Source organism: Pangasianodon hypophthalmus, chromosome 18 (genome assembly GCF_027358585.1).
Source record: "Pangasianodon hypophthalmus isolate fPanHyp1 chromosome 18, fPanHyp1.pri, whole genome shotgun sequence".
Lineage (NCBI taxonomy): Eukaryota > Metazoa > Chordata > Actinopteri > Siluriformes > Pangasiidae > Pangasianodon > Pangasianodon hypophthalmus.
The window spans coordinates 10,885,360-11,173,717 of NC_069727.1; the positions used below are offsets into that span (position 1 = coordinate 10,885,360).

At 38.2% G+C, this 288,358-nt stretch overlaps 3 protein-coding genes across 4 annotated transcripts; 2 read left to right on the top strand and 1 right to left on the bottom strand.

Annotated features, from left to right (window-relative positions):
• The first annotated feature begins 23,680 nt into the window (after positions 1-23,680).
• Positions 23,681-34,392, top strand: LOC113532371 (twinfilin-1). 2 transcript variants are annotated; one of them, XM_026923744.3, is made up of 9 exons: positions 23,681-23,822; positions 24,493-24,570; positions 24,676-24,854; positions 26,717-26,812; positions 28,291-28,395; positions 30,279-30,404; positions 30,721-30,871; positions 31,996-32,117; positions 32,209-34,392. In XM_026923744.3, the coding sequence occupies exons 1-9, from the start codon at positions 23,798-23,800 to the stop codon at positions 32,374-32,376; spliced, it is 1,050 nt and encodes a 349-aa protein (XP_026779545.1). In that variant the 5' UTR covers positions 23,681-23,797; the 3' UTR covers positions 32,377-34,392. The 2 variants fall into 2 exon arrangements, with proteins under 2 accessions (XP_026779545.1, XP_026779546.2); XM_026923745.3 differs by having other exon boundaries at positions 24,681-24,854.
• A 35,002-nt stretch (positions 34,393-69,394) lies between these two features.
• LOC113531778 (thyrotropin-releasing hormone-degrading ectoenzyme) lies at positions 69,395-216,631 on the bottom strand. The gene is made up of 20 exons (XM_026922677.3): positions 216,188-216,631; positions 211,107-211,792; positions 204,970-205,243; positions 189,075-189,201; positions 148,273-148,427; positions 134,893-135,006; positions 125,614-125,751; positions 122,093-122,158; positions 112,214-112,279; positions 107,789-107,976; positions 101,847-101,935; positions 96,862-96,995; positions 96,551-96,606; positions 86,848-86,995; positions 86,275-86,372; positions 84,527-84,634; positions 81,321-81,488; positions 72,509-72,649; positions 72,218-72,299; positions 69,395-70,456 (listed from the first exon to the last, which is right to left on the bottom strand). The coding sequence occupies exons 2-20, from the start codon at positions 211,775-211,777 to the stop codon at positions 70,313-70,315; spliced, it is 2,967 nt and encodes a 988-aa protein (XP_026778478.1). The 5' UTR covers positions 211,778-211,792; positions 216,188-216,631; the 3' UTR covers positions 69,395-70,312.
• A 52,227-nt stretch (positions 216,632-268,858) lies between these two features.
• Positions 268,859-282,928, top strand: b4galnt3a (beta-1,4-N-acetyl-galactosaminyl transferase 3a). The gene is made up of 20 exons (XM_034313275.2): positions 268,859-269,115; positions 271,674-271,717; positions 271,832-271,873; positions 271,958-272,053; positions 272,913-273,003; positions 273,297-273,397; positions 273,572-273,639; positions 273,836-273,911; positions 274,161-274,227; positions 274,509-274,652; positions 274,965-275,074; positions 275,903-276,006; positions 276,176-276,231; positions 276,382-276,571; positions 276,679-276,914; positions 278,908-279,061; positions 279,184-279,256; positions 279,424-279,577; positions 279,739-279,865; positions 281,908-282,928. Exons 1-20 carry the CDS (start codon positions 268,968-268,970, stop codon positions 281,999-282,001), a joined length of 2,175 nt encoding a protein of 724 aa, XP_034169166.2. The 5' UTR covers positions 268,859-268,967; the 3' UTR covers positions 282,002-282,928.
• Positions 282,929-288,358: the final 5,430 nt, after the last annotated feature.

Here is a 288,358-nt window from a genome sequence, read left to right on the forward strand (position 1 = left end):
CACTACAGTATATAAATGATTCATTAGATTCTGTCTCTCACACATTTACCATTCATTTATTTTTATTAGAGCATACTACAGGAAAACTAAACCAGCCCTAGAAAATTCACTGAACACACACACCTCACTTTACACAACCAAGCTGATAAATGTGTGTATATGTGAGTGTGTACATGTCTATGTGTGTACTCTGAAATCTGGTTTCTTGTTTATTTCCTAAAAGGTTTTTAACATCGATTGCATTGAATTCCAAATCAGGTTTAAGGCTATAGTGAACAGAAATCTAAGCAGTTTTTATCTGGGAACTTGTCTGATGTGACATTTTTCACTGGGTGTCAGTGTTCGCTGTAGCTGCCTGCTCATGATTTCTCCTCTTTTTTCTGGCTAAGTAAACATCCTTTAATCATTTTGCCATTTTCAGCACAGTATGGAGTCCTGCTAAAGTAGTGAGTCAGGTTCCTGCCAAAAACACATCACTTACACTATCCCTTAATGACACCAGAGCTTCTAGGCATAATATCTGTCTGCTTGTCTAGTCTGAGAACAGGAAATGGACACGGTTTTACTGAAAAAGTATCCCTGGGTGAAAGTGAGGGAGAAGGAAAGAAGAAGGTGGAGTGTAGAGTTCAGGAGGGGAGAGGAGATGAAAGAGGTGTATATGAAATGGTGAAGGGATGGAGGACCTTGTGCAGTGAGAGTGTCACTAAAAAAAAACTGCTCCAGATACAGGTTTGGATGCAAATACAGATCAGAGTTTATTGATGAATCCAGAGTGGACATAATCAGGAATGAGATTCAGACAAAAAGCAAATGGGCAAAACTAGGCACAGGCTAAGAACAATGAAAAAAAAAAAACATAGTTTGTTAATAAAAAAAAAGTTTAATAATAAAAAATTCAAACATAGTTAAAAACCAGGAACTCTAGGAACACAAGAGAAAATGCTTAGTAACACTACTGACAAAAGCAAGAGCGAGATTTCACAATGATTGTGTGAAAGCCTGGGCTATTTATGGGAATGATCAGAAGTCCACTGAAAAGGGATAGGGATCATGTGACAGGCCATGTGATGTGGTTTGGCATGTGTTGACATGCAGGGGACTGTGGGAATTGTGGTTTGGGAGGCTGGTATTGACAGAGACATGAATATTCTTTATGCAGTAATGAGCTTCTTTTACTTCAGATGACAAACTGAAAATATTCTTTCATGTTAATACATTTGATATATAGTAGAAAATTGTTTTTGTGAGTATTTTGGGGGTGGAGTGGTTCACAACTTACTGTTTTTCAATCAGTAAATAATATAAAATAATAGTCAATGTCTAATAATCCAGTGTAACACATTTGATGAGGTTGGGAAAAGTAAGGACTCAGGAGGTAGGCATGAGAGCGTAGTGTGCTCTGCAACTATTTCTCAGATAAAACTTCCCAGATAAAAAGACAGTAACAGAAATAAAGATAATTAAATGTAAAAATCAGTTACAAAATATGTCTAACATATGGATTTAAGTGCCAGTATAATGTGTTCCCTTATCCTGATGCATGTGATGACTCTTCAACATGTTCAGTATGCTGCTGCCAGTTTCACACTCATCCAGACACAAACTAATATATTTAACTAAGACATACCTAATATATTTTAAAACCTGGGCCTGAAAAAGTATCTTAGTCTATTGATCTGATTTCTAGCCTGCACTCCTGGCAGTCAGATTAGGAGTGAATATGAGTGAGGTGAAGCAGTAGCCTAACTCAGTTCAATAAGTGATAACATGAAAATCAGAAGTTTTGTATTCACTGACATGGTGCACATTAAGAATTATTTCTGTCCACTGCAAACCTTGTGCAAACCTCCTTAAACAACACACAAATGGGTCCTGTCTTACAGTTGGTTATATTTGGGTTGGGACCAATTTTGTTAAGATAAGTTTGGGTTTGGATGGAAGGCTTGGTGCTGTCAGCTGTGTCATGCTCATTCGGGTTGTATTCAAAATTTCAAGAATAATTAAGCCAAGCCAGTTCTACCACCAGTCAAATAGAATCACGTTGTATGAAATAAAGCATTAAAGAAGAAACCAGATGAAAAGTTCTCCATAGTCCTTAGAAACTTCAAAATCTTTATTTGATTTAAAAACAGGAGATCTGACAACTGGATAATATTTATTATTATTATTATTATTATTATTATTATTATTATTGTTGTTGTTGTTGGGAAATCATAGACAAAGGACTTATTTTCATCATATTTATAACAGAACATGCTGAACAGCCTCCCTGTGCATCAGATACTCTCACGTCCCTGTCACAACAATTGGTCAATAATGTGCAGGTGGAAAGTTCATGGAAACAACATTAATCATCCCTGGACAGGTGCACCATGCAGGATTAATAATAAGGAAGGTAAAAGAGAACCTAGCAGTCATGCAAAAGGAGTTGCAGGACGACCTGAAAGCAGCAGGAAGAACAATTACACAAAGAACAATAAGCAATGAACTGCACTGCAACAATCTCTATTCCTATACCCTCCTCTAAAACAGCCATTAGCTCAGCTACTGTTTGCCGATACTGTTCAAACTTATATATTTCCAAAGTTCATGGGGAGTAAAGTATAAACTTAAAAGAGTTTTTTGTGTGCACATAAAAGTGGTGAATTTGCATTTGGTAGTTGTTCATGGGAACTCTCACTATGTGGTCCAAAGAGGTGTTGATGCAAGTGAAGGAGGCCAACATTAGGCTGAAAACAGACCATGGAAGACAACTAAAATGGATGATTGCAGAATTCTTTCCTTGGTGAAGAAAAACCCTTTCACAATATCTAACCAAGTCAGGAACACTCTGGAGGAGGTAGGTGTATCAATGTCACAGTCTATAATCAAGAGACGCCTTCATGAATGTAAATACAGACAGTTTACCTCAAGATGCAAACCACTGGCAACACTCAAGAACAGAAAGTCCAGATTAGACTAGAAGAGTATGGAGAAGGAAAGGAAGAGCTCATGATCCAAAGCATACCACATCATCTGTCAAACACGTGGAGGCAGTGTTATGGCACGGGCATGTATAGCTGCCAATGGAACTGGGTCACTGGTGTTTATTGATGATGTGACTGCTGATAGAAGTAGCAGGATGAATTCTGAAGTTTATAGTGCTATACTTTTTGCTCAGATTCAGTCAAATGCAGCAAAACTGATAGGACAGCAGTACACAGGGATAATCACCCAAAATATACCATGAAAGCAACCCAAGAGCTTGGAAATGGAATGTTCTGAAATGGCAGAGTCAGTCACCTGACCTCAACCCAACTGAGCATGCTTTTCACTTACTGAAAACAAAAGATCCACAAGAAAGCAGCAACTGAAGATGGCAGTAAAGGCCTGGCAAAGCATCTTAAGGGAGGAAACTCAGCATTTGGTGATGTCTATGGGTTCCAGACTTCAGGCAGTCATTGACTACAAAGGATTTGCATCCAAGTATTAAAAATAATCCTAATATTTATGATTGTTAGTGTGTCCAATTACTTTTGAGCCTGTGAAAATGGAGGGACTATGTAAAAAAATGGCTGTAACTCCTAAACAATTAATGCAATAATTTTGTTAAACCCCTTGAATTAAAGCTGAAAGTCTATGCTTCAATCACTTGAACACTTGAACAAAGCTTGATTGCTTTGTTTCAGGTCCATTGTGGTGGTGTACAGAGGCAAAATTACAAAAATTGTGTTCTACAAAAACTGTCCAAATACTTATGGACCTGACTGTACGTTGAACTCAATAATAATTTGTTCTAGAGAGTCTTTCATGGAGGCTGTCAGCATCTGTCTCACTGCATGTTTTTAACCTTCACCATAATGTGAATTGCAGATTTTCAGACATGTGATTTAGTTTTCAGAGACGCCCATTATGCGTTGACACTTTAGTTCAAATTAAAGTGTCATTTTTTTGAAAAGATGTCTTCACTGGACATTAACAGTTATGCACAGATGAACTAGAGCATAAGAAAAGACATTTCAGCTTTGAAGAAATTCACCAAGCATGATAATTGAGGCTGACAGCAACAATGAACGTAGTGGCCACTGATTAGCATAATGCAATTTGCATAATGTAATGTTCTTAATTTTTTAAGCTTCGATCTGGCATCTGAACTATGGGTTTCTATCCTACATGTCATGTTTGTAGGATACTTACTTTTTTATTAATTCGTAAATGCATACCTTATGTCACCAGTGACGCATAACTCCATTTCTTCCCCAGTATTATAATGCATTATAATTATTATAATAAGAGGGTCCCATTTTTTTGTTAGCTAAGTGATTGACAAAAGTACGAGGAACAATTTTATGTAATATGTAACTCAATATGCGTTTGATAAGGTATCATGCTTGACGAAATATGTTTCTATAGGTAGTTATGAACCATATTCTGTAATTTATATCACAAGCTGCATTATATAAGTAACAAACAATATATCATATATAAGAAATACATGTTTTATGATGCTCGTAGATAACGTAATGTAAGACACAAATGCTGGTTCTCTAACAACTCTATAATATTTTGGAGCTGAAATATGGAAACCTTACAACTGACTAACACTGTTGGAAACATTAGCATATTTGATTGAACCATTCCTAAATTCTTATAAAAATAGACTTTTTGAAGTTGAAGGTTGATAGTACCTAACTGATATTAGATAGCAAAGTTAAAGTTCTGCTTAATGCTGTTAGACTTCTAAATCAGACTTTAGTTGGAACAGAAATAAATGTGATTATGGGTGAGAGCACAGGCATAAATGTTGAATGTACAGTATGTCCTATGTACAGTATGTGCTTTACGTTATGTATCTTTTGCTTAACCGACAATCATTTGTCACAAATTTCCCCTCTCAGCACATGGCACGTTCCCCAGCTTTTGTTTCGAGTGATGTCATGTGCTTGTGTCTGGCCATGTGCATTTGTTTTGATCCTAGTTTTCTCTCCAGCCCTCTGCAGTCATTGGTTTGTTTCCTGATTGTGTCCAGATGTTCTGGGTTAAGATCTTGAGTAGTTTGTCTTTATATTCCTCTTTGTGTTTTTGTGTTGTTGCAAAGTCTTGTCAATTGTTGTGTGTTTCTGAGCATTGTTTCTTCTTTCTCAAAGGTTCCTGGCATTTGTTTCTTGTGTGACTTTCTGGTTCGGACCCTCACCCATGTTATTGTTGTTGATTGTGGATTATCCTAGTTTAATGTTGTTGACCCCTGACTTGCATTATGACTATGATTGTTAAATTTTCCCAAATTAACACCATGCCTTAAAGCACTTGCATCAAGCCTCCTCTCACCACACATGTTACACATGCACACTTGTTTTTGAAACACACTCATTCTAGACTGGACCACATACAATAAGGCTACCAGTCAATACCTTTTGACACAAATGTTCTGTGCAGGCAGGAATCAATGACAAGGCCATTTGAGACAGACGTGATGAAACAAATTTTGCTAATTAAGATTTTTATGTCCAGAAAAAAATATTGCTTTTGTATGATGTCAGAAACTGGTGTTACATTACTGATATAACTAAGCTGCCTTTTTTTTTATTAATTATATGCCAATTAATTCTGTCTTTCAGCTGCAAGGTGGTGCATTTTAATAAGCACAGACAGCACAACATCACACATTTGTCTAATGGAAAAGGAAAAATGTCGCCATGTCTTGTCAACAGGATTCAACACTATGACTTGCCCTAACATACAAACTGCACACTTCTCTCCCTGTCTGTGCACTCTGAATGCTAATGCAGGTTTAACACTGAGCTGTCAGGCCTTTCTTTCTGCTGGAAGATTGCAGCAGAAGGCATATTGACAGATGACTCCACTCTCTGCTGCTGGAGGAGGAAAGGGTGGTTTTAAATGGAAGTTTAAAACTGTCAGAGTGCTTTCAGTTCTAACAGAACCCAAACCCGTCATTATCTCCAACCCTCCTACAACCAGCCTCACTCTCCATTTCTTTATCTCCACTTTTTCTCTCTTCCTATCTTCTCTGTGACCCTAAAGACCTCTCATCGTTGAGCTGCACTATGGAGCTGAAAAGCGTCACTCTGAGATCAGAGATCATGCTTTATTTACAGCACTGCCTCTCTAGGTTGTCTTCTATTATATCTGTGGAGAAAGATAATGTTGAACACTGGACTCTTCCTCAGAAAAAAGCTGTTAAGTCATGTCTTTACTACACGTATGCTTATTGGTTTATATAGCCTTTATGTGCATGCAAAGATAAAACAGCATTTTTTTTTTTTTTGTAAATGATAAGGATCAAACATTAACATGCTTCAAGCATTTTAGTTTCTTGTGCAGCCTAGAATCAGTAACTTGGACAGTCAGAAAAATAGTCAAGTATAAATACTTAAAAAATGTTTCAAATTTATATTTCTATTGTATACTGTATATATGTATAAAGAGAGGAGCACATGCTAGATTATGCTAATACTCAGAAGAGCTACAGAACGAATCACTATGCAGTCAATAACACTATGAATAATACAATCTATGATCAAGCAAGATAGGCCATCAATCACCTCAAATGGTAACATTAAAGAAAAAGAGGCCACACCTAGATAGACACATACATGCACACATACACTGCACTGAGGCAGTTAAGGAATTGTCACTGGGCTCGAAAGGTGTAAAGGGTTCTTAGAAGTATTCTTATGTTTCGGATTCTCCAGTGTAATAATATACACTATGTATAATAGCTAATGTTCAAGATTGGAAATGATTTCTAGATTAATTCACTTATATGCCCATATAAGATTAGATTATTAGATTAGATTATTAGATTAGATTAGATTTTGCTTTACCTGATCATTGGTGTTTTGAGTGTTGGTGAAGGTGTGCTGTTTCTTATAGCTAGAATTGAGAATAGTTCAAAATAAAAGCTTGAATTGAGTGGGAGGACTCAGATATATTACAAGAGGTAGAAACAGTTGTAAATTTGTATTCAATAGGCATCTGAGTGGATGTCTCAGTCTTGGATAAAATCACAGTATAGTGACACAGTAATTGGTGACTCATCAGTGTCAGACTGCTAAAGTAGCTCTTGAAAGGGAGAGCATTGATGTCATTGTGTTTTTTATCATAAGAGTTAGAAACATGGTGGAAGTAAGGGATAATAAATAGTTACAAAAGTAGTGAGAAGGGGAGGAAAAAAAGGCAGGCATCTGAACACCACACAGTGATCTGTCAAGAGAGTGGGACAGCCAAGCTATGAAAGTAAAAAGGATGGAGTATAATCAGCCTACGTTTGGGGCACTGTGGGTGGGGGTGTAGTTTGATGTTAGTGGGCAAGCATGTGTGTGGGACTCTAGAAATAGCATGTGTTGCTTCACTGTAGGCAGTTTAACTGGGGGAGGATGCAGCAATATACATCGTTATAAGAACTGTGAGTCTACATTCAGAAACAGTTGTCACAGCTCCTCCAGGCCACAGGCATGTAGTCAAGTAACAAACAAACAAACAAACAAACAAACAAAAGACGTGCAGTGAATATAAAAAGTCTACACACCCCTATTAAATTGCAGGGATTTTTTTTTGTGATTAAACCAAGATAAATCATGTCAGAACTTTTTCCACTTTTAAAGTGATATAGCAACAAACAAAATTCAAGTGAAAAACAAGTAGAAATGTTTTAGGAAAAAAAGAAAAAACTTAAAAACCTGGTTAATAATACTTTGTTAAAGCACATTTGCTTGTAATACAGCATTCAGTCTTTTTGGGTAAGAGTCTACCAATTTAGCACTTGATTCTGCAGTTTTATTCCGTTCTTCCTTCTGAAAATGCTCCACATCTATGAAATTATGAGGGGTTCGCCTCTGCACAACGTTCTTCAGGTCATTCCACAGGTTTTCAGGATTTAGGGCTCTGACTGGGCCGTTCCAAAATTTGCTCTTTTTTTTCTGAAGTCATTCCTTTGTTGACTTGGATTTGGATTGTTATCATGCTGGAAGGTGAAATTTTCAGCTGTCTAACTGACGCCTGCAGGTTTTGTATCAAAAAAGATTGGTATTTATTTCCAAAGAGGGCTGCCATCTAGCCACCCTACCCAGTAGCCCAGACGTGAAGAATATGAGAGAATGTTGCCCTGCATGACCAGTACTTGGCATATTGTTGCAGCTCCTTTAATGTTGCCATTAGTCTCTTGGCAGCCTCCCTGGTAAGTTTTTGTCTTGTCATTTTGTACATTTTGGAGGGACGTCCTGTTCTTGGTAATGTAACTTTTGTGCTCCATTTTCTCCACATCTTGATGACGGCCTTCACGGTACAGTTAATGTTTTGGAAATTCTTTTCTACCCAACCTACTGAACTAATGTGGATGAATTCCGTTCTGTATTTTGTGCAGGCTGAGTGCAGAGTTTGTGCATGTATTAATGTAAATGCATGGCTGCTGTTGACATGGTACAAATACCAAATTATGACAACAAGTTGCATCACCATGCATCAGATATTTATCTGATTTAAAACTCCATATGAAAGTAGCTCAAATCTCATTTGAAAAGATTAAAGCCATTGTTTAGCAATGTAGGAATTCACATGCTTTACAAACGAGCTTGTTTATTCATGGGTCTTGACAACTATTCATTTGAATTATCAGTGAAAATGAATTACTGCTTTTTCTTTAGATGTAATTATTGTTAAATACAAATATGTTTCTAGTTACAATTTAATCCTATTTAAAAAAGATTAACAGAGTCAGCATGATAATGAATGCAGTCTGGCTTACCCTGCTCAGCTGTGTGACGTGCCATTCTGAGAGAGTACATTTTCAGGGACCAGACCAATTTGTAGCTGACAGCTCCAAGTGCTTTATCAGCAGTTCTTCCTACCATCTCCTGAAACCACTACTGATTTGGAGCCTACTTTGGTGAGGGAAACAGGGTGCACAATTGCAATAGCTGTGTATGTACAAGTCTACAGTCACATTTTAGAGCGGAACTAGGGGTATAATGAGGGTTTATCAACCATCACTGAAGAGTATTGCCCACAGTGTTCCCTTTGCTTCTCTTTGTTTCTCCAACCTATAAGCAGTTTCTCTATACTGATACACAACAGGAACTTGTGAAACAAGATTTCTACACAATTCCTGGTTTTACCAATGTCACTTGGGCTATGAAATTACAATCATGTCACAAATTATCATTTAAATTGTGTTAAATATACAGGGTTCCATTACGTGACGATGCAGCTAATTTACAGCCTTTATTTGAAAAATTGAACATTAAACTTTAAAACTTTTTACTTAAAAATGATATAAACATGCAAAAATTACGCCCTGCATGGAATGCCAGTCCATTGCAGAGCACCATGTACACACACGATCACACACACATTCACATCTAGGTGCAATTTAGCGTAGCCAGTCCACCTACTGCCCTGTTTTTGGGCAGTGGCAGGAAACCGGAGAATCTGGAGGAAATCCATGTGAGAACACCCAAAAGTCCTCAGACAGTTACCCAATATCATCAGCGCTACACTGTACACCTCTGTGCCACCCGTTGTTCATACAACAATTAACAATTTTATGCATAAGAACAAATTTCAACATTTTTTTCCCATTCAGTGTTACTAAATGAGACCTCAGGCTGTATTCGAGTACTCTAAAACAAAACGTTTGTGTCCATTTTAGGCAACATTTGTAAAAATTCAAACTTGTAATGTAAATATAGCCAAAGAAAGGGGAGAAACATGAGTCTCTGTAGGAATCTTTCCATCCATGAGCTGAGTTTGACCCTCCTGAGCTATCACTAGAAGTCACACTAGAAAATCAGGGAACTAGGAGCACAGCTTAGAACTGAAAATCACAAGCAAGACTTTTTCGAACACAAGAGGCGTATAAGTGAAACAAACCAAACAGTGGTGATACTAAAGATCAGCAAAGGGAGGGTGGTGCATACTGGAGAAAAAAAAAAGACAATGGAACCACTCAGTGTTTGGAATAAGACTGTTAGCAGCTCAGATGTATCTTTGGATTGTGTCCTATCCGTAAGGAAAAAAAGATCTTCTTTGAGCTTGGTGAAATTTTTTATTTCAGTAACAGCAGGAATGAAGCACATGTGAAAAGCAACCAAGATTCAGCTGCATCAGACTGAGCCCTGACCATCAAAAACTTTTACCATACCTTACATACATCTTAAGCAGGAATTATCACCCATATGTAAAACATTTGGCCTCCTTTTTATCCTGCTTCTATTCCCATATTATGATTTGCATACCTTATTGATATAAGTGTGAACATAAGGCTGGATGTGAGGAATTTGTCTTTATGACTGTGATGATTGGGACATTTGCTGTAATGATATATCAGATGTATCATGTGGGAGAGAGGAACTCAGATTCCGACCACAGCAGATCGAAACCCACCTTTCTGGCAGACACTAAAATTCCTTACGTGTGTCTCTTGGATAAATGGTTTGCCAAATGACGCATAAGCTAACCTTTATTTTTAGAGGCCCTTAGGCGTAAACTAGCGTATGAAGGAATGGGATTCCTTCTTGTTCTAGGTGAAATTTTGTTATTATTATAATGTTATGATTGACAATGGAGCCTCTGACATATAGATGCAGATGCGGTCGTTGATATTAGTCATCAATAAGGAACAAACAGGAGAAGAAGTTAGTGGAAAATGCTCAAGACAGCTTGATTAGAAAGGCATTTATCAGTGAGAGTTTCTCATAGCTGAGTGTGACAGTGAATGTGATAGTGTGGTGTTTGTTCATGTGTGTGTGTGTGTGTGTGTGTGTGTGTGTGTGTGTGTGTAGGACTGAGAAGAATCACCGGCACACACTTCCATCCCACTACCAGGGACAGCAGACTGCATTAACCCAAGCCAGAACTGTTACATAACGAATGTGCCTATCAAGATGCACCAGGTTCTCTCCCAAGCTCAAATACTCAACCAGTCAAAAGCAATTCCATTATCTTCCATACCATTAAAATGCAAGCTAAATCACTTTATGACATGGGTATAAATACAGAAAAGGTAGGTAGGACTTGGAGGCAGGGATAGAGAAGAGGAGGATAACAGTTTTAGAGAACATTCTGAACATTTCTGCCTATCCCCTCAATGGCATGGTCTCTTGGAGCAAGGTTAACTGACTCATTCCTTCATTGCCTCATTCCAAGGTATTTGAGGAGGTGCTATTGGGGATATTTTCTGATCACTGCTATCAAGTTCCACAATGCTTCCATGTGCCATCCTTCTCTGCTTCTCAGAGTAAACAACAGAATCCAGTATATACTCCTAGAGCACTTTATTAGGAACACTATACTAATACTGGATATGGCCTCCCTTTGTTCTCAAAACAGCCTCAGTTCTTTGTGACATGGATTCCATAAGATGTTGGAAACATTCCTTTGAGATTCTGGTCCATGTTGGCATGAATGCATCATGCAATTTCTGCAGATTTTTTAGGTGCACGTTCATGCCGTGAATCTCCCGTTCTACCACATCCTAAAGGTGTTCTGTTGGATTCAGATCCGGTGACTGGGAAGGCCACTGAAGAACATTGAACTCAGTGTCATGTTCATGAAACCAGTTTGAGACGACTTTGGCTTTGTGACATGGTGCATTATCATGCTGGAAGTAGCCATTAGGAGATGGGTAAATTGTGTCCATGAAGAACATGGTCAGCAACAATACTAAAATAGGCTGTGGCATTCAAGTGATGATTGATTAGTATTAATGGGCAAAAAGTGTGCCAAGAAAACATTCCCCACACCATTACACCACCTCCACCAGCCTGGACTGTTGACACAAGCCAGATTGGGTCCATGGATTCATGCTGTTGGCACCAAATTCTGACCTTACTATCTGTGTGCCTCAGCAGATTCATCAGACCAGGCTTTGTTTTTTCTTCAGCTGTCCAGTTTTTGTGAGCCTCTGCCCACTGTGGCCTCAGCGTTCTGTTCTTCGCTGACAGATGTGGAACCCATGTCTGCTGTTGTAGCCCATCTGCCTCAAGGTTTGACGTGTTGTGCATTCTGAGATGCAACTAACTATATTACTGTGTTACTGAGTTAATGTAGCCTTTCTGTCAGCTCGAACCAGTCTGTCCATTCTCCGTTGACCTCTCTCATCAACAAGGCATTTCCGTCTGCAGAACTGCTGCTCACTGGATGTTTTTTCTTTATTGCACCATTCTGTGTAAATTCTAGAGACTGTTGTGCTTGAAAATCTCAGGAGCTCAGCAGTTATAGAAATACTCAAACCAGCCCGTCTGGCACCAAAATTTATGCCACGGTGAAAATCACTGAGATCACATTTTCCCCCATTTGGATAGTTGATGTGAACATTACCTGAAGCCACTGGCCTGTATCTGCATGATTTTATGCATTGCACTGCTGCTACATGATTGGCTGATTAGATAATTGCATGAATGAGTAGGATGGTGAAGGAGTTTTTGAATTCCCAGGTTAATTGATTCTTGTTGTTATCAAATTTCAAAATCATGACTGTTAAACTCTGTTTTTTTTTTAACAACAAGTTGTTTGGAAGCGTTGCGGGAAAGAAGTCCATCCTAAACTTCACCATTTTACAACCGTCTTCTCAGTCTCTGGATTTGAGCCCTAATGAAAATCTGTGGTCTGAATAGAAGCAAGAAGCCTAGCTGCAACCTACAAGAACATTACTGAGTCATGCAACATCTAGCACTGTAATGTGTGTAGCTCTAGCTGGCCATGAAGAAAGAAAGAAAGAACGAAAGAAAGAAAGAAAGAAAGAAGGAAAGAGAGAAAGAAAGAAAGAAAGAAAGAAAGAAAGAAAGAAAGAAAGACTCCAGAGAATGGCAAACTATACACTATATGGGCAAAATTATGTGGACACTTGAACATCACACCCATATGTGTTCCTTCCCCAAAATGTTGCCACAAAGTTGGAAGCACACAATAGAATAGAATGTTTTTGTATTCTGTAGCATTACAATTTCCCTTCACTGGAACTAAGAGCGCCAAACCTGTTCCAGCATGACAGTGCCCCTGTGCACAAAGCGAACTCCATGAAGACATGGTTTGCCAAGGTTGGTGTAGAAGAACTTGAGTGTTCTGCACAGAACCCTGACCTCAACCCCACTGAACACCTTTGGATTAAACAGGAAGACCAACTTCAGGCCTTCTCGCTTGACATCAGTAGCTGACCTCACTAATGCTCTTGCGGATGAATGATCACAAATCCCAACAACCACGCTCCAAAATCTCGTGGAAAGCCTTCCCTTTGTGGAGAGTGGAGGTAATTACAACAGCAAAGGGGGACTAAATCTTGAATGGGATGTTCAACAAGCACATATGAGTGATATAGCGAAAACCTTGATATTGGGTTATACAGTTACCATAGCATAAAATTTTCACACTGTTACGCTTTTAATCAGGGTGCATTTAAATATTGAGCACATTTAGGCTAGTGGTACTAGGCATTGTCTGCCATAGTGTGCCAAAAATGTAACAATATGAGAGTTCCCTCCACTGCTTCTCCTGCTAAGAAGGAGACAGACAACGTCTCACAATGCTGAGCAGGGGATGTGTGTGTGTGTGTGTGTGTGTGTGTAATGGACCAGACATTTATGCTTGCGTAGCAGTTTCATGCAAATATACCAAAGTTGGCAAGCCTGGACCTGCCCTGCTGCTCTACGACAAGAGGAACAGGTTTCAAAGCATGAACTTCTATCATGGAACACAAAATAAATGCAATTGTATCATTCCACGTCCTCAGACAGCACACTATTTCAGCTTTGATTTGAAAGTGTGAAAAATGGACAAGTTATCGAATCAAAATTCTGTCAGATTTACCTTGTGCCGTTTTTCCCCCAGGGAGCAGCAGCTGACTATAGCCCACACATGTGTTGCATCTTCCTCTGTGCCAGTGCAGTGCATTTTTTCATTGACCAAAAACTTTATCCTGGAATTCTCTGCCATTTTTCCTATTACATCTTTCAGTTTTTTTCTCTCACCTGCTGTCATTCTTGTTGCTTGTCTCCCTTATGCACAGAAATTAAATAAAAATAAGAAGAAATGGAGGCAGAGATTGAGAAAAGCAGACATAATATATTAAATCTATCAAACTCTAAATGGATGATAAATGGGTGTCATTTATATGCCAGTGAGATTACAATTACAAAAAAACTGGATATGTAAGGTAAAGATAAAAGACATCTTACACATAGGTAAAATGTCCTTCATGACATCCTATGTGCATATTTCAGATGAATAACAAAACAATAAAGAAACAGCATTTAGAGCATTTAGAGAACATCATTTATTGTCTGTCTTTGTCCACTGTAATGTTAGGTTATGCAAGTAACCATTTTCTGTGAATTCCAGAAACCTGCATAACCTTTCATGCTATTTCACCCCACCTGCTCTGAGCTATCTTTTCTATCTTTTGGGTTTGTACTCTGGCCTCGTTCTGTTGTCATTCCTGCCTGTTTGTGCCTAGCAGCCTCCCAGGGCTGTGGTCTTCAGGTCTTTTCTGACTGTTCTAGATCCACCAGGCGACTGCACTGTGTCGGCATTTGCATCACTGAGCATTCTGCGAATGAAACGTCTGTTCCATCCACTGCCTCTCTGAGAAGATAAACACAGAGGCATCTAATACTGTACCGGTGTCTGTCTTGGGCCTCTAGAAAGCCCAGACATTGACCACATTAGTGTCTGCCCCTGATTTCTTTCTTGATACTTCCCTTTGTGATCCTGCATGAAATTTTTTTTAATTATTAATTATTCAATAATTTAATTATTTAATTATTACAAAAAAGTGTGAAAATTTCATTAGCCTAGTGTGAAGCACGTGGGAATCAAAGTGTAAAACATGTCAGTTGTAACCTGTTCCTCCAGGCTGGCCTAATTATGAATGCTTCTTCTTTTATTCATGCTGCTGAAACATTAATGAGCCTACACTGGCTGAAGGGAGACTTTCTCGCAGGTGTCTTTCTTTCATGTAGTTGCCCCGGTTAAGCAGATCTCCATGTTTAGTCAAAATCACGACAAATCTCATACCTCCTCAAACACTCTGCACATCAGCATCGAGCTCCCCAGCATATACAGTACATAGAGATGGCACTGCTTCTCTTGGAGAACTGTGTCTCGTGGAACTCAGATGTGTAATAAAGAGACATTTAAATTGTCTATACAATAATATAATTGAATTTACATTTATACATAGCAGCCTTTTCAAATTTGCTTTTTAATAACTATCCAAGCAGATATATTTCACTCTGGCAATTCAATAATGATCTGAGGTCCATATTATTCACTTAAACTCACACGGGCTGTTCCAAAGAGCTCCTGCAGGGTTGAATGAACATGGTAATTCAATAAGAGCAACAGGGGGCATTCTGCAATTCATGCAGACCATTCACTGATGTACAGCAAAATCAGTTTGTGATTAAATCTGTTTTTATTCTGTGGCAGTTCATTCATCAAGTCCAGGCTGAGAAATGACCACTTGTCTGTTGGACAAATCATACACCCTGGAGTAATGTGATGTGCTCATGAAAAGGGAACAGCATTCAGAGAGCAGGACTGATTTAATGATGGAAATTATGTTCATTCATTTTAAAATTTACAGGTATTCCAAACCATAGGTCAGAGATAAAACCCAGTGGACTGCACCAGGTCTGAAATGGCAGTTTACCAGCACTCACTATTCCAGATGTTTGAAGAGTAGATTATAGATAGGCTGTTACTAAACCACCCTGCTTAGTATGTATGGCCTACTCTCTCCACAGAGAGAATATAAAGCTGTCACAGGCAGCAATCACTCTCATTTATTAAGCATCCTCTACTCCCCTTAATCTTGCATGGAGGACAAGCTCAATATCTGCATCAGGAAAGATCCCCGTTTGTCTGCAGGCCAGCTTGTAAAATCTCCATTAACTTGGTGTAGTATTATGTTTCCAAGCCTCTAATTGTTTCCCAGCAGTTTCTCCAGCCTCCCCTCGTGAAATGGAACGGGCCCGTTCATATGATGTCATGCATCACTCAGTAGGCAGACCCCCTGGGGTCTTCATTAGGGCCACATTTCCTGACTCTGTGTAAGTCTGGGCCAGAATGCACAATATATCCCATAATCATGGCAAAAATAAATTGGCCTGATTGTAAGTGCAGAGTCTGAGAAATTGTAGAGGAGAGTCCTAGTTAGAGGTGGAATTGCATAGACACTCTATATGGAAACAAATGTGGAAATCTATTAAGTGAATGTCAGTTGCCCTTCAAACAGATTGCATGAATCATGTAATATAATTTCACTGTACTGTAATTTTACAAATGATACGGCTAAATTACTAAATTACACCCCCACATTACTCTGAGATTTGCAATTAAAATGGCTTGTTAAGTTAAAAAAAAAAGGCAGTTTTAATATGGGCGTCTAAAAACAAGTTGAGGATTGGGAATAAAAGAAGCGATCAGGACCAGATTGATGAGTATGAGAGATTATCATCAGGGACAATTTCGAAAATAAATGTGTCAAAATTGCTCTTACCGCTCTCTCTCATGATTATGCATACATCATCCCCCAAAGATCTCTGATCATACATCATACACATACTGAAATATATCCTCACACCGTGTTCTCTTGCTTGAACATGCAGAGTTTAGAAACAGTGAGTGATGAATGGGCTGTGTGCAAATGGGCTGATGTTAATTAAACGTATGTGGGGGATTAAAGCATGATTTATGCTGAAAGCAGCACTTTGAGGACTGAATGGGACTTCTATTGTGCAGCATAATTTACTCTGTAAGTATGCACTATAATATCAAGGGCTCTGCTGCGGGGAGCCAGTTAAGCGGTGGGGCAGCAGACAGAGAGTACAAACTCAAGAAGAAAACGTGGTGATTGATGACACTGAGATCTTTTATTGAGCACCACAAAGCCAAGTTGTGACTCTGCTCTAAATTTTAAGGATGTTATACCATTTTAATTTTTCATCGTTTCATGGTAAATTGTCTTACAAAAACAGTCCACTATTAAATAATAGGAACATTTCTATTTGGGGTATTGTTTGCACACTTGATTTCAGGTAATTCCCCAATATGTTGTTTTTGATTCTAGTCCTGTCTCCGCCCCTGTCCTGTCTTTGGTTTATTGCCCTATTGTGTGTTGATTGTTCTCTCCTTCTTTGTATTAGTTTCTGATCAGTTTGTCTATTTAAGAGTGTGTACACTCTTATAATGGGGCATGTGACTGTGCTCAGAATTAACTCGCATTCAAAAGTAATTATCTGACACCTGTCATCAGTGAAGTGATATTGATATGTGAAATTTATAATTGAAATATAAGCATGTATCAGTAGAAAATAACTCCATAACATAATAGAATTTTTTCTACTGTATTCTGTGTATCTGAATTGAATTGTGTTATACTGGAATATTAACACTTGGGAACATACTAACAATGGCCGCCATAAGTTAGCACACAAGTATGCACTGAATAGCAGTTTATCACTTTAGGTCCCGTAGGACAGCCCGACTATTTCTTGTGACAAATGAATCTGACTCCATGGTGACCAGCATGACAGATGAGGTGATTACGCATCCACATACCCTCCCCTCCCCCTCCCCAGAAAAAGAAAAATGAAAAGAAAGAGACAAGAAAAATCACCTCTTCCTCCATGAGCGGAACTAAACGTGTGCACTACCATCCACTGCTGGCATGGACGCCGCTGAAATATATGAGTATAATAACACAGGCTGTGGTGCATTGTGCCAGCATTCCGGCATCACTCATACAGGGATAACTCAAATTCTGTAGGGAGTTCAGCCATGCTGGTGTACTCCACAAGAGCACACTGACAGTGAGGGGTTGTAAATTTTAAAGCGCAGTGAGAATAGAGACAGAAGACAGAGGAGACAGAGAACACTTCTGAAGATAGTAGATTAGCTATTGTTTTGTTTGAAGCTAAAAACTGCAACTCTACAGTAATCCTTTCAATCTTGGTACGCTTCATCTACAGGGTTGAGCGGAAATATGAAAATTCACAGTATGATACCTGCATAACTCAATTTAAATGCTTTCGGTATAGTTTGGTGTCTGCTTACAACTTGGCTTGCTGCAGGAAATGTCTGTGCCTCATAGCTCCAGGGTTCCATCGAGAGTTTTGTGTGTTTTTCCCATCTCTGCATGAGTTTCCTTCAGGCACTCTGGTTTCCTGTCACCTCCCAAAAACATGTAGGTAGGTGAACTGGCTATTCTAAATTGCCTAAATTGTGTGTGAATTTGTGTATGGTGCTCTGCAGTGACTGGCATCATATATGTCCTGGGTATATTTCCCAGTGGTTCCAGGATAAACTCAGGATACAGGATAAAATGAAGCTAGATACTGTATATATATGACTGAATTTTTACAGTTTCACTTCAAAGATGATAACTTATGGAATGAGAAATGTGCCACTACAATGTGAATTTAATTCAATCATAACCGTAGCAAGAGTGGCCAAGCAGAGAAGCCTGAGGGGAGAGAATTGGAAAATTGGGGAGGAGTCGGAATCTTTTATGTAAAGGAAGGAAACACTTAATACACTCTAAAGCATATTACATAACTGTTACATACAGTGGATAATTACTCTAAGAGTATTAGAGTGTAAATTGACATATAGTAATATTATCTTACAATGCCGGTTGCTTAGGCTAAAGTACTGTTTATGATAACGTTAGCTAACAGCTATTGGCTGCTATATACTACAAACCGTCAATTTACATGCTAATACTCTTAGAGCTGCTTGGCTATCCTTGCCATGAATCTTCTTGCAATGAGGCTGAAATGGTGGCAATCAAAACTATGCTCCTGTCCTTTTCTGCATCTGATTATTTATAAAATTGGATCTGAAACCTTCCACACAAATTCAAGCCGTGGAATACAATTTCAATTTGATGTAATTCAATTTGATGTAAAAATGTCTCTTACAAATATAAATGGAGCCATAAAAATTCAGGTTTGTACATTTTAAAGTTGCACATTTCTCATTTCTCATTAAAGGGACTAGAAGGCTAAGCCCTCTGTTGCTTTCAAGGAGAAAATACATAAATATAAAGCTCAATGTTTTCCATCCACTTTGACTTATTTGCTCTTAACACATGGCTTAAAGTAGAATATTTTTACTTTTGAAGAACCAAGCACAACAGCTCCACCAATGGTTGTAAGTAAAAGTACACAGAATTGTATGAAGTAGATGCTGGGGCTGATTTCCTACTATTTCAAATGTACTACAGTTGACCTTGAAATTGATAGAAAATAGTCTGGAGTAATAGTCTGTTCTTATTGCCAATACATGGATACTGGCTCCCTGTTATTATAACAGTTCACAGACTGACACCTAATGCTGCAGGTAAATCCCTTGTGACTTAATATACATCATGTCACACACATATAGCTTATGACCATATCACAGTGAAATCTACCAAGTACAAAAAATGAAAATTGTGAGCTTATTTTTATGATATGACTCATGCTGTGTTGTGTTCTTTGAGTCTCATCTGAGGCTGATTCCATACTCCTGCAACACAATTGAGCAATGTTTAGTTTGCTCTAATAGAGGAACAGACTGATTCACGTATTAGCTCTTATTATAATGAATACATGAACACATACACACACTTCAACACGCAAAAATGGCCTTGGGTTTGTGGATTATTTTTATTATTTTTATGGTTTTTGCTTACCTGGTGTGTGTGTTTGTGTGTGTGTGTGTGTGTGTGTGTTGTAAATCATCAATGGCCTGAAAACACTTAATCCAATCTGGCAACCCTGCAGCTTATTCTAAAAGCAGGGCCAATGTAAAAGTGGTGACAGATGGACACAAGCACGCGCACAGCTTATCCAAAGACATAATACCAAGCCAACCATTTTATGCATCAATGATTTTGCCTTTTTAGGTGCTTTATATAAACATGATGTCTCTTTGGGATAGCTTGAACATCTTGAATCCTGCGTTAATCCAATGAAATTTATATAACTTTCTGTGCAATATATGTTTACCGTATATACAGCCTTTAAAACGTGTCTTGTTTCATGATCTGTTGTAGTGCATGTTACACTTACACACACACACACACACACACACACACACACACACACAGTATCACTTCAGTACTTGATAAATAATTGATGGTGTGTTTTTATCAGTCAATTTGTTGTGTGTTTGTGTGTGTTTGTGTGTGTGTGTGTGTGTTTTGTTTAAGTGCCCTGTTCAGTGATTGAGTGTTATTTTACAGGAACATAGTCATGAACAGGGTAACAGTCAAGGCTATAAGTTCTATCCATATTAAAAGGAAGATTCTTTATTATTTCACTTTTGTTTTTGTTTTTTTTGTTTTTTAACAGAAGCTATTCTTCCATGGGCTGATAGCAATTTAATTGAAGTGCTCAATACATTCTTTGGAAAATGTCGACATCTAGTGGTTATCTCCTGTAAACCTGTAAATGCAGTGTAAACTTTGTTGAGGATCCATAAATAGGCAGAGATGATTTGCCTAAATTTTCTCATGAGTGTCTAGGAGAGATAAATTATTAATTTGAGTGACTCACTGGCTTTCCTACTGTATGTGTGCCTGTGTGTGTGTGTGTGTGTGTGTGTAAGTCAAACAAATAAATACATTCTTTGCAGTGTAAATAGTGGTGTAATTGCTTTACTACAAAATATTAGAACACATATTCAGAAGACATTTCTGTCATTTTCTGACATATCTAAGTGCAAACCTACAGCAGTCCTAAACTGTGCAGTTTTTGTGAGCCTGTGCCCACTGTAGCCTCAGATTCCTCTTCTTAGCTGACGGGAGTGGAACCTGATGTGGCCTTCTGCTGTTGTCGCACATCCGCCTCAAGGTTCAGTGTACTGTACATTCTGAGATGCTCTTCTATTCACCACAGTTGTAAAGAGTGGTTGTTTGTGTTACCGTATCCTTCCTGACAGCTCAATCCTGTCTGGCAATTCTCCTCTGACCGTTCTCAGCACCAAGGCATTTACACCCACAGAACTGCCACTCCCTGGATGTGTTTTGTTTTCTACACCATTCTGTGTAAACTTTACAGTCTGTTGTGTGTGAAAGGAGATCAGCAGTTTCTGAAATACTCACACTAGCTAATCTGGCACCAGTAACCACTGATCTCACAATTTGTCCCTATTCTGATATCTAATGTGAATTCTATCTGAAGCTCTTGACCTGTATCTGCAAGACTTTATGTAGTGCACTGCTGTCACATGACTGTCTGATTGGATATTTCTATGAATGAGCAGGTGTATAAGTGTTCCTAATAAAGTGGTTGGTGGGTGTATATGCAGCACTGCACAAGTACACAGCCATGTTGAGCTGTTCTGAGTCATGTTTTAAAAGTTTGAAAAAGTTTTGACTTCAATGTCTATTACATGAGTAGCCCATAGGCTTGTGCATAAAATTCAATTTGAATAAAATACAAAAGTTGTTAAATCTGTACTGTAGTAGTTATGGCATTATGTTCACTGGGACACTCACAGGATATCAGGTCTGTTCTGCCTCTGTTCTACAGACTGGTTGTGTCTATAGAAACCTCTAATCCACAACATTCATTGCTCTCCTACCACCCCTTCCTCCTCTACATAGTATACACACACACAGACACAAACAGAGAGAGAGAGAGAGAGAGAGAGAGAGAGAGAGAGAGAGATGGGCGAGGCAGATGAAAACCAACACTAAAGTGTAACATAGTATTTATATAACCAGCTGTAGGGTGGAGTGCACAGTCCCACACCCTGCACTTCATGGGCTGAGTAGACTACAATATACATGGGCCACTTTGCTGAACATGCTGAACACCTTGTTCTGGGAATAACTCAATAGTTCTTTCTCTCATTATGAGTAAAAACTTAAATCTTTCATTAGAGGAACTCTTTTGCTTTACACAGCTCATCTAATATATGGAGCCATTTTAGAACATTTAAATCAACTCAGGTACAAGTTTGAAAATAATACATAATTTATCGATGAATTTAATCAAAGTTTATTAAAAACTACAATCAAGCTTATCATTTAGTTATGAAACTTATAGACATTCTTTGTTTGTGTCTTTTATTCTTGTGGCTGAAGTTTTCCCAAAGACACTCCACCTACTTTGTCAAAACTAATGATCTGACTGTGGAGGAATCTTCTTAAAAAGACAAATAATCCATAAACTGATTTAACCATTTTCAGTGATTCAGTAAAACATAGATATCTAACTCACACTACAATGTTCCTTTTACTATGAATGAATTAATATAATCTTTTTAGGAAACATAGCCAAATTAAACTATTAAAATATTGAATATTAAAATATTACTACTAAACTATTATAAAAATATTACTACCAAACTTCTGACCTTTTGTATATTAGAATATTGTTGCTTATAGTTACACCATTATCTTAACTGGAGCCTGATGTCAGGCCAGTGTTCATTTTAGTTTCACTTTATAGCTAACCACAAGATAAACAAGATAAAAATGAAGGGTCTTTAGTCTTAATTTAAACCATTTAATTTGAATTTACTTAATTTGAGAAATATGCACCTACGATAATATCTCTGTGGTCAGGAAGTTGGGAATATTCTCCGTCTGGCTCAAGGAATGATATGGAAGCGTATCTCTCTTGTTGTGTTAACGTTGTGTAGGACTACAAATGCCACAGAAATATCACATGCTTTCTTTAGTGTGACACTGTGCCCACACAGACACTGGACCTGGCTTTGAAGATGTCTATAAAAATCTCACCCCTGACTCTAGTCCTGCAGTGGGGCAGATTCAGGCTCAAGCATGGGGTCATCACAGAAGGAAGAAAGAGCACACTCTGTCTCCATGAAAGAGGCCTTTAAATTGTAGTATACTGTACAAACATGGGAGGAAACAATTTTACATTAAATAGGTTAAACTACATTTTGCACAATGAGGACTCGATATAAGTCCTTCAGTCAAATCCATGATCATGGATTGAGCTCAGCCATTTGCTTTTAACATTAATAATGACTTAATAATAATTAATAATAATAATGGGTGAGCACACATATTACTGTAAGTGTGCCCCAGCAATATTAATTAAGTGGAGAAGAGTAGACTTGCATTATATTGTACAATGAGAATTTTATATTATTACTTATAGTGTCTTGCATAAGTACTCATCCCACTTGAACATTTCTACCTTTCGTAGTGTTACAAGTTGGACTTAGCCTAACTGGGGGTGAATCTACACAATAGACCAAAACGTTGAAGGGGTGGGGGTGATCAATGTAGTTCTTTAACACTGCATAAGTAATCGCCCCCATTGCTGTTCTACCAACTACTGACCCAGGGGTCTTTTTATTTAACTTTTGTGCAACAATTATATATATATATATATATATATATATATATATATATATATATATATATATAGTTTTAAAACTACAAAATGTGAGAAAGTTCTAGAGGTGGATATTTATGAAAGGCATTGTACACATTAATGCTGTGGAAGTTTTTTTTTTTTTTTTTTTTTAATTCTTTACTTTATTAATGCCTTTCCTTTACACTTGAAAATCTTAATATACGACACTATTCTAAGCACTATTAAATTATTCACTTTTTTGAACATCGTGTTTGGGATGTAGCCTCTTTTGCATAGTTAGCTTATCTGGGGGGGAGAAAAAAAAAACTTCTTTCAACGACGTTCTGCCACGTCACGTGACTGAGGGACGTCCTACGCAGTGACGTCACGACAGAGGCCGGTTCTCTTGGGCCAAGTCGCTGTAGTTTCTCACTTCCGCATTTATTCTGCTTTTAATTGCGAAAGGCTGAAGAAGTGGCACAATGTCTCATCAGACCGGCATCCAAGGTAAACTCTTTCATCACCTCTTATGAGAAAGGTTTCTGTTAGGAGCCACTTCAAGCGACTTTATTCACTGTAGTTTGGGTTGTGGACTGTGTGTTGCTGCGCTCGAGCGTCTCAGTTAACGTTTCATTGGGAGAGCATGTTAAACACTAACCAGGACCAGATCCGTGAAGAGAGCAATCTCTGCCAAGTGTGATCTAAGCTTTATTGGTCAAATATAGCCATGCAAATGAAAGGTTGTTAGGACATCAGTGCTGATGCATCAGCAGCTCGTTTCTCCGGCCGGTCAAAGGTCTTTTTTTTTTTTCCCCCTCCCTGGACTCCTTCAGCTGTCTGGCATCCTTTTAGGCTTTTAGGGAATTCACATACCTAGCATTGTTTATTTCGAGAATGGAGAGCTGTGTTTCAGCTAATGGGACCTTACATTTTAACTTTTTAGTCTTTATTTCATGAGGCACATTGACTGCAACTTCTAAAAGCTTGTGTTTTTGAATGGCATGAAACACTAGAATGCAAAATCTGGGGTACAAATTAAAAAATACTGGACCTTCAGAGGTTTCTACTGTACTTCTTCCCTCTGTTACGTGTGTGACACAATTATCTGATTATTACTTTCTTATCTACATGTGGTCAGACTGGGTTTGTTGATTGTGTTTTTGCTCTGTATCAACAGCCACGGCAGAGGTGAAAGAGGTTTTCACCAAGGCACGGAATGGAGCGTACCGACTTATTAAGGTGGTCATTGAAAACGGTAGGTCTGAGGCTGAGCTTTGTGGATTTGTTTGTGACAATTAGAATCCATATAAGGTGAGGAAAGATCTCCGTGCTGAGCCTACAGTTCTGCTGTGTGCTTCAGAGCAGCTTGTGTTGGGAGGAACCAGATCTGCGGTCCAAAAATGGGAGGTGGAATGGGACAGTTACATCCTGCCTCTGTTGGAGGATGCCATGCCTTCGTACGTCCTCTACAGGCTGGACAGCACCAATAATCAGGGATACGAATGGGTCTTCATAGCATGGTCCCCGGATCATTCTGCCGTGAGTAACCTTTATTGGCATGACGTAGTGCAAATGTCGTGTCCCCAGAAAGATGGAAGTGCAAAATAGAAGCCAAGATTTGAAATGTTTAGTTAAACCTAGCAAGCTGAAACACACTGGGAATGGAGTTCTCTCAGAGAAAAAAAAACTGTTAGGGTAACACTTAGCAGTACAATAAGACTCTGTTTTTGCTCTCTATGGTACAGATTAAAATTTCATTTTAGAAATATATATTATTACTCTTGTGAACCAGGGTAATAATATATATTTCTAAGCTGAAAAGATTCCAGTTCTCAATCCTTAGGTAAAATAGCTGCCTTTAAATTCTGTTTTTTTTTCTGTACATCCAAAACCTGTACCATAAAAGAATTGTAGGTTGGCTAAAAGCCTAGACTTTGAAAGGCCCATTTTGAACGTGAAAATATACAGACGGAAAAACCAGTATAAACTGTGTAAGTGAGGTGTTGGGCTGCCACGGGTTCACCAGTACAGGTTCAATACGCATTGGCATCAGTTCTACAAGTCTCTCTAACTGTACTGAAGAGATAAACACCATTCTTCCAAAAGCTATTCCCTCAAATGGTGTTTTGATGATGGTGGTGCTGGAGAGCATTGTATGGCACATTGGTCCAACATCCCCCTCAGGGGTGTTCAGTTGGGTTGAGATCTCATGATTGCAATAGCATATTATTATTTTTATTATTAAGCCTTCGGCAGTAGGTGGTAGAGGCATTTTTATTTTCAGGTCGTCCATCTGTTCATCCATTCATGAGTTTCCATCTGAGTTTCTCGTTAGTATAATATCTCAGGAACAAGGTTGAATGTTTGTAGGACTCATCTGTATTTATCACTGTAACCAGCAGACGAGCTGATTAGATTTTGGAATTAATCCAATCAGGGTCAAGGTCACAGCAAGGTCAAATGATTCAGTGATGTCTGTGGATGGGGACATTGTGATCCTGGAAAGAACACTCCCATCAGGATAAAAACCTTTCATCATTTCAAGATAATAAGGTGATCAGTCAGAATAACTTTGTATTGATTTACACTGACATTTCCCCTTGAGTTGACTCAAACCATTTAAGCCTAAAAAAAAAAAAAAACACAACATAACAGGGTCATTTTTTTCTTTTTGTTTGTCACCCGTCTGTAGTAACAGGCTTTCCAAATATTCATTCAGTTTATCATGCTAACATTATTAAAAACAAGCTAAACATTTCACACATTTTTAACATTAAAATAGTAAATGGTATATATAAGACCATAAAACCTATGTAATCACTGGTTACATTAAAAAGAAGTATAACCTCCTTGTGGATGTGGATAATTAGACATGTAATTACAAGTGCATACTTATACAGATGCAGCAGGCTCCATGGTTTTTGTTGTAGGTTGTGTTTAGGGCTGGAAAAGGTTTCTCCTAAGAATAGCCATTATAGACCACACATAGTGCTTTGGCACTGCAGTAATAAAAACTGAACTCAACAGGTCTGAGTCCTGTTTGAGAACTGCTTCAGTCAAAACTCTTTGGCATGCCATATTATATATTTTTAACCAACATTACATTGCTCTAAAACATTATGATGTAGTTGATAATGTTGAAGTATTAGACAGAAAATAGATTGTTGTGATTTCATCCTGCTTTGCATGGAAAATTTGCAATTCTAATTTTCTCTCTCGGGTTTCAATAACCCAGTTGTATTTCACAGCCAGCAGGAAGATAGCAAGATCCAAAACCAAAATACTACGCTGTGAAGCCAAAAACATTCCCTGCTCATGTTTCATTTAGTATATTTAGTATATTTGTACTTATTATTGAAATCATTATTGATTTATTTTGCTCATTGTAATGGTGTTGTCAGGTTCGGCAGAAGATGCTGTATGCTGCTACTAGAGCCACATTGAAAAAGGAATTTGGTGGCAGTCACATAAAAGAGGAACTCTTCGGCACAGTAAAGGTATGGTAGAGAGCGCTCAGAGAGTACTCCTATTCTTCCTTGTGATTCATTACTGTCTAAGGGACGTAGCTGTGTAGCCATTCTAAAACCTCAGGATGCACATGCATAAGGACATTTTACAACTTGAAACATATTACACAATATCCCTGCTTTATTGTGGATAGGATTGGGGACAGAGTAATACCACAGATTTAAGTGGGCATGCAGACAAAATGTAGAATATTCCCACTTCGGGCTGCGTGACTCATGATGAAATAAGGACCACGATTTTTTTGGTTTAGAATTGATATTTATTAAATGCTTACCGCAGCAGAGCGTGGTGGCTACATTCTCCTAGCAGATGTTTGTGAATACAACTTGTTTACACTTTGAATTATTGATTTACTGCACATTTGTACTGGAGTAGCCTAAAGCGCAAACAGGCAACAGTAACTGCTATTGAGAATGAAACTTTAATTAGGGCGCCAAGAATTAAAAATTCATAATTGTTTCTATTCTACTGCTGATAGCAACTCATAAGCCACTCGTGGGTGATGCGTAATGCGTTACATGCCCCATTCATTCTTTTCATACGTTTATTTGTTGTTTGCTTATTAATTGGGAATTTAATCATTAGTACATAATAGTCAATTTCTGTTTAGGGCGAATGAGTTCACGCTGACTACACAACACTGAATTCAGTCACAGTTTAGCTTTCCAGCAGTGTTTGTCTACTTTTTTCTTCCATATCCTCACTGAGTCACTATACTTTAGGTGAGGTCACATGGTAGAATGTTAGTGATCACTGAGGGGAGAATGAGGAAGCTCTTGAATCTAATTGCAGTGAGAAATGAATCAAGATTGTGATTTTAATTTGATTTGTGACAACAGTGTATTAACATTGTAATAACAGTAATGAAATATCAACAAATGCAAAGTGTGAGTGTGAGCTCCATGTACTGATGTCATATTTCACTATGGAAGAGCAGTGGAGCAGAATTAAGGCTAAAATTAAATTAAGCCTACCTATGTGACTGACTTCCCCATAAAAGTGACCAAAGTTTGAGTAGAACAAAGTGCAATAATAAATTTCAATCTTGACAGTCAGGTTAGTGCCCTGTTATGTGTCTTTTCCCATGTAAAGCTCCTTCTGTTTTGTACATTTTAATGATGAGGACAAAGAGGAGTTTTTAACCTATTTAACTTTGGTTGTCTTTAAATTAGTATGCAATTCCTTATCCTTATATTATTAGTAATACATTATTCCATTATTCCTTAATCATATATATATAATCTTATGTAATGTGAGAATTTTGTGTGTGACTTTTATTTTATTGGAGGTTTTGTATTTTGTCTGTTATTTTTCTCTTCTAATACTCGCTGGGATAAAAGCGTAATAAATAAGTTGTTATTGGTTGCTTTTGTAGTTTGTTGTTGTTGATGATGATGATAAAAAGAGGAAGAGGAAAAAGAAGACTAATAGACCTTTCTCTGTGCAGGATGATGTATCACTAAACGGCTATAAAAGGTACTTGGCGTCGCAGTCTGCTCCTCTCCCACTGACTGCTGCTGAGGAGGAACTGAGGCAAATCAAACTCAACGAGGTACCACTGCATGACATGTAGTAAGACCTAGATGCACATGACTGCAGGTTTTGTTGGCCTAAAATAAATAAGGCCGTCACTAACACTGGACTAACAGGTTTGATTAAAATCAGAACACCAGCTTTATTGGTACAACGTTATGATGTCTTTAAGTTACAGACACACACAGGCTTTAGCAAGTAAACATTGTCCTTGGTTGTCAGTGATCATGTGACCATTGATATTGCACTGCGTGTTGAACAAATTGCTCACTGGCCTAGATTACTGTTTTATTCTCTCAGCTGTGGATGGTCCCATCTGTCTCTATATCTCCAGTGCCTGCGTATTATACCCATGGCAACCAGCAGCGATGCTCATACGCATAGCACACTTCAGGATTGTGTTTTTAATGCCTGTAAATACATATAGGCTGCGGAATTATTGGCACCCCTGGTAAAGATGTGTGACAAGGATTATGGGGGAAAGGGGGGGGTTATGAAAACCACATGTCACAATTATTGGCACCACTACAAATATTATGAAGAAAAAAGTCATCTATGACTTCTGGTTTCAGAAGGTTTGACTTCTGGTTTACAGTGGGGTGTAAATCTATGGTAGCAAAGGCCAAATGTTCTTAGTCATTCATTAACGTGGGGATGATTATAGAATACACATATGAAATGTGATAAAAGTGTGTTGGCCTTCATAGATTAGGCAATGACTATATACAGTCCCTCCAAAAAAATTAGAACAGCAAGGCCAATTCTTTTGTTTTTGCTTTACATTGGAGACATTTGTGTTTAAGATAAAAAGATGAATATGACACAATAGATCAGAATTTCAGCTTTTATTTCTTGATATTTTCATCTAGATACATTTACTACTTAGAACATGGCACTTTTTGTCAGAACTCACCCATTCTTCAAGTCAACAAAAATATTGGAACATGTGACTGACAGGCGTTTCTTGTTGCCCAGATGTGCCCTGTTAGAGTGATTGATTAAACAATTAATAGCTTTGAATGTCTACTCTTGGTTTGAGCCCTGGGTTTCACCTGTGAAGACTGTATTTGTTGTTAAAAAAGGATAAACCAACATGAAGACCAGAGAGCTGTCTTCGGGAGAAAAGCAGGCCATTTTGAAACTGAGAAAAGAGAGAAAATTGATCAGAACCATTGCACAAGCATTGGGCACAGCCAACACAACAATTTGGAATGTCCTGAAAAAGAAAGAAACCACTGGTGTACTAACAGCCAGACATCAAACAGGTCGAACAAGGAAAACAACAGCAGGTGACGATAGAAACACCGTTTACCATAGATGCCAATAATTCTGGATCTGACTGTAGATGCTCTCTTATTTGAACCAGCTCCTGGATCCAAATTCAGAGCATGCAGCATATAATGTACATGCTGAAAAATACAAATGTAGCTTGTCTTCCTTAAGTGACCATTTTACAAGGACAACCTTAACAGGCAGCCATTTTCAAAACATCTCATTGAGATCAGAAGGGCAGATTATAGTGCAGTAAGCTGTATTTGGCTATATTTGGGGGCCGAGAGAGGCCACTGTTGTTAAGTAGATGGACATAAAAGCAGTTCCATCTCCTGTAATTTCTGTATGATTTAGGCTGTGTGTATGGTCGTACATTATTCAGAATGAATAGATAATATTTCTAAACAGATACAGATGGAGGCATTGCGTTGCATCGCTAGTGTATGGAGGAATAAGTGGAAGCACTTCCTACTGTCATTATGTAAACTGTTCCCTACATATGTGATTGGAATAGGATCAGATTTTGATGTTGAAATTGTATTCAAAATTCTTACCAGCATAACTGTAGTCAGTATGATCTCTAATTGTGTGTGTGTGTGTGTGTGTGTGTGTGTGTGTGTGTGCTTACAGGTGCAGACAGATATCCACTTGGACACAAAGCAGCAGACTTTGCAGGGCGTAGCTTTCCCCATGCAAAGAGATGCTATTGAGGCCTTGGAGCAATTCAGAAACAAAAGGCTTAACTATGTTCAGCTAGTAAGCAACACCTACTTATTAAGCAAATGCACCACTGTCATATATCTACCTTTATATTGACTTTCACCTTAAATAAGCATGTAGTAATAAGTTTGACCATGTAATTTGATCATTTGCTTTGAGTTGTTGATCAAAAGACTAGATGAACGTATCAATGTTAGTCATGAGTCAGATGTGTTTTCCTGTTGCATACTAATGTTTCCAGGTGTCATCTATGCCAGACAGTGACCTCTAGTGGATTCTGAGAGTAATTTCTTGTGAGTGTTATTAAGCATGACTTCACACTATATTGCCAAATGTGCTTGTGTTTGTACAGGAAATTGATTTTCCAAAAGAGTGCATCAAGTTATCCAGCACAGCTCCGACAGAGTTACGTGACCTGCCCAAACGAATCCCTAAAGATGCTGCACGGTACCACTTCTTCCTCTACAAACACACACATGAAGGAGACTACCTCGAGTCCACGGGTAAGACATCGGCTGTTCATTTAGTTGAGGGCAAAAATTTGCATATCCCTTCTGGTTTCTTCTTTCTTCTAAGCATTTAAAGTGAATTTTATTCTTTCATCATTACAAGAAAAAATCTCATTCAGAAAAAATGTTTTATTTTAATTTTGTTAATGTGAACTTGTCTTCCACCTTTCTAAAAGGACTTTTTCAAGTGCTGGTTATAGATTTTTGCATATCTCTATTTTTCCCCCACTCTTTGGTCATGTCTTCTTGTCCATGTTCGAACTATAGTGCTCACTTTTAGTAATGGACTCCCTAAACACTTTGGTGTTTTTCTATTCCCATATCATGCTCTGTTAAACAGTGAATATTGTTGTAATACGTGCTATTATTTTGATGTTTCTCAAGGGTTCTTTTCATGGTTAAGCTTTCTAAGAGGCTCTGGAAAGGAAACCATCTGTTGTGGTGGTTCTACCTATATATACCCCTGAGGGAAAACCGAACATTATTTAGCATTATGATACACATTACAGCTGACTTGCACTCAGTTTCTGTAATATTTAGGTGGTGTTCTAATAACACCACCTAAAAATAACAATGATTGAACTTGAAAAAAGTTTAACTGGAAAATACCATTAAGTTAATGTAGACTTTTATAGTTTTATATATTAATTTTTAATGTAGCGGTCAATCCCCTCCCAGAAGAAGCCTTTATTTGTCATATATATGTTACAGTACTGTGAAGTTCTTGTTAGGAAGCTGTCGTTAACTAATGACAATATTTTCTAACGTCATATGGCCAACGTGTGACTCTAGGTTAAGGTGTGACTCTAGGTTAAGATGTTTGTATGAGCACAAGAAGGTATCCAGAAGTTGAAACAGTGTCCCTGTTGGTTTTCCGGTATTCATAAAACTATGGTTACTTACGTAACATAACGTTCCCAGGAAATTCTACTAAAATTCTATTGGTGTCAAAAAGTTTCACTCCTGTGAACGGGGGTAAAATTAGGACCTTGTGATTATCAGGTAGAACAGGATAGTTTTCTCTTTTATGCATAGTGTTATTGTATGTTTTTCTTCTCTTTTCCCTTTGTATTTAATGCCATTGTTTAATGCCAGTCATGCATTGTGTGCCTTTGCAGTGTTTATATACTCGATGCCTGGTTACAAATGCAGCGTTCGGGAGAGAATGTTGTACTCCAGCTGCAAAAACCCCCTCATAGACACGGTGGAAAAAAAACTGCAGATTGACATTGCCAGAAAGGTAAAGACATGGCACACACAAGCAATTTTAAAAATACACCTCGGTTATTGTCTATTTCAGAAACAATGTCTGACACGTTACATTTCTACAGTTGGAGATTGATAATGGTGATGAACTCACCAGTGACTACATGTATGAAGAGGTTCACCCAAAGCAGCATGCGCACAAACAAGCCTTCGCCAAACCCAAGGGTCCCACTGGGAAGAGGGGGGGCCGCAGAATCACACGTGCTCCGGGGGATGCAGGGGATGATGATTAACTCTGCTTAACAATGGTCCACTTTGTGTGATGAACCTTTTTTTTTTTTTTTTTTTTTTTTAGAACTCCTGCTCTACCTTAAAGCCGTTAACTTGTGTCTCCATAGACTTGCATATCTATGCACAAAGGAAAACACTAAAACACTACACCACTACACTAGGATACAGCCTGAATGAGCATCTTAGAAATTAATGATGACACACTAAATGTATTTACACTGCTTACTTTGGAAATTGATTCGCATCTCAAATGCATACTAAACCCACCTTTAGCATGAAGGATGTTTAAATGCAGGTGCTCAGTTCAGAGTTGGGATGGTATTTACAAAGCATTTAGTAGAAAGGTGCAGAAATGCTTTGTGAATATGAGTCTCTGGTCTTATGTCTGTTTTCCGCCTAATAACAAATTTTAACTGAGAGTGATAACAAACTCTGTTTAACTATTTAGTATAATTTGTGTCTGAGAAACTTTTCATTCCAGTCCATGACTGCATTAGAACTCTGTTCAATAATTTAAAGAAGGCTGAACAATTAGATCCGTTTTCTTTTTTCTTCAGATCAGTGTGTTTGCTCCCAAGTAACCAAAATAATGTCCTGAAGCATTTAATCAAGCTAATCAATAATGTCGTGACATCTGAGCTGAGCAGCCCTCTTCCATTGAAGTCAGGTTATTTTAAAGAAGGAGTTTAATGAAGTGCCACAAATGATGAAGAAATAATTTTATAAGTGTAGCTATAAATAACAAATTCTGTTTTATAATGTAAAGTGCTTTGATAACACAAAGGGAAATTTTCTAAATAACCAGTCATTGGTGGTCTTTTTCAATTGTTCAAGTGATAAAGGAATCTTGTTGAAATTCTATTTTTCTAATCCTGAACATTTGGTATGTCCAGATCATGTCCAGTTGTTTAACCTCTTCAGTCGGGTGTCATCTGTCTTAGCGGCCATCCTGTTTTTCTAATATAATCTTTCAAATACACTCCAAGACATTTATGTCCATATAATATTCATACAATGTTCTTTATACATTGACTTGAGCATTTCTGTGAAGATCTATGACCGTTAAAACCTCTTCTGAATGAAGGGACTACGAATCCAGAATACAGAACGGAGCTCCATCTACTGAACAGACAAACCACTGTTATTCTTGTACTAGTGTGTTATGAAGCTTCATTTAAATACAGTGTGGTACATTATGTCACATTTCAAAAGTCTGTGTTTTTTAACAAATGAAATTAATGACATAGGAAGATTAAAATATTTATATCATATTCCTCTATCTTGTTTTGTGTCAGTTGCACAAATTGTGTGAATGGAGGTTAGACTGGCAAATGTGGAGAATAATAGGTATATTTTTGTCTTTATCATTACAAGCTTGGTATGCTTTGACCAGTTTGAGTAGGAGTGTTAAACTCTGTGTGTGATATTAATGTAATGAGGCACAAAAGAACATGGAAATGTGTCAACATCTTCCCTAATGAATACCAGTGAAACACAACTACCACGTTCGTAAGAGCATCACCAAGCAGTCAGACTGGAGAGCATTTTTCCAAGTCGGTATATGCTCTTGCCTCATTGTTACATGCGCTTGCTACAAGTTCTTGCCTCACTGTGTGCACATTGGCAAAAAAATCAGTGCATTTCAGTTATTAGATGTCAATTAGATGCCAGTGTAGCCAGTCTACCTACTAGAATATGCTTGGGAGCTGGTAGGACACCCACACATACATGGGATGAACATGAGAAACTCCGAATATACAGTAACCCAAGTGCAGAGTCGAACCGGGGACACTGTAGCTGTGAGGAAGCAATGCTACCTGCTGAGCCAAAGTGCTGCTTGGTTTGTATACATATACATTTTTAAGTTGAATGACATATAAATTAATAATGGATTGAAAATGTAACATTCCATAATTTTCTTTTCAATATTTCAGAGCACATGCAGTTTGCATGTTACTTGTTGGTTATATGTGTTTATGGTGCATAATCATGCAATAAAGTATAGTGTGGTGTAGTAATGACTATAGTATTCATTTCATTGATTTATTGTTGACATCTAAAGAGAATTTTTTATGCTGTTGTACCACTGAAATTTAAATAAAGGTCAGGCTGGAAAAGCTTACAGCACCGTGTATACTGAGGTGGTCTCCCATCCAAGTAATAACCAGGTCCAACTGCACTTAGCTTCCAAGGTTGGGCGTTCTCGGCGTGGGATAGTTATAAGTGAGATGCTAACGGTAAAGTGCATGCTCGACTAAAAGCCTTCAAATGGAGCCATGCAGTCAGTCTCTGCTTCACAGCCATATAGGAAGAGTAAACAGTTTGTCCTTCAAAAGTACATTTCAAGCCATCTACACACATTCAGCTACAACATTTATGTATTTATTTTCGTGGCATATATTTACATACATGCTTGTTATTCATATTGGTGACAAGTAAAAATTCCAATACAGCTTTAAATATCAGATTTTATATTCATAAAGCAAGATCACTTTTTACTTAAATCATTTCCTACCTACAAATGCTTTACTTCAGCCTCCACGAAATCTTTTCAGAGAAAAACCTGCAAGGATATCCCAAATCATTTAGTTATTATAGACAAGTTGTTTTTTTTCTTGTTTTTTTTTTATCTCTATATTATCCATTGGGATCATTCATTAATAAAATGGCTAGATCATGAAACTCTAGTGCTGTGCATTCATGGGACTTACCTCAAAGTTCTAAGCATGATTTCTCAATGCATTTGACGCCAAAGATGACCTAGTTGTTGAATTCCCTTTGCCATTGAGAAAAAACTGAGGGATTACACTTTCATAGAGCATGCAGTTATCACACAAACTATGCAGTACATTTCATGTCTTTGAAAGGAAAGTGTGTTTTTTTGGTGATATGATACCTGCCTAGAGAGATAGTCTTATCTTTCCTATCTTTGCCAATATTTATGTTTTGCTATAGTCTTCATTATTATGCTGTTAATATTGAAAGAAATTCAAATAACATGGATTTTAATGTAATGTTTACAGTAATTCTCTCATTATTGTCATTTTCAAAATAAGAGAAAATGTAGCTGTTCAAAAATGTTGCCTACCTAGCCAGCCTCCTCTCCTAGTGATAGCATAAGTGTCTGTGATAACAATATTCTCTTGATATATCATGCATATATCATGCATAAAGCATGCATAGGTGCTGTGATATACCAGAAACTGATATTAAGTTGTGCAATTATCACTGTCATTCTTTAAGCATGTTGAGTAGATGTAAAGCGATAGTAATATATTGTGTAAGAGTGTCATTAACATTTTCTACATTTACTTTTACATTTATTTCTTCATTAGGAAGTCCCTGCCTACTGGTTGTATGGGGTAGAATGTCCTAAAGATAGCCCTGGAAGCACAGAGCTTTTTTAGTTTCTTTGTTGACTGAACACTTTGCAAGCAATTGCTTTTGTCATCTCCTTCCACACCACCTTTAGTTGGATAGAGTCTAAACCTCACCCCTGTTACACGATTGGGAGGTTGGGATGATTAGCTCCACCTTCAACCATTGTTACAATAAAAGAGATAATGTTGTAGTGAACAAGACTAAAGACCGGGGTCATTGTACAGAGACAGCTGGCTTGGCCTTGTACAATCACTAGAGGGAGGTAGAGAGCTGCCAGTAACATTGCTAGCCCGGCTTCTGCCACCAGAGGGAGGCAGAGAGAACCATCTTTATTATAATCAGTTCCACCTGTGCCTGAATGTGTTTAAGGAGAGCTCTCCACTCCATTAGCGCTCTGTCTTGAGTTGATCTTGCTGCATCCTGGTGGTGCAAGTCTCAGCTGGTAATGCAGGCAAGCTTTTCCTGGGTACATATTGGTAATATGTATGTTTTTAATGAAAAAAAAAGAGAGAGCACACAATATTTCATTTTCTAGTCTCAGACCAGGTTTTAATGGGCCTGAGCTTTTAGTTAATCCTCGGGCATTTGGCATGCTCCGCACTTGGGGCCTGGATCTGTATCTGTAATCTGGGGGTTTTGGATTGAGTTCTCACCTCTGAACCCTGGAGACCAAGGGTCAAACTCTGCACAAGATGGTCCCACCATTACAAGCCATTTAAACAAAGAATCTTGAGTCTAAATGTAGCTCAATGAGCTGATTCTCTCAGTTTGTTAGTTATTTCATTTCCTCTCTGTTCCACTTCTTTCCTCCCACTCTCTGTCTGCCTCTCTTTAATTCTCACAGTCTCTAGATACATCATTAACTCTCATATCATTCTCTCTTATATGCCCCCTCTCAGTTTTTGGGTTATTAGAAAATGCCCTTTCCCAAGAGCACTAAAAAAATAAAAAGCCTTACACACGTTAATCAGCAATTTTGAAGTGTTTAGATAGTTCTAGATTTGCATTTTATGGCCAGAAGTTGAGTCTCTGTTCACGCTTGATCGGACTCCTTTAACTAAAACCCTTTTTCTTCTTGGGTGGGCTGGTCTAGGTTTTTCAAGCTATGAATTTAAATTCTTCCCTGTTCCGTTTTCATGTATAACATAGTCCCGTAATGATACATGAAAAAAGCAGCCAAGCAGCTAATTGAGAGCAGCACTGAAGGGACCTGGCAATGCAAAGGGAGCCATCTGCCAAATGTTCAACATGTCGTAGCTCATTTTACTCTGACATCCTGAAAAATCCCCTTTAGACAGGACCTTCTGTACAGCAATAACCTCACAGAAGGTTAGTGTGTGTGGCAGTACTCCCCTTTTTGGCATGTTGGTGTAGGTGTTAATAACCTTCTTTAATATGAATTCTCAAAGTGCTTTACATACTAAATATTACAATGTCAAAACAAGGTATGCATGATAAAGCAGGTTTAAAGAATGAATGTAAATCACAAATGAATTAACACAATCTATGGGAATTACAATGCACCATGAGAATTTGAACAAAGTAAGTCCCAAGCCTAAGAATGAGGTGATGTTAAAGAAGTATGCTTTTAATTAGATTTAAAAGCGGTTATACCAGAACTGTGTTGAATTCTTGAATCTGATTCAGAACGGCTCTTGTAGTAGTACTGGCTGTAATTCAGATCATAGGTTCATAATAGTCATTCTAGTACATTATTGTTTCTATAGTAACAATTCATTCACTTGTATTTCTTGCAATGGAATTTAGCAGGTATGTAATCATTGATATGGCACAGCTTGCTGTAAGATGAAGTCTGTTTAACATTTGTAGGAGTCTTGGGTGTCAGCGCTTTGTAACAGACTTCAGGAGAGTCTTCAGGAAAGAGGATTTTGATCTTTCCAGCACCACTCGGGCATTGATTATTTTCCTATAACACCACACCCCAACATATTTTATTCATTACTTATTGAACAAGCATTACAAAAGTTTTCTTGAACACTTTTCCAGAGGTTAGGTGTGATGTAAGAACTTGTCTGTCTAACCCAACTGTGTCTTCAAGCCTGTCATGGTCAATAGTGTCAAATGCTGCACTGAAGTCCAACAGTATCAAGACAAAAGCTTATCCACAATCTGAGGCAAGCAATAGGTTATTGACCACTTTAGACAGCGCTGAGTCTGTTATGATGTTTCCAAAATCCAGATGAAATAAGTCATGCTTGTTATTACTACTTAGAAAATAACATAACTGTTGAGTGAGAACTTTCTCCAAGATCTTAAAGGTAGCTGGACAGATCAGAGCGGTCAAGATATAGGTCTTTAAGGAGTGGCTACACAACAGTTTCTTAAAAAACTTGAACACTGGCCAAGCTGAGTGACAAAATAATTATATTTAGTGAGGACTCCCCAGTCACTGCTAATAATTCCAAAAATAACTTGGTTGGTACTCAGTCAAGGACACATGTGGTTGGTCTAGAGGATAGCATGAAAGTATAGAGCTCATTATATCCAATAGGACTAAAATCATCTAGACATTCTTGGAACATGGTGCATCCTGGGTCATCCTATTTAGAGGATGAAGTAGTGTATAATGGATTTCTGGCAGTCTGCTGCTGAATTTTAGCCATTTCTTACTGAAATGAAAAGTCGGACAAATCATTCCTGCCAAGGTCTGGAGGAATTTGAGAATCATAATCATTTAAATGCTGTGTTAATTAAGAAGATAATGGTGTCCTAGGGTTGATACAAGGGCATGATACAAGGGTAGTTACTGAAAGCTTTTCTCCATGCTATTTAAACCTCCAGCTTATTTTTGCCCCACCTTCACTCACACTGTGGAAAGATTTGTTTGAGGACAGATCTTATGCTTCTTGCTTTTCTCACATAAGCTGGTGCTACACTATCCAGTGTAGATTGTAGTATGTATTTATCCCTTTTGATCATTTGGTTTGAATATCACCATGTACACTGCAAAGTTTGCAAGGTCTGGTAGATTATCTATGACTGCTGCAGCTATGAGTGGTATATGTGCACATTTCTTACTTAGGAAGGATCAGATAAGACCATAATCAGATAAAGCTTTGTTCAGGGGAACTGTAACTACCTTGCTAATGTTAATGCCAAAAATCTGAATTAAATCAAGGGTGTGATTAAACATGTGAGTAATACCAATTTAATCCAGAATGGACACAAATGCTAATCTTAGAGTATTTGTCATTCTCCATAGGAATATTGAAATGCCCAACAATTACATCTTTGTTAGTAGACAAAAAAAATTGATTCTTCTATAAAGTCTGTGTCTGGCCCAGTAGGCCTCTTAATAGTAGCAAGTGTGATTAAATTTTATTTTCTGGAAGTAGAAAAACCTGTAAGCTTCAGAACCAAGATTTTAAAAAGCTTAAACAGTTATGGTTTAAGTAGTAGCAACACCTCCACCTTGTTCATAAACAGATGGGATGTCAGTAGAACTATATACAGATTTGGTGCCCTCATTTAAAGCACTATAATCATAATATTGCTATATTCGTAAAATTAAGGTTCTTATCCTTGTACAATTCATAGACATCAACATCAACTTAAAACCTCTACCCAGAAGCGTCTTTGCTAATGTTCTAAAATGTTCCTTTAAATCTTAAGACTCTCTGAGTCCAGTGTCATTTTTGGCTGTGTGAACAATAGAATGAACCACTTCATCCGCAGATCGCAAGTTCAAATCTTGATGATGCCACAGCCATCTGTGGCAAGTGAGCAAAATTGGCCGTGCTCTCTGGGAGGAAGGGTTAGCATACTCTCTCCCCTGTCAATCATAGCGACGCTAGCCAATCATGGGCATCTGTGAGCTCATGCATGTGGAAACAGGTGGATATCGATTTCCTCCGAGTGTGTTACGCCGCCCCCTGATGTTGCATGAGCAGTAGTTCAAAAAGATACGGTCGGCTGGCTTCACATGCCAGTAACAGTGAACACAACTGTATATTTATATCCAGCACACATGCACCAAGACATACCACTTCCATACCACTAACCCTTAACATTCCTCATAATAGAATCACAACTGAACCTCTGTTTGTGTCACAGTAGTAAGTAACCTCCTCCTGTAGCTCCTGGCACTCAGCCTCACTGGTAATCATGGTACAGATTGAGGGGGAAGCCTCTGAAGGCACACCTAGCCTTTCTATCATTAATCCAACCACTGTTATCTTCACCTGGAGGATACCTCCCAGCTCCTACAGCTGGCACTGGAGCAGGGGTTACGTTAATGCATCTACAGTACGTGTCTGTTTGTGTGGGGTTACATCGTCAATAATCCCTGCAGTGAGACCACAGCTTTAAAACAGATCTACAAAGAGAATCATTCTCACTGAATTTCCTCAGCTCTTAACACCTGTGCGTGCTTTTATCACACTCAAAATGATACAAGATAACACCTTCATTCAGGGAACTGCTGGGGTTTTAAAACTAACATACTCAATGTAATGTACTCTTTCCTCACCACTGGACAACCAGAAGTCCACTAATAGCTGCAGCAGACTGCCCTTAGCTTCCAAAATTAACAGAATTTAATCATTATGGCTCTAGAAATAACGCACAGCTAAAAAAAACAAATAAGTACAGCATATAAAGCGCACAATGTTTGTACTGAGTAAAGAATACTTCCAGTCAATTTAAAACCATCAAAAACTTCTATTTGCTGCTGGGCCCATTATGTACCCAAACTGCCTCAGTTTGCTAAACTCAAGATATTAAGATAATAAGAGAACACGTACACAACATACGTACAACATAACCTAAGCAATCAGATAGTTCCACATGAGATGAGCAATTATTAGAGCAATTTAACCTAGGTAATGTAAGAGAAAGGTATTCTGTAAAGTATTTTTGCATGGTAAACCCCACTTAAAACAGTTCAGGTTAACTAATGCTAAACTAGTTCAAATACTATCAGACCTAATAAATACAGAGAGATAATGCACTGTAAATTTAAGATGTAACAGTCAGATAACTGCATATAATGTACAAGAAAAAAAAGAAAAGAAAAGTGCAATAAGCTGGAGGAATAGCCTGTGTCCCTAAGCTCAATAATGTGCTATAATTAGCTCATCATTTTAGAGAATTTCATCAGAGTGGCAAAAAATTGTGCTTAAAGGCATTCACTGGTGTTCTCAAAGCAGTTTTAATGAATTTTGCAGCATTTTTATGTTGATGTCAAATACTACAGTTTACATTATGATGTGAAAAATGATTAACTTTGTTTTTATGCCTTCACCAAAGTAAAACATGCTTGTTTTGTGGCAAAATATTCCATAAGAAAATGTGCAAGTGGACTTCAGACACAAGGCTGCTTAAACCTCAGAGAAGGACATGTCAGGCACTCTGAAGCTGAAGACCTGAGTTGGCATGCAGGTGTGTAGTTTTGAACCAGGGTGCATAGATAAGGTGGCCTGGAATGCAAAGTTGAGTTCTGAATGTATTCTTGCTGCTATAAGTAGACAGTCGATTGACCTCAACAGTGAGTGTCAGATGAAAGAATTTCAAGAGGTTATGAACCAGTCAGGCAGCAGCATTCTGAATGCTCTATAGAGGAAGTATTGCGTATGAGACCAGCAAGTAGAGAGTTGCATTAGTTAAGTCTAGAAATTACTAGAGCTTTCACACTTGGCCTGAATACTCAAGTCTGCACCCAGAACTGATTCTGTGCTTGTTTGGGGGGTGGGGCTAATAATTGCAGGTTTGCACGCACATCCAACCCATGGATCACACACACTCAAGCAATGAAGAACAGTGCTTTCTGGATGCATGGTATGTTATTGTGCAGGAATACTTGCAAATGAGGAAGCCAAGCAAGCACTCGCACCATGAAGTTGAGATAATTACAGTGCTCCAGTCCTATGAAAGGCTATTTTATATATCAGTAAGGCATCTGTCCCCTCTGCTGACTATAATAATACTTTTCCCACCATCATTGAAACAGTACGTAATGTGATGAATTGAACCAAACATGTTGCTTGGTATGCAGTGCCATCTGATGCTGACCACACCATGGTTCAGTGGGGGTGAACCCCGGACCATCGTCTTCAAAGGGACGAGAGATTGAACATCTGGACTAATCCCAGGCCTTCACACTTCAAGAAATGTACCCAACTCGCCTAAGAATAACTTGCAGGTTAGCATTAGTAGCTAGCAAGGTAGAGACTAACAAGTTAGCTACAGTAAGATGAGAGGTTGCTCTGAGTTGGCTAGATAACTATTTTTTACAATAACAAATTTCAACACAAATATTTATTTGTAAAATATATTTCTGTTATTTGTGAAACAAACAGACAAGCCATTTATGTACATCTGTAAATATACTCCTCAGTCTGAGCAAATGTTTTGTCTGCCATACTTGTGAAAATATTTCATGGAACTTTGTGCTGGAGAACAAAATTATGGGATTGCATGCTCCTGTCCTCAAATGTGGCCAAAATAGGTACCTGAGACAGAATCTGTTTTACGAATAGGGAATCTTTTATCTTGGGAGTGTGCAAAATCTGCTCAAAATTTCATCAGACCACAATGTGAGAAGCTGGCAATTTCATTCTAGTTCCCTTAGTTCTCTTTGTCCACACTCTCACATGCACAAAAAAAGAAACAATGTCCTCTTATTGTGCCCCCATGCTCCCTGGTGGGGATTTGACCTTGAGCCTGTGTGTAATATGAAAGCTTTCTCTCACTCATGTGGAGAAAATAATTTTCAATAGATACACGAATAGTCTCTCCTCTGGGATTCATACCTACTGCTGCAGATATTTTATACCTACAAAAAGTTTTCTTTCTTCACTGACAGTATTGAGAAGCTAATACATGGTTCTCTGTCAACTAGTTTTGATTGGTTTGCTTGTATTCTGACTCATTACTTGCAATTTCTTTCTAGTATAAATGCTTGGAGTTTCTGGGAGGTACGTACTGTGTATACAGTATGTCAGGCCAGTGCAGGCTAGGCCACCACTTAGCACCATTTAGCAACTGACAGGATGCCAAGCCATAAGGATCTTACACATTTGGAATGTGTCAGCTGTGACGAATAGCACTCCTTGTCACTTAGTGCTAATCCATAATTAGCAATGTAAATCTGATTCCTAAATAAAATTCTTGATGGATTCCTCAGTCAGATGGAAACAGCATCAGGTTGCCAGGCTATCTGGGTCTTTTTGCAACCAAGTTACATGCATCTCTTTTTTTCACCAAAGGGGTCTATAACACCTAAAATAGCCTCAACAAAAAAAAAAAATTAGGAAAATTTGCTTAAATATACAGTGCAATGCATTCTGGGACATAAACCTAAACGGAAGTGAGCAAAAAACAGGGTGAACAAAAAAAAAGGCTAATCATTATTATTTAGTGATGCCATATCTGATTTAGTAGGAAGGACATGATTTTACAGCATGTATGACATTTATTCTTACCAGGAGTTAAATTAATAAGGGTTTAGGAGGTGTGGAAGCACTACTTCTTCTTCTCTTTTTTTTTTTTTTTTTTTTTTTTTTTTATAAATAATGTGAGCAGAATACCATTCATGTTATGTCTTATTATATGGAGTTCTTAACATTATGGAAATGTGAATAAAACACTTTGATCTAGATAAATAATGTTAACCAAGAAATATAGCACTATTTCATGCTGGCTTTTAAACCACAATTTGCACAATTCACACAGAACACATTTTTTTAGGTGCAGTCTGTGTGATGAGATCCAGCCTTAGTAAATGAACATGCATTGCAAAATGCATTACAAGTGCATTCTGTGATTACATTAATTGCACCTTCTTGCATACTCACATGTGGCCCTGTGTGTCAAAGGCTCTGAATGACCCAAATAGACCTGGATAGATTAGATTAATTAGCTACTGTAGCAGTTTGATTTTATTTCTGATTAATCTGTCTTGGAGACATAAAGTGTTAGTCAGATTATAGTGCCAGTTTCACCTGCTAGAACCCTCAACTAAATCTGATCAGTCACTACAGCGTAGCCTCTGGGCTGATGTTAGTCAGAGCTGGCACATTTTAATAAGCCATGTGTTATAAATAACACAGATTTTAATGAGGGAGTTGTTATCAGTCTGATTCTTGTTGCCTGCAGCTCCTTTCATTCAAACCTCAAATGTCACTTCTCAACTCTCATCTCGCCTTAGGGTGAATACTAAATGTTCTCTTTATATAATTCTAAGAAGAAAGGATTTCTAGTATCTGGAGCCTGTAAACCTTCTGTAATGGTGAACATTTGAAAAGAGTCATTATGATTCCAACCGAGCTCAAAAATTGAATCTGATTTGTGAAAGTCAATGTATGACTTGCATAGCAATTGGATTTGCTAGTATGCAATGACTGACCCATATGAAAATGCTTCTTATTCTCCAGGAAGGAAAGACTTTAATGATCAGTGTATAAAGGTGAGTGATTTACTTGTGTGGTTCTGTTCTACGAAATAGTCTACTGAATATACTGATTGCTAATGTGTTAACATGAATTAGGCTGATGAATAGGACTGATTTGGGACTATCAACAGTATATTCACTGATTTGATCTTGAACTGCACTTTAATTATAATTTCCACTTTAACTGCATAGTTAGAATAACGTGCATCTTGATATGTCCATGAATCCTAAAGACACAGCCACAACATTGCTGTATACTGTATCTCCCTGTTAATGCAGATATAAAGAAATGGCTGGAGAACAGGACATGACCACATGTTGCTTAGCTGAAAGCCAGTCTGATGAATTTACCTTTGGATTTTGATGATTCAGGATGAAACTATGGAGAACTACTGTGCACAGTATATCATCATATTATAGAAAACAGACTAATTACACTGGTTTCTGAGTTTTATAGTATTATCTGTCAGTGGACGTTGTCAGTGGAATTAATTGAAGCATTTCCTATATCTTGTAGAAATTTAGCTATGTCCTAATGCCCATATGATTACCAGGTATTTTTTCCATGCTAATCTATTCATGTAACACCTGGTGTCTCTAACCTGGCAATTCCTTCTGAAGAAAGAAAACTTTCAAATTTGGTACTTTCAAGTCACTAAGGACCTAACAGGTGTTAATCTATGTTCCTTCAATGGGCTATGATAGATTAGCTGATAACACCACGAACCAGCGATGTTATGCTGGGTGCTGGAGCTTCAATGTGTCGTGTGTGTCGAGAAGGAAGGGCAATTTCAGATGAATCTTTGTATTGTTGCTTGTGGTGTTTTCCTGTAATGAAGTTATGGATGATGACTTGAAGCCTTTTTTGGGGGGCTGGCTGTTTCAGGTAATCTATACTCTGACCATGTACAAGCATATTCAATATTAAAGCCTGATTCACTGCCCATTTCAAGAAACATTGTAACTGTCCAGTTGACACACACAATTCATTTGTAGATTTTGCAGACATAATTACTTATAAAAGTAACCCAACTTGGGTGCACATAATAGCATTGTTACCTCTGTCAACATTTAGAAAGATATCTTCACATACGTATGTCCACATACAGTATATTATTTAAACTTTGTGTCTAGGCAATAATAAAAATGTAATACACTTAAAAAATTATTTGACATCACTTACAATCACCATTTATTAGTATTTTTGGCCTTTACTGAAATAGACTGCATGCACACACACACACACACACACACACACACACAGTGCTGTCAAAGAAAAAAGTTTCGTAAGGTACACAGGCTTATGTTTCACCTCTAGTAGACACTTGAAGCAACGAGAAATGAACCATTTTTCAACACAGTTGGCTGGAAAGCTTCAGTGATTGATGGAGTTACATCTCGTCATCACTAACACAAACCTTCAAACTCAAAGACAAATTGGTTTGCAGGCTGTTAGTGTAACTGACGGAAGTGAAGATACAGTATACATAGCCTCCAAACCTAAGCATAAATCTCAAATTTAAACCGACTCTATTTGTATTCTGCTAGCAAGTTTTCCTGAGGGTTAATTTATCAGCTAAAATTATGAGTGCTAAATGTCTGTCCTGTTTACCCTTGACAAGCTGTAAATTGTAGTATTGCATATAGGTTTCTAAAACCCTCCAGATCCTAGCAGGTCTTATTATTCAGAGGACCACCATAAGCTTTTTCTAAGAATTTTCTAAAAGCTGCTATAAGAGCATGAAGCTTCCTCTTAGAGAAGTGTTAGATTGTTCATCTTAATTCACACTGGCTACAGACATCCAAGTCCTGCTCTGATCAAAGGAGCACTTGGACTGTTGGAGACAATGGAAAAGAATTTTTTTTTTTTTAACCAGCCCTATTTGTCAAAATGTGTAGCAACAACCAGCTAGTGTAGGTCTTTCTTCACACTGGGAAATGTTCTCATGCTCTTAGAAATCCAGAGTCCTTTTTTTTTTTCTTTTGAAGATCATCTAAGCTTCAGAGCACAGCTGGGGCTATGCTCGCAAAGACAGCACACATCCAGGGCCACATATGAACAAAAGTCAAGTAATGGTTTTTATACTTGCAAAAAGAGCTTCTGGGAGGGAGGGCTGTATTCATAGAAACCACTTTCATTTAAAAGTGTGTGAAATGCATGCAAGATAGCCTGGCTGCTCCTCCAATATGGATTTCATCAGAGTTGTTCTTGAGAGAGAATGCCATGGGTATTATGGATAAAACAATGGAACCAAGCACTCCACCTTCAAGGTGTATGACATTACATGTACAGAGTGTTTCATTATGTCTAACTCCAGGGTGTTTTGTTTTTGATAACATACCTGGCTGTGATTTGACAACCGTTGATTTTTTGCGCATTTGTGTCCCTCATGTTAAACGGGGGTGTACATCATCTAATTAGAAGATGAAAGATGGAGAAAAGGAATAAGCACCATATAATCATGTATAAAGATCTGCTGAAGATGACTTATGGCAATGATTCTGTGATTGATTCATCAGCAGTATTAACATCATTTGTTGCAAAGCTTGACTGTATAGCAAATGTTGAGCTGATCATGAAACACTGTACATTTTCATTCTGATAATTATTCTGATTAATACCTGTTTCTGAATAGTCCCATTGTTTGTGCTCACTTGCTTATTTAAAAATCTATAGACACACACTGACACATGTAAAGTCCAAGAGGATTTCTCATTTAGCATGGTGTAACACACTTCCCCATGACCACGCTTATTTATACTGTAGAGAGGTTTCCAACCAAGTTTGAGTTTTTTAGTGCTTTAAAATATTTGCTAGTGTTGATAATGGAAATCACATTTATCAGTAAAGTGTTATAAATATTGATAACTATATTATATTTGATCTAGAAGATAGAAGATACATTGTGCAATATTAAAACTGTAGTGAAAACATCTTTCAAGGGGTTAAAAAAACAATCTAGTGTCATGTGACATTTTGTTCATGAGCCTACTACAACAAACTAACAAAAGAAAGGAGGAAGGCTGGACTGAGGACCTTAACTGGTGAAATGGCCTGCATGTGTCAGTACATGGTTCACTGTAACATAACTTTTTTTGAGGATAACGGAGTTGGTGAAATGAACAGCTTAGATAATCAGTGGGAGGTGTATTAGTAGAGCCTTCTGCATCACTAGGGATCCCATTCACCCCAGCCACCACCTCTTTGCTCTTTACCCTCAGGAAGGAGTTAGTGGTCCACTTAGTCATGCACTAACAGGCTTTCTGTCTGTCCCAATTTCTATCCCCGAGCTACCCATTTTTACCCTCAGACCTTGCAGGGTTTACATTTCTAGCTATCACTCTTTTACATAGGATTTGGAGGAAATGAGAGTTAGTACAGCTACGAAAACAAGTGCAGTCATCATTTGAAGACTGCCAGTGACTGAGTTGTTCAGACAGCCAGGGGACATTTGTTTAACCACCTGATGCCAGTACAGAGAAGAGACCTGACGCATGTCTTCCTTGTGTCTTGGTGGTTCAAGTTGAGCCGCATTTGTGACTCAAAGGGAATGTGGCACAAAGCAGGGTGTCTTCAGGTAAGTGCCTTCAGGTATGTGGGGCTGGTACATTTTTAGCTTTTTTTTCTTTCTTTATTTTTTTTTTTAGGTAGCATTAATGTTTTAAATATGCCAGTGGAGGGATTGCAGAAATGGGTAATGTGGGAGAACTTGAAAACAAGGTGTGCAACAGCATTTTGGATCAGTTGCAGGGGTTTGATGGCACACAGGGGAAGACCTGCCAGGAATGAGTTGCAGTAATCCTATCTCAGGATGTTAAGAGACTGAACAAGCACCTGAGTGGCCTGTATGGAGAGAAATGGTCAGATCATGTTGATGTCGTAAAGGAAAAACCTGCATTTGTCAGGTTTCCAAAGAATGACTAAAGAGTGATAGCTGATTTCCCTGAACAGCACCAAGGTTTTGTGTGTGTCAGATAGTGTGATCAGAGAGTTTTCTAGGAAGATGTGTGGCTGTATCTCCACATATACACGTAGCAGCTCACAATATAGTCTGTGTAATGTCTTTAATAAACAGGCACTGTTCAGTACAGGCTCTTTTATCTGTTTTACCACAAAGAATGTGCAAAGTTTGTCTCACTTAAAACAACTGAGCTGGCATGCATAATACAGCATCTGTTTAATGATGTGTTTCTTCCTATAATCAAGTGCACTTCCATTATAAGACGTTTAAAATATGAACGAATAGTTCTATTTTGCTTGAACACATGCTTTGATTGTCTAGCCAACATGAAATCAATATCTAATTTACTCTGAATATAGCAAATGTTTTCAAGCAAAATGGCTTTCAGTTACAAAATTATATGTCAGACAGTAACAACAACTCTGAATGCTCAAGACAAATCTTCTCTTTCTTTCTTTTTGTTTTGAGGTTTGCCACAGTTCACAAGCCTGGCATGTGTCTCTGCCCTTTAATTTGTGACAGCACAGTGTTGATGAAAACAGCTTTGGCTGAAGCCAGGAAATTGACTGTCATTTTATTTGCTGAGAATGCAAATTGAAGTGAAATATGTGTAAACAATTTAGATGATTCCCCTCCATCTGAAACCAAGAGTGGCTGTCAACACATGAAAAGAAACATATTGAAAGTTTTGTAGAGTGTGCGTGATGACACTACCTTAATAACAGGCTCCTGTTCTCTCCTTTATCCAGAACTGGGAGTGTAGCTATTTTATGACAAGTCCAAATACCTATTATTAGGTGGTTGAAATAACACAGAAACAGCACCGCTGATTATATACATGTCAAATGTCAAACATGTTTTGTGCAGTAATTGCATTGTAATGTTCATTAATGATGACTTTGTTGACTTTTAATCACGTTTTATTATTATGGCTACTATGGTGAGAAACAGAATTAACCAGTCAAAATCATGCACTTTTCCCGTTTCTCTACTAGCCAGCCAGCAACACTCACTGAGATCAATCTGGCAGCCAATGATGTACTGGAGGTTTACTGCAGGAGGAGAAAAAGAAATGTTCATCCGGTCTTATAAGATAAAATGTCATTTTCTCCTATTACTAATATCCTGTTTTAATCTTTTATAGTCAAACTGCCATAATGGCATTTTTTTTGTAGGGCAATGTCATCAATATGGTGAGATTTTTGAATTCTTTTCACATGAAATTGTGCAATAATTCGAATGTGTTAGCTGAGCAGTTTTCAGGTTGCTATGACATCATATTGGTGGGATTTTAGACAGATGGCTGGCTGCCTCAATACATTTTGTCTTACCAAAATATGGATCTATGGTTCCTGTACAAGCAAATCTATCTATATGCTGGCATATGTAACTGAATGAGAGGAATTTCCTTGCCTATCAGTTTGCATACACAGTATGACTAATTAACATGTTTAAACATTTAAAGATTAAGGTTAATCTCAACCTTACTCCACTTCTAGATTATTTTTACTTTCCCAAGCATTTTTTTAAAATACAACATATCTTCTTTTGCTTCCTTCATTCGATTGCTCAAAATCAGAAAACGCTACATGAATGAAATTGCAATGGTCAACTATTGCTGTATAACATTACTTTTGTCCTTTGTCTGTTTCGCTGAGAGGGACTAAAGTGGGAGGAGGGATGGATACTCATCTATTGTGTACTTTACAAAAACAGGATCATTTACTGGCCAATTTGGAAACTAGACCTGATTTTATAGAAGGTCACACTGTCTGGGTGGCTGCTGAAAAGTTCAATGCACACCCAGTTCATTTGTGATAAATAGTGATGTGTTTTATGAGCCAGAGTCAAGGATTTTGGCTGACATTAAATTTCTAGCACATTCTTGCTAATGCACAAATACTCCAGATATTTCCAACAACCTACAACTTTTCTTCTCATGGTTTCCTCTGTATTCAGCCATTGAATATGAACAGTAATTCCTTTCTGTTCAGCATTTACACCGGTTGTATGAGTTGAAGTCTTGTGTGAACACAAAAGCAAGGACTAACACAGAATTCATCTAGCAGACCTATCTGAACAAATCACTTTACTTATGAAATTGCTAATTTTTTATTCCTTTTTGAATAAATATTAATTTGCTTTAATACTGATCTATCCAACTTTAATGTAATGCATGTAACAGTAATCAATTTTATAATATACTATGACCTTAGTATTATATGGTTCTATCTGAATAAGAATGAATGCAAGCTTGTGAAACACAGTATAATTCACAAGTGTATTTGTATAGTGTGTCTACACTTCTAGCTTTCCCGTTTAAATATGCTAACCGGCAGCAGAATACACAAACACCGCATTTATGCCAGATGCCTGACAGGTAATTATGTAGATAATAAGACTACTTATGGAACTGAGTTTGGGGGGAAAAGTGTGAAGTAAACAGATCTAAGTACACTTACAAACTTTGAAATAAATAGTTGTTTTGCTGAAAGCGCCAAGCTAATCTCTCCAAGACTGTATAGGGATAAAATTCTGTTGTGGCATTAACAATTAAAAAAAGACTTCTTTTGGTCATGCATTGTATTGGCAATGTTTGTCCTGAACACAAATGTTCCATGTTTGCCACTGCAAATCTATTTTAGTATTCTTCCACCCTCCATTAGTGCCACAATTTGTAAAAGCCCATAAAGTACATCAATTACAGCTCTTTATCTTTCGCAAAATGTTAATGGTTTATTTAAGAAAATACGGAAATGGTGAAGTAACATCACAGGATCTCTGGAATAGCATCAGTTTATGGTCATTCCTTCATTTAGTTATCTAATCAGCCAATCACATGGCAGAAGCACAATGCAAAAAATCATGCAGGTATTTGCAGATCTATATAACTACAGACTACAATAACACTGATGCATATAAAGACAAGGGCTTTTATTTGTCAAAGTCGTTTAGATAATCATGATCATAAAGTAGGCATATACATTCCACCATCAGATTCTTTCTTTGCTGTTTTCCTCTTGGGCATATCATTACTCTCAAACTGGTAGAAATGTATGTAAATTTGAACGTAATAATAAAATAATGATAATAATAACTGATAATTGACAATAACAGAGCTGCACCCACTAGGGGTTCAATATTTGAACTTATATTTATAAATAAAGCTTTCATTTAATTTGAATCCAACTTTAACTTTTTTGCTGTAGTTGATTCATCTGATTTATACTTGAGTGTTGATTCAGCAGTTCTGTGCTCTTCTGGTTCAGATTGGGGTATTAGCATATTAGGGTGAGTTTCGTGTAAATATCATGCATATGAAATGTCTATACAGGAGCTATATGTAGGCTAGCTTGTTTCCACGCAGCTGAGGCTGATTCATCGATTGTACTCAAATCACTGCTCGTTTTGTTGTCAAAGAACAGTTTCATGAATCAGATGCAGTTACTTCCAGCACTGAGAAGAAACAGCATGTTTCCTCAAGCTCTATAACTAACTCTATAACTATAAACAACACATAAGAATGAACTGCTTCAAAAACGCCAATTCAGATATTTAAATTTCATAAAAAAGGCATAGTTTTGTTGTTGTTGTTGTTTTTTAAATCTGCTTTAGCTGTTATACTTCATGTTAATGCCATTTGATAACGCTGTATGCGCAACTGCTATGGTAGTCTCTCTAATTAGCACTTGTAGCTAATAGATTTCTATTTCTATTTTCGGTACAGAGCTGTCTGACACCTTAACTAGGCATTATAACACAGCTGCTTCCACATGTTCTCTCCATCTTTCACTCCATTTATTAGCATGTGGCCTTATGCTAATCATAAACACTGTTTTTTGGGGGGGGGTTTTTTTTGGTCTTTTGTGAAGTACACTTGTTCTGATAACATTTACATAGACAAGAAGACCTTGCTAAATTTGTAGCACAAATACACACTCTACTTAACATCAGAAATACATTCATGATATGGTTATTTTTAGGTAGCTTTGATTTACCTGTATCATTTTATTCTAGTTAGGGTCATGGAAAATCTGGAGCCTATGCCAAGAACACAACCTGGATTGGACACTAGTCCATCACAAGGCACTATACACACACACACACACAAAAATTCACAAAAATTTAGCAAATCCACTTACAGACATGCTTTTGGAAGGTGGGAGGAAACCTGAGGAAACCCATGTAGACATGGGGTGAACATGTACATCTCTGCATAGACATTAACTAGAGCACAGGTTTGAGCCTGTGACCCTGGAGCTGACCTGGTTGAAAATGGTAGCTCAGATTTGTCAAATTTTTTTCCCCAGCTTGCTGCACTGATACAGATTGTGATCATGTAGTGATTTGCAATATGGAAGAAGTGGCCCATTAACAAATACTATGATTTTCACATCACACTGCAATTGTGAAGCACTAGTGAACCCAAATGAAGTCTTTGTGAAGGGGGAAACTTTTAAATCCATTTAAATCAATGTAAATGTCATAGGCAGATCCATAAGCAGCAAGTAGAGAGAGCTCATGCAGCAGAATGTGCCAACCAAGCAATCACCAAACAAAGGAGAGAGAAGAGTCTCCTGACAGTTTCGGCTTGTTTACTGCCACTCCACCACTTTTGTCAGGTTTCAAGCTAATAAAAAGAGATTACAAAAATACAGGGATTTAACTGATTAAGAGAAGAGTGACTATATATATTTAGGGTGACAAAAATGTGACAAAGATTTTATTGAAAAAAAAAGTTTTGAATTTTAAAAGCTATTTGAAAATTTAAAAGCCACACGTGTATTTATTTATTTTCAATTAACCTCCTTGAAGGTCAAATTAATTTTATTTCAGTGTTCAGAGATTTACATTTGTAAATTTAAAAAATCAAGTATCTATAGTCCAATTTTTTTTTCAGTGTTACAAATTCAGATTTAAATCCAATTTTCAGATATTGAGAAAGGGCTACAAAGGGGTACCAAGGGGTAGGCAAAGTCAACAAGCCTGGATTGTGTTGCACCATTTTGCATCCCCTGCTGTCAAATGCCTCCCCCTCTGGGAGCATATATCATGAGATATATACCTATATCACTATATCAACAGAATGCTGCAAAGGCAATCATATAAAAAAATATTAAGAAAAGGATATCTGTCTTTTAGCTACCATGTGTTAATCCTCGAGCGGCCCTCACTTTTTGCTCTCGTTGGGGGTCAAAGTGACCCAGGATATAACTGGGCTTTAAAACACCACAGACATGAAACAATTACATAATTCCATTGTATATATTGTAACTCCCTTACAAGCAATATTGATTATAAATCTGTTTAATATTTGAAATTTACCTCTGCTAGATCACTATTAACAATGAAGGAGTCATCCGTTTTTATGTAATATAAGCAATGAATCAAAATAATGATAAACACATCTGTAGCATTAATCATGTTTTTCTTGTAAAGCTTAAGTGAAACAAGGTTTTCATGACCTCTGAAAACTATTATGTTTTACTGTTTAACTAATTTTTTTTATCTCTATCTTGTTATATTCAGTGTAGTATTGGCTATGACAAAACAAATGCCAGCTCTAAAGAACAAATAGAAAACACACAAAAACAAATTTGCATTTTTTTCCATTTATTCTTACAAAAAATTAATCACATCCTTCTGAAATAACATTGTATAAAACAGAACAGTGTGTGTGTGTGCCTTCATGTCTAAAGTAGATGAACTAGATTCTAGTAACTAGAATAATGAACTTGAGTAGTGGATAAACAAACACCATTTGAATGTGCATGTCTGTCTACACAGCACATGAACAAAATCTTACAGTGTGCACATTACAAATGTACTTGTTGCACTTGGTACATGTAGAAAGTGTTTGTGTCCTTTGGTGGTACGAAATCCTGGCATTGCTTCCTCTTTTCACCACCTGCTGCAACCTACAATGGTGTAAAGTCTTAGACACCTAATACTCCAACACACACACACACACACTGTGTAAGGGTGTGTAGGATATGTGTTAAATTTTTTGTTGTTGTTGTTGTCGTACATGTTCCTCACAGAAAATAAGCCAAGGCCACTGAGGTGGAAAAAATTATTTGTTCTATATTTTTCATTTTATTAAAAATAATAAATGGGTCAATTTGACCCGAGGTCCACACATGGGTTAAAAGAAAGAGGTGTGAGAGTGAGAGAGAAGGGTGAGTTGTTTTAGTAAGTTCACATCTCTACTTGTCTAATAAAACAAGAGCATATACTTAAAATGTGCACATTGTGAAAAGGTGTTACCTCCAGCTATTACAAGTGGATGTTTTAATCTCCTGGTGCATACAGCTCTTCTGTAGCCTCTGTAGCCTCTGTAGCCCCATTTATAAAACAATGAATCACTTATATTTTACACATAATCATTCATCAGAGCCATTTAAAAGGGGAGTCCATAAACATTGCAAAAGGTCAAAAGCATGATACAAAACTAAACTAGGCGACAGAGAAAAAAGGGCAAAGTGAAAGATTTCCCTAAAAGTCTGAGCAGGAAACATGACAAGACTGACTGTGAGGACAACCACATGAATGAGAAGGAGGTTTGTCATGATGGGATTGGTGGTAGTCCATTATGAGTCCCAGGTATAAGATGTTTTTGGCTGACACCTAGCTTCTCTCCTCTGAACGTACACTTCCTGATACACCAGATATCGTAGCTGACTTCCCCTTCACCTTACGTTGACCAGTCTTTGGACTGAATGGGATGGAGTTCCTGCAAATTCCAAAGGAGGTGGAGCTGTGTCCCTGGTAATCGCTTCACAGAATGGAAGAGACCTGATGGGTTTCAAAAAAAAGACATGGAAAAAAGGGTGAAATATGATACTGATGCGAAAGTTGCAATTTGTAGGTAATGTTTGAGATAACACTGTCAACAGAACAATATATGAGGGTTTTCATTTACTGTACCCATCAATAAATCTTAAGTCTTTAATGGATAACCAAGCAGATGATGGGGATGGGGATCTCTCCCCAGTGTTGATGTTTCTAGTCCACCTCTAGCTTTATCCAGTCATCCACTGAAGACATGTCTTTGGGAGAGGAGTCCCACTGGACTATGAGTTGTTGATACCATAACATGCATGGAAATTGAGACAGGCCAGTGGAGGAATGTAATGAGTTCAATTTCAGCCCACAAATAAAAACAGGACCACTCTTCCTGTTGATCCCAAAAGCTGATGTGTAGGAACTTTCCAAGCTCCTGATTGACCCTCTCCCACTGGTTATTTGACTGAGGATGAGATCCCCAGCTTAGACTGATGTTAATTCTGAGCTTCTTCATCAAAGATCATGTGAATGTGGTGAATTGGGGTGAATCAGAAATGATGTACTCTTTACATGAGGGGGTAGGGATATTGACAAATCTCCTTGTGAGGGCTGACAGAGCTTCTTGTAATTTTCCATGAGTAAGGTAGGATAGGTTTTGATGGCAGGGATTGGATAGACTCCTCAGACATGTACCAGTAAAACAGGGCATCGGCCTTAATATTTTTGGTCCAAGGCATATAGGAGGTTATAAAATTAACTTCACTGAAAAATAATGACCAGAGGGCTTGTAGTGGGTTCATATGTTTTGCCTTCTTCAGATATTCAAGATTCTCACAACAAAAGGGTTACTGGCTCACTCCAGCCAGTGGCACTATTCCTCAAGCACCATAATTCTGATTGAATAGCTTTCAAGAAAAATATGCAATTGTGTACGTCTTTAGGGGATTATCCTGGCTTTGTTATAGGACAGCACCTACTTTCATATCAGAAGCTTTAACTTCCACTATAATTCGTATTGAAAAGCCTTGAAAAAAGGAGCCATCAAATGCCTCTACCTCTTGCTTGAAAATGTGGTGAAAGCAGTTGTTTACAAAATTCCTTCTTAGCCTTTTTTGTTTCTTTGAAGGTTATGGGGCATTTCACTGAAGGTTATGGGACAGTTAAGAAAATTGCCAAGCTGGAAAAATTCTTTTATGAAACTTTTGTAAATTTTTGAAAACCCCAGAAAGTTATGTAGATCCTTGACATTACTGGGATAGGCTAGTTTAAGTCTGCCTCCACCTCACCTCCACAAAGGTGACACCATTGGGACTGTATATAACCAAGGAAAGTAATGCTTTGTTGGTGAATCTTACAGTTCTCCACTTTGAGAAAAAGACTGTGGTTTAGGAGTCTCTGGAGAATGGTTTGGATATGTTTCACATAGATCAAAATATCATCAATATAGGTAGTCATTTATCTGAAATGCGTTTGAGCATATCATTACTGAACATTTGAAAGGAAGAGACATTGACCAAACCATACATCATAATCAAGTATTTGTAATGTCTGGTGTTTGTAATGAATGCTCTCTTCCACTCCTCCACCTCCTTAATTCATACCAGACTGTGTGCAATACATAGGGATAGATTGGTGGAATATCAGGCTCCTCAAAGTTGTTTAAGGGCTGGTGGCATAACTGAGAATAGACTGGGATATTTCACAGTGATACAGTCTGTTATGTATCACATAACAGACACACACACACCCAAAACAGTAAAGAATCCTCCAGCTGCTGGGAATTGGAGTTCCCAGAGGACAGAGTGTTCATGGCACAATCTGACATAAATACTTTAAAAAGGTAATAAAACCCATTAAAACAAGGAAAAAAATTAAAAGAATAAAACACAAAATAAAGTGAGATAAATTGAGATGGTGACAACGCATTTTAAGTTAGTGAACTGAAATGCAAGAAATATGTTTGTGGTGGGTTTTTTTTTTTTTTTTTTCTGAATTTAGGACAACTTTTTCAGGACAAAAGTTCCATCTGTATTAATAATAATAATAAAAAAAAAAAGTTTTTGATTAATGGGACTAAAGTGGTACCCAGAATATCCATTATAAACCCAGTTTCTTCTTCAGCATATTTTATGGAGAAACAGGCCAGGCAATGATGTGTATGGCTTTATATACAGGTTTATGCATCAGAGAAAAACCAGGACCTAAGCTTTTATACATTTTCTCATAAATTTCTGTAGATTATTTTATAAACAAAATATTTTAAAAAATATTATAAGTTTTATAACTTTATTATACATTTTTCCACTATTTTTTTCCAGATTATTTCAGAAGGGGTTTGGGAACCCAGTCCAAAAAAAAAAAAACTACAGCTTCACTAAGAGGTCATATGAAATATGTGGAATAAGACTAAATAACAGAAGGTTTATGTAGTTGGCTCAGCAATATGTAACTGCAAAAAATATTCCCACAAAGCATCACACATTTAATTATGATCTTTTTGTGAGTTTATGCAACCCCCTTTTGATGAACAAATATGTCATGGACACTCAAAAATTCTGAGAGTGATAATTTTGCTTCTAATCTTTATAGTATTAGTAGAAAAGGCAATAATCTTTGGAATCTTCAATATTCATCTAGATAATTTACAAGACCCTCTGAGAGCAGCATTTGCATCTATATTAGACTATATTATATATTAGACATTATTGAGACTATTAGACTATTAGTTGGCGTGACTGAGATATGGGGCCCACTCTTTACTACAAGCACAGACCCAGTCTGAAATGATCTCAGATCACTAGTTTTTGAACTGCGTCTCAGCTGCAATATATGCAATTCATTGAAAATCTATCTGATTTATCAACATTTGCCATCTGACCCCACAGAACCCCATCAACTGCCTGATTGCTTAGGGTCAGCATTTTGCAAATTTCATGGAAGGAGAGCATTCTTAACTACAGAAAGGTTCTTACTACCTTCAGATAAGGCTAGTCCTATTTAGTTAGTATGCTAGTACTTTAGGTAGTAGTTTAGTAACAAAGCTAAATAAGAATAAGACAGACACTGATGCACAGATACCAACAATCAAAATGATCCTATCGTTGAGCGCCTGGTGGTCGGGACCTTACCCATGGGGCCCGGCTGGGCACAGCCCAAACAAGCTACATGGGACCATCCTCTTGTTGGCCCACCACCTGCAGGAGGAGTAGTAAGGGTCTGGTGCATCATGGATTGGGTGACAGTTGAAGTCAGAGGCCTTGGCGGACTGATCCCCAGCTACTGAAACTGGCGTTAGGAACATGGAACATGACCCTTCTGGTGGGAAAGGAGCCAGAGCTAGTGCGGGAGGTGGAAACATACTGTCTAGATATAGTTGGGGTCACCTCAATGCACAACATGGTCTCTGGAACCAAACTCCTGGACTGGGGCTGGACTGTATTCTATTCTGGAGTTGTCCTGGGTGAGTATCGCAGAGCAGGAGTGAGCATATTCATAGCAGTTTGGTGCAAGTTTACCCCAGTGAATGAGAGAGCTTCATGCCGGGGGACAGACTCTAACTGTTGTTTGTGCTTATGCACCGAATATCAGTTCAGAGTAATCTTCTTGGAGTCCTGGGGTGGGGTGCTGGAACGTGGCCCCGCAGGAGACTCCATAGTTCTTCTGGGGGACTTTAATGTTTACGTGGGTAATGACAGTGAAATCTGGAGGGGACTGATTGGGAGGAATGGCCTGCCCGATATGAACCAGAGTGGTGTTTTGTTATTGGATTTCTGTGCTAATCATGGTTTGTCCATAACAATTACCATGTTCAAACATAAGGGTGTTCATAAGTATACTTGGTATCAGAGCACCCTAGGCTGTAGCTTGCTTAGAAGCAGCTAACAGATACCAGCGGGCTAAGCGGAGTGCGGCAATGGCAGTTGTGGAAGCAAAAAACCCACGTATGGGAGGAGTTAGGTGAGTCCATGGAAATTGACTTTCATTCAGCCTCGAAGAGATTCTGGCAAACCGTCAAGTGACTCAGGAGGGGGATGCAGGGCCTTGCCCACACTGTTTACAGCTGGGATTTAGAACAGCTGACATGCCTATTCTACATGCATGGATGGTGGTTCCTATCTTCAGGAAGGGGGACTGGAGGGTGTGTTCAAAATTTAGGGGGATCACACTCCTCAGCCTCCCTGGGAAAGTCTATGCCAGGGTACTGGAGAGGAGGGTCCGGACATTAGTGGAACCTTGGATTCAGGAGGATTCTCTCCTGACTGTGGAACAACAGACCAGCTCTTTACCCACAAAAGGATCATGGAGGGCTCAGGGGCATTTGCCCCACCAGTCTACATGTGTTTTGTGGACTTGGAAAAGGCATATGACCATGTCCCTTGTGGGATCCTGTGGAGAGTGCTTTGGGAGTATGGGGTGCTGGACCATTAGGTCCCTGTATACCCAGAGCAAGAGTCTGGTCCATATTAACAACCGCCAGGGCTGCTTTTTGTCACCGATTCTGTTTATAATTTTCATGGACAGAATCTCTCGGCGCAGCCAAGGGGTGGAGGGTGTCTGGTTTGGTGACCTCAGGATCACATCTTTGTTATTTGCTAGTTGGCTTCATCGAACAGTGATCTCTAGCGTGCTCTGGGCAGTTTGTAGCTAAATGTGAATCAGCCAGAATGAGGGTCAGTATGTCCAAATCTGAGGCCATGGTTCTCAGCCAGAAAAAGGTAGGTTGTTCCCTTCAGGTTGGGAATGAGATGCTGCCTCAGGCAGAGGAGTTTAAGTATCTTGGGATCTTGTTCACGAATGAAGGTAGAGCTGAGTAAGAGATTGATAGACGGATCGGTATAGCTTCAGCAGTAATGTGGACTTTGTCCTGGTCTGTCATGGTGAACAGAGAGTTGAGCCAAAAGGTGAAGATATTAATTTACTGGTCAATCCACATCCTAACCGTCACCTATGGTCACGAGTCGTAACCGAAAGAATGAGGTCACGGATACAAGCAGCAGAAATGAGCTTCCATTGCAGGTGGAAGAGATAGGGTGTGGAGCTTGGACAATTGGGGGGATCTCAAAGTAGATGGATTCCTCCCTGGGGAGGTGTTTCAGGCATGTCCAATGGTGAAGACCATGGGGAAAACGAAGGACTAGATGGAGAGATTATATCTCTCGTCTGGCCTGGGAGTGACTGGGTATCCCCGTGGAGGAGCTGGACGAAGTGACAAGAGAGAGGGAGGTCTGGGCATCTCTGCTTAAACTGATGCCCCCACGACCTGGACCTGGATAAGCTTAAGAAAATGGAAGTATGGATAATAAAGCTGGATGCAGTGTCTTCAACTGAGTTATGCTATTCCTGCCATATCATCATCTGCAATTGATGTCATACATAATACATTATGTATCTAACATAAGCACTTCTCAAATTTACGCATCAGTAATTCGGGCTGTTACAATATACACACACACAAACAATCTGTGTTGCTGAAGTAAGATGAAGATGTGTGTGTGAGGTGTCTCACTGAGGCCTGATAATTAGTCAATGATTAACAAATAAGCTGTGTGTGTTAATAATTGTATTATTTACACTCTGTGTTTGGGAACATGTGTATGTGAATATGTGGTTGCGTGTCCACAGCAGGTAATGTTACAGATAGTTTTGAATGACTTGTCTTCTTCATACTCCCTCATTGAGACAAGAGAGTGATGGAAAAATAGATCCTATGCAGCAAGTGATTTGGAATAAACAAGTCCACACACACACACACACACACACACACACACACACACACACACATACACATACACACACACACACACACACACACAGCGGGTAGCTCATCAGAGGGAGGATAAGAACAGCAATCACTGGAAAAGACACTAGAGAAAAAGGTATGAGCAGTACTGCTTAACAGTTGCATCTAACCTCTCCTGTGTTTGCTTCTTCAAGAACAGCTCATTACTGCTGTTATACTTTCTCAGCAGTCGGTGTTACATAACACCATTATGTTAGGATTTAAACTGATCTCAGATCAGTGTAGAGTGTATTATAGAGCTTTATTTACACAAAAAGTCTAGTCCTCAGTGCAGTCCAGCAGCTTGTCCCGTTAGTACAATGCTCAGCTGGCAGCGTTTCAGAGAAAGAGCTCATTCAGAGAAACTGGAGCATTATCTATAGTCCTAAACAGAGAAAATGAATTGTCACCAGATACAGGCTCAATGCTCAGAGAGAAGAGACTATGCATTAAGGTAGAGATGCAATTCATCATCTACTGTGAAAAACTTAAATGTTCACCCCCAATTTCAAACACTAATCCCGACCTTCAGCAACATCCCTGTGGGGAAGGGCCCACAGAATCACTAACTGCAAAATACATGGCACATCACCACCTGAGAGACAGCGGGTCAGACAGGTCCCTACTCTTACCAAAACTTCTAACTCCAACCCCTCACTCCAGTGCCCATTCTGTTATTATTATTGTCTTTGTTAGTATGCTTACAATAATTATTATGGTGACCACTTCTATTTGTATTTCTGCTGTTATTATTATTTATTGTTATTACTTTTTATTGTTAATGTTATATGGTACAGCTAATCACATTAAACAACAGTTTAATAAATGTTTTTTTAGCACTGTATGAGCAAATGATCTAAAATCTGACATCACACATTCTTCACACATTTGTAGGTGATTGTTAAATCATAGTCATTTCTATAAAATGTTAAAATACCTATTCTTTAATAGGTGAATGCTTTATGCTCAGTGCTTTAGCATTCACCTATTAAAGAACAGGTATTGTAACATCGTAACAAACCTTCACAGTCAGGTTTATATTGTAACAAACCTTCACAGTCAAGTTTATATTACAGTCTTAATCATTCATACAACACATACATTATTACAAAACAAACTGAAGGAAGAAAAGTTTGTGTATTTAGTTTGTGAGTAGAAACAGCCCTCACTTAATAACTCAATGACAAATGAAATATTAATGCAGTAGGTAGTGAGACAGGACGACAGTGTAGAGAGCACACTACAAAATGCAAAGCTTCTCAGAGGTCAAATAAATCCTGTTGCCCTTGTGCATTAATTACTCAGACTGCCTCATTATGCCACAGATTTTAAAGGCAGATGATAAAACACAATTTCCTCCGTGCCTTAACCAGTCATGATAAAGCTCATCTACATAATGGCCTAATTGGTCTTTTGCTGCTCCTCAACCCTTATGTTCACTACTTTTATACTGATCTACTGACCCAGGAAATCTCTTTCATAGTGGGGAGGCTACACATTACAGAGCAGCATATCCAGCCATGTGCTTGGTTTCCAGATGCCATGCCAGATATTTAGTTTAAGGACATAAGTGACATTTATGGTGCTTATGAATTCAATTTGGGCTAAAAGTGGTCTGACTGTAAACAGCCCAGTTTAACAAATTTGGTTTTTGGTTTTATAGCATTTGAAATCTGGGTAAAAAGGGTCCACCAACCATACATAATGCTTATGTACTATTTAAACATTGGGCAAAAGTGGCCCAACTGTATGTTCTTTCCATATCATGCCTGAGATAACAACCCATCAATGTTTGTGGCTGTGTTCTGGTAGCCAGATATAGATACAGTTAATGTTGTCATTCCAGGATAATGCGTGGAGCAGCTATAAGTAGTAAGTATGGACTAGCACTAGTTCATCATGTATTTGGCATTGGGGGTGCTACTGTTTGTAGCATTTTCCTGGTTTCTTTTTTTAATTTATCTGGTGAGCAAGAAGGAGTGGAAAGTTCATTAAATATATAAAGAAATGCCCCACAATAATAATAATACCCTGGAGAGGTTTTGTCTGTTCTCAATCCAAAATGCTAAATTATTAATTCAGTTATTTCTGACAAATACACTGCCTGAATAAACATTAACTTCTAAGTTACCCTGTAATTGTTTACACATTTAAGTAAGAACTGCAAAGCATCTCAGGAAAGTCTATTAAATAGTCTCAGCACCATGAGTGTAAATGACAAAAAAGGCTGCACTGTTTGCTTAAGTGAATCTAATGAGTTCTTCTAAAACCTATTTTGCTAACACATAATGCTAAGAAGATAAGCTCATAATGCACAGTAAATTTGAAATATCATACACTACATGTCCAGATTATACTGACCCCAGGGAATTCTCCCTTCAATGAACCATAAAATTAACTGAATGAAATTGTTGGAAACTCACTTTTGGAAATCAGTGAATATTTTCCATGTGCTCTAGAAGCATTCAATTACTTGCCACTACTTAAGGGGCCTTATATATAAAATGCAACAATGTCTATTGTACTTCACTTATGTCCACTTTTTACTATCCCCTTTTATTTCCAGTACACAAAAATACATGTGCATGAATGAGCATGATAATCACAATGCTTCTGTTAATATGAAATAAACACAGCTCAGTCTCTGAACTTTAGTAACACTGACTGGTAATATTCCTTTCAAGCAACAGCAAAGAAATTGTTTTCATCACCTGGTAGTATTAAGGCTATAGGAAAACCCTAGAAAACCCATTCTATATCTATAACATTAAGAATACAGAATTCAAGAGAATTCAACTTTAAACTCTCTGTTTGGAGTTTCAGTGTATGTTCTCTCTGTGTCCATGTGGGCTTCCTGTGGTTTCCTCCCACCTCCCAATTACATCCCACTGTTTACTGTTCCCACAGTAGCATGTAGACGTACACTATGCGCCAGTGTTCTGGCAGCCAGCTATGGATGCAGTCAATGTTGGATGGTAAGTAAGCGAGCTGAAAGTTTTTAATTTGTCTGGTGAGTGAGGACAGTTGGAAAGTTCATTGAGTGAGTGAGTGATACCTTTAATGCCAGTAAAAACAAATGATTGCAAAAGTACAGGTAGGTATATATACAGATATCTATGGAAGTGTGCTTTTATTAAAGGCTGTTTTCCAACCTCATCTGTGGGTAATTATATTAACGCTTTTTATAGGTACAATGGATATAAAAAGTCTACACACCCCCGTTAAAATGTTAGGTTTTTGAGATGTAAAATATGAAACAAAGATAAACCATGTCAGAAATGTTGTGAAATGATCAATGATCATCAATGAAATTATTCTCATTAACCCCAAATATAGGTCAGCTGTTTCTGTAGGATTTTCTTCACATCTTCTTGGCTACATGCTGAAGCCATGGTCTGAAAAGATCTTACAAAGCATGCATGGTATCTCACTTGTTGAAAAATATTGATCAGGAGAGGGGTATAAAAGAATTTCCAAAACATTAGATGTACCATGGAATGCCATAAAAGCCATCAACAACAAATAGAGAAAATGGAGCACCACTGTGACATCAAAAACAACAGGATGTCCAGTCGATTTTAGTGCAAAACCTTCAGGTGTCTGCTAGTAAGCTGAAGATGAAAAGGAATTTCACCTTTTAGCACAACCATGACCCAATGCATACATCCAAATCAACAAAGGAATGGCTTAACCAAAAGAAGATCAATGTTTTTGAATGATCTAGCCAGAGCCCAGACCTCAATCCAACTAAAAATCTGTGGGGTGACCTGAAGCGGCCTGTGCACAGGAGATGCCCTTACAATTTGATGGACCTAGAATGTTTTTGCAAGAAAAAGTGGGAAAATATTGTCAAGATGTGCCATATTGATAGACTCTTACCCAAAAAGACTGAGTGGTATAATAAAATCCAAAGGTGCTTCAACAAAGTATTTGTTTAGGGGTGTGCACACTTATGCAACTAGGTTATTGTTAGGTTAAGTTTTTTTCCCCCTATTCTCTAAAGTGTTTGATTGTTTTTCACTTATTTTTTAAATGTTGTAATTTCACATTGAGGGTGGAAAATGTTCTGACATCATTTATCTTGGTTTCATTTTTTTACATAAAAAAACCTTCCATTTTAACAGGGGTGTGTAGCTTTGTATTGATATGCTCTTCATTTTAGAATAATATCAATATCAAATATATCAAACATATTTCATATAAATAAGATGCTGAAATAAATTAAACACTGAAAAGCAGAGTATGATAATGAATAAAATTATATCCAGGGTATTTTAGTGTTGATAGGATATTATATAAAATTCTCACCAAGTATGCCATGATATCCATATGAATAACTTTTGGTCTCAACTATAATTATTGCAAATTTGGTTTAATTTAACAATGTTAAATTTGCTTGCACCCTCATTACTCAATAGTTTATAAAATAGCACTTGATCCAGCACACTATTATTTTGCTTTTTTTAATATATTTGTTTTTGACAAATTAGTTAATTGTGTGCTTAAGATAAACTTTAGCATGAGGTACAGTGGTTACATCAAACTGTCATACATTGGGGCTGAACTTGATACTGCTCCTCACTTACGCTGATATCATGCAATAAATATTTGAAATATCTGACCTTTTATTTCCTTTTATTTTTTTAATATTTACAAGGATGTGCAAATAGACTTTTGTACAAAGAATTCAGAATATATTTTTCCTTTAATTTTCAACACCATCTTGTGTGTTACTAAAATGGTTGGTTAATATTGTGACACATTGAAACTATGATATTTGTAGACTAGGTTACAGGATGAGCATGAGGTAGCATGAGGTGGGGATTGAGCATCAAAAAAAAATGTTTAAATCGAACATCTGACAGCCTTCATGCTGCTTAACAATTAGCTAAAATGAACATAATTTTTTGCCAAAATATTTTTTTCAAGGACAGAAATAACATGCTATATCTCTAATCAACTCTAATGATAAATAACACAGAAGGACTCACCAGTCACTTGTAAACAGTACCTCACAAAGTCTTTGCCCGCCCACATAGGCCCTTCAAGTTTAGTTAATTTAGTTGTCACTCTGTATTTATGCCAAGTGCAATTTCTACAGGCAGGGAGGGCTCAGAGACTGCAAAAGAGGACATAACAGGCCTTGCAGAATGGAGAGATAGATGAATGGAGCCAAATACGGTCCTTGAAGAAAACTGGCTTGAGTGCACACTATCTCAGACTGGGGTAATTTTTCACCTTTCAGCATAACAATGACCCAAAGCATACAGCCAAGACATACAGCAATACAGCCAAAATCATAATGTGATTATACATTCAGTGGCTTCTTATGATTCTCTAAATTTAAGTAAAGAGCTGCAGGCAGCATCCTACACAACCAATCAAATGTGTAACCCATTTCCATCAAAGTGAGTTACTGAGTTATTCCACAATGCACTGGTTCACGGGTGAAGGGAAGTTGTGACCTTAGAAATGGATATGCATACTGACTGTAGTGGCACAGGTGGAAGAACTAGGGCTGAGATTGATATCTGCAGTGGCTTTACTACACAACAAATCCATGCTTTCTACAGACTGAACATAAGAGACTGACACACTGGTTTGCAATGCATAAGATAGTCTGGCAAATGTGGGTTGCGTCTCTAACTAGTGGTACAGTGGCTCCTGGCCCAATAATACCTACAACTGAAGATGCAAAGAGTGCAGAAAACATACAGACAGCACTCTAAGCAATGCCAGCCAACACAGCAGAGAGTGGTAATCACTGGTTTTGTTATTGCAGTTGAGAAGCCAAGTTTGGCTGGCACAACTGCCTGGTAAAAGCACTCTGTGTAATGTTCTAGTAGTACCCGGACAGGTCATTTTTTGCACAGGACCAGGATGCACTGTTTCATTGCCTCCTTCTATACAACACTCTCCTCAACCATCACAATATTTTAGGTTTTAAAATCCACAAGAGTGGATGAAGTTACGCTGAACACAATGTTAGCCATGTTTGTGCCACCACAGCAGCCCAACACAAATGGCACAAATTTACTTTTGAAAATGTTTTCTATATTCATATTCATTTAGGATGCATTATCTGTTCAATATGAAAAATGCATTCCTATTTGGTTAAAAAAAAAAAAAAAAAAAAAAAAAAGTAATAAAGATAGTACACTGTTTGGTCGTTTTTCTTTCTTTTTTTTTTTTTTTAAGGATATTTTCTGGATAAGGTTTTAGATCTAAGGAACTTAAATGATGATTTATTTGTGCCCACAGAATTGAAAGATGCATAGTTCCACATTCTAATAGCTGTGAAACACAGAAACCAGGAAACCAGTGATATAAGAAAAAAGGCGAAGACTGAAGATGAACATGATGTCGAGGGCAGCTTTTATAAGTTACCCATGTGAGGTAACAGTCACAAGGTGACAACGACAAGAAAACAAGCACTTTGAAAGACTCCTCCAGTTCTAAAATTCTCTACTTAGTCAAAAAGCCATGGTTACATATGTATCCTTCTGTTTTCTCTGAGTGACAGTTCTCAATATTAGATGAGCAAAGTATGCACTTTTACACTCATCCATCTTAGGATATGGGCAGTAAATGCAGTAATTGTGTTAAACAGCAGAGTGGTGCTGTGTTTCCCTGTGTTCTTAATTTCATGTGATAGGTGGCAAGTAAATTTTTGGTGTTGCTTCTGTCTGTGTCTCTAATAAGAAATTGTTAATGAGATGCACATTAAAATGAGTAGTAAAAGCAGAACAGCAGTCTAGGTTAAAACAGGAAGATAATGTCAGGTTGCACTGAACACAGTCAAACACTACTGTTCACAGCACAGTCACTGCCTTTTATACATTTTATACAGTTTAGAGTTTGAATTTAACAAAATATTTATGCAGGAACCTACTTAAAAGCTTGTTTTTTTATAGGCTAATCATGTAGGTTTTCTAGATTACTATGTAGTACAGTTGAGTGAAAAAGCTTAAACGCCTTAAATGAGGCATTTAGCATGTTAGGTTTCACAGATGTTCCATCGCAAGTAACGAAAAATGGTCAAATAAACAAATTATACAAAACAAAATTATATTTGTTCTTTTGTCTTAGTGGATCAAAAACATCTATATAATACAGTTTACCCTGCTTGTGCACTGATGTGCTTTGCTTCCACAAAAAAACTATTCATGCTCTCTTGGTAGGAACCATGCTTACATATTAAACTGCTGTAACTTGGATGTTTTGCGTTTTCCAAACTAAACTTCATAAGAAACTGGCTGGGCACAGTTTTACACAGTTTTAACAATGTAAATGTTGGAAAATTAATTATTTTGTGTTGAATATGTGTTGAGTATCTACCATGTGTTGTATATATGTGTTGATCTATCTATCTATTCTACAGCTACAGCGTTATTCTACTTGCACAACACTTGAAGTTAGAAATGCCCTGTTTATTAAGAAATTTTATGCACTACAATGTTTACAAACTCTACATGTGTTACTGAAGTACACTTCTCAAGGCCACTCCAAGTGAAAGCTGCAGGCTGATCATGCAGAACTCTGAGATATCAGAAAGCTGCAAAGCACCTTATAATCCCGTGTGTGTTTGTTTTTTCCTGGAGAGTTTATAGACAGTTGTTAAAGATTCAAACTCAAACAGGCACTAGGGAATACTGATTGAGACGTGTGCCAGGAGTTTAGCATATTCCTCCTCCTGTTAAAAAAACCTTCACACTGCCTTGAATCTGACATGGATGGCTGGCAATGTCGATCGCAGCACTTAGGCAGAGCTTAACATCAGGTTGAGCAGTCTGGAAAACAACAATGAATCAAAATAAAAATATTTTAATATCGTTCAATATACCTTATTTAAAACTTAATTTTCTTATCATTTTAGGTGTAAAAATGTCTCACTATAATTTTTATTTAAATTTGTACCACAGGTAGGTCCTAACACAAAGTGGTGTTGTCATCTCTTAACAACTAACACCTGATACTGACTCAGTACACTACTCTGTGTATTATCCTCCCTACTCTTTTCAGTAGGGAGGATAATACACAGAAAAAACACCCTGTTTTTATTTGCATCAGTGAAGAATTTAAACTTTTTTCTGAAATGAAGTTTGACGATATTTGTATTCTTTTTTTTCTCCAAAATCAGACAGTACTAGAATACTAGAACTACTTTCTGTTCAGCATGATTCCAGTTGTTTCAGCTTGTGTATATTGCCCTTATGTGAAGCCATACTTCCTGACAAGAAATTCATCAGGCAGATAATTTCCTAAATACTTCCAAGTCTGTAAAATCATAAAGCTCTGAGAAGACATTGCTTGAAAATTAGAATAAATTTTAGTCCTTTATGTGGATGTGGGTTGGATATTTTTGTCTGGCGGACTATTCTCAACCCACCAGTAATATTAATGGTATTTAAATACCGCAGCCAAACCATTGTACACTAGTATCATCACCACACACTACCATGTCAGCGCCACTGCTGTGCTGAGAGTTCACCACCCAAACAATATCTGTTAAAATCTATGGTCCAGTGGTCGTATATCTTTACATTGATGAACAGGGTAGAAGAAGGATGACAAACTGTGTATAGCAACAAATGGCCTACACTCAGTAATTATACACCTTCAATTGTGCACCTATATGGTACATTTAACTGATGAACTGGCAACACATTATATATTCAAATTATGTTTGAGCCACTACCCTCTGCTTATACAACTGATATTTTAATTGTAATTAGCTCACCGTAAACATATGCATCATGTTAGCATGTGATTTTCAAGTGAGCAACAATCAGGGATTTGGGCTGACATCAAATTTACAGCATATTCCAACTAACACTCCAAATCTACAACTTGTAAATGTCTGATTTCTAGATATTTCCAACACCTTACAGCTCTTCTTCTCAGTATTTCCTCTGTAATAAACTATTGTGTATGAACATTTTGACACAGTGATTACTTTCCATTTAGCATTTACACTAGATATACAAGGTGAGGCCTTGTGTGAAGAAAACAAGTACTAACATACAATATATGTGAGACACACACAACCATTCGATACACCAATATGGACTGCTGCCCAGATCTCCTCTGTCCTTCTTTCTATGGCTTGAAGAAAGGGAACAAACACCCACTTTTGTCCTTTCTTTGGACCATTTCAGTTGAAATCACTGATTGTCAGGCTGGCTGATTTTGTGCTTATCTACATTCAGATTAGTATCAATTTGCAGTCCAAAAAAAGTTGAAATTTGTCCTGAGCATCCCAAGACTCAGGTACTAACTCTGAAAATCGATTCATTGGAGGGAGGAAATTGTTTTCATGCATGAAACAAGTATGATTTGAAGATCTGAGGAATATACAGAAAAGAGAAAAAAAAATGGAATGTCACTTGAGATATACACCACCAGGCAATATTTAACAGTGATTCTGTTTGTAGCAACACATATTTGACCCATTCCATGTTCATTTCCACCATTGCCTGGTCTTTTCTTTATCAGGAAAAACAAAGATTATCAGGGTCCAAAAATGATATTTTATTGTTCTTTTATCTTCTCCCATGGCTAATGGTCTATAAATGTTTGATAGAGACTCCATGCTAACAGATAATGAACATGGTGGATTATTAGTCATTGGGTGATTTCTTCAGCCACTGGAAGAACTGCTCCTTGTAAAGATTGTGCCATTTCACATTAGCCTTGACAATCTCCAACGCTCGAGTGAATGCAGATACTGCTCCTCCACTGTTCATCTGGATGAAATCCTTCAGCTGGAGAGGAGAAAACAAAGGAGAAAAAGTAGTTTAAAGATCCTCCAGTGTTTAGTGTCAATGACCTTTCATGATGACCTGAAAGACACTACAAAAAGTATGTTGACACCTGACCAATCACACCCATATGTGCTTTTTGAACATCCCATTATAGTTTTTGTCCCCCCTTCTAGGAAGGCTTTCCACTAGATTTAGGAGTGTGGCTCTGGGGATTTTTGATCATTCAGCCACAAGAGCATTCAGAACACAAGAGTTCTTCCACTCCAACCTTGGAACACCCTGTCTTCATGCACCTCACTTTGTGCACAGGGGCATTGTCTTGCTGGAACAGGTTTGGGCCTCTTAGTTCAAGTGAAGGGAAATTGTAATGCTACAGTATACAAAGACATTCTAAACAATTCTGTGCTTCTGACTTTGTGGCAACAGTTTGGGGAAAAACCTCATATGGGTGTGATGGTCCAGTGTCCGCACATGTTCGGCCATATAGTGTATATTCACTTCATCTTTGAACAACATACTTACAGCATTCCCACTTCAATTTATTTAAAGACATTGAAGTAAGGCATGTGCCAGTAATCAATTACATTATACAGGATTTCTGATAATAACATTGACCATATTATAATTATTGACTTTTTTTTTATAATCATGGCCTTTTTCCTTCTAGGCTTTTCTTTAAAAAAAAAATTCATTCATTCATCTTCTGTAACCACTTTAATCTGGTCAGGGTTGCAGTGGATCTGGAACAACCACCCATAACACTAGGAGCAAGGCGAGAGAATTCACCCTGGAGGAAACAGGAGAACCTGGAAGAGACCCACATGAGCATGTGGAGAACATGCAAAACTCCACACATCATCATATGGGTTGTATATATTTTTTTTATTTGTACACTGGTTTATTGTTGTAGTGGAGCTGCAGAAGCAAGCTTAGGGATACGAATTCTCCAGACTTTATTCTTCCATCGAAGATATCCACTGACCTTGGAAAGTTTGCTTTGTTATCATTTTGAGTGGTCTTGGAGCTATTTGAGCCTCTGTACTATGATGTGTCTGCGCTTGCTTTGGGTGGAGCTTGGGCAAATATGATTTCAGTTTAACATTTCCTTTTTAAAAAGTCCCTGGTCACTTCCCAGTCATATAACCCACACAAACCATGGTCTGTACACAGGGCAGCATATTGTTGCTGGGGTCGCCAAGCTATTTTAATTTATTTACTTAAAAAATTTAAATTATAAAAATGTATAATTTAAGAAAATGAGGGAACCGTGGCTGTTTTGGTGGCAGGTTTTGCTGTTAAAATGAACAATTTGTTGTTGTTTTTTTTATTTTTTTATAATTGATTAGAATTTTAGCAGGCTCCAGGGGAAATGGAAATGGATTAGACTAACAATTAACCAACATTCACACTGAGACATTTCATCATTGTTTCAGTTGACTGGTTCCATAGATGGATGTAAAAGACTTTCAGGTGTGTATTAAAGTTGATAAATCTTGGAAAAAAAAAAAAAAAAATACAATAAATTAAAGGCCAGAACTGCTGACAAAACAGTTGAAACATCAGTTCAAATATGTTCTTTAAGAATGATTTTTTCTCTTCTCACACAAAGAAAATTTGATGACCACAATGTTACATCAACCTTATCCTGAAAAACACTATGTACTTGAGCCCATTAATCTTTATTAGTATAATTGACGAAGGCATGGCCTCTGGGTCTGTCAGTCATAGTGGTGAAAGTGTGATCTTAGCTTCATAACTCACCTCGCTGAGTTCGCTCTCTGTGTTGAGAAACTCTGTCACACCGCTGATTAATTTAGAGTTCATAAATAAAGCCTCACCATACCTGCACAGGAGGAAAGTCACATTCAATGAAGTACTACTTTTTACATGCCTCACAAACAGCACAGACAATAAATATATTTCATTCTGAGTTTCACATCCAATCAGAAATATCAAAATTAACCAATGTACACTTATTCCAATCAGAAACTACATATATTTTTCACAGGACAGACACATAGATGGGAGCTGAATACTACTTGAGAAGCATACCTGGAGTTTAATATGTCCCACTTTTCTCTGAAATACCTCCATGCCAAACGGCGTCCATGTGGGTTGCGGCCAACATGGATGATGATGTCAATCACATCTTGATCTGGCACCAGATCTGAGCTTAGAGACAAGTTGAGCAGTCTGGAAAAGAACAAACAAACAAAAATGAGTATAAAACCATATTTTCTGGAGAGTCCCATATGGACTTCTAGAAAAAATAACAGATTTCATTGGCCTTAAATATGCAATAGCCTATTTACAGGCTGATTTACTAAAAGAGGTCTACAGAGGACTGCATCTTTCACATGAGAAAAATAAAGTGTAGGCCGCATTATATGTTTGTCTTAATGAATATGTAAATTTAGAAGTTTCTGTCTAAAAGTGTAAAAAGCTGGTGTTAATGCAAATAAATTTAGCACCCATAGTGTGATTTACTAAGCTTCGAATTCACATCAGGACCAATTAGTGCACAACATTTTAAGTAAATTTCAAATAAACACTAGTGGTTTTATGAACACCGAATAACTACCAGGGGTGGTATGAATCATCTGAATAGCTTCTTGTGCACTCACACATGTGTATCAAGGAGTATCAAGTGCAAGTCCCAAAGTGACCATATGACATAGTATTTACTATAAATAACTATAAATATGGCTGTCATACAACCATCTTTCCCTGTAAACTTCTCGCCAAGTTCACCCCAAGCTTAATGCAAAAGCATGCAGTTCTCCCACTCATTTAGCAGAGGTGATCACTAACAAGGGTGGGATCCTATACTAGGTTCTTGGGAAACACAATAGATGAAGGTGCCTTGTTCCATCCATAAACAATGTCATGATTTTATAAGCCCCGAGTAAGACACCATCCATGATGCGGTGATGCACTGCAACTGCACACCATATTTACCTTTAGCATAAATGAGAACTTTTCACTGTCCAGTAGTCCCTGCAGGAAGCCTAGTACTTTAGGAACCAGTGCACCAGTTCCAAAGGATGGAGTGCATACCATATATAAAGAAGTTTCCACCTGTAAGCAAGGCCTGTGTACTTGCTCTAGAAGTCAACCTCAACCTGTCCTGAACCTGGACTTCACTCAGAGCTCACAGACTCAGGTGACCTGACACAAGGTGCTAAATGGGTCCATTTGGGACATTGGATCTACTCATGAATGAAGATGCCATTATGTTCAGATCACTAGTAAAAGCTACACATTTTGGAGCCGTGAGCAGGAGTCTCCTGACATAATTGCTGAATTATGTAAAATCTGGGGAGAAATCAGTGGGAGACATGGAAATGCTAGACAGAGGCTGAAGCATGTGACTTTGAATTGGAATGCCTGTTCATGAAAGGCAAACCTTAAAAAAGCATCTGTGCTCTGGGGCAATGGGGCCATGGAATTATACATGACCCAGTCAGATGGTTGCACGGCATAAATATCTGATAGCCAGAACGTGTGAAAGAGGCTTTTAGGAACCAGGTCAGGTCTCTTAAATCTAGAATCAGATGAAAAAAATGGCCAAAGAAATTTGTTGGCCTACCATGTGGTCTACCATTTCAGTCTTGCCACTGTCCAAGGATCAAGGTCCACATGATCCTTTAGTGGTAGTGATGGGGGGTACTGTTTAGAACCTGTCCTATAGGATATTCAGGGGGTGGGTGGTTCCTGAGACTCCGTTTGAAGTCTGTTGAAACTTATGTGGGCACTGAAATATAGAGCTTGGTTGCAGTGATTTGAGGATGCTGTGTGGTCAGTCTATTTGGATGTGCTGGGTTGTAGTTTCCAAAACCTGTACTCTCCTCAGAGGCCCAAAGAGCAACCCTGGCACACACAAGAAAATTTGCAGGGTTGAATTAAATGTGTCTGGCTGTGTGGATTATGCCAACCACACTTGCTACCATAGTTAGTTAGAGGCTGATCCAGATTTGTATCCATTGGTCACTTGGGGCCGAAGCTATATGTATAAAGTAGTAATTAAGTCGGTTCAACAGCACGCAGCTGAAATTTCAGGTTCAGTTAATTCTTCAGATCTCTTTGAGAACTGAACCTGCCACAGCTATTGAGAACAATTAGCATATGCAAAAACATCATTTAAATGTTATTTCCTCCCTCTGTCATTTATGCAATTGTTATTTGTAAATCACCTACAACACAGCCATTTGTCAGACTGCACATGCAAACTGACACTCCTTTTTTGGGATCTTTGCAAATTAGTCAAGTCAAGTGGGTTTTATTGTCATTTATGTAGCTTCTATACACTGGAACGGAGTGTTGTTTCGCCAAGACCATGGTGCAACACAGAATATTATGCAAGACGAGTGCAGGACAATAAATACACAGAACAGAACAATAAATACACAGGACAATAAATATACAGAACATGGGCTGTAAACTGTAAATTATTTTGTAGTAAAGCAGCAATTAAGGTTTGAGAGAGCTCCAAAATTATTTTTTTTTGCATTAATAGCATAATAAATGATCTTTAAAAGAGCATTAATCTGGAAAGACAAGCACCCACACATTCTCTTTGTGCAAAATGTTATGTGTTTAAATAAATGGGAAGTGAGGCACTGCTCAAAGGTCAGGGTCCATTGGAACAGTGGTGGCTTTTACACTACAACAAAGACCATCGTTTACCTGTTTTCCAATTGCAAATACATGCCTTCATTCTTTTTCACAGAGCTCTTGAGAGATTCCTCATCATTGGTCAATGTTCTTCCACTTATTGTTTTCCATTTGATCTCAGGAGCCACTGTTCACATTCAAATTTCAGCCTTTCCCTTTTAGTAAACATACCAGAGTGTACTTGTAGTGTTATTGTCAGGAGAAATTATAATGTGGTTTACAGGATACGGAATCTCTTATTCAGTGCTAACAACAAGCAGGATCGTTGACAATCTTCACTCCTTCTGTTTTCCACATTGGTAGGTTCACTTTATAGTCTAGAATGACACCTGTGAATTAGATTACTGTCTTACAACATTGCCATATGGTTGGCTGAATTTCTCCACCATTACATACTACAACACTTTCTTTCAAACATGTGCCTACTTTCTTTGACAACTAATGAGAGATGCCTTGTTTCTTAGATTCTTTTATACAGTACTTGATGCATTGTATATATGTGAATATGTACTTAAGATGCTGGACTAGTAAATGTTTCCAGGCAAGTGTAGGAAGTGTAAGGCATATAGGGGGGTGAATAATCTGGCGTTTTTGGATGCTGAGTAGCTTTCTCTATTCCTGCCTTTATTAAGCACTCTATATTGTGGGACAGTGAATATACTAAATGCTAGTTTATGCTTTTCAGAAGAACAAGAATTACCAAATAACTTTAATGTAATGTGACATTTTTCTCTTTAATTGTCCTTTTTGGCTTGGCCACAATGAAAAAGATTATGAACAGGTCTGCCCTCATTGTTTAAATTTATTGTTTCTTCAATGGCAAGGTTATTCTCCTAGAACTACACTGCCTTTACTAGATCTATAAATATAGTTAAGCCTGGAAAAAGTACCATGGGGAACAGTTACCTGTAACCAACAATGTAAACAATCCCTATAAAATACTTATATGTTGAGTAGGTCACCAAGTACACTTATTTAAAGTGTTTCAATTAGTGTGTAATTATTCAGAGATCATGATCCCACTGTATCTAATGGTATTTTAAATTGAGCTCCTGGCCAATGCATATATAAAAACTTGCATGAAATACTGCCATGATATTCTTTCTAATTTGCATTTGAATTTAGCTAGTAGACTTCCCCCTTTTTTCCTTCCAATGCTGTCTAATACTTGGCATAATGAAACAGCTGTTTTGTCACCTCCCCACCATCTTTCATTCCATTTATTAACATGCAGCCTTATGTTATGAGATTTTTTTTTACACAGGCATGCAACATATTCTGTTATTTTTAAACAAATTTGGACTGTATTCATTTACAGATGCAGACATTGATCATAAGCAGAAGTCATAAAAAAGTCCAACTGACAAAAATGTGGAGTGTAAACCAACATTTAGGCATCTTCTTAAATTTTTTTGTGTGTGTGAAGTACACTTCTTCTGTGAAGTACATTCATCAGAATACTATTGACAAAGATATATACTAATATTGACAAAGAGCAATACTCTACAATACAAGCCCACCCTCTTTTTACATGACACCAGCAATCATACATTGATGATAATTTCCAATGGTTGGTGATGATTCTATTTTCCAATAGAATAGGTAGGCAATAAAGTGGATTAAACATAGAAATCTAGGAAGGACATATATCAACCAAGTAGCAAAAAACACAGTTTCAGGAAAATATCTTGGAAGTAGGCAAGAATATAAAAATAAGGCAGAGCAAAGGCACATGAAGAAGTGCAGTCTGACTGTGCAATGTGACAACAAACTCAAACTATCTCAATAGAGCTTTTAGACAGATCTCCCTCATGAGCTGGGAATGAGCTGTAGCAAAGGCATGCTGGGAGTTTATTAGAGAAGCCCCCATTGTAAGAGCCACTCCAGAGGCAACAGAACCTTAAATAGAAAGTTGTCCACACCTTCATGGTTCTGGGCCATCAAAGTGGAATGGTTGGAAGCTTTAAGAAGGGTGTCCAGAACATCCTTGACAGGGACTCATGAGTGCTCCTTCTGGCAATAACCCCCCCCTCCCCAGTTCACCAACTATTATAGATATCCCCCTTTCCTGTGGGAGTTCAGGAGGGTTCTCACTGCATAGGTTGGATATCAGTGAGGAAGGAATTGACTATGAGAGCAGGTGGTGGAGTTTCAGAGGGTATGGCATCTTGCAGAGAACTTGTCATCACAGTTTCTTTGATGGAAAATCTAGGTGTAGCTCCTTCCCTAGCCTGTACTCGGGTGCATCCAGGTGGTGGCAATCAATTTTCTTTCCTCTGGGAGCACACTAAAGCTGCACTTGTGTTGAATTCCACACCTCCCAACTCTGTCTGAAACAACTATATACCACTGGGACCTCCTCACAGGCCAAGTTCCATGGGAACGGTGGTGGCTGGTACCACTGGTAACATTGAAACACCCAGATTTCTGTAAAGCTGCTTTTTGACAATGTCTATTGTTAAAAGCACTATATAAATAAATAAATTGAATTGAATTGAATTGAATTGAATTGAGTGAGGCCCGATAAAGCGTGGGTAAAGGGGTTCTGGGTTTTTTTTTTTGGCCCAGGGGAGAACTTACACAAATTCCCTTGATGATCCCCCCCAAAAAACTGTAGAGATACTGTCTTGGTTCAGTTTTTTCACCTGCCTGTAGAATTTTGCATGGTGGCAGATGTGATGTGTTACCTTCTGACTCTGAGAAATGAGTGACAAAATCCCACTGGGGTATTCATAGGGGCTCCAGGGTTACTGCTGGTAGATGGTAGTCTCTGCTAATGTACTACAACTTACAATGATCAGTGCAGGCAATGAAGGGATGAAGGGTCCCTTCCAGCCAATGACACCACTGCTTGAGGGCCAGCTTAATAGTGAGGAGCACTTGGTTGCCTACATTGTCAGTAAGCTGCTGACAGTATCTGGAATGTAGCTTAACTGGAGGCCCTTGCCCCTGTGAGATAATGGCCCTTACTTCTACCTCAGAGCCATTCACCTCCACAATAAAGGTACTGGTTGAAGCTGAATTGGTACCAGAGTGAAGCAGTGCTTGAGGGAGGTGAACAATTTTTCTGCAGCAGTTGACCAGGTGAGTTGACATGGAGCACCCATGAGGATACCAGAACTGCGTGCATCTTCTGTTCCTCCATGGATATGCCCTTAGGTGGCAGTACATACCCATGGAAGGAAAGACTGGAGAAGTGTAACTGACATTAACCTACTTTGATGTAAAGCATGTGTTTAACACAGTACTCACATGCTTTTCCAGGCTGTGAGAATACAGCAAGATGTCATCAGTGAAAACCAGTACGTACCGCTTAAACATGTCACAGGGCAACTTGTTAACAAATGACTGGAACACTTGGGCCAAGCCATATGGCATCAATTCAATTCAAAGCAATTTTATTTGTATGGCACCAACAGCAATCTTTAGGGAATCCATATGGAACCATCCACAGCAGCAGACAATGAGTCACAAGTGAATAATCTCCACAGGAGTAGCGTGTCAGGATCTGGTACAGGCACCATGTCAAGCAGCAAAATGTCAGGCAGCTGCTTATTAGATTATTAGGTTTGTTCTTACTCTACAATAGTTTAAAAGATTGTACATGGTGAGAGAGTGCAACCAGGGAGTCCTGCAGGTCTGGCCAAGTATTCTTAGTGACCCAAGAAGTTGGTCCACTAATAAACCTCCCGGATGCATATGAGATTGTGCGCACTCCTCACATTGAGCTTGGTGAAGAATTGGGCTCCGAATAATTTTTCCTGTATGGTTGGCATGGGGTATTGGACTTTCTTTGTGATCTGATTCAGTCCATGGTAATCACAGTCCTACATTCATTTTCTCCACAAAGAAGAAGCCAGCAGACACAGGTGACATGGAGGGTAAAATCAGGCCCAGGCTCCTGGATATACTGAGAGTGTGAGTTAAGTTTTAATTTGTACAATATAACCATACAATGGAAATTGGCTTGGGTTCATGGAACAAGGATGCCTTTACACTGGTGAGGAGATAAGAGCTGGAAATATATGGACTAATTATAGTCATCAGATGTGGTGTCTCTGCTACTCTGGAGTTCTGATAGGAGATAGGCATTAGGTGGGTTTCCCAGTGGACAAGAAAATTGCCTCTATATCGGTTTGAGTCTCAGGAAGGAAAATGCTGTGCACCAAGTAGCAGTCTGCAGTATTCAGCCTTCTTGGAGAAGGTGGAGCAGGTGCTCATACTGACTCCATAGTGCTCCTTCTGACTACACATTTCTTTGCTTTTGGAGGACTTCAGTAATCATGCTGGGCAAGGGGGTTGACTGGTGTCCTGGATCTGAACCCAAATGGTGAAATGTCGTAAGATTTCTGTGCAAGCCATGACACAAGGTTGCTCATGAATATATTTAGTACCAGAGCACCTAGGGACAAACATCAATGATTGATTTTGTGATTGTATCATCAGACTTTACATGATATATTTTGGACTCTTGGAGCAAACTTCATTGCACAGAGCGCTGGCCATATTTACCTGAAAAAAACTGAAGAGTCTTCTGGGTTGTTTGGAAGCACCTTAAAGAAGCTTCAATAAGAAACAAATTTAACTCTCATCTCTGAGAACACTTCTCCCTTGAATTGAGCAAGGTCAGACATTGAGCCTGAATGGACCAAGTTCAAGTCTTCAATCATAGAAACACCTAAAAGATACTGTGAGCAGAAGGCTGTGGAGGTCTATCATGGAGGTAAACCAAAGACACTAACAGTCCCTCAATCTGTCAAATTGCAGAAAGAGGATTTTCAAATAATGTTCACAGGGGGCACTCCAGATTCAATTACGAGGTATAGGAGAGCCAGAAAGGCTGCAGCAAATTCAGTTGCAAATTATAGGAGAATCACACACTAGTTTGCACATTTTCTGTATTTGGAGAAGGACCAGCCTCATGTGCCTCACTTTTTGTTGTGGAATATACTAGGAGTACAGGGTACTTCATGCTCTGTAAATGTGCATTCTTGGTGTTAAGTGGTAATTTACATGGTTATTGGAATATGAAGATGCAGCCAAGTTTTCAGAGGTGTTTTATGTGGGGGGCTAGAGATAATATCCCTGTTATTTGCATATGATTATGTTCTTTTAACATCATCCAGAGGGGACTTCCAACATGCACTTGAATGTTTTGCTGAATGTTTTGTTTCATGAAGCAGCTGGGATGCCTTGGGATTTTATTCGCAAGTGATAGAAAAAGAGACTCTGAGCTTGACAAGTGGATCTTGTCAGCAGCAGCAATTTTACAGCAATTTTATTTTCTCTGTAACAATCTGTGATTGTGAAGCAGGAACTCATTTTTCACGTGAAACTTGCTGTTTACTGGTTAGTCTAGATCCCTGTACTCAACTATGATAATGATTTGCGGGTGGTGACTAAAAAGTAAAGGTCGTTCTTCAGGGTAGCTTGGCTTACTTTCAGAGACAGGGTGAGGAGATTGGCAATCCAGGAATCTCAGTCTAGAACCTTTGAATCAAGAAGAGACTGTTGAGGTGGTTCAGGCACTTTATAAGGATGCTCCCTGGTAGGCACCTGCTAGAGCTGAATCAGGCACATCCCACTGGAGAGACCCAGGGCAGACCCGGGAATTGCTGTTGAGATTATATCTCACAAATGGCTTAGGAAAGCCTGAAGATCATGCAGACGAAGCTGGAAATCATTTCCCCACCACCAGGAAAAGTGTAAGAAAAATTAATGAATGAGTAAATGAATAATCTCATAATTGTACAAATCATTCAACCATCAAAATACCCAGCAGGGTAATTTCAGCTGATAAGAAAAAAAGAATGAAAAAGATTTTTTTTTGCAAAGGTTTTATGATGTACCGAATATTGGGTATGTATTTGTTCTTTTAAACAAAGTGGTAGCTCAGTGGTTTAAGATTCACTGCTTATAAGGTCAAAGTGTTGGGTCAGCCATTATACAGCAACACTAGTGCAGTTTAGCACTATGGACCTTGCCGTAGGCAGTTTTGTGACTTACAAAACCAAAATCTCTAAGTAGCACTGAGCTAATATCACATGTATTCATATCTATATTATGGCATTATGTTACCTGTAAAATCATCTTATTTCTATTACAGATACCAGTGAGGCATTTAAATGTCTTGTCTGCTGTCCACATAGGTTCTTCATATCTTTGTGAATCTGGTCATATCAGATCTCACCTGTTGAGTAGGTAAGTGTTGTCACTGCAGGTTAGGGCCTCCAGCAGGACTTTCTTCTCTGAGATGGCCATGGAGGAGTGGAACTTCATCCAGATAAACTCCCATACATCTTCATCCATCAGAGAGACACCCGTGCAGTAGACAATGTCCCGTACATTTGGGGGAATCCTGCAGGGTTGAAGTGCTTAAGTTAGCATACACAAACCCATGGGCATAACTAAACTTCATGGATAGCATGTGAGGCATGTGTGTACAATTACCTTGGGCACCAAAAGAACAAGAATTTTGAACAAAAGAACAAGTTATTTTGAAATTTAGTGGAATTATAATGATTGAACTGAACTGATTGCAACTGAACAATGAAGTATACTGATATAGTTACTATAAATATCATTATTACGGTTTTACAATATCACAATATTAAATTCAAAAATAATAACTTGATGCCAGAAGAGGACTCTCAGAAATGTTTAGCAGATGAAAGACAGGTATAAGCTAACCATGGCATAGGGTTACTTTCTCCTAAAATCAATACATATAAAATTGCTTGGTAAATTTAACCATGTCCATTAAAAGACTAAATGTTTGTGCATGAGGGTTTGATATGGATTTGAGGATTGATTTTGCATATAACCTAACACATAGTTGCAGCAGTGCTGGTTAGCATTAGGTTCAGTATTTTTTGCAAATTATTTTTAACTTCAAGGAGGGTTTACTGAAGCATCTTAATCCATTAATGTTCATTAAGTCAGTTTATATTTTGGCATCAACCTCACAGACAATGGCCTACAGTTTTTGGAAATCACATGTTATGCTCCCTCCTCTTGACTCAGCCTAATTTCAGGTGAAGGCTCAAACCGCTCTCATTTTTCATGCCTTCTAAAATCATGAGTCATAATGTAAACTGTGTGGCTGCTGCTTTAGCATTTTTTCTTTATTGGAGAGATGTTTACACAGTATAGGTACAATCTGCAATACATGCATTAAAAATGCACACTGGAAGTGACGTCCAAGATAAAACAATGCTACCTGTACATCGTAATTTGTACATGTACTTAATTTGATATACATTAATAAATAATCTACAAGAAGACCTCCTCTTTACTGTCAGGCCAACAAAAAGAAACTCTGTTTCCCGGAACACACTGAGGCTTACAAATATGGCCGCCATGGACTACACTTCCTAACACTCACAGACTTTGTCACGTTCACATTCACCTGATTTCTAATCACACACACCTGAACACAATCAACTCCACACAGTATTTGAGGGGTCCAGTTCCACATTTGCATTGTGAAGTAACGTGTGGTGTGTATCTACCTAGACTTACAAAGCCTTTATTTGGGCTACATTTTTATGCATCTTGTTCTGTTAATAACTAGAACAAATACTGACAAATTCAGCTATTATTTCTAATGCCAAGGACTAATACTGGGCAGTTGATCTGTAGTTAATTAGGAAAAGTGTTATTGTGGTTTGGTTTCTACAATCGGGGCAAATGTATTAAAGTTAAGGAATACAGAATAGGTCTACTCCAAGAACTGTAATAAATAATTCCTATTAATTTGTTTATTATTTGTTTGATTAAGCTTTAAAAGTCTTTCTAACTTAAGTTAAAAGCATTCTAACTTAATATTTTTTGTGCTTAAAGGCAAGTGTGCAGGTTTTTCAAGAGGGTTGTCTAGATGCGACTGAAATCCCTTGTCTCTGACACTTCTACTCGAAAAATCTGGCAGCTTTGCGGGTGTGAACTATATGGAGGTAATGTGCATCATCTGGAAGGCACATCCATTCTGAGTTCAAAACCCGGCACAGCCAAGCTGTCACTGTTGGGCCTTTGAGCAAGGTCCTTGTCCCTGATCATTTGTATCTTGTCTCAAATGTAAGTTCCTTTGGATAAAAGCATCAGCCAAATGTGGTAAATGAGAATGATGAGTAATGATGTAATGACAACAATTGAATTATGTCATCAGCTGTCAAAGTCTCTAGTTTTCCTCCCAATTTTACATTTTTCTTTTAAAGTAATTTTTAAACAACAGCTTTAAAAACAGCAATTTTCTTGGCTCACTTCAGCTTTATGTAGTGTCAATACACGTTATGTAGTCTCATTCACTCAGATGGCTGTGATCACTCATCATCACCTTCAGTACAAAGCCAAACAACAGAGCTATACCTCTTATTACAGTTTATTTCTCATCCCTTGTAGTACCACTTATTCGCAGCTACAGACGGATGGAGGAGGTCACAGCCATGGTGAAGGAGTACCATATAACAATAAATAATAATAATAATAATAAGGCTGACTGAAAGAATAACTTAAAGGGTCGGGTTAAAAGAAATCTCTTTGGTTTGAATTGTTTTACACACACACAGACACACATGCACAAGCACAGCAGCTGTCACTACATCCCATAAGCTCTATTTTCCCCTTATTAGACGGTACTTATGGCATCTTGTGTTTGGCTGTGGATCACTGCCATGTATACAAGGCTGTTTGGGGACAAAAGCTATTATTACTGCTCCGGGTGTGTGTTCACGGTGTGTGTGTGTGTTCACTACTGTGTGTGTGCACTTGGATGTGTTAAATGCAGAGCACAAATTCCGAGTATGGGTCACCATACTTGGCCACAAGTCACTTCACTTAAACGAACAAATAGGTGTTGCCACGATTCCTTGGCAGACAGTGGGTATACAATGAGGGTTAGCATGATTCCAGAGTGCAATATATTGATCAGATGTCAAACTGTCAACACATAGCAGTCACTAATGCACTCAGTTGCTCACATTAGCCACCTTTACAACCGCTTCTGTCAAAATCACACATAACATTTACTGCAATATTGGCTGCACACACTTTATTTCAGATATTTATTTCATAGAGATTAATTGCATTAATTAAAATGCTAATTAAAATATTAAAACATCTGTATCAGGGTTTAGATGATGATAAAAAGCATGTGCTGCAGTGTGTGTGAGCATGTTTTTTTATATTTTAGTGGGGACTAAATGTCCATTGTAGGAACATTTATTTATTTATTTATTACAAAAACTGTAGTTATTATTAAAAAAAAAACTAAGAGAGACAAAAGGTTATGTTTAGGCTCAGCATTAATTAGCTGCATTAATAATTGCGTGAATGGAAGGTCTTCAGAAGGACAGTAAAACAAGTGTGTTTGTGTGTGTGTGTGTGTTTGTGTCTTTTTACCTGTTCTTGTTGCTCGAGATCCACTCGGACACAAGGGACACAGCCTGCCGATGGCAGTGTTTATTCCCAAAACTGCAGGCCAACATAATCACTGCCCTTTGTAGCTCTCTGGTGGGGAAAGTGAAGGAGCATGGAAGGGGGAACAGACAAGGGGGTAGGGAATAATAAAGGGTGAGAGAGAATAAGGTTCAGAGAATAGGAGACGGAAGAAAAACAGAAGAAAAGTAAGAAGCCACATGAAGAGGGATAGTGATATAGTAAATGAGCAAGAGAATGGGAGAGAATACAGTGGGAATAAGGGAGAGAGGAAGTGAATAAGGGTAGGAATATGGGAGTGTGGACATGAATAGAGAGAGGGGGAATAAGGCAGAGAGCAAATAAGAGAGGGATGGAAAAGAGTTAGAGGAATAAAAGAGTGGGGAAATGGGCAGAGAAGAAGTAAATGTAGGAAGGGATAAGAGAGAAGTAATAAGGGAAGCAGGGAGTTAGCAAGGAAGTGAATATAGGGAAGAGAGAATAACAGAAGAGGGAGTATTGAAGTGTAAAGGAATTTTGGGTTAAAGGTCATGTGGATAGAAAGAAGACAAGAAGTAAAGGAGTAATTATAAATACAATTAATGAATTAAGCATTTCTTTCACCAAAACCTGGAGAATCTCCAGTGACTTTCACTCTCAGTATAGTACAAAATATAAGAGGAGTTTACTGGGTTACAGTTGAGGCGAAATGTTTACATACATCTAGAAATTGAAACTCAGATTTTTTGCAACTCCACACATTTCATGTTACCATACATTTCCTGTGTTAAATCAAATAAGGTTTCTGCATTATTTCCATAAGACTTCATTTCAAAATAATATCTAAGAGTCAGATTTATTTCAGCTTTTATTTGTTATAATTTATTTTCAGTGGGTCAAAAGCTTACATACACTTTGTTAGTATTTGGTGGTATTGCCTTTTAATTGCTTGAACTGCCTGGAGTAGCCTTCCACAAGCTTCTCACAATATTTTGCCAGGATTTTCCTCCTGACATAACTGGTTACTCACTCAGGTTGCTCCATGGTAGATGTACATACTTTGGTACCTGATACCTCCATCTCCTTCACCAGTTCCTTTGTAGTTGTCTTGGGATTTAGTTGAACCTTTCAGACCAAAGTTTGTCCAACCCTGGGAGTTAATTTGTGCCTCTTTCCTGAAGGTTGCAGTGTCTGTGTGGTCCCAAGATTTTTATATTTTCATTCGATTGTATGAACAGATGCTTGTAATACCTTCAGTTGTTTGAAAATTGTTCCTAAGAAGGAACCGGGCTTGTGGAGGTCCACAGTTGCTTTTCTGAGGTCTTGGCTGAGCTGCTTGTATTTTTGCATGGTATCAAGAGCAAAAAGACAGTTTCTCTAAAAGTAAGTCCTTAAATACAGCCACAGGTACACTCCTAATTAACTCCTAATTATGACAATTGGCCAATCAAAAGCTTCTAAAAGTTATTACATCAATTTCTGGAATCTTCAAGACTGTTTAAAGAGACAGTCATCTTGGTGTATGTAAACCTTTGACCCACTAGAGTTGTGATGTAGTGAATTAAAGCTGAAATAATCCTGTCTAACATGAAATGTGTGGAGTTGTTAAAAAAAAGCTGAAATTAAATACCTTTAGCTAGGTGCATGCAAACATTTGGCCCCTTAACTGTAAATCCCAAATGAAGATTGCCTGCACTGTGTGTGTCTCTCATTTGAGCAGTGAAAGCACTTACTCAGTCTGATAGGTGGCCTGCAGGAAGGAGCCATCTGCATTCACACTTGGCCAGCCCAGCTTATGATACTTCAGCTCAACCTGTCTCAATACATAGCTCTGAACATTCAGGACACAAAGAAGGAGAGAGAGAGACGGAGGTAAGCAAGGGAGGAAAGGAGGGAGGGAACGACAGAAATATGCAGTAAGGAATAGAGATAATAAAGTAGATAGTGTACAAGGGAAGATCGAATAAGGGAGAGAGACAGCGTGTCAGTATGGCTGATGTACATATACACAGGCAGATGACTGGTAATGTTAAAGCAGGATGTGTTGACTGTGTTGACATTTTGATGTCAACGTGACAGTCAATGTGTTTGACATCCTACAATTTGCTGTTACTGTTAGGCTCTTAACTGATTCCAGATCACTGTTGAAAGCTCAGAGAGGCTCATGGAGCTTCACTTATGCCACATACTCTAATCTCATTTCAGTCCTGAAAGTTCAGAGGGACCAATAGAGTTTCAACCCCACTAAAGATGTTGATCCCAGGTCAGTTGTGAAGTTTCACAAGGCTTAATGGAGGTTCACTCACGCTAAAGATGCTGTAGTCCTTGGTGCGGTCAAGCAGCTTGTCGAGTTGGTACAGCGCACGACTGGCAGCGTGCCAGGGCAGAAACTCATCCTCCTCAGACAGGTAACAGATGATCTGCAGAGGGATGCTCTGTGGGAGATAGCCAGCCCTGCAGAGGTACAGAGAATGAGAGATTGATGTAGAGAGATAGACATTCCGAGGAAGACAGAAAAGAGAGAGAACAGTAGAGAGACAGTAGCAGAGGTGTAAGACAGAAAGAAGATGGAAGATTAAAAGGAATAGAGTGGTCCAGACATATAGAAAAGTTAAACTTGTGGCTATCTAAAAACCCAACATGACAGCACTGTGCCAAAGTGACACCTCTGTCTGAAAAATGGTTTGCTTAAAGTGAAAGAGCAAAAATACTCAAATTTAATACAGGCAGGCATATATCTGTTTCAATGTTTACAAAAAGAGTTAGTGTTTTGTGAGTATAGATCATAACACTATTTGAGGGAGGCTTACTGCCATGTAGGAAAAGGAACAATACTGCAGGAAAAATACTTCTGAAAGCACATTCTCTTCTAATGATGCAGTCCTGTTCACGTTGCATAAATCCATAAACTATCAGACGCTTGGAGGATAAAAGGTACTGGCACTAGAAGAAAGTTCAAACCCCATCCACTGTCATCAAGAGCAGCATATCAAATACAAGGTAAGATTACAGAGGCTTTCTGAAGCAAATATGACTCAGTATTTTATCACGAAGATTAGTCACTACACCTCTTCCATCCATCTTAGCCCCAGCTCTCCACAGCCTGGGGCTTTTCAGGGGCTCCAAACACCATATGAGAAGGAAGCAGGGATCCATGTACCAAATAACAGAGAGAAATGTTTCAAACAAGCTCAATGGAACAGTCTAAGGACATTTTCTTTTTCAGCTATTTGGCCAACCACAAAGCAACACTGTCCTGACTTACAATCAGGTCTACATATTTGTGTCAATGGTGTTCATGAACTAGTAAAAAAAAAATTTAGATTTCTGGACCTGACTGAAAGACAGCAGCATTCACTGCATATTAACTGAAGGCATTTTTAATAAATTAAAAACCATATACACCATTATAAGCAGTCTAATGCAGGTTTTCAAACTTTTTGGTCAAGCACCCACCTCTATTTGCTTAGTCTGAACTTAATTATTCATTCTTTCTTTGTGTATTTAGTTTCTGTCTGGAAAACACAATCAGTAATGTGTAACTACTGAATTAGAGTAGCTCAATGATAAATGAGCTTCTAATGCTGTAAGCATTTTTGGGGGGATGTGAGACAGGAGGACAGTGTGGACAGAATAGCACAAAATGCTAAACATCCCACAAGGCAAATAAATGCTGCTGCCCTTGTGCATTAATTACCCATACTGTCTAATTATGCAATAGATTTTAAAGACAACTGATAAAAACCAATTACATCAGTGCCTTAATCACTGATGTGTTATTAAAAGGCAAGCAAAAGCTCATCTGTATAATGGGCATAATGCTTGTCCTTTGATGCTCTTTTACCCCTCATGTTCATTTAGAGGCAGCAGTAGAAGAACACATTGCAGAGGCAGCTTCTCCAGCCATGTGCTTGTTTTTTTTTTTTAAATTCCAGATGGCTATGTACCACGTCTGGTTAAGAAAACGGCAGATTATAATTGAGTTTAGGCACAATGAGGCAATGAGTAAGGCAATTACAAATGTACTACGAGCCAAAACTGATCTGACTGTAAACAACCACATTTGACACATTTAATGTTTTCATAGAATTTTGAATCTAGGCAGAATGCTCCAAAAACCAGCCAGCTGTGTATTTTTTTTAAATGCTTTTTTACCATTTAAACATTGTGCTCCAACTGTAGTTTCTGGTTCATTTCATGCATAAGATAAAAGTTTGTGGCTGTGTTCTGGTAGCCAGATTGAGCCTCATTAATCAAGCTGGGTATGAAGGGATTTATTTGAAAATCATTTAAAGGAGCATTTCCACTAGAAATTTGGTATTTATGAAAATCCTGCAAGTTTGGAAAAACAATGTTAATATCCTAGTTGTCCAGAATGTGTGTAAATTTACATATAAACAGACTAACTAATGTAAACCTTGACTGATAGGCTTGAAATAATATAATTTGCAATGAGTTCCATCACTTGTATATACAAGTTAGGCTGTCAAGTTTAATTATCATATTTATTTCAATTACACACAAAAATGTAATGAAACTCTTGTGAAACCCAGTTATTTCATATTAATGATATTTACTAAAGAAATATTAAACATGAAAAAACTAAAGAAAGCAAGCCAATATTAATCTATAATTCAAAACAAATAAGACATTCATTTACTTAAGAAGAAATGCAGCTGTATGTATATGCAGTGGTTCAGATGGGGTATAACTTGGTTCCATTTGCTATGGCATCTTCTTTTAATGCTGTGCATCACTTTATTAGAGCCAGCACTAAGTGATGGATAAGTGAAAGATCAGGTATGTCTCAAGCTGCAGTGAGATAGTTACTCCCTAGTGTGCTTTTCCAACACAGCATCTGGGAGGGGAGCTTTCTGCCTGACAGTTGCTGAGACACTCTGCTCTGAATTAGCAGTTTCTCTGTTGGATGTGCTTGGTATCTGTGATGACGTGGGTAATTTTGTTTCTCAGTTTTCATGTCAAACCATTTTCTCTTCACCTCACCTAATTCACATTTGGATGTAAACTTATTAAATACATCACTGAAAAATGTGACTTTTATTTAATGTAACATGGCTACACTTCAATTATACAACATTCATATTCTAATACTTTTGTCAGCTTCCAAGTTCCATAAGATTTCAACAAGATGACGAGCCAAACATACTAACAATCCAAAATGGAAATAGTTAAATCAATATTTAGCATTGGCCATCTGAGTCTTCAGTTTTGAACCTGACATGGTTGAACTGAAGAGAGAAGACCATATGCACAAACCTAAGAGTATAAATGAGGTTAAAATGCCCTGAATGGAGGAGAGGACCAACGTACCTCTTCAAGTGTACCCAACATTGTTAAACATTACAGAATGAGACACAGGAAGTAGTTATTTTCTACAGGGCAGGTGCCAATCATTTTTAAATTGGCCTAGAAACAAATCCCCTTAAAATTGTGTTAAATAAAAATAAAAAATAAAATAAAATAAAATAAAACTATACAATGTAGCTGTATGCTTGACTTCAAAATATCATAGTAAAATGAGATAAATGTAAGTCACACTGGATAAGGGTATAAATGTCATAAATGTAAATGTAAATAAATACAAATTATGAATAGTTTTCCATTCTTCCAGTACAGCACTAGATGTTCAGATGACTTACTGTAGCCCAACCTATCACAATTCATGTCGGTTTTACCTTTGTCACCTTTCTGCCTGCAGGTAATGAGGGATTGTTCTCATCTGTGTGTTATTACCAGCAGCCTACTTATATGGTTGTTTTTCATTTTAGTAGAGACAGTGAACTAGTGAGAGAAGGACTAAAGCTAAAGCAACACGCACACGCACACACACACACACACACACACACACACACACACACACACACACACTTGAACGTGAGACAACCAATGTTTGGCCTTTTGGCGTTTTTTTTCTGTGGAAAGCTCACTGAAATAAAATAAAATAAACCTGAAGCTCTGTCAAAATTCACCTGCCTTCTCCTCTGTTCTACAAACACACATGCACTGGATTCTACATGATCATTAAACATTTTCCATATTGTTGTGAAGATCAACTAATTATGCACTGTAATTATTATATGCAGTATATAACTGGGCTATAGTGACCTCAGTAAACCATCAAATTAAACTGTGAGAGCCACCTTTTTGAATTGGATGAATATTTCCTATGAGCTCCAGAAGAATTTGGTTACTCAAGACTCCTTGAAAGGCCTCACAAAATATAGTCTCAGCATGACTCGTTGTCCCTAAAGTGCAGTCTTTGGGGAGGTGTGAATTGAAATTCAACCCCAGGACTTCCTTTTGAACAACAAACAATCAGCACCACTGAATGAGGAGAGGCAGGAACACTGACCTGCCTCATCACTCCTCAGTATACACAAACACCTTTGAGTTAGGCTTTAGCTTTCCATCCACCTGGATCTCTACTGATCAACTTCAGCATCATGTTTTTGATGCTAACTCTGATCCTACATCAATCTCAGTCAGTATCTAGTGAGTTATAAGGCCTTGTTCACAATCCTTGGACAAGCTGACTCACCTAAAGCTATGGCTGAACCTTCGCCAGGATTCCCACTGAAATCTGTCCACACTGTCTGGAAAAGCAGACTCTAACAACACTGCTAGATGTTTAGCACAATCTCTGATGAAAGTGTATATACACTAAAATGTATATTTTCCATTGTCGTAAAATGACCATTGTCATTAAAGGCAGAAAAAGATTTGACATGATTTATCTTGGTTTCATTTTTACATCACAAAAACCTGCAATTTTAACCAGGGTGTGTAGACGTTTTATATCCACTGTAGAAGTAGTATTATAGAGCTCATCATGGTTCAGTGCTTGGCTGTCTGATTTCCTCTGCTTCCCTGGTGTACTGTATTTATTAAACTGAATGATTACAACTGGGTATGAGCTGTAAACAGGTCAAAACACATGAGTCTATCCACTTCTGAATGATGAACAGTGGAGCTGGGCTGCAGAGAGGGGAAAAGACACTACATCTTCCAGCTTTCCTGTTTGTTTGACAGGAGGTGGGAAAGTGCTGTTAGAGCAAATGCTTCTCACAATGGCTCTCATTTATCAATCTTCTAGTAAAGTTTTATATAACTGGTTGCATAAGCCAAACCTAAATAAAAATGTCCACCAGATTTACAGACGTATCAGAAACACTGATTTCGTCAGTCTCATGTGCATATGTGAACTCATCTGTATTTAGTCATGCCCAGAAGACACCATAAAAGGTAAAGCCATAGAGGGCTGGAAACATGAAATGATGACTAAACTGGAAAAAGAAAAGATATTTCTCAGCGGTAGAAGCAGAAGAATTAAAATATTAAAAATATTATTTGAATGGTGAATTAAGTGTGAATTAAGTGAGGTGAAAAGTAAATGGTTTGTCATGAAAACAGAGAGGAATATAATCTACATTGTACCCAGGTGATCACGGACAAAAAGTACATCACACAGGGAAACAGCTATTTTAATTTGTTTTTGTGTCTTGGTGACTGTCAGCCAGAAGTCTGCAATTAAGATACCTCTCATGCATCAGTGGAGCACTTATTTCTATTTAAAAGGTGTCAGTAACAAGAAATGTAAGCACTGATAAACTGAACATGCAAAAAGGTTGTTTTGCTAGTTGAATTTTGCTGGCTCTGAAGTGTTACACAGCATTTAAAGAAGATTTAATAAACAAAACTGATTTATAAGCCAGATTTCATGTTCTGAAAAAATCATACATCTCCAAATATCTGTTCCCTCATAAGCATGGTGCTCCCTAAATCTTCTGTTAGCTGAGGTATTTGGTTACCACTTTAGGCTAATCACAGACTGGCCCATCCTCCTTCTGCATTTCTTTTGTCCTAATCGAATGACTGGTCTTATTTGTCTTAATTTTTGGATTTGTGTTGGCTTGCTTCCACCATTTTTCATAGTTAATATTTATTTAATTAATGCCTTTAATATGAAACAACTGGGTTTCACAAAATTTCCTGAGGATCTGTTTTTGATAGAAACTACAAAGCACATCTGTAAGTTGCTCTTGGTAAATGATTTCCGAATAAATCCATTCGTATCCAGCTTTATAAATGAGGCCCAATGTGTTTAAAGAACTTACAATACAAGTAAACCAGCATTAGAATTTGGCTAAGATCTTTATTTATTCACATTAATTCATAAGCAATTATGGACAGTTCCACATGGCCTTAACTCATAAGATGGAAAGGAGACCAACCGGTCATGGGTGGATTAGTGGCAACTGTGGAATTAAGCCTTTAACTAGTGATTTGTAGGTTTGTTGTTTGTTTGTTTTGTCACAGGCTCCAGTTTCTACATTTCTAGGTAGTTTAATGTAATAAACAGATATATGCAGAAAATAGAACAGAAATGTTTGAATCTCCTCTGTTAGTTTTGAAACTCCACTCCCCTCTCCCAAGTGTAAACCAGTACACAGATTTAATGTTTAAATGTCTCAATACAGCTGATTCATGAGATCTAATGCCATGAGATCTAAGAAAAAAAACAAAAACTGTTAACTAATTCCCTTGAAATTCCAGCTAATTATAACTTCTTATAATATAATTAAGAAGTGTAATATATTAATAAAATATCATAGGACAAAAAACATTGTTACCATTATCTAGATTTGCAACTGTTTAGTGCTCAAACTATCCATATCTGTTTTCGTATTCAGATTTAAACTGGAAATGGGCATGGTATATACCAACACTGTTATAAAACTGTTATGAAACTGTTATTTTAACAACAACAGCTATCAAATAATATTTTATATTTATTTCAGTTTTGGGTTTGTTACATTCCAAGAAAGACCAGAAAAGTTTGCTGTACATGCTATCAGAATCTACTATGAAGTTGCAGTGCTGCTGCGAGTAAAACTGGATCCTTTAAAATTGTATGATTTTTCTTTTAATAAAGACGAAAAGTGATAATTTAAACATGACAAAAATATGCACAATGAAAGTACAAGTTCTTCAATATTTTTAAAATTAATTAAATGGATTATTTCTAGAGAGCCCCACAGAGATATGCTGCCATGTGCACAGTGCATGTTCATATAGAGCTAGTTTGTATAGAATGTCTTTGTTTGCTGCAGCATTACAATTTCCCTTCGTTGAAACTGCGGGACCCAAACCTGTTCCAGCATGACAATGCCCCTGTGCACAAAGCAACGTCTGTGAAGACGTGGTTTGCCAATGTGGAGTGGAAGAACTTGAGTGGCCTTCACAGAGCCCTGACCACAACCCCACTGAACACCTTTGGGATGAAATGCAATGCTGACTCCACCCCAGGCCTCCTCATCTAACATCAATAGTTGACCTCACTAATGCTCTTGTGCACAAATCCCCACAGCCATGCTCTGAAATCTAGTAGAAAGCCTTCTGTGTGAGCTATACGGAGTTCTATATATGAAAGCACATTTCTTGTGTTTGTACAGAAATATGGTAGAAACATGGTTTTGTTTAGGTCGGGCTAAGACCGAAAAGTACATCTCTTATTAGTATAACGTTATAATATCGTTATAATATAACGTTATAATATCCGTATATTGCGGATATATACTGCTGTTCAGAAATGCGCACCACCATTAACTTTTTTCCCTCAAAAAGACTGAAAAAGAAGAAAATGTCTACTCCTATGGCTGACTATGGACTAGTTTCAAGTCCTTGGGAGGTTTTTGAGTTGTAGTTAGGGTAAGTATTTTGCTGAAGCCTGGAAACCCTCCCCACCAGCTTCTGCAAGCTGTTCTTTAAAGTTCCATATTAAAGAAAAACCTCATGTTACTTTCTCCATTTAGTTCTACAGGATCCAGATGCATACTCAGTCTGAAGCTTTCTGGCAAAACAACAACAGGAAAAGGCAAATACTCTGCCTGTTGTTCATTCATTTTTTGTTGAGAACGCATTATCTGTTCAATCAGAATAGTGTATTTTTTTTTTTTGGCTACATCCCTAATGCATTTGCATCTTTACATGTATTCATCCCATCCAGACTTTTTACTAAAAAACAAACAAACATATTTCTGTAAAAATTGACCACACACACAAAATTTACACATAACGAGGGCCTAGACCTGGGGGGGGGGATTCCACAAAGTGTGCTAATAAAAGCAGGGCTTATTTGAAATAGCCCTGCTTAGTTTAGCACAAACCTTCAATTCAGGCTCAGTGAGTTCCATCAATGAAATTCAGGTTCAAAATATCCCTGCTAATTCAAGCTGGAATTTGCCAATATACATATATATACATATATATATATATATATATATATATATATATGTACCCAGCCCTAGCAGCTGAGAGATGATATAGCAATATAGCAGTGAATATTCACTCCAGCTGAGCAACGACTTATAATTAAATTATACAATGAGGAGGACATTCATTTAGGATGTGGTGTTAGAGAAACTTGAAGGACATGTTACTTTCTCATTGTACCGACAAACTGTGACGTCAATGAAATCTGTGTCCAACTACGAGTCCCAGAGTACTACACAGCCTACAAACATGCCTGCCAAGGACTACACCACGCAGCCATCACAAACCCTCTTATGTTCACATTTACCATCATTCTGATTGTACACACCTGGGCTCAATTACAATCACAGCCACACTCACAGTACTCTCAGTTCACACACACATTTGCGAAGTATACACTCAGTGTCCTCTACCTGTTGCTGCCAAGCCTTTTTTGTATTTTGCTATCACATTTCCCTGGTACTGATCTTTTTCTGGTTTTCTGTTTTTTGCCCATAGTCATGCCTAGAACATACTGTTTGTTGATTGCCTGACCATTGCCTGCTTGTTGATTACGTAAAATAAAATCTCTGTTACCCGAATAACACTGAATGCAAGCAGTGCCTTGAAAGGTTTGAAAAGAGCTAGTTTGTATAGAATGTCTTGTTTGCTGCAGCATTACAATTTCCCTTCATTGAAACTAAGGGACCCAAACCTGTTCCAGCATGACAGTGCCCCTGTGAAGACGTGGTTTGCCAAGTTTGGAGTGGAAGAACTTGAGTGGCCTTCACAGAGCCCTGACCTCAACCCCACTGAACACCTTTGGGATGAAATGCAATGCTGACTCCATCCCATGCCTCCTCATCCAACATCAGTAGCTGACCTCACTAATGCTCTTGTGGCTGAATGAACACAAATCCCTACAGCCATGCTCTGAAATCTAGTAGAAAGCCTTCCCAGAAGAGTGGAGGTTATTATAACAGTAAAGGGGGAATAAATCTGAAATGGGATGTTCAACAAGCATGTATGGGTGTGATGGTCAGGTGTCTACAAACTTCTGCCCATATAGTGTATATTTAAACCATTTGTGCATTCAAAATGTACCTATCAGCATACATTTATGATAAATGAACACATTTAAGAGGAGTTGATGATGTGTCATTAGTCTTCTAAGCTGAATTTTTTGTCCAGCCCCCTTGACATTAGACTAAGTGTATGTACTGTTGGCCTCTATATGGACTAAATGTGGCCTGTTACCTAAAATGAGTTTGACACTCGTGCTGTGCTGCAGAGGTTGCATCATCTGCACAAGGCACAATTATATGATATCCTTGGAAAGAGATTTGACTCCTCATAGCAAGCTCAGTCCCACAGTGGAGGAAGTGCTCTCTCTATTTCATCACTCATCCCTACCTTCCGACTTGGCAAGGAGCCTTAGGAGAATGGGGCTAGCGACTAAGCTATACTGGATACTTTCACAGAGCTGCTGTTTGTGGAAGGAAAAGAGGAAAAGAGTGAGGGAGAGAAGTGGCATGACCAGAAGAATGCACTCCTCCATTCTTCCCATTATCTTTCAGCACAGCTTCGCTTTGGGCCTTGTTTTGACACAAGTGCCAACATATGCTTTTGTTCAAGCAGATGGGGAATGGGCAAAGAAGCTTCCATTATCCCTGAACTAGCTTTACAATCAATGAGGCTGCTGCTTAAAGTCTGAGAAACTATTCTCCGCAAACCCACCTGGCCAGGTTGAAGACGTCGTCAATCAGGCCAGCACGATTGCCTACAGAGATGATCTACAGTCAGGAAGAAAATAGAGAAAAAAGTTTAATTGTAGTGGAGTACAATAATACAGAAGACAAGAAAGGCAGGGTAGTTGGAACTAATGAACAGACAATGAAACAAAAGGAGAAGCCAAAAAAAGGCACAAGTTTATGAAAAAAAGAAAAATGATTAGTGAGAGGATAAAAAGAATAGGAGTTAAATTGAGAGTAAAAGCAGAAATAGATGAAATAAGGCACAGAATGAGAGAGAAATGAGTCGCTGCATACTGTGGGGTTGATCATCAACTGCTGAATAAGGAGCCTCCAGTTGTGAAGGTCATAGTTCACCCTGAAGTAGCCTGTTTGATTGATGTTTCCCAGCAACCACATCTTCTCGTCTATGTGGCCCACAGAGTGCATCTCTATAAATATACATGGAAAAATAGCAAGGTGATAATGCTTAAAAGCACAACCTGAAATCATTAGAACATCCACGTTTTATTCCCTTTCCAAAAACAGATGCACTTAGAGGTTGGGTGATAAATGGGGGTACTAATGGGAATGTCTATATTCACTCAGGCCTTTTATTGTGGAAATTGTGCTCTGACTGTAGTAGTTTCTAATGAATCTGCTCATCGTTGTTCATTCATTACAGGAAGGTGAACCTCAGGGAAACCTCCAGAAACCTTATGGAAGATGAAATGAAATGTTCCATAGCACAAATGACTTTTTTGCTGAAACAAATGAGACTGTCCAGTGGCAACAATACACTGTATGCTTCAATGGTTCTCATAAACAAATACTTCATAGACTCCTGAGTGTGTCACTCACATTTCTTATGCCAACAAGCATTTAAAGAATTATTTCAACATTCCTCTTCATTTCCTTTAGATTAAAGGAGAAAACGAGCTCTCTTACTCTACAGGACTATGTATCATGTATCCATTTATCCTGTTCTGCAAGGGGACATTCATTTCCTTTCCTTCAAATTCTGTTTATTCAGTTCAATCGATGCTATCATGTGTCATAATATTAATATTAAAGCTTTGGCTAGTCTTAATAGAGATAAAAACACACTGCTTGAGTGCTTCACACCACTTGACAGTTGTTTAAGGTTTCCAGAGAGAAAAACCTTGTGGGCACAACCTTCACGGGCTGCATGCAGTCTAATGCATATAAATCTACAACAAATCCCTTTTGGGTTCTCTGTTGGATTTAAAGGTTCTGGCAACACATGTCTGTATGTGAAAAATTCTTTGTGATACTAAAGATTTCTCACTTAATAACAGTTTACATTAAAATTTTTGTTACTGTGAATAGTTAAGTGAGTAGAAGATATCTTGGAGACTTATCTCCAAAAGGCATAAAGTTAAAGATGAAACATTCTTTTTCAACATTTTTAAGCAAGAATAGTGTATTATTTTTGTTTTATGCAATATTAGCATTAAAAAAAGGAAAGGGGCACTTAAGCTCTCAGATACCTTTTACCAAGGTCTCAGATCTTAATTAGCTTGTTAGAGCTTTAACTTGTTCACAATCATCGTTAAGAAAGGCCAGGTGATGCAAATTTCAAAGCTTTATAAATACTCTGACCATGGACTCCTCTAAGCAGCTGCCTAGCACTCTGAAAATTAAAATAATTGATGCCCACAAAGCACCAGAAGGCTATAAGAAGATAGCAAAGCGTTTCCAGGTAGCTGTTTCCTCGGTTTGTAATGTAATTAAGAAAAGGCAGTTAAGAGGAATGGTGGAGGTCAAGCTGAGGTCTGGAAGACCAAGAAAACTTTCAGAGAGAACTACTCATAGGATTGTTAGAAAGGCAAATCAAAACCCCTGTTTGACTGCAAAAGACTTTCAGGAAGATTTAGCAGACTTTGGAGTGGTGGTGCACTGTTCTACTGTGCAGTGACATCCACACAAATATACAAGCCTGATTTTGGGGTTGTCCTGTGGACTGATGAAGTTAAAATAGAACATTTTGGCCACAATGAGCAAAGGAATGTTTGGAGAAAAAAGGGAGCAAATTTCATGAAAAGTACACCTCTCCAACTGTTAAACACGGGGTAGATCGATCATGCTTTGGCCTTGTGTTGCAGCCAGTGGCATGGGAAATATTTCATTGGTAGAGGGAAGAGTGGATTCAATTAAATACCAGGAAATTCTGGAAGCAAACATCACACCATCTGTAAAAAAGCTGAAGACGAAAAGAGGATGGCTTCTACAACAGGATAATGATCCTAAGAAGTCCTCAGAAGAGCAGTACATGCAAGACAGCCCAAGAATCTCACAGAGCTAGAAGCTTTTTGCAAGAAAAGAAAACAACTGAGAGACTCTTAGCTGGCTACAAAAAAAAGCATGTACAAGCTGTGATACCTGATGTGTTACTAAGTATTGACCATGCAGGGTGCCCAAACTTTTGCTTTGGGCCCTTTTCCTTATTTTGTTATTTTGTAACTGTAAAAGATGGAAATAAATATGTAATTTTGCTTGAAATATTAAAGAAATGTCATCTTTATGCCTTTTGGAAATCAGATAATCTTTTACTCACTTAGCTATCCACACTAACAGAAATTTTGACAAGAGGTGCTCAAACTTTTGCATGCCACTGTATATATCCCTAACTACACTAAAACTTACAAAAAGGCTGTGTGACTGTAGTAGTCCTAGTAAAGTCCGTAAGAATGCCGGTGTTGAACTTCCACAATGCTTTTGTTTGTAGAGTCATTGCCTGGTGTCCACACTACACTGCTACATCCTTGAAGCTAGCTTAAAAAGCTACTCTGATCAGTTTCATTCTGGGTTGCACAGGTACAAAGAGGATGAGTGAGTTCCTTCATTTTTTTTGTAGAGTAATGGGGGAGCAGCTGGCTAATTCTGATTGGTACCCAAGGCCACCTCTACCAAATATAGCACTGACAACTCAAATTGGCCATAAGAACTGTAGAAAAAAGAAATCCAGAAACCTTATAATTTTAAATAAATAAATAAATAAAAAAAACAAACTAATGATCAGTTTAAAAAAAGTCTTTCGCAGTTGTCGATAAATTCACCACAGTATTAAGCTAATTATAAAAATAGGTTGTCTGGGGTTTTAACAGACCTGTTTCACTATTTGGTGGTTAGCTGTGTTGTGTCAGAGATAAGAAACGTGGGCAATGGAAGTTTACTGAAAAATGGAACAAGTTAAATGGTGACACAAGAAGAGTACCTTTTCAATAGGGAACCTCAGCCAGGAAGACCCTGCCTAATTTGAATTCAAAACATTTTAGGGAAAATAGGAGCAATTACACTAACCTTGTTGCATAAGTGTGCACACCCTTTTATAATTGGGGATGTGGCTGTGTTCAGAATGAACCAATCACATTCAATCTCACGTTCAAAAGTAATTTTCATACAGCTGTCATCAATTAAATTATGATTAACCCCAAATAAAGACCACCTGTTTCTGAAGGATTTTTTCATCTGACTGCTGAAGCCATGGTTTGCAAGAGCCAAGAGCTGACAAAGCCTGTACAGGGTTTCACTGTCGAAAGGAATCAATAAGGAGAGGGGTATAAAAATTTTCCAAAATATTAGATGTACCATGGAACACCGTGAAGGCCATCATCAACAAGTGGAAAAAATGGAGCACCACAGTGACATTGCCAAGAACAAAATGTCCCTCAAAATTTATAAAATGACAAGACAAAAGCTTACCAGGGAGGCTGCCAAGAGACCTACAGCAACATTAAAGGAGCTGCAGAAATATCTGACTACTGAATCTAAGTACTGATTACTCTCTGCATGTGACATCAATCTCTTGTATTCTTCACACGTTTGGGCTATGGGGTAGGATGGCTAGACACACTTAGAAGCCCTTTCTCACAAAAAAAAGACATCTAAGCCCAACAAAATCACCCCAAACCATGTAGCAAAATGTGGTATGGTCTGAGGGGACAAATTCTAAAAGGTATAATGATTCCATAATTCTAAAAGGTATGTTTGGCACAAAGAAAAAGAACACCATACCCAAGGTAAAGCATGGTGGTGGCAACATCACGCTTTAGGGCTGCTTTTCTTCAGCCAGAACTGGAGCTTTTTATAAAGGTGGAGGGAATCATGAATAGCTACAAATACGAGCCAATTTTAGTGCAAAACTTTCAGGTGTCTGCTAGTAAGCTGGAGATGAAAAGGAATTTCACCTTTCTGTACAACAGTGACCCAAAGCACACATCCAAATCAACAAAGGAATGGCCAAAGAAGATCAATGCTTTTAAATGGCCTAGCCAGAGCCCAGACCTGCTAAAAATCTGTTGGGTGACCTGAAGCAGGCTGTGCACAGGAGATGCCCTTACAATTTGATGTATTTAGAATGTTTTTGCATGAAAGAGTGGAAAAAAATTGCCAAGTCAGGATGTGCCACGCTGATAGACTCTTACCCAAAAAGACTGAGTGGTATAATAAAATCAACAGTATTAGTTTAGGGGTGTGCACACTTATGTAACTAGGTTACTGTAAGTTTTTTTTTTTACCTATAAAAGTTTCTGATTGTTTTTTTTACTTTATTTGTATACTTTGCAATCGCACATTAAAGCGACATGGGGCAGTCGTGGCCTAATGGATAGAGAGTTGGACTTGCAATCTGAAGCTGAACCTGAAGGTTGTGGGTTTGAGTCTCAGGTCCGGCAGGGATTGTAGGTGGGGGGAGTGAATGACCAGTGCTCTCTTCCACCCTCAATACCGCGAATGAGGTGAGACCCTTGAGCAAGGCACCGAACCCCCAACTGCTCCCCGGGCGCCGCTGCAGCCCTGGGGGCGTGTTCACTACTGTGTGTGCACTTGGATGGGTTAAATGCAGTGCACAAATTCCGAGTATGTGTCACCATTCTTGGCTGCAAGTCACTTCGCTTCACTAAAGGTGAGAAAAAATCTCAGACATGATTTATCTTAGTGTCATTCTTTTATTTCACAAAAACCTGCCATTTTAACAGCAATATTTAGACTTTTTATATCCATTGTACAACACTTAAGAACAACACTTGCTATTTTGACAGTACTTTCAAATGTATCGCTTTGATGCTAGATTGTGAGGGTTCAGCTAAAATAACAGGAACATAATTTTCCATGGGGTTATTTCAAATGGAATCATGATGGAACATTACTGAACCTTAGTCCTGATTTGGGATAAATACCCTTACCTCAGTATATGGCAGTGTCTGTGAAAGCATGGTAGTGTATCAGACAAGTTATTCTTCTGTACAATTCTGTTTGTGCTGTATATGAAGAGAACTTGCCTGTTCTTTTAGAGACCCATATGACAGTCTCAGATGATATGTGACTGGCGTTTCCCACTGCTAGGGTCAATGGGATCTGCCACTGGAAACTAAGAGAGACAGAGAGGTAGAGAAGTGTCAGTGTCATTCCTGATCAGAGATTTATCTCGAAGCAATAACAGAGAAAGAAGTCGAAAAGAAAGAAATTCAGACTGCCCTCAGGTACATCTCTAATCATCATACATTATATAACTTTAGGCTGATAAACATGAAGGTTGTTACAAATGTGAACGTAACAAGATCACATCAACTTAGAGGTTGTAAAACATACACCATGCCTCTATGCACAGACAGTGATCAACATTCATGCTGCATTTACTGTACATGTACTTTATCATTGCCTGGTCATGAAGCACTTGTGCTGTGTCTGTGCATCTCAATCCTATCACAGCCTTTAAAACTCTGCCTGACAGCTATTATGCACATGTATGCTCTGTCAAAATGGCAAGCACTCAGATGGTCATGGTCTGCTGCCTGCCAATGCTAATTACCTCGAACAAAAAGACCCACTACAGAGTAATTAATGCCATTACAGCACAGTAAATGTCATGTAGAGCCAGACAATATGCAGCTTTTTATCCCTGTCTGTATAAAGACCCTTGATTATGTAATAACACCATTCATGTAAGTATTTAAAAACATATTAGCATCAGGTTTAAATCTTAGTTTAAAGGGAGTCATATTGTCCTTGTCTGAAATGTGTATCTGAAAAATAAAATTTTAAAAATAAACATTGAAAATAAACTTCTTTTCTTAGGGAATATCTTACAAAACAATACAACATAATGGAATTCAGAAATATTTCCAAAATGACATTTATGGGGTTATGAGTGTCCCTAACAAGACTTCTGAACACTGATGACTATATTTATCAGTGTTTGAGAAAGTGAAATGGCAAGCAATATATATCTGATTGTAACCTATGCAAACCGTAAATTAAAAGTTTTTCGTGCAGTTTTTGAGTAGTCTGAGTGGTCAGTGGTGTTTTGAGTGGTGGGAGTTTTGCTGAAACCTGGCAACAGTCCCTACAAGTTTCTGCAAGCTGTTCTTTAAATTTCAACATCAAAACATTAAATCATTAAAGACTTTTCTTCCAAAATGATTCAAATAATTGTTTTAACAGTTTTAAATTGTTGTAATCTTTTAAAGACTAAGGTTTGCTATCAACTCTGTAAACTGCTCTGAGTCTTTTGTTCCCAGGCCTGTTATGTTCAGCCAAATGGTACATGCTGTTTTGCCAGACTTGGTTAAGAATGAAAGAATTTTGTTTGAGAAACATAATTTGACAAAAGTTGTAATCATGTTTGAAACAGAAACAGTTATTGGTAGTGGACATTTGGACCCTGCTGAACATCACCAAACAGATGAAAAAGTATAGTAATACATAGGGACAAAGAGCGAATTCATTTTTGGCATGTGGCCAATCAGGCTTTTTTCATTCATTTTCACAAAGTTTATTTCATCTGAATAACAGAAAAGGAGGATATGTGGTAGGTTATTATGACCAATGGCAAGATGTTATGCCAGGCCTGCACGAAAAAAAGAAAGAAAAACTTGCCTGAGAATAATAGATATAGTACATCACTCATCAGCTCTACGCTGAGAGAACAAACAACAATTTTAAAGTCTATAACTCATAGAACAGATATCACACACACAATATATATATCCAAAAGTTTGTAAACATCTGACCATCACACCCATATGAGGTTCTTCCCAAAACTGTTGCCACAAAGTCTGAAGCACACAACTATATAGGTTGTCTTTGTTAATGTAACATTACAATTTCCCTTCACTGGATCTAAGAGGCTCAAACCTGTTCCAGCATGACAATACTCCTGTGCACAAAACAAGGTCCATGAAGACATGGTTTGTCAAGGCTGGAGTGTCCTTCTGACCTCAACCGCACTGAACACTTTTGGGATGAACTGGAATGCCGACTGCACCCCAGGCTTCCTCACTCAACATCAGTGCCTGATCTAACTAATGCTCTTATGGCTGAATGATCCCCATAGCCATGTTCCAAAATCTAGGGGAAAGCCTTCCCAGAAGAGTGGAGGTTATTATAACATCAAGGGGGACTAAATCTCGAATGGGATGTTCAACAAGCACACATCAGTGTTATAATCAGGTGTCCACAAACCTTTGGCCATATAGTGTGTGTGTGACCAGCTGGCATTTAAATCAGCTGATCCTAGAGTACCCCCACCAAAATCAACCTGCATTGAGCTCCAGCAAATCATGGTAAAGTTTAATGCAATTTTGCTTCAATAACAGCACCTGGTGTGGTCTAACAGCTAGCTGAACACAATGAGATATGCTCAGATCTCTGCCTCACTCACCTGGAGCGTGGAGCTAACGTAATTAAGGGGAGTAACTGCATCACCCCCATTACAGTCATGCTGCTCGGCGGGTGACAAGGAAATCAATTTGTGGCTCCAACCTCTAATTCGATTTAGTTATCTATTTTCTCCATGACTGCTGCTGAGGACGTGATCTCCTTTGCAAACACAGGATGGTGACATTATCATATAAACGAGAGATGGTTGTTTTAGAAAGGTACCTTTTAACAACAAGCCAAGTGGTGTAATTCTAATTAATCTCCCGTCCAGAATGATTTGTGTCAGGAACTGCAATGCATGCTACCTGACCATCCTGTGATGAATTATAAATGGATTGTAGAGACAATCTCTTCCTTTTTAATTACTTCCATTTACTCACACAGTGATGCTCTTGAATGAATTAGGCTCTCTAAATCGCTCAGACTTTAAAACATCACATGTGACTACAGAGGATGAGCATCTGCTTAATCTAAGAGACCACATGCTGAATGTTAAATGATCACATGCTGCTGAGGAAATTTGAAACTAGTGTAGACATACTGTTATGCACGGATTATGTGTTAATTTTTCACTGGAAATTTCATAGTGCATGTTTAATGTTAAATGTTTCCTAATCCTGCTCCTTTAGTCTTGATTTAGCATGAAATTTTCTGATTTGGGTTTTGAAAGAATAATGGCCAACTTCAGACGCAGATGAAGGAAAACCCAAAGGTAAAGCCTTTATAATGTCTAGTAAAATGTGGCCTGTGAGTTTAGTTTAATTTTAATAACAATAATGTGCCACATGACACATAATCTGGATATATAACACTGGATCGTATATATAACACTGATCTTTTAGGCATGTTTCCAAAAAAAAACAAATGTACACAAATCATTATATTTTCTTCAGAGATGTCAATAGGAGATTGAAAATCAAACACATACTGTCATAGAGAGACTGGAACACACAGTCACTACATCCTCACTTATGCCAAACTATCTATTCCCACCCGTCGTTATCACATCATTTTATCCATATGCAATACTTGCCTCTGCAAAAACATCTGAGTACAGCTGGAAAATGCAGTGACACATTTAAAGAAGAGAAACTGAAGAACATTTTAAACTAGACTGAAAAGGAATTGCTGTTTATAAAAGAAAATCTCTTTAGTAAAAAAACACTGAAACAATAACCCGTGGTTCCTGCACAATCTGTTGGTATAAATCAGTTTATTTCTGGAGCTTCACTCCACTGTGTTCTTATTGTGCAGCTGATTGTGAAGCCTGTAACTGTACTCTGAAGGGAAAAAAAAGAGTGGGTTTGAATAGCCGTGACAGAATAAGTATAGGCGAAAAATGGTACAGTTAAGCCTCTGTGTCCCTGACTGTCCCAGGCTCTTTGTTACTCCAGAGGTAACAAAGAATAGACGGCTCACTGAGGTGTCTGTGGGGTGCGGAGACAAAACCCAGCATGGTTACAGAAGAGCAGAATCCCTTACTGAGCTGACAGGTCAGAGAAGATTTAACTTACAAACCCTTCTGTGGAGGGAGAGAGAGAGAAAGAGAGGGAGAGCGCTGCTACGAAACATCTCCTCAGAAACACTGAGCAGTTTAAGGGAACTCAAACTCACACTATCTCACAGTACACACAAACACACACAATGACTAATACATGGATGCAGAGCAGAAGCATTTTAGAGTAGAGTTAGTGATTTGGTACTGAATTGGAACCAAGCCATAACCACGCAGCCTTGAGAGTGTTAGGCTTCTAGTAAAAACTGCTATCACACTGTTAGTGGATAATCACACTGTTTCTGGACAAGCAAGCAACACACATATCCACACCAGTGCATCTCAATAATTCCAAATATTTGCTCATACTGTACAGTATGTAGCAGTGAGGGCAAAGAACAACAGCCAGCAAATGCCCTTCAGTTACTCTGACCCTGGCTCTTCTTTCCTCACATCTGTTGCCCAAACACAGTACTATGTCAAAAAAGTTGCAAAACCCTGTTTTAGAACATGGGAAAGACAAGACTTCTGATCATGAGAATCAGACAATGGCTGCTTTCAGTTTTTTTTTAACTTCAGTTTTTAATGCATACATTTCCTCACCATTAGCACACCATCAGACTACCATTAGGACTTGTCAAAACACTCCAGCTCTTGTTACAAACTCACTATGTGACCCTAGGAAGAGGCACCACCTGACCAAAAGGCCATCAGAGCAAGATCAGCAACATGGCCAGCGATCTCAGCCACACCATAGACAGCTACTCCAGTGTGAACAAACACAAGACACAGTTGACCCACACTATATGGGCAAAATATGTGGACCTTCCCCAAAGCACAAAGTTGTCTAGATTGTCTAGATTATGCTGGAGCATTAAGATTTGCCTTCACTGGACCTAAGGGACTTAGCCCAAATCTGTTCCAGCATGACAGTGCCCTTGTGCAAAAAGCAAGCTCCAGAAAGAAAATGGTTTCCCAAGGTGCAGTGTGGAAGAATTTGAGCACATCTTTGGGATTTATTGAAATGCTGACTGTGCACCAGGCCTCCTCGACCAGCATTGGTACCCAACCTCACTAATGCTCTTGTTGTTGAATGAGCAGCAACCAAGTTTGGAATAGGATGTTCAACATGTACATGTACATGTATGTATGATGGTCAAGTGTCCACATGCATTTGGCCATATAGTGCATATGCATGTTAAATTCTGGAGCTGTGAATTGGAACTGTAAACACTTCATTGTAATTGTAAAGTGCTTTCCTTCTCTTTTCACTCTCTTTACATATTGTTAATTCTTGATTCTTCATGGTCCCTGTAAGACCCAGAGGCTTCCAGAGGGCATGATGGATTATTAATGACACCCCTAATGAGAACTGTCTGCTCTTGACAGTCCCATTTCTCCTCTGCAAATGCTGCAGGATTTCAGAAGGCACCTTGAGGTTACCAAAGGGTGTAGAAATAATAAACATTGAGCTGAATCAATTAGCATTTGTGATGGTTACAGAAATAAGGGGAAACAGAAATTATTAAATCTGTGTTCATGTCCTGTGTAGTAAACATTGTGCTCATGGAAAGAGTAGAAAGTCTGAGGTGTTCTCATACTGTGACCTTGGAGAGGGAAGTGCAGTAAGTTAGCTGTTACAGGACAGACCTCCATTATGGCTTCTGATTTCTTCAAGGCTCACAACCAACATTTTTGCATTTCCTGTTTCTTTCATAATAATGAAAAACTTATGCTTTGTATAGTATATACTACACAGAAATTGGTTGTACATATGCTCTGGTTGTACATATGCTCAAGGGCTTTTACAGAGGAGTCCTCAGTGCTCCAAATCATACAGATTACACACTGGATAAAGCTATCACACTGCACAAATGAATGCTTTTCTTGCTCTGGCACACCCGATTCGGTTGGGTAAATATTAAGGGTGATTGAATTGATTTAGATGAGCTGAAGCAGACTAAACAGTCAGGTGCTTCTTCCTGCCAGAACTGGACTTTGAGAGCAATAATCCTGACTACCATGTATATGGCATGAAAAAATGTAATCATATGTTAGACATTGTACCTATTGTTGAAAAAATCAGGGTTGCTGATCTTGGCTTCCATGTCATAGATGAAGTGTTCCTGGTTGATGGTCACCATGTTGTCCAGGCTCTCATTTTTGCTGATGGTGACCACGGGATAGCCCATTTGTAGAGTCCACCCATCCATCACTTCCTTTATGTTGATGTCTTTCCCTTCAGTCTGCATGGCCTGCACACAGAACACCACATCACAGCTCACAGTCATCAGAGATCTCAGAATAAAAAGTTTTACTTGTATCTTGCCGTGTATATATTTGTGCGTGTTGTCTTGTTATTATGTATATAGATTTATCAGTATTGAAAGTGCGCTTACATGCTATTATGATTTCTTTGTGTGTTTAACGCTACAACAAATTGTTCAACAGACTGCATCATGAACACCTTAAGGGTCACAAATTAGAAATGCTACATGTTTTTCTACTCTTTTTTTAAAAAAAATTGAAATCATGTGACTTCGAAGTTAAACATGGATGCTCTGCCCTGGACAATCTTCGATGGAATGGTACATAGTTACATCAAGAGTATATTCCATCAAAATTAAACTCTGCTGACTGTTTTAAGTACTGTTTTGTAATTTTCATGCATCAGTATGCTTAGTTGAATGGCAACAGTTCTCAGAACTCATCATTCAAATCAACTGCAATTTTGCTGGATATCAAAATATCCTCATGACCATTAACCCTAGGTCTACGCCAGGAGGACACTGGACAATGAGCTAATAAGGCTTAATAAGACTGGTGGACATTTTTTTTTCCTTGTATGTCTATCCTATTATATTATTCTATTCTATTTCTATTACAAGGGAGTACTAATTAACTCTTTTTACAAGAGGCCAACACACCCCTCTGGGGGCCAGCTCACACCCCTCCCTATTCCCATCGCTCTGTACACCAGCAGCTAAATGTAGAGTCACGATACTCTACATACAGAAACCCAAGAGTGTCCTGACTAATCTTATTCAAATCTTAACAGACTTGAGGCAATAAAATAATTTATTTGTTTATACTGAGTGAAAATGTTGGATAAGTATATTTCAGTACATAGTGTCCTGTGAGAAAGGGTTAATTTATTAAAGGAACGAATGGAGGTCTCCTGGTTTCCAAATCAATACTACCAAGTATATAACAATTAAATTTATAAACAAGCAAAACACAATTGAGAATCAGAATGCCTTGACCTATGGTTTAAGGAACATATTTCATTTCAATAATTAAATTTTCCACACATCACAACTTCCTACGCTCTAGAGAATTACATATTTTATGTGACAGAAGGTGTGTGGAGGCAACCCGCTGATTTAGTATTTAGTTCAACAGTTTTGAATCAACACATATTTATGGATATCTACAAACTAAGCTGAGAGAAGTAAAAGCTTCTGTTGTCACTGCCTGAGAGAGGTTATGTCTGGAGTTAAACTTAGGAGTGTTGCTGTTTCACTAAATTTCAACTAGAACCTTGGCTTTGGAAACACACTGAGACATTCTGGCTGAGAGAAACAGGTCTCTTCTCACAGTAACACAAATAATAATATATAATTAAAAGAAAAAAGAAAAGAAACGAAGAAATATATAATTATTATTACTATAAATTGCAACAGTGCTTGCCATCGGAGACTGCAATTATAACCAAATGATCACAAATCTCATCTGCACAATTCATTACTTGAAAAGACAAACAGAAATCTAAAATGATATAAGTATTTTATTATGCATTTAATAAGCTCAAACTATTTTAACACAAGGTTGAAAAATTATGATGAACGTAAGTACACCAGCAATGACTTCCTACTGGTCTGCATAGCCACTTTCTGCTAAACATAACCAAGTAGCCCATCCATTCTAATTCCACATTGGTGCCTAATCACCTTGGGTCCCAAGAATGCTTTAGCACTCTATATCACGAAGGAGAGATGGCACATGCTGTTACTGCTCAAACAGCTGCCGCCTCTAAAAGCATGAAATTAGTGAAGATTTAGTGTGGCATCTCCATCATAAAAGCATGGGAATGTTGAAAACAAAGGATTCTTACAAGACAGGTATATTTTATCTGATTTCATAATTTGACTTTAAAGACTACTTTTATCCACCCTCTCAGAGCTGTGACCTAGTCGTCTAGCCATCACAATTTGGCCCTTATGAAAGTTGCGCAGATCCTTACGTTTCCCCATTTTTCTTTCTTCCAACACATCAACTTTGAGAACTGACTGTTCACTCGCTGCCCACCCCTTGACAGGTGCCACTGTAACGACATAATCAATCTTATTCATTTCACCTGTCAGTGATGGTTGTAATGTTATGGCTGATCGGTGTATTTCACTTGTAAATTTAACAAAAAAGATATCTGTTAGCTCTTTTAAACATGTAGTTAGTGTTCCCATTAATGGAAAGTGAGATGCTTTCAAAAGCCCATCAGCAATGTTGATTCTTTTCTGTCCAGCACTTTTCTATGAATTGTGTAATTGGATGTTGGTGGTAGGCAACATTTTATTTATAAAATGGGAAAGAATCATTAGTGGGCCATTTGTCTGAATGAAAACAGCGATGCTGGAGTGTTGTGGAGCCCATTGTGATTGTTCTGGTAAAGTGAGGGCAGGAAAAAGATGTTTTTCACTGAAACAGGAAAAGAAAGTATGGTAGAACTGATACTGGACATTGAGAGTGTGGTGTGCATGGTTGAGAAGATACTTTGGAGATTAATGTGGATCATCCGTAATTCAGTCTTAGGGTTTTATTACATAAACTATGTGGGGAAGGCTCTCAAGGCAGGCTTTCACGTCTTTCAATGAGTCATGGTTTGTTTAACGTGGCACATGGAAGCTATGGAGTCTCTCAGGCAGACAGATGGTGAATAAAGCAAGACTATCTTAAGATTAATTTTCAAAGTGCTGTTTCAGTGCCTCGATGTCAAGCAGAAATAATTAAAGGAAGTGTAGTCACAGTTCTTAGGCTTGAAAAAGGCTTTGTGGCACTTAACACTGGCAGATTATTGTAGCAAATTGGATTCTGTGTATAGAAAAAACATGCAGCTTATATCAGCATTTAAGTGATGGTCTGCATTTTTAGATGATGTTCTGAAAAAAAAGATGAAGATGATATTACTTGGATCAGGGGTAGCATAAATGTGTAGAATTGAACTAAATATGTGTGAAAAGAAAACATTACTGTGGATAAATATATAAAAAAATTATTATCAGTGAAAAAGTGCCAATGAAAACAACATTGTTTTAGGGCTTTTGTATAAGGCTTTTGTTATTGTGTACACAGATACTGCAGTATATATATTTTAAAAAATGACAAACAAAATGTTTTATAGATATTCAAAATTTAATTGTAGATTTTTATAATTTCTGGGAAAACAATGAAAATAAATTGATTCCTCATACAATACTCTTCTAATTTGCATCCAATCAAATACTCTCTAGAATGCGTATGACCTGCCCAGTAGCACCTAGTTACAAACATGAATCATTCATTTAGTTTTGGTTGTGCAGTTTTCTGCATGCTATTTTCCTTTCAAATCAAACAAAAAGCATTTGGAGTTTTCAAAGCATGTCAGTGTGTGTAGCCGGAGAAATAGAGAAAACCTGCTGCAGCTGGTAACAAACGACTCACAGCCCAGTACCAATCCGAAGTGCACCTGAACTGAATCATTAGGAGGGGTGCCCACATACTTTTGGCCACAAAGACATCCTATACAATTGTGTGCTTCCAATTTTGTGGCATAGTTTGGTATGGGTGTGGTCAGGTGTCCATAAACATTTACATGCATGCTACATCAACAATGACAACTACCACACAAAGAAAGTGAAGAATGAGTAGATTACTCATTGATACTTTTATTACAGCTTTTGGACATTGCATATCTATTATTACTGCAAAGATTGTCATCATGAACTTAGTCTAAGTTCTCACAATTCCCATTGCATACTGTATGTTTTAACAGTTATTAAACTAAGAAGATAGGGTGAGATAATACCCATAACTTGCATGATCCTCTTTAAGCCCAATCCTTGATCTTTCCTTAGACAAAAACTGTCTGTCTGACTTGATGTAACATTTAATTTTCTGATTTGAAAGGGATTTTCAAAATTACTGTGGTAAATTTTGTTTGTGTGTGTGTGTGTGTGTGTGTGTGTGTGTGTATCTGAAGATAGCACAGACACACACTGGATGCTGACCTCAATGCTGCTTATCTGCAGGAACACTTCATACCTCTGCAGGAGATAGACTGAATAACATCATAAATTCTTTCTCTACCCCTTCTCTCTCTCCCTTTGTCCATATTGTTATTTCCCTCTCTTATCTCTCTCAATTTCAGTCCCATCTTTCCTATTACCCTGTGTCATGGGCTTACAGGTCCTGAGATTATATTAGACAGGTATTGTTACTGTATGACTGGAATCGTACCTCTGAAAACTTGTTCCACAAGTCATCCCTTGCCGCATTTCCATACATGTGCGTCATTAAATAGTCCTGGAAAACAGGAAGAAAGGAAAGCTGGTGAGATTTTTCTATCTGATGATTCGGCAGCATACAGATAAACAAACATGTAACACTGAAATGAAAAATACCAAGTCAATTACATCCAATTTAAATTCAGTGCAATGCTTGTAAATCTAGTCTGTAGCCAGACTAGTCTGAATGTGATTGTGATTGTGTGCTACTACAAGTGCACCTGTGTGTGGTAAAGGATGGGAGATGCTGCAGATGGACAAAATAATTCTAAGTAGAAAACATTTTTCACAATGTTTGAATGAAAATCTACTCCCAGAAAATAAAGCTTAACAAACACTGAAAAGGAAAAAGATAAGGGAAATGAGGAAAAAAACATTTGATCTTAAACTTAAAGCATTCCTTTCTATAAAAATAATGAGCTTTCATTAGCCATCTGTGCAGAGTCCAGATCAGACCAGTCAAACATGATCGACATGAAGTCTCCATTACGGATGCAAGACAGATCTTAACCTTTTTATTTCCTTAATAACTATGTAGCATTAAGACCTCCAGTAGGCCTTTATTTTATAATGATACACATCACCTGTTCAGTGGAGAAAGAGCATTCAGCAAACATACACAGAGAAAAGAAAAATTTGACCCTTTGTTTCCTAATAACAATTCTGAGCCTTCAATTATGATCCTGCAGGCCCAATAAAATAGTCAGCAGGTGTTGTTTTGTTGTCGTTGTTATTTTCTCATGCGGGTGGGAGCAGTTAGTCTGATATGAAACTCAAAGGGCAAGAAAAGGCCATATTGATCAGTAAGGGTTGCTGTAAGTTAATTACTTATTTGTTTATATTTTAATAAAATATAAACAGAGAGGATGGGGTTGGTCAGAATTCATTGGGAGCAGGCAGGAGTGAGAGTTTGTAGCCTATACTAGATTTAACTCTCCATTTTTTTTACCTTGCACTCTCTTTCCAAACACACACAGACATTTCTCATCGGCTCCCTGTTGATATGTTCTGTATCTTAATGTGGCCCGTCAGCGGTGCTCTAAGTCTCTAGTGATCTGGAACTAGCCAGTAAACCCAGGCTGACTGGCATAGACACTACGTCTATCTTGGACTGCTGTATCTTTCCATTTTTTTTTTCCTTCATAACCCTAAGGCTAAATGACCTTAAGGTCCAATGTTTCCTCTGGCAAAGATGCCAAAGCAGCTTTTGACTATCATGATTTCTGCTAACTTTGACAGCATTGCTTTAAAATAAAAACAAAACAAAACAAACAAAAAAAACAATAAATGGAAACATAGTAATAAGATAAAAAGATTATCGTTCTAGAGAAAAATTTTTTTATGGTAAACCACATGTACCAGAACATTTACCAGAATATGTGTGTGTTATCTGGGTCACTGGTTTTTGTTGTATTTGAAACTAAGGTCTTATTGTTAATTGGATTCTGCACCTGACAGAACCTTCTGAGGTTTTCATTCTTGTTTTTCTACATATTTTGATCATTTTGATCAAAAATTAAGGAAAAAATATCTAAAGTGATGAGTTCAGGATGGAGATTAAAAACTGGTAGCTGTTATGCACACTGAGGCTGTACCCTCAGAGCATTTTTTGGGCCATTTATACCTTTCAGTGTCCTGTTAAAGTAAATCTCTCTGTCTCTTTGTGAGCAGCATCTAAACAGTAAAGAGTGAAACACAGGGCAAAGAGATGTAATAGAGGGTGATAGGTCAACTACAGCCTGCCCACCACACACACACACACACACACAGTTTTTGAAAGAGCAAACGCTAAAGAAACAGTGACAGAGAGGGAAAACCACAATTATAACTAAAAATCATTCCATTAAAAAGAGTTCTTCTTCTCGCTGTGAATCACCACAGCACCTAGAACTGGAATGAAGTACATTGTGTAAAAGTATCCTTTACTGTTGCTACACATGCCAGAAAAATTGCCAGGGTTTCAAAAACTTGTGTTCAAAACTACAGACTAAGAATAAGTTCCCTTGTGGCTTTTTGTAGTACCTCCAAAGGCTTTGTGCAGAAACACGCTTTTGCATCATGATATGATCATAAATATTCATGTCAAACTGGTCAGAGACATGTCTTTTGTGTTTATTATCCATGGCCATGTTTTTATTAACATGGCAATATTCTTTTATAGTTTTGCTGGAAGTTCATATGTTAGTCATGGGTAACAAAACAGAAAGAAGGGATTAACACTCACTGTTGCTACTAGCTAATTGCATATAACAGTGTATGTTCCCCGAGGGAATGAGACACTGCGTCGATACGCTATGGGAACGCCCTCAGCGTGACCACGCTCTGAATCTCATTGTCAGCTTCTTCCGCTCCGAGTGCTCCGCTCCGCCTGGCCGTCTTTGATGAAAGCGGCCAGGTTCGCGATCCCGCTGGGTCCGGTCCTGCTGTTGCCGAAGGCACAGCGGAGACTGTTATCCTGGGGATCACAGGTGGATTTTGCGAGGGGATCTGAGACGGGCTTGTCCTTTTCTCGGTCCTCACCCGCTGGATCTGCGGCTCTCTCTCAAAATAAAAAAAAAAAAGGCAGAAGCCCGTCCCGCGGTTTCTTCCCCCCAGAGAGAGAGCCAGGCGTTTCATCTGTCTTCCTCCGAGAAGGCTGACGTGATGAGCGTCGATACTGAGGAGACTGTGAGCTCGCCATGAGGAGCTTGTGGAGGTTGTGACTCATGCCGTAGCCAAGCTCAACATCGATTGGCCACCCGGGAAGCGGGACGCTCGTCCCAGAAACAAGCTGGATGAGCGCTTCCTGGGAGCTACGTCGCAGCCTTCACAACAGGGCCTTCCATTTTTCCCCGATCTCCACGCCGAGGTGTCGAGATCATGGGGGAAACCATATTCTTTCCGACTCTTCAGCCCTACTGTTTCAAATTATTCGAACATCACGGGGCTGAATGAGAGCGGATACAGGGCGATGCCGGCAGTGGAGCAGACGCTCACGAACTATCTCTCCCCTTCTTCAGCATTGTCCCTGAAGGCCCCAAAGCTTCCCACCAGGCCGGTGAGACTGACATCCAGCCTGGTTGGGAAAGCTTATACAGCGGCAGATCAGGCCGGTGCGTGTCTGCACACCATGGCGTTGTTGCAGGTGTACCAGGCCGACCTGCTAAAAGACCTAGGTGAAGCAGCAGGTGGCGGCATTCCAGTGCTTCCTCCCTCGCCACTCCCGGGTCTTTGGGGCTGCTGAGGGGGAGCACCTCATACCAGTAGGCCCAGGACTTCTAAGGGCAGGCCCCTCTGGGGAAGAGCGTTTTTGTCTTCCCACTTTGGTGGGCCCCGAGCAGGCTCTGGTAATGGAACAAGAAGTAAACACTCTCTTGAGGAAGGAGGCCACCGAGGTGGTCCCTCCTCATGACAGAGAGTCCGGGTTCTACAGCCGGTACGTCATCGTTCCAAAGAAGGATGGAGGGTTGCTTCCCATTTTAGATCTGCGTCAATTGAACCGCTCAGTCATGCGACTGAAGTTCACAAGTTGTGTCTCAGATCAGCTCCGAGGACTTGTTTGTCACGATCAATCTAAAAGACGCATACTTCCATATCTCCATCCTTCCCCAATACAGGAAGTTTACCAATATCGGGTTCTTCCATTTGGCCTGGCACTCTCACCCCGCACTTTCACGAAGTGTGTGGATGCTGCTCTGGCTCCTCTGCGACTCCAGGGCATCTACATACTGAATTATATCGATGATTGGTTGATATGAGCTCAATCAGAGCAGGCGGCGGTTCGGCATCAAGATGTCATTCTCGCTCACATGAAAGAGCTGGGGTTAAGACTAAACGCCAAGAAAAGTGTGCTTTCTCCAGTACAGAGAACCACTTATCTGGGCGTGGTGTGGGATTCGACAACGATGCAGGCACGTCTGTCTACTGCTCGGATCAAGTCGATCCTCACAGAAGTCACGAGAGTGAGAGAAGGCCAGTCACTCACTGTAAAGCAGTTCCAGAAACTGCTGGTTCTGATGGCAGCTGCGTCCAACGTGATACCTTTTGGCCTGCTGTAAATGAGACCCCTACAGTGGTGGCTCAAGACCAAGGGGCTCTCCCAGAGGGGAAATCTGCTTCGCATGATCAAGGTCACATGGCAATGCGTACGTGCCTTAGACATGTGGAGGAAACCTTGGTTCTTGTCTCAGGGTCTGGTGCTGGGAGCTACCACGTAATGCTAGCGACGGACGCATCTCTCACCGGTTGGGGAGCGGTCATGAGTGGCCGCTCAGCCCGCGGCCTGTGGAGCGGCTGCCATCTCACGTGGCACATAAACTGCCTGGAGACGATGGCCATGTTTCTAGCATTGAAACACTTTCTCCTGGACCTAGGAGATCGCCATGTGTTGGTACGCCCCGACAACACAGTGGTGGTCTCTTACATCAAGCACCAGGGAGGTCTGCGTTCGCGCCCCCTTTACAGGCTGGTGCACCAGATCCTTGTGTGGTCCCAGGGGAAACTCCTCTCGCTGAGAGCAGTTTACATCCCTGGACATCTCAATATGGGAGCAGACATCCTGTCGAGGCAGGGGCCGAGGCCCGGGGAATGGAGGCTTCACCTTGAAGTGGTGAAGCAGATATGGAGAGTGTTTGACCAGGCTCAGGTGGATCTGTTTGCGATTCAGGAGACATCTCACTGTCCCCTCTGGTTCTCTCTGACTCATCCAGCTCCTCTCGGACCGGATGCCATGGTACAGACGTGGCCGAGGATTCGTCTGTACGCCTTTCCCCCGATTGCTCTGCTCCCGGGAGTTGTGGAGAGAGTGCGCCAGGACGGGGCTAGTATGGGTCTCGGACCTGATTTCCCTTCTCGACGGCTCTCCATGGGAGAGTCCCGTCAGGAGGGATCTCCTCTCACAGGCGGGTCCACCCCCACCCGGAGTGGTGGAAGCTGTGGGTGTGGCCTCTGACGGGGCAAAACTCGTAGCTTCCAGTCTCTCAACCGTGGTTGTTGAGACCATTCTCCAATCCAGAGCTCCCTCAACGAGGAAACTGTACACCTTGAAGTGGAAACTTTTCACTTCTTGGTGCGGAGACCGCCAGCTCGACCCAGTTAACTGCCGAGTTGGTATAGTGCTGGACTTCCTGCAGGCCCGATTCTCTGCAAGGTTGGTCTGTGGGCAGACACCCCCTAGTTACACGTTTCCCCTGCGGTGCGCTGAGGCTGAGGCCTCCGGTACGATCTTGTGTCCCTCCATGGGACCTGGCTGTGGTGCTAGAGGCTCTCTCTAAAGAGAGCTGGGGATCTTCGGGCCCTCTCAGTGGCCCCCTCTTATTTAGACTTTGTGCCTGGTCTGGCCAAAGCGTTTCTCTACCCTCGAGCGGGTTATGTTCCTAAAGTTCCCTCCTCCACACCACGGCCTGTCGTACTCCAGGCTTTCTGTCCTCCTCCCTTTCGGGAGCCCGACCAGCAAAGGCTTAACTGTATGTGCGTCAGGTTCTATGGCCTCAATATGCGAGCCACTCCGGGCTCTTCTGTTCTCTCACCCTAGCTGTGCTCTTCCACACTGGGCAGGGATTTGTAAGTCTTGCGGCGTGGGCATACTCGTTCCCATAGCGTTTCGACACAGCTTGAGTTCCTGAAGGGGAACGTCTCTAGGTTAGGCATGTAACCATGGTTCCCCAAGGGAACGAGACGCTGCGTCTCAGTGCCATACTTCCGGCATCCCTGTGAGTGCTTGCTTCATTTTTCAGAAGCTGCCGCTGTATTCACCACACGTACTTTTAAGCTTCCTGGTCGCTACGTCACCCCGCCCGTGACGTCTCGCCCATCCATTGGACTGATTACACATGAGATTCAGAGCATGGTCACGCTGAGGGCGTCCCCATAGCGTTTTGACGCAGCGTCTCGTTCCCTCGGGGAACCATGGTTACATGCGTAACCTAGAGACGTTAGTTGTCATCTATAGTAACCACACTGGTTTCAGTAACTCACTTTTGCTTTATCCTGGTCAGGGTCATGGTGGATTCCAGGAACAATGGGTGTGAGGCAGGAATACAGCCTGGATGGGATGATAGTCCATCACAGAGCACCATGCATACACACATTTACACATTTACACACATTTACAATCATTCACACCTAGAGGCAACTTATCTTACCTAATCAACCTATTGGCACAATATTGGGAGGTGGGAGGAAACCAGAGAACTCTGTGGAAACCCACGCAGGAACACAGGAAGTACATGAGCAGACAGTAACCCATACTCAGGATCAATCCAGGAACCCTGAAGCTGTGAGGCAGCAATGCTTTCCACTGTGCCACCATGCCATCCAGAAGAACATACATGGGAGTGGAAATCAGTGGCTTTGTCTCAAACTGAGATCTCTCCACCTTCCACTATACACTATATAATTGTCATTTAGGGTAGGGGTATTCCAAAAAATTTGTAAAGTTCCAGTTATATAAAAATTCCCTCCTTACAAAGGTCCAGATAAGCAAGTAACACCCCTAAATGTCAATGACAGTTATCTTTTAATACTTAACCATTAATGATTAGTTTATAACTATAAAAACAATTTTAAACAATTACTGTATGATTTGTTACATAATTGTTATTGACCAGTGCCATGGACTCTGACTTTAATCCCACTTAAATTTGACCAATCCCACCCAATCAAGCAACTTTTTTTTTTATTGTACCTGCCTGCGATATAACCTAACAAACGTATTTGGTAGTGTTTCACAAATATCACCCTCTCCTTTTGTGTCCTGATACAAACCTCTACAAACCTGTTTTGAACTTAAAGTGAGGGGAACAACCACATACCTCTCTGTCTATTCATCCTTAAACATCTGTTTTCATTTTTTTGACAAGCCATGTCATCACTTAGCTAATCAGATCAGAAAGGATCTGAAAAAAATGGAAGGGTCAGAAAAAAAATAATTTCTAGCACTCTCTGTCGCTAGTCTGTCTGAAGTGCTTACTTCAGCTAAATAATTTACATACACGCAGGTGATTGGACAAGCCAAAAAAAGAGCATCTGCTACTGGCTGGCTGGGTCATGCTTAGAAAATGCTGCTTAGAGTCGCTGGACTATGACCAGTCACCCCAGCCCCCACCACCCCCACTAATCGACTCCGCTACAGTAGTTTAGACTGACTCCACTACAGTAGTGGGTCTGCACCCATACTGTGTTCTGCCACTTGGCAACCCATGAGCCAGTGCATGGATTTTTAATGGGTCCAATCTAATGTTTTGTACTAAACAGAAATAAGTCACACCAATTTTTACACACACCTCACACCTCCCATTTTTAAACCCCAAAATGGCCACTCTAAGCTTTTTTTTATCCTAATTTACATTGTGCATCAGCCATTCAGAACACAGGCCTGCTGTAAACTGTACTAAGAATGGCTGGTGCACTAAGCAAGCATTTGATTTAGAACATAACCTGGGTTTTAACCTCTTAAACTCCCAGGACATGCAGCAGATCCAGACTTCCATTCATCACTAAATGTATTAATATACTTAAAGATAAATAATGAATAATGTTCTGAGACTTCAAGGGGTTAAAGATTTTAATGTAATTCAAATGGCATATGGCTCCTTCCAAAACAATGCCCCCTCCACAGTCGAAAGCATTGTGTGATTTGGCATCTCTCTCTCTCTCTCTAGCATTGTATAGCTGAATTACCTGTGCTACAAAGCAAACAAAAAAAATACAAACACCAGAACAAAATCTCTCAGTCCTAAGGCCTGCATTCTCCAGTCCATCCTAATCACCCTGGCTGAATCTACATTATATATCTACACACGAATGGCAGACTGTCAGGTCAACGCCAGAATCGACATGAAACTCCATTTCTCAGAACACACTGTGGCCTACAAATATGGCCGCCATAGACTACACTTCCCAACACCCATGGACTTTGTCACGTTCACATTCACCTGATCTCTAATCACACAGCCCTGGACACAATCAACTCCACACAGTATATAAGGACTCTAGCTCCACATTCACATTGCAAACTAACACTGTATATTTACCTGAACTTGCCAAGCCTTGATTTCTGTATATTGCTATTCCGGTTCTTGACTTTGTTCTGCTCATAGATTGTGATTTGGATTTGCTCTAGTTTTAATGTTTGCTCATCGCCTGACCTATTTGCTTGTTTCTTGGATCATGTTTTTGAACACTGTTTTTTGTCAGCCTCTTCAATAAAATTTCAAACTGTATTTATATCTGTCTTTACCTCTATCTCATGACACAGACATAAGCAATTTGAGGCAGCAACCAGGAAATCACATTCTCCTTTACCCAACAATCATACCCAATTTATACTGAAAGGAGAAAAAAATCTAGCAAAGACACCATTCACATTGCGTGTCCACAAGACCAACATTTATCCCTATGTTGAATGCAACCACAAATTAAGGCTCCCTGTGCCTTTAAAAACTCAGCAGTTATATTGAAATCTGCCTATTTGCCAACTATATGATAAAAGTGTCTCTCATAAAATTTGTAGGAAATTAACAAGTGAAAGCAGTCTTGTCAGACACAAACATGTTTATCTGTCAGACACTAGTTAGTGAGAGCACAGCAATTTGAAAGAAATTTGTCAACCAGTACAAATTTTTAAATATTGTTTCCATCATGACAGAGGAAAACATACAAAGGGAAACCTAGTTGTATTGAAAAATAACTTGATGCAAAACTGTTGCACACTTAGCCTTTGAGGTGCAGAGAGTGACCTTTCACAATATTTCATGCCTGTTTTTTATTTATTCTCGTTTTATTTTTGTTTATGGTGTTTTGAAATGCAATGCAAAAGAAATATGGTTGTTAGGTCTGAGTGTCACATAAGTGACCATCTTTAAGCGTAATTTTTTTGGGGGTAATAATTGATCACTTTATTCTAGAATTCAACAACAAACAACAAAATGTAAATCTTTCCTGAAAAGGACCTGTAATTTTTATTTATTGTGCAGTCCAGGCTTTGTAATTCACAATGTGTGCACCTTGCAGGGGTCATGTAGGAGAGTGGGAGGGCTGTGTTTCTGTTCTTTCTTGTGTCATGTGTAAATACATGTAAGTCTATACAGGACTGTCATATTATTATAATCTTGAATAACCACTGTATATAATCAAATACGTTTATTAGTCCAATATTATAAGTGTGTATGAAGCCAGTGACCTCATGTGACGGGTGTTAAATGCTACTTTATTTAAGACAGTAGAGTATGGCAAGTGGTGTCACTATTGCTTCAATGGGCTTTTAACTCTACTACCAGGACAGAGGCAATTACATTGTTGTAATTACTAAACAAATCATAGCGGTTTTTGAAAAATAAGGCCCTAAATGAATAACAGAATAGAGAAGTAAGAGTTTAAGAGGTTTAATAAAGTTCATTAGTGTGTTGTTTTCTTCTTGTGGTGACTGAGGGTTGTGAACCCTATTAGCTGTTGAAAACATTATTAAGTCAGCAATCAAATCAGAATGTCTCATACATAAACAGCTTTCAGCAACAGCAGTAAAACACATGCTAATTTGTTCAAATGAGATGTGTTCATGATAAAAACAACTTTAACAGCCTCTGAAAATTATTCCCAGAAACTGAATAAGAAAACGCAGGTTGATTCATTTTGATTCAATAAATGTTATGTTAAAAATAACATAATTTCTGATACATTAATGAGACTGTTTCATTAAAGTTTTAGAAAATAAAGAACCGTTAATCTCAGCAAGAAGCAGCAGAAATAAAACACCTGGTGCTAATCTGGTCTTGAAGTGTGTTACAAAGACAGAAAAAAGATAGACAATTAGTAAATGCAAGAGATATAAGATGAAAGATGCTTGTTCACTTACATTGATGCCTTTCTGGAATACAGCTTGTCCCATGACATTTGCCAACATGCGGATCAGTGCAGCTCCCTGCATAACAACACACACACACACACACACACACACACACACACCTCAATTTAAACTGATCTACCAGTGATTCATTAATACATATGCTACACTAGCCTCATCTGACATCAGTGCCTGACCTCACTAATGCTCTTGTGGCTGAATGATGACAAATCCCCACAGCAATGCTTCAACATCTACTTTCAGAAGAGTGGAGGTTTTTATAACAGCAAAGCGGGAACTAAATCTGGAATGGGATGTTCCAAAAACACATACAGGAATGATGGGCCATCAACTTTTGGCCATATAGTGTACCCCGAAATAAAGTCACACATTGCTTTCACACTTCTGTTCAAGCCTCTTCACAGATCTTCTGTGTACATTCAGTCTTTCCTAATTATGTCTTCACATACTCAGCCTCCAGAATCATTTCTAACATGTTTGCTTAAAGTGAGAACTCAATTTACAGTAGGTATGAGATTGTAAAGTGTGCACTTCATTTTCTTCAGTCAGCTAGTTGTAAGGCTTTTCATCCTCTCTAGTAGAAACATGCTACTGCAAGCCATTTGCTAAAGGACATTTTGTCCTTCACAGTGAGTTCCATACAGAGAAAATGCCTAAACAGTAATGACACCAATGGTGCGCTGACAAGGTACTGGTTAGCAAAATAAAGGTAGTGGTTGGCAAAATACCTTACTTTTGCTTCTTATCAATCAAACTCTTGGTAAATTACTTCTGCCAATTCCCACCCACCAGCCAGCTTTCCCCTATCGTGTGACAGCTACCAATCATGTGCTTCCTCCAAAGCATGTGGAGCCAGCCAACTTTACCTTTTTAACAGGGCAGCGTAACATAATTGTAGGAAGGTTCTATCTGCCCTCCTCAGCCTACACAAACTGTGTCTAGTAATGCTATGATTGACAGGAGACAGAGTACGCCATCCAATCCACCCACAGACAGTTTCAGTCCCTTGTCTCCTTGCCACAGATGGCTGTGGCATTGCAAAGGAATCAAACTCACGATGAACCTTTTCTGTTGCGCTACTCAGGGGCCAATTAACCTGAATCTTTTTTTTCATAAATGTTTGCTTCAAACAACATAGCTCTTCACAATATAGGCCATAATATGATTTATATAATGACATATAATATGATTATAATTGTTAAAGATGAGGAGAACTTAATCGTGCAGCTAAATTTATTTATGTTATCAAAGCAGCCATCTTGTACAAACAGAATCACTTTTTTTCCTTAGAGCAGTTTCATATCATTCCAGCCCCAGGCTGCACCATTCACTTTGAACATACATTTTTAAATACAGAGTCTACATGCTGGTTTATGATTACAAAATCATTTATTTACAAAATTAGATTATGTTGCTTAACAATGTTGTTTGAGCAAGCAAGTATTTCCGTCTCTTCAGATGTCACTAATTGGCTGGCACTAAATTCTGTTTCTCTGACCCAGCTTTCTTCTTGCAGTTAGTCATGTCACCTATTGCTGAGTTATCACCTGATACAGAACATATATAGTATACTTTATTTTGACGTTTGTATTATTATGTCACAATTTTCAGATTTAATATAAAAACAAGTATATATCATTAAACTAAATGTAAGCAAATTAACAATTTCTTCTTTTTCTAGGCAAGAGGGAATGTGATCTGTTTATTGCACCACCACTCCCCTGAGGCTGGCACCTTAATTCATTATTCAAGCTATTCCTCTTACTCTGACATATTAAAGAATAGATTTAATTGAACTATGTTCTTGTTCACCTGAAGGCAGAAAATTTAAATCGTTTCACTTAGAATGGCACTATGATTAATTCAGAGTGCATTAAAATTTTGAGACAATAAAGAAACCCAGGTGTTCAATCCAGTCACACAAAAATACACTATAATACACAACTTCTGAAATTCTTCAGAAGTCATGAATATAAAGAAACTGACTTCCTAATGAACTTTATCTATTCAGTGACAATAAAGGGAATTTGGTTTTTTGGGTGTGGATTGTCACTTTGTAGTGTGTAATATATACATCCCTAAAATTTGTCTGGTTAGAGAAAAAAAAAAAATACAATGTATTGGAACCGGGAACAATTTGTACAAGCTGCATTATTGTAGAATGCTTTTTTTTCTTTGGATTACTTCTACAACAGTACTTCAACACTAATTATTGGTGTTGAATGTTGGTCCTATTATTGTTGCTGTAGTTCAGCATGTATTGTTTCCTTAGCTTTCCTTAGTCTTTGCTTTCATCCTGATCTCATTTGCTCTATCTGGGTCATATTCACATTTCAGGTAATCTTGTACAGTATAGTGAGGATTTAACACAGTTATTGCACCTCAGACTTACCTATGGACTTAAAAGCTATTCAGAAATTGTGTGAAAGTTGCATGTGTCTTAGTTATGTGCTACTCTAACATTGGATGAAAACCCATTTTTCTTGCACGATATTGGCTCGAGGAGCAGTTTTCAATCCAGGCACCACTGTCGGACAGTTTGATGTAACCACATTGTGTTCTGGATACAACATCGTAAGCATTTGAGCATTACTTTTTTTAATAAAATCATGAATTAAATTAACATGAGCTGTAAATGGAAGCCATATTGTTAAATTAATCCAAATTTGTAGTTATTAACACAGTGACTATTCATACAGCAATATATTCACAATATACTAGACTTCTATTTCAATGGCTGTTTTCTTCTTATTCGTATACGACATCATGGCATTAGTCTTTTCTGTTTTTCATTTTTAAATGGTCTCTTGCTTTTATGCTATGAAAAAAGCCATGTCTTTATTCAGTCTGCATTTTCTATTTTTTTAGGGGGGGATGGGGGCTTTATGACATGTTCTTCTGCTTCAACGCAGTGGTTTATTCGCTATTGATAAACTGAAAATATCAGTTGTGAGTTTTGGATTTCACTGTATTGCTCACTGGTCTAATGTTTGCTCAGGTTGTTCTTGGGTTTCATACTAAAGAGTGTTATTATACTTTGCAAAATTTGTGAATCTGGCTGTGATTTCTACCAGTGACTTTCATGGATTTTTTTTATTGCTGCAAGTATTACAGATGGAATAATTGATACTTGCAAGTGTATCATGTTTACTTAAACTACCTTCTTCAAACCAAACTCTAGAAAGATCTTGCACAAAAAACACCAAAAAAAAACTGTTGCACAGTGTTCAAAAGTTGGAAGGTGGTAAATTAATGTGCATACACACCAAAGTGCAGATAAATCACGGTGCAACCTACAAGATTCTAAAGGCTTGTGGCCAGAAAAAAAAATAGAATTCCATCCCTGGCCCACAGAGCATCTTGGGGCTCAGACTAATGTTAAAATAACAACACAGTTTAAACTGAATAGAGCACTTGACTTTTTTTTAGATCTTTAATTTTTTGGGTCAAACAACCCAAATGCTTCTATCATTGATGAAACCTATTGAGCAAAATGCAGGAGACACATTTACCTTTTTGTAAGCAATCCAGTCAAAAACTCGGTCAATGTCAGCAGCTTCAAAAACCTCCTGAGAGATGGGATGAGAACTTGCCAAACCATCCAGTAGCATCACCTCATGAAGAACATCAGTCAGGAACCTCTGCTTCTCCTGAAGGACACACACAGGAGTTGGAATGATTTCACTTCACTTTATTATTCTGCTTATTGATATTCTGTAATACTGATGTTTTATTTAAGCTTTTATGAATATATTTTGCCCAATAGAGCTTAACTATAACAAATTAATACTTAAACGGGGCAGGAGAAAATTTATATCGAACAAAATATTCACTAAAAGGAATCTGAAAGTAACTGACACCGTCTGGTTTCTGAAGTCAAGAAAAGGTGACAAGTAAGGCAAAATAAATCTTCATTAGACAAGTCAGAACATAAAGGCTCATACACAAATTCTAATGTTTATATCAGCTCAGAGAGCCACTACAACTAGATTAAAAATCTACTGTCTCATAAACATTTATAAATCTGGCTATTCATCATAACACCCTTTTTATTAAGCAGTTTAATAACATTAAAACTCAGCAACTAAGATATATACATATGTATGTTTGTGTGTGTGTGTGTGTGTGTGTGTGTGTGTGTGTGTGTGTGTCTGACAATTTGAGGCACAATAACTGACCACACTTATTAAGGAAATGATTCATTTATTAATTTAAAGTGATTAATTGTCACGTTATAATGACTTATCAGAACACAGGTTGAATTAATATTAATCTACACCTACCTGTACTATAGTGCAGTTCAATCTGGCTTAGTTGTAATTTTTGCAATGTTTAACTATTTTGCAGTTCAGGTAAATATAAAGAGTTCTTAGACAACTCTCGCTCTCTCTCTCTTTCTTAAAACATAGAAAAACATAGAACAACTTAACAATGGAGCAAAAAAAATACAAAAGGGTGAATAAAGCCAGCATAAAAAACAAATCTATATCAATAACACTGACTGAACATGAGCGGTAAGCATCAACAAATTTCTATTACTAAAAGAAACAGATGCTAATGTAGGGTGAAATTACCTATAATAGAATTGAGTACATGGCACAGTTCTCTTTGGATAATGAAACAATGTAATGGGAAATGTGATTCGCTCAATAACTCATATCAAATGGGGAGGTTTCTCTCCCATATTTTACTATAAAAATATTAGAAACTTAGATTAGTGTATTTTAAAAGTTTGGTGTTTATCAAGCAAAGAAAACAATAATCACCCATTCATCTAAAATGCATATTTAAATATTTTTAAATCTATTTAACTGCTCAATCTCATGCAACTCCAAGGTGATGATGGGATGCAAAAATCCACGTATCATTGACAGGTGAGCTAAGGCCTTAAAAACGAAAGATGTTACACACGTAAAAATAATCTATCACCATGGGAAAAACCAAAGAGCATTCAACACAAAAGAGAGAGACTGCTGTTATTGTCATATTGATATTAAACAATACATGAAAGGTTAAAAATACTGTTATGTACAGTCATAGTAAACAAAAAAAACCTGTAACGTCTGGAACAGTGTGTTGTGTTCGATCAGAGTTCCAGCTTTTCAGTCAAAATTGACCAGGCCCCTTAAAACTGTTTATAAAGCATTTTTTATATACTCATCACCTATTGTTGCATTACACATTTACCCAAACCCTTATGTGTGCATTCATGCATGATTATCAGTGTGTCATCACAATGGCATGTGCCTTACAAATGCATTTTCTACATTTTTTGCACACATTGCTGTTTTTTACATCCCTTGGGGTGCAAGTTGAGATCAAAAATATAACCAGAGTTGGTGGGTCTCAGCAAAATCTGCAGCCCACTCAAAACTAGCCCAAAAAATTCTGGTATTGGAAAAGGGAGATGAATTTTCTTCGTCTTCTCCATCACTGCATGGGAAACAAGTTCACCATGGTGTGCACAAATGTTTGATTTGCAATATCTGCAGTATGCCCTTTTTGTCACAGTCTTTGTCACACTCTATAATCCCTTTTCCTGCTTCCAATCTTTACAACAAAAGAACAGGTTCTGTACATCGTAGATACACTGTCTGCACTTATACATCCCCTTTGTTTGCCATAGCCTATGCAGACTGGCAATTCCACCCACAAATTTGGCATAGAAAAAAACCTGACCCTGGCAACTCTGATTATAACACTGTGTATTTGTGTGCAGGTGTTTGTGGGTGTATGTGAGAGACAGGGATAGAACTTTTATCCTGCATCTTCTTATACTCTGCCCCATTCATTTTTATGGCCAGACAGATTTGACCAGAACATCACTGAAAAAATTTGAATCAACTACTGAAAGTCAACAAAACCAGTTATCATTAATGTTATGTATTCTGGAAAAAGTCATTAAACTTTATGCAAGTCAGATAAAAGAAAGCATAGTTATGATAGAGTACAATAACAAATCTGCCACATTTAACCGCAATACAACAGAAAGGTTCAAATATGCCAGGAAGGTTTGATATTTGTAAACCTTCCCCCCCAAAAAAGAAAGAAAAACATGAATGTACTCATAAACTACTTGGCTTTATTAAAAAACTTGTTTTTCTGTTCCTTTTCAAATTATTTAAATGTTATGATTTAGCATAATTTACATCATATTTTGGCATAAACTGAGACACTCCAGTGAGGTCTAAGTCTTGCAATTAGACCATAATAATTTGAGGCTCAGCAGAAGAGAGAGAGAGAGAGAGAGAGAGAGAGAGAGAGAGAGAGAGAGAGAAGAGCTGTATAGGTGCATCTTTTCTCATGTGAGTCACTTAGGTGCACTATAAAAATGAGTGGCATTAAAAGAGTCTCCATCTGGCCCACACATGCTTTCATTAAAGTGATGACGCCCAATGCCATTTCATTTATAGTCTCTCATCGCTCTCTCTTCCATAAAAGAAAAGTGTAAAGTGCTGGCAGCAGAGAGGAGACCTAGACCCATGCATCTGGCAGCATCCAGCCCAAAGGCCTCACAATGAGATCAGAGAACACCAGTGCAGATGTCAGAAATAGGAAAGATTATACAAACATCATTACCTTTGCCTAGCCAGATGTGATACCTCCTGCACTGAAACAGAGTGACGGAAATATGTTTGCGTAGTGCAAACTCACCAGATTAAGTGAAATTTCATCAGCCAATCACAAACATGATCATTTCACTTCATCACAGTGTAATTAGTTAGTCAGTTTGGTGGATGTTGGATTTATGTTCGGGGTAAGCTTGTTACAATTTTTTAATTGTGTAGTAACCAATGTGTCCATCTTGTACTTATGTGAACTTCAGCGTTGTTGCCCTGCAGTGAGGTTTGTAGGAAAAAATTAGTGCGGGTCACTCAAGGTCTTTATAGCACGTGTCTCTTCTTTAACAAAAACATCTTGTTCTTTAAACCCAAACACATAGCCCAGAAATAGAGATAATAACAGCTCTGGAAACAGCTTTGAACAGCTTCATCCTCATCCTCCTTCTTATGTCTGAGCTAATCTCATGAATATTCAATATGGTTTTATAGGCTGTACCAATCATTCAATGATGAATAATATTCAAAATGTATCTTAGCTAATGTTTTTTCTCTGTTTAATCTTATATAACCACATGTAATAAACATGTCTGGAACCTTTCTGTACAACACTTGTGTGATTCACTTCTGTCTTGGAATAAACTCTGACAACTCTGAAAATTGCATAATAGCATAGCTTACCTAGAGTAAGCTAGACACATGTGGCAAATTGGTGGAAAAACTGCTGCTTCTTTTATGCTGTGGAAGGCATTGTGCTGGCACAGTTTGGAGCAACTTGGCTCCTTAGAGGGAAGGGTCACTGCACATCAATACAATGTTATCCTGAATGATCACATATCCTATGATGAAACATTTATATCCCTGTGGTGGAGGACTCTTCCAGGATAACAATGTCTCCATTCACAGGGCAGAAGGGCTCAGTGAAGTGTTTGGTGAGTATGAAAATAATATAAATCACACACTAAGGCCTTTGCAGCCACCAGATCTCTGCCCAACTGAGCATTTATGAAAGATTCTGGGCCACTGTGTTACACAGCGCTTCCCACCAACTGCATCAAAACACCAATTGAGGGAATGTCTTTTGGAAGTATGGTGTTCCTTTCAGTACAGTTTAAGTGACTTGTCGAATTAATTCTAAGGCTGTTCAGGTGGCTCACGGTGTCTCAATGCCTTATTATGGCACTTGCTGCTGTTGTATGTTTATCATTTACTTTGTATCCCATTTGTACATTGCTAATTAACAAAAGGTCAGATAGGTTGCAGGCCACTTTAGCTAATGAAAGTAAGCTTTTATGCTGCACAATTGAAACCAGTATTTTAAGCTCTATGTCAAGCTCAAAAAGGCCAGGGATTAGATATCACACACACAATCAGCAACTGAAATGAGCCAAAAGGTGTCTAACACCCCAGGATTGAGGTGCCCAATGCCTGATACCCCTGAAATATAACAATTGACGAAGTGTATGTGTGTATATATCCTATTTTGCTTCAGTCTCACCAGGAGGTGTGCATCACTAAGGTGTGCAAATAAGATGATCAAGTGCTGATAGATGCAGGGACAATGAGAGGGTCAAAAAATAGCAGTGGACGAAACACAATAAAACAGCATAGCCAGAAGCATGTCTGGTCTGAATATGACTTTTTTAATAACACAGATACAGCCTACAGCATTAGATAACTGTGGCTGACTCTGATTTGTGAAGAGTCAGAATGGCGAACACAATCATCATGATTCAGTCGGTGCTAAAACCCTGCTTTTTAGTATGCTGATGATGGGTCTCCTTCCATTTTTTTCATGCGCTGTGCCTCAAGTGATTTTTGTCCTCCTCCACATGACTGCATTAAGAGCCTCTTCAACATAAGCATGTTTTCTCGTGCCCATGTTATGCTAATTGCTAGAACTGTTGAATTTTGTTTCAATGAAGCAGATTCTGGAGGAGACTGTGTTTGTCATTTCCAAATTGTATTTCATGTTGCTTGGTGCAGGTTGTGTAACATTTTAATAATGTCAGTAATTAGATATATGTGGTGTAAGCTGTATTGAAATTACAGTGCTGGGTTCTGCCTGAGACAATGTAAAAACATTCATTTTTGTTACTGCAGTCATACATGCAGCGAAACAGCTGCAATATTAAGTCAATATTAAGTAAAGTATTATCAGTTCTTTCAGTGCTATACTTGACATGCTAACAGGCTTAAGGAGTAAAAACACTTTAAATGGCATTTATTAAATTACAACACAACACGCCAGACATGATGGTTGCCGTGCTTGCATAAGTATTCAACTCCTTCAGAATTGTACATGGTAGAACCACTTTTTGCTGCAACAACAGCTTCTACCAGTTTTGCACACTGATTTTCACCCATTCGTCCTAGCAGATTTGCTCCAGGTTGTTCAGGTTGGTTGAAAGACACATGTAGACCGCAATTTTCAAACAGTGCCACAGATTCTTGATGGGATTGAGATCTGGACTTTGACTAAGCCATTGCAGAACATTCATCTTTTTGTTCTTCAGCCACTCCTCTGTTGCTTTGGACTTGTACCTGAGATCATCGTCCTGATAAAAGGTGAAGTTTCTCCCAAGCTTTAGCTTTTACCAGACTGAAGCAGGTTGTACTGCAGTATCCCCCCTGTACTCTCAGCCAGTGAACTCTGTTGGCCCTTCTGCGGCTTCCCTCACAAGTCCCCTTCTTGCTCTGATGCTGGGTTATGAGAGACAGCCTTGGCTAGTCAGTGCCTGGGTGGTATGATGCAACTTCCATTTCCTCAGAATTGATCCAACAGGATATCAAAACACTTTTTATCTTGTTTATCTACAAAATATTATCTTGTAGCCTTTTCCGATCTTGTGCATGTTTATAACCTTATCTCTAATTTCCAAAGCACGCTCTTTGGTCTTCATTTTCACAGCTTTCCTTCAGATTCACAGTCTGACCAATTGTACCAGATAAAAGGAGGTCTTTTATCCAAAAGAGGTTAACTTTTTTATTATTGAGAGGCCAATTGTGTCCTTGTTAGGGCAATATCTTTACCAATATCTATCATCTCTGTAATCTTGAGGCTTCCTCAGCACAGGGGTTGAATACTTATCCAAACAGCATTTTTCAGTTAGTAATTTTCATCACAGAATATTTTCTTACATAAAACCAATATCACTTTATATTAATTAATTTTGAGGGTCAATCCTTTGAGGGTCAGTCCAGAGAGTCCAAAATATATGGCCTCGAAATCTGATGACACAATCATAAAACTGATCATTGGCCTTTTAGCACCTTGAATGTGTTCTGCTACCTAGTACACTTATGAGCAACTTTGTTTTTTCTTAACAATCCTTGGCTGTCACAAATGTCTAATAACATTTCATCGCTTATGTTCAGATCCAGTAGGCTATTCCTCCTATTTATGATTCTCCTTGTCTCTCCATCATTCCCCATATGAGCAATGAAGTCCCGCAGTAACACTCTGGAGTCAGTAGGAGGTACCATCTTCAGCACCTGCTCTACCTTCTCCAAGTAGACAGAATACTCCAAACAGTTATTTGGTTCATACACACCAGTGCCAATCAGAGTTTTCCTTATTGAAACTCTGATAGAGTCTGATAGAGGTGGATAGAAGTCTTTTATCCACAGGGAACAAGTGCATTTGGGAGGCCCTCTGCCTGGGACTGAGGAGTATCCCCACATCTGCCTGAGGTCTATTTAATGTAAGACTGTGCACCCCTAATGCCTAACTGGCATGGCATCTGAGCCTGACCCGTCATCTTGCAGGTGGTGAGCCCACAAGTTGGCTCCATGTCATTATTTCAGGCTAAGCCTGACACATGATTTTAAATCAATCTGTCTGTCTGTCTGTCTGTAAGTCTCTCTCTCTCTCTCTGTCCACCTGTCTTTCTTTACATCTGCTACATGTCTAGATTTAAATTCCCAAAGAGGTGGGGCAGGTGGTACAAATGAGGTAAGCTCTCTCTCTTTCAATGATAAAAATACATCAATATAAGGTTAAATTTTTGACGTCCACATGAGATTATTTGCTGTTAAATATTTTAAGGCAGGTCATTTTGGATTTTCATGGAACCAAGGGCAACAGCACCACCAATGGTTAAAATAAGATTAGATTCGTGCAGGCAGTCATGTCAGGTGATTACGTAGAGTGAAATGCTCCCTAGATTTCATGTGCATTTTCATCCCATGTCTCTGATGCATCTGTACCACAGTGATTGAAAAGATGTGTGTGAAATACAGCTGTGGGTGTAATGAATGCAAACCAAGTGGATTATTTACTCTATCACTCTGATCCAAAAGTAGACAGACTAAGCACACACTGTCCAATCAAATTACAAAATAAACAAAAGAACCTGCTACAGCAATGTATGTTTTATAATGATTTTATTTATTTATTTATTTATTTTTTGAACAAAAGGGTTATAGCTTTTCTGTTTACCATGTTTGGTATTCAATGGAAATGTGGCATGGAGCCAGGAGAGCATTACAGACACAAAAATACAAATCACAAATGCAGCTGTCTATCTGTTTTTATATGTGTGTAATTGTCTCCATACCCCATTCTTATTATGCCACTGAGACCTTGTGATGCATTACTCATGTATAATGCATACACCTGAATAGTTTCATTGTCAAGCTATTGAAAGATATTAGATTTTAGACCTCCCATCAAATATCACAACCAGCCATCACTGAAAAAGTGTGAGATAAAATAAAAAGAGTGCGGTCATTCTGAACTCTTCACCAGACACCATTCACATTGCATCACACGACTCATACCATGTAACTGCATCATCATCTTCAATTTAGTAAGGCAATGTTTTCTGCCAAACACTGGTTTAAACTACACCCCTACTATAAATATTTTATGATGCCTTCACTAGAAAGAAAACAGCATCAAGCCTCTTGTGTATTGCAGGGGTCTTCAGGCTTACGTGCAATATGTGGCTGCAGGCTGTCATTCCAACCAAGCAGGAGCCACACCTGATTTCATTTGTTTAATCAGTTTATCTTGGTCTCCAATCAAATATCAAGTGTGCCTCCTATTTGGCTGGAGTGAAAGCCTGCAGCCATATCAGACCTTTGTGGATAAGACTGGTGTAATGTCTCACAAGTTTGGATGACAATTGTAGAGGAATCTAGGAGCAATCCTCTACATAGAACTTCTTGATATTCTTATTTTATGCGGTGGCACAGGTCCCCAAGTGAATTCTGAGCTCACAAAAACATGACAGTAGGTGGATCGGCTACTCTAAATTGCTCTAAATTCTACTCTAAATAGGTGCGAATGAGTGTGTGAATAAGAAAATGGAAACCAGGCTTTTGGATAAAATAGAAGGAAAAAAAAAATCACAAATGCCATCGATCTTCAATGAGCTGCTGGACCAATATCTTGTAAAACAGCCACAAACATCAATAATGTATCACCATATACCTTTTCATTTTTTGTAATCTCTTTGGCCATGCTAATGGTGTTCATGGGTAAAAAAAAGTTTCAATGTGATTCTAATGACACTTTTCACTGTGCTGGAAGTTGGGGGCAAATAGACATTTGAAACTATTAAAAAGGTTCTGATTGTGCATAATGGTGTCTTTAACTGTTATGTATCTTTTATCCATTATCTGACTGGTGCAAGTCATCAACCATCTGCCTCACTTGTGCTGAAAGCACTTTGATTTTCCCCATCATGATGAATGACTAAAAAGATGTTACATTTATGCTATATGCATTTCTGGAGACTAAGAACAATTTTAAAAGAATGACCATTTCTTTCCATTTATTTAATAATTATTTAGAGGTGTCAACAATTTTGCCACATACTGTGTGCGTAAAAAACAAACAAAGAAAAAAAAAACTATTATCTGTAAGTTTTAGCCTAATGACCTTTCTGTCTGTCTGTCTGTTGTCTACCTATCTATGGTTTCATATTGCAGTCGATACATATTTACAACCTCCTATGCCTTTTATGCTAATCTGTTTATATTGCATTATGGGTTAATAGTAACAGATAAAACATACTACATTATACATGGACCTCTAAACCAGAGAGAAAAACAAAAAGAAGAACAGATATTAAAGTATCACCTCTATATATTATCTCTAAGCGTGATAGATACATTTATGAGATGCCGGTTAATGACATTATCTGTAATATTAAATTTATATTGTTTTTAGATCAGTTTAGTTGCATGGCTATAGAATAAATAAAATAAATCGCAGGATCTCACCATATTCCACTTTGGGAAGAGGAAATCAGTCCCAACATACTCGAAGAAATGAGCAAATCCCTCTTTGAGCCATACGTCTTCCCACCAGACTGGGGTAACAAGGTCTCCAAACCACTGTATAACAGAAGAACACAGCTGATATCACAGATGCACAAATATTTACATACCTGCTACAGTTCAACACACTGTAATGAGGGGACTGACTGATTTTGGACTTTTAATGTCATCGTAGATGTAAAGCAGAGGGGTGACATAACAAAAGTATATCAGTATAGCATGCAGTATATTGTGTGTTACAGACCTCAGTATGGTACACTTCATGTTCCAGTGTGTCTCTAATAGTCTGCCACAAGACTTCAAAACAGAGTGGCCTACTTTATTAAGACGTGAAACCCAGAGAGCACTGTTTCTATGTTGTTCTGATAAAATACTAAATGCTAAGACTAATCTGAACCCCAGAGTTCTGCTGCAGGGGCTAATCATATTTTATTGTCATCCTGTTTGAACTGTATGCACATAGCTTGATGTCATGAAAACCATGATATTGGGTTGAACAGTTAACATACTAGCATGAGTTCCAACTCTAGAGTGGTACTTTTTTCACACATTTCACATAGCTAATTGTGTGTGAAAGACATACTTTTAAGTTTAGATATTCGTCTCTGTAAATAAAATCATGCTATTTTTAAGTATATTACAGAAGCCCTGGGTCACAAGTTGTGGGGGAAAATGCTGTGCTGTTTCTTCAACTTAATAATCTCATTATTTCAACTTAACTCCTTATTTCAAGATATGTCGTTATTTCGAGAAATTATTTTAGAAATTCAAAGTATGGGACAATGTAAGAACACCAGCTTTCTATGATAAAATATTCTGTTCCCATATAAACCATGATATCTTGGTTATTATGACCTGGGTGGTACAAAATCTTGTTTTAAAGCAAAATGCAAGAATAAGCTCTTCTTTAGTTGAAATGATGCAATGGTACAAACACAGCCATTTTCTCCATTTTATACTACTTTTTACACATGCGTTCAACCAAACTGAGGGAAACTGGTTTTGTAGACAGAAGGTGTTTTCTGTTGTGGATCACTCGATCTGGATGGTACTGTGTGTCCAAATGATCTTTTATATTAGACAACTTTTATGCGGTGTTGATGACCACAAAAGAAAAGCTAGCCGGTTCTGAAGTGAAAGAATTGATCAGACTGCACAGGAGCTTGTTTAGGTTTTGTTTTGTAATAAAGGGCAGACAGGTACATTGCTGAGCCTGGAGACTGGCCTCTTGTGGCAAAAAGTCTCCCCCCCACCCCAAACACACACATTTCTCTTCAAGGCTCTTTTTTCATGCAAAAGAATCCCAAACATCCTTGAAGGAACAGTCATCCACTAGACAGCCACAGCTTAAAAGTGCTGCTACTTTCAAGTTGTATTGTATCTGAATAGGCTGTTATCTCAATCTCAGAGGGCTGCTTCTACTTTGACAGGCTCGGTGCATTCAGAATGGCTTTTGCTGGTTTGGAAGAGAGTCTGAGCTCTTCTTTGGAGATGGAAAGATGGAACTCATTCACTTTGTTGAATAAAGCAGAAAAACAGGAGGCAGTTTGAAACACAGTCAAAATATGTTGAGAGAAATGGCAGAGATTTAGAGGTGGAGTCCCTGATTCATAATTATATGATCAAATAATTGTTAAGCCACATATATACCGATCAGCCACAACATTACAACCACCTGCCTAATATTGTGTAGGTCCCCCTTGTGCCACCAAAACAGTTCTAATCTGTCAAGGCATGGGCACCACAAGACCTCTGAAGGTGTGCTGTGGTATCTGGCACAGAGACACAAGACATTAGCAGCAGGATCCTTTTAGTCCTGTAAGTTGCGAGATGGGGCTTTGATTAGATTGGACTTGTTCTCAGCACATCCTACAGATGCTCGATCGGACTGAGAGCAGGGGAATTTAGAGGCCTACACAATGTTAGGCAGTTAGACAATATTAGGTGGTTTTAATGTTATGGCTGATCAATATAAATATGATAATTAATCAATACACTGCAAAAATTCTATCCCAAATGAAAATATCTTGAATATGGGCAAATTTGTATAATATTTTGTATTATGAGATTATTATAAATCAAATATAAGATTATTCAGCCTGTTTTTAGAAGTTTGCACTTATTTCAAGTTTTAAATGATCTTACTCTAATGGTAGATAAATTTTCTACTTTCTAGAAATAAATGCTTAAAATCAGAAACAAATAAAAAATATCTGCCAAGAGAACAAGACTAATTTAAAGCTTGACAAATGTCTAGAAATAGGTTTAATAACCATAATCATTTGGTTTATTGTAATTATATATAGTATTAGATCATTTTGACTACTATTTGTGATTTTTGCAGTGCAGTATTGCCCCTTACAAGTCAATTTTTTCAAATGGATAACATTATGAATTAACTGAAAGTGACACATAAGCATAGCGGATAAGTGCTCGGACAGCTTAATCTTCAAATTGTAGGCAAATATTCTTTAAGGGAGAGCACACTGAATTAGCACAAGCATTATTTTACTAATTCAACAACTCAAAATAGCACACTAAAAGTGCAATAGAGCCTACATCCTGCACACACACAATTCCATGGCCCCAATTTAGTGTCTTGTTGCTTCATTCAAATATTGTTAAACTAATCATTCATATATCATCATATTAGTCTTTTTTTAGCTTAAAAGCAAGTGCTTGTGATTTAAGGCAGTGATCTAAAATGTGAAAAGAAAACTATTGAAAAACTCTAGAAAAATCTAGAAAAGTCAAAGGCATGAAAAACACACAGGTTATCTCCATAATTTTAATGGGGAGCCCAAAAAAAATCAGTTTAAGCACATGTACATTTAACACATTCTTTGAATACACATAACTTTCCCTGTGTAAATATTGACAAAACATTTGGACTTAAGTCATCGACTTTGAATATGGCCCATAGTGATTATCTCCAGAGAGAAAAGTTGAAGAAAGGAAGCTTGCCATTTATATGAGCTTGGCAGGTAATATCACTCTACCACTCACATACCCCTTAGTCTCTCTCTACACCACCCCCAGACACTCACTCCTGCTCTCTGTAATTGGGCCTGTATGCCTGAATGGTTGCACAGCACAGACATCTTAATTTTAATTTGATTACTGTGTGTGTGTGTGTGTGTGTGTGTGTGTGTGTGGTGTGTTGCTAACAAGGAGAGTGGAGACTGCTATATTTCTGAAGGCCCCTTTCCATCAACTTACCAAGCCTTGAGCATTAACGTAAGCAAGGCATGGAGACTCAAAAGAATCACATGAGACCTTCAGAACTAAGAACTGATTATTTTCTTTTTTTGACCCAAGTAGAACAATAACTGTTAGGAATGTTAATATGTACAGCTCATGCAAATTCCCACAGAGAGTGTGTCTACTGCTAATGAGGAGAGAAGAGCACTGGAGCTATGGTGTTAAACTCCTCTGACTCTTCCATATACCCTCATTTACAGCCTGTTCACCCTTAATTATCCCTGCTGTTCACGAATACACACTCCACAGCAGGTGGACACTAAGTGGGAACGTAGCAAACTAACACATAAAATTGACAAGGTTATAATTCCGGAAATCAGCACTTTATCCAGCATCATATGTCATTATACTGTATGTTACATACAGAAATAAGGACAGAATAGACATATGAAAAAATATGATTTATGCTTTATGCTTTTGTTAATTTTTCTTTCAATGGTATTCCAGGCAGAATCACTGAACCATATTAAATTCAAATTCACTATTTTTAAAGGGCTCTTCCTTTCACTTGACTAAGCCTTGAGCACTAAAATAAACATGGCATAGAGGAGTCATGTGAGGACCTCAGAGCTAAGAGTGTGATTAATTTCTTCTTCTTTTTTTTTTTTTTTTTACCCGAATAGAACCATAAATGTCAGGAATGAATATCTACAGCTCATGCAAGTTCCCACAGTGAGGCTCAAACTGTGAAAGAGATTCAGTCACTGTGTAAAATCTGCCTGGTTTTATCTATCATCTACAGATGCAAAACCTCCCTGACTGGCAGCACTGTGCTCCAGGGCTTGTCTGTCATCACACCTACACTATTATATGATTTGGTAAAATGACTGACTGGTGGAATCCAGAAAACCTAATATATAAGGTTCTCATCCATGCCTCTCTTTAATAAAGGCAAAAACAAACAAGAACTGACAGCTTGAGGATGCAGTGGTAAGGTAAAATTCTCTTTCTTACCCCAACATAAGATTTTCATCAAAGCAGCAATATGTAGCCATATGTAGTACGTCAAAGCTACTATTCAATTCCCCCATCACATATGCAGCCTGTTCATGACTTGAATCTTGATGCTTTCTTTAATAATCTACTATGATAAAAGATATAAAAGAGACCAGATATTATTATTATTATTATTATTAATAATAATAATAATAATAATAATACAAAGGTCTGATCTTTTTCAGACCAACTGCAATGATGCATAGTTGCTAAAAGTAGGTTATTAAACATGAGAGAGAGAGAGAGAGAATGCAGAACACTGTGATACTGTTCAACATCTACATTAATGAATTAGCAGTGTACTTGGAACACTCTGCATCCCCTGGACTTATCTTGTCCCATTTTGATGTAAATAGACAAAAGGCTTTTGAAATCAGTGAAATTACTAAGCCAGTGACTTTCTATAATGTTTTATAAATATCTCTTTAATCCTAAAACACAATTTAAAAAAAAGAATCATTTTACTGCATTCTGTCACCCAAGACAGACCTCTAAGAAGCTAGAAAGACTGTGCAACCTCCCACAATGAGAGTAGTTGTTTATCCGTCTCCTCAGTCCCACAAAATGGACACAGCTGTGTCCCATGTCTGTTTGTGGCTACAGCCCTATAAATCACTCTCCACTGTAAATCCACCACACATTTCTAATTTGGGGTTAATACTGGGACATGCACTGTCCTCTCAGTTTTCACTACTGTCACACACACACACACTCCTCAGGACTCCTCGCAGACTGATGGCTCACCTTTACACGTAATGTAAAATGCCTCTTCCAGCTCTGGGTTTTGGAAGGACAGAATCCGTTCTACAGCTTCATGCACTTTTTTCTGCAGAGACACTAATGGACAGATAACACTATTTTTTCTAGAGTCTGCAGAGGTTGGTGTTTATGAGCTTTCCTGCAGGCATCTGGCAGCACTGTCTGCAGTTGGTCCAAGACCACTTGCAATACACAGAAACCAAATTCTTATTTCATTCTGGAAGGACGCCACAGTTCTCCACCCAGTCTCCTCTCAAATGGCCTGGCATGGTGTGGCCAACCACCACTAAACAGTTCTTAAATCTTCTTAATATCACATGTCTGGTCCATACTAAAGAGTTGTGGAACAGGAGCTCCTATGTCAATATATATCAAGCTGTTAATGTGGTAGCTCAAGTACATCATATTTAGTCTCAGAAAAAAAATACCAGAAGCATCTTCAGTTTAGCCTAAGTTCTTCTAACAAGAGTCTAAAGAGACAAGGGCATGAACACAGATCTTTATGTCCACCAATCCTTCCTCCTCTGGAAAGTATAGCACAGATGCACAGTCCAGTGATCTAAGTGCACTAAGTTATAATTTTCAGTGCCTAAGAACTGTTCAAGGACCTTTTATACCCTTCCCCTCCCCACTGTAGTCCCTACTGTAAGCTGACCTGTAAAAATGAAAGGCCCTGGGTATCTTAAAAGATTTCTTTTTAATTGACTGGCTGTTTTTCAGAAAGCTGTTAAAATGGAAATTACTTTGATAATGGTATATCTAGAAACTGTGACAGACCCCTTTTTATATATTAGAAAACTGTTTTTCTATTACTTAACTTTGTATTCATGCCTCTAATTTGTCATATCTCTGATCATATCTCTCCAAAATTTGTGAGGATTTTCAACAGTTTGTCTTAGAAAAGAAGACCGTCATACACAAAGCAAAGTACTTCTACTTGTGATGCTATTCAATCACATCTCTTAAAAGAGATAAATAAATGCCTGCTTTATACCCTTTATTTCTAAAGTAATTGATTTTCTTTCCAGCTATGGGGTCATCTGATTAATAATAACATTCTTAGAACCTACCAAGAAATTAGTCACAACACAGAATGTGCACTATTGAATTTGATAGATACTTTGTCAAATTTAACTTTGACACTCAATCGCAAGATCCTCATGAGCACCTCAAGCGCACAGTGAGCTTTATGGGGTAGTACTGAACTAGTTTAAATCTTATCTAAGTCATAGGACTTAATGAGCAAACACTTCAGGTACTTGCAACCCTACATTACTGACCTGCTCAGTCCCTGTTCTGCCCCCAGGTGTCTGAGGTTTTCAGATTTGTCTCATTTGGCTATTCCATGGTCCCACCCGAAACTCAAAGGACAACTGTGCTTTTGCAGTCGTTGTGTTCAGGTCTGTTCCCTCTGCTACAGTCTTTAAATCAAGACTTAGTGTATTGATGCCTGTGTCTATTGTATCTGTTTATTATGTATTTCAGTGTTATTTATGTTGCACTTTTATGTACAGCACTTTGGTTTAAAATGAGCTCTATAAATGATGAATACTTACTTACTTACCCTGTTGCACTGGCCCAAGACATATTCTTCATTTTCTGTGCAGTTTTAACTTATGAGTGTATGAAAGAGCCTTAATCAATAATTAAGGGTTGTAATAAAAATAGTGACATCATCTGCATGTCAATACAGAACAAGTTGTCCCTATAGGATTGCCTGGTCCAAAAAAAAAAAAACCTATACATTCTGTCTCAGCCTACACAACAGAGGCTTAATAATAGAGCTGTTTTAACAGTCCTAAGGGAAGACAACATTGGCAAACTTCTCTCTGAGCAATAAAAGTCTATCTAACTCCAAAACATGTAGAACAATAGAGATATATACTGAATAGCCATAGCATTAAAACCACTTACCTAATATTGTGTAGGACCCCCTTGTGCCGCTAAAACAACTCTGACCTGTCAAGGCATGGACTCCATAAGACCTCTAAAGGTGTGCTGTGGAATCTGGCACCAAGATCCTTTAAGTCCTGTAATGTGCGAGGTGGAGCCTCCATGGATCTGACTTGTTTGTCTAGTTTCTCAAGCATCCAACAGATGCTCGATTAGATTGAGATTTGGGGAATTTGGAGGCCGAGTCAACACCTTGAACTCTTTGTCATGTTCTTCTAACCATTCCTGAACAATTTTTGCAGTGTGGCAGGGCATATTATCCTGCTGAAAGAGGCCACTGCCACTAGGGAATACCGTTGCCATGAAGGTGTGTACTTGGTCTGCAACCATGTTTAGGTAGGTGGTACGTGTCAAAGTAGCATCCACATGAATGCCAGGATCCAAGGACATTGCACAAGAGCATCACACTGCCTCTGCCGACTTGCCTTCTTCCCATAGTGTATCCTGCTGCCATCTCTTCCTCAGGTAAGCAAAGCACATGCACCCGGCTGTCCACATGGTCATCAGACCAGGCCAGCTTCTTCCATTGCTTCATGGTCCAGTTCTGCCCCATACACAGCAAGCTGCGATGCACTGTGTCTTCTGACACCTTCCTATCATAGCCATAATTAACTTTTTCAGCAGTTTGTGCTACAGTAGCTCTTCTGTGGAATCGGATTAGAGGGGCTAGCCTTCACTCCCCATGCACATCATTGAGCCTTGGGCATCCAGGACCCTGTCACCAGTTGTCCTTCTTTGGATCACTTTTGGTAGGTACTAACCACTGCATACCGGGAACACCCCATAAGACCTGCTGTTTTGGAGATGCTCTGACCCAGTTCTCTAGTCATCACAATTTGGCCCTTGTCAAAGTTGCTCAGATCCTTAAACTTGCCCATATTTCCTGCTTCCAACACATTAACTTCGAGAACTGACTGTTCACTTGCTGCATAATGGCACCCCTTGACAGGTGCCATTGTAACGACATAATCAATGTTATTCACCTGCCAGTGGTTTTAATGTTATATTTATGTGTGTGTACTATATCAAAAGCTTTTTTTCATAAAATACCCAAATTAAAATGTTCTCTTTGAAATTACAAGTAATTTCTCCTAAAATATTGTTGATTACTGTATAACTCGGTGCACAGTATGCTTTGCTATTGAGAATGTCCAGATACCTCTTAGCTCTGTCGGATAAGCCTTTTGATACTATTTTATAGTAGACTCAGAGGCACAAGCCATCAGCTTTTCAATAACCCCAAGGCTCCTTGTTTTGGGGGAAGAACTGAAAGTATGTCTCCCTGACAGCTCATTAGTAGTGAGCCCCACAGTAGAATTCCTAAAGTGCATCATAAACGTCTTTGCCTAGTATGCCCCAGAAGTGTTTGTCGAGTGTTCTGGAGAGATGTAGTCAATCTACTCCTGGTGCCCAACCTATGAAAAATGATGAAAAGCCACTGAGAGCTTCTCAATCCCTATGTTGCTGTCCAACTCACCTCTATCACTGGGTTCTCGTGAAGGAATCCAGAGAGTAGCTGTTCAGTACATGTATGGCCCTATTCAGCAGTCTCATAGAAATCAGCATAAAGGTCCATAGCCTTTTTCCCTAAAGTTTATAAATTCAAGTATACTGGGATGTCAGGTAAATAGGGACAGTTTAACTTCCACTTTAACAGTTTAAATTTTCTGGCCTAAATAGTGAAATTTATATTACTAAGCCCTTGTAATGGAACTGCATAATACAAATAACATCATATAAGGGGGTGTAGGATCTATTAAAATTATTACCTTTTGTTGCTTTTTAATACTGATATTTCTTTCCCAATTATTTAATTTTGCTCTTTATCATTACTGTAATTAGTGAATTCTGGCCTAATTAGTGAATGTCTGAGTTTATCATGCTGGGATTTACAGTTGGCAAAAGTGCCAATAGTGTTGAATACGTCATAATGCTCTAATGTTAAAATCAAAAGAACGTGTATAGTGACCAAAAAAAAAAAAATTAAAATTAGGCCCAATAGTAGCGCTTAAAACCAATTATTTGTTTGTTTATATAAAACCTATCTAACCTTGTATCTTGTAATGGTAGACTCCATCTACACATACTGCTCTATCTACTAAACTGTGGTTCCTACTTCATCTAATAAATAAATTGGTCTTTTATATTGATGATGACCATGCTGCTAGAGTGTATATGAGGCTTCCCCCATTACAATATAACGTAAAGTTAGTGCAGTGCAGTTCCAGTCACTTCCCAGTGTTAATGTCACCCCTTCTTATTCCTACCACATACATTTAAAAAGTCTCACTGAGAAGACAAAAAGAGATAAAGAAAAGACAATAGCAAAAAACATAGGCCCATAAAGAGACCTTGTGTGACATTTTAGTCATTAATCCTCTAACAGGCACACAATGAAATACTCATTCAAAAAAATAATTTTATGCTAATTGGAGTACATTCAACAGAATTTCAGTGATTCTTTTTTTTTTTTTCAAATTCACCCATTAGATTAGGAGTCATGGAAGTCTACTGTAAACTTTTCCAAGTGCTAAGATATGAAATTACAATCATTTTTTTTTTTTTATGTATATAGTTTCCCCCACACACTAGGCAAGACAAGACCCTGACTATCACCTCCTATAAGAATATCACCTTCTATTAAAAAAATAAATACAACAAAATAAAATATACTACACTCATAGTTTACTTTTGTGTTTCATTGGGAACAAAGGTGTGCAATTCTACCAGTTCTGCTATGTCTGAAATCTTCCATTCCTTCTTGATTTGGCCTCATTAGTTCAACAGCTGAAATGATCTTCAACAGTTATATCAGTATTAAATTGTGAGAGCACAGCCTCCTCTGTCATCTCAAGCTTGGTGGACAATTCAGGCTGCCTTTCACCCTCAACTCTGGGCTGCTTTGTAGCAGACTGTGCCTAAGATGATTCATCAACTGCTGTTGCAATTTTTAGAAAGACACAACCTCAGTATTTATAGATTTTTGGTAATTTCACTGGTATTATCACAAAAAAAACCACATAATGCATTGTAATCCATTAAACTGTAAACTGAATTGTTTTAGAGAATGAAACTCAAAAGGGTCTTGTGCCCTCCCCAGTGATCACCCCTGCTCCCACTTCCTAGAATGCACCACAAGAAAGAAAGAAAATAATCACTAATCTAATGAGTCATCTCGTAATGCTTTTTCACTTTTAGGCTACTTACTATTCACTCTCAGCCATTTTCTACTTCATGTTGCCAAGAGGCCAGTCCATGTTAAATGAATGCTCTTAGTGCAAATATAGTAATGAATCAGTTAATTAAGAGAACAGTTCATATGCACCATTTTTAGAATGGTGAAAAAAAAGAAAAAACCTCACAAGAAATTTAGTCTCATGTGGAAAATCCCAATAGTCCCTGTGTGGTATTCAGACAGAAACTATGCACGTCTCTTTGTTTTAGATTCCCCAGATACCCAATTTAGTCTTCTGCTGTGTGTGTATGCGCTCGTGTATTGTTTGTTTTATTCTCTTTCAATATCTTTCCATCTATCTTGCCCTCTCTCTCTCTCCACATCTCTCCTTCTCCCTCAATCCATCTCTCCATCTCTTAGCCAGTCTGTGTCCTATAGAACCATCATTGGGGGAAAAAAAACTGGAGTGAGTGCTAAACTGCAAGCACGGCTGTAACTCTTCTAGTTCAGGAAGTTATGACTTTCCATGCTAGTGGACACTTCCATGAGGGAGCTGCAGTGATGATGAGTACTGATTTTAAAGTGAGTTTTTACAGTTGATGATGGAATGGTGGAAAACATTGGAAGATATCAAACAGGTGAGTTTTAACAAGACTAGGAAAGTCTAGTTTTGCCAGACCACCAATAACTGAATGGGATTTTGGTTTCAATGTAACAAAAGAGATCCTTCCCCTGTTTAAGAAAGACTCTGTCTGAACAGTATTGAACTTGAGTAGCGTATCTATCTACTCAAAACACAATAGCTAGCTTAAGAGTTACCATATGTTAATGGCATAATAGTCAAGATAAATACTGTCCTCCCAACCCCTATACATCCATGTATCTCCTTCTTATCAGTTATTATAATACTTCAAGCAGGGATACACACCAAAATGAAACAACACAACTTGCTGTAACTTTAAATTACCTCTCATTTTAAGTACAACCTGGATGTACTTACAAACAGATATACACAGATCACCTGTAACATTAAAACCACCTGTCTCATAATATTGTGTAGGTCCCCCATGTGCTGCCAAAACAGCTCTGACCTGTCGAGGCATGGACTCCACATGACCTCTGAAGGTGTGCTGTGGTATCATCACCAAGATGTTAGTAGCAGATCCATTAAGTCCTGTAAGTTGTGTGGTGGGGCCTCCACGGATCAGACTTGTTTGTCCAGCATGTCCCACAGATGCTCGATTGGATTGAGATCTGGGGAATTTAAAGGCCAAGTCAACACCTTGAACCCTTTTTCATGTTCCTCAAACCATTCCTGAACAATTTTTGCAGTGTGACAGGGCGCATTATCCTGCTGAAAGAGGCCACTGCCACTAGGGAATACCGATGCCATGAAGGTGTGTACTTGGTCTGCACCAATGTTTAGGTAGGTGAATGCTGAATGCTAGGACCCAAAGTTTCCCAGCAGAACATTGCCCAGAGCATCACACTGCCTCCACCGGCTTGCCTTCTTCTCATAGTGCATCCTGGTGCCATCTCTTCCCCAGGAAAGCAACGCACAGGCACCTGGTTATCCACATGATGTAAAAGAACACATGATTCATCAGACCAGCCCACCTTCTTCCATTGCTCCATGGTCCAGTTCTAATGCTCAAGTGCCCATTGTAGGTGCTTTCGGCGGTGGACAGGGGTCAGCATGGGTACTCTGATCCGTCTGCAGCTACACAGCCCCATACACAGCAAGCTGCGATGCACTGTGTCTTCTGACAACTTTCTAACCAGCATTAACATTTTCAGCAATTTGTGCTACAGTAGCACTTCTGTGGGATCAGATCTGATGGGCTAGCCTTTGCACCCCACGTGCATCAATGAGACTTTGGTGCCCAGGACCCTGTTGCTAGTTGAACGGTTGTCCTTTCTTGGACCACTTTCGGTAGGTACTAACCACTGCATACCGGGGACACTCCACAAGACCTGCTGTTTTGGAGATGCTCTGACCCAGTCGTCTAGCCATCACAATTTGGCTCTTGTCAAAGTTGCTCAGATCCTTACACATGCCCATTTTTCCTTTCTCCAACACATTAACTTCGAGAACTGACTATTCACTTGCTGCCTAATATATCCCACCCCTTGACAGGTGCCATCGTAAAGAGATAATCAGTGTTATTCACTTCACCTATCAGTGGTTTTAATGTTATGGCTGAGCAGTGTATTCCACTGGCATAACCCCCTGACCCATCCATGCACTTATGCTTTGAAAATATCAACCTCCTTTATGTAATTTTCCAGTACTTCTTACTTACAAGCAGTGTCATTTGGACTTTTAAGATATCATTTATACCACAAGCAACAACAGCAAAACAGTGAAAACTGAAAAACATCAGAAACACATTGTTCTTCCCATCTGTATTCTGACAATTCTCTTTAGCTGGATATCCATCTCCATTTTCCTGAGTGCCAGAGCAGGGAAATACCTGACACCTAGCCAGACCTAAATCCAACTAAAAATCTGTGTGGTGACCTGAAGCAGGCTGTGCACAGGAGACGCCCTCACAATTTCATAGATCTAGAATGTTTTTGCAAGAAAGAGTGGGAGAACATTGCCAAATCAAGATGTGCCATGCTGATAGAGTCTTACCCAAAAAGACTGAGTGGTGTAATAACATCAAAAGGTGCTTCAAAAAAGTATTAGTTTAGGGGTATGCACACTTAAGCAACCAGATTATTGCAAGTTTTTTATTTTTCCTTTTTTCCCTAAAAAAAGTTTCTGATTGCTTTCCACTTTATCTGTATACTTTGCAATTTCACATAAAAGGTGGGAAAAGATCTGACATTATTTATGTTAGTTTCGTTCTTTTACTTCACAAAAGCCTGATATTTTAACAGTGGTGTGTAGACTTTTTATATCCAGTGAATAGCTTATAGTTTAGCAAAAGTAAGTGGAAATGTTTATTTTCTTTTTTAATCTTGACTTGGCTGTCTGCCTGCAAAAATCCTGTTGAATAAGGAGCCAGTTTAACCACAACAAAATAGAAAACAGTCAAAACAATCGGTCTGCCTAAAGAAAATGTTTAAAACCTTGCTAGCTTGCATGAAGTGTGATTCCCTTATGCAGTGAATGTCATGCCGTGATCAATTGTGTGTGTGTGTGTGAGTGTGTGTGTATGTGTGTGTTGTACCTGGTGGCAGATCTCATGCACCACCACCATGGTGAGCTCCATCTGGTAGGAGAAAGATGAGACTTCTGGATCCAGCAAAATCTTCTGCTCAACAAACACACTAAGACCCCAGTTCTCCATCGCTGCATACGGGTGTTTTGGCACAGCCAGGAGATCTACACACACATCAACAAAAAACAATATTAAGACCAGAGGCTATACTATAAAGTCAGCCTAATATAGGAATTTATCAAGAAAGCTAGCTTCAGAAAACTAGTCCTTACAAGCCAGCGATCATGAATGACAATAATAATGGCAAATAATTTAATCCATGAAGCCAAGTCAAGTTTTTCACAATCAAGTTAAACAGGTGGACATTATATTTGAAGGGCTCTGTGAAGTTGGCACCCCATATAAATAAATTGTCACCAAAACTATACCATTCGTTTGTGCTGATTTGTGGCGCAAAAATTAACGTTTGTGCTGGTTTGGCGTTTAAGATATTAAACATTCTTTTTTGGCTGTGTGACGTCACTCACCACCCCATGTCATCCAAATCGTATCAAATTGGTGCCATTCGTTTGTGCTCGATTTGTGCCGGTTTGTGCCATTAAAACAAACCCTGTAATTACTTTCCTTCCCGAGATATAACAAGAAGAATTTTGGGAGCAGTGACGTCACTCTCCACCCCATACAGGTGGCGTTCGTTTGTGCTTGAATTGTGCCGGTTTGTGCTGTTAAAAGAAATGCGGTTACAAGGATTTTTTCTTATATATAACAAACAACTAACCTTCCTTCAGGTGCCATTACATCATTCTCTACCCCATGTCGTCCAAATCGCTCAAAACTGGCGCTGTTCGTTTGTGTTCGATTTGTTCCGGTTTGTGCCAATAAAACAAACGATGTAACTTCCCATCATGAGATACAAGAAGAACGTTTTCGGGAGCGCTGACGTCACTCTCCATCCCACGTCATCTAAATCGCTTCTGTTTTGTGCCGTAGAAAGAAACTACATAACTTGTTCCCATCTTTAGACATTAGCTATGTTTAGACTTCACGCGGCGCTGCGCAGACCGATCGGCGTATACACCAAAGTACCGCGAGAGCATAGTTCTGCCCAATCACTTGGACACGTGGGGCCCATAGGCTACAGCCTAGGCAAGCCTGTGCGTTAATCCGCGCCTGGATGGGCGTATGACCTCAAAGCCAGTTCACAGAGCCCATTTGAAGCTCATGTTCAATTAGCCATTGTGAGTGTGAGAATAATGAGAAAATAGAGAAAGCACAGTGTTTAACACACTGGACCCAGGAGAAGGATTAGGATCCATATGCAGGAAGCTGTTACTGAAAGTACCGATACACCATTCAATATCCAAACCAGCAGAGTACGAAAGGGTCAAAACACTATCAGGTATCAACCATACGATAATTCAAAGAGTCATCAAATGAACAGGCAAAGGGTCTAGATGCAATCAAGATTTACAGGAATGAACAATGAACTTGAGAATTGGCAAGACTACTCAATGAACTACTGTGAGCCAGTATTGTGCATTAGAAATGAGGAAGTGAACAGAGATAAAGCTGATAGATAGCCCAAGACACACTGGAATGGGGTGATGCCAGTGGAAGACAGGCAGAATGTCTACCAGATATGAGATGTAAATAAACCCTGTTCTGCTGTTTCTATGGCAGTGGGCAATTTGGGGAGAGTTACTAAACATGCTTTTGAAAATCGGTCAATGATCAGTCAATGATGAAAGCTGAGAGCATAGTCCATGGCTGACTTCTTTGTCTCTCACTGAAACCAGATGATCAAAGACCACTCAGAATGCCTGTTCAAACGTTAGGAATGACTATTGTGACTCCTGGAGATGATAAGGGGCTGTAGCCCAATTGAGCACTCTTCCAGTGAGTAGTGATATTCCAAGGGTTATCTTATCGAAGTCTCAAAAGAAGTGTATGGTGGAGCTGGTGAAAAGGGGAGAGAATTACATTAAGAAACCATTGCATATGCCAGGGGACCAATTACACTTTTCATCTAGGGCACTATAAGACATGGGCTCATTGACTTCTAGGTTAATTGACTGGTGTCTATGACTCATGTCTGCTTCTGGAGTTTGGTAGGTGCAGTATTGACAGACTTCTTGATGGTTGAGGAAACATGATGTTACTGTTTAACATAAGCTCTGCTACACAGGAGGCAACTGCAGATCAAACCTCTGCTGGATCCATGTGAACAGGTGAGGTCTCCTTTAACACACTGAACTCAGGAACATTTTAGGATCCATACGCAGGAATTGACAATACGCAATCTAAAATCCAAACCAGTAAAGCAGGCAAGGGACAAAACACAATCATGCACAATCATGTCCATGAACAGGCAAAGGGTCGAGACACATTCAAGGCTAACAGGGCTGAACATGGCTCTAACTTGTGTAAGTTCCAAGACCCTGAAAACAGCTATAAAATCTTAATGATAGCTAATAAAAACAAACAAAGAAACAGTAAATAAACTTAAAATACAAGCTAACAAAAAAATGCTTTCTTGAATAAGAGAACATTTACAGTATTTAATTTCACTTAACAAAACTTTAAGGGCTCCTTATCAGATCGTCACGAGTTCAAGCCCCAGCACTTTTGGACCTTTTTTGTAAAGCCCCTAACCTCCTATGTTCCAGAGGCATCATATCATGGCTGATCCTGTGCTCTGACCCCAGCTTACTAAAGCTAGGATATGTGAGTAAAAGAATATCACTGTACTGGACTTGTAAAATTTCACATTAAAGGCTTTTATCTAGTCTCCACAGCAATGTTAGAACTGAGATGGAATAAACTCTAAATGTGTCTATCACTGTACTCCATTTGATTTTGTTTTAGTGCAAACTGTTTTTAATTCCAAAAAAGGTATATTAAATTGAGTAATGCACTCTCGCACTAAGGAACAATACAACAATTCAAACACAAGGCTTGCAGAAAAAATATATATTACTTGGTGGAGGAGTAAATCAAGATCTTTCTATCTTTGGGATATCTGCATGAATAAATGGCTTCAACTGATAATCTATACCATTCAAACAGTACCCAACATCGTTATGGCGCAAAGGCCAACTTTCAAAGAACCCTCTGAAAAGAGTGACAGTGTATTCAAGATGGCAGTAGGTTAGGAGGTAGGGTTTTTATTCACTCTCCTTGGCTAGAATCAACTTAACCCGCTCCCATAGCTTCAGAAGAGACAATGCTATGATACAACTCACAAGCAATTTTGGAACAGTATCAGACAGACAGAACTTTGCAAGATAGTGGCAACAAGGGCAATCAAAGAACGCAATAGATAAGATGGTAAGACTGGGAGTTTTTTGCTAAAAAGTATAAATATGATGTAATGCTGTTGACACAAAGTGAAGATGCCTTTCATAGCAGCAAATCAATTACAAAGAAACATTTAAAAAGAAAGTACTTGAAAATCTTGTTTGATAAGTGAAATTACCAGTTACCAGTTGAGTTTAGCCTCATATTAACAAATGTTTTATGTAAGTGGCTTGATATTTTTCAAAGTGATCAAAGTAGTAAAATACACTCACCGAACACTATTAGGAACTCTATACTAGTACTGGGAAGGGCCTCCATCCCTCTCAAAACAGCCTCAATTTTTCATGCTATGGATTCCACAAGATGTTGGAAACATTACTTTGAGATTCTGGTCCATGTTGACATGACTGTATGCAATTCCTGCAGATTTTTTAGGTGTGCTTTCATGCTTCAAATCTCCTGTTCTTCCACATCCCAAAGGTGTTCTATTGAATTTAAATCAGGTGAAGGGGAAGGCCACTGAAGAACATTGAGCTCTTTATCATGTTCATGAAACCAGTTTGAGATTACTTTACTTTGTGACATGGCGCATTATCATGCTGGAAGTAGCCATTAGAAGATAGGTAAATTGTGCAACATGGTCAGCAACAATACTCAAATAGGCTGTGGCATTCAAGCGATGATTGATTGGTATTAACGGGCCCAAAGTGTGCCTAGAAAACATTCCCCACACCATTACACCACCTCCACCAGTCTGGACTGTTGATATAAGGCAGGTTGGGTCCATGGATTCATGCTGTTGGTGCCAAATTCTGACCCTACCATCTGTGTGCCTCAGGAGAAACTGAGATTGATCAGACAAGGCTACGTTTTTCCAGTCTTCAACTGTCCAATTTTGGTGAGTCTGTGCCCACTGCAGCCTCAGCCTTCTGTTCTTGGCTGACAGAAATGGAACCTGACATGGTCGTCTGCTGTTGTAGCCCATCTGCTTTCAAGTTCGACATATTGTGCATTCTGAGTTGCTTTTTTGCTTACCACATTTGTACAGAGTGGTAATCTGAGTTACTGTAGCCTTTCTGTCAGCTCGAACGAGTCTGGTCATTCTCTGTTGACCTCTCTCATCAACAAGGCGTTTCCGTCCACAGAACTGCCACTCACTGGATGTTTTTCTTTATTGCACCATTCTGAGTAAACTCTAGAGACTGTTGTCTGTGAAAATCTCAGGAGATCAGTAGTTATAGAAATACTCAAACCAGTCTGTCTGGTGCTAATGCCATTGTCAAAATCAGAGATCACATTTTTCCCCATTCCGATGTTGATGTGAAGATTACCTGAAGCTGCTGGCCCATATCTGCATTATTTTATGCATTACACTGCTGCCACATGATTGGCTGATTAGATAATTGCAAGAATTGCAGGTGTTCCTAATAAACTGTTCAGTTAGTGTGTGTCTAAATGTTTATTTATTACAGTTTAGATCAAGAGATGTTAAGAAAGACAAACAACTCATTTAAGTTGAATTTTTTTATTATTTAAAGTATCTTATTTGTCATTTTAAATAGATATTGTCATTGGAACAGGGAATAATTGTTATATTAGGTCATTATTTAAAAAGTCAACAGATTAATCAATTCTAAAAGTAGGCACCATTACTCGGTATCGGTTCAGTACATCCTTGAGTCAGAAATGACAAAGCCTCCATAATTATGTTCACCTCTCTGTTCCGAGTTAACAGATTTTCCTATGTCTAATCAGCCCAGGTAACAAAATTATCTGCTTGACACTACCAAAACTGTAAGAAACAGAAGTTCATGCACTCAGCTAATGAAAGCCATGTGTGTGATGGCAGAATGTGTTTTCACCTCCAGTATTTATCAGTGAAAATGTAGCACAATGTGAAGGTGTGAGGGGAAAAATTATTCAAGATAACCACACACACACACACACACCCAGTGGAGTCTTAAACTGTTAAAAGTAGCTGCTTGCTAAGAGCTGCTCTGAGAGCCTTTATAACACATTTTACTCCAATATTTTAAATAAGATTTTTTTCTGTCTTAGGTAGAGTAATTCTCAGAAGCTTTACACATACCAGCCAAGGTTCTGCATAGCTCCTATATAAAATACTGCCTGTGCAACAAAAGCTACCACTAACGGTAAAGACACTATATGGCCAAAAGTTTGTGGGCACTTGATCATAACACCCACATGTGCTTTTTGAACATCCCAGTCCTGATTTAGTCCCCCTTTGTTATTATAATAACCTCCACTCTTCTTTCCACTAAATTTTGGATAATGGCTGTGGGGATTTGCTCATTCAGCCCCAAGAGCATTAGTGAGGTCAGGCGCTGATGTCGGACAAGGAGGCCTGGGGCGCAGTCAGTGTTCCAGTTCATCCCAAAGGTGTTCAGTAAGGTTAAGGTCAGCTTTATGCACAAGGGCATTGTCCTGCTGGAACATGTTTGGGCTCCTTAGTTCCATTGAAAGGAAATTGTAATGCTACAGCATACAAAGACATCCTAGATAATAGTGTGTTTCCAACTTTGTGGCAACAGTTTGGGGAAGAACCACATATGGGTGTGAGGGTCAGGTGTTTGCAAACTTTTGGCCATGTAGTGTAACTTCTCAAAGTATTTCCAAACACACACAATTGGCACTACCTTGGTGTGGGACTTTTCATATGTAGCTGTGATTTGAGGTGGTGACTGTAAATACCTGACTCCACTTCATATTGACAAAATGGTGCTAAAAGGTTTTTGGAGAACAGCACAGGCAGCACCCTCACTAGCGAGCTCTTGTGGCCTTACAACGCATTCCGAGAAAAGAAACTAATAAACACCAACCTAAATATTAAATCATATAAAAACTGACACTCATTCTATTTGGGAATTAATCTTCATCTCTGGTTTAATATTGCACTTTGAAATTAATTGTATTGAAATTCATTGAAATTAATTGTAAAAGGTGATATTAGGAACATAATTTTCAACCTTAACATTTCTTCTCCCTTTCATTTTAGTAAAAAAAAAAAAAAAAGTTAGGAACCTGCTCAAAAACTGTATTACCCTTTATTCATTTTGGGAAACCTCCATAACTAGGGATTTAGAGATATCCCTTTCAGAATCAGTAGGTGTAATATCCTCAGATTTACTTACTACATCTGCACCAGTTTGGGACGCCAATGGGGTTTTCTTTGTTTTTAGTTTTCTTTGCATTTCTACTTGACTATCTTTCTTTCTTTTTTTTTTTTAGAAAGCACACACAAAAACAAACTACCAGAACACAGTCTATAAAGGCCTGAACTGAAACAGATACTGTAAGCACTGAATGCAGATGTTCCCATGTCTTTAGCCATCCTTCTCTCTCACTCCATCTGTCCCACATACTACATCACTAATTCCACCTTTTTCCCTTCCCTTTCCATCTCTCTTTCTCTTGCTTCTTTATGCCTTTTCACATTCTTTACCTCTTTCTCATTGTTTTTGCACTGCTTTCATCACTTCCACTCTTACTTTCTCTATACAGCCCTCTTTTACTGGTTTTCCATCTCAATATGTTTCAATGTCTTTTTTCCCCTACCAATCCTCTCTCTTTCCTTATACTTTTCACTGTTCACTGATCATGGTGATCTTTCACTATCACTTCTTCACTTTTACGCTTGTTGAAGGTGTTAAGGCTGATTTATACTTGCTGTTCAGTACACATACGCAAGATGGCTGCCATGTGTTTCCTGTGGTCATTTTGTGCACATCATCAGAAATGAATACGATGCATCAGCATGATGCAATACCAACGTAAATAGTGGAGGCAGTATAGCATAATGTGACACTGTGTCCCCAACAGAATAAACAAACTAATGTTTTGTCTCAAACTGCATACCTATGCACTACTCTGGAATGTTACTGAGCACTAACACTATTGGTTTTCCTATAACAGTTCGTGTTTGAATTTTAAAAACCTCGTAAACATATCGCAAGGTCTGCTTTGCATACCAGTATTCTGGATTTTCCAAATTAGTAAATATTTTTGAATGTACGGTGAGGATTTTTGAATTGAGATGCAGATCATGACAACAAGCATGTAGCTGGGGAAATAGAATGCACACACATACTCATAAAATATATTTTCAAATTGCATTTATTTATTTATCAGAGAAACTGCTTTGTCAAATGAACAATTTTTTTTGTTTCGCTCCACTTCATGCAACAGTATCCTTACTTCATTGTTAGTGAAGTTCATCTTCTTAGACCTTTTGATATGCTCCATGTCATCTGAAAGAAGCAGCACCACGAGCAGGCTATTAAGCTTTTTAAAGGGAAATTGTTTACCATATATGGTGATGTGAGGACATTTATTCATGCAAAGATTGAGGCAGTGCCCTCGCACATCAGTTTAGAATGTGTGGGATTTTTCAATGGCCAATGCATACAGCTACGTGTGTAGACGTGATAAATATCAATTTTCTTCTGCGTATGGGCAGGTCTTACACACAAATGTACAGTAGTACTTGTTCTATGCACGCTTTGATAAATGAGACCTCATAAGTCTGCTATCCAGCAGCTTGAAAAGCTGTTTAATGAGGGCTGGGTGATCTGAAAGAGTACACCAGGTGAATAACTGCTTCCCTCCAGAATGAAGCTGCAGACAATTCTGATATCTGCAGAATATATCTGCAGATATATTCTGTCCCTCCAAATTCCAGAGCTAGGGCAGGTTTGGGAAAAACTCATAAAAGTGAAAGTGTGAAAGTGAACCACCATCACCATGAGATGAGTGAAATTCTCTCTCAGCTGTTTACCAGTGTTTTTGAGTACTCATTTTTCTGCTCTTGTCTGTCATTGTGTAGTCTGACTTCTTCTGAACGCCACAAAAAAACCCAGCGGAAATATAACTGTCTGCTCGATCAAATGTTTTTCTAAATAATAACTTACACACTTTATTAATATATAAAAAGACAATTAATATAAAAAAGTGAACCATTCAATATAATGTAAAACCATAAACCACTCTCTTTCAGTCTCTTTCTTATTTAATAGCTACATCTCTCTTCTGCCTTTTCATTTAAGGCTGAGTGCACACTACAGGACTTTCAAAATCTCTGAATCGCTGACCCTTTCACACTACACAATTTTAACTGTTTACAATCAGTTGTTTGGTGTTGTAGGGGTTTGCACATTACACAGTTTCTAGCATATGAGGCACATACTGCACAATCTCTCACCTGGAGAGATGCCTAACAAATCACACCTGATTCTCAAATCCTGCTTGTCATGAAAAGAAATACAAGAGCTGTCTATCAGGTGACTTTCACTATTTTGTATGGAAACAATAAAAAAAAAGAGAAATAAGAGAAAATGTGGAGGAAATATTGGTTGGAGAGACACAGGCAGTGTATAGTCAAAAGAAATGTAGCTATTTTTATACCCAGCACTGCCAGGAACCATGTTCTGTTGACATGCCAACACAGTAACTTCTTAGAAGCAATAACTTCTTAGAAGCAATATTATTGTGCTTATATTTTGGCCTCGCCCTGCTACACAGATAGATGGATGATAAACTGGGTTCAGAGATTTGATTGAATTTGATTTCTGAACAGACTCTCATTGGTTTTTCTCAACACTGTACATCACTGCAACTAGGTGCAGAGGGGTTGACACTACACGATTCATCAACAAAAAAATCAAACATACTTGAAAATATCGGAGCCTTGGGGATCACTCGCAGACAGAGAAAATCGGGTTGCCGAACAACACACACTACATGAGCAGTCATTGCAGGAACGCGCAGCGAGTACTCGCCGTAGGAAATCGGGTTGAAAATTTTGTAGTGTGCACTAAGCTTAAATCTGCTTCTCTCTCTCTCTCTCTCTCTCTCTCTCTCTCTCGCTGTCTCTCCATTTGTCATTCTTCTTTTCTTATCTCTTTTGCCTCCATCTTCATCTGTCTCTCTCCCCCTCCATCACGCTGTTTTCAATCATTCACTAATCACAGCTGAGACCTAGGTGGGGGAACTCTGGGAGCTCTTAACAAATGGAGTACATAAAAGTGAGCAGTGTTCCACACTCACATCAAATCCAATTTGTCATGGGAGAGGACCATAAGATATATAACACCACATGCTTAGGTCACCTTACACTCCTTTTCTCATCTCCTGTTTGTACTCTCCTCTCTCTGCGAGTGGTAAACAGACAGAGACAGAAGAACAGAGGGAAGATGGAGAACAAGTACTCCTTGTTTATTCAGTATTGAACTTCTGTCCTGCTGGTGACATTCCTGGGGAGCTTTAATTTTCTCTTTTTTTCAGTTATTTATTATATTATACACAATATTAATAATGCAATTAAATACATTTATCATCCATCAATTATTCACTTAATTTCAGTAACTGCTTTATAGTTACTTTGCGGTGGATCTGGAGCCAATCCCGGAAACAGCGTGTGAGAGGTGGGAATGCTTCCTGAGCGAGACACTAGACCATCTACACACACTCATACAGTTGAGGTCAAAAGTTTACATCCCCCTTTCAGAATCTGCAAAATGTTTATTATTTTACCAAAATAAGAGGGATCATACAAAATGCATGTTATTGTTTATTTAGTGCTGACCTGAATAAGATTTTTCACATAAAAGATGTTTACATATAGTCCACAAGAGAAAATAATAGTTGAATTTATAAAAATGACCCCGTTCAAAAGTTTACATCCCCTTGATTCTTAATACTGTGTTGTTACCTGAATGATCCACAGCTGTGTTTTTTTGTTTACTGATAGTTGTTCTCAAACGCTCACAGATGCTCCAGAAGGAAAAACCATGCATTAAGAGCCGGGGGGGTGAAAACTTTTTGAATTAGAAAGATCAGGGTAAATTTAACTTATTTTGTCTTCTGGGAAACATGTTACTATCTTCTGTAGCCTCTGAAGGGCAGTACTAAATGAAAAAATACGATATTTAGGCAAAATAAGAAAAATGTACACATCTCCATTCTGTTCAAAAGTTTTCACCCCCTGGCTCTTAATGCATGTTTTTTCCTTCTGGAGCATCAGTGTGCGTTTGAACCTTCTGTAATAGTTGTATATGAGTCCCTCAGTTGTCCTCAGTGTGAAAAGATGGATCTCAAAATTATACAGTCATTGTTGGAAAGGGTTCAAATACCAAAGAATTTGTGGGACCTGAAGGATTTTTCTGAAGAACAGCAGGCAGTTTAACTGTTCAGGACAAACAAGGGACTCTTCAACAACTAGCAGTAAACAAAAAAACACAGCTGTGGATCATTCAGGTAACAACACAGTATTAAGAATCAAGGGGATGTAAACTTTTGAACGGGGTCATTTTTATAAATTCAACTATTATTTTCTCTTGTGGACTATATGTAAACATCTTTTATGTGAAATATCTTATTCAGGTCAGCACTAAATAAACAATAACATGCATTTTGTATGATCCCTCTTATTTTGGTAAAATAATAAACATTTTGCAGATTCTGAAAGGGGGATGTAAACTTTTGAACTCAACTGTACATACACTCGTTCACACCTAGGAGCAATTTAATGTAGACAGTCCACATGGCATGTTTTTGGGAGAGAGGAGGAAATCCGTGGTTTTTAAAATAGGAAAAGTACAGACATCAGTTATTGAAGTATATATCTGCATGTGTTCTTGTTTGTCTGTTTCATGTGTTGGTCTGGCCTCCTGTTTAATTTTCAGTCTCTCCCCAGTCTCTCTCTCAAAAGGCTTACCAAAGTCAGGTTGATAACATTCGTAGTGTCTACTGATAACTAGCTAGCTAAATTTCACTGAAATGGGTAGTGAAAGCTAGCTAGCTAGACCTATAAATAAAGAAAAAACTAAAATGAATGTAAATAATCAAACATAATTTTATACTTACAATTTCTTTACAATATTTACCAAATATAAAGATTATAATCCAGATCATCAGGTCACTGTGTCATCCTTGCTGCTGCTGAGGATGGCCCGACATAGATAGCCTAAAGATTGCTCTGAGACCGCTGTGGATGGTACCACATGGAATCCCTTAAGATTGCTGTGGATGGTCTCACTTGGATAGCCTAAAGATCGCACTTACTGAAGACAAGTGTCATTCATTATTCAGTGGATAATTTCACTTGGCTGCTATAGATTTAAAGCTACAACAAGTACATGTCCCAGGTGAAAGACTACAACATGATAGCTACATGCTGATACAATGAGGCAGTATATTCAGAGAGAAATGGAGTGTTGCAGATTTACTAAACCATACCTCCCCTAAGAACACAAAAGATTATAACTGCTTATGTCACAGAACCAAAAAAAATGGAGAGGGCCCAGATTCTAGCTCTGCTTTCAGATATTATCCCAAACTGTGAGCTGCAAGTTCCTCCTACTGTTGACTAAAACGCACAAGCAAAAATGTTACTCTCATAGATATAGGAAACCTAGATGCTGCATAAGTCACTCATGGGTCATCACTAATGTTGCTAACTACTTTAATGTCTCAAAACCCCACCACATTAGGAGCAGTGAGATTCTCTGTTAAGCCAAAGCAAGTCTATGGAGAAATGTGGATATACCCTGATAAAATGACCTGATTTTGACAATTTTTACAAAAATAATACAATTCTGCATATCACAGGTGATGTAACTGCTGGAAATTGGGAAAAGCAGTGGGATGCAGAAATAATGTGCAGCCCCATATACAGAAATCTATAGAAGTTATTGTCGTGAGTAAAAGTTAGATGCTTTCAGTTGAACTACACACTTGAGCTACACAAACATCTATAATAACAAACTAATAAGAATAAATCAGAGTAGATATCCCAAGAGCTTTTCATTCACATAACAGGAATCAGCAATAACAAGATTACATAAATCACACAGTATCACATATCCTTCATGTAAAAATACCTTACAACATCATAAACTGATTAAGTAACAATGTTAGCTAAAACTAACACAATACATGCCTCAAGATGGCTTATTTATATCAAGAAACATAACCTGCCAGACAAGTCGATAGAAATCCAATCACAAAAATAATCTTAGTGAACTTCACATATAGATACTACCAGATATTAAGAACATTAACTAAGTAATGAGATCAAGTTAATGAGAAACTAAAATATATTAAACAGTAATAAACTTTATACTCTCCTAGCTAGCCTGCCTGATTAAAATCTTTGTGGATGCTCTAAATTTAATTCAGGAGGGCAAATCTGGAGATGACTTTGTTGATGTCTAACATAACATTTAACAAGTGCAGTATTCCATACCCTTGAGTATTCTGCATAACATTTTACCACTAATAAAACAGTAAAATTGCACTTGAAAGACATGAATAAAGTGGCATTAATTTACCTTAAAATCTCAGCAGATAGCAACAGACCCCCTGCTTGACCTGAAAATTGTGGGGGGAAGAGTGATCAACCTTATTGCCATGGCTTGGAGAAAACGTTTTGCCTTGACTGATCAAGCATTCACATTTAATTAATTTCCCACAACTTACATATGTGAGGTAATGTGTTAAATAGAATTTTTTTTACACAGAGAACACAATGTATCATTATTATTATTATTATTATTATTATTATATTAAAGAACTCTTAAAATGTAATTTCATGTAGCATTCAGAAAAGTGATGTACTATTCCAAATACTGATGCCACATATTGATGAATACACTGATCCAAATTCTAGTAATCAAAACGCATTTTGTTTGATAGATTTTACAAAACCAATACAATCATCACAACTTGTATGAAACTGAGTATTTCAGTAATATCCAAATAATGTCAAAATCTGACATTTAGCAGTCTAATTAAAAACTAGCTGAGTAAAGATTTAACAAGACCAACAGAAAAATTTGAATGAAGAAATCTTCTTAAACATCAAGATAATGCATAGCTTAATATTTCAGAATTTTATTGAAATATTGAACAAAAAGAGAAATCTGGCAATTGATTAGGTATACAATTTTTTTTAATGTATGTTTCATTCAGACATAGTTATGACTGTTAATGCTATTTTCTGTTTTTTTTTTTATTGCTTATAATATCCATGTACTATAATTGCTATAACTATTAATGATATTGATTTTGATTAACTGTAAATAAAGATTTTTTCTATGCTCAATTTCTCATGCGTACAGACCAGATGTGTTTGACCATAATAATTTAAAAAAAAAACACACACACATACACCAAAGATGTCATAAACATAAACAATTTAGTGGAATTTACATATGCTTGTTTTATGATCAAATTTGTCCATATGTAATTTAGATGAAAAGGTTTTACAATAATCCATTCATTAAGGCACATACACAGGCCTTTTGTATGTGGGTTTATTGGGAAGTGTTATAATCACTCATTTGTCTAGAGGAAGAGGCAGAATGAAGGAGTGTACTTTCATTCTGAGTAGAGAGAGCAGGATATGTCTCATTGATGTGAGAGGGTCTATAGTGTGTGTGTGTGTGTGTGCATGCTCATGCATGTGACCCTAAGTCTCGCTTGCTTCAATACCAAAAACACCTTAAATGCTTCTAAAAACAGTTTAGCTATAAAGAAGAGAGCACAGAGGAGAATCTTTCTCCTTTAATGGCCAGCAGCCAGGTGTTCATTCAATTAGCACTCTGTGGGAAACAAACGACTCCCTACAAAGGTTTCAGGCTGACCTTTCAGTTTCACTTCAATTACTGAGAGGTAGTAGAGAAGAATATACATTTAAACAAGCACATGAGGGCTTCATGCTATAAAATAATCCACCAATAATTGCTTTTTATATGGCTCCAATGCACATGGCATATTGCTTACAAAACACTTACGTTTTCATGTAATATGTGTAAGAGACTGTGTAGAGGCAACATTACTCACTGTGCCATCCATAAATGTATAATATTTAAACATTTATTTTATATATATATAAAAAAATAAATCAATAGTACCTAGGCTAGCTACCTTCTGCTAATAAAGAAAAAAAAACAAGCTGATTTGTGTAATTTTCGAATTATAAATTGTCAGACCTATATACAGATACGTGTGCCAGTGGTTACTGTGGCATCTAACAATAGGCAAAGATTTTCTCTACCAATTACAGGACTTAACATCTTAGCACCTAGATTATACTCCCTGTCAGTAATTAAATATTCTTAAGCATTTCACATATCTTTAAATGAAGTAAAACAGAGACACAAGAAGAGAGAGTAAAATAAATACTCTTGTGTGTGTGAGAGAGAGAGGGAGGGAGGGATGGACTGTCAGTACTGATTCTAATGAAAATATGTGTATGCATTTATGCTTCTCTTTAATCTATTGCGTTATGTAGCTACAGTAGGTGATATACCGTATAGTATGTCAAGAGTGTAATGCCAGATTAGTCAGTTACATGTACAAACTTGAGCTTAATGCAAATTTTGTTGTACACTAACATTAAAAGAGTTCAGTTTTGTGAAACAGGGCTGCCTATGAATGCTTTGTGAAGGAAATAATCTGTGCTCTCCTTTGGCATTAATAAAATTAATTGAATTCAAGCACTGCTAAACTGAATTGAGGAAAGGAAAGGAGAAAGAAGGAAGCAAGAATTTAAGAAGGAACAAGGGAGCATGAAGGAAAAGTTAAAAAAAAATCCACTGACCACTGAGTCATTGAGCTGAGAGTTTCATTACGCTGCTTAAATATGGATGAGAATTCTGACTGCATTATAAGTAAGAGAATGAGAGCAGCCACAATCAACGGCCACAGTATCACAAGCACACACACACACACACACACACACAACAGCAGCTTATTTAGTATACACCAGGATACACACTGCCACAGCTAGGGTGCTAGGATTTTCTTTAGTAGGCAACTTACTAACTTACATCTACTGGGTAAATCAGTTCTGTTTGTGTACCAATGCTGTGTTTTGTGGTTGCTATGACATTTGGCAGTAGTATATTTGATAGGCACTGCCTTTTTTATTTTATTTATATTTGTGTATTTTTGCTTGTTTGTTTATTCCTACATTAGATGGAACCCTACACAGATGCCTGTGTTGCCTAAGGCAAGGATCAGCCATGGTACTATGTATGCATAGGTTTTTTTGTGTGTGCTTTTTATTGTGAAATAGATGCTATCAAATCCCAGGACATAATTAGCTTACCTTTACCGATAAGGATTATGTTTTTTGTCAGTCAAATTTGAAATGACATTCTCAGTTTGCTAGTAATTTGCTCATAAACAGTGCATAGTGACTGAACCAGAACTTCATCTCAGCACTAATGCTCCAAAGCCCTTGCATTTCTCAACTGCTCTAATTTCTAGACATTTCTCCATTTTTATCATTAGTTTTACACTCCACTAATGTTTTAAATAATGTGCCTGTCCACAAACTCCATTTCCCAGAACACACCACGGCCTTCAAACATGGCCGTCCCACAAACAACATGGATGCAGCTGGAGAGGCTGACTGGAGGCATGCGCTCACCGCTCACGGTCAACTTATGGGGGAGCAGCGGCAGCACCTCACAGACCTGGATGCCAAAGTGAATCTCCTCTCCCAAGCTCTAGCCTCCACTGCTACGCTCTGGTTGGCAGCCCCAGTGGCCAGTGTGTGGATGCCGCAGCCAGATAAGTGTGATAAGGTGATGCTTCTCAATGTAAAGGATTTTTATTGCAATGGCCTTTGTATTTCGCCAGCCACGAAGGAATGTCAGAGCAGCAGAAGATCGTGCACTTCCTGAACCTCCTCACAGACAAAGCACTGAAGTGCTTCCTGTGGGAGCAGGGAGGCGAGGCATAGGTCATGCCATCCTATGACCGGTTCGTTGAGAGGTTTAAGCGTGTGTTCAATCATTCATCGGAGGGGAAGGACACTGGTGAGCAGCTCCTCACAATCCAGCAAGGGTCCTGCAAGATGGCAAAATTTGCCTTAGAGACCGTGAACCGCCTGAACATCCCGAATCAGCCCCTTCAGCGCCCATTACGTATCCACGCCATCGACAGGGGTCCTCGGAGGAGGTGTCATCACCAAGCACACACAACCTCTGCTCCTCCACATTGCTCATCCATTGCTCATCTGGGAGGGGGATGAGCAGAAGACAGCATTTAGCACCACCTCTGGCCACTACGAGTAACCCGTAATGCTGTATGGACTCTCTAGCGCCCCCGTCTTCCACTGTTTCTTTAACGACGTCCTGAGAGATATGCTGGGGAGATATAGCTTACATTGACAACATTCTAATCTACTCCCCCTCACCAGAGATTCATGTGCACCACATTCAGCAGGTCCTCAAGAACCTTCTGCATCACCAGCTCTGTGTAAAGGGGGAGAAATGCAAATTTCACCAGAAAACCATTTCCTTCCTCTGTTATATCCTCAGCCCACCATGGACCAGGACAAGATGGCCGCTGTAACCAACTGGCCAATGCCCAGGACAGTGAAGGACCTGCAAAGGTTTCTGAGCTTCACCAATTTCTACTGGTGCTTCATCCGGGGGGTCAGCTCCATTGCACATCTGCTGACATCATTGCTCAAGAAGGGGGCGGACATTTACCATCACACCTATCCTCAAGCACCCTGATCCTTCGAAGCCCTTCGAAGAAGCTATCCCCAGGAGGACAGAATTATGATATTGGGAACCTAGAGCTGCTTGCAGTAAAATTAGCTTTGGAGGAGTGGCACCACCGGCTCGAAGGAGATGAGCACTCATTCATCATTTTCATTGATCACAATAATCTTGTGTATCTCAGAACTGCAAAGCGCCTGAACCCCCGTCAAGCCTGCTGGTCCTTCTTCTTCGCTAGGTTCAATTTCACGCTCTCCTATTGGCCTGGCTCCAAGAACACGAAAGCCAATGCACTCTCTGGCATGCGCAGAGGCAAGTCACCATCCCGCTTCGTGGGTGCCGTGGACTGGGAGGTCGACCAAGCCATAGCCCATATGCAACAGCACCAGGTTCCCCGTTCCTGTCCCCCGAATAGAGTGTTCATACCAGTTAAATTTTGTACTCTGCTAGTCACATGGGCCCACACCTCTGTAGCCACGGGTCACCCAGGTACCAGGTGCATGTATCATTTGGTAAAAAACAAGTACTGGTGGCCCACCATGCGGGCTGATGTACACCAATCCGTCTCCTCCTGAACACAACGCTGTTCACCTAATCCCAATCACCGGACTTCTGAGTACACACACCTGTTACCAATTCCCCACACTAACACTCACCCTTTAGTTTTGTCCTGTACACCTGAACTTTACCAAGCCTTATTCTGCCATGTTTGATGTTCTGTTTTTCTAACTTTTGCCTGTGTCTTGATTCTCGCATTTTGCCTTTACCTAGTTAACTCTGCTTGCTGATCGCCTGACCTAAGCCTGATTTTTGACCTTGACCTTGCCTTTCGATTTTTGGATTTGTCTGCATTGCATTATTCATTAAAGCTGCTAACTGCAACTGCATCTGTCTCAGCCTACCTTTCCTGACAGTGCCTAAAATGTGTCTGTGCATCTTTCCCAGTAGTATCCCAGCTTCTGTTCCAACAAGGGCCCCTACTGATAATTTCTCAGGAATTATACTAGGCCTAATATCGGTGAATTTCTGTATGCCTTTTTCTTGTTTACCAAACACACTGGCGACATGCATTGCCAAAAACTTCAGATTTGGTTTAAACTGGCCACAATAAATTACTGCAGTTATATGTTAAAGCATGCTTGGCTGAATTGTATGAGTTGCTCTCAGGAAGGGCATCTTTCTTACAACCACCCAAAAAGCTTGTTATGTAGGTGGCTTCTAATTGTTGGTTTTGAAACTTGACACCCACAAGAATCAATTAAATTGTGCAATCCTGAAACTGTGATTTTTCTTTGCCTCCCGCACTATTCTCCTCACTGTCCAGTGGGGCAGTATGATCACGTGTCCTACTGACAAACGTGAAACTTTTTTATTATCTTCCTGATTGTGCTTACTGGTATTTTTAACTGTTCATGTATTCTTTATATCCATTATAATTTTGCAGACCAACAATCTTTGGATTATAATCTTTGATACTAGTCACTACACAACTCAACCTAAAGCTTGTTAGCCCTGATGGTCTTCACAACACAAACAGATGGAAAGACAAGAGCAAGAATGAAAGAGAGACAGACAGAGGGAGAGAGAGAGAGAGAGCAAAAGAGAGAGAAGAGACAGAGACATAGTATTGAACTGTATGACTGGATATAATCCTGATAATACATAGTCATGAGTGCAAAAGCTCTCAACACTCTGATAATGACGCTACTCAGCTTCTTTCAGAGCACATGCATTAGTATAAACACACGCGCACACACACACACACACACACAAACACACACATAAACACACAAACACAAATAACATGAGCTGAAACAGAGACAGAAAGAGAGACAGACAATTGGAGATAATAAGTTCCACTGATATGAGTCAGGATGAGACAATAGCTGATCTCAGTGTCTGTATTCCCGGCCTCTGGAGAGCATAGAGACAGGAATTGGTTATCACTGATGAGATGGCACAAGTGCACACACACATGCACACAGGTATTGCTGTATCTCCCTGGGGCTTGACTGTTCTCATAAGCACAGGAATGTGATAAATTGACTTGAAGCTTTTTGTTGTTGTTGTTGTTGTTGTTGGGTTTTTTTTCTGTGGTCTGAAAGGTCAGTGCCAAGTGAAACAAAATGGCTCATGATATTTTTTGCTAGCATAAAAGGTCAGTTCCAATGAAGCAGGCATGGTCTTGGCGCTTGTCAGTCCCAATGACACAGGCATGGTTTCTGTGCCTGTCAGTACCAATTAAAAAGGTGTGGCATCTGTGCTTGAGCCACAGAAGATGGGTATGTGAATAGCAAGCTTAAGATTCATGCTGTTCTGTCTGTGTAGAGGACCAGTAAAAACATTATAAAATCTTTTGGGATGATTTAGTGCGATAATATTATGTTTGTTAACACCACAATCTCTATTTCTGTAGGTAATTAAATGATAAGCAATAGTAAAAAAAAATGTGTAACTGTGTTAACATCACAGAATAAGTGTTTACTTCTAAACTGTGTTTGGTGAATCGTCATGTCACTCAATTGTGGAGATTTAAATGTCCCACTCTCCTATATAATACCATGGCAAAAGTAAACTGAGTGGGAAAACTGCACCACTCAGCTTCCACTGGTGATGCTGTTTTTTAAAAAGAAAGTAGAAAGTCAACCAGGTAAGAAGTTTGGACAAATGTACAATGTATGGGCAGTACAGCAAATTAAATAGAGAAGTCTGTGTAGCCAGCTTTCACTTTGGGATGGCTTACAAACTCTCGGGATAGTTCTAGAGTTTGTGGGATGGTCTGGAGTACTGGTGAACAGATTGTGATCCCCATGAAGAGCCAAGTACTACCTGAGTGTGCGCAAGGATGTTCTCATGTACTGTATGTTACTGTTAAAAGGCACACTGTTGTATCATTACCATAAAAGATATACAAACAATACGGAAAAAGAGAAAAATAGAGGAGTAGAAAAAATGGAGGAAAGTAAGAGAGAAAAGGCTAGTGAGCACAAAAATAGGTTCAAAGAGAGAAAAATTGAATGAGAGAAAAAAGAAGAATGCACCTGGGCAAGAGAGAGGAGAGAGAGGGAGGGAGAGGGGGAGGGAGAGAGAAGGAGAGGGAGGGAAGATGAATAGGCAAGTGAGAGCATCAGAGATTCTGAGAGACACACAGAATGTCTCTGTCTCTGTATGAGTCAGAATGTCACAGATGGTGGAGGCCCGTGACAATGCATAGATGCAAAGTGATAAAGGAGCGGATGACGACAATGCATATGCGGCTGCATTCAATAACTGGAATTCCATGTACATCTTGAGAACCACAGCCTCGTCTTGAAATCAAATCATCTTGAAAACAACACTTCCAGCTACTTTGCTTTATGGGTCCACAATTCACATTTTAATGCAATTTAATTCTTAGAAGCAAATCCTGACAAAAATTTCTTACAACAGTGTATATAACAAGACAAACGCATCAAACTCTGGCAACATGTCTAACAACATAACCATATTTGTATAGACTCTCTTCAGAAAAAAGCACAATAGACTTATCCAGCAGTCCAACCGTGATACTCTCTAACTCTGATCAAATTACAGAATAAATTATCTTATAAATAAATCATCTACACTGCTGCTGTACAGTGAATGTGGAAAAAAATGAAGCAATATAGAACACTAACAGTGTTGTCTGCTAGTTTTTACTGTGGTGTAAGGACTGAATGCAGAAGCGCATGTGAGTCCTATTTTTTAATACTTGAAACTGAGTAATACGTTTAAGTGATGTGTGCTAGAACTTAATGCGGAACACTTGACATTTGTTTCCCTTCAAGGTCTCAGCCTTCTATGTTGTAGAAAGAGCAGAGCCTTTAGATGCCACTGATGTAAAAATGTTGAAATTAGGAGCAATTGTCCTGTATCAGTTTAAAGAGGAAAAAAGGAAAAAGGAGAGAAATTACCAAAGGCTTCATTCTGATCAAAAGAGGGTAAAGCTGAGGACATCACCTACCTGAGGCAGTGTCCTTGTTAAAACCAATGGAACAGTGAAAAATAAATGTGTTTGTCTTATTATATACAGTGTTGTAGGAATTTTTTATCTCAGGGGTCAGTTGTAAAGATTAAATTGCATTACAATTTGCATTGTGGACCCATGACGCAAAGTGGCTGTAAGTGTTAATATTGACCTGTAGCAGATTTAATCTCAAGATGTGGCTGTGGTTCTCAAGATGTAGATGATTTCCAGTTATTAAATGCAGCTCTACATTCGTCAACATCATACCTAAACAAATAGCATCATGAAGACAAGGAGCTATCAAAATAAGTCTAGGACAATGTTCTTGAAAGGATCGATCAGTGTTTGATTATGAAAAATATCCCAAACTTTGAACATCCTGTGGAGCATCATTTAATTCAATTAGTAAAAAATGGAAAGAATATGGCACAAACATGACTCTAAAGGAGTCTAAAGAAGGCCATCCATCAAAAGTCTTTTTTTTTATACCCAAACACTGATTGATTCTTTTGAGAAATTTGTCCTAGACTTGTTTTGGTAGCTCCTTGGTCTTTATGACACTGTTTGTTTCGTGAGGTTTTATAACAAACTTTGGAGGATTTCCAGATCAGGTATATTTATATTGAGATCAACTGACACTTTAATTCCACACCGGTTGACTCTATTCAACAACATATGTGACTTCTGATGGCAAATGGTTGCACCAGAACTAATTTAGGGGTTTCAAACCAACTGGGTGGATACATATGCAATAACAACATTTTTAATTTGTAAATAATTTTGCAAATAGTATTTCAACAACAGTGAGGGAGTCATTTATGTAGGTCTAAAAAATACAGCGATCAGCCATAACATTAAAACCACTGACAGGTGAAGTGAATAACATTGATTATCTCCTTACAATGGCACCTGTCAAGGTATGGGATATATGAAGCAGCAAATGAAATGGGATATATGGGATATATGAAGCAGCAAGCAGAAAAATGGGCAAGCATAAGAGCCTAAGCACCTTTGACAAGGGCCAAATTGTGATGGCTAGACGACTGGGTCAGAGCATCTCCAAAACGACAGGTCTTATGGGGCATTCCCGGTATGCAGTGGTTAGTACCTATCAAAAGTGGTCCATGGTGTCAGAACACACAGTGCATAGCAGCTTGCTGCATATGGGGCTTCATAGCCTTAGACCGGTCAGAGTGCCCATGCTGACCCCTATCCACCACTGAAAGCATGTATACCAAGGTGGTATGATATACTGCCTGCTGTAGGTCCAGTCTTATTTAAACACGAAGCATGACGTGTGTGCATTCCAAAGCAGCAACGTCAGCGGCATTGTTCACATACATCGCCTGTGTACTTATATAGAGGTATTGTAGAGTCCATGCCTCGACAGGTCAGAGCTGTTTTGGCAGCACAAGCAGGTGACTTACAAGATATTAGGCAGGTGGTTTTAATGTTATGGCTGTTTGGTGTATATCCATATTATTAGATGTCACTGAGATGTAATTTGGAGTTTTGGGCAATGCCCTATGTTTCGAAGAGGTGCTATGACACTGTTAGAAAGCTAGCTAGCTAGCTAAGTGCAGAACACTTACTGATGTAAATAAACAACATAATGGTTAAGATAAATATGGCCAGTGTGTAGCTGCAAATGCATTCATGACAAAAGCCCATCCTTGCACCCCTTCATTTAACATATGTAGCTACAGTACAATTTGAAGCAAGAACACACAACTGCATGAAACTTTAGCTAACCTACCCCTGTCTCTCCTGCTATCCCAAAATGATGCGGAGGAGGACTAGTTTGCATACAAATGCAGCTGATGCATGTATATCACAGAACATGTTTTGTCTATTGCTCACTGCTTGCTAGGTAAGGGTAGTTAGATTGAAATTCAGGTAAATAGACTCCTTGCGCACGCACATTTCAACAAAGGGACTCAGTCAGTCAGTGAGCAAATATGCCCCTTTTAGGCGAAAATCAGTTGCCCCTTGTGGTCAAAACTGGTAAAATGCACTAATTCATAGATAATCAGGTCCCTTTTTACTTCTTTATGGATAAAATCGTAAAATTAATTTTGGAAAATAACCCATTTGTTATGGTATTTTAAAATTCATTTGGGAACTGTTTTACTTCTTTGTTGTCTCAAAGTTTTTTTACGGGAAAAAACAAAGGAGGAACAAAGTTCTGAATGCACAGCTATCATTACGTAACAATTATGATTACTTTTCAAAACTCTCTTGAATTTTTTCCTGTCTAAATTTGATCAATGGTTATCAGGGAAGTGGTAGCTCAGTGGTTAAGCTGTTGGACTTCTGATTGGAAGGTTGAGCGTTCAAATCCCAGCAACCAAGCTGCCACTGCTTGGCCCTTGAGCAAGGCCCTTAACCCTCAACTGCTTAGTTGTATAAATGAGATAATTTGCCAAATGCCGTAAATGTAAATCATGAGAAAGAGTGGGGGAGGGTGGTACCAAACATATGGTGTTATGATATCAATAAATTTCAGATATTAAATTAAATGAATTATAAGACTATAATATGAACCCGAACTTGAGAAAAAGAGCAGGAAGCAAATTGGAAACAACTGCCACAATTATGACACAACAAGAGTAACTACTAAACAGGAATAATTAATAAACTACTGCTGAAGGTTAATACTCAATTCAAAGGATCTAATGCTATCAAAATACCAAAAACAAAGTAAAATAGTCCAGTCCCTTTTAATTGTTCAAGTAATCACAGATGTTGAAATTGTCACCCTTAATTTTCCTGGGTTTGCTGCAATCAGTATTAGGTTAATCTGTGTTTATTTGTTGCAGTTTTGACTCCATATTTGTAGCCTTTTTTACTTTTACATTTGCATGGTTGTAACATGCTTGGTTGCAGAAGCACCATTTTGGCTTGGAGGGAAAGGGACACAGCGAGCCCTCATTTAAGCGTCACTGGAGCAAATCTGAGTTAACTGCCATGCTCAAGGGCACTGCAGCTTTAGCCAAATAAAGGGCATTTGACCTTCTGGTCCCCTGGTATCAGATCCTAACTGTGCTCCTAGCACAGCCTGCATGTATATGCTACTCTTTTCTTAAGTATATATAAAATTCAACAACAGTATAAATGCATCCAATGTAATGAGCATTCAGTTTAATTGGCCTAATTCATATAAATGCTTAGAAACCAGCCTGGTAAAAAAAAAAAAAGGAAAAAATAAAGGTCACAGTAAAAAGATCATTAATTGGTAGTTCTGGAGTGGAGTAGTTCCAAGAAAAGAAGAAAACACAGAGAGAGGGGAAATCAATTTCAGTGCACCTATGTTAAAAGTGCTATTGCTCGAGGTTGTTGCAAATAAAAAGATAGCTATGTAAGTATATGTATAGCCAGATTTTCTTTTCATTTAAGAACTTCAGTAGGTCAGCTTTCACTTAAGTCATATTTAAATTAAGCTTTAATTACTACAGGTAAGCCTAGTTTCTGTTCTGAACAAATAAACAAAATGCCAGAAGACATTAATTAAACAGTGAAAGGCAAACTGAATTCTGATGCACATTTACAAAGTACACTATGATTACACAAATGACACTAATTCCCATTACCTAGATTTGAATACAATGTTTCCACATGAACTACTGTGATTATCAATGCTATTTTATTGTAGTATCTCCAATACTACACTACTTTTTCTACTTGCTGACATTTGATTTATTACCTTTATTACATTTGATTATTACACTGCAAATCAAGTATTTTTCAGGTTGTTTAAAATGGTTAATAAATGATAGTATATATACCATTGTCAGATAGGTGGCTCGGGCTGTATACAAATGCAGGTTTATTAAAAATAGGCAAATGATCCAAAAGGGAAAATCCAAAACTGTAGTTAGAAATTAAGCATGGGACAGGCAATCAACAGTTAAACAGAGTTAAACTAAACAAAAACAGATATCAAAGTAAATTATAGTCAAACCTGGAAGTACAAAAGAGAAGGCTTACAACTGTCACTAGTGCAAACTAGAAGTGAGACTTCGCAAAGAGTAACTGAAAGTCTGGGTTATTTAAGGTGTGGTCAGGTGTGTTTAATTAGAAGTTCACCTGAAAATAAAAATGAATCATATTATGTGAGTTTGATCATACAGATACAGCAAAGATGAGATCAGTTATTAGGAAACTGATGGAATTTACATACACTTGTTTCACAGCCACATTCGCAAATATGATAAATAAGGGCCATTGTGCTCTGAGTAAAATAACAAGTTAGTCTTTTGCACTGCAGAAAGTGGTTATTTTGCCCTAATATAATTAACTCATGCACACCTTGATAATAAGTTAATTAGTTGAACTGTATAGATTAACCCCTTATAATCATGGCTTATTATTCATATTAGTCATTCATCTAAAAGCATATCATGTAGCAAGTGCTATGAATTATTCAATAACAGCAGTTATACAAATAGGTATGTATCTCTAAGAGTGAGAATAATCTGAACCTGCTGACAGGCCCTTGCAGTTAACAGGGACAAACATTGGGAAAAGTGGTAACTGTAAAGCACCTATTCAATGAAGACACAAAGAATTGACAAGGAGACCTATTCCAGTGAGAGACATCCAGTTGCAGTCCTGCAAACAAAAACACAAAGGGCACCCAAAAGACAAAGCACTGTATGATGATCTAGAACTCTTACGAACATACCTAAACTTGGCTCCAAGGAACGGCCATTGAGGTGTGTGAATTGGAATTGTGGCACAGGACCTCTCCTCTTCAACTGACTAATCAGTAGCACCAAATGGAGGAAGGCAGAAAAAAAAATACAGTCCTCATCACTCAACCATGTAAGTCTAAGAAGCTCACATCTATCCGTGAGCTGTCCATAGGACTTTGAATCAGATCTCCAAACATTGATAGAGTTGTGCTTTCAAGTCTGGCTGATCCCGTGTCAATCTCAGTCTTTACTGTTGCCAGATGAAGATGCATGAGATCATCTAGACCTTTACTGTGATCTCTATGGAAGACGTGTGTACATTGATTCCAAATGAAACATGTCTGCAGAGTTAATCTCCATGATTTCCAGACAAGCAGACTTGCCATGGCTAATCTCTGCTGACCTATGCATATACTGGTTCATAAGACTCTCTCTGCGATCTCTGTCAGTGCCACAGCCAACAACATGACTGAAGCTACGCTCAGGACCCAATCAAGTTACCAACAAAATGACAGTATCAGAGCACAACAGTAATGGTTCTCTAAATAGCGTTATCAATGTCGGCATGGCAGTTTAGTTATAATTGGTTTATTAAATAGATCTACTGTTGCTTAAAGGTATTAATTGTCAGAATAATCACTGCTGTTTACTGACTATACATATGGAATCCCTGATAAACATCAAATGTCATTACATGCTATCAGATGAATCAAACATATAAGTTAAAAATATGTATTTATAAATATCCAGGGTCTCAAACAGTCATTAAAAAAATACATTTATATTACTCCTCTATTTCTCATTTCCTGTCCCTTTTTATTTTTACCTTCTCACTTTTCTTTTATATCAACTGCAGCATATTTTGTCATTTTACTTTATAATAATCACCTCACTATATGTATGAAAGTGAGGAGGTTTGGTTTATTAACCAGGCAGTATCTAATGCACCACTGGCTAATCACTGAGATCAAGAAATGCTCTTATGCTTCATTCCACTAAAACTCATAACTCAGAATTTCAGACTAGGAAAAACCAAAGAAAGTGCCCTTCAGCACATGAAGTCATATGATCAGTAAACAAAGTAGCACTTCTTTACTTTTAAATGAGTTATGTATATATATACATATATATATATATATATATATATATATATATATATATATATATATATATATTGATCTTGCTTTAGATCAATATACATTGGTTTGTTAAATTTATAACATTAACTATGTAGAGTCCATTGTGGGTCCCTGGAGGACTAGTGGTTAGGCCTCGGCGCACTCACCAGTGCGGCCTGGGTTCGATTCCGGCCAGGGAACCAAGCCCGGCCACTGGGGTTGCAAAAGACAGTGCCCTTGCAGTGCTGGTCCCAAGCCCATATAAAATTGGGGAGGGTTGCATCAGGAAGGGCATCCGGCATAAAAAACTGTGTGCAATCAAATATGTAGAGCAATGATCTGCTGTGGCGACCCCTAACGGGAGCAGCTGAAAGAACAACAACAATAACAACTATAGAGTCCACTGTCTTGAGGTGGCAAATACTTCACTCATATTATTAACATTAACTGGTAAGACTGCTGCTAACAAAAGACAGACAGAGAAGCATGTTTTTCCCACTTTGTAGCTCAGAGGTCGAAAATAGCACAATTATGTGTTCTGTCTCATTTCCGGGTTAAGTCAAAAGCAGAATTAAACAGTAGTTTAGGAACTGTCCCACCATGTTGTAAATCAAAAATAGAGGAGTAATAATAGGGTTTTTTTATTTATTGTATCATCTTTTTGAACATTTAGAAAATATTCCATTTTTTTTTTTATTGTAACAGTAATTAGTGGTTGTATTCAGTTATATTTATAAAATTATTTATTTTCAGATTTATCATTTAGAACAGTCTAGTGGGAATGGTGAGTTTGCATTTCTTTACACAGCTTTACAAAACATTATGTTTGAAAGGGTGCATCCCCTTCTGCTGTCACATCCAGCTTTTAATGATAAATAAGGAATAAAAAATGACAGGATGTGTTGTTTTAGGAAAATAATCCACGATATACTGCCTGCTGTAGGTCCAGTCTGATTTAAACATGAAGCATGACATTGTGTGTGCATTCAGAAGCAGCAGCAACGTCAGCGGAATTGTTCACATACTTGCCTGTGTACTTATATATACACATCTGAGGGATTAAAAGTGACATCCACAAGATGGCATATCTGCCTGTCAGGTTTCCAATTCAAAATGTAAAAAGTTCCAAAAATGTTTAGCAATTTCATGCACAGCGGTTTTAAACACACTGACAAGCTCTGTTTATTTTAAAACTTTCCTATCATGAGCTGTGTCTCAAATCAAAAACTCTGAACTTCCATTCAAAAGTATTTACTAATTTAGAAAATCCAACTGACTGGACCAGACCTCTCTGCAGGTTTGAAGGCTACATGAGAGCTTTTTAAAATTCAACCACTAACCGTAACAGGAAACTGGTAGGTAGATAGATGGAAAATTTTCCATTTTTACTGCTGAACTCCTACGCTACTACAGTGTGTGTAAGGATAGTGAAAAAGACTAAAATACCATCTACACTCTTAATTTAAATGTGGCTTGATTGATTGTGATTCCTAATAACATTTCAAAATATTAGCACACAAAATCCATTTTCATAGTTAGTTACATATTTCTAATATTAATTTGTAAAATAAATGAATAAAACAAACAAGGAGATTGAGAGTATTTCTCATAACCCTATTTGTAGATCAGTCGACCCTGTGCTAGGATGTAGTGTGTGAGGGCGGTCCATCAACTACCTCACACTCTTCTCTTGGTCTCTCTCTCTCTTTCTCACTCTTTCCATTCTCTCCCGCTTCCTCTCACTGTGTCTGTCACTGTCTCCCATCACAATATTACATCATCACACAGCAGAGAGCAACTGATGAGCTATCACCCTGACACCGTTGTGGGAAAACACAGTAGATCTCTGCCAGCCACATACATATTAAATGCAAAACACACTTAATGGCACAGATTGGGGCCTTATAGAAAATAGCACAGAAAACAGTGTGTGTGTGAGAGAGAGAGAGAGAGAGAGAGAGAGAGAAACTTAATCAGATTCTGCTCATAGGATTTTTGTCTTTGCCCAGTCATTTCTGACTTTGTTTGATTTTGACTAATGCAGAAACACCCTAACCGAGCCGTTAAACACGACGAACGCTGACCTCTCTCTGCCAATGCTGGCACTCTGAACACAGAAGAAATCAGTCACCCTTAGAATTTTCACTATCCTTCAAAACACACTGATCTGCAGAAATGTGAACATGACATTCATACCAAGACGCATTTCTGAGATTTTGAGCAAAAAATAAATCTCTCTCTACAAAGTGGGAAGGAAGGTGACTGTCAAACTTGGAGAAGTGATATGTCAGTCAGGAAGACTGAGAAAAGATCATGAGTAATTAAAGCCTTGTGTATCAGATGTGGTATCAGATGTTGGCTCTTCTTCACGGCAAACATTACTTAAAATGTTGCACTTTTATATATATATATATATATATATATATATATATTTATTGCAAAAGCTACCTTAAAGTCCCGGCTCACTTATTTTTACATAATTTGGCAGATGTTCTTATTCACACTGGCACACATTATCACTTTTCCAAAAGGCTAATGCTGCAAAAAATTAATTACTTTTCACTGTAGACCTCTCAAAGCTACAATTGCCAACAACAGCAAGTCTACTAATGTTTATCCAGTCCCCTCCAAAAGTATTGACATTTGTGTTTGAGATCAAAAGATGAATGTGAGATGATAAATCAGAATTTCAGCTTTCACTGACTGATACTTATATCTAGATGTGTTAAACAACTTAGAACATGGCACCTTTTGTTTGAACCCTCCCATTTGTTCAAGTGATCAAAAATATTGGAACATGTGACTAACAGGTGTTTCTTGTTGCCCAGGTGTGCCCTGTTGGATTGCTTGTTTAAACTATTGATAGCTCTGAATGTCTGCACTTGGTTTGAGCACTGGGTTGCACCAGTGAAGACTCCATTTGTTGTTAAAAAGGATAAATCAACATAAAGACCAGACAGCTGTCTATGGGAGAAAAGTAAGGCATTTTGAAGCTGAGACTAGAGAGAAAATCTATCAGAGCTATTGATACTGGTGTACCAACAACCAGACATCGAACAGGTCGGGCCAAGAAAAACAACAGCAGTTGATGACAATCATTGTGAGAGCCGTAAAGAAAAACCAAAAAAAACAACAGTCAGTGGCATCACCAACAACCTCCACAGGGCAGGGATAAATGAATCACAATCCACCTTTTGAAGAAGACTTCGAGAGCAGAAATATAGAGGCCATACCACAAGATGCAAACCATTCATCTGCAGCAAGAATCAGAAAGTCTGGTATGAATTCACAAAGCAATACAGAGATGAACCGGAAAAGTTCTGGAACAAAGATTAACCTCTACCAAAGTGTGGAGAAAGAAAGGATCTACTCATGATCCAAAACATATGAGCTCATTGGTCAAGCACAGTGGAAGTATGGCTCAGGCTTGCAAGACTTCTTCTGGAATGGGCTCACTAATCTTTATTGTTGATGTAACTCATGATGGTAGCAGCAGAATGAGTTCAGAAGAGAACACAAGCATTCTGTCTGCCAATTTTTAAAGAAATGCATCCAATCTAACTGGGAGGAACTTTGTCATGCAGTAAGACAATGCACATTGCCAAAACACACTGCCAACACAAAAAAAGGACTTAATCAGCAGAAAAAGTGTAAGGTTTTAGACTGGCCAAGTCAATCACCAGACCTTGAGGAGACTGAAGGGAGAAACCCCCAAAACTAACAACAACTGAAAGAAGCTGTGGTACAAGCCTGGAAAAGCGTCACAAAAGAATAATGCAACAGTTTGGTGATGTCAGTGGGTCGCCGGCTTGATGCAGTTATTTCAAGCAAGGGATATGCAACCAAATATTAAGTGTTATTTACTTTAAGACTATCTGCACCAATACATTTGCTCATCTAAAAATTGGGTGGTCTGGCACAAAAGGTGCCATGTTTTAAGTTGTTTAACACGTCTAGATGTATATTTCAGGAAATGAAAGCTGAAATTCTAATGTATCATCTCATATTGATCTTTTGAGATTCTCAAACTCAGTTGTCTTCAATATATAGCAAAAACAAAAGAATTGGCATTGCCGTTCCAATACTGTTGGAGGGGACTGTAATTTGTGGATCCAAAACATCTTTGTTTATGCTTATGAATACATACTTTTTTGTTCATACTGTATTTATAAATACAAATTCAAAAGATATTATGTGTGCAAATTTGAAACATTCTGAAATATTTACCACCCAAAGGATCCTGAAGATCCTGTGGACAAAACAAACTCTGCAGGTTTACATTATGATAGAAGCTTATGGAAATGTGTGTTGCATTTCAGAATCAAGGCCAGTGTGCCATTTTCCCTGGCAGCTTGTCTCCTCTTTGTCATTATCAATCCAATTATGGTATTACATCACAGATTATTGACCAGTGCTCAGGAGGCCATTTTGTTTGGATGTAATCCCTATTACAGAATTAACTGTCATTGGCAATTGGCTTTTGCCTATGAATAAGCAAAAATCCTCTCCGTCATAAAGCCACCTTGCTAAGGCAGTTTAGTGCTGACACACTCTGTATTATGTGTCTCTGAAATACAGTTCACAAATCAGCACAAACAAGAGAGTATAGGGGGGAAAAGGAAGCCCATTCATTGTGGAAACTGCAGATAGTGAGTACGTAGCATTTAAAGAGCAAATCTCTGATGTTGTCCACAAAGTTCCTGCACTTGTTCACGAACTGCCACTCAGCAAGGCACCAGCAGTCATTCTGGGTGATGAATGGGCTTCCTGTAGAGATTTGATCCTCTGATAAATGAGTCAGATTTCAGCTGTGAACCAAGTCTTTAATAATGACTGGCTTGCTCTAAATAAAAAAAACATCTCAAGCTGTTTATATACAACCATACATAAACTGCTGAAAGATGTTCTCACATTATGGTCCAAAAATGTAGGTTGTATTGTATCACCTTTCAGATACAAATAGAAAGCTCTCTGGTGATATCAACCCATCCATCATGCCTACTAAGATTTTGGTCATGCAGCTATTCAGCTATCATACATTCAGACTTTGAGGTCATTCTAATTAACCCCTTAAAGTCCCAGCTACTTATTTTTACATAATTTGGCAGATGTTCTTACTTAGACTGGCACATATTATAACTTTTCCAAGTTATTAGTTTTACAATGGAACATTATTAGTGCTTTATAAGCTTGAGCTCCGTCATTGTGGAAATGGTGATGAAACTTTAATATTAAACAGTAATTATAAATATAGTGAATGATAATTTGCACAGTCTACAGGCTTCAGCTACATCTAAAATGGCAAATGCACCTGCTCTTCTATATATTTATGCACCTGCTATTCTATATATTTATGGTTCTATGTTGCTCTGTAAATATGTATGCTTATACATACTTGTACAAACATACTTTGTACATACCCACTGTATACACGCTTTTGCCTTCTTTAACAAACTTGACCAAATAGTTAACATTACCAAACATTAATAAACAATAATTTACTGTATATAACACCAATCATATTGCCACAACCCTAGTGTGCATAGTCTCTTAGTGTCATAGTGGCACATTTAAGACATAATGTTTGCATGGCATGCTTCGAACAATTCACTAATGGATTATTGCGAGGTCAGCGCTTAAATGCCTTGTTTGCCTCATTTGATCCTGGTGACATCTTTACCTGTTAGTGTTGTGTCCTCTTGGTTAGGTGATCCTAAAGCTGAAAGTTCATTGGATGCCTTAACTTTTGTTTGCAGTGCCTAGATCTGAACAATCTAATCTCTGAAGACATAATGTGAAGATTCCTTCCCATGGCAAAATGCTTGCTGAACTGGCCTGGCATATTTCTCACCTGTCTGAGAGTGAAAAAGCTGACATCTGTCTGTCTGTTGCATCATTTGTTTTCCCTGATGTTCCTAGGACACAACAGTCCTTGACCAAGACATTGATGTAGGCTTAGCTCAGGCAATTAAACAACAACCTTACTGTGTAAATCCCAGGAAAAGGGACCTGTTAAAAAAAAAGAGGCGGAATATCAGCTGGTTCATGCTCTGGCTGAGCCTAGTTTTAGTGGATGAAGCTTGCCCTGTCTCCTTGTTAATAAAGACTACAGACTACAGGAAACTTAACTCGCTAATCAAACAGGATTTTCACCCATTACCATGATTTGATGAATGTCTACACAGAGTTGGCTCTGCTACATATGTCAGTAAGTTTGAGCAAGTGCCATTAACGGATCGAGAAAAAGAACTGTCGGCCTTCTTCACCTCTGATCATTTTCTACAATATTAATCCCTTTGGAGTCCTTAATGCTCCTGCCACGTCCCAGTGCCGGTATTGTCTGGCTTACCTGGGTGTGAAGCCTAGCTGGACAATGTTCTCGTTTATAGTTCTTCCTGGTCGCAACATCTGGATCAGATTTGACAACTGTTTATACGTCTTGCTGAAGCTAGTCTCACTGGGAATCCTGCCAAATGTGAGTTTGGGAAAGCCACAGTAACATATCTAGGCAAAGCTGTAGGGCAGTGCTTGGTGTGGCCCATTGAAGCCAAGGTAGAATCCATCCACTGGTTTCCTGTATTGACCAACCATTGACAACTCCAAAGGTTCTTGAATGGCTGGCTACTACAGGGAGTTTTACCACAATTTTCTCACCACTCACTATTCCACTGCTCCTATTGTGGTATAATTGGACCACAACCCACTCATGTTCATCAACAGTAGAACCACAACCAGACGATTACGAGATGGATATTGGCTGGGCCAATTCAGTTGCCCCACCTGTGGAAGGGCAGGGGAATTTTAAAAGAGGATCCTCTCTCTTTCTTTCTCTTCTCATTGCAGATACTGCCACCACTGCTGTCTTTGATGTTTTCTCTTCCCATTCCCTTCCTTTTCAATAAATATAATTATCGGTTATCAGACATTATTTCGTGTCTGTCTCCCATTCATTTTTATATTGTGGCTCTTAAATGAGCTGGTTTATAACACTAGAGATCTATTATATCCTCACTGTGGAACTCCATACAAGAATACAAGATAATGAATATATAATGTATTGCATATCACAATACATTCCATTTCAATAAGGAACAGTATAACATTGTATTGCTTTGTCGTTTACACAATGGCCCATAAGCCTGTCTTACCTCAATATTTTGATTAATAGGTCACTGCTGTTTATTACTGGTGGGACAATGAATAATTACCATATTCGTAGATGTGTAGATATGTCTACTCCTACAACAGTATATGAACTGGAGACAGTGTTCATTAGATAGAAAGAGAGATGCTTCTTTTTTCTGCCCTCTAATCGCTGTGCTAATAACCTCTTCTGATAAACAATCAAGCAAATGCAAAACACAGGGACACACACAGACACTCATACACGCACAAATCCCATTAGTAGATGCTAAATGAGTAGGTGAATTTGCTGGTACAATGGGCTGCTCTTAGGCTGAGCTTGAATTAGATCTCCTCTTTGTCACAGCTGCAGAATGGATGAAAAAAAAAACACTGAAAACAGGGAGAGATTCAGAGAGACAAACAATTCAGTCATCTTTAGGGCTGGACTGTCAAAAGCTTCCTGATTTGGACAAACAAAAATAGATATATTGGAAAATTGAGATATTTTCAAAGGCCTATTGCAAAGAATAAGCAAGTGCAAGATGCAGAGAAGGAAGATATAAAAGATATGAATGAGCTGGATGTTAAGGAGAAATAACAGAGCTATATCCTTGAATTTCCAGATAATACAATTATGCATGCTTTATGATTTAAAAAAAAAAGTGGTTAAAAAATCAAACAAAATCCAACTCCACACATGGTTTTCACATTGCTGTACCATCCTTCATATGACAGCTTACACATTTTTTTAAGATCTATTAAGCATCAAAATTTATATGAAAGACACCTGAAGTTTGCTCTGTAATTTACTTGTGTGATCCATAATGTGGCTCAGAGGTTCACGGGTTGGCGCACTGCTAACCAGTTAACCATCATGAGACAGATACTGGCACAGTGGTGCTTTTACACTGCAGTTAATCTCTCTCCACTTTGTGCAATGGCCTTTAGTATGGTGGACTCATAAAGATTGCCATTATCTATTTAATGTTCTTTTTATTATTAGATGTCTTGTTTTGGCCTGCTCCGCCACAGAGAACTATAGAAATCAGGCTATGACAATAAGTTATAGTTACAAAGAATGACAGTAACATTGCTGAATATTAGAATAGCACTTTTTTAATGGGAGTTAAAGCTGAGAGGTAACTAACTGCGGTCTAACTAACTAACTAAGGGGTAACTAACTAAGGTCTGCAGAGAGATATAGAGCCAATAGAATCACAATATTGAAAAATAGTGAGGCTAAATATTTAGACAAATCTATGAGGAAACCTGACCTGAAAAGGTTGAAAAACATTATTATGAGGAAAGCTGAATAACAGCTAAGTCCAGAACTTTTAGGGCAAAAAAAGAAAAAGACAGAAATCTCAAAATATTTTCATCAAAATAATCAGATGCTCCATCAGACCATATCAGAAGCAGAGACACCCCACAAGTCATTCAGTTTTGATTGTCCATTGATCTCTCCCCCTTTTACACACATATGTGCACACACAGTCTTTCTTTCTTCTCCTCTCTATCTTTTTCAGAATCACTTCTTGAAAATCAATGCGTAGGTACAGACCACCTCTTTTATACAGGACATACCTAATGCTCCTTCAGACACTAACAGTGATATCATGCTGTAGAGCAAATATATTCTTTTTGGTGTATGTCAAATAATCCATTCTCCAGGCCAGTCTGCATTAGTTTACCATCTTTTATTACCAGGCTCAGTTATTCACAACTAGCCTAACATGGTTCAATCTAACTAATGCAGTATGTCAGAGTGCAAATGCTCTCTACTGATTGGGCATTACAGTTTTCAAGTATTTACTTAATAGCTTGACATCTCCCATCTTGTTCACCAGCCTACTATGTCGGACAATATAACATAAAATGGCATTTATCAGTGTGAACAAATTAGCTTAATACTGGGAAAAAAATAAATATCTTTGTGTCAACTGAAATATCTTCTAGGTTTTTACTGCCTTTGCATCTAATAAAATCAATTTAAAGAGTAGAAACAATAACATTACTATGGCTTTTAATTGTAGGCTAAAACTCTTGGTTTAATTTGTTATTATGTATAAATCTATATGAACCCTGAATGCAATATTTCACCATATTTTTTATAAGCTATTCATATCTTCAATTTTACTGTAGACCTGCACAATCTACTAGACCATTGCCTCTGAGTCCTTTTGAAGGTTTGGTCTGTTCAGTGGATTTGCTTTAGGTGTAGTGTTGTCTTTTGGTGTAGCCTGAGTTTTCATGTTCCCATGAGTCCATGCTTCAGTGTCTTGAACTGGGATCTTTTGAAAATGGTGTCAGTTTCACCTCTTTGGCCATATCGGCTTGAGAATTTCTCAGCATTGGCAAAGTGTTTCCAATCAGTAGATCTGCTAGGCTGATGCTGCAGCACAGTAGAACAAGAGCACAAGGACTGGACTGCCCTGTTTAAGTATGTGCATTGCTATTTACGGATGTGGCCTTTAAGAATGTGCGTTTTTTCACGTGATTCGTCACGCGTGATCATGCGGCATCCTGCAGGCACGCTTCTTCTTGCTGCTTGTTGCAAAACGGTTCTGGGAGAGGTTCACAGATCCACTCAGCAAGCACAAGCAGATCATGGACTTCAGTGCAAGAAACAGCACCGTTTGGTTAGAAAAAGAGTATATGCTTTATACAGTATATGTCCTAGCAAGCCTTGTTTGTTCAAACGAAACATGACCGCCCCCTACTGGTACTGTCTTTCCTGCACCCGCAGCATGCGCGTGATCCTGCGTGATACCGCATGAAATCGCAGGATCCCTTTTCCTTTGACGCGCAATGGCCACATCTATAGATTACAAGCTCTAAGTATACATTTCTATGTGGGTTACATTTCTATGTGAGAGTTATCTCACAAACATTACCTTAGGATTCTCAATGACCTGCTCTGTTTTCACTGAGGGTAAGAGCTAAATTTCTAGGTAATGAGAGTTATAGTAAGATATAACAAGGTAATTCTTCCTTTTGCATTGATAGATGTCTGTAGCAAACTGTTGCCTTGATCTGTCAACATGGTGTGGACAGCTGTGGTTTTTTTCTGTGATAATTTGTTCTCTAGGTATAACTTGCCTGTCTCTCCCACATGGTTTATATCTACTGATATTCACAGCAACTATCCAGTCTCTTGGACTCTTTGCCCAAATTTTAATAAGCCCTGATGCCTGTAGTGGATACATACAATGACTTCTATCCTCATTGTTTTGGGTACAGAAATACAATTTCATAATGTGATCAATTCCTCATACTTTTAAAGTGAAGCTTTCTACAAGAAAATATCAATTACACATTGACAGGCTGGCCAGCCTTCCTTTATGATCTTTCACAGCAGTTGTAAGTGACTATCTTCCTGTGTGGCTGACTTAATCAAACTCAGTTTGCGTGGGTTGGGTGGCAGGTTACTGACAACTGCATTAACATGACAAGCTACATCAGGCCATGTAGTGGACTTGGCAACAATATGTTCACAATTAATTTCTAGGGGCTTATTCTGCATTGAATCTCAACAATTGTATTAACAGTCTCTGCAATCTTACAGAGCTTATAGAGCTGTACTGTTAATCAAAGTTATAAGGTGCTTATGGTCTGGAATTAAGTTGAACTTTTTCAACCCACTAAGTATTTGGAATCTTTTGCAATCTCAAACTCAGGGCAGACATTCTTTTTCTATTTATGAGTACCTAAACTTTGAATGAGGCCAGCTCTGGGATCAGGACTGTGATCCCACAGGACCCGGGGGACCCTACAAAAAAGTCGCAGGAGCGGAAAACTTTTACATTCATGCGGGCGGGAGCAGGCGGCCGGAAAGAAAGAAAGGCCACATTCATTAACATCAGAGTGTATATTGCTTGGTTGCTTGATTTAGCATCATTACTCCCCAGAGCATGACTTTCTTCATTGAGCTTCCATTTGACAAGTAGGCAGTAATTTAATGCCTAATTGGGTTTTAGATGGCTAATTGACATTTGAACATCAGACAGTGAAAGACACCCTGCTGCTCTCAGAGGGTATGAGCCAGTGTTAACATAAGGTGTCAAACTAGTCATGGCTGTCTGCCAGGTGAGGGGAATGAGAGTCCTGAACTCTTTTGATTTGTTTTGGCTTTATCATCCCTCCTTTTATTGTATGTCATGTTCTGCCCTCCATAGATCAGCAAAGGTGTCTGGAAAGCATCAAACAGCACTTAACACTCCATCATCCAAGATGAGCAGTCACACCACCATGTCAGTGCAGGGGCTATGAGTCCAAAAATTGTGAGCTACAGAAGAAAACTGTGTGCCCACTCTCTGCCACTCACAGCAACTGAAAAAAGCAACTGAAAAAAGCACAAATGTCAGGGCATGTCAAAATTTGTCCAGGGCCCCAAAACACCCTCAGACCCCAGAGGGTTAAAATTACATACATGCAGCATAATTTCTCAACATTAAGTAAAGGCCTGTGTTACAACCACACATTATTATAGGTGTGTTATTAGTCTCCTCTTTATAATGTCTTTCCATACTTCTTGCTCTCTGGTAAAGCCTCCTGTTCTGACCCAAACCATCTCTTTTGTCTTCATTTAAGGATGTGTAGTATATCCTTCCATGTCATTTGACATCCATATTTGTCAATAATTATTATCTATATTTCCTGTTGCTTCCTGAAGCAAAAGACATTCTGGTGTAATATAGATTTTATATAATATAATATAATTGTAAAGGTTATATTAAATCCATCAGAAATCCATGAAGTGGAAAAGAGCAAAGAGGAAAATGTCTAACATGGAAAAAGAAAAAACTCTGCAATCCACTGATATGACCGCTTTACTGTATTGGACCTATTTCTATTTCCCAAAACATAAAAAGAAAAATTGTTGCTAAACATGAGAGAAGATAAAATTTTATCTAACTTCACATGTACCATCAGAACATTAGCCAAGAATAAAATTCAAGTTAAAGTTAAATGTAAACAGTAATTAGCAGAAGGCTAAATTGTGACCTCACCTAGCCATCAGCTTTAGCTTCCCAGCATGAAGGCTCTCATAAAATAAAAACACAGATGTCAGAATTTTCACCTGTGAAAAGTACCTGTTGATTACTTTTATTGACATTATAAATTCAGTTAAGTAAATGGGCTCAAACTGGTATGTAGCCCAATAAGTTATCTACCTTTTCATATCTATGGGCAACCTTAAGCAATGGTCTTAACAGCAAGCTTAACAGACTGAATGTTTTTTACTGTGAAACACATGTAAAATAGCCATACTGTGCTATCAAACAAAAATGTATATATTTTGTCAATCAAACATACTAATAATAATATGCAGAATTTTCTTTAATTCTCTGTATTTTTTTAACTTATTTCTGGATGAGCAGAAAGACAGTGTCCTTCCATCATTGACCTGAGGCTCTGCAAATGCTGCATCCCTCAATACACAGATGGTGCCTTTACATAAGTGAGGCGAGCATTACATCCACATCATTTCCCTTTCAAGGACTCAATTCACACAGGAACAAACTCTTGCTCCTGAATTCAACCCTCCATGTAAAATTATGACAAAAGCAGTCTTATTCTGAAGAGCCAGTTTAACACAATAAACATGTGATGTCTTTTACATCTTGTGGCTAAACAAGTCATATTATTTAACTAGAATTAGAGCTTGAAAGACCACAAACCGAACAAATGCCACATTCTCCTTAAAACCCAAATGTTTTGCTCATGTGTTGTACCTGTGTGTGATTGTAGGAAATCTTTAGAATGTTTATTCTCTTTCACATTGGTTCATTTGGCTCATCTTTTTTTATTTGTTTTATTTCATTTTAATGATGTCAAATGAAAATATGTTGATATTTGATGGTGAATCATAGTGTTAGATAACCAGTGCTGGTCTTTGATAGTAAATGGTAGTTGTTGATGGTGAATGATTATGTTGGAGAATGTTGAGGTGATGTGTATTCAGTTGAAGAAGTAGCAAAATATTTACCTACAGAGAAAAAATGTATTCTCTGCAATGCTTTATATGTTTAGCTGTCATACTTGACTTTTGTGAAAATGATGACCAAAAATTACCAGCTGACAACTCAAAGGGGAAAAAAAAAACTCTCTTGGCTGATTAATAGGCTTTGTCCTGTTTGACAAGACTGAACAAGACAAGACTTTAGGCAATAAATCAATAGCGTAACCTTAATGAAATAGCCTTGTTAGAGACGTGGACTAAAGGCAAAGAGCTCTCTAAGGACGTGGTCACACCTAAAGAGCATCCTGCAAACCAATGCTGTCAGACAGGAAGTAATCACACTATGTAAGTCATTACGTAACCACTTAAGTCAGTAATCGTAAGTCAGTAACAGCTTTGTAACTTGTGCATCAGTTGTAGAAAGACTTTAACCCTCTTCTACAGGAATCCCTACAGCAAAATGTGATCACTGTGACAGTGCTTCTCTGTTCTTTGAGCAAGAGAAATGCTATCACTCTAACCAGCAAAAGTCATATTGTTAGTGTGAACCATTTTTTTCTGACAATGAAGTTGTTGCTTTGTATGTAGATCAGTCTTTTCCTGCTATCTTTGTTAGCTCTAATAGGTCACACTCCAGCTCTAATAGTCTTATTGAGAAGTATGAAAACCACCAGTGTTTTTACTGTCTCTGAAAATGTGAATAAAGTGTTTAATGACTGACATGAGAAACTTCTCTGATTAGTTCTGTGAGGTTAAACAAGAAGTCAACAGGTTAGGGGTGAGGGGTCAGGGTTTTGTAGAAAGAGGTGTGGAGAGGAGGTACTGTAGGCCAGAAACCGATGGGAAAATTTAAATGAACACATCAAACTGACAGAAACTCATCTGTGTGAAACATAGTAGGATGTTGGCTACTCATACCCAAAAACACTCACACCCTTACACATGGGTATGATTCTGAGCAAAACTTAATTAAATCCACATGGACACCACACAAACCCACACATAAATCACATACCAATATATGGTATATGTACATTATAGTGCCATCAAATAACAAAGACACAAGTAGCTCCCTTCACACACAGTCAGGCTTACCTAGTTTGGGCAGGGAGTATTTTACTTTGAAATAATTCTGGTAGAAGTTGAGAAGCCTTTTGGTGATCTGCAGGGCATAATCTCCTGATCCGCTCTGAATAGCATCAGGTCGAGCGTACAGCCGGATCTGTCCCAAAAACACAATAACACAAATGAAGAGTGACAGGGTGTTCAGGATAGAATGTAGTCTAACGTGTAATGTAGTTAAATGATTGCTACTAGTAATAGTAATTTAAGATGAAGGACGTTGTGGTCTGGGTTTCATTTACAGATATGAATGTGAGGAATTTCAAACCACTGCACTCCAGAAAAATGATATCTCTGTTGTTTCTCTTCATTAGATTGCTTTTACACAAATATAAGTTTATCAAGCCTATTTCTATATATTTTTTAAATAATCTGCCAATAGAATAAGACAATTTCAAGTTAGACATTAGCAAATATGTTTACAAATAGGCTTAATAATCTTATATTTGTTATATTTAAAACATTCAACCTGAGATGTGAGAATTGAATCCGCTGATACTGATGTCCAGTTAATATTTTCACATGGAAAGCAAGGAAAACTTATCTGTACACCTTAATATGATTTTCCAACTAAAAAGTCCTCTTTTGCTCTATCAGAGCAATGATGTATTTAGTTTAACTATGTATGCTGTTTTAAAGCTTGCAGTAATTTTCACACAATAAAAAAGCAATAGAACTTGACGAGAGAAATTAGAGGTAAAAGACGGAAAAGGGGCAGAGATTGAAAGAATATGGGAATGTGCCTGAGATGCACTCCTGCTGTAAAAATGATCGACTAGGTGAGGCTGATGCTTGTCTTTTTCTGCACAGCCTTTCACCCAGATAGAAGAAAGAGCTTCATGAGCCTGCCATGACACACTCGTACAGTCACCAGCAAAGACAAGAATATTGTTTCGCAGTGATCTTTGAGTTATATATTTTCACTTCACATGTTGATACTTTAGTGATTCATTTTTTTGAGTGAATTATTTAATGACTTCTGAAGAATAAAACAGTATGGATGTAATTTTGCATGGATATTATTTATATACAGTATTCTTTATATACAGCATGTCACTAACATAATGTAACAAATGAGCAAATGAATGTTGCCAGATTAATTCATTTTTATTTAGAGTCAGGAAATGTCAATTTACAAGGATTCGTTTGTTTGTTTGTTTGTTTGCATGGGACTAAAGGGGTTAATTGGTCTAGAATAGACTGTATCTGGGCCAGAGGGCTATCTATTGTTGGCTGGAGGCTAATGACACTAAACAAAGCATTTAGCATTTCATAGTTCATGGACAACAGAATGAAACGTGTTAAAGTCACCAAGACAGAATACAACCCACACAAAGGAAGAGAGAATTCTTAAGCATCCTGAGTCACACAATCTGCACTGACACATAATGGAACAATACAGCAAAAACCCGCAGACCTTTAAATATTTGAGCTATTACAGCAAAGTTAGATACCACAGGCATATGTCTATGCATGGGCCCAAACATCTACCTCATGGCTCCAATATGCAATATGTCATTTTATTTGTAAATACAAATGGACATCTGGAAACTCTCTTATTTAATGGAAACCCTCTTAATTAATGACTTTGTTCCCAGTGATTTGCTTCCATGTCTTAGGTCATAGTCATGCTTTCACACCTGATACTGGCCCTTTGAGCCAGAACTTTGGCATGATTAATGTAGTGTGAACACTGTTTTCGAGCCCAGGAGTGATCCAGAGAACCAATCTCCGGTCCTCTTAAAAATGGTGGTCTGAGGTTTGCGTAAACTAAACCCTAGTGTGGTCCGTATCAGTTGTGGAAGCTATTTGAGCTTGGTGTCGAGTAACGTGGTTCAACTTGTCACTTTACTTCCTGTTTCTCCTTTCATGATGCTGGGGAAAGGGTTATTATTGTTACTGACACAAAACCACACTTTCATAGGACTGGATCAATGCAATTAACTCACCTGTATGGGGCGAGTGCTTTGCAGGTATTTCTGCACGATGACATGCCATCAATTCAAAAACACTGTTCTTTGCTTTTCTCTGTTATTGAATGTTTGTACCACGGGAAAAATTTTTAATAAATCATCAAATGGATTAACGTAATGCCTAATATTTTGCAAACCTGCAACCATAAATATAACAGGTAACTATGCAATCGATCCATGATTTAGAAGGAATTCTTCAATGTAAACTTGATTATGCAAGCACAGAATTGGGTGTGGACTCAAACATGAATTTTAACTAACTTTAGGCTTGTTTTGTTACAATAATACCTTTTACATATACACCCATTGGCCACTTTAATAGGAACACCTGTATGCTTTCCTCTCCGAAAGTAGTGGAACAGCATGGCCAATTCTCTTGTTTTTTCACTGAATTCATTTGGGTTTGAGATCAAAAGATAGATATGAGACGATAGATCAGAATTTCAGCTTTCATTTCATGATATTGTGGAAAGTGGCTAGTAAGTGTATATTCTGGCATTTTAAACATTTTTCTGTTTAACATTTGAATGTATTTGAATGTAAATGACTTTTCAAAAGACAGAGTTTTACATGCAATGGCATGTATACACTTTCTGTGTATTTGTGTTTATGTCCTAAACACAAAACCAGATGTGTTATATGGTGACGCACACAATCAGTGTATTGGATTGTGATGGCAAAGTGCCTCACTTCCCATTAGTGAAATGCCTCTTGTCCTATCAGATCTCCGCAGAGGAGGAGCCTTACACTTAAGAGCTAATGGAAAGCACTTTGGAAATAAACAAAGAGGTGAAAAAGAATCAATTTGCACATCACAGCCAAGCCATCCAAACAAATTGACTCTTGAGTTACCCTAAACCCTAGACAAGAGTCCCCAAATGTTTTCCTGGACTCCCAATCCTGTGCTGCACATTTTACTGTGTTAAATGTACGAATTCATTTTACCCCTTGAATGGCATGTTAATCAGCTAGTGAGTTTATTCAGCTGTGTTAGAAGGAGGAAGAACACACAAAAGATATGCAGCATTAGATCTCCTGTATCAGAAATGAGAAATGCTGTCTTATAGAATCAAGGACTTGGATGGAAATGTAAGGAATTCATTGAAACATTATGCTCAGTACCATCTCTCCTGACTGCCAGGGGTGGTGAGATTCTCCTGTATTCTCCTGTCTCCTGAGATTCACCTTCCTATGCATGTGTGCATTTGTGCTGAGACTTTTCACAAAGTCTGACATATGAACCAGTATTGCAATAAAAAACACTGTGATACACAGCATCTTTCCCCTTCGTCCTCTCGATTAGTACGTGGTGGACTATGTGTACACAAAATGGAGCTATCGGCTTACTAGCTTGTGCAAGCAAATAGCTTGTCAGTTTGGTAAGATAACATTTTCTTCAGTGTTCCACCACACAATTTAGTCTGTAAATCAATAATCTTTGGTTGCTAAGCAACATAACAATGATTTGGGTATTCTATGGGCAGAATAATGGCTTAAAACCTGGTGCATATATTATTCAATTGCAATGAGGTCACAGCTGTGTTTACAGTGTCTTCATACATGGCTCAACCAATCAGCCAGATTTTAGAATTGAATTTAACTGTTTTATAAACAGAATTTTACAATTAACATATGTTTATAAATGATAGGTTACATCACTGTAGCATTATTAATTATGTAACATGTAACCAGTACAGCCAAACCAACCTCTGTGTGGCACTTTTCATGGGATGTGCTTTTAATTGTAACCCGCCACAACTAAAGAGCTAACACCTCAAAGTTTTTGATCTGTGACACACATTATTCAGGTTATTCTCACCACCACTGGCAGTTACAAGGGGGGACATAAAAAAGCTATTTATATGTAACTGTTCTATAAATCCTGGATAACCACCATAAATGCCGTCTTAGTAAGGAGTTTCAAGGAAAGATGCTGTGTACAATAGCAGTGCGTGCAAGAAGGTATCGAGGTGATTCTGACCATACCTGCTGGTTATCTGTTCATACAGCCACAGTTACACACATAACTATTGTTTATAAAACAAAAGCTTGAACACTCAGAATGATGTGCAAGAAATTAACCCTCATTAGGTAAAAATCCACAGCGGCTTACTTATTCTATAAGTTTTTCTTTACCATGAACAAACCTGACTTTTTATAGATTTGTATTATTAGATAAGCGGTCTCATAGTGTTGGATCCAACTCTGATTACTCATAAAAATTCTCATAAATGACCCTTGCCTTACAGTATTATTTAGATTTATTCTCAGTGATTTCAGGCTGATTCTGTCATTCTAATCCTACATTGATGTATCCAGTACCGGGCCTGAAAATAAAGCTTAACAGCCTGACATCCCACAGTAACACTGGTATTTGTGTTGCAGAATTAATGATTGTGAAGGAGCCTGGAGGCCAAACTGGTGGCAGGAAACCATATGTAGCAGAGTCCAAAGAGAGCAGAGTGTTCAATACAATCGTGACAGGATGCAGGCTGCTGAGACCAGACTGAATGAGCATGGCCAGCTGCAGCCATACACATACAACAGACTAAATTAGAGACAATAATAGAAAAAGCGCTAGGGAGTCTCTCAGATACATTGAATTGGAATTTAACAAGTCTAATTCATTCATTCATTCATTCATTCATTCATTAATGTTGTATTTGTGCAGGAAATACTCATTTGCTATATGCTTACACATACATATCTTAATCAAACTGATACAGAACATAAAAACAAGGAATAATATGACAATTGTGGCCTTGCATTGTATATCACAGAAACAAGTGACACTTTGAGGAGAAAGAAATCATTGAAGAGTCTACATTTCTTTATCACAATCAGCAATTTTATTGCATTCAAACCTCTTAACTCCATACCAAAAGAGCCTCTTTCATATGCAGGACGCAGTGATCCAGAAACTCTGGAAGCTTCAAGCCTGAAAAGAGCTCGTGGTGGGGGTTTTGAGATAATGTGGAACTGTATCAGTCATGGTTTTGCATGACTAAATTATACAAAACTTGTTTGTTATTTGTTAAAAATGATTTGCATGAGCCGCAGAAATCATCAAGGAGTGGTCCTGCCATCAACTCAAAAATGCCTTTTAAATTATTCTGGGGAGCCTTTTTCATCCTGTTATAGAAATTAAAGTAGTATAATCCAACACACCTAATTTGTGCAGGTATTGTGGCACTGAGCCAATAAAAGGGGAGCATTTAACAGATCACAGTTATTCCTGATCCATGAAGTAATTCAGGCTCAGAAAACAAAATCAATTCAGTGAAGCTGGGTTACATTTTTTTTATTTGCAGTTTTTTAGAAGCTTCAAAAAACTTGAAATAAAATAAAATAAATGAAGTGAAGGATCATCCAATGTCTTTCATTTCTTTGTTTTTACTGAAATTAATGGTATATTGTAGGTGTATACAGACAGTGTAATTCTTGAATACTATATCGTAATTTAATACTTGATTAGGTCGGATTTAGCTAACGTCAGATTCATTTAAATCTTCGTTCATAAATGCAGGTGAGTCAAGTTTCTAGCCTGATCCTTATTTCATACAAAACAGTGAAAGAAATAAACGCAAAATAAAAAACGTCAGCTTTGATTTAAAATTATGTAATAACCTCAAAAAAAGCCCAGGAGTGTGGTTCTGTTAAAGGATCCAGGTCAGAGCTGCATGGTGCCTCTTGAATTTATGCTATCTGGCTATTAAAAATTCACTGAAAATCACTGTGATTTTGATCTTACATATAGGCCAAAGTTGAAATCCTTGAATAAGGAAACTGTCAGTAGAATTTGCATATTCTCATTTTACAATCCACTGTTCTTTCCCACTGTCTGTGTTAGGCTCCTTTTGGGCTGTGCTGCACACCCAGAGGAAGGATAATAGCACTCAGCATATGGCAGATATGTAGCACTCAAGGGGGAAATAAATCCCCCTCCTGGCTTTTCCACTAGCACGCTTCAGACAGTGTGTTTCTAAACTGGAAATGCATCCTACCTGGAATGCAAACTCAGGAATGAGTCGAAGTAAAATATGTATGTGTGTGTGTGTGTGTCTATCTATCTATCTATCTATCTATCTATCTATCTATCTATCTATCTATCTATCCATCCATCCATCCATCCATCCATCCATAGCTATACAATATTTCCAGTCCATAAGTACTTGGCCAGTGACAATTTTCGTAATTTTGCCTCTGTACACCACCACAATGGATCTGAAATGAGCAATCAAGATGTGACTGATGAGTAGATTTTCAGCTTTAAATCAAGGGGTTTAGCAAAAATATTGCATTAATATTTTAGGAATTACAGTCATTTTTTCAGTCTCTCCATTTTTACAGGCTCAAAGGTAATGTTTCCTGTTTCCTCTTTATTTCATGACAAGGAGATAAAAAAGAATTTTCATTTGGTCGCTGTTCATAAGAACTCTCACTATGCAGTCCCAAGAGGTGTCTATGCAAGTGAAAGAGGTCATCATCAGGCTGAAAAAAACAAAGCAGACCTGTCAGAGAGATAGCAGAAACTTTAGGAGTGGCCAAATCAACAAGTTGGTATATTCTTAAAAAGAAGTAATGCACTTGCAAGCTCAGCAACACCAAAAGACCTGGAAGACCATGGAAGACAATTAAAGTGGATGATCACAGAATTCTTTCCTTCGTGAAGAAAAACCCCTTCAACATCTAGCCAAGTCAAGAACACTCTGGAGGAGGTAGGCATATCATTGTCAAAGTCTATAATCAAGATGCCCTCATGAATGTAAATATAGACAGTTTACCTCAAGATGCAAACCAGAAAAAGCTCTAAAAATAGCCTGACCAGTTCTGACGCAAGAATAGCTTGTACTAGAATGATGGAAAGATAAGATGGAGAAGGAAAGGAAGGCCTCCAAAGCATATCATATCATCTGTCAAACATGTGGAAGCAGTGTTAAGGCATGGGCATTTATGGCTGTCAATGGAACTGGACTGGTGTTTATTGATGGTGTAACTGCTGATAAAAGTAGCAGGATGAATACTGAAGTATATAGAGCTATTAATATATTATATTATATAGAGCTCAAATTCAGTCAAATGCTGCAAAACTGATAGGACAGCGCTTCACAGTACAGATGGATAATGACACAAAACGTACCGCACAAGCAATCCAAGAGCTTGGAAATGGAATGTTCTTAAATGGCCGAGTCAGTCACCTGAACTCAACCCAATTGAGCATTCTTTTCACTTACTGAAGACAAAAGTGAAGGCAGAAAGACCCACAAACAAGCAGCAAAGGCCTGGTTGCAGTAAAGGCCTGGCAAAGCATCTCATGGGAGGAAACTCAGTATTTGGTGATGTCCATGGTTTCTAGACTTCAGGCAGTCATTGACTGCAAAGGATTTGCATCCAAGTATTAAAAATAATCCTAATATTTATGATTATTTATTATCTTCTTCTTAAATGTCTGTTAGCATGGAGTCCCACCAATAAGTGTTGGCCAATTCGTTCCTAATGCTTGGAGGAATATTTGCTTTGTCGGAAGGTCATTGCTGGATTATAACATGATTTTGCTCAGCAATTCCTTTATTTACAAGTGGTGGTCATGAGGTAAAATGATTTTGAGAATAGTATTAACAGTCTCTGGTTTGGCATGAAAGGGTATTGGCTTTTGTGTTCTTGGACCCTGGGCAAAAGGATATGGTGAAACTTAATAAGTGCCTCAAGTTTCTGTGGTCACTGTAAACACCAAAAGGCTGTTCTGCTTCCTTGAGCCAATGAGATAATTCTCCTATGGCTAGTCTGCTAATAGTAACTGACAATAGTATCAGTATAACCCATCAAATGTCCAAGTTGTATTCTGAGTATGTCATTAGCGAAGGCTTGGAATACCAAGAGGGCATACAACAAGTCAAACAGCAGGCCAATTTTTCATCATCCTCTCTGCTAGTGACTGGATTATAAGCACACCAAAAAGCACTAACATTTTGGTGAATATACAAGCAGATTTCAGCTGCTCAAGCACTGAAGGAACAAGTGCCAAGGGATACCGATATTTTACAGTAATTTGATTTAGACTCTAGTATTGAATGCGTAAATGAAGACCACACCCCAGAAAATACAGGTGATGCACAGGGTCTAATTTAACCCTGTTTTAGATCTCCCAACTCTTCCATCGCTTTGTTCGCATAAAGGGGCAATGGTTAGACCAGATCCTGGAGGAGTTGTATTTGATAAAAGGCACAGTCATACAGTGTATGGGCAGATAGGTGATCACAGGGTGAGGTATGCATGAGTCATAGCCATATTCTAATTTCATGTTCATGTTTTCGCGTCCCATGAAATTTGTGGATTGTGTGTTTGAAGCCAGGGTCATCCTGATACAATGGGCTAACTGGGGGATGAGATGACTACATATTTTCTTACTGTACAGATTGCTGGTGTCAAGGTACAGCAGTGTGCTGTAGTATGTTATTTCTTGTACTGGCAGGGGCGGATTTAGTCATTTTGGGGCCCAAGGCAAACACAGACATGGGGCCCTCCACATCTCTTGTTGTTGTTGTTGCAGTCTATGACTACTGCATAATATTTGGCTATTTTTACTCTCTCTACAATGGCATCAGTTGTACATTTTGCCACAAGGGAAATTAGATCATTTTGAATGTGCTTGCTTAAATAGGTGTCACTTAATTATTTTGCTTGAATTCTCCTCAAATGCTCTCACATCACTGGGTCAAACTGAGCCATTAATTGTACTTGTCCAAGGAAATTTCCATTACCAGACTCAAACAATCTGTCTGAGTGGCCACGAAATGCAAGATTGTGCTCTGCCAGATGGTTTACAGTAGCAATGAGTCTTCTCAAAATCTCTTTCCAGCGGTTTACTTCAATAGCAATTAGATCTTGGTTTACCTGATCTATAGCTGTGTTTGTTTTAAGTTTCTAAGAAAGATTGCACCAACTATCCATGTCTGTAATGTGTTCAGCAGACGTTTCATGCTGTCTGAAGTGGTCTGAAAGATTTTTCCAGGTGTTGAACCCATCCCCACTTAGCTGAGTGCCCTTTTCTCGGTTACCAAACAGGCGGCAACAAAAGCACATAACACAGTCATTTCTTTCACTGTACACGAGCCATGACCTCTTTATCTTTTCCCTGTTCTTCATTTGCAGGTAATAGTGGCTGCTAGTACATCTTCGCCCCTCATGATTTTTTGGATAAATTCTGTCTTTGATTTGAACTGGGCCTCTTTGCACTATTAAGCAGCGCTCATTGTCTGTAAGACGTTTTGGCCAGAGTGGTGGGTCATCTTTAAGTGTAACAAACACACTGGTCAGAATGACTGCTAGTGCTAGTAGTACTCATTAGTTGTTCATCTGTATCGCCATCTTCGTCATAGACAGCATCATCATCAACACTGAAAGTGAACATGGAAGTTTTGTTACCTGCTGTCGAAGGATTCTTGCATATAGCATCAGCAGCAGCATCACTTGAGCAGCCTGGGCTGGCATTGTCAGAAGCAACGGGGAGCTCCTCCTCACTAGCATTGCTATTGCTAGCACACGTAGTCTCGCAAGAATTCACATCGGCTTCTTTCTGCTCTTCAGCTTTTGCATCGTCAGTACGAGTCACAAAAAAGCTTGTTACCTTTGGCAACTTTGCTATAATCCTGTTGCTTTCCTCCCGCTTCCTCCTTTTCTCAGCACCGCTTGGATAGTTTCGCTTCATTTTCACAGAACTTTGCTCCATCTTCTTTGAACACCAATGGAATAGGGGTGGACCCTCCTGTGCAACACTAAAAATTAAGCATTCTGATGCCATTTTAGCGATAGAGTTTTAAAAATATATAATTTGCGCAAAGTAAAAAAACCTTAACTATAAGTTAATATGGGTTTTGGGGGCCCAAGGCAATTGCCGACCTTTGCCTAATGGTTAAGTCCGCCCCTGCCTACTGGTTTACCATCCAATGCTTCACATGTATCAGAGATCTAAGCAGGTGAGTTGGGATCCAGAGATGACGAATGCTTCCATGGCCTATGAAGTTCCCAGCTGCTCTGTTGTCAGTTAATACTGAAAAGATATAGTGGGTGTCTTAAAGCTGCAAGACAACTGAGAAAGAATGTTTTGCAAAAACAGATTTCTGGAATGTATGGGGCCATGGTTGATGCAATGAGATGTTTCCCTGTAGCAGAAGCACAGACATCTCTCCTGTCATTTCTGACATTCTAATGTGGTTAACATGGTATTTCTAATTTGCACTGGTTCACTCAACTAGAGTGTCCTCTCTCACTATGAGAGGACATAATCTTTTCTCTACTAATATTCTTTTGAGACAAATGTCAAGACTTAAGTTCATTAAGGTGTCTAAAGATAAATTTTGTGACAATATCCTTTCTGAGGACAGGTTTGTTTCATCCATTACCTGAAGCTATGCTATGCAACTATGAGGAATACTCTGCTTTAGTATATTGCTATTCTTTTGATATTATCAACCATTCACCACCCTCTTTTCCCTCAGAGAGATGACTGAAAATATTAAATAAAAGTTCAGCAAAGAGATGATATAATTATGTGATCTTTCCCTGTTAGACCAGATGCCAGTAGCCAAAACTAAAGCAAGTTCCGGTATCTTGGTATTGTCTGACACTGACTCTCACAAGAAAAAATGTACTTACTGTATATTATAACAATCATTGAAACAGAAATCCCAGGGCCATCTCCTCATTTCAGGACTGTTTTGAGCACACAGGCTGGAGCATATTCCTTCCTTTAAGACCATCACCACAAACACTAAGCAGAAGCTGTAGGTCAGTGAAGAAGTGTGTGCACTACTGGAAACCCAAAACACTGCCTTTAGGTCAGACGACAAGCTAGCCTTCCACATAGCAAGGGTCAGTCTGTTTCAGTCTATCAGAGAAGAGAAGTGCAACTATATACAAAGTATCCACAGACATTTCCTAGACAACAAAAGCTGTTGGCGCTTACAATACACAATCCTTACACCTGCCTAGTCAGGTGCTCAAGGGAGGTCCTGATCAGCTTATCTCCCTGAGCCCAGAAGTTGTCCCTGTGTGCTTCAAGATGACTACTATCTTCCACATGCCAATTATATCATATGTGTCCCACCTCAATGATTACTGGCCTGTAGCACTCAACATAAATCATCATGAATTTCTATGAGCAGCTAGTCATGAAACATAAAGAGCGGCTTTGCACCATATGACCAGTCAACCTCTGCCTTCACCAATCACTGACCCACTTGGACCAAAAACATGCAATTATGTGAGTATTCTGTTCGCAGACTTTAGTTCATTATTCATCACAATCATCACACATCTAATTATAGGAAAGCGGAGCATGCTAGATTTCAAAACCTCCCCTCAACTGGATCCTGGACCTTTTGACTGGGAGACCCCAGTCCATCAGGTATGGCGACATCACCTCCAGCACCACCACAATGAACTCCTGCGTTCCCCAGGGCTACACTATGTGGCCAAAAGTATGTGGACACCTGACTAATCACACCTGTATGTGTTTGTGGAACATCCCCAAACAGATTTAGTCCCCTCTTTGCTGTTATAATAACTTTCATTCTTCTGGCAAGGCTTTACACTAGATTTTGGAACATGGCTGTGGGGATTTGTGAATTAATGAAGTCTGGCACTGATGTCAGAAGAGAAGGCCTGGCATATAGTCTGCATTCCAATTCATCCCAAAGGTGTTCAGTGTGGTTGAGGTCAGGGCTCTGTGTAGGTCACTTGAGATCTTCCACACCAATACTGGCAAACTATGTATTCATGGAAATCATGGAAACGCTGTCATGCTGGTACAGGTTTGGGCTAGGCGCCATAGTTCCAATGAAGAGAAATCTTAATGCTACAGCATTCAAGGACATTCTAGATAATTCTGTGCTTCTGACTTTGTGGACCTGTTGTAACCAGGCTGGATAGGGATGGTTGCTTTTGCTCTATTTCATGTCTCACTAGAGATTTCCATTTGAGTTCAAGTCCGGGCTCTGCTTTAGCATTTTGAGACTTGAAATCATTGATGTGTTGGAAGTTTACCCTCTGGCCCAATCTGAGACCCTATGTGCTCTAGAGTAGGTTTTCCACAAAGATGACTCTATATTCTGGCAAGCCTCCTAGTCCCTGCTTCACTGTAGGGATAGAATTAGCCAGGTGATTAAATGCTCCTGGTTTCATTCAGGTGCATTGTTTTGTTTACAGGTCAAAGAAGCTAATCTTGTTTCTAAGACATGCAATTTACTATGGATTAGTTTTTGTCTGACTACCCCACCATAAACATCTGACTGGTGGATGGCTGCAGTTATTGTTCTTCTTCTGGCAAGTTCTCAAATCTCTAGACAGGACCTTCTAGACCTCCCAGATTTACCTTCCAGTGCTTGATCACCTCTCTGACTAATGCCAGTTTCCATTCTTTTTTCAGTTTGGCTGGGTGGCCAGGTCTATGAAGTATCTTGGTAGTTTCATTCAAAATGTCTGAATACTTGGGTAAAATAGACATCTCAGGCTTTAAAAATAACTAAATAAAATAAAACTTGTGTAAAGATCTGTTTATGCCTTTTTTGCAAATTGATTAGAAATCATTAATTAAATTAAGAATGTTTGAAAAGTGAAATACTTGCTGAGTTTACTGTACAGTGTGTATGACCATGTGTGTGTGCACAGTCAGTGTGCATGGTGACACAACTAAGTATGACAATGTGCCAACTTGTATATCTTGACACCAGGCTGATTCCTCTACTCTGATATGGCTCACATAGCTTCACCAGTTTGTCAGATGGGCTGACCAGATGAGCTTGCCCATCTAATGTGATTGATGAAGAGAGCTAGTGCATGGCTAAGTGCAAGAGACCACAATATTGAAAGTAAATGTAAAACTAAATGGGAGCGGTCATTGCTGAAAGAAATGACCCAGATGGTGGAGAAAGTAATTACACTAATAAGCACAGGATGCTGGCTCCTAAAGCCACTGATTAAGTTCTCAGGAAGGTGCTTGAGGGCAGAGTGAGGACTAGGTGAGATCACAACCACACAGTGGTGCTAGAATGAGTGTCTACTGAGGATGGAGATTATCTACTACGAAATTACTTTTTGAGATTCTAAATATTAAAGATAAGTACTGTATGTAAGGTTGGTGTTCCTTAACCCTTTAACAAGCACACACTGAAATACTTGTGCAAAAAATATTTGTATGTTAATTTATACTACTTGGATCACATTCAACAGCATTCCAATTTTTCTTTTCAAATTTACCCTTTAGATTTGGAATTATGGGCATCTACCAGCTTGAGCTGCCCATTTAAGATAGCAAGAGAAGGACCTATTGAGCACAATGGACCAGTGGTACAGTTTTACTTTTGCAACTACAAATTTATTGAATATTAAAGTGTTAAAGGAATATTAAGTGCTTAAATATGAAATTACATTCATGTTTTTAGGTATTTAGTCACCCACATACATGAGACAGGACAGGACCATGACTATCCTCTTCTATAAAAAAGAAAAAACAATCAAGCAAAATCTAACAAGATAAAATATACTACATATTTTACACACATAGTTGGAAACTTTATACTGTCTACTTAGGATGTACCTTGCTCATGGTGTGTGAAATGACGGGAATAGCTTCAACTACAAGGTGACAGTAACAGTTAGATTAGCTGCCTTGCAAATGAGAATCAGACTTAAAATTGCTTGAAATGCACAAACCGAAAAAGCACACCCAATAAATAAATAACAGATGTTATTTTTCACATCATTTTATCTTGCCGAATCCTTCTTGAACATTTGTGCTTGCTGATTACAGCCATAGGTGTTAAATAATTGAGGATTACTAAACAGATGATCGTGCTTGTTATTACCTATCAGATTTCACTCTAATTCTCTTCTTTAACTTTAATACTGCAACAGATGTGAGCTTATTCACTAAACACATCAAGTCTTTAGAGACTATGAGGAACTTTACAGACTGAGTATAAGACTAATTAAAAATATTTTAACTTGTTTAACTCAGACATAATCTGTACAGTTGGAGTAAATGGATCCAATTCTTTCCATACTCAATAAACTGTACCAGCATAAATGAATTATGTATGTGGAAAGTGCCCATCATTTCTTCCTTGTTCATAAGCCTAATAAACCTAAAAACAAGTCCAACTGCAATACAAGAGTTTACTGGAGAAATCACCTGACATTAGTAGCTGATGTATAAGATCTAGACTAAAGCATCAGTCATACCACATACAAATAAAATCTGCATGACCAAAAAGCCTGCTCACTTGAATGGGAGAGAATTCGATAAGCAGAAAAGGGATTTGCTTCTGCTAGCAGTAAATTTTATATCCACCTCCTTCAATTTGCTTTGTGCCAAGTTCATCTTTAAACCCACAAATCTGCCAATCTTGGATGCCTGGGGCAATAGGAAACCAGAATGGGGCTGGGGTCTTGGCTTTTTGAAAGACTGAACATGGAGAAACTGCTTATTATTAGAAGTCTAAGCACCAAAAGGGGTTCATGGGGCGGAGCAAAGTTTATAATATAAAGTTCATAATATGCAAAACCTATACAACTAGTACTAGGTTGTTTCAAACACACGGCCACTGTCAGCCAATCAGCTTTTAGCAGGCATTTCACATGATTATCATTGAGGTACTGTCACAACACTTTGGTCTCTTTATTGTTCTATGTAACTTAGGCAAGAATTAGCCACTGCGGATTATATGCAAAGATTGCTTGGACTCTGCAGTTCTATACTTGCAACTATATTTATTATGTTTCTGCTCCTCCACCAACATAATGGCTATCACTCACAAACAGCAAATAAGCTACCTGGCTATGGTTAGCTGATCACTGAACTACTACTTTCTCTCCAGAAACAAGTCAGACCTGGACTGCCCGTAATCTCCTGATTTTGCTTCACCCCAATGCCAAAATATACAATGCAAAAAATCTAGTGTAACTGTTACATAATACAATTATAGCTGTCATATAATCTTGTCTTTCTGTGAATGTAGCACTACTGCCAAACACAGGCTGCAGCCAGAAATCTGCCATATGATCTTGAAAACTGCAGTGTGATCCTAAGAATATTTATGGTAGGTTCATTTGATAAGTGTTGCAAGAAATTGTTGAATCATAAAAATGCAACTTCATAGTCTTGTGAATCTAACTTGATAACTGTGCCCATTTTTTTTTCTTTAAAACTTAATCACAATGCTTTCTGTTGGCCCGTTGTAAATTTCATCTGTTGGCTCCTCACACATGACTTGTTGCAAAACTCATCAGGCTCATACCCACTGGTTAATCTGGTAGCTGACCAAGGCTGTCTTTCCAAGTATGCTTGGGTTTATAAAAGAATCACAGAGGTCTTGGATCCTCTTTTACAACAGCATCCTATGTGACTGCATATTCCTTCTTTCTGTACATGTTTATTATGCATTACTATCAAGGTTTTCATCTCAAACATATAGTATATACAGTATGTGTCACAGCCCACGATAGTGCCCCTCCTTGCCAAGAGAGGTTACTGTTCTCAGAATTGTAATTCATTTGTTTACATTCTGTTCACTTTCTCACTATATAAGCACATGGTTATTGCAAAGTCTTGCAAATACCTCCCTCATTGCCTGCTCTCTGTAGGACTACTATTTTGGATTAAACTTATTGCTGATGATTAATGCCTGACTGTGTTTGATGTTTGCCTGTTTTTTAGCTTTGAATTTTGATTGTGTTTTAATAAATGTACAAAGATCCTCACACTTTACCAAGTCTGGTTTTCACACATTGTTAATGTACTAGCTATAGTTCTAAACATAAATTGCTATTAGAAAGCAGAGTAAATTTCCGTACTGTACATGTTAATGCAGGGTGGGTTATGAACCCTTCAGACTTACCACAACTCCGCTATCTGTGATCGCCTCTCGGTATGTGAAGTTGCATACTGCCCAAGCCAGATAGTAAGTGGACATGCGAGGTGTCCTGTAAAAGTGATTGGTGACCCAGCCATCCTCATCCAGGCTGGATGCCTCAGTAGGCATGTTAGAGAGGGACTGGTAAGAGGCATCATGCCTCAGTCTTACAGTGAAGGTGGCTTTGTAGATTGGCTCATCAAAACATGGGAAAGCCTTCCTTGCATGAGTCGGTGAGAACTGGGTCACAGCGAGATACCTGCAAAGAGGTGAGAAAGTGAGAGAAAAGGTGCGTTTGAAAAAAGGATGGAGAAAGGAGAGGATGAGACAAAGATAAGATTTTGAGAGAAGAAATTGAGAATAAGGACAAAGGAAAAGAGTGATGAAAAAGAACAGGAAATTATGAGCGAATAGAAAAAAGATTCAACAAGAGACCCTGAATATGTCAAAACTTTATTTTAAGTGAACAATCAATCACAACTGAAAAAGTAATTTCACCTTGTCTTAGCTCTTTTAAAAGTTTAACTGTGACTTTTAAAAGCTCAAAAAATTGTGGAAGACTTCCTGATGGCAGCTTCATTTGATGTACACAGAATTTCTTACACAGAATCAAAATATGCTGTCCAGCAATAAAAATACTGCATAGAGGTAAAAAAGCATACAGCATAGTCTACCATATGCATACAGCATGACCTATCAGTTGAAATGTTTCTATGAAAACAATTTAATATAACTATATAATGTGCAGTTTATAGGCTGTTATAGATTAAACTGCACGTGAAGCCAACCAACCGCATCTTCTCAAAATGCTGCTCATGCAATGTCAGGGGTGGCGTAACCACCCCATTCTGAATGCTAGAGTTCACAGATGCCCACAGATTCTGTGCTTCTGTGATTGATAGGGAAGAAGGGGTGACATACTCTCTCTCCTATCAATCATAGCAACACTAGCCAATCCTGGGAGTCTGCCACCCCTCCCTCCCTGAGAGCACAGACAATTTTCTCTTGGCCTCCTGGCCACCCTTGGCTGTGGCATCATCGGGATTTGAACTTGCAAATGCTGGATGATAGGGCTTGGCAGTCAACAGTGGCAGATACTGCACAGCTCCTGAAGAATGTCAGATAGAGAGTAAAAGTCAAAGGAAAGTGTGGGCTGAGAAGAACAAAGAACTGAGACTTCCAAAGCTTCACTGTTTGCAAGTAGTCCTGCACTGCATTAGCATCGCCTGCATTACAAGCTGTCAGAGAGAAGATTCCTGATCAGTTATCTCTCTGTTGTCATTTTAGGAATAAAAAAGTGGCCTCCTGAACTCCTTAAAAAAATCTAATTACGTTCAACTTCATGCAGAAGTTGAGTCTAAATTTTCCTCTATCGTAGCTAAGGTTATGATTATGCTGAAATCGGCATTGAACTACATTACCCATCAGCCCCTGCATGTTACATGTCCCACCTAGCACTCACATCTGTTCTGTGTTCCCCTTAATAAGCACCCCTATTTAACTTCTGGTTTCTGTGTGTTTCATTGCCAAGTTTTTGTTGTTGTGATTGTGCGTAGCCAAGTTTATCATAGTGTTGCTCATAGCCTGAGTGTTTTGCTTTGTATTTCCTGTTCAGGTTTATGTTTCTTGTCTGCACTGTTTTGGATTATTTGTTTGCACTTTCTTTAAATAAAATCTGCACTTGCATCCGCCTCCTCGGCAATAATCGTGACACTAAGCAGGTTGAGACATGTCTGAAATAATCTAGTTCTGTATACTCTGGTTCTAATTCTTGTGTGCTTTGGGGGGCAGATTCTAAAATATTATGATATTATTTCAGTCTTTTACATACTTCCACAATTAGGTTAAGGAGAAGTGTATAAAAAAACTCAATGAGTAGCTGGGGGTTATTCTCCACATGGTCATACCCACTCAGCAGCTGACAGCTTGATGGAGATTCCCATTAGGGCTCTCCAAAGAAAAAGTTAAGAGCTAGTCTAAGAGTGAGTGGAGGAAATGTGGACTTCCCACTCAGGAGATTTGGATAACATCATCATCTTGCTGGAAGATTGCCAGCCAGCCAAATTTGTTTTGTTTCATGTGCCTGATGCTAAACTGACGGAAGTAATTGCATGGGTCCTCTGATTTCAGATACTGCTGCAAAATATTTTATTATTCTGACTATTACAAATAGAATGGAAATATCTGGGGAACACAATGTTGTTAAAACTACAAAAGTCAACAAAGTGTTGTATGCCTAAGAAAAAATGTACGATACAAAGAGTCAATCAGCTAAGACCTGTTCGCAAAGACCTGTCTAGAAAAAATAGCTACATGGATTAGGTACAAGGACGTATCTGTAAAACTAGAGTACCCACACAGCGACCTATTCCATAACATTTAGGTGCCTTTTGGCAAAGCAAGATGTCACATATCTTTTACTGAGGATAGCATAAAGGCCTGATTGGTGGAGTAATGCAGACACTGCTGTCCTTCTGGCAGGTTCTCCAACATTACTAATATGTTTTTCACTTTGGTTTAGACCCAAAATGAGATGAATATTTGTGAACCATAAAAGTCTGATTAGGTAAACTTCAGGGAAATGAGCTGTTAAGCCACAGGACAAATCCTAAAGTCCTTCCTCTTGGCCAAACTTATAATTGGCCAAACAGATTGAGATGATTACTAGCTAGTTAACTAGTGTGGATGAACTCAGTTGGTGGCTGTAGATTTGGATGCAGGACTTCAATGGCATTGATGTGAGAATCACAATGTTTTTGGCCAGAATGCCAAAAGAAATCTGGGATTTGAGAGTAGCTGCCAGGAGCTGGCTTGTGTCAAATCATTTGCCAACATCCTCTTGTGAAACAGAATGTGCCTGGGGCTTCCCACAGCCCAGACCCCCTGTGTTAAACTGGGTTTTTTCAAACCCAAAGTTTATAGCCAGTTTTGTTCTACACTGCATCCTAGACAAAGTGCTATGTGTGTATCGATATAAAAGGGACTGCCTGTGGCACAAATGGTCACTAGGGTCAGCTGCTGCATGGGTGAAGGGTCTACAGACTCTATTTTTTTTTTGTATTAGAGCAATATGGAGCGCTGAAGTAAATGCAGTGTGTCCAAGAACAGGCCATTCATGGAGATGAAAATAAATCCTGGACAAGTTCCATGCACCCAGGATGAGAGAGTGTTTTTTTATTATGCTAACCCAAAAAAATCACAGCATGACTTTATATCATAGAAGTCTACAGCATGTACACTGTATACCCACCACCATTTTGGAAATATTATCTGCTCTGAAATATGTAATATTTCCTCAGAATTATTGGGCCATTACAGAGCTACCAGTGTTTCACGTAATGTGAGTAATTCAGCTCAGCCTTCTGGCACGCCCAATGTCCACAAACTCAGAGTCTACTCTTTTTTTTTTCACTCATCCAATTTTTACTCTTAATGTCACCAAACTGAGGGTCAGATGAGCATTTGATCCTGTACAACCTGTCATCCCCACAGCACTTTGTCCACAAAAGGCAAAAAACAATATTAGAATGAGGCTTTTCATATGCTAATTGCTCTCTAGCTGTAATGGACTTGGATCTCAAAGAGACCCTGAAAGAAACTGAAACTTGCCAGATGTAAAACTGTCGATTAAAGGCAATGAGAAATGTCAAAAACTATTTTAAAAATATTTTTAATGACAATGCAAATAAAACACTGTGGAATTCAGTTTCCATACTGTTTATAAAAGAAACTTTCTCACAGAGTCTCTTTAGATGGTACTGGCATTAGAGGTGAGAACCTGTGTTGAATATCTGATAAGAAACTAACTAACTTCTAATACTGTAAAATACTGGTTTAATTTTGTCTTCAAATGGTGGAAATGGACTTTCACAAATTTAACACCTGCCCTTTGGTCAAATTAATTAGCACACATAATTGCTGTTTCTGAAGTAGCTTTTAGGCTTACTAAATCCAACAAAATCTCTTATCACATCCGAATAAATCTACACATATTTTCCAAATGAGGGAATTTTCTGCCATATTTGACAACTTCGGTTTTTATTTGATAGCTTCAGTTTTGCAAACCGTATCCAAAATAATTCAGTAAGGTTGTCTAGTAATTATACCTTCCAAGATTAACCTACCATAAGCTACAAAAATAAAGTTAGATTATATTATACACTCCTACAGAAGCGATAAGTCAGTCTCATTTTTCCATTAGCTATGCTACACTGTACTGTGTGTGTGTATGTGTGTGTGTGCGTGCGTGCGTGTGTGTGTGTGTTTGTGTGCATGGTGCCCTGCAATGGACTGGCATCCCAGTCAGTGTGTATTCCCGCCTTACACTCAGTGTTACAGAGATTTTCTGGATTTCTGGCTGTGGATACACAAGACCCTGACCAAGCAAAAGAGGTTACTGAAGATGAATGATAATTTGCTCAATAGCTTCCTAAATAGTAGCTCCACACTTTTGTGGTGAGGAAGTTCATATGCATTCATATTTGAATGACTTGCACCTATTCAACATGCGAGTTCACAAGCACTGTTGGGGTCCACCTGAACAGCAGACTGGACTGGAATATAACTTTTTATTATTATATTCTATTTTATTTCATATTAATGAACTTAAAACCTTTTCCATAGACCTTGAGAGAATGCAAGGGAACAACATGAGCATCTCTGCAAGAGAAAAGGGCATGAACTTGGGTGAAGGAGAAGCGTCCGTTGCTATTCACATGTTGTTTGGCTCATCTTTCATTTAATTTGGGAGAAAAATACTGCTATTTTGGCATGTTTTTGAGTGATAACTCATACAAGCCTTCTCCACTGTTTTTGCTGAGTTCCTACACATAATTTTGTAACAGTTGGCAGGTCAGATAATACAATATAGTCAGTGATAAACGTCACTGGATATCACAGCAACCTAATATCATGTAGGGACAATAATATAATTATATCGCACATGCCCAACACCAGTAAAGTATGACTTGCATCACATTCTTGACAATCAGACGGCTCTAAAGCAATGCCCCTACAGCTTCGTGAAATACGTGCAACATCACACATTTTAGGTTAACTGCAGAATCATTCAGAAGTACATGTCTGCTATAAAAGGCTAACTGGAGTACATCATCCTCCGTGGTGCAAAAGTAATCAATTAACACTGACAAGCAGGATTTTGATCTTTTAGGTAGAAATGCCCCAAACTATATATTCATTAAGGCAAAAATGCAAAACGCAAAGAATGGTTTTCCTCCTTGTTTTAAAAATATATCCTGCCTAGACCCTGTTAGTGAATTAACTTGCACATTTTTTCCAAGTATTATCAAGCTTGCACGTATCGTAACACACAAATATTTTGTATATCTGGTCCTCAGTAGTTAATTAACTTCCACAGCATTAAATTAACAAGTACAGTGCCAGTCAAAGGTTTGGTGACATATACTCATATACTATTTTCCTCACTCTAGAATTATAGTAAATACATTGAAATACATTATGAAATGACATATATATAATTATGCTGCAACCAAACAAAGTAGCCTTAATGAAGATTTGCACACTCTGAGCATCTCTCAGCAGTTGCATGAGCCCCCTTTTTTCTGCTTTTCCAACAGTATTTTCTAGTATTCTAGTATTTCTAGTATTTCTTGTATTTCTTTTTTTTGTTAGACATTTTACTAAATAAAGAACTAAATAAAGAAATAACTAAATAAATTAAAGATATTAATCTCACTATTTCTTTTGACCTTGGAAACAAATTTCAAGCCTTCAAAGCCTTTAAATCAGAGGGATCAAAGCACAGTCAAGGGTTACTAAACTTTTGAAATCTGTACTTATACAAACATTGTAAGAGCTCATTTATGGTACATTCAAATTGAACTGAACTGTCTATGATTGTTCAAAGTTGTGTTAATTCAATGACCTTCACCATCATACTACCTTTTAATTCCAACATACACCGTATTCCAAATTTCAAATCCCAGACCTTCACCATCATACTACCTTTTAATTCCAACATACACCGTATTCCAAATTTCAAATCCCAGTTTTTAATTAACACTTACAATGTTTATACAAGCCCAGCTGGACATGTACTAAAGATTTTGCTTTATTGCATCAAACTACACTTGTCTAATTACCTTTTCTCTCCGTGCAGCAGGTATGAGCTGCGGAAGAAGCCCAACAGTTCGTTTTCAATTTGAGCTTCAAATGTGATGTTGAGCTTGTATGTTCTGAGTGGCTTCATTTCTCGGTGCAAAGTGATGACATAGACCTGGTTGGGAGCATAGTGGAACTGCCGGTGGATCCTCATTGCACCTGGTTTTTTATTATCTGAGTACACAGCCACCTTATCCACATCCAGCCTGTCCGCATGCAGCACGATGAACTTGGTTGCGTTCACACATTCAAACTCGATGCTCACCTTTCCAGAGAAGGTATAATTGTCCATGTACACAGAAAGCTGGAGGTCATAGTGGCGTGGGCGTAGTGTGGCTGGTAAGCGTGAATGGCGCCACGGCTGCAACTCTTCCCCTTTATGCTCAGAATTTCCATCTTGCAACTGATTGGACCCATTACCAGGTAGAACAACTCTCTCACTGCCACCGCTGCATTTCTCAAAGCGGACACCCAGCATCACAGCAATGGCTGTCACCACAATGAGGGTGAGGATGGAGATTGCGAAAGCAAGCACAAGTCTCTTGTGCACAGTGATGTGTTGTTCAGTGGTCCGGGGACGCACCACCACACCGTCAGCCCACTGGTCGGACAGCGCCCGGCCATTCCTCATGCTCAGGTCCTCAATCCCCATTAAAACTTTGAGTCACTGCAAAGAAGTGGAGGACAATTGTTGCAACAGCTCATGGGAAACAGCATATGTGCTAATTTATATTTCATAGTTTTAGTATTTGGAACACTATTACAGTCAGATTGTGCTACACTATAGAATTACATATACCTACCAACACCTGAAAAACTGTTTCAACAGTGTGGAATTAAAACATATATGAGGTAACTGATGCTTACATTATTGGAAAAGGCTTTTTGTATACCTACAGGGCTGATTTAAAGCTTCAATGTTTATAAGATAAGCTGTACTCACACAGATCCTATAAGAGTTAATTAAAGTGATGTCATGTTAGGTGCCAGTTCCAGTTATAACACTTAAACTAACAATAACTAACAATTCAACTTAGTTAGCTAAGTAACTTAGCTGTTATTAGCATTGGCTATGCAAAAAAAAAAATTAACTCCTAGCTGAGCTATCACTTGATAGATAACTAGTATTAACCAAACATAAACTTGTAGGTAACACTTACGGTAATTCATTCATTAACCATACATAATGTATAATTTGATTACACAGAAAAAATCCACATATTAAAAGTAAATGTTGGGTAAATTCAGATATACTGGAACAGATTCTGAATCTCCAGTTCCACACTGATACATTTTCCACAGCATATTACACATTTCTGGAATCCTCACATTTATTTGGGACTGCATGTTTGTAAATTTGGGACACATGTTTTAATTTGGGACAGCATGTTTGTAAATTTGGGAAACATGTTTTTATTTGGGACAGCATGTTTGTAAATTTGGGACACATGTTTTAATTTGGGACTGCATGTTTGTAACTTTGGGACACATGTTTTCACTGTCTTACTTTCATCCACAATGACACCTTTTTAAAAAATTTTATTCGTTGCGCACTTCATGGCATGAATAAAATTCTAAATTTCAATAACAAGATTTCACCAAATTCATCATCAACATATCCTAATATTGTATGAACCTTTTTACCACAATACCAACAATAACAGAACCATTTCCAAATCATTTCTAAAATTCATTGTGAATAGGTCAGGTAAAGATCACAGTTGAAAAAACCACTAAAAAGCACTATTAAAGGCACTAAAGACATTTTATTTCTTAATTTGCACTACACAAAAATGCACTACACAAAAATATAACATACACATCCTGGGCAGATTAGTTGGGTTATTTGTTCCATTATTGAATTATTTAAAACAAATAGAGGTTGGGTTAGATATTCCATTCTCTGGACGGCATTTTAAACTTTAATGGTCCTGACAGAACATATTGATATCCAGGCTGCTGTGCTCCTTAAAAATAAAATTAGTATTACATGGGGGAAATAAGTATTCAGGTATTATTTTTTGTTATTTAATATACTTCCAGTGCATGTATCCGCTTCAAATTTAGACTCATAATGTCTTTTGAATTTGTACTTGCAATGCAAATATGAAAAAGTAAAGCATAAACAAACATATGTTTGAAAATGCAAAATTGATTGGGGAAAAGTGTTCAGAAGCCACAAATTAACAACATTATTACTCTGTTGCAAAGATGTTGTGGGCAATTACAGCTTTCAGCATTTGCGAAAAGATGTATGGTAATTAGCTTTTTGCAGCATTATAGTTCAATTTTGCCCAATTTCTCTTGGAATTCTTAAAATTCTTGGAAGTCTTAAATTCACAAAGGTTACAAGGGTCCCGCAATTTCAAAATAATAAATAAAGGCTATAGGCCATGCCAGCACCTTCGGCTTCTTTTTTAAACACCAGTCTTGGGAGTTGTTGTACATCCTCTCCCCAGATTCAGTTTATTGGTTCTTGAGATTAAATTCTCCTCCAAAATATCCTTGTACATTGCTCCATTCATGTTTCCTTCAATGACGTACAATACCCCAGTACCATTTGCAGAGAAACAGCCCCATATCATGATGCTTCCACCTCCACACTTCACTGTGGGTATGGTGTTCTTGGGATCATATCTGAAACCTTTCTTTCTATTTTTGTTTCGTCTGACAAGAGTATATTGTTCCAAAACAGTTCTGATTTGTCTAGATGCTTTTAGACAAGCATCTCTGTGCTTCTTTTTGAGCAAAAGGTGTTTTACATGGGGTGTTGGATTGGAGATGATTGCGGCACAGTTCATTGTTCCCTGTGTAACTGCTGTTTCTGCTGCTTTCAGGTCATCCTGCAACTCTTTTCGAGTGACTGCTGGCTTCTCTCTTACCCGCTTTATCATTATTCTGAGAGCATGTTGTGAAAACTTCCACTGTGCACCTGTCTGGGGAACGATTAGTCACGGTTCCAGGTACTTTCTCCCTGCATATTATCTAAACAGTTGTACTGACAGAGATGTTTAAAGTCTTTGCTATGGCTCTGTAGCTTTTTCCATTAAAGTGTTGTTTAATAATATTCTCCCTGAGAACTTTAGGAAGCTCCTTTACCTTCACCATGTCTGCTACTTGTTGCACGACTTTCTTCAGTGGCAATATCTTTTATATTGACACCAAATGTAATATGCATGAGAGAATTTTTTACAGCATGTATATGTGGAGCTTGATTTATTTTTATGGTACCTATACATATTTTTAATATAGTGTCTGGATATTTTTTTCCATGTCACTTCTAGTTTTTAGACGTACTGTATCTTTGTCTATGCTTCATTATGTGTATAAATTTGAAGTAGATATATGTACTGGGAGTATATTAAATAACGAAATAATGAAAACAAATGTGTCTGAATACTTAATTCCCCTCACTAGCCTCTTCACCAATGTTGTTAGCTGTTTTCAGGTAATTAACTCTGCCTCATAATCAATCAATCATAAAAAAACTCATTCCAGTTACATATAGTTACATATAGTTACATAGACATGTTATTTTTGGTAGTTGTTGTGTATGTCCCAAAATAACCTTGCAGGCATTACCCAATCAAGTTCAAATATAAAATGAGTGTATTTTCATGACTAACATCTTTTCTGTTACCCAGTGCACTATTTAAAAATAACCCAAAGTTGGGTTACTAAAACAAAAATACAGCTAGTGAGAGGCAGTTCTGCAAGTGGAAATGCCCTGCTGTTGAGACAGGTCAGAGGAGAATGGCCAGAGTGGTTTGAGTCGACGAAAAGGCTACAGTAACTCAAATAACCACTCTTTACAACCGTGGTGAGCAGAAAAGCATCTCAGAATGCACACATAGCCAAACCTTGAGGTAAATGTTCTACAGTAGCAGAAGACCACATTGGGTTCTCCTGTCAGCCAAGAACAGGAATCTGAGGATACAGTGGGGACAAGCTCACTAAAACGAGACAGTTTTGGAAAAAAATGGAAAATCATCACCTGGTCTTTTTTCCGATCTTCAACTTTTGCTGAACCTGTACCCACTGTAGCCTGTACCTGCATGATTTTAGGCATGATTAGCTAAATGCATGAATAAGCAGGTCTATGTGTTCCTAATAAAGTGAAGACATTTTAATACCCAGTGATTTCTTTATGTCCTGCTGTAGGGCATCGAGCAAAAGTTAAAAACATTAGCGTACCCTCCATATCCCACCATGAAGACGATTAAAAATAAAGGAGCTGAAAGCGCAGCACTGAATTTAGTCTATCTGAAAGCAGACTGAACAGCTTCAGTGAGCCTTGGCATATAATCTACAAGTCTCTGGAACTAGAGGGATGAACCATTCTTCCTAAAGATAGAGCATCAGTCGCTGTTTTGATGACAGTAATGGAGAGCGCTGCCTAACACGTCGGTCCAAAATCTTCCACTGGCAGGAGATCTTGTGACTGTGAAGGCCACAGCATGTGATTTATATTATTTTGTATATTAAATCATAAAACCATTCAGTGAGCCCTCATACCCTGTGGATGGGGACATCCTATCATCCTGGAAAATATTACTCCCATAGAAATGTTTCATCACAGGATAAAGGTGATCAGTTAGAATAACTTCGTAATGATTTGCAGGTCCCTTTAACGGGACAAGTTGACCCAGACCATGTCAGCAAAAAGCTCCTCACAGCATAACATAGCGTCCTTATTTTCGTTTACATTTTCACCCGTTTGTATGTCTATTTTTAGCGGGCGTGCGCATTTCTCTTCCAGTCTCCCTGACACGAATTGTAGCGTGCACAGGACTGGCATGAGCGACAGTGTGGGAAGGGAGGACAGATCGCGGCTCTACAATAACCTCCTTAAAGCATGAGGCTGCGCGCGCTAACGCAAGCTTTCTAACGTGAGATTATCCTTCACATCACCGGGGAATGAGATCTGCTTAGTGAAGTTTTTTTTTTTTTTTTTTTTTAAAAAACACCTGCACAGATACTCATCCACACATTATCCAATGTTACACCGGGCTGCTAAAGTCAACGATGTGTAGATATACTGCAATCTGATTGAGATTCTTACCAGCGCTTCAACTTAACGCAGCATTGCCTCCAGCTCGCGCTGCTCCTGAATCTTCGGCCCCGCCGCTCGCTCTTTAACGCTCACATCCGCCTGCAGCACGTGGGGGGAAAAGCTGTGTGCGTTCTGTGATCAGCGCGCGCCCCCGCTCACGACTGGAGCCCACATCAGCGCGCGCGGTTTAGCGCTCGTTTTCGCGGTGCTGCATCCCGCGAGCTCGCATGCACATGTTCCCAGCTACCTTTAGCTCATCAGCTTCACCTGCGTCTCTCTCTTCCTTCTGTCTCTATCGCCCTGACTTTCTGTAGTTCCCTACTGCGCTCTGTCTCTCTCACCCCTTCTGTCTCTATCACTTTGACACTCCTCCCTCTTTCTCTCTTCCCCACTGTCTCTTTCTCTCTCTCTTCTCCTCTACTGATCTCATAGCTGCCTACACACTTGCTCACACGTCCTCTGTGTGTGTGTGTGTGTGTGTAAAACAGCGCGGTTGAATTCTCGAATCTGATTGGTCAGAAGGTGTGGATTAATTTTATATAACAGCACGGCTCGGACAGTAGTTCCGGCTGTAAAATAAATGATAGGTTTATATTAATGCGCTCGTTCTAATACCTTATTGTTTCTATAGTAACAGCTCATACACAGGGACTTGTATGGCGAAAGCCTCACATAACCTAAGACTAATAATAAACGGATTAAAACCGTGTTTTTTGTTTAACAAAGAAAAGTGTATAATAGTTGATGTGATGAAGTTTTTTTTTTTAAGAAGACATTTATGTAACATTTATAGAAGGAGTCACTGGGGTCAGCACTTTGTTACAGTCACAGTGCTTTGTAAATTTTTCTTCAGGTCTTCAGGACAAAAGAGTTTGTGCTTTCCGGTTTCTCAGTAAACTGACAAGCTGACTTTTTTGTCTAATTAACTTCTTTAAGGGAAAAATTTCAGGAGAGGCTGGTGATGGAGCAACTGTTTATAACATAAGCATAAACAGGAACTAACTTGTCTCACTAATGCTCCATAACATTAAATGTAAATATAAACAGTTTTTTGTTTTTTTTAAAAAAAAAGTGATATTCATTAATGAATTAAATTTTGTAACTGTTGGCAAATCTCTGTGGTATAAAAATAACAGTAATGGTAACTGTATCACCCTGGTGGTGTTTTTCATTACATATACACATCATGTGTATTATAACTTATATATATATATATAATGTCTTTGTATGTTGTAGCATTATGATTTCTCTTCACTGACAAACTAAGAGGTCCAAACCTGTTTCAGCATGACAATGCCCCTGTGCACAAAGTGAGGTCTATGAACACATAGAACACATGCCAAGGTTGGAATGGAAGAACTCGAGTGTCCTGCACAGAGCCCTGACCTCAACCCCACTGAACACCTTTGGGATGAACAGGAACACCAACTGTACCCCAGACCTCCTCACCCAGCATCAGTGCCTGACCTCACTAATGCTCTTGTAGCTGAATGATCACAAATCCCCAAAGCCACATTGTAAAATCTAGTGGAAAGCCTTAATAAACAAGTGGAGGATATTATAACAGTAACAAGGGACTAAATCTGGAATGGGATGTTCAAAAAGCACATATGGATTAATTACTGTAGTATATATATATATATATATATGTATATATATATATATATATATATATATATATATATATATATATATATATGTGTGTGTGTGTGTGTATATATATATATATATATATATATATATATATATATATACTTTCTAAAGCTTATATATATATGAGAAGGGAAGGAAGTACTCATGATCCGCTTACTACCTCATCTTATGGCATGGGCATGTATGGCTGCTAAAATGGAACTAGTTCCCTTGTATTTGCTGATGATGTGACTGCTGACAAAAGCACAGGATGAATTCTGAATTGTGTATAGGGCTATGTTATTTGCTCAGATTCCACTAAACACTTCATATACTGTAGTAGACAGCACAGTGAGTCCTGCATTATTCCTCTTATACCAGTGCAAACCGGTACACATTTTTCTTTATTAAAGAATACATTGCACTTTTATCCATTTATAAGAAAATTTAATGTTGTGGAACATCCACAAAACAAGTTAGATCTTGCTATCACTTACAGAGCCTTGCAAAAGTCTTCAAATCCCTCAAAACTCATCAGATTTGTTTGGATTACAAATGACACTTAAACAGATTGTTCGAGGCAGTATTTTTTATTGCAAACCAATATGCTCTTAAAGTAAATTTTCAAGCCAATTCATTATTTGTCAGCAGTTCAAAAAAAAAACTGAGAAATGCTGTAAGTATTCAGCCCTTAGACTAGAATTTGGTAGAACAAATTAGACAAAAAGTGTAAAGTACATGTCCTTGGAGGCTTTACCTGAAATGGAAAACTTAAGGGAGTAACTTTCCTTTCTAAAGCTTCTACTTGCATAAACCTTGACCATAGCTTTTTTTCTGTTTATTTTTAACATTAAACGATGCAATACAATGCAAGTCTCTGTGATTTTGTTGTTACTATAGACATTATAACATATTATAACAAGCAAATTTAAATATAAACCTGTGGTTTACCTCGCCTCCACCACTCTTAATCAAAATTGGAATGCAACAGTGCCTTGGTGTAAATGTGCTTAATGTATTTATAGTACTTTTTAAGAATGTACTAAACTATACTTTGGTAAGGGTAGCTACACTGGAAAATAATGTTTATCTTCAAAGTTAAAGTTCAAATCTCAATCATTTACTTGCAAGAAATCTGATGCATAACCAGATTTATGAAACAGTACTGATTACAAAGTCATCTAATAGTTAAACTGACTGATCGGTACATTGCTGTGTTCTATTATAGCTTCCTGTGATTGCTGTGCTTCACCTAAAACACACAGACACAAGAAGATGGGAAAGTGAACAGAAAGCGAGTAGATAGGTGGGATGAGGTGGGAGGTAATCATACACAACTGAAGGAAGGGCAATGTGCAGAAATTTCATTAGTTGCATTTTATATATCATTTTCCCCATATCATCATTTTAATTCATTGTCTAAAATGGCATTACAAATTTTTCTTCAATGGGATGCTTCTGACAAATTATGGGTAAAGGGGAGGTACCGCATTAGCCAGGGCCTCCTTCTCTGAATGTGCTAACCCTCATTCCTACACACATTCTCTTCTACCAATTCTCTCTTCCTCTACGCCTTTCTATTACCTTACATTTATGTTTCATTTCTCTCTCTCTCTCCCTCTCTCTCTCTCTATACCTCTATTCATCTTTTGCTCTATCTCTATTTATCTTTCTATATATATACATTTTTCACAATCCTTTTCTCTTCATCTTTCACTACTTGCTCACATCTTATTTCTTTTCCTTTCTTTTTTCTTCCTTTCTGCCCCCATATCTATTGATGTACTCTTTCTCTTTGTATTTTTCTTTCTGTTTCTTGTCTGTCTCTCTTTTTCATTGTTTATTTCTATATTCTATTTTTTCCTGGTTCTCTCTATATGTCCCCTTCTTCTTTCTGTTTTTGGTCCCTCATATCAACACCATGTTCTATCATTTACACACACACAGAGAGAGAGAGAGAGAGAGAGAGAGAAAGAAAGAAAAACAGAATGTTATATAAGCATCTACAAATGAGAGACAGGTGTGCCATGTTAATTTACTCACTCCCCCACACTCCCGCTGCCATTAAACCACGCCCCCACCTGCCACATGAATGAAATTGGAGGAGTTACATTACACTGCCTAATTATTACACCTCGGCATAAGAAACATGGAATAAAAATTTAGATAAAGGAAATGTTTTTGACCCATTGTCATTTGATGATCCATTTGAATTCATACAGTCATTCATGTTCAGTAACCAATTTATCCTGCTCAGGGTCAGGTGGATCTATCTATCCCATGGATCCTGGATGCAGGGCAGGAATAAACAGAGAACCCATGGACCCAGGGAGAACATGCACAGAAGCTCCACACAGGCAGTAATCTGAGCTCACCAGGGAAGCTGAGGCTGTGAGGTGAGGTGGCAATGCTACTACTGTGTCAGCACATTGAATAGGATTAGCACAATATAGTTAGTTGGAAGTGTCTGTAGAGAGCCTGAAATATGTACTAGCATAAAAGATGAAAACCACATTCAATAATTTTGTTTCAAATGGTACATTGATTGTGAAATATTGGATTAAACAACTTTTATTTAATGGTATGTATTTATACTGGATGGAAATTCTGTCAATAATTCAGTTATTTGAAGAGTTATTTTCTAGAGTGCATAAGCAGTAGCAATACAATGAGCAGTAGTGTTTTTGCTGAGATGTACACTATAAGGCCAAAAGTTTGTGGACACCTGACCATCACACCCATATGTGAGCCTTCCTCAAACTGTTGCAACAATGTTGGAAGCACACAACCCTATAGGATGTCTTTGTATGCTGTAGCATTACAATTACCCTTGACTGGAACTAAGGGGCCTAGCCCAAACATGTTTTTTGTTTTTTGCAACATTCTGTATAAAATCTAGAGACTGGTGTGCATTAAAATCCCACAATATCAGCAGTTTCTGAAATGCTCAAACCGGCTGGTGAGTGTATGTAAGAGGAGGTACTGTAACAAAATAAGCATAAAGTTATTTAAAATGTATGTTTTGAATTTACTAATTTTCAATATGATTAAGGTTCAGGTTAATTCAGACAGTCTTAAAACACAAATAGGAAAAGTGGGGTAAGATGCATGAATGGATGGATAAAAATAATAGATAGATAGATAGATAGATAGTATGTTTCTCTTGTCTCTGCCTATCTATCCCTTTCGCTCTCTGGTTATTTCTTGGTGTCTGAATGACTCACTCCTTATTCTGTAGCCAGAGGCCCCAAGGACATATCCCCGTTGGTTTGTTTTCAATTATACTTCTATGGCTCTATAGCTCAAGGCTCAAAATATTTTCTTTTCTCCTCCATGTTGACACCGCTTGTCAGACCCCAGTTCTAAAGGGAACCAAATGCACCATGTCCTCTAATGCATGAACACTGCAGAGATTTTAGCAAGGTGTTTTCTTTCTCTAATGCTGAACAGAAATAGCTTCTTTTCTCGTGTATAATGCAAGTTTTATTGATGAATCGTACTATCTTTCTGTGACATTCAATTCACTCAATTATTTATTATATAATAATAAGTTTTAATACCACAAAAAGAATTTTAAGGGGATGAGAAGAGAAGTATGTTTCCTACCTGCTCAGATTAGGGAGATTTCTTTGACTTAAGTAAAAACAGGTCCAACTGTAAACACTCCGTCTTTCTGTATCTCTATCTCTTACTCTGTGTTCTTCCTCATCATGTCTCAGCCTCCCTTTCTCATCTCCTTCATGGATCTCTTCACACACTCTGCTTTTGGCACCAGGCTGTTTAACCAGGCATTCCACTGCCTGCAAATTGAGACTATTATTTGAGCCGTCACTGTCCTCATTCTTGTCTTCCTCATACTGAACAGACACTTAAAATAATAACATCACAAAACTGGTCATGGAGGTTAATAATACAGCCATGGTGTGAGCCAAAGTAGTATAATGTCACCTGTCTGTTAACATCATAAATAACCTCTCTCTCTCTCTCTTTCTCTCTCTGTATTTCTGTGTGTGTGTCTGTGTGTGTGTGTGTGTGTGTGTGTGTGTCAGCCTGCTAATTGTGAGAGCTTTCAGAAGGTTTCAAATGGCCTGATGGCTACTCTAAACAGCAAACAGCAGGTGAGAACTGGCTGCCCAGAGAAGAAAGGTTCTGTGAGGCAGGAGATGTGAGGACATAGATGAGCTTCATGTCAATAATTTTATGATAAAATGAATATACATCCAACACAAATGTTGTTCTCTGTTTAAAGAGCACCCTAGTCAGAAATCTTGTGACATCTAGTTAGTGTCCTTACTACGTCATCCATTTTATGAAACACCCTAACTGCCAGAATCCAAATATAACAAATAAAAAATTATGGTGTTTAGTCATAGTGTTTAGTTTAGTCTTTAGTGTTTAATGTTCTGGTGTTCACTGTCAGGATTTAGATAATGGTGTTGAATTATGTACAATTGTGTTTAACACACTGATACTAGTTAACAGCTAGTATGACTATACAGAGAATTCTCTTTTTGTAAACACTAGGTATATACATATACAATATTCTGATATATTTGTGGCAGGTGAGGGCATGGTTTAGTGGGAGTCTGCAGCGGGAGTGTGGGAGAATGAGAGACAAGTGTGCCACGGTAATTTGCTCATTCTCCCACACTCCCACTGCAGACTTCCACTAAACCATGCCCCCACCTGGCACAATATTCAACATATATTCTGATATATTCTGATATATGTAATAATATATCAACAAAATACAAATACAATTCCATATTTGTAAAGCTCTAAGTAAGAGAATGAGGTGCAGCACTTTCTTTAGTACCATGGACAGCAACCGTCCTCTCACATACTACACATCTCTAAGAATTTACCTACTTAAATGTACTACAGATGCAGAGAGACAAACAGTACATTTGTCCAAATGGTACACTTGGAGCCATCTACTATAATTTGGCTGATCATTTTTCATTTAGACTGACATCAGTGCTAAGATCAAATGTTGAGACTTTAGCAAAGAGATTAGAGGTTCTATCATTTGTGCTCAAATTCAAGGTTCTGTCTTCAGCACTCAAATTACTGGTTCTGATATCAGTGCTGCTTCATACCTGCAGGTTGCTTTGACTGCAGTTTTCAGAACAAAAAGTTGTGATCAAGAAAAAAGGACTTTGTGGAACTAGACCATGGAGAGGAGCCTATTCCTCCTGCTGTTATCATAATGATCCCTGTGCAGCTGTCTCCTTTGCGGTGGTCTGACCTTGACACAAAGAAAGGTCATGGCTGGTTTCTGAGTTATACATTCAGAGGAAAAAAGGAGAAACGAGGAACATGAACACAGATGGTTTCTGAGCTGAACCCTAAAAAAAAAAGAAGGATATGGACATGGATTGTTACATGGACAGAGACTTCAGGAAGGAGCAGGGGGGGTTCCCATGGTGATTCTGGGGTAACATCTGAGATTGTGAGTATATAAGGGAATCTTTAGTTTTCATTATGTTTTGCTTTTAGAAATACTGTAATGCTTCAACTTAGAGCAAGAAATGCAATTATCATATTAAAATGCTCCATAGGTTTGATAGCTATGTGATGGTGATGTGCCACTCTAAACTTGTGAGTGTAATCATATTAATAAGTATAACTAATAGTATTACTGAAAGTAATGTACTTAGAAAATCTTAATGCTTAATGCATTATGTTTTATGAAGGCTTTCCTTCTTAAAGTTGAGGAAGTGCTATGAATGCTTTTCAGTGTGTTTTCCATTATATTTTCATTATGTTATCATGTTGCATTATTTTACATCTCCATATTATACTATTCAGGGATTCAAGATGGCAGAAATGTGTTTAGTTAATGGATGATGGAGAAACTCAAATCATTTGAGTGAGAATTCTATTAAATGAAATTGGACAATTGGATAATTCTGTATTCATTCATTTTTTAAACAAATCATATAATCTTTATATTAATATGATTTTTGGTTTACTGTACATAAATACAATAAACTATGAGAATGGTATTAAATTTTACAAAATCTTACTAATTCAGTGCATGAGTTGTAATATTGAGATATAATATTTGCATGGTAATGGTAAGATTAAGACATCTACACATCCTGAGATTGAACTATATATCCTGAGATTTTCTGAGTTAGTGTTACAGTGGTAAAACAATGAGCAAGGTAAATAGGGCTTTCTTATGCCTAACTGGGAATTAGTATGGGTAAGGGTTTCCTGCCTTGTTACTAATTAATTTCCGCTGTTTATTTAGTAAAAACAAAACTTTGTTACTCTACTGAGATTAGTGGTTTTGACTTTATAAGCTGACATGATGGTTCTGACATCAGGTCTAGAAGTAATCACATTAATGTTGAGACTAAATCATACCTATCAACAAATAAGGAAATAACTGAAGTGAAAACTGTGGAATTTGGTAAAACCGAGATTCGCTGAACCTCCAGGAAAAGACTCTCCACATTTTGCTTTTCCTTACATTGTTGTCATTGTTATCTTTGCAAAATGACAGGGTTTTTTTTTAACCTCAGTGAACTGATACAGGCACTGATATAAAGCATGAGTTGTACAATTGTGTAGCCTGCTTTTGTAGAGCATTTGTAAAGTCACAAAATTAGAACATTGTCTGTTACTGTTTAATTTACACTTTAGCAGTGCAGTTAATGTGTAAGCTCCCATACTCTTCCTTTGATCTGTGTGCCTTTTCCAGACTATTGAAAACATCCACTCACAATCTGCATCACTGTGCAAAAGGCTCAGAACAGCCTTCATTACTTTAGAAAGATGTGGAAATCCTTGCTCTTCTAGGCCTGTACTCATATATTTACATGTACATGCACATTCGATATTAAGCAGAATTTGGCAATATTCTAATTAGTATTGAGTCATGTAAATGCCGCAATCTGATTGCCCGATTCTGATTAAGACAATATTCTGATTCCCCAAATTCCAATTCCCACCCCGGAATATGCCTGTTTTAACTGGAAAATTATTGTATGTAAACACCTTATTCAGAAAATCCACTGAAAGGAGATAAAAGCGCATGCTCAGTCCACAAGGAATTGTGAGTGCTAACAGATGCTTAGCTGTAGGCTAGGTATTTAGGAATGGCAACTCAGGCATACTTACAACAGCCATGTATATAGGACTATTCCAATGCCTGTACACATATAAACATCGTATTTGTAATATGGCTGCAACCCGAATATAGACCTTAAATGGAATTTGATGTGCATGTAAATGTAGCCACTCTTTTCACCTTTGCCCAGAACACATCAACCCTTTGGGCTCTCTGCAGCTGGTCGTTGGCAACTGCTCATCCTTAAGTAACTGTAGCTCCTCAAATTCATCTTTTACTCCACAGCAGAAGTGCCTAATATCACTTAATACAACAAAGAAGAGACATTACTCCAACAACAGATCAGTAATCAGTGAAAAAAGGGGGCTAATAATAATGGCTATTAAAATAAAGTTTTATTAATTTCACAAATATGTAAAGAACTGTGTAATTCTGTCTTCATCTGACAGCAAGGCTCTTGAAGCACTACCCACAGCTAAGTCCTTGGCTCCATGCTGATTGTTGTAGTTCTCAGTCAACCTGAATTTCATTTGCCTTGGCTTTGATTAACCTCATTGGCATGAATTTCAACAGTGGCTTTGTCAAAAGTTGATCCATCTCTGACATCATGACACCAGTTTTGGTCTACAAATCTATGTGATGTTCATAAAAGCATGGAAAACATGCTTCAATTAGTTCCATATACATAAACATTTTCTCTGAAAGAGTTTGTTGAAGTCATCTAACAGAGGGAGGATAAACCTCAAGAACTGCAAAACTAGCTCAGTTAATGGGCCTGCAAACCACTCATTAAGCCATTTCTGCCTTCTTGGCCTTTATGAGTCTTTCTGATTAACAAAGTAACTTCTGAATGCAGATAACCAGTTCTAACACTCATCCCACCACTCTCCCTAGAGACAGCCAGCATGTAGGACTTCAGTATGTGAAGTTGTGCACCTGCACGAACTCCTTCAAAGCCTCTTTCCTTTTGGAGCTAAAAGAACAACATTTATTAATGGGTGATAATAAGGCAATTAATTAAACTGATCTTTAAGGAATTTCAACTGAAGCAAGAGCTGTTGTACTAAGTAATACCTGAGGCACACAGCCTGAAGACTCATGCCCACGGCCAAATCATAGCCATGCTGCTTTCAGTACAACAGCATTATTGCAAGAATATGCACTCACTGTCCCCTTTATTAGGAACACCTGTACCCTGCACATTCATGCAGTCACCTAATCAATCATGTGGCAGCAGCGCAATCCAAAAAAACATGCAGACAAAAAATAAACACTCCCCAGTCATCTCACCCTGAGTCCGCTGTGTTTTTGAGCTGTGTAGTATCACATTTCATTCATTCATTCATTCATTCATTCATTCATTCATTCATGCATTCATTTTTACCTGTTAGGCAGTGTTTTGTTGTTGGTAGAGGTTTGTAGTGTCACTTTGTTTGAACAGAGCTACTCCCTGAAGTGACCCAAACGTTTTCAAAATCATTAGAATAATGTACATGATCCATATATATTATTAATGGACAACCTATGATTTCAGTAGGAATCAAATAACCAAACTGGCAACCCAAGGCTTCTTCGCTTCGAATGACTTTCTCTGGAGGTCAGCTGTGACTAAAGTAAACCCAAGATTGTATATAAACAGAAACATTGAAATGGTTGATATGTACACAAAAACCAGAGGAAGTCTAGGTGTGACAGTGAAATGGTAGGATCCAAGTGCAGGCTTTATTACTCGAGCATGTTGAGAGCTGGAGTTTATTACTATTTATTATTCATTATGATGTCCTGCATCAGATGTCCTGTGCTTGAGCAGCTGGGACACACTATTGCTCTTTCACTTCATTTGTTGTTGTTTTTAGTAGGTTAGCCTCTCAATAAGTGTTACATTTGGTTATTATATTGGACTCCTCTATGTTTATTTTTGGATTATTAAGCAACATAACACATATTGCTTTCACCCAGTCAGAGATTTTGTGTGTCTGCAAAACTCTTGTGTCAGCTGTACATAAGACGTGTGTGTGTGTCTGTGTTTTACAATATATTATGATGAACTGTCACTGAGAAAATTATTAATGTAGCTGTTAAAAAAAAGTTTTTAAGTTTTTTCTCATGGGGACTAGCCCCCCACAAGGTCAAAGCTCACAGATTCTAATCCTTGTGGTCACAGAATAGGTACATATTATGTACAGAATAGTACATATTCAGAATAGAATATGTACAGAATAGTTTTTAATCTACCTTGTTCTTGTGTGCATACTCTTTCTGTACTGTACCCCTGCTGTCGCTAAATGCAATTTCCCCACTGCGGGACAAATAAAGGAATATAAAGGAATATCTTACCCATTTGGTGTGGACCAACATTCATACTTCAGTCTTCACCCAGAGGTAAAGTAATATCATTACAAATTGTTACCCACTGTGAGTACCAATGGTTACCCAAGCGGGTAAAATTAAGATTAATTAAGATTCTATTTCAATTCCATTGATTTCATTTGCATTTAATTTAAAAATAAATAAATGTAATAAATGATATATACAAATTATAAGAATGATCACGTGGACTAATGTCTTTCTTTTTATAAGCATTTATTCACAAAGATTAAAGATTAATACATTATTCGAAATCATTATATTTTAACTATGATAAACTATATGATAGTTTTGTTGTCATAATAACTCTGTTGTCATTGCTATGTTATGTCAGTTGGAACTATGGCAACCTGATTTAATAATAACCTTAGCTGACAGGAAACAGAAAGCCTTATAAAAATGCCTTAATGTTTTGATAAGTAATTTTATTTCTTTCTAAAACTAAACACTTGAAATAAGCAAAATTATTTGCTGAAAGGATAATTAAAAAAAAAAAAAATCTAATAAAGATAAATGTTAGTTTTATTTGCCTATATTTAAGATATTTTTACCTGCTAAGATATTGTTAGCAGATGACCTTAAAGAGTTTAACAAAAGATATAAACCACTGCTAATCTCTCAGAAACAGAAAGTTCAAGTTACTAATGGTTCAAATGTACACAAAAGTACAAAAAAAGGAAATCTGGGTGTGACAGTGACATGGTAGGATTCAAGTGCAGGTTTTATTATCAAAAGCTCGTCAATAGGACAAATTTTAAATCCAGAAAGCGTTGCAGAAGTCAGACAACCGGGGTCCATTGCAGAAAGCAGGATTTGTGAGTTAGGCATGATAAAGTCAAGATTCAGGAAATTTTATTTTCTTCCATTTCAGATTTTACATGAATTTTACAGAATTACATAAAATCAAAATCTGTTACCCTGGTAACCTACACTCTGAGAAAGGCAGGTTTAATAGAGTTTAAAGAGCTAAGAAAATGAGTATGTTTAATCAGTGCCTTAAATGTCTCCGGGCACATTCAGAGTTTAGTTAAGCATATGTAGTGAGGTTTTAATACAAAAATTGCATACATCAGATCTGAATCATATCTACTTAAGCTTATTTCTAAGTTACACAGGTAGGGAAGAGCTTGCTGAAAAACAGCTGTGTGTCTGAGTTATACTTGATCATGACCTTGGACTTATGCCCATGTACTTGCACAATAAAATCAGCTCAAGCAAGGAGCATTAAAGTCCAGCACCACTGTCTGACAATGTGATGTACCCACAATATGTCATGCTGAAATTCATGTTTTGGGCATGATTGCAAATAAACTAAAAAACCTATGGAATATTGAGGCTTATACATACACATAGCACTATTTATTAATTAATAGTATTGTCCTTTTAAAATCTATGAAAAGGCAATATAATGTTTATATATTAAATGAGGAAATATGTCTATATTAATCACTCTTGGCGAAATTCAATATTTTAGCAAAACAAATGATCAAATATTTAAATGCATTTTCTTGCAATTTGTTCATTTAATGCTAACTTGTTTTGACAGACAGCACAACCGGCATGAAAATCTCCTTTGAAGTCCCAACACACCCCCAACTCTAGTGCCTATGGCAGTTTCAAGTACACTATGTCTAATGGGAGCAAAGATTAATGATCATTGGACAACTAGCTTTTATTGCATTATTTTTCGATCCTTCCTGGATGCATGACTTCTCTGGTTGTGAATAACAGTGCGGGAGGGTGGGTTTTTCCATAGAAAAATATTTTTAAGTTTATTGGACAGTGGTGGTAAAAGGGTTACTCTGCTTCACATTTTGCTGCATCTCACTACCCTGGCATGCATTATTTTTAACCGCTTGGTTTGTCATGTGTTATTCCTTATATAATTAACAGTAGAATATTCATATTATAATATAATATTATAGGCTGTATTCATCAAGTTCAAGGCACTAGTTCAAGACAAAAGTTCAAGACACAAGTTCATGAGACAAATGTTATCATGCCATTACATTTTGAATCCGCTTTTAAAATTTCTAAAAATATTCAAGGTGTCATCTAATGATGTTGATATTGATGAGATCCTCCATCATTTCCATCAGTATCAGTATCCATCCTATTCAGCAGTAGCTCACTTCTCAAAGACAACACGCTCAACTCTAGCCCTTTCCATTGCTGCATCATCTGTGTTAACCAGCAATATGAGATTCAAATCCTATAGATCTAATGCCTAGTTAGGTTTCCACATACTCCTCCCATAATCAGAGTGTAGGAAATGTGTGAGCAAACTAGACAATAGATAAATGACAAAACATAAGGAATAAAATAAGAAATAAAAAAAACAGAAATGTGGAATGGTGTGGGCACAATAATTTGACCTGAACAGGCATCTGAAGATTACTGAAGAAAAGGATGGAGAAAAAAGGCCCCAAAACCAGCAGGAACTGGTTGCATTATAAGTCAGAGAGATCACATTTAAGGATAAGAATTATTAAATGGTGGCTCAACAAAAAAAAGCCACATGTTCAAATAAAGACAATGTCATAGCCATCCATGATCGGGAGTCTAAGAGAATCTTAGAGGCTGCTTTCTGTGGGAAGAGTGTAATTACTCTCGCCCCTGTCAATCAGTCCAACACTAGTCTGTGAGCTCATGTATACTGAAGAGGGCAGTTAGCATCTCCTGTAAGTGCGTTTAACAGCTCTTTTTAATGTTGCTTGAGCAGCAATTCTCTTTCTGTGGTAGAAAGAGATGGTTGTTAGCTGTCATGAGATTGGGAGAAATTACCTAGTGAGTAAGTATAAGCAATGAGAAGAAGAAGAAGAAGAAGAAGAAGAAGAAAAACAAGCACATGTTAATTATACTATATATACTGTATATATTAAATACATCAGGTCCAACCTTGCAAAACGTTTAAAAGGGGCAGAGGAATCAAGATATTAAAATTCCAGTATCACACAATATAATGATTAGCCATTTATCAGATTATGTATAATTTTTAAAAATGTAGAATACGGAAAGACTTGGTTAGCTTGTGGGACTCCAGAAGCAGCTGACAGATACCAGCGGGCCAAGCAGGGTGTGGCAAGGGCAGCGGTGGAAGCAAAAATTCAGGTATGGGAGGAGTTCTGTGAGGCCATGGAAAATGATTTTCATTTGGCCTTGAAGAGATTCTGGCAAACCGTCAGGCGACTCAGGAAGGGGAAGCAGTTCCTTGCCCATGCTGTTTCTTCTATTTTTTTTAACAGAGGAGAGTAATTGAGGTTAAAGAGGTCAGATAGCCTGGGGGAAATATTGATACCTATATATTTAATGTTGCCCGTGTGAAGTGGGAAGGTAGTGTCTTGAGCTGCAGAATCCCAGGAATAGTTGGAGAGGGGCAATATGGATGATTTATTCCAAATTATTGTGTAATTTGAAATCTTTGAAAATATATTAATAATACTGAAAATTTCATGTAAAGAGTTGTAAGGGTTCTGTAGGTACAATAAGTCATCTACATAAAGATTGATTTTATGTTGTATGTTGTATGTTGTATGTTGTGTATTGTGTATTGTGTATTCCTTCAATTTCCTTATTTTGTTGTATTGCTGCTGCAAGCGGATCTATAAAAATAGTGAATAAGGAAGGAGAGAGTGGGCACCCTTGTCTGGTTCCCCTGTGAAGTGTAAAAGTTTGTGAAGTGACCCCATTTATTCTTGTTGTAGACCTGGGTGATGTGTATAAGGTTTTTATCCACTGGATAAATTACTCTCCAAAACCATATACGTAGTGTGCTAAACAGAAATGTCCAGTTTACCTTATCAAATGCCTTTTCTGCATCTAATGATACAATTATGGCTTTAGTTTGTTTTTGTTGAGCTAGATTAATTAGATCAAATAATCTACGGATGTTATCTGAAGCATTTCTATTTTTTATGAAACCAGTTTGATCTTGATGAATTACCACTGGGGTGACTGTCTCTATTCTAATGGCTAGGACTTTTGTAATTATTTTTAAATCTGTGTTTATTAACGAAAGAGGGTGGTACCTGGATGGTTGGGTTGGGTCTTTATTGGGTTTCAGCCATAGTGTCATAGTGGCTGTATTCATATGTGATGGTATAGTAGAGGTAGCTTTGATTTCTGTTGTTACTCTGTGAAACAAAGGTGAATAAATTTGCCAAAAATATTTATAGAATTTAACTGGGAATCCATCGGGTCCAGGTGATTTGTTATTTGGCATTGCCTTCAATGCTTTATGAAGATTGTTAAAGGTGAGTGGCACGTCTAGTAAGTTTACTTGCTCTTTTGATAGTGTTGGAAGTTCTAAATTGTTTTAAAAATTTTCTATTTCAGATTGATTGGGATTATGGTCCAGCGAATATAGTCCACTGTAAAAAGTTTGAAACACGTTACAGATTTCCTGTGGGTTGTGAACAATTTCCCCAGCAGCATTGAGAATAGATGGAATGATTGCTTTTTCTTTTTTCCGTTGTAGTTGATTTGCCAAATATTTATCTATTTTATTACTATGCTGAAAATGGTCGGACTAAGTTGCTGGATAAGAAATTGTGGTTTTTTTTGTGCATAATAACTTCAAGTTGAGCTTTAAGATGGCTTAATTTTTTTTGTGTTTGTTCATTAGGGTTATTAGAATATGAATCTGTTAGATGTACAATCTTTTGCTCTAAGTTATATTCATATTCTAATTGCTGTTTTTTTCTGTAAGAAGAAAATGATATTATTTTTCCTCTGAGTACTGCTTTCCCTGTTTCCCATAATAACGATGGTGAGATTTCTGGAGAGTCAGGACAGACTTGTTCCCGGTGCAAGTTGGGCTCCACTAGGACTGACCTTTGTCACTGATTCTGTTCATGATTTTCATGAATAGAATTTCTAGGCACAGCCAAAGGGTGGAGGGGGTCCAGTTTGGTGACCTCAGGATCGCATCTTGGTTATTTGCAGATGACGTGGTCCTGTTGGCTTCATCAAGCAGTAACCTCCAGCATGCTCTGGGATGGTTTATAGCTGAGTGCGGCCGGGATGAGGGTCAGCACCTCCAAATCTGAGGCCATGGTTCTCAGCCTGAAAAGGGCGGGTTGTTCACTTCAGGTTGGAAAAGAGATACTGCCTCAAGCAGTATCTTCACTAGGAAGGAAGAGTGGAGCGGGAGATTGACAGATGGATCGGTGCAGCTTCAGCAGTCATGCAGACTTTGTACTGGTCCATCGTGGTGAAGAGGGAGCTGAGCTGAAAGGCGAAGCTATCAATTTACCGGTCAATTTATGTCACAACCCTCACCTATGGTCACGAGCTTTGGGTAGTGACCAAAAGAATGAGGTAGCGGATACAAGCAGAAATGAGCTTCCTTTGCAGGGTGGCTGGGCTCAGCCTTAGAGATAGGGTGACAGCCTTAGAGGTAGGAGCTCAGACTTTCAGGGAGAGCTCAAAGTAGAGTCGCTGTTCCTCTGCATCAAAAGGAGCTAGTTGAGGAGGTTCGGGTATATGGCTAGGATGCCTCCTGGATGCCTCCCCAGGGAGGTGTTTCGGGCATGACCCGGGGCAGAGCAAGGACTAAATGGAGAGATTATATCTCTTGTCTGGCCTGGGAGCGCCCTGGGTATCCCCATGAAGGAGCTGGAGGAGGTGGCTTGGGAGAGGGAGGTCTGAGCATCTCTGCTTAGACTGCTGCCCCTGCATCCTGGACCCAGATAAATGGAAGAAAATGGATGGATGAAAGGCTATATAATAAACTACATAAAAAAATACAGTTTAAATTCCAATTTAAACTTTAACTAATAAATGTAAAACCATGTTAATGAAGCATTGGGGATGGAGACAACCAAAAGTGAGCATCTGTAATTACAATACAGCCCAATAAAATGTGACCTGAGACAGTGGGGCCAGTGAACAAACAGCATATTAACAGCTTACAAACTCTTTGCTATGCAAGGACAATCACCACAATCAGAAGTTGTGCAATCATGACATATTTGTAGATTGTGATTTTAAATAAGGTTCACAGCATACAGAAAGTGATTGTATGATTCTTTCAGGGGAGCTTATGTCTCACTTATATGCAAGTGAAATAAAATGATGGCATGTAAAACAAACACAGTACAATACACATCTCATGAAAAAAAAAAAAAAAACTTGTCCTGGTGTCCCATGTTACTTTGCTTTTTTGGCAACATTGTTTTACTCTGCTGCATGATATCCCAATGTGGTGTAAACTATAAACTATAAACTATAAACTTTTATAAACTTTTACCACTATAAATGTGGTGTAATACATAAACTATAAACTTACCATCTCTATGTTGCTAATTGGACCACAAATGTAGGCTTGTGGGTTGTGGCTGTATCAGGTCATGTGATGTAAATTGAGAGATGGCAGGCAGCCAGAGCTTTTTAAATTAAATTAAATTATTATTACTTTTCTAAATAAGGGACTTTTGTGAAGCCTTTAATGTATGTACACTATCTATCTATCTATCTATAGCATATATAAGTATATAAATTCCCACCTCAATACACCCCAAAAACCACACAACATCACATGCACCCTCCCACAAATTTTTGAGCATAGGAAAAGGTAAATGTATTTTTCTTCTTTCTCTCAGTCTTTTTGAGACGAAAGGAGTTAAGAATCTGGCAACCCTGGCCACAGAATCAGATATATAGATAGACAGAAGTACCTTTTTGTCCCCAAGGGGAAATTAACATTATATGAACGGGAAACTCACTATTCAGTTTTAAGCCCAACCTAAACAATGTCTTGCTGACCTCCAAAATATAACAATATTTTTCTACAAACAAAAGAAATATGCTTTCATTTGAAGAGCTGCTGCTCCATACAGCTAACACAAACCACGCACTGTGCACAGGGCAGCATATCTGTGTGGGGCTCACCACAAAAATAACTGTTTAGTTGATTCCTATAAATATTCTAAATATTCAAATTGCGTACATCCATTGTGTGCATTGTTTGTGTGTGCATGTTGTTTTTGTTCTTAAATTATCAGTCTTTATCGTTATAAAAGATATTCTTCTCAGAAAAATCATGTGGTCATTATAATGAAATGCTGCTTGAAGGATCCTATTTTGACTCACAGAAGCACCATGTGTAGACCATGCCCACTTTTCCAGTGTTTCCAGGGCACAGTGGTATGGTTAACATTAAAAAGAGAAAAAAAAGAAGAAGAAAGGAGGAAAATCCATGCCCACATCTGGTATAAATTGCAGAAATCAAGGAATACAGCCCCTCACATGCCCACACTATTGTTAAAATGTGTACTGATTAATATATGATTAATTACTTCACACTATTTATCTGACACGTCTAATTGATGAATGAGTATAGGATAAGGAAGCTTTTATCATTTGGATTATATATTTTCAATTATCCTGTGATTTATGCACATCTAAGAGCATGTTAATCATGCTGGTTACATTAAACATATATATATATATATATATATATATATATATATATATATATATATATATATATATAATGTTTAATGTAAATCTACATATGTATGCTGTAGTTATAAATCAATAACAAAGTTCTGCAACATTTGAGGTGGTTTTGTTCAGTTACTGATCTGAAACCTTCCTCAAGTAATGTGTGCAGACAGAAATGGCACTTTAATTGTTTGAATAATTGCTCTGTTACCAACTTGTGAGAAACAAATACACAGTTCATGACCAATTACGCAAAGCTTTGTCAACACCGAAAAATCAAACCTTTATTAGCACCACACACCCTTCAATGTAGCCTGGTAGAAACTCAAAATCATCATCTTGATGGCTGCCCAACACACATAAAACAGGCCTGTTTTTTGTTTTATTTTTTCTTAACAAGCACTTTTTAGTGACATTCAATATCCAATCTTTGCATAAAACTAGAAAAGAATGCATGTTTTCAGATACATAGGTCAGTCTCATTATGCTGTTTAAAATAGAAAAGTTAAGATGAAAGAATTCTATCAGATAATGAATGCTGTGTGATCAGGACTGTCTAAAGTGTCTCTGGAGCAGTCCTTTGACAGTCCAGGGATTTCTCTATGTGACAGTCACTGATTCATTCCTCTAGGTTTAGGCTTTTTTTATTGTCACCTTAAAGGATATCCCGCAGGACAATTTGAAATAAAACAGCGGTGAAAAACTAATTACTGTGTGCATTTCAGGGCCCAGAGATGCAGAGATTATTTTAACTAGAATATGTGGCTGTACAGACAGGCATCTGGATAGAATTTTTATTGGTTCTGAGGAAACAATTATTTTTGAGTTAGAGGTCAGAGACTGACCTGTGCATAGACTAGGGACAAAGTCAATCAGAACTGAAAACTTCTCTGCTGAAGAGTAGACTCCAACTCTGTGAGTATTTTAAGGGAAGAAAAACAACAGAACATGTCTGCATCTCTGACTCCAGCGCAATTTCAATATACTCAGAACAATTCAAAATAAAGACCCTGTGAGTAACCTAATTTACATAAAATACAATTTTTCATGCAGTTATAACAGCTGACTAAGCTTTAATAATTCATTCAACAAGCCATACTGACACGACAAACACTGCAAAAAAAGATATCTTAACAAGTGAAAATATCTTAAATATAGTCAGATTTATCTAGTCTTACACATTATAAGATTACAACAAACCAAATATAAGATTATTAAACCTATTTCTAGACATTTTTACTCATTTTAAACTTTACATTTTCTTGTTCTATTCACAGATAATTTTGCTTCTTTTAGAAATAAATGCTTAAAATTGGCAAAAATGATCTGCCAATAGACTATTTCAAGCTTGAAATGAGTAGAAATGTCTAGAAATAGGTTTTTGTAATCTTATGTTTGGTTTGTTGTAATCTTGTAATAGGAAATACTAGATACATTTGACTATATTCACAATGTTTTCACTTGCTAAGATGTCATTTTCTGCAGTGAAGTTGATTTTCCAAATCTCAGAGCAGTTTATCCTGTGATGTTAATATTACCCATTATATAGTTCAAATGTGAAATCAACTCAAAGTGTTGCTTTATCTTGAAAACACCCTGACAACTCTGTACAAAGAGATCAATGTATAAATAGTTTAGACTCTGTTTCTATGTTTCTGTGCACCCATTAATTACCATCATTTTCTCCCCTGGTTGCCAAGGCAACAGCAGTGTTCAAGACATTTTTTGTCTTCTTGACAGTATGCAATTAAAAACATGCAGCTACCATCAGCCACTTTGTGCAGTTTAATTACAGGTTATTCCTCCCCCATGTTTGTGTCAGTATAGAGTTTTTTTTTTGTCACGTTAGACAGCCAAACTAGCTCCGCCACTGCTACTGATATGGCCTGTAAGAAAATTCCCAATGAAAGTATGTGAAAACTCTTACTAGTTTGACATTGTTGTACAGTGATGCATGATGACTAAGACATACTTCAATTATTATTCAAAGCTTGTTGTACTGCATATATTTATGACATTTTTGTATGTTTGCAACCCACAGACTTGAATTGGTCTGGTTAAAACTGATACTATCATACTGTAGCAGGATCATATTACTGGAGCCTAAAATAAACACATATGTAACATTATAATCCTTATCATTCCCTTATTTCCTTATTAATATTTCATCTGTATATAATTTCTCACAGCTTTCTCTCCCCTACAGCCATTTCTTCATACTTTTTTCTCAAGGCATATCAGAAAAACAGCACACATACCACAGATATAAAAAGGCTGGAGGCATGAAATACTAATGCTAGTGATGCTCACAGATGCAAAATTATAAATATATTTTTTTTCTTATGCCTTAATAATTGAGATATTAGCCAGTCAGTGTACAGTGTAAAGTCATGCTGATGAATGTAGACACAGAGTGTAATAATCAAAGGTAGCACAAACCCAAAGATGGAAAATAACCGATATACACTATATGGTCAAAAGTATGTGGACACTTGACCAAACACACCCATATGTGCTTGTCGAACATCCCATTCCAGATTTAGGAAATCATAATGCTACAGCATACAACGACATTCTAGACAATTCTGTGCTTCAAACTTTGTGGCAATAGTTTGGGGAAGAACCACATACAGGTGTGACGGAGAGGTGTCCACATACTTTTGGCCATATAGTGTATGTAACATAACAACAAATGACTCACTTCAGCCTCCACAAAAATACTCCTCCTGATCTGCTTTTGTGTAAATGTCAGACATATCTTTCTTTATTTTGTACCATTTTCTTTCTCTCTCCCTGTTTTTGATGTATGCACTCTTATGCTCAGAATGGAGCACATCATAAAAATGTACATAAGCTGTATCTACTGGGCAGGGTGTTCTTATGTCTTATGACAGAGCAGCAGGCAAAGTGTTTTTTCTTGTTTGTCTGTTATGTCATCACTTATGCATGCTTCCTTAGTCCCCAGTAGGGCTAAGTAGGAATAGTGTGAGTTCTATCATTTACGTATTTTATACACCAATGATATAAACTTTTTATTGCTCAGATCGAGAGTTTTTTCTGTAGTTCAATATGCATTCGATGGTGACTAATTTACATAATGGTCTTGCTTTATAGGCATTTCAAACTTGTATTCAACTCTGTCCACACATGGGCATGGAAACGTCCATATTCATAACAATAGGAGAAGGATGTAAAACCATTTCATCCATAATGTGCTCACTTTAAAATAGCTCTGCTGCAAATCTCACTATCCATTACAAAACAAGACTCAGCTCAAACACTGTGCTAGCAAATGACGTCTGCTACATTATGCATGCAGATTAATATAAATCTCACTGATGCAAAATGACAAACCCAGCAAGTCTGTACTGCTTGTATAGTTCACAAAGGAAGCAAAAGAACAAAAAAAATAAGCTGAGACATGCCAAGTCCAGGCAGAAGCACAACTGCGCTAGCTGCCCACACAAATGTGCTCTGTTTCAAAGACTTTTCTGATGGTTATTTTTCTCAAAACACTATAGGAAAAATCTAACAAGACACCACAGACAGATCACAAATGCCAATCCACCCACAACTGGTTGGATTGTTAAACCGACCACCATTTCTCATTTTGCCATTTTAAACCAACTTATATTGCTAATTTATAAGTATTCACACCCCTGGGTCAATATGTGGTAGAACCAAATTTGGCTGTAATTACAGCTGCAAGTCTCCTGGAATATGTCTCTATCACCTTTTCACATCTAGATCCAAATAGTTTTGCCATTTGTTCTTCTCAAAATTGCCCAAGCTCTGACAGATTGGATGGAGACCACTGGTGAAAAGCAATTTTCAACTCATAGATTTTTAGTAAGATAGAGGTCAGGCTTTGACTGGGCCTTTTCTGGTTCTTGAACCACCCCAATGTAACATTGGCAGTACACATAAGGTCATTCGCCTGTTGGAAGGTAAACCTCAACCCCAGTCTTAAGTCTCTTGCAGATTTTCTTCTAGGATTTCCCTGTATTCAGTTCCATCCATCTTGCCCTGAACCCTGACCAGTTTCCAAGTCGGTGTTCAAAGGGTGATGAGCAATGTTGGGTTTACACCAAACGTAGCACTTTGTGCCAAGGCCAAACAGTTCAATTTCAGACCAGCGAAAAATTTTCCATGTTTGCTGGGCCTTGAGGATGGATTTCATATGGCTTTTATTTGTTGAATCATATCTTTCTCTTTTTCCATTCATCCATAAAGCGTAGGTTTGTGGAGTGTCCAGGCTATGGTTGACTTATGAACAGCTTCTCCCTTGTGTGCTCTAGATCACCAGAACTAATTTAGGGGTTTCACAGCAATGTGGGTGAATACTTATGCAATTATTTTTCTGCTCAGTTGTTGAATTTCTACATTGCCTAAGCTTTCTTGCCATAATAAAACAAACCAACACATGATACATTTCTGAAATCCTCAAAGTGTTGACAATTTACAAGCTAAGGAAATTTTTAGATCATTCTGGAGAGGGATATTCACAAAGGACATCTGGGTATGATTGATCAGTTGTCCACATGTATATCCATAGAGAATGTGTGTATGGCAGGGAATATTGGATGGCAAGGACATTGATAGTAGGGGTGCTGGGGGTGCTGCAACTGCTATAATAATAATAATAATAATAATAATAATAATAATATATTAGTTCTCAATCGTGCTGTACTTAGTCTCCCTTACCGAGAACTTCTGGCTGATGTACAGCACAGGGCGCTCCTCCCCCTCCACCACCAGGGAAAATACAGCCCCCAGCCCTCTGTCCAACACATCAGTCTCCAGAACAAAAGGGAGAGAAAAGTCAGTAGAATGCAACAGCGGCCCCCACACTAAACCACTTTTACCTGCCAAAAAGCCTGCTCACATGGCTCTATCCATTGGGCCGGATCTGGCGCTCCATTGTAAGTGAGGTTAGTCAGTGACTTGGTGATGTCCGGAAAATTAGGCACAAACCTCTGACAATAGCCAGCCCCAGAAAATACCTCACCTCCTTTTTGGTCTTGGGTCTCGGGCAGGCTGCAATCACTGTTATCATTTTGATGACACACCTGCCCATGGCCCATGTGGAAGCCCAGATACCATACTTCCACCTGTCCAATTTCACACTTCTTTGGATTTACTGTGAGTCCTCTTCTCAAGGATCTCAAGGATCTCAGGACAGCTCTTAGATCTTGTAAATGCACCTGCCAATCATTACTGTAAATGATAATGCCATCTAAATAAGCAGCAGCAAATGCATTATGGGGGTGAAGTATTCCGTCCATGAGATGTTGAAACATCACTGGGGCTCCAAACAAATAAAACATAAAGGTGACAAATTGGTGTATCCCAAATGGAGTGGAAAAGAACATTTTTTCTCAGGATATTGGAGTCAAGGGAAACTGCCAGTACCCTTTGTTTAAAACCAATGTCAAATAAAAGCAAGCAGCTTATAACTGATCGAGCAGTTCATCAATGCATTGCATAGAGTATGCATCAAATTTAGACACCATGTTGATGTTTCTAAATTCCACACAAAAACTGACTGACCTGTCCACCTGGGGCACCAAGACCACTGGACTACTCCAATCACTGTGGGACTCCTCAAAATGTTGAACATAGCCTTGAGTTCATCCCGAACCACATTTTTTTGTGTTTGGGTAAACGGTATGGGAGACTGCGTACCACCACACCTGGAGGAGTCTCGATGTAGTGCTTTATGAGGTGCTGTATAAAACACATCAGAGAATTCTCCTTGCAACCTGGCAACCTGTGCACTCTGGGAGGTGAGACGTGGTCTCCACAGGGGACCTGAGTGAATTGGGATGCACCTTTTAGATTTACCTCCAGTCCCAGGTCCTCTGCCTCTCTTCTTGGTTTCAGGAGATTGAGGTGGTATATTTGAAGTGCATCTCCACTATCACCATTTCACCTTTATTAAGCTGGTGTCTGTCATCTGGCTTTACTGGCTTTACTTTTCACATTGGAGAAGTTTTCAGGTGACATTAGCCAATGAAAAGGCTTTCTTCTTCAATGCTCCCTGTATTTTGCAAGCCATGAGGGAATGTCAGAGCAGAAGAAAATTTCCCATTTCATGGGATTACTCATTGGCTTTGAAGCAGGCAAGGAGGCAGGGGAGCAAAACTTAAACATAACTCTCATCAACCTCACTATCCACCTTGACCATCTGCTTCACAGTCATCATCAACTGTGGCCAGAGAGGGCTCCTCCTAGTACCAGCAACACCGCAGAGCCCATGCAACTGGGGTACACCTGAGTCAATCCCATGTTGAGTGACTCAGCTGCAGCGGGTAACTTCATAGACCAAGACACAGTACAACGTATCAGCGTTCCTACAAACCCACTGGACCAGTCATGACAAATTCAAGTTATCGCCGGAGGTCGCATTGGGGAGGGGGTCATCACACACTGCACTCAACCCCACTCCCTTCAGGTCAGGGTGCTCCACTATGAATTCCTCACCTTGATGGTCACTGTTTCCACCAAACACCCTGTGATTCTGGGCCTCCCATGGCCGGAGAAGCATAGCCACCTAATTTTCTGGACAGACAAACAACTCACACAACGGTTTCCATATTGTCACGATCAATGCCGTAGAACCCCCAAGATTGCCCTGGCATCCATCTCCGTTAAGAGCCCGGATGACCACAGTCCTGTTTCAATTTATCCGGAATACCAAGACCTAAAGAAGTATTCAGCAAAGCCAAGGCCAGCGGCCTACCCCCACATCGTCCCTACGACTGCACTACTGAGCTGCTTCCTGGAACCACTCCCCCTTGTAGCCGCATTTACCCTTTATCAGTGGCAGAACAGCAAGGGATGGAGGAATATATCCAGGAGACACTCCAGCAGGGATACATCCAACCATCTACATCTCCTGGATCAGATGGATTCTTCTTTGTTGAAGTGAAAGGGGGAGGCCTCAGACCATGTATTCGTGTAAGTGTGAAAAGTGAGAGTTTCCCTGGGAAACCGTCTCATTCTCAGGCTACATCTTCAGCCCTGATGGGGTCATGATGGACCAAACCACAGTTGGCTTTGCCAACTTTTACCGGTGCTTCATCTGGGAATTTAGTTCCATCGCCCATCCATTGATATCACTGCACAGAGGGTCTCCCAAACACCTGGTATGGAACTCTGCAGCTGAACAGTCCTTCACTCAGCTCAAGACTGCTTTTACCAAAGCTCCCATTCTAAAACACCCTGACCCAGCTAAGCCCTTTGTGATGGAGGTAGTAGATACATCTGAAGTGGGAGTCGGGGCTGTCCCCTTTCAGTGATTTGGGGATAAACCCAAGCCCAACCAGTCGCCTTCTTTTCCGGTAAACTCTCCCCATTTGTAATATTCATGAACCACAAGAACCTTGAGTATCTTTGCACAGCCAAGCAATTAAATCCCTGACAGGCTCTTTGGTAACTTGTGACCTGGACTGGGCCATTGCACAAACTCCTCGTCAGCTTGTACTTCACTCATGCCCAGCTGACAAGCTTTTCATCCCTGATCATTTCAGAAGCAGACTCATCACATGGGCCCACACCTCCCTGGCAACTGGTCACCCGGGCACTCATCGCACATATCCTTGGAGAAAAGGAATGGTGGTCACATATGTTCACCAACATACACAGGTGGTGTCTTGCTCCATGTGTGCCCAAGCCAAAGTGCCCCGCACCCTGCCAGCTGTTAAAAGTCTTCCACTGCCCACACCACAGTGGCCCTGGTCCCATTTAGCCATTAACTTCCTCATTGACCTGCCAGAATCACAGGGAAACACTGCCATCCTTGTGGTAATTGGTTGCTTTTCAAAGTCACTAACATTTAATCCCACTCCCCAGCATACCTTCTCCATTTTCCACAGTTGAACTCCTGTTCGGTCATGTGTTTTGATACTTTGAAATCCTGGAGGAGATAGTGAGTGACCTCCAATTTACATCTCATATGTGGGCTACTTTTATGGAGAAGATGGGGGTAACTGTGAACATAACTTCCGGATATCATCTGCAAGCCAATGGCCAGGTTGAAAGAGCTAACCAAAAGGTGGGGCAGTTCCTTTGAACATTCTGTGCTGCCAATCCAGAGGACTGGGCCCAGTTCCTGCCATGGGCAGAATACTTCCAAAACTCCCTCCACTACTCAGCCACTAGACTCATCCTGTTCCAGTCCATGCTTGGGTACCATCCGCCACTATTCCCCTGGAATGCCAATCCCACTGATTCCCCAGCAGTGGATGACTAGTTTTGAAAAAGTCAACAGGTTTGGGAGAACACACATCGACGACTAGAACAAGCTACCTGAGTCTACAATGCTAACGCTGTCTGACGACGAGGTGAGAATCCTCAATATCAGCCAGGAGTTCGGGTCTGGCTCACCACAAGAGACCTGAGACATCCCCAAAGCTGTAAGAAACTCAGCCTGAGGTATAGTGGACCTTTCAAAGTTCTAAAACAAAGCAATGAAGTGACTTACAAACTGGATTTACCTTGTCACAGCCATGTTGCCCAGTCCTTCCATGTCTCCCATCTAAAACCAGCTGTCCCCATTTCTCTTGTCATGGACATCCCACCATTAACCCCACCTGCTTCTTTCAACATCGAAGGCCTACCTGGTTCATTCCATCCTGAACTCCCATCGTAGAAATGGCAAACTTGGAATGGGACAACAGGCACCTTGAGTGCCCAGGCCGCATCCAAGGGGGAGACCTAGAAAGGTTAGTGCGCCTGTTGTGAGCTCTTTGGAGGGGGCTCTGTCAGGTCATCCCAAACCACAAACTCCATTTCCCAACAGACACCGTGGAGTACAAACATGGCTGATACGGATCCACTTCCCAGAACATACAGAACCTGCCTATCAATTTGGATTTGTTTGCCTGTGTGTTGTTTACCTGCATCTGCATCCATGCTCGCCTCCATAACGTGAAAATGTAAGCATACGAAAATATTATATATATATATATATATATATATATATATATATATATATATATATATATATAAATGGTTGTCTGGTGCACCTTCATTCCACTGTCAGGCGCTGTACTCTGTAACTCCTTCGGAGTGACTGTTGGCCTGACTGTGGCTTTCCTCTATAGTGAAATCCTTGCTGAACATTAATTTTGACTTTAAAAATTCACCATAAGAACATGAGTTAGCAGTAAAAATACTGACAGAAAGAATATGTGTATTTATCATTTGTTATTCAGAAAATCAGGGGATTGAATACTTTTAATCACCAATCTCCCAGAACAGCTGAGGTCAAATTCAGTACAATATTTCAGCACTATGTTATTCCTGCGTCTATATGGTCACCAACTCAATATCAATGTCAGTCTATCATCTGGTTATCATCCACACACAACTAGAATGTCTAAATGAGGAAAAAGGATGATATCTGATCAAAAGTAACATTACTGGAGCTACTATCTTTCCTGGGCAGAGTATGTGCAAAATTTGCTGGGATGTATTCAAACCTGTGCAGTACTGACACAGGTGTCTTTGGCTTCTTGGCTAAGACTGTGTGCATAGCTGTTGCAATGGAATTTGTTCTGTACACATCTTGATGAATATCCTGTTTGGTCAGCATGTAGTACATTACTGTGTTTTTAATGTGGTCCTAATGTTGTTGATTACATATCCACACTACTAATGGAAATTTTTCTCTTCTCTACCATCCATTAATATGGATTTATTGCTTTTAACTTCAGGCAAAAGTAATTTTATTAACTTCAATTATTCTGACTGCCTGTTCTCTTCTGAATGATCTCCCTCTTGTTTTCCTTTTAATGTTCTATGCTCTAATCTTATTTTAATCTCAGTTTTTAGTAATGTTATTAATAGGAATTATATCATCTAGGAGAAAGGCAAAAAAGACAGCAGAAAAGCTGTCCCTAGACCATAAAGACAAGGCCCAGTGCTGCATGGCATACCTGAAGACACTCCCAGTATGCAGCAGCATCAATACATATGGTTTGCATTGTTCTCAAAATATAACTACACTGAGTTGTTCTCAACTCAACATTGTTCTCAAAGTATAACTACAGTGTTACTTATGTGTGCCCTCAGACTTTCCGGCTAAACTTTCCAAGTAAAATGGTACTGTTTTCTTTCAGTGGGCTGCTCAATAAAGAATGGCATGACCATTACTGGGACAGAAACTTTGTTTACAGAGAATTCTTCAACACCCATGGTCTAAGCTTGCTTATATTGAGTAAGCCTGGTCCTGACTAAAACTCTGAATGTTTAAAAAGTTTTAAAAGTTTGGGATTATGTCAAATTATGAATCAAGTTAATTAATCATTCCACTTACATATAACTCTACAAGTCTGCTGGTTTGTTTGTCTCATAGTTTCTAGTCCCAGGTACCTATGGAACTAGTGGAGTATTGTCATATGCTTCGTTCCTGGCTGTGGGTTTGAGTCTCAGGTCCGGCAGGGATTGTAGGTGGGGGGAGTGAATGACCAGCGCTCTCTCCCACCCTCAATACCACGACAGAGGTGAGACCCTTGAGCAAGGCACCGAACCCCCAACTGCTCCCCGGGCGCCGCAGCAAAAAAGGCTGCCCACTGCTCCGGGTGTGTGTTCACGGTGTGTGTGTGTTCACTTGGATGGGTTAATGCAGAGCACAAATTCCTAGTATGGGTCTCCATACTTGGCCACAAGTCACTTCACTTCACTTCACTTGCTACAGCTTGTATTTGTGTTCACTGTCTAGGTGAAGCCTGTTCGTTTCACATGTTTAGACAATTCACTGGCTTACTGCCAGGTATGTTGCTGTGGTGTAAGCATAAGTTGTCAATAAAATAAGTGTTTTGCTTTAACAATGATTCCTGTTCATTCTTCTTCCTCAACTTTTGTACAGTACCAAAATAATTGTTAATACTTTTACTAAGAAGGCTCACAGGAAATTGCAACTAGCCACACATTGTACCTTATGCACACTGGCAGGGATGTTGGCAGTAGTGACCCCAGCAGTAAAACTGGGAATACCAAGCAACCAGAACCTTTCAGTGTTGGCTGAATCCTTAATGCCTCTCAGCCATATTGCAAAAGTAGATATCAGTAGTAGTGACAAGCGCATGTGAACATGCCCTGAGGTGATGGTCCAGAGAATGATTTCTCATTTGAGATTCACTAAGGTATCTACCTGAAAAAAAGAGAAATAGAGAAATATTAAGATGCCTTGGAGGGAGGTATGGTAAAATATGAAAATGAAAGAAAGGTGAAACATCACAGTATATCAACATTCTCAAAATGAAACTGCAAAATTTTCAAGAACCCTTAAAGAGGATCGCACATACAAGTGTGGACTGACAACAGGATAGAGAGTACAAGAGTTGTTGAGGTGAAGTGGGCAAACAAGCTCTTGAAGTATATAGATGCACACCTTCCCATGTCAACCATCTTCTAAACCCAGGAAGATTTCCTGCCCTGTTTCTTGGCTATCAGATGTGTTAGGCAATATTGGGAGAGAATTAAGAAAAGCTGGAAACCTCTGCATAATATCTTTTCAAACTCCACAACATCTTTTCTTCACCACTTAACCCACTGGATCCTCCTGGTCCGTCCTCCCTGGCTGCTGAAGACTTTGCCACCTTTTATGATGGGAAGATTGAAGAAAAATCTGCCAGGCCTTCACTCCTACCCCAACTCCTACACTACACAATGAGGATTTTCATTCTCCTTTGCTGGCAAATTTTTCTAAACTAGCAACAGAAGAGATCCTGCAAATCTTCTTGTCCTGCAATCCTACCACCTGTCCATTGGATCCAATCCATTCCACAATGCTCCAGACCATCTCTCAAGACCTCCTCCCCTTCATCACCACTATCGTCAATGGCTCCATAACATCTGGTCATGTGTCAACCTCATTCAAGACACCAAGATTTATTCCCATCCTGAAGAAACCCACTCTGGATCCCTCAGACCTCAGCAACTACCGACCAGTATCACTTCTCTCTTTTCTTTCTAAAACCCTTGAACAAACTCTACAATCAACTGTCTCTCTATCTCTCACAGAAAAACCTCCAAGATTCTAACCAGTCTGGCTTCAAACCTGCACACTCCACAGAGACTGCCCTTTTGGCCATCACCGAGAAGCCACATGCTGCTAGATCAGCCAAACTGTCTTCCTCCATGACCTTTCATCAGCGTTTGACACAGGGAAGCACAAGACTCTCTTGTCCACCCTCATGAGTCTAGGAATTTGTGGTGCAGCATGACAGTGGTTTGCTTCCTACCTGCAAGGTCGGTCATATCAGGTGACATGGAGGGGATCCACATCTGCTCCTCGCAGACTCTCCACTGGTGTCCCACAAGCTTCAGTATTTACTCCCCTTCAGTTCTCCCTCTATACTCGATCTCTTGGTGCGGTCATATCCTCACATGGGTTTCATACTACTGCTATGCAGATGGCACTCAACTCCTCCTCTCCTTCCCGCCCTCAGACACTCATGTTTCTACTTGAATATCAGCATGTCTGGCAGAACTGAACTGCTGTTCATCCCAGGTGATTCATCCCCATGTCAAGATCTTGCGATCTCGCTGGACAACTCTCTGATCTTGCCTTCAGTTACTGCATGCAACCTTAGACAATCATAGGCAACCATAGACAATCAACTGTCCTTTTCCTCTCACAGTGCTAATCTGCACGCTCATGCCGATTTCTCCTTTATAACACCAGAAGGATTCGTCCATTTCTTTCCACACAGGCCACACAGATGCTTGTTCAGTCCCTTGTCATTTCAAGACTGAACTACTGCAACTCGATCCTGGCAGGTGTGCCTCTGAGCGCTATTCGACCTCTGCAACTGATCCAGAATGCAGTTGAGAATGCACCCCATTGCTGAGCTCCCTCCACTGGCTTTCCTGTAGCTGCCTGCATCAGATTTAAAACACTGATGCTTGCCTACAAAGCCAAAAATGGACCAACACCCACTTATCTCAAAGCACTTATCACATCCCGCATGGCACCACACAACCTCCGATCCTCTAGCACTGCTTGACTGGTCCCACCATCTCTCAGGGTACAAAGAATGCATGCATCAAGACTCTTCTCTGTTCTGGCACCTAGGCGGTGGAATAAACTTCCCCTAAATGTTCTGAGTCACTCGCAGTCTTCAACAGAGTTTTTGGACTGATGGTATTCTTAGTTTGTGACCTAGCGAACCAGTGTTAGAACATACTTATTGATAGAGACTTCAAAGCACTTTTGTAAGCCGTTCTGGATAAGGGCGTCTGCCAATGCCATAAATGTAAATGTAAACCATCTGGTCCGATAGACTCAGTCTCGCAGGAGACATGGAAATTCATAAGTAGGTGATTAAGATCTTTCTACATCTGTCACTGTTATGGGTGACACTGCAGTGTATCCAACTATGCAACCAGGTTTACTGATACACTATATGGCCAAAAGTATGTGGACACCTGACTATCAGACACATGTTCTTGTTGAGCATCCCATTCCAAATCCATGGGCATGGAGTTGTTCCCCCTTTGCTGCTATAATAGCCTCCACTCTTCTGAGAAAGATTTCCACTAGAGTTTGGAATGTGGCTATAGGGATTTTTACCCATTGATCCACAAGAACATTAGTGAGGTTGGGCACTGATGTCAGCCAATGTGTCTGGTGTGTAATCTTCGTTTCAATTCATCCTAAGGATGTTCAATGGGATTGAGGTCAGGGCTCTGTGCAGGCTACTAGAGTTCTTGCACACCAACCTTGGCAGACCATGTCTTTATGGGCCTTGCTTTATGCACAGGAGCATCATGCTGGAAGAGGTTTGGGGTCAACCCCTTAGTTCCAATGAAGGGAAATCCTAATGCTACAAAATACAATTACATTTTAGACAATTGTGTGATTCCAACTTTGTGGCAACAGTTTGGGGAAGGCCCACATATGGCCATATAGTGTATATGCATTCTGGTCTAACAGGCCTGTGGAACTTTAGATGAACAGGTCACTGTAGCACAATGGACTACAGACGTTGAAATCATGGGCCTGACCCCAGAGAGCGAAACCGTACTGGCGTGTTCACAAGAGGTCACAATCTTGTGAGCTCTATCTATGCTCTGGTTGTATTAAAACTATGGGCATAAAAGCGAGCTATTAAATGCTATGTGAAAGTGACCACTAGTTGACAGCTCAACTTGTTTTTGTTCTTTGGCAAGCAGCATTAAAAGAGTTCACTGTTTAGAGATAAGTTAGCCCATTGGGCAAAGGAAATGATACTTGAACGCAGGTCAAGATGTGCCGTCTTCTATTTAATGTGCCACTGGGCTATGCTAAGAGGTATGTCACTGAAGCAGTGACAATATTAGAATATCTGAATGTTTAAAATTCTATTTATATTTACGCAGTTATTTCTTTTTCTTGTCTAGTTTAAGCATTTGCTTGTCTATGTAGATTACTCAAATAAAAGCTAAAATAGAAAAGATTTTTTTTTTAAAAAATGTCACGTCAACCCCAGGATCAGCGACAAACTCCACCTCCCAGAATGCACTGCGGCCTTCAAACAGGGCCGATATGGACTATACTTCCCACAGCCATTGTCACATTTATTCTCACCTGATTACTGACTGCTTGCACCTGGACTCAAATGCGCATACACGTACACACAGACACTATATATAAAGCCCTCACAAACCATGCCATGATGCAAAGTATAGTCCAGAGTTCTGTATCTGATATCCCAATAGTTTGTTTACAGTTTGTGATTCTCTAGTTTCCTGGTTTGTTGATTCTGGTTTTGCTCTGTTTGCTGATTGCCTAACCTTCTATCTGTTTCTTGTTCATGTTTTTTTTTTTTTTTTGCCTGATAATTTGGATCTGTTTGCCTGTCTTCTTTTAACAAAAGTATTACTTGCAGCTGCAGCCATCCCCACCGCCTAACAAAAAGAAATTAATAAGAATAAAAGGTGTATGTAGGAAAAGATAATGACCTAAAGACTGTATGTTCTATGTTGGAAGAACTATGGCAAAAGGAAAAGAGATTGCTGTATAGTTTATTTTTTTTAGAACAGACAGTCACCCTCAAACAAAATGTTATATTTATCGTTTTGCAGATGCGTGTTTATTGAATCAAAACTAGATTTAAAAAATATCTCATGGAAAGACATGATTACTGTGTGCAGATGAACTAAATGCTTTATAAAACACAATTAACTACTGTTTTATGTGTAATGCATTATTTGCTCATGGTCAAGATAACTCATCAATAGTTAAGCAAACAACAGAGATTTAAATAGCATAGTGACTCTCCCTCTCCTATCTCTTTGTAGCGTGTTGACATACTTTGATGACACACACACCTAATCTCTCTCCGTCAAAGGACAGATTAAATGTCACTAGCTCTTCTTGTCAGACACAGTGTCAGATCAGCCAAGCACATCCATACCTTACCTTTTGGTGAGCTTTTGTTGATAAATTTCTAATACCTTTTAAAAGTAAGGATAATAACAACACAATGGTCCCTAAGCTGCTCACATCTGAGATAGAATACTTTACTCTCTCCATCTCTCTGAACAGATACTGACATTTTTGTTTCTTTCAAGTGAACCTAGGCTTTCAGTATTAAACATTCAGTTAAAAACAACAAAAATAAACAAATTTGGATATAAAGTAGGTACCTAATCAATTTCAGGATCCTGGTGATGTATACCAGGGTCATGGTATATCTTTGCAAAAAGTGTACAGTTTTTTCATATTCCGTGACCTGAGTAAGGATTTAAAGACTTACATTTTTGAAGTAATCCTCATAACATGCACAGGAACCAAATCAGAAACCAAAATAAACCAACCATCACATAATTATGTGATTTAAGATTATTTTTCATGGAAATTTTCAGGAAATGTCCTGATGACTGCACATGTAATAGAGTAGCTCTTCCAAAAGTGGACATACTGTATATATTGCCTCACTATTAGCAAAATATTACAATTGAGAAAATACACTATATGGCCAAAAGAGGCCAAACTCCAAACTGTTGCCACAAAGATGGAAGCACAAAATTGTCTTTATATGCTGTAGCTTTACAATTTTCTTTCACTTCCCTTCAATTTCCAACTACAGAGTTGAATTTCTAGTTTCATTTTCAGTACACTGTAAGTGTAGTCCTCTAATTGTATAATCTTAGAGTGGGCAGAAATGCCTAAAAAGAACCTGGTCATTTAGATATTTTTAAGCAGTGTTGTTACTTATTTTTGATATTATAGGACCTGTTGTCACAAATTCCACTAATTTTTGTTTTGTTTTGAGTTCATTCCATGTACTATTATTTACATGTCATGTACATGTGTTTTGGTCCTGTTTCGGTCTCCGTCCCATCACAGACCCGAAAGCTCTCATCCAGAAACCAGAGGCCAAACTACCAGTAACCTCATCTACCCTCCACTGTTGTCTCAGTCTCAAACAGTGGTGGTAGGTGGGCTCTGGAACTGCCAGTCTGCTGTAAAGAAAGCTGATTTCATCTCAGCTTTAGTTTCTCATTACCCTCTTAACTTTCTTGCACTAACTGAGACCTGGATATCTCCTTAGAACTCAGATAGGCTGCTCTATCCTCTGCTTATGCTTTCTCTCACAATCCACGAGAAACTGGCAAGGTTGGAGGTACAGGTTTGCTAATGTCTCAGAGATGGTGCTTCACACCTCTTCCCCTGTCTCATCTCAACATCTCATCCTTTGAATTCCATGCAGTTACAGCTACCTTCTCATCATTGTCATCTACTGCCCTCCTGGTGCCCTAGGTGACTTTCTTGAAGAAATGGACATGCTCCTCAGTCTCCTCCCTACTGACAGCACCCCTCTTATTTTCCTTGAAGACTTCAGCCTCTCCTCTGACAAGCTCAAGTCCTCTTGCCTTCTCCCTCTTCTGCATTGCTTCTCCCTGACATTTAACATCTGCCTTCCCACACACAAGGAAGGGAATGCCCTGGACCTGGTCTTCAGCCACCCCTCTCCAGCTACAGATATCAATGCTACCCTACTCCACATCTCTCATCACTTGGTATCCTTCACCACTCCCTGTCCTGCCTAAAACCAGCTATCAATATTTCTCTCCCACTCGCTGAAACTTCCACTCTTTCCCCTTCTTTTGTAGCTTCCTGCACCCTATCATCCCTTCCAGACCCTGACTTTCATCCCTGGTCTTCCTCTGCCCTCTATCTTCTAAACCCAGGAAGATTTCTTGCCCTGTTCCTTGGCTATCGGATGTGTTAAGCAGCAATCGGAGAGAATTAAAAAACAGCAGAGAGAAAGTGGAAGAAATCACAACTCAACACAGCTCTTGTCTCTTACCGTGTTCTCCTGTCCAAATTCTCATCTGAACTGACTTCCGCTAAGAGGGTCTTCTACAAGGAAAAGATGGAAACCACTGCACAAGATCCTTGGAAGCTCCACAACATATTTTCTTCACTACTTAACCCACTGGATCCTCCTGCTCCATCCTCCCTGACTGCTGAAGACTTTGCCACCTTTTATGATGGGAAGATTGAAGAAACACGATACACTCAGGATTCCCATTCTCTTTCACTGGCACATTTTTCTAATCTAGCAACAAAAGAGATCCTGCAAATCATCTTGTCCTGCAATTGTACCACCTGCCCATTGGATCCAATCCATTCCACAATGTTCCAGACCATCTCACAAGACCTCCTCCCCTTCATCACAACTATCATCAATGGCTCCATAACAGCTGGCCATGTACCAACCGCATTCAAGAGAACAAGGCTTATTCCCATCCTGAAGAAGCCACTCAGATATCAGTAACTACCGACCAGTATCACTTCTCTCTTTTCTATCTAAAACCCTTGAGCACACTGTCTACAATCAACTGTATCTCTATCTCTCACAGAACAAAATCTCCTCTAAGATCCTAACCAGTCTTCAATGTGGCACATTCCACAGAGACTGCACTTTTGGCCGTCACTGAGAAGCTCCATGCTGCCAGATCTGCCAAACTGTCATACGTACTCATCCTCCTTGACCTTTCATCAGCGTTTGACACAGGGAAGCACAAGACTCTCTTGTCCATCCTCATGAGTCTTGGAATTCGTGGCATAGGATGTCAGTGGTTTGCTTCCTACCTGGAAGGTCGGTCATATCAGGTGACTAGGAGAGGATCCACATCTGCTCCATGCTGTCTCTTGGTGTCCCACAAGCTTCAGTACTTGGTCCTCTTCTGTTCTCCCTCTATACTCAATCTCTTGGTGAGGTCATATCCTCACATGGGTTTTCATACCACTGCTATGCAGATGACACTCAACTCATCCTCTCCTTCCAGCCCTCAGACATTCATGTTTCTACTTGAATATCAGCATGTCTGGCAGACATCTCAACATGGATGGCAGCTCATCAACTCAAACTTAATCCCAGCAAAACTGAACTGCTGTTCATCCCAGGTGATTCATCTGCACATTAGGATCTTGTAATCTCCATGGACAACTCTCTGATCTCACCTTTGGTCACTGCACACAATCTTGATGTAACCACAGACAATCAACTGTCCTTTCCCTCTCACATTGCTCATCTGACATGCTCATGTCGATTTCTATACAAAATTAGAAGGATTTGTCCATTTCTATCCATACAGACCACTCAGGTGCATGTTCAGTCCCTTGTAATTTTGAGACTGGACTACTGTGAGTAGGTCTGCCTCTGAGCACCATTCGACCTCTGCAAGTGATCCAGAATGCAGCTGCACAACTTGTTTTCAACCTTCTGAATGTGTCAAGATGTACGGGGGAGGAGGAGGAGGAACCAAACACGAATGGGGAAGAAAGGAAGCCAAGGGAAAGAGAGTTAAAGAAAAAAAGGGAAAAAGAGGGGAAAGAGGAAATAAATAAAAAAAAATCAGGATCCAGAGTAAAACCCCAAAATATGGTGAAAGGTGAGGGAGAGGAGGAGAAAGAATAAAGGAAAGAAATTACAAAGCAAATGAAGCATACAAAGAGATGAATAGAAAACCTGTGGATGTGAACTAGCTGTTGCCCTAAGGGCAACACCACAACCAGTCTTGCAATTTACGTTATACCGACTACACCACTGGGAATTTCACCCATACTAGCCCTAGGTCACACAGATCTGTTCTGCAGGAAGAACCAGAGGTAGGGTTTGGTAATAATAAAATAGAAGCTTTATTGTACAATTTGTATTAAAAATAAACACCACATTCACCCAGCAGTCACATAAAACATATGCCTAGGCTTACTCTTTAAAATATTAAGATAGGGGATAAAGAGTGAGTAAGGTGTGTCACATGGTTACTGCATACAAAAACATATGAAGGAAGCAGACAAAAGAAACAGACAAACACACCAGTCAACTAGTAGTCATTCAGAGCTGAGGCTTACCAGCACAAAGAAAGACAGAGCAAGACCTCTCACTCTCTACACCCCCAGCTATACACTTGAGCATCACCCACATGCACACTCTACCAAAGTGATGAACACAGCACTCAGTGAAGAAACCACCACCAACCAAGAGGAGGTAGAAATATTTCTGCCATCATCCTCAGCTCCAATTAGACTGCTGCACTCCAAACAAATAATGAAAGGAAAGAAAGAAAAAAAAACACAGACACACACATACAAACAAAACAAACAGTAACCAGCACGCAATATGTACAATACTCCGACAAAACAGAATGCGGCCTCCGGATAGAACCCAGAAACCGCAAACTTTCCCCGCAGAAATAGAAAGCAAGTCCTTCCACCCCAACCAGAAGCAGAGAAGCTTGTCACGCCAGCAAGAAGCAGAGCAGTTGCATCAGAAGCAGCAAAGCAGTTGCAACATGAAGCAGCAAAGCAGTTGTAACCCTCATGCACGCTCCGCCAAGAGCCATGTAGCTTGCACAATTCGTATCAACACATCCGACAGCCTGCAGAAGATAGAGACTGTGAGCTCACAATCACCACACTAATGCCCAAAACTGTCCAAATCATGAGTTACCGATTAGATGGTCTCACCCCAATGATATGCCCCTTTCAGTCGGTACACTCCACAGCATGTGTCCCAAATCGCCGGCTTACTGGGATATACATGGGAGGACATAGTAAAACACTTTATATAGCCATCCATAAAGCTCGCTACACCATCGTGCAGCATAATAGCACTAAAAACCTACCTGAGAAGTATGGTGAACATATGTGCTGGTACAAGCACAAAAAGTCCCAAAGCTATGAAGCCAACCTGTACCTTAAACACCGTTGGAGACCCAGATGTACGCAGGCAGTGGAAGTGACGCACTCTAGCTGTCCACCACCATCTTTAAATAGGCAGAAGTTGCCGCTGATTGGTGGACACAACTGTCACATCATGTCACAACAGAGAATTACCTCATTCTGCCACATTCAGTTCTCCCACACCACCCCATTCCTATGTTCCCCCCACTGGCTTCCTGTAGTTGCCTACATCAGATTTAAAACACTCATGCTTGCCTACAAAGCCAAAAACCAGCACTCACTTAAGCACTTATCACACCCCACATTGCACCACACTCGCTCCCTCCGATTCTCTAGCACTGCTTGACTGGTCGCACCATATCTCAGAAGGCATGCATCAAGACTCTTCTCTGTTCTATCACCTAGGTGGTGGAATGAGTTTCCCATAGATGTCCGAACAGCTGAGTCACTGGCAGTCTCCAAACGACGTCTCAAGACCTGCCTCTTCCGAAAATACTTATATTAGCCCTTGTTGTGGTTGTCTATGTGCTTTTCTTACTATATTACCCAACAGAATTTTTTGATTGATGATATTATTAGTCCATGACTTAGTGAACCAGTATTAGGATGTTTTTTACAGAGACTTCAAAGCACTTCTATAAGTCGCTGTGGATAAGGGCATCTGCCAAATGCCATAAATGTAAATGTCATTGTTCTGTTCCCTAATTTGTGCACTGTGTTCTGTGTTAATTAGTTTGTCTTTATATTCCCTCCTGTTCCTTTGTCTAATTGTAAAGTTCATTGCAGTGTCTGTCGTTGAGTATCCAGCTTTACTTCCATGTTTAGACCCGTGCCTGTGTTACTGTTAATAATTATATATTCATATGACTACCTTGGCTGCCTGTAGCTCAACCCCTGCTATGTTTCATGACCACAGTTCCTGGATTGAGAACACATAGATTTTATGCACTTGTGCCCTAGCTCTTCTAAATGCATATTACATGTCTCTCTCTTTGGTTGGTGTTATTTTGTTTTTCTATCTATCTATCTATTATCTATTTTGTATATAATGTGTATATATACTGTGTAATGGGGTAAAAAAAAAATCATTTCGAGTAGTTAAATAAATGAATTAATAAATGAATTAAATAAATAAATTTGAGTAATCTGGTAAAATATCAATAATAGCCCTTTATATTGATGTAATCCAGGTTATTTTACTTTAAGTGTTTGGTATTTAAGTTAATATATTTAGAAAAATTAATACTTTTTCTAGACTGAGACTGTTTTATGGACTTGCATAATTTAATTCATTTTACATTATTTCCATAGTACACTGTATTAAAAAGAAAACCATGTCTTTAATATTACTCACAATTCCGGCATGTAATATTGTTGCCTTACATTTTAAGACCATTAAAAAATATATACCATAAAGTGTAGGCTCCATCTCATTCAATTTGGATTGAGTTAAATAGCATTAATGTGTATTGGCTCATGTAACTCTGAATCTAATGCAGCGTGACTTTGCTGACCTGATATATGTATATGCCCTGCTGCTTTTGCAGTGTTTAGACACCCCACACTTGTCTGGAAAGCTTGTCAGTGATATTTACACCACCGTTCAGTTATGACCCATTTCACTATTTCATTTTTAGAACAGTTCTTTTTCTCCCTAGCCTGTTTTCAAAATTAGCTAATTAGGTCAACACCTGAATCGACAAGAAACTCTGTTTCACACAACATACCGCGGCCTACAGATGTGGCCTCCATGGACTAGACTTCCTAATACTCATGGACTTCATCACGTTCACATTCACCTGATTTCTAATCACACACACCTGGACACAATCAACTCCACACAGTATATAAGGACTCCAGTTCCACACTCACATTATGAAGTAACACTCAATATATATTTACTTAAACTCACCAAGCCTTGATTATCATATATTGCTATTCTGATTCTTGATTTTGTTCTGCTCATAGTTTGTGATTGTAGATTTGCTCTACTTTTGATATTTGCTGATGACCTGACCTTTTTCCCTGTTTCTTGGATCATGTTTTTGAACACTGTTTTGGATTTGTTTGCCAGCCTCTTCAATAAAACTTTAAACTGCACTTGTATCCGTTGCCACCTCCATCTCATAACACTAATAACACTTCAAGTATTCACAAATAGTCCACTCACACCTTTGGCATTTGTGTTCAGACTTGTCTGTCTTGAGTATCGTTCTCACTAAATATGTTCTTGTTCTCTCAACCAAGAGTTTGTAAAAATAATGTTCGCATTGTCTTTCCTTTCCACATGCACAAAGTTTGATAAGAAGTAATTATTTAGAGCAATGCATGAATATGAAGCCAACTAACTGAAGTAAAGGCTTGGCCTCAGAAAGGATTTAATGGACTTAGGTCCCCCAAATGAATCAACACCTATGAATAAATATTTACTTTTTCAATATAGCAATCAGAATATTTTCAAAGGAATACTGCTACTTTGTTAAAATAGGTGCTTTGATTCTCTTAGTTGTACGTCAGTCATATTTGGCTTTTGTTTATTGGTTGAAGTTTTGAAAATGGAATGGAATGCAGATGCAGTCACTTGGGCTTTTGATATTAGCTCAAGAACTTTCATACTTTTGGATAACAGAAAATAATATATAACAGTAGAGCACAAAAAAAGCCTCTAGAAAGTGGATTTGATTTAATTTGATTTTCTGAGGTGGATTTTTCACTCACTTTGCTGCAAATAAATGCTGACAACATAACATTAGCATTTATGTCATTTAGCAGTCCTTATCCAGTGCGACTTACAGAAGTGCTTTGAAGTCTCTATTAATAAATACATCCAAAATACATATTGGGGAGGTAATATAGTAAGAAAAACACACAGGCAGCACAAGAATTTTATTTTATTTACTTATTTTTAAGAAGGGGTAAATTAAGTAATTCATGAAGAGGTAGGTCTTTAATCATCGTTTGTAGACTGCCAATGACTCAGCTGTTAGGACATCTAGGGGAAGTTCATTCTACCACCTAGGTGCCAGAACAGAGAAGAGTCTTGATGCATGCCTTCTTTGTACACTGAGATATGGTGGGACCAGTTGAGCAGTGGTGCATTGTGCAGTGCAGGGTGCTTTAAGGGAGGTGGGTGTTGGTCCATTTTTGGCTTTGTAGGCAAGCATTGGTGCTTTAATTCAGATGTGGACAACTACAGGAAGCCAGTGCAGGAAGCATAGTAATGGGGTGGTGTGGGTGAACTTACAAAGGTTGAAAACAAGTCGTGCAGCTGCATTCTGGATCAGTTGCAGAGGTCGAATTGTGCCCAGAGGCAGACCGGCCAGGATCAAGTCCAGTGTTGAAATGACAAGGGACTGAAGAAGCACCAGGGTGTCTTGTGTGGATAGAAATGGATGAATCCTTCTGATGTTGTAAAGGAGAAATTGGCATGAGCATGTCAGATTAGCAATGTGAGAGGAAAAGGACAGTTGATTGTGCACAGTTACCCCAAGGTTGACTACAGTGATATCTGATATCTGAGCAGAAACCTGACTGTCTGAGGGAGGAACGGAGAGGATGAGTTGAGTGTTATCGACATAGCATTCGTATGAAAACCCGTGTGAGGATATGACCTCACCAAGAGATCAAGTATAGAGGGAGAAAGGAAGAGGACCAAGTAATGAAGCTAGTGGGACACCAAGAGACAGCATGGAGCAGATGTGGATCCTCTCCTAGTCACCTGATATGACCGACCTTCCAGGTAGGAAGCAAATCATTGACATCCTATGCCATGAATTCCAAGACTCATGAGGATGGACAAGAGAGTCTTATGGTTGACTGTGTCAAATGCTGAATCTTGTGCGATACCAGTGGAGAGACAGCATGGAGCAGATGTCAATCCTCTCCAAGTCACCTGATAAGACCTTCTAAATATACCTATACCTTCTAAAAGGTAAAGATCTATCTGTGTATTTTATTTTCATTTGGACTAACTTTATCATAGCTTTTCTGTTATGCCATATTGGAATGTGTAATAAGGGGCTGCATAGAGGTTTGATTTGGCTAAGGTGGTGGCATCATATTGCATATTAAGACATTTGGTTAATTTCTTGTCAATAGTGCATGAACACTATTTTGGCACACCAAACTATTGTAAGACTACATGAGTTGAATGTGACATCAAAAGGAGAACCAACTACATCAGTTTGATCAAGTCAGAAAAATTCTGATATCAAAGATATTAAAATATTTTCTCACTCTGAGTATCTGTGTCACTAAAACATTATGGACCATTGCTAAAGTATGGCAAAAAGAGAAGAGTGAAAAGTTTGACATTAGGCACTGCCTAATTTCTGTAGCATCTTGCTGCATAGGAGCTATGAAGTACAAACCATTCCAACCAGCTACTGCCCTAACAGACAAAGTGAATTTTTTTTCCAGTTGGAAAGAATTACGTCATTAGAATAGTAGCTCCAAATCTAGTATCACATCATGGTGTATTTATAGGGCCCCAACAATGGTTCAAGCCCAGGGGCCCAAACCACCCTAAGTCTGTCCCTGGTTTTCCATCTCAAACTTGTCTCAGTCTAGCTTTCATTTTAACTCAAACTTGACATGGCCTTGACCCATACTTAGACTTGGTCTTGGCTCGATCTCAATTTGGACTTGATAGTCCAATTCAATTCAATTCAATTTTATTTGTATAGCGCTTTAACAATTGACATTGTCACAAAGCAGCTTTACAGAAATAAAGACCATTAAAGACCATTGGGACCATTAAAGACCATTTTTGCACTAGAGGTTGCCAGGATCCCAGACAATCAAAGCAATCTTTGCTCCCTTAGATCCACAGTAAATAGATAATATGTTGATATATTAATTCAAATCTTACACATTCTCGCAGAGCAGAGTAGTACATAAATTCTCTATGCTGTGTGATCCTTTTTCATTTAAAATATTTTAAGAGGAATTTGGGAGATAAAGTTTAATTGACCAAAGGGAGGACTTTGAAGGCCTGTGAGGCGATTTTGCCTTAGGTAGAAACACCACTATTAGAGCGTCAGTGAAAAGGAAAGTCCATGTTATGTTTGTTAAAAGGTACTTTGCTGATGTTCCTGCACAGTGTTATTGGTTGTTCATGCATTAATTACTATGGGAAAGGAAAGAGGCAGCTGGTGTTAAAGCCACTGCTCTGCTATTAAAGGAGAAAAACAGCAGGATCTTAGCAGTTGCAGATCCCACGCTCGCTGTCTCTATCTTTTTATTCTCTATCTTTCATCTCTCTTTCTTAGTCTCTCTCACTTGTATCATCTGCTCTTTTTCTTTCTTACTTGTGTGATTGTTTCACATTAGTAACGGATTGTATTTGATGTAAGTTATAAACAAAATAACTAAAAATGACACATCTATCCTCAGATCCAAGACTATGGAATATATTATAAAATATATTTTACTTTAATATTTGATGTATGAGAATATATTAAGAATAAAGAATGGTTTGCACATATGGTCACATCCATTCATTTTTTGGTAAGAAGGAAAATCCACAATTTTCACCCCTCCGGGATGGTTAACTTTGCCACTGAGTGAGACTATCAGAAAGCTGTAAAAATGATTGCAAAAACACTGTTAAATGCCCTGAATAATAAAAACAGCAAACAGCTTAAAGAAAATCAGTAAACAGTAGGTGAACTGCTTGTACTTACAGCCAGACAGAGCATGACTGCAGATTCAGTTAATAAAGGGAACTTCCTAGAAACAATAACTAGGCATGACAAAACTATGAGGAAAAAAAGATTTACTACAATGTACTACATGTATATTGCAATGTACACAAGCAAAGTAATTCAGAATGAGGTTTTGAGTTGTTTTGCAGACATCACTCAAACAAAATTTGAAGAGCAATGGAAAAAGATTGTAAGGTCTTTTTTAATCTGCTTATTGGCTACAATGGATATAAAAAATTCTACACACCCCTGTTAAAATGGCAGTGTTTTTTTTTAAGTAAAAGAGTGACAAAGATAAATCATGTCAGATCTTTTCTCACCTTTACTGTGCAATTCCAAAGTATACAAATAAAGTGAAAAACAATCAGAAAATTTACAGGGAAAAAAGAAAAATGAAAATCTTACAATAACCTAGTTTCTTAAGTGTGCACACCCTTGATTTTATTACACCACTCAGTCTTTTGGGTAAGAGTCTATGGCACATCTTGACTTGCAAAAACATCCATCACTGTACACAGCCTGCATCAGGTCACTGCACAGATTTTTAGTTGGATTCAGGTCTGGGCTCTGACTAGGGCATTCAGAAACTTTGACCTTCCTTTGGTTAAGCTATTCGTTTGTTGATTTGTATGTATGCTTTCACTGTCATACTGAAAGGTGAAATTCCTTTTCATCTTCAGCTTACTGAATGTTTTGCACTAAAATCGACTGGTGTTTCTAGCTATTAACAATTCCCTCCACCCTGAAGATAGCCCCAGTTCTGGCTGAAGAAAAGCAGCACCATGCTTCACCCTAGGTATGGTATTCTTTTGTTGATGTTCTTTTTTGTGCCAAACATACCTTTTGGAATTATGGAATTCTTATACCTTTTGGAATTGGTCTCCTCAGACCATAACACATGGTTTGGGGTGATTTAGTTGGGCTTGGATATTTTTTTATGAGAAAAGGCTTCCATCTTTATTTGGGGTTAGTCAGAATAATTTCATTGATGACAGCTGTATGGTAATTACTTATGACCATGAGGTCGAATGTGATTGGTTCTGTCTGAACACAGCCACATCCCCAATTATAAAAGGGTTATAAAAGGTTATTGTAAATTTTTTTTATTTTTCCTTAATTTTCTCTAAAATACTTTAGAGATTGTTGATTGTTTTTCATTTAATTTTTATACATTGTAAATATTTTTTTCACACTGAGGGTGTGAAAGTTCTGACTGATCTTGTTTTAATTTTTTTTCATCACAAAAACCTGACATTGTGTGCCAGTGTGTAGACTTTTTATATCCCCTGTAGATGCAGCACGAATTACTGACAAAAATTAAACATATATTAAAAAGTCTTAGTGTTGAATGTGGAGACAACCTTGTGGCCCATGTATCTGATTTTGCTTCCTGTTGTGTTTGTTTATTAATTATACTAAACACAATTTAGTATAATTTAGTAGGATCACCAGTCATGGTTAAACCAAGTGAAAAAAACTGGTGGTTTTGCAATGCCAATACATAGAGGTAATCATTTAAAAAAAATTTAGAAAAATTAAAAACAGTCAAGCAATCTGTATTGGACCACTTGAGATGGAATGACCCTGTACTTTACGAAGATCCAGAACTCCTCAGATATAAACTGGGGTCCACTGTCACTCGCCAGCTGTTATGGTACACCAGTCCTTGCAAAAGGTTCTCTCACCACTGTTACAGTTTGGGCAGCGGTTGTGGAGGTCATACTGAACACTTCTGGCCATTTTGAACATTCATCAGCAACAACAAGAAATGTAGTGCCCATGAACAGTCCTGCAATGTCAACATGAATCCTTTGCCATGGCAATGCAGGCCATTCCCAAGGGTGCAATGGTGCAGTATTTGGCATCTTTTGGAGATGTTGACATCCTGAGCAATGCATGGGAAGCTGCTCAATCTGTTGATCTGTGACTTCATCTTCACCACTCCAAGGTATCCAGCATGAAGCTCCTCCAAGACTTGAGTTCACAACTTCGGAATTACAATAACTCTTAAGACCCACAAGATACAACCTCCGTCTAGAGTCAGTTCATCTCAGCACTGATAGAATTGTGCAAACTGAATCTTCTATTCTGTGTTCTAGCCAGTTTAAGTAGCTGAGTACACTTGGTACAATGGAGGATCTCTCCTGGTTTCTCTCTGAATCATTTCAGCTGTAACAGGGGAACTCTCAAGCTGAGCAAATGTAAAAAAAAAAAAAATCCAGGGGAGTGCTTTCTTTTGCTGGGTTTGCGTTATCACCATCTAATATTAGACGTGATAGTCCGTCAGCATTTGCATGTCTGTGCATTCTTTGAACTCAATCTGGTATTTGTGTCCTCCCAGAAACAACACCCGCCTCTGCGCCCATGCTGCTGCTGTCAGTCAGACATCGAAGATGGAAACCAATGGATGATGGTCAGTAATCAAAGTAAATTCTTTTCCATACATTTACTGTTTGAATCGTTTCACACACCAAACCACACTCAAAGCCTCCCTATCAATCTGTGCATAATTTCTCTCTATAGAGCTGAGAGAATGTGAAGCAAAAGCTATGGGGTGCTAAGTTCCATCACTCATGAAATGCGATAACACCACACCGATACCATACGGTGAGGTATCACAGGCCACCTGTACGGGTTTGTGTGGATCAAAATGGGTCAACACTGTGTCTGAGATCACCAGTTTCTTTGCTTCCTGAAATACTTGTTCACATTGTTTTGTCCACATCCATTTCTTTCCTGCTTGCATTGAGATGGTGGAGAACAGTGGCTAGGTTTGGCAGAAACCAGTTGTAATAATTAATAAATCCTAGGAATGACCTCAATCGTGAGACACCTTTTGGTTGTGGAGCCTCTGCAACAGTTCTTAGCTTGTCATGACACTAGTATTCAAGGATCCAGGCACACATTAAAGAGCAAGAAAATTCCTTTTACAATGCAGTGCACACTGTCTTAATTTAGTTTTAGTGGATACAGAAAAATCATTGTGCATCAAAAATGGCTTATTTTACAAAAAAAATGCACCTAAAGAGCTCCAGAGATTAAGTGATATTCGCTGGACACGTTGGTATGTTTCTATGTAATATTATGGATAGATTCCCTGTCATTAAGTGAGTCCTGCAAGAGAACAATGACAGATCTGTTGAGGCACAAGTTCTGTTAGTACAGATAGATTTACAATTCATTGTGTAGCTTGTTTATTTAACAGCTGGATTTCTAGCAAAATCTGTGACATAATGAATGGCATCCAAACCCCAAAGTGATGCATTTCTTAAAGAGGAGGCTCTGTTTTTGTTTGCTAGAAAATGATTGAGGACTTGGGGCATGAATTACATCAGTTCAGAAGAATTTTACAAAGGAAAATACAGTTTGGCACGCCACAAACCTCTAGTGTTGTAGCCAGCATCATTCATTGAGCCATATAAAAATCTTTTGGGTGCAAAATAGCAGTTTCAAATCTTTTTTCTTCTGAACTGAGTTATTCTGCTCTAAAGGTGATGAAAACCTATCTCAGGTTGACTATGGCAGATGAGAGATTGTGCAGTTTTGAGTATTGAGGCTTTGAAAGTAGATAAATTAGTTATGTAACGGAATCTGAAAATAACTGAGAACAAATAAATAACATCATTTTAAACAGTCAAGCCAAACAGGGCTTAGGTCTTTAATCAAGAACATCTGTTGATCACTTTCCAAGAAACCTCAGAAACTGTAGAATATAGAATACTGTACTGCTGAAACTACTGAACAACTACTGAAAAATACTGCATAAATAAAACATGTACTGTACTCGCTCTCCCTTACCAAAAGCTTCCGGCTGCTGTACAGCACTAGTCACTCCTCCCCCTCCACCATCTGGGACATAGCCCCCAGCCCTCTGTCTGACATGTAAGTCTGCAGAACAAAAGGGAGAGAGAAGTCAGCAGAATGCAACAGAACTGCTTTTTTTTTTTACCTGGCAAAAGCCCAATGGCATGGCTCCAACTAATGGATCGGATCTAGCACTCCCTTTTTCAGAGAGCTGGTGACGTCAGAATAATTAAGTTCAAACCTACAATAATTGCCAGCCAGCCCTAAGAACAGCCTCACACCCTTTCGGTTTGGGGATTCGAGCAGGCCGTAACTGCTGCTGTCTTATCAATTTGGGGAAGCACCTGCCCATGGCCCAAGTGGAAGCACACATACTGAACTTTTTCCCATCGAATTGCGCACTTCTTTGGGTTTGCAGTGAGCTCACTGCAAAAATGATATATTAGCAAGCAAAACTATCTTGAAAATATGCAAATGCAACTAATATTTCTCGGTATTAGATAAATAAATATAAGATCATTCATCTTAGGTTGACTATGGCAGCTCTAGATATTTTCTAGATATTTCTACTTACTCTACTTACTTCTAGAAAGAAACTGATACAAACCGATCGAGTAGTACATCAATATGTGGTAAGTGGGTTACCGGCTTGATACAGTTATTGGAGGTAAGGGATAACTTATATATTTTATATTACATAATGTATATTTGCATACATAAGATATAATATTAAATAATGTGTGTGTGTGTATGTGTGTATATATATATATATATATATATATATATATATATTGTTGCCATCTCTCTTTTATATCGCTTATATTTTTATATTTTTTCCTTTTCTAACAGTATACAAGTAAATTCTGGTTTATGTAAATTCCATTTTATGTCACAGACAGTCAGAAAAACTAGCATTTCACTGTACATTGGACTGTGTATGGTTGTGTGTGTGAGACCAATTGAATTTGAATGAATATATATATATGTATATATATATATATATATATATATATATATATATATATATATATATATATATATATATATTAATAATAGTAAATTTTGGATCAGTTTTGGAACTGCAAGGTCGGCGTTGAACTTATTTATGGTGTCATACTGCCCCCTAGTGGTGAATGAAATCATATACATGTAGGCACTTGGGATTTTAATAAGTAGCAGCTGATCAGAACTCTGGTTCTTTTTGCTAACTTATTATGGGCAATAAAGAGAAAATGTCTACAAGCAGGAAATGCATGTCTACAAGCAGCGAAAATTTTGAAGGAGTTATCTGTAACCACTAAAATTCTGTGTAAGATTCATCAAACATGGGTAAATCTTCTCTAAACAGTGCAAAGCTTGTATAAATGGCACAAAACCTCTCTTTACAATAATGGAGAAAGGGTGTTTAAGCATATAACACTAGCTGCGCACCATAACCTGATTTTATTTTACTGATGTTTACTTTGTAAATAATTCAGGTGGTTTTACCAAAAAACTATTGAAGGTGGGTGACCCATTGTGATGATGTGACACTGAAGGTGATTATATACCTATATAATGATTTCTTTCGTAAACTGAAGAATATGTTTGATAAACAATATTTAATGAGTTCATTTAAAATTCCTCTGCCAACTTGTCATTCTGAGTTGAGTTAACTGTGCTTTTGTTTTTTCGGCTAACAGTGTGTTTTTGTTCACTGTGGTCGATGCCGTGCCATATTCTGCATCCCCTCCAAAAATTACATCATCCTTTCAGGTGCCCACACATTGACAGCCTGTTGGCTAGGTTTTAAAAATCTGTCATGGATGTGCAGGAGTACATTATTCCACACTCTCCATACCTTTTTCCATCAATTTACAGAAATCCCCTAATTCATACAGGCTGTTATGATTGGAATATGTAATATTTGGACTCTGTAAAATCTTTGAGTTTCATACCAAATGTGTTTCTTTATTTAATGGCAAAATGTAATATTTATTAGTACTAATTTCCAGTTACATATTTTAACTCAAAGTTTTGTCATTCACTGTTTTTTTAGTTATTGACATCAACCTTTAGTGTTCTTTTAGTTTAATAGTAAAATTAATTTTTTCTTAGTACTGATTTCCAATTGCATTTTTTTGTTCACTCAACTTCAGAAAGCTTTGCTAAGCAAACACAAATGTAGTGGTTATATAAACAATTTTTTGTTCACTAAACAAAAGAAGAAAAGTTAGTACAATGCAAATAGTTTACAAAAATAAATTACAAAAATCATTCTTATGTTATCTCAACTAATTATTTCTTTTAGTGCTGACAACAGAATATCAATCAATATAATTAATTATTTACAGAAATTGAGTAAACTAGAAAACGCTTATGGAAATTGGTACTAAGATTTTTTTGTTGTTGTTGTGCCAGCCCTAAACTTTTTATAGTGACAAAGAAAAAAACTCTTCTTCCCATTAATGTTTAAACACTCAATGTTCTTCCTCATTAGCATGTTTGTGTTTGCCTTCATCATTTTTGTTAATGGAAAGGTGATAATTTGATAACTAGTTTGGATTGGAATGTTTAAGGATGGAGGGGGCAGGGGATGTACTTGATTGGTTGACAGTGCTTGATGGGATGTGTTGTTTTGACTTAGCTATTAAGTAAATAAATTCTCCCCACATTAAATTAGATGAATTTGAGTAAAACCAAATTAAACAAATACACACAGCAAAATCCCCAATGTTGAATTAACACCCAGAGTGCTGAAATAACACCCTACACTGTTTATATATGCCCAGTTGTACACAAATGAAGTCTGAAAGTGTTAAATCAACATTGTGGGTGTTAATTCAAAACTTTGCTGTGTATCCTAGGCAATATTCATTGCCTCTAGGAGATAGGTGAGGTCATTTTGTCCTGGGCGCAACGTGAAGCAGGTAAATGTGTACACACCTAACTGAATAGTCTTAATTAGAAAAATATGCTCTGTATGTGTTTGTCACACCCACAAAAAGCATTCAAATATGCCACACCTATTCTGTTGCATTTGCAACCCTACACTGGGATCTAGTACATGTCACATTTCAGATTCTCATGAAAATATTATATGTAAGATTATTCTTGGAAATAGAAAATGTATAGAATCCAGTCTTTGTTATGAATTGTTATTAATTAAATAATTGCTTATAAATTCAACTCTTAATCTCAATGAAAATGAAAGAAAATATATGTATATACAGTAAACTGAATAACACATGCAATGAGATATTTGAGCTTAAAAACACACCGTATGGCCAAAAGTTTGCGCACACCTGACCATCATACCCATGTGTGCTTGTTGAACATCCCATTCCAGATTTAGTCCCCTCTTTGCTATTATAATAGCCTCCACTCTTCTGGGAAAGTTTTCCACTAGATTTTGGAGTGTGGCTGTGGGATTTGCCCATACAGCTAGTATTAAAGAGCATTAGTGAGGTCGGGTACTGATGCTGGGTGAGGAGGCCTGGGGTGAAGTCTGCATGTCAATTCATCCCAAAGGTGTTCAGTGGGGTCGAGATCAGAGATCTGTGCAGGACACTCAAGTTCTTCCACACCAACTTGACAAACCATAATTTCAAGGACCTCACTTTATGCACAGGGACATTGTCATGCTGGAACAGGTTTGAGCCCCCTAAGCTCCAGTGAAGGGAAATTGTAATGCTACAGCATACAACTGTGCGTTTCCAACTTTGTATCATGAAAGAACCACATGTGGGTGTGATGGTCAGGTGTTTACAAAGTTTGGCCATATTGTGTAAGTTAATGCTACCAGTCTTCATGCCCCTGGACCACTAGCTGCAAATATGCCCCAAATTTTCAAAGATCAACCACCATATTTTATGAAGGGTACATGTTGATGGTGTTCATGGACATAAGCTGAAAGCAATTTCAACATAACAGATTTTTTTTTGAAGGATTAACTTTTTGTTTTTACTTAAACTATTCTTTACTGTGTTGACAGTTTTGCTAAATATGTTTCTGAGTAAAAAATATTATAAATATAAATATTATATTATATTATATTACATGCTTTATATAAGAATATTTTTGTTAGATAAATAGTAGGTAGTTTTTACATTTTTGTGTGTAAAATATGAAGCATTTTGTCTTGAAAACTATATAAGCTAAAGTGTAAAGAAGAGTCTATTGCTTAGTGCTTCTGTTACTGTTTAGTGTTTACCCCAACACACCCATATAAAGTCATCTGAGCACTTATATTAATCAAGGTTAATTGCGTTACAACACACAATGATTTCTAGCAAAGTTGACTGACCTGCTTAGGTGTGTAAAATTAATCACACATACATAGAGAGATAGATAGATATATAGATATATAGAGGTGTGCGTGTATGTGTGTGTGTGAGATACTAAGACACTGGCACCCAAATTAATTGACATGAGATTGACGTAGTTTTGCCACTTATCTCATCATACACCCTTAGTTTCTTGCTTCGTGGGTGTGGCCCACAGGAACATAGAATATTTAGAATGACGTTGCAACATTAGTGTTCTTTGCTCTTACGCCAAGACAGTTACCAGTATCTGAATAAGATGCATCAACATTTCAACAATTTCAGAGGGTCTTTCAGCATTAGAAGTTTAAAACTGTTTAGAGTATTGTTTCTGTCTTTAGTGGCGCTGATTGTTTTCACATGTTTTGCTGTTTATCAAAATGAAAGAAACACAGTCTCAGGTCTTGGTGAGTAGTGATTTCTCTTTTTTTAACAATCAAATTTCTGTTTATTACTATGGTGTGTAGTCTGTGCTATATAAAAAAATCTAATTATAAATATATTTGTGGCAAATTATTACCATGATTGGGATTAAGGAGTAGTTCAAATTCTAAATATACTTCTCACACCATATTCTCAAACCAAAACCAATGAGTCTTGCTTATTAGAAATCATTTTAGATTTTATATTATGCAATATGAGATTTAATTGGATTCATCCAAAGGATATTTTAGAGTACATCAGTATAATACCAGTAAAGTGGTATTTTATGTTGCTATATAACTTAAGATCAGATTTAAGATTAGACCTTTTTTTACCCTCTTTTGGTGCTTGATGACTTGGTTCAGATATTGTTTTTATTGTGATGAATGTAATTTAGGGATACCTAGTCTTACTGTTCCTTTAACAACTTTATAATTAGATTCAATTCTGATTTGCGTTTTCATAAAAAAATAAATAAATAAAAAATCATCAGGATGTAAACCAAACTGACTGTGTACTCCCTTGCTGTTTCACCATTATTTGCAGAGATACATATGGACAAGAGGAAATTAGGGCTGACACATTTTATTAACAGTAAAGCTAAGCTTGTGATGTCTTTTCTTTCAATCTTCATTACAACAAATTTCCACAAATTGGCTTGTAGTAGCAAAACAATTAACTTGAGAAGCATCACACCCATATTCAAATTACCGTTTACTGTTGATTTATCTCAACTTCCATTTAGCTAATTGGGCAAACATGAAAGAAAAATCACTTCAGTTCTTTCTTGAGTTCAGGTGACTGTTCATGTAAATCAACTCACTCATGCAGAACCAACAAGTTAAGTTAACAAGATAAGTAAAACATAAGAGATGAATTTATACTGATGAAACATATTTCATTTGTGTGGAACAAATGTTCCACATTTGAATCGGTTCAATTCCATGAACTTTTTTCAGTGTTCATAAAAGCAGTACACATAATATGAATGTAGTCATATGAATATAATATTTATTGCCATTTTTAAAAAAAAAAAGTTTTTAATTGGGTTCGATGATAGATGAATGATGGCCCCTATGTATTGCATTCATCTGGTCAGAATAACACAATTGAGTGGCAGCCTGCAACAAAATAAATATGTTTTAATTGTCTTGATTTAAACGACAGCATGTGTTGTTTTAGCCTAAAGTAAATCAGTGGCATAATTATTTATATTATAGCTTATGAAAAGAAGTGATAGGCTAAAATACAGGAAGCATGCAGTTTTGTGAACATGAAATGTTTACTGTAGGAAATTTTGTAATATTTTAAACATTTATTTTGGAAGATCAAAAAACCCTTTTCATAAAAAATTATTTATTACATTTATGAGGGGTAAATGCAGAACATCATAAGACTCACTTTAGCTAGTAATTGCCTGTGGTGTAATTTGGTTATGAGAAAAATCTCGTTATATAATAACATTGCTTTTCACACCACTGCTGGCTCTCAGTTTTTACTTTCCAATTCAAATTAACTAACACAGTCATGCATTAGCTCAATTTGCCTTCCCCAGATTTTAGACCACCAAGCTAAGTGGTCAGTTGGGTGAAATGTGATCATAAGACTTGTGTAAATGACTTTTATCTCCAGTAATAATACTAGAGAGGCTAGTGTGGATGATGCTGATGATCAGACTTCCCAATGTAAACTTTGGTAAATCTTTGATAAAGTGATGCTAATTTAATTTTCCAAAAATACATTAGGTTATAGTCTGTGAGCTAAGGATAATATTAAAACAGGCCATTCTGAATGAGATAATATAGAGCATCATTAAGGTTATCTTCATTAAGGTCATGTATGAATGATGGTTGCACTTCTTATATAAAATAAATGATTTTTTAATAAACAGGGTGGCCAAGACTTCAGAATAACCTGCCAATCTGTGGGTTATAAATAAAGGCTGGTATAATGATAGACATAGTTTTTTATGGTCATTATTATAATTAATTTGTATATGTAATTTATTTACACTATATACTAAAGAACTGGCAGCTGTTTTTAAACAAATGAATGGCGCCCAGGCTGTCACACATACTGTATATTAGACATATTTTAAATTAAACATTCTTAACACATAGCTTCTCAAACTTGCGGTTATGGCTCCACATGGGGTGGCCTGAGATGCAGATGGGGTCACAGATTTTTACTAGGCATGATATATAATGTGTGCTCAGTGGCCATTTTAATCAGTCACAATATGGGGTCAGTGCCCAAAAAAAGTGACAAATCCCTGTTTAAACAGAAAATGTTTTATATCAGGACATTGTTTTGTTTGGGCAGGATATTGGACCAAACTTAGATTTTTGTGATTTTCCTGTGAATGTGGACTATGTATTCCTTGATCCAGTGAAGTGTACATTTGTCATCTGGGAAAGTATCTTCTTTGTTTTACTAGCCAACTAGGTTCCCGGTTTCTTATGTTCCAAGACTTGTTTTGTGTCTAGTTCTAGTTGTTTTTGTGCTTGTGATGACTATGATTGGAAGTACCTTTTTTTCCCAGGATTTTGGGAGAGCCCCCGAAACATCCCATCTTCAAAGTTTCAGGTGAGATGAAACTTTTTTCTTCCTTAATAACTTGCTGTGATCTTTCCTTTTAGAGAATGTGGACATAATATTCTGTATTACAGATTATTCAATCCCACTTTTTATCTATCTCAGACGAAACAAGCACAAGATAAACAGCCATTATGGAAACCGGAGGTGAAAAAATAATTCATAAACATTTGCCGCAGATCTTTCCGTATTGCTGTTTTTTTTTGATAACTTACTTTATCATGTGAACAGTTTCTAGGTGAAGTGAACATGCATGTTTTTGAAGACTGGTGTGGAGGTTCTGTGCATCAGCTAAGGACTAACATGCTGTACCCTCTTTTTCCCCATGTTAGTGAAACTATTTATGTATACACACACACACACACACACACAATTTCAACAATAATGAAAACAATAATTTTCCCACAGTTTAAAGGATAAGCTTTCCACAGTTTAAAGGATAAGCACTCTGCTGCAGGTTCAGGTCACTTTAAATACATTTAGTTTGTCTTTTTTTTCTGTATAAAATTAATTCCTGCTCCTAAGCGTTCATTCCTTCATTCATTCATTTGTTAATTCATTAATTCATTAATTCATTATCCTGGTCAGGGTCACAGTGGATCAAGACCATATCCGGGGAACACTGACAATGGTACTGGACGTAATGATGCTTCTTGCTCAAGCTGATATTGTGCAAGAAAAAACAACTTTCAAAAAAAAAAAAAAACAAAGTTCGTAACTGTCAGATTGCTACATAAGTCCATAGTTAGTCTGAAGTTTGAATACTTATGTGCACAATTTTGGTGTTAACTCCTCAGTAAGTGTATGTAACTCAACTCTGAATATGGCACATTCATGTCTACATCCTAAAGAGTTAGGTTTTCTTGATAACTGACTGTATTCTCTAGTCATCCTTGGTTTGGCAGGTCATTTACTATAATTAAGTTGTTGCGTTGTTGCTCCTCAAAGTGTTCCAAAAGTATTGAATGCTTTAGTCTGATTATCAATTTTATTATTAGGTAATAAAATTGTATAAGAAATATATTTCTTTACCAGCAGTACTGATTTTTAAAGCCATCTGACATATTAATTCCTGGTGATTTTTATGTATATATGAAACATTATACAATAATTAAAGACATTTACAAATTTCTGATTTAAAAGCAATCTCTGTTTACTAAAACCTTATTGTGGTATCATTATTTAGACTCGCACCACAATCAACAGGCTGGCTGTTTATGCTGGATGGAAAAACTATGGTCTGAGAATCTTTGGATACCTTCATCCTGCATTAAGTGGTGCGTTCAAAAAATTTTTAAAAATCCAATAAAATCACATAGCCTGGTTCCAAGCTGGTGTGTCTGCAGGTTTTCATTTTAGGCAAATAGGAGCCTCAAATAATTGCTGTTGATTGAACAACAAGGCCAACTGATTAAATAAGTAGAACCTTGCTTGGTTGAAATGAAAGTCTGCAGCCACACTTGCATTTGCTGGAATTTATGGAACTCCATTTTGCATTTGGTGGATAAGTTTAGCCACCCTTGCTGTGTGGCAAGGTTTGTTCTAATCATTTCTGCTTGCTATTTACCAGGTGAATATATTTTTGCTATTGCTTCTGATAACAATGCAGAATTCTGGCTGAGTTCAGATGACAGCACTAAAAGAATCAAACTTATGGCCTACCTTGGCAAGGTAAAAATTATTGACCTATATGTTTACTTTTCAACATTGAGTTAGTGAGGCATTACACTAGTAAACAAAGATGAACATAGGTAATAGTAATAGTAAAATTAATGGCTACATAGAGTGTTTTATTATTATGAGGACTATCCTATGCCTAATTAGCCCTTGTGCATTCTTGGTCAGACAGGAAAGGAATGGGCAGCCCCTGGAGAGTATGGGAAATTTTCATCTCAAATATCTCAGCCTATATTGTAAGTGACATCTTTTCTAACAGCTTCCTGTACAGATTTTTTTAATAGAAAATTATATGAATGAATGAATGAACTGTAAATATTTTCTGTGTCTCATTTCCATCTATGGCATGGCTCAGATCACACTTAATAGATTTATTAAAAATAAGCTGTAAACTGTTAATGTGCATTAATCCAATATGATACTTTTTTTTAGACTATCAAAAAACATGCAGTATTTTTTTGAGGTACTCTACAAACAGAGTGAAGGAATTGATCACCTGGAGGTTGCAGTATGTCTGTTTCATCTGTATTGTATATTTCAGATTTCTACATGTTTTTCACTGTGTGTAGTTTCTACCTGTGGTCTTTAAATTATGGAACTCAACTTTTAATCATGCCGTAACTCAAGTTTCACTAATTTTGCATTAAACTGTAAGCAATAAAAAGTGAATTTTCATCATGCACTGAAAGCTTTTGCCTTGTCTGAGAAACAAAAGTGACTAAGAGATTGTATTCCTTTTTTTGTTTGTTTGTTTCAGTGGCGTCTCAATAATGAAGACAGTAGTTTTGAGGTCATTACTGCAGAGTATTTGTCCCTCTATGTTGGTGAGTTGCACACAGCTCTCATAACTCACAGTTTATTCACAGAATATAAACATACACATCTATGAATACACAAATTAATATGGGTACAGAAGAAAAAGTATTGTAACATGAAGCAGTAGTTGTCTCTCAGTCATTAAGATTCTTTGCTACTGTGTGACTTCAAATCTAAGTACAACCATGGACACTGTTCTGTCTTTAAACAAATTAACGACTCAGATGTTTGCCTTGTAGACAAGAAAATTTGGTTTAATGCGTGTGTGTGTTCCATTGTATGTGTACAGATGAGTCTTCTCTACTGCTGGTGGAAAATGATCACATCCCTCAAACAAAAGCCAGTCATAGGATGTCCCCTGATCCCATTTCCAAGCCAGCCAAGCCTGAAGTGGACATGGTGAAAGCGGACCCACGCGACTTTATTTACAGGAGTGAGTGCTTCAAAAATGTTTTTCATGAGATTTTCACAAGCCAGAATATGGACAGCAGATATTTATTTATATCCTTATTTACTTTCTTTAATTATTTATTTACTTAGTTATGTACCTAAAGCTTTTTTGGCAGTAGCATTTTCAAATACACCTTCATGAGATTGTTCTCACTTTTCCTGTATATTTATGGTTATTTCAGTTCCTTTCTAAATAAATGTAATACAATTAAATCTTTTTTTAGTGTGAGTAAACTCCCATTAGTATAAACTTGAGACCCATTCTTACTCACACCTTCTCTCTCTCTCTCAACAGTACCACTGCTGTACGAGTCCTACTTGGAAAACGTTTTTCCCGAATGTGATTACTATCCAATTCATATATATGACAACTCGACTATTGAGAGATATGATGGTATAAATTATGTGAGTACATCTTTACTTTGTCTTCTGTGAGGAATAGTACTTTAAATTAAAACTTTTAAAAAGCAAATACTGTTTTGTGTGGAGTTTTGCATGTTCTCGCAAGGTTTCATCTGGCTTTTCTGGTTTCCTCTGACCTCTAAGACCTCTAAGACCTTCTGTTAGATGGATTGGCTACACTAAAGTGACAGTGTTTGTGTGTGTGTGACAGTGGCAATGGAATACTACTCAGGAATCCAGCAGACTCAGGGTGATCACATGTGAGCTTTTATTTTGATTGTGTTTCTTGGCACTATAAACAGGAAAAAACATAGAAAGCAAAGTGAAAAAGAATGTACAGTAAATGGAGCTTTGATCTGCTGAAACTTGGTAGCTTTCCAGCTGCTATAGATGTCTGACTAAGAGAGAGAGAGAGAGAGAGAGAGAGAGAGAGAGAGAGAGAGAGATAGATACTAACAAATAGGCCACAGGTGGGCCATGTTAAATTGCACATTCCCCACACTCCTGCTGCAGACTCCCACTAAACAATGCCCCCACTTGCCAAACCAGGATAGGGTCCAGATCCACTGCGACCCTTACCAGGATTAAGTGAATGAATGAATGAATGCAAAATGTTTATGTTTACTTTTTGATTTTATGGATTTCTACATAATTGGCTACTAAAAAGCCACCTGGTTTTGTTATTAAACATAACACACAAAAGCAATTATAGGAAGAGTATTTCAACCTCTAGGAAAATATCTTTTATGAAAAATGTTTTGTTGACTTATTTTCCCATGTGCCCAGACTTTAGTACACCATGGGATGATGGTTAATTGTGTTTTTTTAAAGGTTCACTACTCCTCAGTGTATCCCAATGACCACACAAGACTAGCTCATGAAGGGACTGATGCACAGAAATGCTTTTACCAAAAGGATGAAACATATGATAAAGGGTAATGTAGACTTTGACATGCTCTCTTTCATATTATTGATTGCATGCTTTTACCAAAAGGATGAAGCATATGATAAAGTTTAATGTAGACTCTGACACGCTCTCTTCCATATTATTGATTGCATGTTGATTTATTAATCTATACCTCCATGTGTATTCTTTCTTTCAAGAGGTGGGTTTGGCCCATATCTGAAAATTGAAAACACAGCAGAAAAAGAAGAAACAGGTAGTTTACTAATACCTAGATGCCTTTAAAGTGTTTTTCATGATTATTCTAATATTAAAATTCATATTTCAATCTAATATTGAAATTTAATTAGATAGATTAATCTATGTTTTCTATTATTCCTAACATTGGAAACATCTTCCAAATCAGAAAACCAGAACCTAAACAACCCAAAATGGAAACAGGTCTTCAGTGTAAATGCTTTGGATTTCCATTCAAAGCAAAGTGATTTTGTTATTCACACCTGCAACAGAGCTGGAAATATTATAATGGTCAAAAAAGAAGTCATGCCTGTAGTTGAAGCCTTCATGAGTCAACTACACACAACAAAGATCAAGAGGTATATACTCACATCCCTCAGTATCTTCATTCTGAATGTTTTGGCTTGTGGTGGTGGTGGTGGCTAACAATTATCAGGATTTACGTTGACTTTTCATGGATGTGCAGTGATCTGGTCATAAAGAGGGTGCTAAATGTGGAGAAGAAGACAGATGATACTAAGGGCAGTCGATACCTGCTGGAGCTGGAGCTGGAGGACACAAAGGGGAAGAACATTCTGCTCTCTAAATACTTTTACGCTACAAAGGACAAAAACAAAAGGAAGAATCCAGAACTACCTACCCTCTGCAGCCCAAAAGGTTTCTCCTGGAACCCAGAAGCAACAGTCCATGTTATTCTAGCAGGTCAGAACTTATGTACTTATAATGATACCTCTTTCAACATTACATTAAACCAGTTTAAAACAATAGGGTAAACTTTATGTGCTTTTATCTTTTTTTTTTAATCTTTTTTTTAAAAGAATGTAAAATACAATCTTTTTTTTAAAAGAATGTAAAACCAATATCATGATTTAACTCACACAAAGCTTGGCCTTTCATTTGCAGATGGACTGGCAAAATAAATAGTTATTTCATTAATTAACATAATGTTGGTATGAATGCCCAAAGAATGACAAATTTTTGAACCAGTTTTACAGGTTACGAATTACTGGTATTCAGTAAACAATGCCACAGAGTTATAATTTCCATTTAGGATATTATTAGACTCAGATTCTTAGTTGTGTGATTTTCAAACCTTTCATGGTCTATCAGGAATGGATTAGTTAATACTGGCGCCCTGGGACAGAACTTTTCCCTACTCCGCTATGCACGAACCAATGCATGAAGCCCTGACCACTCTGCCCTGCAACCCAACACAGGCAAAATAAAACATGCACATTACTACATTACACGGTCCCTGGAGGATTAGTGGTTAGGCCTTGGTGCTCTCACCACTGCAACCTGAGAGCACCAAGGCCTAACCACAGCCAGGGAACCAACCCCAGCCACTGGGGTTGCACATGACAATATACTCCCAGTGCGGGTCCCAAGCCCAGATAAAAATGGGGAGGGTTGCATCAGGAAGGGCAGCCAATGTAAAAACTGTGCCAAATCAAATACGCAGACCAATGATCCACTGTGGAGACCCCTAATGTAGCCGAAAGAACAACAACAACTACATTACACATCCATTATGAGCGTATGAATAGTCTCGGTGATACTCAGAAGGCAGTTTTACCTTAGGCAACTAGCTTCTTTCTTGCTTTTCAATTCACCAAATTGTCGAAATCCAGCTCTTTAACAAGCTCTTTACAGAATATCAAATTCAAATAAAATTTGTTTGAGCTTGTTTTTAATCCAACCCATTAAGCAAATTTTATGTTCTCTGGGTCTGCTTTCCTTTTTAAGTTTTCTTTTTATCGACTCACTTAATGTGGGTTTGATTTTTCATCTGCTAATATAGCTCTAATTAAAAACAGTTAGGACCTAACTGACCACACTGGTTCAGAAATTCAGATCCATACACCAATAACTGTACTTGACAAATAACCAATAATATCTGAATTTATTTAAGATGCTGTGACTTTACATTCATTGGTTCATGTTCTGTGTATATTGTTGTGTTGTGACAATGTAATGGCATAATCATTCACTTCAAATCTATATGCGTTGAGGCACCACAAGTGACCAGGGCTATTGTAGACTTTCTGTCAACTTGAACCAGTCTGGCAATCAACAAGGGATTTTCACCTCCAGAACTGGATGTTATTTGTTTTTTGTATCATTCTGTGTAAACTCAACAGACTGTTGCATGTGAAAATCCCTGCAGATTAACAGCTCACCAGCCTATCTGACAGCAACAACCATGCTATGGTCAAAGTCGCTTAGATCATATTTTCCCCCTATCCTGGTGTGTGATGTGAACATTAAGTTACGCTCTGGACCTGTATCTGAATGATTATGGGCAGATACAGATTTTTTTTTTTATGTATTTTTGTGTATGTATGTATGTATGTATGTAATACATTTTTGTGTATGTATGTATGTAATACATTAATATTATATATATATATATATATATATATATATATATATATATATATATATATATATATATATATATATATATAATATAATTTGTGTTTATTTAAGAATTTCTGTATGATTTATTTTATACATACATCAGAAGATTATCAACCAAATGTATATTTTAAATGAAGTAAGCAGGTTATCCAATGCTGGCCTCTTATAGTGCATCCAAGTTTAAATCCTGCAGTCCTGGGCATAAGCCTCTGTTGTGCTCCTCCAATACTCTCTTTTTAAGATTCTCTGATTTTTCTGGTCCTTATTTCAACAGTGAAAAACCAAGGGAGATGGGTCATGCATTTTATAAAGGAAATGGAGAAAGTGTACAAAGCCACAGGAGACAAAAACTTCAACATCATTCTCATAGACTATAACAGCACAGATATTGATGTAGAGATGGAACTGAAAAATGCTAATTTACCAAGGTACAACTTTTGTTTTCAAATCAATTGGTGTTACCAGGTGTACATGATAAGCACTGATAAATATTTTTGCTTTGTACATGTACATATGTGTGTCATTTATGTATTTTTGGGAATATACACAGCTACCAGTTTAAGAGACTGGATGGACCTTTTGGCAGATCACCAGGAATTCAAGCAGGAATAGATCTTGTTGAAGTAGGGAAACAATTTTTTATTTGATAAATAATAAAGATTAGGTAAAAAACTATATGATAAAACTTTTAAGGACCTTAAATGGACCACTTAAATCTGCTGTATCACTACATTTAACACTAGTCAATTAGTCATCAGATCTTTTCACGTATTTTTATTTCCTCCATCAGGATGAGAACAGTATTTTGTTCCTGTGTGACCTGCACCTCCACTTTCCTGTGACAATAATAGACACTGTACGTAAACACTGTGTGCGAGGGAAAATGGTGTTTGCTCCTGTTGTGATGAGACTGGAATGTGGTGCCACAGTGCAGGCTCCTGCAGGTAGTGATGTATCAAACATTTAAGGACTCTATATTCATTTGCACTATACAAAATTAAGTGTTTGATTCCTAATTTTTGGTATGTTATTACCGTGTTTGTGCTACAGCTCATGTCTATCATGTCTACAGTAGTGAAAGTAACTAGGTTTTTGTGTGACACAGGTTTCTGGGAAACTATGGGTTATGGTCTGATTGGCATTTATAAATCAGACATGGTTCAAATTGGAGGTATGAACATTAAAGAATTTACAGACAAGTGGGGAGGAGAGGACTGGGAGTTGCTGGACAGGTAAGCACAGGCCAATTTACCAACAAAATTTGAAAGACTAAGTCAATGTTTAAAAGTACAGAAGCCATGAACCATAAGCTCATAGCTTAATAATAACTTGTATTCAAGATGTCACTTTTTTCAAAATAACTAATTATATCTAGTTATTGAATCATTTTTTAAACAATTATCTAATAGCTCATATTATTTTTACATAATATTTAACACCCTCAATCTACCAATAAGATTCATTTATTGAAAATTAGTCTATAACAATAAAAGTTCTTATTCTGTATGCTGTTTCCTAGGTGATAGGCCTGATGTTGCTATGTTGAAAAAAATCAATTTTTTTTTTTTTATTTTGTATTATTTGTTTGGTATAATGATATTCTATCAATAAGCACATCCAACTTTGGAATGCTGTCAACTTAAGTGTTAGGACTCAAAACCTTTACATGAAGGCATGTAAATGAGTTACCAATCATTAGACATACATGTATCAACTAAATTCCACTAAAGCACTGGCTTACTTACTATCTGGGAAAAAGCATACAGAATAAGAGTTATAAGATAATGTTCAATGAATTCATCTTATAGATTGTGGGTTATTCAATATTAAGTTGAATTATAATGAGAAAATATGTCAAAATAATGAAATAATAACAAAAAAAATAGCATAATATGTTGAAATAATGAGTTATTAATTGAAAATAATAAGATATTAAATTGAAATAACAACATAGCACTTAGCCTGTTTTTTACAACTTGCGTTACAGAAGCAGTTTCCTGGTTAAAACTTTTTTCACTTTGTTTAATGCACAGTTCCAGAAAAGCAATTGTGCTGAATGTTAATTTACAAAATGAGTTATGAACAATAACCAGGGGTGGTATTTGAACATACCACATGCCAGACCATACCGCAAAGTCACATGACCATATGATTTTGTGCTCTGCTATATAATACCCTTGTCAACAGCTATCTGTCCCTGGAACCTTCTTGCCAAGTTCCAGCCGGGTCACTGTTGGTTCTGAATGACAGGAAACCCTTACCATGATCCCATGTTCATAGAACCACAGTGACACAAGTAAATAATGTTCTATTTGACCCTTCATAACCACTAGAAGTGGTGTTTTAATATCCCGCAGGGGCATCCAGCACCCAATGGGCCAGCATTTGTTTAGACAGGGGCATTCTGAATGTCTTTCCAGCATAACAGATGATTCACAAATGTGGGTGATATTACCTCAGGTAGGACCCATGGGTGATCTTCAGAGAGATCCATTTCAGTTCTGCATCCTGCAGGCTTGTAAGTAAAGGCTCTAAGGCACTCTAACACATGGGTGAGGTCCTAGGCTGGAGTCTTGTGGGAGAGCGAGGTGGACAAAGGCAACATTCTCCCTTCATAAAGGTTCTGACAAGTTTATGAACATTTATGAACATCACCAGTTTTGGCAGAGAAGTTACATGTAGCACTGACCGTAGTTACAAGCTGTTACACAGATAGCTCCTATTATTTTTAGAACTGTTTGATATGTGCATGAGGCATGAAGTATAAAGGGGCAGATAGCCATTAACCAAGATATTTTATAGCAAAATACTAAGTCAAATGATCACCATGTAACTTTGTGGTAACGTCTTAGCTTGTGGGCACAAGCACACCAGAAGGAATCCAGGCATTAAAGCACCACTCCTGGAGGTTAGGAGGGCTGAAATATAACACAAAGTACACAGAAGCTAGGAAACCACAAGTTACTATATTGTGCAAGGCACAATATAGTAAGACTCTGAAGTGCAATAATTACACACAACACTTAGCTGGGACATAATAAAACAAAGGTGTGTAACAGAACAAGACACAGGGGAGACAAACAAGACACGTTAAAAACATCCACCAAAAAAACCCAAGTAATAACAAAGTCTAAGGAAGCTATTTTACATATTTACAAGAATAAGTGTCATATTTCCAATCAAGCATCAGTGCAGCAAATATTTTTTTGTTCTTGAATCAGTGTTATTCAAGCAACACAATGCACAATGTTATTCTCGCTCATTTACTATTCAGAATCCTACTGAACAAGCTGGAGGTGGAACGACTGAACCTGAGGAATTTCTTACACTTCTTCCATTCAAAGCAAGGCATGTGGAACACAGAATGAAGCTTGAACAGCATGCACAGCAGCAGCTGGAAGGACACACAGCACATTTTAAAGTGTTTTTAAGTGATATAGTTTTTGCTATTTGCAAATTGTAGAATAATGATCTATTAAATAACAGTTTAAATAACATCTATTAAATAGCAGACTATGCAGTCACCAAAAAGTGTTAAATAAATTGAACCCGTAATACATTTTAAATAACTTACATTAACCCATCAATAACAACCCAGTGATTACAGCTTTAAGATCGTTTTTCAACAATGTTGAAAATTTTCCAACATATGCTGAGCACTCTTTTTCTGTCTGGTCATCACAAACCATTTCTAGTGGATAGTAGATTTAAACTAAATAACCATGGTGGCTGGGCATTACTATTACTATGTTTAAAAAAAAAAAACAGAACTCTTGACTGGCACTACATGTGCATTGCTATTTGTCCTATTCATTCCATTCTATTCCTATCGAATGTATGTATTTATTTAGGTACAGTATGTACTAACTGATGCATCATATGGATGATTGCACATATGAAGGCTTGTATATTTGAGAATTTTAAAGACTACAGTTATGTGGTCTAGCTCCATCATAGACCTTTATTATTTAAAAAAAATTTTGGAGGTGTGCAGCATTTGTACTGCACAGGCATAAATGTACTACAGTATATGACTTGATAACGTCTGGGTTGCACTAGCTTTTACATGCATTTTTATTTGTGTGTACCTGTAATTCTTTATATTATTCTTGTTTATAAGTATTGTTTTTTTATCTACTTGAGGAACTAGAAAAACTCATGAACCTCTTTAAACCTGTGCAGTATACTTATTATGCCTAAGTCAGAATTACGTTTTCCTCACAGTAATAACATGTTTAATAATTTAGACTAGGGCATTATATATATTATATGTATTATAGTGTATTTATTGACTCCCTGTGATAAAGAATTTAAAGATGTTAATAAAAATGCTGTAAGATTATGCTTTGCCCTCCTGTTGTATTATAGTCAGATTTCACAAATTTCTTGTCTGACTGGCATAAAGCTAAATATGATTGTCCAGACTCTCTCTCTCTCAGACTCTCTCTCTCTCAGACTCTCTCTCTCTCTCTCTCTCTCTCTCACACACACACACACACACACACACACACACACATTCAAAATAGGAAATGAGGAATTGAACTGTTTTTTTTACCTTATAATGTGATTGAATCTGTGCAGTTTACAAATCAATTAATGTTCTGTTTTTTGGGTCACTGTGTGGCACTGGGTGGTTTGATATACCTTATTTAAATAGTAATGCTGGAAATGGAAGTATCTTATCTTGGCCAAACTTTTTGTTATCACAGTCCATGAAAAACACAATCACGAGTTCTGACAAGACACATCACTGACAGATTTTGACACCCTGTGGTCTTGTGATCTGAGATAGTGCAGTTCATATAACAGACAGTGAGAAATCTGGTCATATTGTCCCCTTGTATAAGGAGATGAGGATGAAATGGTGAGGTTTGCACCCTGTTCATTTACCTAATTTACCAATTTACCTTCATACATATGTATATAGTTTGTATGAAACCAATTTATGCAGGTGTTGCAATTGCGAGCCAATAAAAGGAAAACAAGAGCTAAAGAAGACATCACATCTGCAGCTCCACTTCCTTGCTCTATTTAAGGATGAGTCTTGCTGTTCAACCAGTAAGTCCAGATGGACTGACAACTTCTGTGCCTGTAATGCCTGTCATGTTACAGAAAAAAATTGCCTCAAAATTTATGTCCAGAAAAGTTTGAGACACAGTGGTGGCTTATTAAGGCCAGTTATTGGGAGGTCACAGTGCACATAGGAGCAATTCAGTACAGCCTCACAAACGTTCATTAAACAAAGCACAGAAGAGAACAGTTTACAAACTACAGTCACTCCAGAGTCCCCAACAAACCTTTGCATAGTCATACAAAAGCATTTGTTTTCTCTCCATATCCTGGAAGAACACTGAACTAAAAACCAAGGGCTCCCAGGAAGAGACATACGTAACATTCTCAATATTTTACTGTCATTAGTAATAGTTTTACTAATGAGAAGTGTAGACTAGAAGTCACTCTGACAGAGATTATATTATTCCTGGTGCACATCCAGATGTTACAGATCACAGTGATAGTGACAGGAGTATAGATTCAATAGAGGAAATTCTTGATATCTTGATATCTAGGGAGAGGCAGTGAGCCCCTAACTCTGGCTTTAGAGTCCTCATAGCATTGCGAATGAGTGACAACTTCGTGATGACACGCAAAGCTAAAGCTAATGCTAAGCCTTGTCCACAAGGTGACCACTCCTCTCCTATTTGCATGTCCAACAAGTTTGCCCCACTCTCCTACATTACGCTTTGATGGGCTTACCTTTCAAGTTCAAAGAGTCAAAAGAGTACAGAATACACTATGCCATAGGTGATCAGTGCTGTTATTGAAAGCAGGTAGGTTAGATCATGGTTGTGGTTAGTCCCATCAGTTGTTCGGTTGTTTATTGCTTTGTTTATAGAGTCAATCTCTTTTTCAAGAGAGACCTGTTAGAATAAAACACATATAAAATTCATAAAAAGATAAAATAAAACATATAAAACCATCATTAATAAACAAACATTTTGAGGGTTTAGAGTTAAAAGTTCAAGTAAAGCATATGGCAACAGGTGGACGAGCCTGGAGATGTGATAGAGGGACCAGGTGGTTCTCAACTCAATGGGGGAAACTGGTCGCCGTCGAATATTGAAAATTTGACAGCATGATGTTATGATGAACAGGAGGAGAGGGCTGCATCACCCCTTGTTTGCCTTTCCCATGAGTGACCCAGGCCTCTCTGTGTGGAGCAGACTGAGGGCTTGAGTCCAAGTGTGGGGTCCCAAAATAAATGAATGAATGAATGAATGAATAAATAAATAAACAAATAAATAAAACTCTGATTTAAGTATCATGCAGCTGGACTGTGAAAATTAGCAAGAAGAAAAGGACGTTTTGATCACAGTTAATGGCCAGAGTATTTTGTGGACTATTGGCTGCCTTAAAATCAGATAGGTAGGCATAGAAATTTTTCTTCCCCAAGCCTTTTGATATATACAGTAGTTCCACCTATCTCATAGGACCCCCCACCCCCCACCCCCTTCATAGATCCTTGCTCCTCAGAACTTTGTATTATGCTAGTGATCATATCCTAATGATATCAATAGGGTATAAGAAGGCATTACTTTACATGATCCATATTCCCTTTTACAGTCACCATTCTTCTGATCAGCCTCACCTTTTCACATTCATGCCTTTAATGCCTTTAAATAACCTGGATATTCATTCAAACAGTTTGATGTTCCACTCATGGTATTTACATTAGTTAGCCTGCTTATTTTGTGGTTGCTATGCTGGTTTGACTGGCTCTGTTTTAGTTACTGATTCTGTCCCTGACTAGTTTAGCCTGTTTGCTAAACCTGTGACTGTTCTACCTTTGAGATTGCTTTACCCTTTCAGCTTGTCTATACATCATGAACACAAATAAGGTGGATTACTTACTCTATCATCTTTTTTACCCCAAAATGCCAAAACCAACAGCAGATAAGCACACATTCTCCAATCAAAGTACAAATTACACAAAAATACAGATGACAGAACCGTGTGTTTATGCAGTTGTCTGTCTGTCTTTGTGTGTATGTGTGTGTGTGTGTGTGTGCGTGTGTATGTTTGCCTGAACACTCCATAGATGAGACCATGTGATATATTAAATTGCTCAACCATAATAGTTTCCATGTAAAGCAACTAAAAATATTGGTATTAGATTTTAGCCATCCTATCTAATATCATGACTAGCCATTACTGCATCAGTATATTGTGGCAGTCAGCAGCCATTTCACTGAAACAAAGAGCAGCTGGCAGTGGCTACCTTGGGTTATTTACATTTATGGCATTAGGTGGACACCCTTAATCCAGAACAATTTACATTTATCTCATTTATATATGTAGTGGTGGGTTAGGGGCCCAGCAGGCCCAGTGAACTCACAACCTTCCGATCAGTAGTCCAACATCTTAACCACTGAGCTACCACTGCCCCTTTACTAATAATAACATATTAACATACAGTAGTTTGATAATAGGGAGGTTGGGCAGGGGTACATGTTGCCCCCTTCTTTCCTCCCCTTTCCCCCACTATTTTATCACTGTAAAAATAATTATGTAAAACAATATCATGTGTAAAGAAAGCAGTTGCACTAATTACAGACACAAACAACACTTTTACAACATATGAAAAGATTGCAGCCTCCCTAATATGCCACACAGTGGTTTGATCTACTGCCTGTCTTAATTGTGACTATAGAGTAGTGACATGATTCTGTGAGTGTGCCGGTGGGATATTTCAGTCGGACATTCATTTACTTTAACCAAACAAAAAAAACACATTTCTAATCATAACTAGACTGTTAGGCTCTGGTTCAGTCTACTGTTTTACTTTTCTGGCCACATGTACCTAGCTACAGTAACTAGTTGCCAGCGTGCATGTTGAATTCACACCACTGAGAGAAGTAATGCATACACTTTCTCAAGAAGCAGTAGCAGCAATCAAGGAAATAATTTCAGTTCAACACTCACTTTATGATTATAACTGAAGGTAAAAACTGTATAGTACATCTTTAAGTTGTCTTACCTTGGGTGGCATATACTTGTCAATGACACGTTGATAGAAGAACAAATCAAACATTTTGGTTGATTTATCCGGATCATTAATTACTTATTTTTGAAGTATTTATTTTGCTTTTGGCTCTGTACAGTTTTTGAGCTTTAGGTTTATTGTAAAGCTATCATCTGTGGGGAAAAAAACCCACTCTCATCCAGTATTCACAACAGAAGCTTAGTCAGGGCAAACCCTCCCATGTTCAGTAGTTGTCTATAAAAACATTTTAAGAAAACAGGACAAGAGCAAAAGCTGTGAAAAAGCTATGAGGTTAAACCTCATATTCTTATTTTATATTAATACTCATCATATGCCACAGTTGCTGACAACTGGCAATAGATGCTTCTACCTGAATACCTACTGCAGAAATTCCTAAAGAATGTTTGAGATAATGAATGAATGTGTGGCTCTAAAAAAAATGAAATGCATATAGTAGTCCTGTAGTAGTAATGTCTGTGTCCTTAATATCATTAACCGTGTTTGCTTCAGCAGGACTTTTGTCCCCTTCAGGAAATGCTCTTGAGAAAGTGACATGTTTATTTCTTTATGCATTCTTTATCAGTTCTTGTGTAAGAGTAAACTCTTCAAATCACAATAAGGTGGTTTGTCAGGGGACACTCCCATGTTGTGACAGCTGGTTGTGACGCTAGATAGGAGTGCTGAAACTGAATATCTAACAACATCTTGACAATGAAACTTTTCAGGTTGAGCAATACATTATATCATGAGGCCTTATGGCATAATAAAAATGATTACAATGTTTCAAGTCCATAATACTATTCTTCATGCTACACTGTAACCCATTACTGTAAATTTAAAAGTAATTTCTGACAGTATTGTACTGTGTTTATATAAAACAGTAAAATGCTGTATCTTTTACAGAATGGCTGTAAATATACAGCATGTTTCTGTTTTCAGCCTGCTTCATTTGTAATACAATATCATACTGTAGAGATATTGCATTCTGTGATTGATTTTTTTTTCGTGCTCATTTCAAGTTCTAGAAGTTTCTAGGTCTAGTAAATACATTTTAACTTCTCTCTCAAAGCGTTAAGTGTTTTCTGTCTACTCTTCAGGGTTTAATGTGATGATTGGAAGAGACGTTTGTGCCTGTACTGCAGCCAAACTTGATTTGTCAGTGTGACTTTAATGAACAAAACCCAGAAGTAATTATTCTTGTTAATAAAATAAGCCAGTGGTGTGTGAAATTGTATGTAGTTTTTAAGCTTTTGTGAGCTTCGGTTTGTTTGTGAAGCGTTAGTTCGCCTGTGATGCAAGATAAATGGATGACGCTGCGGAGAAAACAGATAAATAATTGTTCGCCTGAATAGTGATATGGTAAGTTTTGGGGTTTTTTTGTCGATTCAGGATGAATAATCTGATGAAGATGAAGACCACTGTGCTCAGTTTCACAAGTAACATTTTCTCTCTTCTGTGAAAATGAATGGACTTTGAATGGGATTTTTTTTTAACATCTTGCAAATTATTTTGTTGGTTTTTCTTTAAATATTTTGTTTCAGGCTCTTTCAGTTTCTTGCTCATTTTAAAATATATCTCTGAAAAACTTATCCATTCTCAATTCACTTGCTGTACTATCTGTTCACATATGGAAGAACATTAAAAGTAAATAAGATTACTGTTAATTGTTAACTTGCACTGTAAA

Excerpts from the sequence above, each read along its gene's own strand:
- b4galnt3a (XM_034313275.2), top strand. The coding sequence starts at position 268,968 with ATGCATCAACATTTCAACAATTTCAGAGGGTCTTTCAGCATTAGAAGT. Across the intron at positions 274,228-274,508 it reads GTATTTGTCCCTCTATGTTG|ATGAGTCTTCTCTACTGCTG; the intron begins GTGAGTTGCACA and ends GTATGTGTACAG. Across the intron at positions 279,257-279,423 it reads CAGGAATAGATCTTGTTGAA|GATGAGAACAGTATTTTGTT; the intron begins GTAGGGAAACAA and ends TTCCTCCATCAG.
- LOC113532371 (XM_026923744.3), top strand. The coding sequence starts at position 23,798 with ATGTCTCATCAGACCGGCATCCAAG. Across the intron at positions 28,396-30,278 it reads GGCAAATCAAACTCAACGAG|GTGCAGACAGATATCCACTT; the intron begins GTACCACTGCAT and ends GTGTGCTTACAG. Across the intron at positions 32,118-32,208 it reads AGATTGACATTGCCAGAAAG|TTGGAGATTGATAATGGTGA; the intron begins GTAAAGACATGG and ends ACATTTCTACAG.
- LOC113531778 (XM_026922677.3), bottom strand. The coding sequence starts at position 211,777 with ATGGGGATTGAGGACCTGAGCATGAGGAATGGCCGGGCGCTGTCCGAC. Across the intron at positions 148,428-189,074 it reads ATACTCCCTGCCCAAACTAG|ATCTCCTGGCTGTGCCAAAA; the intron begins GTAAGCCTGACT and ends ATGTGTGTGTAG. Across the intron at positions 125,752-134,892 it reads TCTTCCCAAAGTGGAATATG|GAGAAGCAGAGGTTCCTGAC; the intron begins GTGAGATCCTGC and ends TGTGTCCTTCAG.